This window comes from Paramisgurnus dabryanus, chromosome 5 (genome assembly GCF_030506205.2).
Source record: "Paramisgurnus dabryanus chromosome 5, PD_genome_1.1, whole genome shotgun sequence".
Lineage (NCBI taxonomy): Eukaryota > Metazoa > Chordata > Actinopteri > Cypriniformes > Cobitidae > Paramisgurnus > Paramisgurnus dabryanus.
The window spans coordinates 30,034,269-30,322,626 of record NC_133341.1 but is presented as its reverse complement, the minus strand read 5'-3'; the positions used below and the strand labels follow the sequence as shown (position 1 = coordinate 30,322,626).

General features: G+C 36.5%; 6 protein-coding genes across 11 annotated transcripts; 3 read left to right on the top strand and 3 right to left on the bottom strand.

Annotated features, from left to right (window-relative positions):
- Positions 1–74,830: 74,830 nt before the first annotated feature.
- tbx1 (T-box transcription factor 1) lies at positions 74,831–87,037 on the top strand. Of its 2 annotated transcripts, none has more exons than XM_065250858.2 (8): positions 74,831–75,606; positions 76,791–77,181; positions 79,797–79,898; positions 80,072–80,243; positions 80,939–81,094; positions 82,049–82,116; positions 82,371–82,471; positions 83,164–87,037. In XM_065250858.2, the coding sequence occupies exons 1-8, from the start codon at positions 75,420–75,422 to the stop codon at positions 83,544–83,546; spliced, it is 1,560 nt and encodes a 519-aa protein (XP_065106930.1). In that variant the 5' UTR covers positions 74,831–75,419; the 3' UTR covers positions 83,547–87,037. The 2 variants fall into 2 exon arrangements, with proteins under 2 accessions (XP_065106930.1, XP_065106931.1); XM_065250859.2 differs by having other exon boundaries at positions 74,832–75,606; positions 76,842–77,181.
- Positions 87,038–87,179: 142 nt separating this feature from the next.
- Positions 87,180–129,277, bottom strand: gnb1l (guanine nucleotide binding protein (G protein), beta polypeptide 1-like). 2 transcript variants are annotated; one of them, XM_065250860.2, is made up of 8 exons: positions 129,212–129,269; positions 122,155–122,207; positions 117,045–117,197; positions 116,762–116,887; positions 114,666–114,828; positions 104,370–104,462; positions 97,815–98,024; positions 87,180–89,421 (listed from the first exon to the last, which is right to left on the bottom strand). In XM_065250860.2, exons 3-8 carry the CDS (start codon positions 117,152–117,154, stop codon positions 89,155–89,157), a joined length of 969 nt encoding a protein of 322 aa, XP_065106932.1. In that variant the 5' UTR covers positions 117,155–117,197; positions 122,155–122,207; positions 129,212–129,269; the 3' UTR covers positions 87,180–89,154. The 2 variants fall into 2 exon arrangements, with proteins under 2 accessions (XP_065106932.1, XP_065106933.1); XM_065250861.2 differs by lacking the exon at positions 122,155–122,207 and having other exon boundaries at positions 129,212–129,277.
- Positions 129,278–139,822: 10,545 nt separating this feature from the next.
- Positions 139,823–169,842, bottom strand: txnrd2.2 (thioredoxin reductase 2, tandem duplicate 2). The gene is made up of 18 exons (XM_065250856.1): positions 169,725–169,842; positions 168,921–169,054; positions 168,503–168,568; positions 168,331–168,387; positions 168,109–168,253; positions 167,100–167,174; positions 166,393–166,471; positions 166,236–166,298; positions 163,924–163,994; positions 162,650–162,669; positions 159,162–159,253; positions 158,491–158,665; positions 147,750–147,886; positions 146,872–146,967; positions 143,477–143,569; positions 142,969–143,040; positions 142,702–142,799; positions 139,823–142,582 (listed from the first exon to the last, which is right to left on the bottom strand). Exons 2-18 carry the CDS (start codon positions 169,000–169,002, stop codon positions 142,459–142,461), a joined length of 1,545 nt encoding a protein of 514 aa, XP_065106928.1. The 5' UTR covers positions 169,003–169,054; positions 169,725–169,842; the 3' UTR covers positions 139,823–142,458.
- Positions 169,843–169,983: 141 nt separating this feature from the next.
- pebp1 (phosphatidylethanolamine binding protein 1) lies at positions 169,984–172,454 on the top strand. The gene is made up of 4 exons (XM_065250854.2): positions 169,984–170,171; positions 170,598–170,707; positions 170,851–170,951; positions 171,027–172,454. The coding sequence occupies exons 1-4, from the start codon at positions 170,037–170,039 to the stop codon at positions 171,242–171,244; spliced, it is 564 nt and encodes a 187-aa protein (XP_065106926.1). The 5' UTR covers positions 169,984–170,036; the 3' UTR covers positions 171,245–172,454.
- Positions 171,785–267,163, bottom strand: taok3a (TAO kinase 3a). Of its 4 annotated transcripts, none has more exons than XM_065250851.2 (21): positions 266,750–267,163; positions 265,930–265,992; positions 223,420–223,633; positions 219,767–219,838; positions 217,822–217,923; positions 217,658–217,703; positions 216,995–217,091; positions 214,659–214,772; positions 214,481–214,572; positions 214,056–214,149; positions 208,229–208,310; positions 201,407–201,574; positions 197,787–197,972; positions 193,768–193,902; positions 188,125–188,361; positions 185,467–185,595; positions 183,569–183,772; positions 182,507–182,746; positions 182,183–182,395; positions 180,016–180,198; positions 171,785–172,803 (listed from the first exon to the last, which is right to left on the bottom strand). In XM_065250851.2, the coding sequence occupies exons 3-21, from the start codon at positions 223,555–223,557 to the stop codon at positions 172,642–172,644; spliced, it is 2,694 nt and encodes an 897-aa protein (XP_065106923.1). In that variant the 5' UTR covers positions 223,558–223,633; positions 265,930–265,992; positions 266,750–267,163; the 3' UTR covers positions 171,785–172,641. The 4 variants fall into 4 exon arrangements, with proteins under 4 accessions (XP_065106923.1, XP_073670837.1, XP_065106924.1 ...); XM_073814736.1 differs by lacking the exon at positions 266,750–267,163 and adding an exon at positions 266,239–266,256; XM_065250852.2 differs by lacking the exon at positions 265,930–265,992.
- A 1,146-nt stretch (positions 267,164–268,309) lies between these two features.
- On the top strand, positions 268,310–283,100 carry suds3 (SDS3 homolog, SIN3A corepressor complex component). Its single transcript, XM_065250855.1, has 12 exons — positions 268,310–268,541; positions 270,330–270,399; positions 270,542–270,597; positions 270,765–270,836; positions 270,975–270,994; positions 271,081–271,237; positions 271,991–272,086; positions 273,822–273,883; positions 274,481–274,526; positions 274,622–274,727; positions 282,147–282,231; positions 282,603–283,100. Exons 1-12 carry the CDS (start codon positions 268,430–268,432, stop codon positions 282,699–282,701), a joined length of 981 nt encoding a protein of 326 aa, XP_065106927.1. The 5' UTR covers positions 268,310–268,429; the 3' UTR covers positions 282,702–283,100.
- Positions 283,101–288,358: the final 5,258 nt, after the last annotated feature.

Genomic DNA, 288,358 nt, shown 5'->3' with positions numbered 1-288,358 from the left:
TTTAAAAGCAAATTGCTGATTTTACCGCTAGTGTATCAAGGAAGCTCTTGGCAACCTTAGTCACCTGTTTTTTGGTGTTTTTTTAGTGGTGGGCAAAGATTAATCACGATTAATCGCATATAAAATAAAAGCGAGTTTTTGCATAAAATATAAGTGATGTGTGTAATTATTATTTATATATAAATACACACACATTTATGTATGCATTTAAGAAACATTTACATGTGTACATATATACATTTATTTGTATAAATATTATATATAAATAAATAAAAAATATATAAATAAAATGTTTCTGAAATGTATATTTATGTGTGTGTTTAAATATATAAGTACACACACATCCAAAAACACACTTTTATTTTGCATGCAATTAATCTTTGCCAAACACTAGGTTTTTTGTGATATTATGGATTTTTATAATGGATGCATTTCCAGGAATATCTGAATGTTTAGCATGCAAAAAAAATTATTTTAGTTGACCATACATTGCATTAAAATATATGTTATATTTTACCATGGTTAAAGCACTCAATCAATCAATCAATTTTATTTGTATATCACATTCGTATAGCTGCTTGTATAGCAGTCAGACTGAACAAAGTGCTTCACAAAAAAGGATAAACATAAATGGCAAAATAGGATTAAAATAAAATAAAAACAAGCACTAAGATAATGCACTAAGTTAAAAGTCAAAAGCAGAAGAAAACATATACGTTTTAAAAGCGATATTATATAGTATTTTTTGCTAATAATAAACATTTACTAAATTAAAACAAATGCATCTTATGTAAAAGGCAAGATAAAACACACACACTTGTTTCCTAATGGATGGATGTAGTACAGGGCACAGGGTGGAGGTAATAATGATCCATCACAGTAAGATTCTGTCTGAACGCACGCACACGCACACACACACAAACACACAGCAGTAGTGGCAGGAGAACAGCTGCTATAGAGAGCGACATGATGAAATCCAGGTGGGATCCAATATCCATTAAAGATAAAGGTCTGCTGAAATAATGGTGTATGTGTTTTTTTTGTGTGTGTGTGTGTCTGTGTGTGTCTCATTATCCCCTAATATTCCTTGAGTTTTACTGGAGGACCTCAGCAAGGAAACGTCCCACTTGGATCATTAAAGTCACACTGGAAAACCTTTGACACAATCTCAAGACTTTATAGAATCGAAAAGCTTTCACACCTTGTTTCGGCTTCTGTCACGCTGTGAAAATAAACAGCGATACCAAGATAAATGATCTCAAATATCTGTAAACAATTTACACAAAAATTCAGTACAGCAAACCACACAACCAAAATGAATAGAGTAGCATTGAATCACGAAGATGAGAGATTCGCAATTATTTATGAAGGAAACTCAGGCACCTCTTGAAACCATATGTACAATAAACGTTTGTGTCTCTGCTCTTTGACTTTGGGATGCCTTCGTTAAATCCGGAAATTTGTGACACGTTTGATTTAGAACTGTTTTGACTGAAACTGCAGAAGCTCCTATATAACAATCAATCAAATGAAAGTGAAAGCTGTTATTTTTCTAACCTGCCATGAATGACAGCGGTATGAAGCAAACCTATAAATTCACCAAGTGCAACGCAGAGACTCACAACTCACACACAAACTCTCACGCACACAAACAGCGCATTGCTTCACATGCAGCCCCAAAAAATTTGAATCAGAAGCAGGACTTCTAGAAAGATGGACTGATATAGTGCCAAAGACTATGTATTTTATGTGTAGTCATTTCGTCGTATAGGAAATGTACAGACCTGTCAAAGACGTGGCTTAGTGCATTGGTCTGGTTGTGAGTTGTTCAAAGAAGAAGTATGGGTCTGATTTGGTTTCTCTGTTCCAGTAAATAGGAAATGACACATCAACATTATCAGTAAGGGGATTTGTAAGTGGGCTATTGACAAAAATTTCCACCAGATGTAGCCATCAAGCCAAATATTGAATTCATATAAAGAAATCAGAACATTTAAGTATACAAGTTGAGTTATAATAACTAAAATAAAAATACAGCATTTTTACACGTGAAACATGAACTTATGTCATATTGCGCACTGTAAACACAATCAAAGCTTCAAAAACACAGAAAGAACGGGACCTTTAATATAAAATGATTAGTTTATGTTCATCTGAAGAAAGAAATTCATATGCATCTGGAATGGTATAAGGGCGAATAAATTACAAGAGGATTTTTATATTTGAGTTAACTATTTCTTTAACATCCAAAGGGTTGCCTAACCCTGGCTAGTATTCTGCATGGGAACTTCTCAGATTGCAGATTAAAGCCTTCCCATCTCATTTATGCTCATGAGAACCGAATGTTTCAAGAAAGAAAGCAGTAGTAGAGATATAGCCAAATCCTGTACCCATGGCAGAAGGATATGCACAGTGTCATGCAGGAGACTGCAAATGCGTGGTGACTTGTTAACCACACATCACAGATATCTTATCACTATATGTCTGCAGAGGTCAGAGTGCATCGACTTTTAAGGCTCCTTTAGTTTGCTTAGATCAGATAATTAAACACAACTTAACAAACAAAAGCGACTACAGGGCATTCAAGTTATACATTTTATCAGTATGTGTGTTCCCTGGTTTCAAACCCATGACCTTTTGTGCTGCTTACTCAATGAGCTTAAGTTGATTTTTAAATGTCTCTTCAAATTAGTGTGCAGTTGTTGTGGTAATGAGCTAAGCATAAAAAACAAACACAGCAAAAAAGATGTAGTGGCACAAAGCCAGCGACAAAGAAATGCCTCTCTCTCTCTTTCTCTCTCTCTCTCTCTCTCTCTTTCTGAGGATGCATGTCTTCCTGACACACCCCTGCAGGTGTTGACTGACAGGTTGTAGGTGTGATGAGATTGCATGTCTTGTTTTTTTCTGAATGACAGAAGAGCTGGCCGACGAGACAGCACAGCACTTATCTCATGTCTGTTGGCAGTTGCAGGAAACACATGCACACGCACAAGACATTAAACACACCTGAGGCATCCGTGAAATATTTCCAGGCGTTGTTCATTGCGGCATTGAGCAGTATGCAAATGCAACAATGTTTGAATGCATGTGACAGAATGTCAATGTTTAGATGGTGAAAGGTGAGTCGTCTTTTGAAAGACGTTGTTTCAGTATATGGCAAAACAGGCAGTTGACGATATGGGTACAGTGGTGTCAGATGGTCTTTGATGGATCTTCAGTAAAAACTGTTGGGGGTTCACCGAAACCGAACGATCGCACAGACGATAGTGTTGTTTATTTGCATTTGTTGTTTTGCGAGGATTTCAAGCATCTATTTTTCCGAGGCATTGCAAATGTTAACACTGGTTCACATGGTGCTTCTGGTGACTTTATAAACAATTTTATAACAACTTGGTTGTTATTTAAATACTGTTAGTGAAAGATGGGCAAAGGGTAAAGAATACAGTTTTTTCTGTATAGTGTGGAAGGCAAAGCATGGTTAAGGTCTTGAAAATGATGCATATTGTGTGACAGTACACATACTGTACACTGTAAAAAAATTCCGTAAAAATTACAATGTTATTTCAGCTGGGTTGCCGGTAATTTACAGTAGATTTAAATTTATGTTATTTACTGGCAAGAGTTTATTCAAAGTTAAACAATTTTTAAATATTAACAAGTCTTTATCTTTACAGAATAAAACTATACAATAGCAGCCTCATGCAAAGCATTCTGGGAACCAGAAATCATCATCAACCTTTTTCTGTTTTTTGCTTCAGATTTTGTTTCCCAAAATGTTTTGCTTGATGCTGTTTTTTTAGTTTTACTCTGTAAAGACAAAGACTTGCTGATGTTTAATGTTCATTTAACTTTGAACAAAATGTTGCCAGTAAATAACATACATTTAAATCTACGGTAAATTACCGGCAACCCAGCTGCAATTTCTACGGATTTTTTTTACAGTGTATGGATATGGGTAACTTTTAAATAAATGGGTTGTGATGAACACTAATCGATCAGAAGCACAATTGACTTCCATAGTAGGAAAAAACAATACAATATTGGTTGAAAAACATTCCTCAAAATATTTTCCTTTGTGTTCATCGGAACAAAGAAATGTATTCCTTCTCAGACAGCAGATGACTCCAGGCCAGATCCGCACTGGTTCAGCAACGGAGCTGCTGACTTTGGCATGGATCCGGCATGGATCCTGCGCAGATCCAGCCCAAAGTCGTCTGCTGTCTGGGTAACAATTTAGCAAAAAATAAAAACTGCAGCTTTAATTAGCATTGAAATGCATCAAAATAAAAAAATGACGATAGTGTTGTTTATTTGCATTTGTTGTTTTGCGAGGATTTCAAGCATCTGTTTTTCCGAGGCATTGCAAATGTTAAATCTGGTTCACTTGGTGCTTCTGGTGACTTTATAAACAATTTTATAAAAACTTGGTCGTTATTTAAATACTGTGTGTGAAAGATGGACAAAGGGTAAAGAATACAATTTAAGTCAATTTAACCTACTATTTTAAGTTTTGACTTGTGATAAGTTGACATAACTTATAAAAAAAAGTTGAAATTGTTTAACTTAATTTGTTAAGTTAAAGTAACATATAAATAGCTTACTGTATATGTAGATTTTACATCATTTTTACAGTGCTAGTATGTTGTTGCTACCCTATTACACAGCAAGTCGTTTTATTGTCACAAAAAAATTGATCAATGTTTTTTTTTGTCACGATTTTCCGCTGTTTTTTGTGCCTCTGGAGCATGAATGTCTTTTTCGTGCCACACAGCACAAATGACTATAAATGTTTTTTTGTGTCTGTGCCATGACTTTCTTTATCGTGTCATTTTATTTTTTCCTCATCGTTTTTTCCTATTTTTAAATTATTGTCGCTTGGGGTTAGGGTTAGATTCAGGGTTGCATAGGATGTAATTTTATCCATTGTTTTTTTTCATGTTTTTCGTCCGCTTTTAAAACTACTCTAGCCTGGAGTTGGGGTTAGAGTTGGGGTTTGGGTTAGGAAGTCGCAGAAAGTGATTCTTACCCAAACCCCAAGCGGTAAAAAAATTGTAAAAACGTTGAGAACCCAATATGTAAAATATCATGATAAAGAAAGTCGTAGCACAGACACAACAAACCATGTATAGAAATTAGTGCACTGAAAAAAATTCTTCATTCAATTTAGACATTTTTTTTAAGGTAAGTGGTCGCAATCAATTTATTTAAGCTACATTTAAACAAAAGTTTTTTGTTTTGTTATTCTAATATTTATGTTTGTTTAAATGTAGCTTAAATAAATTGATTGCGACCACTTACCTTAAAAAAATTGAGTAAATTGAATGAATCTTTTTTTCAGTGTGCTGGGTGGAAAAAAAGACATTTATATATGATTATAACACGAATTTCCGTGAAAGTGGTTGGTTATTGGACACAAGCACCAGAAGTGTCATTTATGATAAAATATTGCTGAAACTTTTTGGAGAAAGACCCTCATTACTTGAGGTTTGTTTACTTCAAAAGTGCTAAGAAAAGATAGTTTGCAAAAAATCATCCAAACTGATCACGTTGTTACCCAAAATGACTCTTTAAGGGCGTGGCGCGATTTTCCTACTCTAGCAATCAAAATGAATAGGATCAAAGCCAAGAGAAACAGATGAAAAACTACCATCCAGTTTTGTTTTTTAAGAAAGCTTTTTTTAAAAGCTTATTTGGTACAATGATGGTGGAGGCTTTATGATGAAACGCGCTCTTCTGTAAAACTGTTCTCTTTATAAAAAGTAACATGAAATGACATGAGAAACGAGCTAATTTCTGGGAGATATCAGGGACAATCAGTCTGTGTTTTAAAGTAAGTCCCCCCTGATCTATTTGGGACTTTTCCACATGGATGTAATGTAAAACCTATGGGACAGGCCCGAGGCGCAGCGCTGCCCCGAGCTATAGAAACATCTCACCGCACATGTTGTCAAAGTATGAGGAATTCGTTACAAATGTTGGTCAGCTGCAGCTCGTTGGTTTCTTCAGAGCAATGTAGAAACTGAAAAAGAGAAGACAACAGAACAGAATCATTATTTATCTGCACCGGACCCTTTGATCTTCATCATAATTTTAGACAATGTCCAGTCCTGCTACGAAGTTCCCACAGCAATATTACTTACTGATCTACTTACTTCCATGTCTATGTAAATTCTTGTATTAATTTAGTGAAAAACATGAGAAACAGTTGAGAAACATAATTCAATATTTGTATAATACAATTGTTACATTTTATTATTACATTTATATTTATAACTTTTACTACAAACAGCACAAACTCCCATACTGGAACATTTTGATACCCAACCAGACCTAAAACCACAACAGATGCCACACCATTATAAAAGCAAATGACTTATGGATGTAAAATATAATATTCTGGCAGATGTGTTTGTGAGAATGATATGCCCATCACCAATGAACTTAAAAATGTGTTTGTGTATGTGTGTCTGGTGATGTATTTCAATTAGCCTATGCACAAACACTTTAAAATGATCTTTTACTGTTTTGACAAATCAAACATGATGTATTGAACAGCTGGATAAGTGAGTACATTGGTTAAAAAAATGTATTACAGCGCAGCAGAGAGAGACTTGAAACTCGACAAAACCTGCTGGGCTGAAGAGCCTTCATCCATCAGATCTGTCAGCTCACTCCCAGTGCCTGAGCAGAGGCTAAGAGGATGAAATAAATCACACTGTTACCCACAACAGTCACCCACTCACACTGACACTGAGTTATTTTTTAAATGCACCCGAGGAATGCATGAGTCATATAAATTCAGTTTAGTACAACAAATATACACAAATAGAATCAGAAATCGAAATAGGTATTTAAAAAAGTTACATACATGCACTCTCTGTCATACATGTACACACACTATAAAAAGTGAAAAGTTGGACCAACTTAAAAATACAACATTTTTAGAGAACTTTATTAAGTTAATATTTTTTATATAAGTGTTTAGTATACAGTATAGCGAAATGCAAACATTTAAAATTAATGCCAAATAAATGCATGCAATAATAAAATGTGCATAACTATAAAGTTAAATGATCTCCAAACTAATGCATTTCATACATTCAGTTGTACAAGTCCATCTAAACTGCATGCTGTAACCATGGCAACAGAGATCAGCACTGTAAGTTCAAATATGGCAGCATGTTGGAAATAGCAGCTGGGTCCCAATCCAAGGGCTGCGAACTTCTAAGGACAAGACCTCAAAAGGCGAGCACTCGGTCTTTAAAGGTGGCAGCCTCCGAAGTCCATGAAGAGAAATAAAATGAGACAGTCTAGTCTTTGGAAGACCCATAATTTGTGTCACCTGCTGTGCGCTCCCACCGCGCCTGTCAGCAGGACACAGTGGAGACGTTTCGGTCTTATTAAAATAAATACGGAACTAGAAAATAATTTTTTTTTTTTTGAAAATATGACACGTTGATGTAGATTAAACTTACCAACAGTATACCAAATTAATCAACCTTAGAAATATACGCAACATAAAATAATATAAATACAAAACATATCTTATAATACTAAAGCAGTGACAAGAAAAGTTTTTTCTGCTAAATACACACTTTTATTTAATAAAGGTTTTAATTGTTTATTTTAAAATATCCAGCCATTATATTCAGCCGTTACAGGCGCGCAAGGAATCTTGGGGTAGCCTGTAAAAGCTCAAAAAAAGGACGCATTTTGAGGCTTCATTTTAAGCATCCTTCAAATTGGGATGGCTTACTATCCTTAAAGGAATAGTCTACCCTTTTGCCATATTAAACTATGTTATAACCTTAACCTAGACGAATTAATTCATACCTATCTTTTTTCAATGCGTGCACTGTACAGCGCGTTGTGAATGTGTTAGCATTTAGCCTAGCCCCATTCATTCCTATGGTACCAAAAAAGAGTTTTATTTTGTGGCACCATACAGTACTTACTGATATAACTCCTCGTGTAACAGTCTTTAAATAGGGAAAACACGGAAGTGTTTGGTTGCTTCCCTGTTTGGTACCATAGGAATGAAGGGGTCTAGGCTCTAACACCTTCACGACGCGCTGTACAGTGCACGCATTGAAAAAAGATAGATATGTATTCATTCGTCTAAGTGGAGGTAATAACATAGTTTAATATGGCAAAAGGGTACTCCTTTAAGTCGCGCTGCTGTGACGCAATCGGTCTTATGGGGCATACACACTGTTAGATCTGGACTCCACACCACAGACAAAATAAAAAAAGAACGATCCAGCCCCGGACACCAGATCACATCAGAAAATATAAGTTTACTTTGTTAAAGTATCCGTCAGATACAAGGCTGATCAATCGTTGCTGGAGAGCATAAACAGAGTCGTGAGACGGAGGTTTAGATGATAAAATAGAACAGAGTTTTATTGATGGACGGCAGTTTCAGTTGCATATGCCTCAATGTTCAAACCTCGTCTACCTCAGGAATACAGCATGCACGGTTATATCCAAAATTGCTCAGCTGCATCATCCCTTAGACCTTGGGCTTCCATAAACATTCTCTTTATCTATCTTGTTTACACACAGACAGAACAGCTCTATGAAACTTAACCACAAAGATACATATAAAATATAGAAATACAATGAATTAATGAATGATATAATAAAATATAGAAATATAATAATGAATGAATAATGAATAAAAACAATAATGAATAAATGAATTAATAAACAATAATGTAATAATAAAAATGATAATAATGAAATTGATAATGATAAAATGATATTAAATAATCAAATACAATAACTAAATGGATAAAAACTAATGATTATAAAATGATTATGATGATTATGTAAATAAATGATTAAACATGAAAAAACACAATAATAAAAACATTCTGCATGTGAGGATCTAAGGTAGGATCCTTCAACACCAAGTGCAAGTTCAACGATTTGCGCGAGTAGATTACATACAAAGTCCATGCAAAGACGCGATCAGGCGTGTCCTCCCGTGGTGCGATGCGAATGACACAATATTGGTGGCGTGTTTGCCGCAAAAACACGCGCTATTCGCCTCAAACGCGTCTTCGCCCAAGTTGAAAATATTAAAATTGAGTGAAAAATTTGCATAACACAAAGTTAAATCCCGTGAGTAATCTAGAGCGAGTAACGCTATGCCCCGCGTTTGGTGTGTATCTAGCATTATGGGGCATACACATCAAACGCAATTTCAATGATTTGCAAAAGAAAATTACATACAAAGTCAATGCAAAGACGCGATCAGACGCGTTCTCGCGCGGGGCGATGCGAATTATGCGATATGGGCGGCGTGTTTGCCGCGAAAACGCGATATTCGCCTCAAACGCACCTTCATGCAAGTAGAAAATATTCAACTCAAGCGAAAAATTTGCATGACACAAAGTTGAATACCTCAAGTAATCAAGAGCGAGCGACGCGATGCTACATGTTTGGTGTGTACGTAGCATTAAAATGCCTCCCTAAAAGGTCGCAGCCTTCGAATTGGGACACAGCTATTGAATCTCATAAGTTCTGGCATGTCTTCTTGTGACTAATCATCATATGCATACAACCAATGAGATTCAACGTTATTGACATGCCGCCATATTTGAATATGTGCCCTGATCTCTATGTTGCTGTTGTTATGCAGCATATTGACTGCTAAATAAGCCTAAAATATTGTTTTCTCTCACAAACGCATCGTTTTGCTTCAGTTATATTATGTTAATGATGGATGTATGTGCTCTCTGGAGCTTTGCCGTGTGTTCAACAGAAACACGGAAGTCAAATACATACAGGTATGGGTAAGCATTAGTGAGTAAGTTATGATAACAATTTTATATTTTTGTGAACTAATTACTTGTAAGAGAAAGTCACTTATCAAATCTTTTCCAAACATGGGCTGAACCAAATGAAAACAGCAACTCTGCTGACCTCACTGCTACATTAAGTACTGTACCTCACACAGTACATCCAGCAGACCCAAACCCGGAGGTCCAGTCTCCGTGTGGAAGGGCCGTGCTGTGTAATGTGTTTTAATTGGCACGCACAGGGAAATCTGATGGTACTTACTTCCTACGTCGCAGCGATTGGTTGACCCACATACAGCTTAACAATTTCGTACACGTGCTTCGTGATAAGGATCGACTTACGCTTATAAAAGGTGTCAGAAGAACATGGCTAAACTCCTTCCTGTCAGGGTGCAGGATTATATGAAACTAAGTGCAGACAAAGGAATGACAGCCGCTAAAAAAATCACTGACTGCTATTTTCCTGCTCTCCTGCTGTGCGGTAAGTGTATGCGTGTAAGTGAAGCTATTTAAAACCAAAACAAGTCATTCTGTTTAACCTATAAACTGCCATTCATAATAGCTCACTTGGGTTCCAGCAATACTTGATATGGAGTTCATTTTATACCGTAACTGTTAGTTTTACATTTGCTAAAGTAATCAAGAGGTGCTTATCTGTGCAAAAGTTGCAACCACAGCACTCGGGGTGTCATGAATAGATGTCAAGCTGTTGATAATTGCCAAAAGTAATACAGTACTTACTTTCCCCAAACTTAAAGGAACAGTTCAGCCAAAAAATGAAAATTAAATTTGCTCACCCTCAAGCCATCCTCGATGTATATGATTATCTGTATTCAGACAAACACAATCTGTGTTATATTAGAAAATGTCCTGGCTTTTTAATGATAGTAAATGGCAGTGGCAGTCAGTGACTTCTTTTTCGAGGGCGCTCAATGCAAAGTTCATCACAACATGTATGTAGCCCGTCATGTGTGTGGTTTCTTTTTTCAAAATATGTGTTCTGTGCATCGAGCGATCCTATGTGCATAACGTGTCTTGTCAAAATAAGGGCCTGCTGCAGACGCGTCTAAATGGTTTATGATAAAAGAGAAACTCACGTTTAATCAGAGTTTACTGTTAAGGGGGTGTCTTGCGTGTATTTTGTGAACGTGAGCGTCTCTTTTATCATAAACGGTTTTGATGCGTGTGCAGCAGGCACTTATTTTGACAAAACACGTGATGCACATGGTTCACATGTGCAACAAACACATATTTTGAAAACGTAAGCAACACACATGAAACTCCAAACACTTATTTTGAATTAGCGCCACTCGGATAAGCAGTCACGAGCCGCCACTGGTAAATGGTGCTTCTAAAGGTGCTTACTTCACAGAAGTAATCACATACGACAAAAAAATACTTCTCTGGCCAACAATATATTTTAAATATATGCTAAATATATTTTGTAAAAAGTAAAGCTCAATAAAATATTTAAAAATAAAATATTTTTGAATTTTTTAATATATTTAGTTTTCAGCCTGATCTCACGAATTTCCGTCTTTTTCCGTGGCATTCTCACGGATTGGTTACTCAACTGTTTTGTCCTATTTTCTTACCATTTTTGCTTTGGTTTATGCGGAGATCCGTGAGAATGCCAGGGAAAAATGAGCAAAAAATTCCGTGACTATCCCACGGAACTTTGTGAGATCAGGTTGTTACTGTAGTTTTAATCTTCATATATGAACATATATTTAAAAATGTATTTCAAGCAAATACATTTCAAATTTTACATCCCATATGGCAAAAATGTATTCTTTGCCAAATACATTTAAAAAAAAAATATGCTTAATAAGTTAATTTTATAAAGTATATTTTTGAAGTAAAAATATATATTTAATTATAAACTATTTAAAACTGTTTACATGTTCGTAACATAAATGAATTTTTTCTTCCATTGCGACATGAAAATATTTCCTTGGATTGAAATATATGGAGGGCTAAATATATTTTAAAGCTTTAAAATATATATATATATATATATATATATATATATTTCCAAATATACAAAAAAATGGCCAAAAATATATCAATTAAAAATATATTTTTGTAAACATATTCCAAAATATATTTCAGCAAATATTTTTCAGGCCACTTTTTTATATTTTGAAATATAAAATATATATTTTGGTAATGACGACACACGTTCATGAAAGAGTGCGTTTCCAGCGTATCGCGTAGGACATAGCATACAATACGTAGTGGAGATGAGACAAAAGAGAGACGATCTCATGTGTTGGTCATTACCGGAAGTGTGTACTATGCAAAGTTTTAAAGGGGACGTATCATGAAAATCTTTATAAAAGTGCTATAATTGGGTCCCCAGTGCTTCTAACAACCTAGAAAATGTGACAAAGATCAACCCAGTAACTTAGTTTTAATAAACCATTCTCTGCAAGCATGTTAAAAAATAGGTAACTGAAATTTGGCTCCCCTTGTGATGTCAGAAGGGGATAATACCACCTCTTAATCTGCACTATCCAACTGATTTGCATTTTAAAGGATACACCTAAAACTGCACATTTTTCCTCACACCTACAAAGTGGCAATTTTAACATGTTATAATAAATGATCTATATGGTATTTTAAGCTAAAACTTCACATGTGTACTCTGGGGACACCAAAGATTTATCTGACTTCTTAAAAAGTCTTGTGAATGTCCCCTTTAAATATCGATATATAATCACAGAGACTGCCCCCAAAAGGCTTTTATTAACCCCCTGGAGCTGGTGGATTAATTCTGTGAAGAATGGATGGAGTTTTTGGGCTTTAAATCAGAAGCACCATTTACTACCATTATAAAGCTTGAAAGAGCCAGGACATTTTCTAATATAACTCTATTGTATTCAAAACATCATGCTATCCATTTGGCTCCCCCTCTTTGTCTAAGCCCCTCTAAAATAAATGGATTGCCGTCCAAACACATTCGTCCGCTAATGTTTCCTGACTCGCAAATTAATGCCTGTGTAAGCGTTTGACTGAGATGATGGCCCGAGGCTGAAATAAAACCTCGCTTTGATTCTTCGTGCGTCTCTGTTGACCAACGTTACAACCGAAGCCTCCAGAGGCGGAGAGCGAGACCACCTATGTGCTATCAAACAGAGCCCAGTTGAAACTTGCCCGACTCGCCGACACTTTCCCCGTAAGCAAACGCTTTTCAAGATCACACGAGTGCTCTGAAGAGTTAACAAACATTCTTACCAGATCTTAATCACTAGGAAAAGATCTTTCCTGTCCAAAAGCCGCTCAAACAACAAAACTAGAAAGATTCTCTTGAGTGCGAGACCGAATTCGCTGATGGTTTGTGTGGATTATATTACACACTCTTGCTGAACGTTTGACTGCTTCATAACGTATGGCTCTTTCCAGCTCAGCTAACGTAGTATTAACAGCTCATTTAGCTTCTGATGGGCTCCATGTGCAAAAGCGCTCGAATCGGATCGCGTGGATTTTTCAGGCCTTCCCTCATCATACCACGCAAACCAGAACAAACGTGGTGAGCCGGGAGGAAAACAAATAGCTTGTCCTGGAATGAGAGAGTGTTTGTGTGTATTGCTCTCCCTGGAATCGAATGAGTAAGCGGAGAGATGGGAGGCCGATGCCGGGCTGTTACGGAGCCTTCGTTGTATTTATTTGCTCTTTTTAGGGCATTGCATAACCATACATCTTTTCAAACAGGAAGTCATTGGTCTGCAATCGGTGCTGCTTTGAAATAGAGACCGATGGGGGTTTTGGAAACCTCATCATTATGAATCTGTAAAGGTGTTATGCAATACAATCTGCAATGTAGTATGTTGAAGACTGTACTTGTTTTTCTTTAACAAAACATGACCAAATAAAATCTGACCCTATTTAGATACAGTAGACTTATTGTCTAAAGTTAAAAAAAAAGAAAATATATTTTTGATACTGAAATAACTTGCTCCTCCTCCTCCAAAATGCCTTGCCTTTTTACATGATGTCACCTGTTATTCTTCATCTCTTTTTCTCAACCACCTGGCTCCTATCTCAAATGCTGTGCAAACAATGTCCAATGGTTAAAATCAAGCAATACAAATTTTCCTCCTATAAATATCTTCCTTCATTGGGAAATACATCAGATTTTTAAAGTGTAATAATATGTTGAAACATCCTACTATTCTTAATTTAACAGCAAACACCTCTAACAGATGCTCAAGTCAAAGTGACTGACAGTTTTTGGGTAACAAGTGTTACATCTGATTGGTCACATCTAAAAAAACAAAAATACAATAGATCATAAAAAGTCCCACCAAATATATATATTTTTATATCATAAGTGATACTACACTTAAAAAATAATTGAAATAATTTTCAATTTACATTACTCAATAGAAGATATAAGAAACTCATGTTTGAACTACAATTTCCTCGTAAAGAACTACACTTCCCATAAAGTTCAGTGAACCTCTTCGGCTCAGCCCCAATCAGAATTCATTGTTTATATACATTATATATATATATATATATATATATATACATATATATATATATATATATATATATATATATATACATATATATATATATATATATATATATATATATATATACATATATATATATATATATATATATATATATATATATATATATATATATACATATATATATATATATATATATATATATATATATATATATATATATATTAGTATTTTTATATATGATCAGTAACTATCTGTTAAGTACATAATTTCAATTTGCATTTGCAATTGTTTTTATTTATTATTTACAATATTTTGTGATATGCAGACATCCTTAATTGTAAGTAACAGTCCTGTGCCTTAATGTTTTTTTCTTATTTGCAACATTTATTAAATAAAATTGCTAGACTCTTAAAATTCTGTGTCATTTCAACGCTATCTCACGAGAATTTTTACATACATTCATAAGTTTCTTTACGATTTGCCTTGACCCCTGTGACTTTGGGGTTAGGTGCAAGGTTAGGGGTTGGGTTTTTGCATGATTAACGTTGTATGAATTCATACAAATTAGCCAAAATATGTATGAATTCTCTTGAGATCAGGCTGGTCATTCTCAACCCCGCCCTGGGACAAAAATGGACAAACTCAACTTGTTGGGTTGTTTTAACCCATTGTTGGGTCAAATACAACCATTTTCTAAGTAAATTTGACCCAACTGGATTTGTTCCTTTTAAACCCTACATTGGGATGAAAATAAACCACCATTTTTAAAATGCATGAAAAAAATAAATTAAAAATACTTTCAGAACTACAGCTACCAAAAATGATCCCTGACAAAATAATACAAATAAAAAGTGGCAAAAAGTCTTATCTTGAACAGGGGAAGAAGTTTTGTCAAGTGTCACGCACTTTAAATTATGTCAGGTTATGTTTAATATTGGACAGATGTTGGGTTATAAATAAACCTATGCTGGGATATTGTTAAGCCAACCATGAGTTAAAACAACCCAGCATTGAATAGAAACTACCCAGCATAGGTTTATTATTAACCCAACATGTGTTCTGTCCAATATTTATCAGGCATTGAGTTAAAAATAACCCAGCAGAATTTAAAGTGCACCTGAACTAATCTTTACACAAACACATACGCAGACGCACTACCTATCCAGCACATTAAGAAAGTTGTCAGTGTGGCTTTCACGGCAGAACGACGTACATAATGGCGCTCTGTGGAAATGGGAATGACAGCAGAAGGAGTGGGAGAGGCATTTATGGGAAGCCCCCCACTGTTCCGGCTTTCATCACAGAGTACAGTTGTTGGTTTTTAAGTCTTGGCTCAGCGTGGTTTGGCAGAGAGAGGAGAGCGTGGAGAAGAGGTCTGCAGGGGAGACGAGAGACTTTCATTGCCTGAGGGAGCCGCAGGTCCGCCAGCAGTAATCAGACAGGCATACTTGCACATGACGGCCAGATACATCCAGATCTTTATTACGTTTTACGGCTTCAGCGTGCGTCCTGACTACTGACAAGATGACTGATGGCGTCATCTTACAGAGTTCATCCAATCCCATGGTTTCTGGATGCATTCGTTCCAACGTAACGCATCTGCGTCCATTGAATATCTGCAGAAAGATGCAACCGTCAGATATAAATACAATAAATGCATTTTAACAAGGCTGTCTGAATAATAAAAAAGTCTAATAATAAATCAATATTACCCAATAGTTCATTTAAAGGGATATATAATAAAAAGCAGGATGTTTTATTTGAAATACAGTTAAATGTTTAGTAGATGCATTGTTTTACGGGCCGTAAAGTTATAGATTTATGCATTTCCCCAAAATTGGGTCAAAAACGTTTTGTGTATTTGGTATCATACAATGTGTTCTCGTGGTTTATGGTCAAAAAACACATTATTTTCAACATACCGTATATTTTTGTAGGTCCAGATTTCACTCTCTTCCTGAAACGCACGGATTTGAAAAGCTCTCTGCCCCTGATTGGCCAGCTAATCTGTACGTTGTGATTGACCTGAATACCTCTGACGTCAGCCAGAAATGTGACGCTCCTTGCCATGCTTGAAAGATTCGGTCACAATGCAATGCTAACAGGAGTTAACTTACAGGCTGTGAGTCCAAGAGGGAGGAGTTATGATAATGTCGTGTCTACATCACCAATCCCAGGAAGTAAACTGTTGCCTACAATCCGTGCGTTTGTTGTGGTTCCAAGAAAAGAGATTAAAGTTGGAGACGATTACTCGCATCATCGTTTGGGGTTTGTACCTTTTGCATATCGTTAACATGTACTAATACACACACATCAAAGAAATAAAAAAATGTGAATCGGACAAAAGGTGCTCTTTAAAGGCACACCATGAAACTTTTTGGCCACTAGGGGGTGCTAGACATGTATTTTTCACGTCTAGCGCCCCTAGAGGCCACAAGCACCGCAGCACTGTCGCAAAGGAAAAGAAGACAACTCTTTAGGTCACAAAGTGTGCCTTTCAGCATGTCATGTGTCATATAATATAATTTCATGGGTTTTATTTTCATCAAACGCCAAAAAATCGCATAGCTCACGTTTACAAGCCAGTTGTAATGGTGGTCGATTGGTTAAAGTTTATATTTAAAAAAATTGCTCTAAAGGGAAATCGAACACCACAGCGTCACAATGTCACGTGATATAAATATCTCTCTTAAATCTTCAAGTAGCCTCCAGTAAAATTCACGTAAAAAAGTGTTCGGGTGCCAGACAGGACTTATATGCAAGCATTATAACATTACGTACTAGTACAAAAGCATGAGGGCCAAGTCAGCATTGGTCAGAAACCCCTCCTCCTCCTTTAGTTAACGCCAGCAAGTGAACGCTGGCCCAATATAACTGATCCTCATCCTTTCTTTTATTCTGTCACTCTCCCCTTTTATCTTTCTGGTCTCCTCCGACAAAACCTTGGTTTTCTTATTCTTAGTTGCTGCTTCGGCCATGAGAAAAACATCAGGAAAATAAATAGTTGTGCTCTCACGTCTAAATTTGGGAAAGTGGAGAAAGTGACGTATGTCGTAAAGCAGATTTTTGTAGTTTTTTGTTTTGTGCTCGGGTTACTACCCGAAACCCCAAGTTTAAAAGTATGAGTGAAAGTGATACAGACCCCGTCAGGCTATGGTGGATGTGCATGTCATTCAACCTATTTTAAGTCGATGTACCATCACAAGGGTCTTGAAAATATATTATGAAGGTTGAAAAACTACAAAGTGTCACTTTAATGTAATTTATAACCGTTTTCAATTTTAATGGAATTCTACAATGTTACAAAAGTATAGTATATATTAGACTATATTAAAATGTTGTTTTTGTCTATGGTTTAACAACACATACCTTTGAATGTTGCCGTTAAAGCAGACATATCATGCTTTTAAGTCTGTCCTTTTTATATATAAATCATCTATTTGAGGTCTATATAATCGGGAAACTGCAATGCTTGGGTCTGAATTCGTCATTATTATAGCTCCACAGGCCCCCTTTTTACCCCTTTTCTGATTGCATCTGAGAGCAACTCATTTTGGTGCTGTCTTTTTAAATGCACGTTATACCCTGCCCCCTCTCCAGGTTAAACTCCACCCCGTTCGGCCATTTTTGTAGTTTTATAGCAGAGATACGATTATCTAGCGGCACAGAAACTTTTTATTCACTCGTTATTCACAAAATGTCAACAACGGACGAATTGTCCATCCAGCCGTACATGTTCAAGCCAGAGTCGGAAACGGAGCGAGATGAAAATGAAGACGACGAACCTGCAGAACAACGTCTTCATATGGAGGTATCGCAATGGTGTGTTAATGCCGTTTGTCAATCCGAAGGCTGCAGCCTCCGGAGGTCGCATTTCTAGGCTGCATACGTCATCAAGACGGTCTTATTTCAGAATATTAACAATTATAAAGTTGACTATTATTCTTAGTTAATCGTAAATTGTTGTAATGTGCTCATGACTTGCAAATGTAATGCTCAGTTAACTTAATTAAACCAGGCTTGATGACCAAAAAGCGATCTCCACAGGCTGCAGCCTTCGGATTGAGAAACGGCACTGCTAAACCATGACCACCGTGTACTTTACTTTTTTTAAGTTATTTACAGCTTACTGAAGTGCTCTGCTCGTCGTCTCCAAAGATAGAAGTAATTGACCCCTCAATCAGACGAAGTCTTTCGGCAAATCCTTCTTTATACTGGCGGAGATTGGTGAATTAGTTATCCTTGAAGTGCTTCGGGCACACAAAAATGACTTTACCCACAGATATGGGTACATTTCTTACTCTCTCGTAACTTCTGCATCCTTGAGCTTGGACTACAGTATCGCAGCGAGAAATAAAAAATGGCGGATTGCTCGAAGTGTTGGGCTGGGAGTCGATGTCCTTATTTGGCAGTTCCGCTGCAAATACTGTGACGTAATTGTTCAAAAAACGTAATAGATAATAGAAAAATCTGAACAGGTTGGAAAATATGACCAAAAAAGAATATAAAGATATCAACAAAGCACCTGAAGAGACTAATTTCAACTTTTATGTACTTATAAACACTACAAATATATAAAAAAATGCATTTAAGAGCTAAGAAAGTGGATTTAGCATGATATGTCTCCTTTAAGTTATTTTTCTGTGTCATTGTGTTTGACTGCCCAAACCAGATTCATGCAGCCTAAAATAAATATCCAAACACTTTCATAGTGCCAATCTCACTTTGTAACAAATGTTAAATAAATACATGCAAAAATGTCAGGTATTGTTTGCATCACTGCATTTCAAGGGAAGGCTGTCAAGATACCAAAGATCGATCTGTATGTCAGACTTCAAACCATAAACTTGACCTGTCAATTTTAACCTGCAAATATACATCGGAATGACAGCATAAGTCACATTTCAGAATATGACATCTATACTTTTGTTCATAAAACAGAAATATTTGTGACCGTGCCTTTGGAAACCCAGCTAAAGCCTTTTTTGTTTGATTTAAAGTGTTTCAAAACCATCTTAGATAATGTAAAGAACATCTGTGAAAATAAGAGTAAGGTCATGTCAAAGATTGAAATTAAAGTGAAATCAAACTTTGATGCTCCTAATCAAATCATTAGATTGAAACTTTAGCATGGATTCACAAACGGTCACTTTATGAATTCAAAACATAATGAGGTCGGCGGGAAAGTTTATAATATGTTTATAATATAGTTTGGAATGGAGTACTTCTTATTGCATTATTTGCATTATTAAATGCATATTAAATGCATTATTATTTAAATTAGCATATTTTATTAATGCATATTAAACACATTATTATTTAAATTAGCATATTTTATTAATGCATATTAAACGCATTATTATTTAAATAAGAAAATAACTACATGTATTTAAAAGTTGCCATGCTTTTGTTCTTAGCTTTTCTGTGTTTTCTTTTGTTTTTATTTCATGTAAAGCTCCATTGGACCAATTAACAATTTGCTATAAAATTAAAATCGAATTGAATTGAAATTGTGTTTTGTGGGGCGCAACTAATGCAATGTTTTACCATTTAAGCTACAGGAACTTCCTTTTAGGAAGAATTTATGAGTGTGCACGTTGTCACGATGTATGTAAAACATAATTCTCACAGAATATTTTGTGGGTCATAAAACAGGCAATTCGACTCCTGCTTGTGCTGGAACGTCTTGTAGCGTTTGATGCTAAATGACAGGGTGAAATCTCTAACAGCTAGCATGTAATTTGGCCGAGCCCAGTGTGGACTGGCACAAGTCTTACACATCATGTAAGAAATCTAAACCTGGCGTTTCTCCTAAAGTCTTGTCAAAGGAAGAATTAATGCATTGGCCTCTGGCCCTTCGCTTCCTCGAGCAGCAGAATACAAAAGCGCTGCAGTCAGAATGAGTTCTTCGGCATTAAACGTGCTGCTGTGGCTTGCCAACTGTTGTAAAAATATAAAGCAAGTGGGGGGAAAAATCGCAGGGAAGGGCACGGATGCCGGGCTGAATGTTATCCCCAGAGTAACACAGGCGCGCCTTCTAAAATGACTCCATGACTATCCGCTGTTATTTTATATGGATGACAAATTGCAGGTATCTTCTCTTGGCTTCTAGTGAGCCTAGATAGGGCATGCTGCCAACATCTGTGGTTGGATCTGAAAGTGCCCGACTGCACCATCTGAATAAACACAAACTCATACATGCACACCGTGACGCTCACTTTTGCATGTCTTGTCCATCACCTCCCGAGAATGCAAGATGAACCTAAAAGTTGATACACCAGAGTAGCTCATCATGAGCTTTGCATTGCTTAATACATGCGTATAGAAGCACTTACAGTAATAGATGTGATTCACTACTAATGCTTACTGACAAATATGACAAATGGGTTTGTTTAGTGTCTGAATGTGAATACAATAGCAACCTCATTTGCAGTGTTGGGGATAACGCATTACAAGTAACGCCCATTATGTAATAATATTACTGCAAGTCCTGAAAGAGATCAAGCCTCCGTCAAGTAAGAAAAAGTAACGCAAAGTAACTTTAAAGTAACGTAAGCATTACTTTCCATGAAAAATAATGCAATGAGTACTTTTTTATGGAGTAACTTAACATTGTAATGCATTACTTTTAAAAGTAACTTTCTCCAACACTGCTCATTTGTTTATATTGTTTCTGTCATCAAAGGCTTTAAATTACAAGCATTTAAGGAGCCCATATGCAAAAGCCGCTAAATGCCAATTGGAAGTGTTTGGTGGCCTCTAAATTCATCCCTGTTTGGATCCTAAGGAATGAATGGGGCTAGGCTAAATGCTAATACATTCACGACGTGCTGTACAAAGATGAAGTGCATGCATTGAAAAAGATAGCCCAGCTAGCAAAAAGTCGTCTATTGGAAGTTGAGTAGACGTAAACCTTCAACGTCTAATTTTGGTCCACTGAAGGTTGAAAATGAAAATTGAACCATGTTTTCAACTCATAATCTACCCAGTAAACAATTACGGTCTTTCAACGTTGAAATACGGTTGAAAATAAGTCGGTCCGCCTTGGACTTGTTTACGACGTGGTTTCAACTAAGTAGTTCTATCTATAGATTATGAGTTGAAAACATGGTCAGTTGAAAACACGTAGTCAAACAGTCCAGCCAAACTACTTAGTTGAAATCACGTCGTAAACCAGTCCAAGGCGGACCGACCTATTTTCAACCATATTTCAATGTTGAAAGACCGTAATTGTTTACTGGGAGGTATGTATTTATTTGTCTAAGTTGAGGTAAAAGCATAGTAAAATATTGAAAAACGGTGGTGTTTTCCTTTAAAAAAAAAACATATATACAGTACGCCTGTATTTATGCTGATTTTGTCCTGATTTGCTTTGCACTTCTAAGCTTTAGCTAGCATTATTAGCTTATTCTCTCCCTTCTTTTTACACGTCTGGTGTGTTTAAGTTCATTTATAAGAATGCGAACTGTTTTGAGAGAGATTGGCACAGTTAATCTTGTGTTGTGTGTACAAGTGTGCTCAGGTGTAGCACCTTTGAAAGTAAATTCCTGCTGGATTTCTAGCGTCTGCTTGGCCAAAGGTGACAAATCTTAGTACAGTGTACTCATCTAATCTTTAGATCTAAGATCATCAATCTTTTTCACACATGACAAATACGGCAGAATGCGAGCGCATTCCTGCCTAAGCGGTATTACCATTTATTCGGACCGCGATCAAACAACCATGACACTGTTGTGTTTGTATATCCATTGTGCAGGTGCAATATTAAAGGCTCGGGACGTTAATTAAAACCTACTACAAAGCAAAACGCACACTATTATGCTATTAAAAGACAATGAATTGGGTAAATTTAACTTTTAGTCTTTTATACATAGTAATTTAAGCGTTCACACTGTCTCTGGAACCTCGCAGCTCTTTCTAATCCACTTAAGGTTTTACTCAGACCGATCTTACAGAAAGTTGTGTTATACACTGTAAAAAAAATCCGTAGAAATTACAATGTTATTGCAGTTGGGTTGCCGGTAATTTACCGTAGATTTACATTTATGTTATTTACTGGCAAGAGTTTGTTCAAAGTTAAATAAATGTTAAATATTAACAAGTCTTTATCTTTACAGAATAAAACTATACAATAACAGCCTCATGCAAAGCATTCTGGGAACCAGAAATCATCATCAACCTTTTTCTGTTTTTTGCTTCAGATTTTGTTTCCCAGAATGTTTTGCTTGATGCTGTTTTTTATTTTTACTCTGTAAAGACAAAGACTTGTAAATGTTTAATGTTCATTTAACTTTTAACAAAATATTGCCAGTAAATAACATAAATTTAAATCTACGGTAAATTACCGGCAACCCAGCTGCAATTTCTACGGATTTTTTTTTACAGTGTAGTCACAAAAATGTGATTAATTTATTTGTGTCCATGGCACGAAATTCAGCTTTTCTTGTCTTTGTCGTGTCACTCGCACAAATTTCTATAATTAGCTTTTCGTGTGTTCGTTGCACGACTTTCTTTTTTGTTTGATTTTATGTATTGTTTTCTCATAGTTTTTTCCTATTTTCTTACCATTGTCGCTTGGCGTTGGGGTTAGAATCACTTTGTGTTACATTTTTAGACATCCTAACCCAAACCCCAACTCTAACCCCAACTCCAGGCGACAATGATTTAAAAATAGGGGGGAAATAATACATAAAATGACATGAAAAAGAAAGTCTTGCAATGGGCACAAAAAACTTATTTTAGACATTTGTGTGAGTGACACCTCAAAGACATTCGTGAAAAAGCTGAATTTCGTGCCATTGACACGAAAAATGTATACATTTATTGACAGAAAATTTATACATTTTTCTTGTCTATAACACAACTTTCCAGGAGATCATTTGGGTTTTATTGCTCACACATGTACTTGGTCATGAGCTTTATGTTAAAACCGTCTGAAAACATTAGTGAATGCATATCAATAAAATATTATGACTTTCAACTTCAATAGTCATGTTGCAAGCTCACACCCATTTTGACTTTTGACTGATCACGCCTCAAATCTTATTCCATTAACTGCGTCGCCATTGTCAAATCCGGCTTTTGCATTTAAGCTGAAAATTACAACGACTGCTTTTTGAAGATTTGAAAAGCTGCCATGCATGAAGACAACATAATGAGGAATCCAAGCAGAAAACTTTACTCAACTAAACAAATGTGAGACAGGCGGGCTATGAGGACAAACAGGACGAAACACAGTTTACACAGCGCAGACAGGATGTGCTTTCAAAAGTAACTGATTATGACAATAGGTCGTATAAATGTGTTATTAACAAAAGTACAGTGGTGCACAGTGAGACGCTTTGATTGGCAGGGACCTCTGCGTGTTGTGAGGAGCGCAGCTGCACAGACAGTCAAACGGGGGCTGAAGTGTCAGATTTGGGAGGCAGACTGAGTCGAAGTCCAGCGATTCGCTTTGCTAGGCCTCTGTGGACTTTAATAAACACATTTACCGCCTGCAGAGCGAAAGTAACAGCAGAGGGTGAGAAAAGGATGAAGGATGACAACTCTTTACTTCTGAGATCTGCTATCACAGCAGTGCACACAAACTTATCAACTCAATTATTAATAACTCATCTTCTTTTTTACAATAGTATATATAGAGGCATTTCAGCTGACGCCACTCACTTGTCTTCCGCCATTTTGAGTACCTGAAGTGGTCGCAAAAGAACTAGAAGCGATGCCTTTAATATGTTGTGAGCATCAAAATCGCTATTTTTACAACACTAAGAAGGCTCGACACAACATGATACTTTGCTCGAAGTATCACCTGTGTCTCTATACGTAAACTCGAGCATTGAGAACATTGTTTGTGAACAGAGAGTTAACTAAAAAGAAGGTTTTGAACAACTGACTTTGGTTGATTTGGCTTTCGCTCGCCGCCTTCTTCCAGTCAAGATGTATCGATCTCCAATTGCGACGTAAGGAGGGAGGAGAGTAAAGATTGATAGCTCCTAAAGCATGGTTCCATATAAATGCATGGATAATTTGTTGTTTGGTCGCAAGTGACAAACAATATTGACCTTTTACAGTAGTTGAAAAAGGAGCCTCATATGACATTCATTCATTCGCATTCGGAAATCGATTATTTACGTCTGGCAGAGATGACGAGCGGACACCGTAACAGCCAAAGTCAGTTGTCTAAACTCTTTGTACACAAACAATGTTCTCAATGCTCGCGTTCATGTGTAGAGATCCAGGTGATACTTCGAGCAAAGTTTCATGTTGTGTCACGCCTTCTTATGTTGTAAAATAGTGGTAGTTTGGTAGCACCGAACAGCGGCTGGAAGAACGCATCAGGGATCGAGTAGGCATCACACCCTAACCAAGATATATTTTTTTAAAGTAGCGTTTCTTTTCATGACAGTCAAGGTGCGACATGTTGTCTTCCGTAGCCATTTACTGTATCCGTAAGAATCATAGACGGTAAAAGATAAGAAATCCGTAAATCGTAGCAAGCTAGCCAATGCTTGTCAGTAGCCTACTGGTGCTCGGTAGGTCCTCAAGATGGCGGCATGACGTAAAACTTTGTGTTTAAAGTGCACCTATTTCATTGCTAAAAAAAACTTTATTTTGTCTATTTGGTATAAAACAATGTGTTTGCGTGGTTTATGGTTAAAAAACACATTATTTTCCACATACCGTACATTTTTGTAGCTCCAGATATCCTGCCTTCCTCAAACGCATTGATTATGTACAAAACTCATCGATTTGAAAAGCGCTGTGTCCCTGATTGGCCAGCTATCTGTACGTTGTGATTGGCCTAAATACCTCTGACGTCAGCCGGAAATGTGACGCTCCTTGCCATGTTTGAAAGATTCGCTCACAATGCAATGCTAACAGGAGTTAATTTACAGGCTGTGAGTCCGAAGCGGGAGGGATTATGATATGTCGGTCTTTACAACATCACCAATCCCAGGAAGTAAACTGTTGCATACAATCCGTGTGTTGGTTTTAGTCCAAGAAAAGAGATTTACGTTGGAGACGATACCTCAAGTCATCATTTACTTTGGGGTTTGTACCTTTTGCATATCGTTAACATGTACTAATACACACTTACACACCAAAGGAAATGTAAAATTGTGAATCAGATAATTGTTGCTCTTTAAATATTTTAGTTGTTACCAATTAAAGTCTTTTTTTACTTTTAAAATTTAAAGGGGACATTTCACAAGATTTTTTTAAGATGTAAAATAAATATTTGGTGTCCCCAGAGTATGTATATGAAGTTCTAGCTCAAAATACCATATAGATAATTTGTTATGTTACAAATAGGTGTGAGCAAAAATGTGCCGTTTTGGGGTGTGTCCTTTTAAATGCAAATGAGATGATCAGTGTACACTACAAAAATACAAGCAGTTGTCACTGCGGCAGTACCTTTTCAAAAAGTACACTTTTATACCTAAAAGATGCATATTGGTACATCAAAGGTACACATTGGTACTATAGATGTACATACTGGTACCTGAAAAGTACATATCTGTACCAAAATGGTACATATTAGGACCTTTTTTAAAGGAACTGTCCCGGTGATAGCATTTACCTTTATTTCTGACATTGTAAGATCAAACCCATGACTTTTGCGCAGCTAACGCAATGCTTTACCCATTGAGCCTTTTAATAACAGGTCTTGTCTCTAATCTTTATCCAACTACTGATCCCCTTCTTAGGTATTATATGGCATCGGTTAATGCTTGCAAAAGACGAAAAGAGAAACTCAATAAAGCAGGCTTAGATGAACGGGACTGTCCGATATAAGATCTGACTCAGACTCACATGTGTAACCCTGCCACCCTCCAAGACCCATAATCCTCCTTGCTTCTCAGGTGCTGTGTGTTTAGACAGCTTGAAGAGCACAAAGACACGTAAAACCCCCAAGCAGGAAAAAGATTCAGCCAAGCGTCCAATCTGAAATGAACAATCTTGATTGTGGAAACCACTTGAGAGAAAAAGAGAAAGAGAAAATTTGGGATATTTCTATAGAGAAGTGCCCACCTGTACATATCGCTGCCAGAGCGTGTGGTTTTGTGGTAAAGTTTGTGTGCTGTGAGATTTAACCATACAGTTTCTTCAGAAGCAGATGGGGGTGTTGGCTTGTTGCACTTCCATCCATAAGGCAAACAGCCAAGAGATTTTAGGAGGATAAGCCGTTTCTTTGTCCGCAGACGACCTTTAACATGTCCTAACACTATGGGACAAAGTGGCAAGCTGACATTTTTTGTATTATAAAAAATATTAGTACTATTATTACAGCTGTGTTTTTGTTTCATATTCATCTACCTCAGGAGACATCTGAATCATCTCATTTTGGATTCCAGATATCTGACTGTGGGTTCACACCAGAAGCGGGTTCAACAATTTACGCGAGTAGATTACATACAAAGTCACTGCAAAGACGCAATCAGTGGGGCGGCACGTTTGCCGCGAAAACACGCGCTATTCGCCTCAAACGCGTCTTCGCCCAAGTTGAAAACATTCATTTTGAGCGAAAAATTCGCATGACACGAAGTTAAATCCCGCGGGTAATCTAGAGTGAGTAACACGATGCCAGATAACATCAAGCTGCTTTTACAGAGAATAAATGAAGAGCTCAGATGCAAAAGCCGCTAAACGCCACATCTGTCAAAAATGAGATAATGATATTGACCGAATATGCTGGGAACGCATTATAAATTCATCAAATACTTTTGCATAAGGCCACGCTTTGTTGGCAGAATCCCTTAAAAGAGCACCTATTTCATTCCCAAAAAACAACGTTACTTTGTGTATTTGGTATATAATACAATGTGTACGCGTGGTTTGTGGTTAAAAAAACATATTATTTTCCACATACCGTACATTTTTGTAGCTCCAGCTTTCACTCTCTTCCTGAAACGCATGGATTTGAAAAGCTCTGTGTCCCTGATTGGCCAGCTAATCTGTACATTGTAATTGACCTAAATGCCTCTAACGTCAGCCGAAAACGTGACGCTCCTTACCATGTTTGAAAGATTCGGTTGCTAACAGGAGTTAAATTATTATAGGAGTTATGAATTATGATATGTCGGTCTTGCCTACATCACCAATCCCAGGAAATAAACTGTTGCCTACAATCCGTGTGTTTGTTGTAGTCCAAGAAAAGAGATTTACATCGGAGACGATAACTCGCATCATCGTTTACTTTGGGTTTTGTACTTTTGCATATCGTTAACATGTACTAATACACATTTAGGTAACACTTTACAATAAGGGTGCACTAATAATCATGAATTCATGCTTAACTAATGCACAGATAATACTGAATTAATGTATTACTAATGATTATCTAAGCTATTCATTAGCTATCCATTAATTATTGCCTCATTAGAGTCTGTCGGATTAATATATTAGTTCATATATGAATTGTTATTAAAAAAATAAATACCTTCCGGTAGCGCCACCATCTTAGACTCCTCTGTATTCAGGACAGAGTTTTAGCGTAGTGTACGCACTTAGTGACATATGACAAATTCGGAGGGCGGGGCACAGAGCAGCAGCAGAGTAACCTCCATAAGCTCTCATCCTGAATGCGGACGCGACTAAGATGGCGGCACTACCGGAAGGTATTTATTTTTGTTAATAAAGTTTTAAATATGGATATTTCTACAACAACACCGCGCGGATTACCCTCAGAAGACCTTTGTTTATCAACCTGGAGCCGTTTGGATTCAATTTGTGAAGGATGGACGCACTTTTTTTGGACTTGAAGGTCGTGGACTATGGGTGGACCCCGTAACATTACATTTAATCAACTGAAAGATCTAAAACATTTTCTAAAATATCCGAAAATGTGTTTGTCTGAAAAACGATGGACATATGCAACTCGGACAGCTTGGGGGTGAGTAAATAATGGGTTTAATATCATTTTTGGCCGAACTATCCCTTTAATAACATTTGCAAGAAACCAAACCATTTGAAAATCTGTAGATAATTGAGCAAGTTATGGTCATTTAAAAGTACATACACCGTTAAAACACAACGCTACGAGTGAGTGAGCTCCCTGTGGTAAGATGGCCGCCAGGGGATGATGTTAGAGACTCACACGACGTAACACATCTTGCCTTTATAATACATATCTATGATCTCCCCCATTCATTGCAATAGTAGTGACGCATTTTGTTAACTCTATTAAACCGAATGTGTAGATGCCGACAGATTCTACCAAGCGTAATTCATTTTACCGAATGAATGAACACTTCGGGATCTTGCCGGAAGTAATAGGTCATCCGGGTACTTTTCTCCTACTGTTTTTTGAATACTATGAATTCGGACATACTACTCGCCTCGCCTTTTCTAAGGCTGCGTCCGAAGCCGCCATATATAGTAGGCGGTTTCGGACACAGCTTTAGATTCTTTTGATCTCTATTTTTTCTTATTTCTAAATAAAACAGTAAAATTTAGAAGTGTATTTACAAACTCACAACACACAGTGATGATCAATTATTGTATTTATTGAAAGCCATTTATTTTCGAAAAAAAATTATACCTTGCACTTGATGATAGAATTTGACAGTAATATATATATATATATATATATATATATATATATATATATATAGCTTCTGGTTCTAAAGGATTAATATTAAATAACTTTGGCCTGTATTATTGTTCGCCAGTCAAAAATGTCTGACATCTTAGAAAACAATCTTAAAAAAGCACACATCAACAATCCTCATAATTTATCATTCATCTCCGTATAGCATAAATGGTGGACTTGCACGCCAACGATTAATACTTTTCCAAAAGAGGTTTGGGAAAAACTAATCCTAATAGCATAAGCATTAGTAATAGTGATATTCGCCGCTCGTGGAGAAAGATAGAAGGGCGAGGCAGCTAATCTCTGTCTCTCTCATTCTGTCTGTGAGAAATCTTGGCTTATCAAGCATAGGTTGTAATGGGCTTTGAAAGAATGTTTTAGTAACGTGATACTGCAATTAGGGATTATTGTCTTTGCATAAATTTCGGAGTGGAAGGCGGGAAGACTCCCTCAGGATAAGTGAGGAAAAGGCCGTCTTTGAGAGACAGCCAAACTAAGAGGCAGCTCCATCCCCGAGGAAAACTTTGGAGTAACACACTGTAACCTACACGCACACATTGGCCCGGTTTAAATCTAAACCTGATATACATATAGCAACACACAAATACGCACATTTGCCGGTCTGCAAAAAATGGGACCACCTACCAGAAAGGAGCTGCCAATATGGTGTCACTTTACAAGAAACACACAGTCATGTATTCAAACCACATACACTTGAGAATCTACACTACATGCTGCATATCTGTGGGTTGTCTCCAGGAAACAAGATTTTAATTGTCTTACTCTTTTATTGGATCTTGCAAGTCAGAACAAGATCTTTCCTCCCATTCATAAGAAAGGGATGATATTTTCTTTCTTGTTTATGTCTTTTTTTCTAACAAGGGGAAAGACTGCATGTCATAACTAAGGAATGTAAGACGTAAAACACTGTTATGATACCATAAGATTTCTGAAAGGTTATCGTTGCTTCATAAGTCGGGCTTTTAAGATGAGCCAACAATCGACATGTCAGACATAAAACTGACTTTACATTTATGCATCTGGCAGGCGCTTTTATCCAAAGTGACATTTAGTCTATACATGGATCTGTCAGGTGTTTCCTGGGAATCAAACCCATGACTTTTGCACTGCTAATGCAATGCTCTACCAACAGAGATTGATGGTCTAGAAAGGAGAAAATATCAAAAAGATTTGTAATACATAAGGCACTACAAGAACACATGCATATTACGGCATGTTACTGTATTAATTTAGTTGTTACAGTTAAATATTGTATTACAAGATTTATAAATTATAAATATATTTATACATTTGACAGATACTTTTGTCCAAAGTGACTTACAGTGCATTGCAAACCCACAACGTTTTCACTGCTAATGCAATGATCTACCAGTTGAGACTGATGAGGGAAATTGTTAATAAAAATATCATTAAAAGAACATGTGCATGTTACCGTATTAATTTAGTTGTTACAGTAAAATATTGTATTAAAATATTTACATAAACTTGAATGCATTTATTTATGCATTTGGCAGACGGTTTTATCCAAAGTGATTTACAGTGGATTACAAGATATACATTTTTTACTAGCATATGTGTTCCCTGGCTTTAAACCCGTGACTTTTGTAGTGTTAATGCAATGCTCTACCAATAGAGACTGATGGTCTGGGAGGGAGGCAATTGTTAATAAAAATATCTATAATATTTGTAATACATAAGGAACTACAAGGATACATGCATTTTACTTTATACATTTAGTTGTTACAGTATAATTTTGTAATCAAATATTAACAAATGCATAAACGTGATTACATTTACATTTATTCATTCGACAGATGCTTTTATCTAAAGTGTCTTACAGTGCATTACATGTTATAAATTTTTATCACCATGTATGTTTCACTGCTAATGATATGCTCCACCAATATAGACTAATGGTATAGAAAGGAGGCAATTGTTTATAAAAACAATTGTAATACATAAGATACTACAAGAACACATGCATTTTACTTTATAAATTTAGTTGTTACAGTAAAATATTGTATTAAAATATTTACAAATGCCTAAACGTGATTATATATACATTTATACATTTGACATTTATTCATGCATTTCATGTTATACATTTTTATCACCACACTGTAAAAAGTTGGATCAACTTAAAAAATTACTTCAATTGGTTACCAAATTTTTTTCAAAAATTTTCATCTAAAGTGACTTTTACTAAATTACCAATTGAAGAATTTTTTTTTAAGTTGATAAAACTTTTTACTTTTTACAGTGCATGTGTGTTCCCTGGGTTCAAACCTACGACTTTTGCACTGCTAATGCAATGCTCTATCAATAGAGACTGACGGTCAAAAAAGGAGGCAACTATTAATAAAATTTGTGTAATTTTGTGATACATAAGGCACCTCAAGACCACATGCATGTTACTGTATTAATTAAGTTGTTATTGTAAAATATTGTATTTAAAAAACTGTACTTAAAAATGCATAAAACATGATTATTTTTACATTTATGCATTCGACGGATGCTTTTGTCGTGACTTTACGTTATACATTTTTATCACCATGTATGTTTCCTGGGTTTAAACTAGGGATGCACCAATTTTTGGGCCGATACCGATACAGATTTAAACAGACACTGATGCCGATACCGATATTAAACACTTGTATACAATACTATACAGTTGGTCTATTAGCTAGTTTATTTCTGCATCAAATTATTTTTACTGAACATGGATTGGATCTAATTAACATTCAACTGATCAACATATTAAGAGAGGCACAAATTAAGCTAAAACAAATATAAGAAGACAGCATGACAACCTTCAAATGTGGTTTTTGCTATTCAGCATTTATTTTATTACCAAAACGAACTCATTTTTTTTTTTACATACAATGGATTTCTTTATGCAGTTAATTAATAAACAATCGGTATCGGCCTTTCTCGTGCTATTGCCGATATGCAGATAGTTTCAAATTTTATGCGATGAAATTGCGGGAACTTGCAAAAATTGCATAAACTTGCAAAAACGTTTGCAGCTTTTCAAGGAAATCACGTAATCACATCACTTCATAACGTTCCCATGGCAACAGGGGACATGGCCGCGCTTGTGTGAAGTAAATGCAACATTTTCAACTCTCTGCTAAGATATGTGTGATTTTTTGCTACACAAAATATACGGGCGTTGCATGATTTCATAATACCCACATATTTTGCGAAATCTGCAATTTATGCTGCGAAAGTGTGGCGTAATAAAAAAAAATTTGTCCCCCTGCATAAATATGCGGACTTTGGCTGATTATGCGTTGAATCATGCGATCGCATAATCGCGTTTTTCTGGAGGGACTGAGAAAGGAGGCAATTGTTAATAAAAATATAAAAAAAAATGTACACGTGCAAAAACATGTGCATCTTACAGTGTTAATTTAGTTGTTTTAGTTGTTACATTAAAATATTTTTATTATTTAATTATTTAAAAATGCATACATTTGAAAGTGACTCACAGTGCATTACAAGGAATATATTTTTTATTAGCATGTGTGTTCCCTGGGTTTGAACCCATCATCTTTGGCACTACTAATGCAATGCTTTTCCATTGAGCTATACGATTAAGACTCTGATTAGACTCTGACAAAAGACTTTAACATAAATATTATGTAATAACCATTAGTATAAGGTAAAAGGTGTTCAATAGGCCTTATATCTGGAAACATTAGATGAAAAATGACTATATTGGAGACAAAACCCCAAATGAATGTCAGGCACTGTCTCCTCATTTCAGAGGACTTTTCCGATTGGATGATCTGCATTTGAAAGGCAAGTGAACATTTGATTTACAGTCAATGATTTCACTGTACAAACACTGAAGATTCATAGGGTATTAGTTGGCCATTTGCTAAACGCTGAAATTAAGTCCTACAGCCACATCATAAATCAATCGTACCATTTTTTCCACTCTGCACCATACACACACACACCCAAAAGTATATATATACCATACTAAAAAGTTATATACACACACACACACAGTCTTGCTTTGTTGTTTTTAATGATCAATAATTTATGGTGTTGTGTAGTGTAAGCTGACAGGGGCAAACCGAACACTAAACACAGCAGTCGTGGAGAATCCAAGCTCATAAATCACAGCTGGGCTGGACCGCACTGAATATCACACACACATCAACTGTACTTCACTTACAACGTACCTTCCAACATCTGATTATGTAAACGGAAAGAGAATTATTTTCATACATTATATAAACTAATTTGCCTTGTGTGGGAACACAGCGGATCTGGATATGAACTCACTTTTGATCTACATTTTTTCTTTTTTTCTAGTAGGACACAATCTCTTAAACAGTCATTCAGCAAATAAAACAAAGAGCATTAAAGTCTTACTGAGGGACAGGGCTGAGCAATAGTCTATCTAATGTCAACAACATCATCAAGACATTATAAAACACTGGCTTAATACAACTACAGTGTTTCTTCATTCTAACCCATTCAGCATAATCGAAACAGAAATTAGCCAAACATTTTGTAATTCATAACAAGAAGCCAGTGTTACAACGTGTTTACAGAACGATACATTGTGCTGATGATGTCATCGGAGCAGGAGATTGTGGGATAGGTCTGGCACACTAAAGATGGGTTTGATGCCAAACTCTTCAACAGTGATTAATGAAACAGGCGCAGTCAAAGTAACGATTTCTCAGGAAAGTAAACAGAAGGATCCACAACTCCACCTTTTCTGTGGAGATTCAACAATACTGGGAAAAATAATAAAAACGCATAGCAGACCAGTTGTTCCATACTACAATATTTTTTTTAACGGGTTAGTTCAACCAAACAAACAAAATCTGTTACAACGTACTCACCCTCAGTATTGGGAAAAGTTACTTTTAAAAGTAATGCATTACAATATTAAGTTACTCCCCAAAAAAGTAACTAATTGCGTTACTTATTTATTTTTTATGGAAAGTAATACTTACGTTAATTTTAAGTTACTTTTGCGTTACTTTTTCTTACTTGGCTAAGGCTGGATCTCTCTTAGGCATTGCAGGTGTTTTTTATGACTGTATTCAAAAAATTGCATATTTCTATCGTAAAAATTTCAAGCTCTGGCCTGCCATCTCCGTTTCTGACTCAAACTGTTCCTGCTCAGGCGCGCATGCATGGAGTGTGTAATCCTATATGACTATGTTCTGTTTAATTCAGTACATCATTTTTTTAAATCTAATAAATAAAACTGAAAAGCAACTTGCGTTACTTTACAAAAAAGGAATTTAAATATTAATGTGTCAATTTTTAAAGTAATGCGTTACAAAAGTAATATTATTACAACATGATCTCACGAAAAGTCGTGTTGTAGTCACAAAAATTTTTATTAATTTACTCATGTCCATGGCACGAAATTCAGCTCACATGTCTTTGTCGTGTGTCACTCGTACAAATTTATATTAATCGTTTTTTTTGTGTCCGTGGCACGACTTTCTTTTTCGTGTTATTTATTTAATGTATTTGTTTTCTAATTTTTTTCTATTTTTAAATCATTGTCGCTTGGGGTTGGGTTTAGATTTGGGGTTTGGGTTAGGATGTACTTTTATGTATTGTTTTGTACACGTGTGTTTCTTCAGCTTTTAAAACTATTCTCATCTGGACCTGGGGTTTGGGTTAGGATGTCTAAAAATGTAACAGAAAGTGATTCTAACCCCAACCCAAGTGATATAATGGTAAGAACATAAAAAAACGATAAGAAAACAATACATGAAATGAAACGAAAAACTACTTAAAAAAATTAAATGAAAAGTAAATGATGACCAGTGACCACAGCTCTCGTTGGTCCCAATTCACTTTCCTTGTCTAAAAAACAGCTTCTGCTCAAAAGCTTCTCGTGTTTACTCATATAAATGTTAGATGAATTGGGACCGATATCAACATGAGAAAAATGATGCAGTAACTTTTTCATTTTGTTTTATTTAGAGTTTTATTAATAAACAAACCAAAAAAACACAAATGTACATTCTAAAACAGTGGTTCTCAAACTGGGGGGGCACCAGTTTTATGAAAATTCATCAAATTATCATAAAATTACTAGCCAACAGCAATACATTGTATAAATTAATATGTTTTGTTTCATTTAAATCTTAAGTTTTATGCTGCATTCACACCAAATGTGAATAGAGCGATAAATTTGTGTCTACCGCATCTAGTTTGCCGCTTGAACATTTTGAATGCATTTGCGCGTCTTGTGGAAGAGGCAAGGAGTGACTCTGGGTGGGCTTGCCGCCAAAGCAGCAAGCAGGCTCATGATTGATTAACGCGGCGTGAATTGACGCCAAAGTTAATTTTTTTTAATTCAGGCATCAGATGCCAATTCGCGTCATTCGCGCAAACTAAACGCAAGAATGAAACAAATTCTACCACGCTTAACGCCTCATTTGCACCGTAAACGCGTCTTTACATTGTCTTAACAAAGAAATAATTCACCCCAGATGCTTTATTCGCGTTTGGTGTGAACACAGCATTAGAAATGTTTATGTCATAAATTATTTTGGGGGGGGCACGAAGGAATGCACAGTACACAAGTGGGCATGCAAAAAAGTTTGAGGACCACTGCTCTAAAAAAACTGGGATATTTTCAACTCAGCGTTAGATTAAAAAAGGTACAAAATCAGATTTTAACAAATTTAACCTATGCCGGGTTGTTTTTATCTATTTGTTGGGTCAAATATAATATTTTCTGGTTTAATTTTAACCGTTGAGTTTGCTAACGTAATGCTCTACCATTTTTATTTTCTACATTTTAATCGATGACAATATTCACAATTGTTTGAAAATCAAATAAATTACCACAATAGAAGAAAACAAAAGAGGTCCCGACGCTGATACAACATAGTTGCAAACATTTAATTAACCTGCGTTTGTACTTTTATGCGTGCATGACAAAAATGGAAAGATCGAATGAAAGCGATCTTCTCTAATCCCAGCTGCCGTGCGAGTGAAGGCCGAACAACGTGTTTATGGAATTGATGGAGTCGCAATGGGCTGTGGTATCGTAGGCGGCTGAGCACAGACACGCACGATCACATACGCCGGATCTGCTCTCATAAAAGCCCCATAATCTCGCTGCTATTGCCGGCTGAGAGAGTCGAGCAGCTGCTGCCGATAAGTAAACGTGTCAAAAATGCATCGGTAAATGAGCGAGCGCATGTGCGTGTGTGTGTGGACAGCTGTCTGGAAAGATACTGCACACCTGCAGTTTGTTTCCTCATTCCCAGTACGTTTCTCAACCTGAGTTACCGTATCCTTCATTCAAGCAGGGCCTTGTCTACCTGAACGGCTCTGCGTGTTTTGTTAGCTCGTGTCAGACTGCACTTTGATGCACTTTGGACAGCTGGATGAATAAGTCTTCGCCGACGAACAGTCATCCAACCTGGATATGCTATGTTTGTAGTGTTTGAGTGATCACCCGGTAACCTAACAAGACCCTCTTCAGTTGTCTATTGCTTTTAAAGAGTCTCAAAGCACACATTTTAACCTACATGTAAAGAAAAGTCTACTGAGAAAGCATACAGTGTGATGGATGCTTATGTCAAGAACCTTAATGAGGAATTTACCCATTGGAGATGAATTTAGATGCTGTACAAAATGGTCCCTAGCTGTCACTGGGGTCAAAATGTACCCCTAAAGAGTTTTTATTAGTACCTCAGAGGTACATGATGATACCAAAATGATACATTTTGGGACCTTTATAATAAAAGTGACAATTTGGGACCATTTTTGGACCATTTCTTTCTCAATATATACGAAAGGTACTTTGACAAATGTTGTAAGTGGCTAATTGTTGTAATTGAGTTTCAAACTTTTCAATAGTGAAGGACATGCGAATCTTGTGATAAAATATCATATGACATCAAGTCACGAGACACGGAAGCAATGAGATTTTGAAGCAAAGTTATTGTTGTGCCGCCACCTGAATTGAGTGCTATATGCATTTGTTTTTGTTTCAATACCGCTGCACAACTTCAAAACATTAATTGTTTTCTCTCACAGAAGTAGATGTGTTTGCTTTAAAAAAAATCATATTTATTTTACTATTAATATGGATCACTTTAACAGCCGATATTTGTGCCTACTCAAGCCGAACATAAGAAGATAACATGACCACTTTTAATATAAAAAATATTTGTGTTAAACTTAAGAAAAGTCATATACATCTGGGATACCATCAGGTTGAGTAAATTTTGTTACTTTGTTTTGACAGTTTTTGAACCTTTAAGTACAGATTGTACATTGCAAAAAAATGACTTTCTTACTTAGTATGTTTGTCTTGTTTTCAGTACAAATATCTACAAATTCTGATCAAGATGTATTTTCTTGATGAGCAAAATGACCTAAAAAATTAAGTCTAGTTTTAAGACATAAAACATAAAATGGTTAGGTCACGTTTTTCCTAATTTTTCAAACTTTAGTTAGTGTGTAATGTTGCTGTTGGAGCATAAATAATACCTGCAAAATGATAAAGCTCAAAGTTGACTGCCAGGCGATATATTTTTTAACAGAATTCCCCTTTCAAAGCCTACAGCGAACGGCCAGTTTGGACTACAGCCCTCTACTTCCTGCTTTAATGACGTCAATAAAACAGTTTTTGACTAAACTCCGCCCACAGGAATACTTCAGTCACCAGCTTTGGCTCAAACAGCTCTGTTAAGCTAGGCTGCTGTCAAATCACAACACACTAAACAAACTACACAATCAGAACTCAATAGGTATTTTTAAAGGAGGGACTTCATAGAACAAGGAAGACATCAGCCCATTTTGAGGACAGTGAAAACAGCGCTATAGACAAAAGTAAATTCTGTGCACTGCAAAAAATGACTTTCTTACTTAGTACTTTTGTCTTGTTTTCAGTAAAAATATTTTAAAATTTTAGATGAGCAAAATGACCTAGGATAGTTTTAGACAAAAAAAAATTAAGGGTTTATTTCAAGAATTTTTTTCTTATTCCATTGACAGATTTCTTTGCTTGTTTTAAGCACGACTTTACTTAAATGTATATTTTTTTGTCTAATAACTAGACTTATTTTCCTAGGTCATTTTGCTCTTAATTTAAGAACTTTTAGATATTTTTACTGAAAACAAGACAAAAATACTAAGTAAGGAAGTCATTTTTTGCAGTGTGAACACAGGTTACACACTGTCAGAAAAAAGGTACAGAACTCGCTGGGGTGGTACCCCAAGGTACCGTTCTGTACCTTTACTGGTAAATAAACATAACACAATGTTGTACCTTTTGGGGCATTACTGTTCCTTAAGGATCAATTGTGTACCTTCAAAGGTACAGTTAACTGTTTTGTACCCCTAAAATTTAACTGGTACAAAATTGTTCCCTAAGGTACACAATTGGTCCTTAGGGTATAATATTGTACCCCATAAGGTACAACATTTTAATGTGTTGTATACCCATAAAGGTACAAAAAGGTACCTTTTAGGGTACCACCCCAGCGACAGAAAAAGGAACAACTTTTTACCTTTTTTTCTGACAGTGTATTGTGCACTGTAAACACAATCAAAGCTTCAAAAATACAAGAAGTACAAGAACTATAAGTAAATTTGTGCTTAAAACAAGCAAAAAATGAATGCAGTGGGTTAAAAAAAATCTTGAACTTTCTTGAACCTTAACCAATTGGCAGTTTTGGGTCTTGTTTTAAGCACAAGTGTTATGTAATGTTTTTGTTTTAGTTTGAATTATTTTCTTGGGTAATCAAGATTGCTCATCAAGAAAATGAATCTTGATTTTTTTTTAAATGTATTTTTAGTGAAAACAAGAGAAAAATACTAAGAAAGTGATTTTTTGCAGCGTATTGTTCTTTTTCAGGTGAAATTAACTACTGCACTGCAAAAAATTATTTTCAAGAAAAAAAAATTCTTACTGTTTTTGTCTTGTATTCAGTAAAAAATATCTAAAAATTCTTAAATAAAGATGCTTTTCTTGATGAGAAAAATGACCCAAGAAAATAAGTCTAGTTTATAGACCAAAAATATCAAATTTAAGTGAATTTGTGGATAAAACAAGCAAAAAAAATCTGCCAATAGGGTAAGAAAATTTTTCTTGAATTTTTCTTGAATTAAGTGTTTAAGAAAAAATTTCAAGATTTTTTTGCTTACCCCATTTGTAGATTTCTTTGCTTGTTTTAAGCACTAATTTACTTAAATTTATATTTTTTGTCTAAAACTAGACTTATTTTCCTAGGTAATTTTGCTCATCAAAAAAAAACCATCTTAATTTAAGAATTTTTACATATTTTTACTGAAAACAAGACAAAAATACTAAGAATTTTTTTTCTTGAAAATCATTTTTTTGCAATGTGGTTACTTTCACTGTGCAACTGTTTAAAGGAAATCTAACTGACCTGAATAATGACACATGCAGTTTAATGGCACAGATATTTGAATGTAACTCTATCGGCCCTCAGGCACCGAGGTCTGGTACAACCACAGTAATGCAAGAACGAAGTGTGCCATCCAAGTATTTGTCTGTGTATTCATGTACTCACATACGGTGTGTTTCTGGCTTTACATGTTATTTCGGTTTTAAAGTTCATCCAAAAACGATTTTACTCACTATCATATTTTTACAAACCTGTACAGATTTCTTACACAAAGGAAGATATTTTGAGCAATGTCTGTAGCCAAACTACAAGGCCCATTGGCTTCCATAGTATTCTTTATTCCTACTATGGAAATCAATTGGCTTCTGATGGGTTTGGTTACAAACATTGCTAAAAATATCTTCCTTTGCGTAACAAATTTATTCAGGTTTGTAACAACATGAGAGTAAATGATGACAAAATTTTCATTTTTGGATAAACAATTCCTTTAAGTGGTCTCAGTTACTGTAGCATCACAGGAGTATTTGCTAGTAAATTATAAAAAACTTAAGGCGCTACATCTTGCATTTCAGCGGTTAACAACATGAATGTCAAGTAATTTCTGGTATTCTCCGACAAACAGCATGAGTCATTTATTTACGACACTTTCCTTTCTATAACTCGTCTTTCATTGCTGAACGTTTTGTATGTTTCCTTAAAAATATCTACACTGCTTATTAGCGACACGTAAATCATCTCTGTCTGTGTCGAACTTCATAACCTTAACCGCACAAGAAGCGGATATTGCCAAAGGTGTTTTACCACGAAATTACTACAATCTCAGACGACACCTCCCTCAGACTAACAGATAAACATCAGGATCTTTATCGCTGTGTAGTTTTAGCATAAATCGCTACCCGTCATCTTCAGCCCGGTTCAGACAGCAAACAGCTCTTTACCACGTGCTTAAGTTTATGTTTGTCTGACAAGACAAACATTAAGAAAGAACAAGTCTGTATTCTGCCACGAGTTCATCTGAGGCCAGAGACCACGGATGAATGGACGTCTTTGTTGACGCTGAGATTTTAAGTCGATCATTTGCATGCAATGATAAATGTTGTTTACTTTGTGCATAGTACACACGACTGAGGTGGCAGGTAAGAGGAATAGAAACGATGTACGGATGTGCTGTAGTTATTGCTACCCAGTTTATACCAGCTTTAACTGGTTTTTCTGACTAGGAGTTAGGGTAAAACTGACTTTCAGTAGACTAGCAAACCATCTTAGACTGAATTTTTTTCTGGTCTTTAGCAATGTGGCCACACATATGCATAAAAATGTGGCTAGTGTGCACCGAAGAGAAATGTATTACTGTATAAATAATGCATTCAAATTCAAGCAAATTCAAAGTCACATTTGGCTTTTTTGCTGCACAAAGCCGGCCTAAATATTTTACAAGGTTGCTTATTCGTATAAATGTATATGCGGTGAATCATACAAAAACTAATGATTATTAGACAAAAGCAATAATGAAGCTCCGCCCATACAGCCAATGTCACTGAGGTTAAAACAGATCATACAAAAACGTATACATGCGTGTGAATTTATACAAAATTTTATCAGTATGTGTGTTCCCTGCGGATCAATTTGAGTTGCTAACTTAATGCTCTGCCCATTAAGCTACAGAAATGTTTTATCTTGAACACAATCCACATCAACACACATACTTTCCCTCAGTACCGCCACATGACCTCATACTACATCTTGCAGTCTTACGAAGAAACACGAGGAGCTCATTTTTAAAAAACCTAACCCCCATTTAAAAGCATCTCGCCCATTTTTCTTGTTAAGGAGACCTGGAGAGGCATTTATTGGATTTGGGTCATTAAGATCACACAGTACCTCAGTCAGCACACTCAAAGGGAACCAGCACCTTCGGCAGCCTCCTCGGTACACAGTGCTGAATGCCAGGGTGTGTACAGTATATCTTTGCCTGTATTAATGAAGCAGGTAATAAGTATGTTTACAACAGAATATTTGCATAGTGCTTACTGCACAATGAACCCTACAGTACTGTACACTATACCTGCTAATCTTAGGAAACGTTGGATGCATGCAGTATACAACAATACAAGTAGCCAAGAGACCTCACCATGTTTATTTATAATTCAGCAACCCGAGACTAGTGGGAATCGAGAGTGGGGTTCACATTAAACCAAAATAAATAGATAAATAAGCATGGGTGACACTTTACAATAAGGCTGAATTTATTAACATTGATAAATGCATCTGAACAAACAATAAACAATATTCATAACTTTTAACTTTTAATATAACTGGATGACTTTTGTTTTTATTAGTCTTTGTTCATAATGCTGATACAATTTTTAATTTTAAATCATTGTGTATTCACTTATGTTAACAGTTATAACTTTTGATTTTATATATGTATTTATTAGTAAATGTTGAAAGTAAGAAACTAAGTATAATAAATGCTGTATATTGTTCATGGTTAGTTCATGTTAGCTAATGCATTAACTAATGTTAACAAATGCAACCTTTTTGCAAAGTGCAGACAGAAAGTTGTGTAGTCACGAAAAATTTGATTTAATTTATTCATGTCCATGGCACATAATTCAGCTTTTTTTCGTGTCACTCGCACAAATTTCTATAAATAGTTTTTCGTGTCCGTTGCATGACTTTCTATTTTGTTTAACTTTATGTATTGTTTTCTCAGTTTTTTCCTATTTTCTTACCATTGTCTCTTAGGGTTGGGGTTACAATCACTTTCTGTTAAATGTTTAGACATCCTAACCCAAACCGCAACTCCAGGCGAGAATCATTCTAAAAGTGAAATGAAAACATGTAGAAACCAATACATAAAAGTACATCCTAACCCAAACCCCAAATCTAACCCCAACCCCAAGCAACAATGATTTAAAAATAGGGAAAAAATAAGAAAAACAATACATAAAATAAAATGAAAAAGTCGTGCAAAGGACATGAAAAACTATTTATAGAAATTTCTGTGAATTTTTTGCTCAAGGCACGAAAAAAGCAGAATTTCGTGCCATGGTCACAAATAAATTAATAAAATTTTTTGTGACTTTAACACGACTTTCCATGAGATCATGTTGGTAAAGTAATACCGAAGCATCTTTTAATTAAACCTGAAAAAGTTTGAGGATTTTGAGAAATTTAAAACAAGGAAACGATGTGAAATATACAAACTGTCACCCGAAATTTTTAGATTACTAAATGTAAGCAGTTTGGGATTTTGCATTAACATAAATGTATAGTGGCGGCCAATGACTTCTCTTCCGAGGGGTGCGAATTTATGTATGTCGTGTGTTGCTCGTCATGTCAAAATATGAGCACAAAATATGCGCATCATGCGTCTTGATAAAAAAACATACCTTCTGCACACGCGTCTAAAAGGTTTAGGATAAAAGAGACACTCAAGTTCACAAAATACTCGCAAGACACCAACTTAACCCTAAACTCTGATTACACAACGCAAGCGTCACTTTTATTATAAACCCACTTCGATGCGTGTGCAGGAGGCACGTATTTTTGACAAGACGCATGATGCACATGGTTCACATGACGAGCCGAACACAAATTTTGAAATGACGAGCCACACACATGACGGGCTGCATGTTGTGACGAGCTTTGCATCGTGCGCCCTTGAAAAAAGAAGTCACCGGCCGCTACTGCAAATGTATGCAAATTTGTAATTTATTTTGTTATGCAAAATAAAAAGCATAATTCGTAATAAAAATGTTGCATGAAATGAACCACATCGCCCACTTTAAATGTTATCTAAAGTTAAAGATGAAGTAATCTGCATTGTGAGATAATATAGTCCCTCCAGAAATACGCTATTGCATGATTCAATGCATAATCAGTCAAAGTCTGCATATTTATGAAGCGGATGCATTTTTAAATACACCGCACTTTTGCCGCAAAAATTGCAGATTTCTGCGCAAGAGTATTTTGTGGAGCACAATGCTGTTAAATTTAGTTCAATAGCTTTTGCAATCCTACAGACAATTATTTATACATTTAATATCTCTAGTATACATTTAGCAGAAAACCGATATACATATTAGCTGTACATGAAAGTAATGATTTGATTACAACCCGAATAACAATTATTAGTAATATTACTTATATGGGAAATATTTGATAAGCATACTTGCTTCAATCCCACTATTATTATAATAGTCCAATTACCTACGGACAATTATTGCTAGAGTTCATATATCATTAATGTATATATTTTGTGAAATAATTTGCAATAAGCATTCACTTTTTAAATTGTGAAATATAGAAATAAACTTGAATTGAATTACAGCAGTTTATTGTATTCTATGGCTGCAAAAAACAGATCACCGTGCACATATACTGCATACTACCGTCTTGAAAATACCACAAGCCATTTCAGATATACAGTGAGCATAATGGACATGCTTGCGGGTGTACTTTCTCTTTCTGAATTTTTTTACTGTGCTTTTATAATGCAGAGAGGGTTTGTGTGTCATTGACGGACAGAAATCATTTCTCTCCCCGACTTTAGTGCATTTCTGTGCTGTGAACAGGAAAAATATTGAGATTTCCTGTTTCCCACAGTGGAGTCACCACAGGAGCCCATCAAACTGCCAGCCGGGGAGCGACGGAGGCCTTGGTAAACCCAACACACACACACAAGACTTGACAAAGCCGTCCACTTCTTTGTAAGAGAGATTTACTGTAGCTCAGCTCTTCAGATATGTAGATTTCCTATTGGTTGCAACAGTAGGGTTGTGAATGTCAAACACTATGTTAAAAGTCATATAAGAATTACTGTAATTATGAGATGACAACTTAAAGAGCTAACAACGCCCATGGACCTTACACAATAAAATGCACATAATAAATCATTACATTAATTCTAGATGCGCCTGCTGAAGATCAAGAAAAATACATTAGGCAATGTGCTATTATAAACAGAAAAATAAAGAGGTACCCAAATAACAACTTTTAATTGTCGAAGCTGCTGCAAATCAATTGTTTCAATTGGATGTTACAAAGTTTAACTGGGAAATGAGTTTCTAACTTGGAATTACCAGTTTAAAAAATACATGAACAGGTTTTACTAGTTGAAAAGTTATAATTATGGATATTCTGTCAAGATGTAAACAGCATTAAATCTTTAGAGAGTAAACAAGGAGTTCAGATGCATGTGTCTTTTTGTAAAAGAGCATTTTTTGTCAGGCTCTTATGCTGGGTCCACACCAAAAGATAATTGGGCCGATTTCCCCCTTCCGACAAGAATAGCTATGTCCCGATTATCTTGATAGTTCTACAGATTATATTATCCGATTTTCATTTGGTGTGAGGTGTGTTAAGAGTGTCCAAACCTGATCGGAAGAACGTCGGAGTCGCCCCGATCGCGAATCCTAAATATAAAACATGTTTAATATTTATGATCAGAAATCCTGATGTGTGGGGGGAACCCCGAGGACAAACTTGTGCACGCTCTTGAGATTATCATGTGAAACAAAACAAGATTAAATCAGAAAGCGAGATGATGGAAGACGGAAGCAGTCATGGCGCAGCACAAAGTGAATTTAATGCAAAGTGAACTTGTACAGACCATGTTTCCGCTGTCTCCACGACTTCAATCAAACCTTTTTCTTTTTTCCCTTGAATTTTCGTTGAAAATCATTCCAAACACTATCATTAAAATTTGATCCTGCATATCGTCCGCCATGCATATTCTGAAGTCTCGCGAGATTTTACGAGATTTCCTGTGTTCACAATTGAGACTCCGGTTAAAAAATCTGTTCGTGTGTAGTGTGCTGTCTTTGACACATCATGGCACACCACACACTATAGGAGCAAAACAGTTAAATCTAGGATTTTTCATCCTAATGTTTGTGGTCTGTAACATTTTGAAAATCTTATAAGATGTAAAAAAAATCTTTTGGTGTGTACCCACATTATGTTTAGATTTAGTCACTAATGGCAATAAAAAGATTATAAATTGAAATGCCTTATTTTTACAAATGTCACTAGTCATTTTATTGTTATTTAACACATTTGACTGTCTTTAGCAGCAAAATCTTCTAAGTGCATGCAAGTTTTTAGCAAAAACCTGCACATCTAAAAAAAATCCAAATTATTTGGACAAGATATAGTAACAAAATCATTAAAGATGCACCTTAAAACATTGCAAATGATAAAAGTCAGAATGTAAAAATTAAGAAACTGAACCACACATTGGGGGCGCTATGATGCATGTGACTGCGGGTTGTATTCAGGTCCAAGTACTCACAAGAGACACAACTTTGAATGTGATCACACGCTGTCGTTCATCTAATCTATTTTTTTGGACATAGAGGGTGTTTAGTGGATTTTGCCAACAAAACAGTATCTCTGAATGGCCTGAGGCTGGGACTAAGCCGATTTAAAGTGAAGGTATTTGATGAACGTACATAATAACGAGCACATCGGGTTAATATCATCTCATTTTAAACGAAGGTGGGTGATTCTCACGAAATCCAGATTCAGAAGGTGTCCAGCATCAGAATTTTTTTTTTTTTTGCACATATAAGATTATGGTCTGAACTTACTAAAACCATTATTTTTAGAGGATACAAAAATTTCCTATAGAATTATTTACATTTTTTAGATTATCATTATCAAAAATTATCATTACCGCAACATGATATTACATTTAATATATGCATTTACAAACTCATGTTTCGGTAATGAGAACTAAAAAGTTGTCTAGGTACCATGACAAACAAAATTTCAACTTTTATCTGGAGAAAATAAATAAGAACTGCTTACCTGGAGCCATCTTGAGTGTCACAGTCAATTATGTCCCTTCCAACAATTTTTTTTTGAAAATGTTAGTTCCTTGAGGGCTTAAACAATGATTGAAATTTGTTGCCGATGATGTGAAAATTGGTCTTGGACACATTTATATTCCTTATTATTGTCTCTCCATTTACCAATGATCACCAAATACCACATGTTTCTTTACTGTAAATGTTTATAGTATAACATGCACTGAAGCTTTTGATTTTTTAGATTTTTTTAATTATAAATATTTCCATGTCAAAGAACCCAAATCCAGTCATGGACACATTGCGGTAATGACAATTTTCCCCTTAAAGGCGCTCTAAGCGAATTGACGCGTTTTAGACCATAAAACATTTTTTGTTACATACCGGAAACATCTCCTCACTATCTGCTTGCTGCCTGTCCGCTGATCAAACTGTAAAAAACCGCGATCTCTGTAGACAGCCCAGGCTTCACAAACGGCAATATCAACATAGTGGCCAAACCTAGCACCACAAAACAAAACAAAGCGTTTCAGCCAATAAACGACAAAAAGGATTTGGGGGTGGGGGTTGGTTGCGTTCATGAAAGCACGGAAGGGAGGGGGAGGGGGAGGAGTTAGCTATGCTCCGTCAGTTTGAAAACAATTCAAACGTCAACAAAAACTAACGTCTCGCAGATTCGCTTAGAACGCCTTTAAATGTGGAAAAAACAACAAAATTGGTTTGTATGATGTCATGTGAAATCATGTGCAAAATAGTACATGAAGAGATGTTTGTAACTGTATGCTTCTTATTTTGATACTCTTACTTTTGATACCCGTACTGTAAGTTTAACTGTCTGATGTCTTTTGAAGTTTCACATAAGCCACAAACCAATAACCAGATCCATTTCAAAATCTATGCTTTTTTGACGTACAGTATTTTCTGATACAAGAAAAAAGTCATTTGATTTCATCATTTGCAGTTGTTCATGCGAAAAGGGGATGAAAATGTGAGCGCTCACTGCCGTGGTCCTTTCCGTTTATGCACCTGATGGGATGAAAGGACAAAAAAATGATATAAAAACACATGAAATAGAAGAAGGAAAGATGGACAGATATGAAGTTCGGGGGCGAAAAAGCACACGTCTGTAATTCTCACATGACTGGTGAGGTTTAGTGCTCTCCGGTGAATACAGACTCTGGGTGGGCTGTCTTAGTTTCTCCCTAGAGTTCTATACTCCAGGAACAGACTGGTGGAGAGACAGACAGACACACAGAGAGAGAGATGGCAAATTTTTTAAGCAGAACACAGTGACCAGACGCTGGTTCTCCATCTCACCTCCTGGCATTCCTCTCAGCTGTCCCGCTTATTATTGGAGAAAATTTATGGGGTCATCTATTTAACTGGATTTAAATGACATCAGTTCTGGTTGAGGGAGCTTCATGCAAACTCCAGGATCATGTGGGCTTGAGAAAACAGTCGACCATATAAATCAACAAGAGAGAGCAAGAGGTAGTGCGAGGGGGAGAAAAACACAGGCATAGAGAGAGATGAAAACATAAATGGTATCCAGCGATTTCATTACAGGTCCCAGCGACTGTACAGTAGTGCAAGGTGTAAAATCAATACTCAAACACTAATAGTGAGTACAAAGTGATAAGTAAATATGTAAGTTTTGTAAAACAAAATGGATAGCCTAAAAGTGATGTAAGTATACATTTTCAATTTTTTGTTTCTTTTTCTTCCTTTATTTTTTACGCCATTCCAGCGTCAACCAGTTAATCTATACACAACTTTTATTCAGTTGATCCATACACAGGTTGGGGGAGGGACAATTTTGGCATCTCCAATTTGCATGTTTTTGGCCTGTGGGAGGAAACCGGGGTACACGGAGTAAACCTACACTGACACAGGGAGAACATGCAAAATCTACATAGAAAGGCCACCTGTCCTGGCCGGGGCTCAATTTTTTGTTTAATAAAAAACGTACACATAATAAAAACAATGAACATAATAAAAATAATAAATATTCAAATAATATTTTACAAGATGGCTAATTCATCTGAATTCATACAATGTAAACCAATCATACAATCATTGGAATAGAAGGGATAATGGAAAAAGTCCCACCCCTAACTCCGCCCCTAAATCCAAGGTCATCGGAAAGCAAGGTCAAAAAATGGTTCCTAGCTGTCACTGGGTCAAAATCCTTCCAAAAAATACACTTTTGCACCTAAAGAGTTGATATTAGTACATATCGCTGCTAATGGTGCTAAATAGTACTAAAAGCTTGTAATCATAGGGAAAAAAAATTGCGCTACCTATATCACGAATTTTTTCTGTATCACGAAAAAATTTTTTTCATTTTTCCTTGGCATTTTCACGGATCTCCTCATATTTCGACTTTCTTTTCCGTGGCATTCTCACGGATTGGTTACTCAACTGTTTTGTCCTATTTTCTTACCATTGTCGCTTCGGTTTAGGGTTAGATTTACATAAAATGATATCCCTACCCAAATCCAACTCTAACCCCAACGCCAGGCGACAATTGATTAAAGTTTAGAAAATATAAAAGAATACATCAAATAAAATAGTATAAACCAATAGTTAAAGTGAAATACTAACGCAAACACCAAATCTAACCCTAAACCGAAGTGACAATGGTTTGAAAATAGGAAAAAACAGTTGAGTAACCAATCCGTGAGAATGCCACGGAAAAGAAAGTCCGTGGAAGGGCCACGGAAATATGAGGAGATCCGTGAGAATGCCACGGAAAAATGAGCAAAAAATTTCGTGACTATCCCACGGAACTTCATGAGATCATGTTGTGCAAAAAATGTATTAAAACTTTTTCAGTCCATCTGTCAATAATATAATATAAAGTACATATAGTACATAAAACTAATTACACGCCTTGAATGTTCAGACACCTTGAACGGTATGTCTTTCTCTCTCTCTCTCTCTCTCTCTCTCACACACACACGCACACACACACACAGACACACACAAAAATCTATCACACAATACAAAATCGTACTGCTGCAGGGCAATGAGGAGGAGGGTTGGATACAAACCACCTGACTTGAGGAATTTAGTCTGAAACTGCACAGGTGTCAGTAGATGATAATCACAGAGTTTCATCATTACAGTTCATTGCACACTGTGTTTGTGTGTCTGTATAGGTTTGGCTGGCACTTTAATAGTTGTAGGCATCTTATAGACCTGCATCAGTGGTGTAGTCTAGATTTTTGTAGTGAGTATACTGTGATTTTTCCCTCTCACCCTTATGCTTACTCGTCCTAGCGCGACACCTCATAAGCACCACCACACTCACAGATGCATACAGTATCATGTAACTGAGAGCATTCTGAAAGTGTTCTCATAAACACATAAACTGAATGTGTTCTCTTTTTTAAGAAAAAAAAGACTTTAGAGCCAATGGGTTTACAGCTGGGGAAACTGGACTGATTTTTAGACTGGTTTAGTGTTAATCAACATCTAACTCAGGGACAAAAGTTATTTAACTGTTAATTAAAATTAAATAAATCTTCAATCTGTGGCTAACACGTGCATTGAACGAGAACAAAATATCTTTCAACAGCTATTATCTGACAACTATTGATAACATTACCATGTGTAATTTAATGGTGTAAATGTTTTTAATTAATACACATTTAAGATGACCATGAATTAACTCTAATTTGCATAGTCATTGATATAAAAGCTTATTTTTGCATATAATATAAGCATTGTCTAAAAATGAAAATAGGCTTATAGGCTACTTAATTATTATTACAAGACCATCATGTAGCCAAATATTAGACACCCAAACCAAACAGAAGTTTAAGATCATATACATCTTGAATGTAGATATATAAATGAACACAGAGAAGGGAAGTTTAAAACTGTGAAGCACAAGCAAACATGCAGAGCAACTGAAGGCAGCTAAAAACCATCAGGATATAATCACGGGCTTATTTTATTGCATTTGGAGCCTTACCTCCAGATAAAGTAATAAACTGGACTGATGATTTAAATGTTGTTTACTCACATGTGCGTTGTAAACTCTATGGATTTTATGTTGCAGCACTCGTTCACTTCTCTAGAGTCTAGACTGTTTGTTTACAGTGTCGCGTGAGCAGCTACACTGCAGGTTCGACTTCATTTGGCGCTAAGCAGACCTCTTGGTGATGTCAAAGTACCGCGAGAGCGAGTCAAAGCAGATTTCTCCATGTGATAACTGGAGTCTCTCTCGCGGTACTTTGCTGTCACTCGCCAGTCTGCTCCTCAGTTACTTTCGCGTCACTATAGTAATCTGATTTCATAGAAATTCATACGCCGATCGGATCGTGCAGTTCGGCATGAAGTATATAGCCTAATATGTATTTCAACCCGCTAAAGTAGCAAGTGTAGCATGCTAATGGTCAATGCTTCACATCTATATTATGACTAAACTTTAATAATGTCACAAAACCATGCTGTTACGCATCCTCGCGCTATTTTTAGTGGGTATACGGAAATCCTTGACAATTTCTAGTGGGTATACGGCGTATACCTGCGTATCACGTAGACTACACCACTGACCTAGCCTGGTCCAACCAGACTCTCGTACATTCATTTCATTTGTACAGAGAGTCTGGCCACGCTCCATTGGAAAGCGTTACTTCCGTTAAGGAGGGTCCATTGTTGAGGTTTAAAACTATTGGATCTGCCCAGAGTCACTCAGGATCTGCCAAAGCCAATCGCTAACGTGAGGTCGTGACGTATATCATGCACCGAAACCGTCCGGAAACAACAAGTCAGAATAATCAGACAAACAAAACTTAGCAAACCTGGTTCTTGCTCTGGCTTTAACTTCTGTATATTTGGCAGTTTTGCAACAACGGACCGAATAGCTTTTCTCCCGTCTTTCTCCGCTGCCATTACTGAACTACAACTCAAACTGACGCGCGACCTCAACGTCATCGTTCTTAGCCACCCCCATCTGTTTGCTGATTGGTCCTGCAGATTTTTGCAGGAGAAAACGAAACTCTATAGAGAAATCCCAGACGTACTGCTGAAGGGAAATGAAAATTAAGCGGAAGCACGTAGGAGGGCGGAGCCAGGCTACCACTGACCTGCATCTGCTGAATGCTTGTTACATTAAAAACCTAGAGAGAGAGAGAGAGAGAGAGAGAGAGAGAGAGACCACCCACTGACTCACTGACTGTTAGAGGAGTGATGAGACCCCAAGGAGATCTGAGAACTCCATCTAAAAACAGACACCTAGAGGAAAACTCCTGTATCTCTCTCTCTTAAATTTTTCATAACCATAAATGTACATATGTGACCCTGTCTGTGAAATCCATAGTATCACAATGTAATCATGAAATTAGAAACGTCAAAGTTTGATTTCAATTATTGACATGACCTTACCCAGTCAGTATAAAAGATATGAAGGTTATATTTTCACAGAATGTTCTTTACATTATCTAAGATGATTTCATGTAGAACACACCCAGCACGTAATTTTGGCTAAAACAAGGCTAAATTTGGGCTGTCAGTGAAAGTCTAATAGACATCTACCAGAGCAGGGACGTGCACAGGAATTTTTAGGGGCAGTTGCTCTGACTTAAATAAAGGGCACCCCCCCCCCCTAAATTTTTGGGACTATATGAAGGACTGAGAATAACATGGTCTTTATTAAAATCAGCAAACATGTTTGCCTAATGCCTACCAAAAAAATTGTAGCCTAGGCTGCTTGTCTGCAAGCTGTAGCTAGCTGCTATCTGTCTGATTATTTAGGCTTAACTGTGGCAAACTCAGCCTAGATTCATGAAGATTTTAACAGAGGTGGAAAGAGTAGCCAAAAACTTTACTCAAGTAAAAATACAAGTAACTAAATAAATAATTACTCAAGTAGAAGTAAAAAGTATGCAATGAAAATAATACTCAAGTAGCGAGTTACTAGTTACTCATGAAAAAATAAATCTAGATATACACGCGCAAACACACACACACACACACACACACACACACACGCACACGCACACGCACACGCACACACACACACACACAGTGCCCTCCATAAGTATCAGAACTGTAAAGACAAGATTTTTCTGTTTGCTATGGAGACCAAAAATTGGTAAGATAAATATCAGTATGTCAGAAGTTTAGAATGTCACATTTTATTATCCTTTGTTTATGTTTCAACACATACATGCTTTAACAACAAAGAACAACAGCATTAAATGCTGACTTATGTGTGTTGTACACAAATGCACATAAGTGAATCAAACTGATCCTACACATTTTATGCTTTTCATGTGTAAACAATCAGGACACAGCTCAGTGACCATTAAAAAAAAATAATGTGACAGATTCTGTACTTTTGTCTCATGTTCATCTTTTACAGTTTTTTTCAATTGCTAAACAACAGTGAGCACAACTGGAGCTACATGTGCAAAACTCTAACTACAGTCTGCACTACCAAAAGTCACCTGAGCACAACTTTTAACACATGGCTCAAAACAGCTCATTGCAGCCAAACACTAAACATAACCCTCACTGAGATAACACACACTGTCACTCACAACACACTGAGAGGAAAAACACTAACAGCAAACACCAATACACAAAATACAAACTTTTTATCTTTACAGTTTCAACAATTTCAGTGATGTCACACAAAGTAATGTTTTCTTCAAATAATTATTTATTTATTGATTTATCACATGATTTATAATTTTTTTTTTCAGAACATCATAATTCTTTAAGATGAAAATTAGCAGTTTGCTTCAGTAGTCCGCAGTAATTTATGGAATTACAGTAATGAGAAAATAAAGGTAGAAACTAAAAGTACATGAAAGGTAATATTTTATATATATAAAATATATATATGAAATTGCAATCAGCAGTGTTTCAAAAAGGCACAATGCTGAAATCAATTCTGTTTTGAATGTGTGGTTGACAGTTTTGACAGCAGTGTGTTAGCATTTGAACAAAGTGCTGTAAATCCACAGTGTTGTGCAGGTTGTGGTTAAAGTCATGGGATAAGTGTGTAAAGTTTTGAAAACTGTGTTCAAGCAATGAAAAACGAACTAGAGTTTGGTCCACATGAACTGCTGCTGTGCAGACTGTAGTTAGAGTTTTGCACATGCGACTCCAGTTGTGCAGTCGTTTAGCAATCGAAAAAAACAGTAATGTTTAGACATTTCTTGACTCCACAACAACCAGAAGAAAACTTATGAAGGGCACTTCTACAGTATGTGTAAAACTGCAACATACACAAACAGTACAGAAAAAAAATACAAACACAGAATAGACAAGCATTTCAAATTAACAAATTAACTCTAGTCTCAATGTTGATGTAGCTTATAGCAGAAATATCAGACAAGTAAACTGACAACAGTTTTGCATATGTATAAAGTTAGAAATCTCCTAAGATGGTCTGAGGACATTGACAGTTTACACTTACATAAAAATGATTTTAGACAAAACTCATGTTTTCTTACGTTGTTATGTCACGTGTGTTTTGTGAGAATCACTTACATCATATACAGTACAGTATACAGCGAATCAGACGTCAATCATCGATGGATTTTCTTCAGTCTGTGCTACAATGCTTCTGGAGGTTGCACGCATTTAACTGTGTCTGACGACGAACAGGTCGCGTGTATGTAATGGCGGGTACATGTGTGAAGTTTTGCTTTTAGTTAAAAGATTGGTAAATTCATTTCCACGTCACCCAACACTGGTTATATTCTGCGTGTTTTTAAATAGGTTACGAGTAAAACAGCTTCGAACGATTCCGTTTTTGCAGCGATCTGAACAATTCATTCAAACTGATTCGCGAACCAATTTAAACGTTTGGCCCATTCGCTTTGTAAAGAACCGACTCAAAAGACTCGTTTATTTGCAACACTTTGTAAGGAATCGACTCAAACGAGTCATTAATTCGCGAATACGAAACACAAGATAGCAATTTAAAAATAAAATACAAATTTCGTAATTAATTAAAATACAGTAACGAAGGAACGCTGCATAGTGTAAACGAAGTAAAAGTACAATTTATTTTTTTCCACCTCGGAAGGGCAACTTGAGTCGAGAAGGGCAAATGGGCAGTTGCCCGGGCAACCTGAGCAACCCCCCTGTGCACGTCCCTGTACCAGAGCACAAGAACAGACAATACGTATATGTTTAGAAAAAAATTTAAGCTCTCATACATCTTTAAGTTATTTTGGCAAAAATGGCATGTAACCAAATTCAAAGTTATTTAGGGTAGAAGTGAGTTTTTTATAGCTGGACTATATTGGATCTATCCATTATTTCAACGTCTCGGTTTTTACACACTGGGTCATATATAGCTAAATCATCTGCAGCCTACATGTATGCTAAGCACAATGGTACACTTTACAATAAGGTTAAATTTGTTAACAATTAGTTACCAACACAATACAATTAACAATAATCACTCATGTTAAGATACTAAAAATGCCAATAATGTAAAAGGCAATAATAATGAAATAAAATGAACACAGTGCAAACTGAGAAAGTTGTTGTTAACTCTTTCGCCGCCAATGACGAGTATTTCCGGCTTTCCGCAATATCGCTATTATCCACCAGGTGGTGCCCCTTCCGCAACTTTTTAAACCCGGAAGAATTGCCCTATGGCAAGTGGCTGCATGTCCGTGTCTGTTTTAAAGATCGCACTGAATGGGATCTCTATGAAAAATGGAATTATTTCTGCTTTTTGCTCAAAATGTGGTGTTTTTGCAGAAACCTACACTGTAAAACCAAACAGTAAAACTAACTTATAATAGAAAGTACCTGGTACTCAAAATGTGCCAAAAAGTTTAGCTAACTATTATTTTTGAGTTCATACAACATCTATCATAGATTTAAGTTAACAGTAAATATTTTTTTGAGTTTTTACAACTACACCAAAGGTAAAGAGTTTAGGGAACTTGAAAAGTAGATTCAACCATAATTAAATATTTTAAGTCAAAAGCCCTCTAATGGCGGTTTTTACCAAAAAGTGACGTCATCATTGAAAGGGCACCCAGACATGTCTTGGATGCAAATAATTACAAACTTTTGGTGGTTATGATGAGTTCAATTTGCCAGGTAAGCTAAGAAAGAGTCTGTCACTGCAAATTTACTTCATTTTAAAGTTAAATCAACACCATTGGTTGAGGAGGTTCAGTTCCCAGCATGCTTTGCATGAGCCCGCAAAACGAGAGCATTTTTTTAAATTAAGTGATATTTGATGTGGTTTTTAGTAAACAAAAAGACTCAGTAGTGTTAAACATTTATTTATGTTGGAAATTTAGAAAAGTTTGCTAATTTTTATTTTTTTTGTGCTTACCATTGTTCAGAAGTGTAGTGCCTGTGCTTAGGCTTCAGGTCAATAATGTGTTGCTTCATCATATAAATAATACCTATGTGAAAGTCAGCACTGAGCTCAGTCTCAACACACTTTTTGGTATAAAAAAACACACTTTTTGGTATAAAATTTTCATGAGTCACATGATATGTTCCTGTGATTTGTGAACAAAATTAAATGGTAGTTAGTTTACTTGAATATTTTGAGTACTCTGAACTTGTCGGGTTTTACAGTGTTCTGCTAAGTTGTAAAATGTAGATATTTGAGTACAGGAAACTAAAGAAAAACAAGGCAATCAGTTGCCACAAACATTTAAGTAAAACTACTCCTACAATTTAAGTTACATAAAATTGCATTTTAAAAGTGGTGATGCATTAACAAGCCACATCATTGTTTGTTTTACCCATCAGTTCTGTTGGCTGCAAACCGCTCCTGGCAAAACATCACAAACTTTGGAGTGAGAGAGAGAAGCTATTAGTCTTTAATTACATTTCTTTTTAAAAATAGCATCTTTTCTGATTAAAAGCATGGAGGCAGACAGCTCTGCAAGTATATTCCCACTCAGATAAATTGTCCATTTAATAATGTTTTTGTGATTTATTGTTTTCTACTTAAAATCATCCTACAGTACATAATATAAAGAACATTCTGTAAAAAAAATCATCTTTATTATTACACAGCACTTTAAAATGCTTGATTCTGATTGGCCAGCCACAGCATTCCAAAGTTCAATGTTTCTTTTCAAAAAACTACCACTCTAAACTAATAACACACAGCTACAAATCAATTTGAAAGTAGCACTTAAATATTAGACAAAAAATAAATATAAAGATGTTTTAATAAAATATATGACATTATGGGCCCTATTTTAACGATCTGAAACGCAAGTGCGAAGCGCAACGCGCAAGTGAGTTTGTGGGCGGATCTTGGGCGCTGTTGCTATTTTCCCGGCGTGAGAAATAACTCTTGCGCCGGGCGCAAATCAATAAGGGGTTGGTCTGAAGTAGGTTCATTTTTCATAGGTGTGGTTTGGGCGTAACGTCAAATAAACCAATCAGAACGCTAGCCAACATTCCCTTTAAACGCAAGGGCGCAAGTTCCATGGCGGGTTGCTATTATTATGACGGATTTACCAGGCGCACGCCAGGAGCGGTTCACAGCCGAGGAGACCGACGTCCTTGTACGGGGGAATCCCACGCTTGCCAGCATAAATCGGGCACGCCGTGTAACGGGAGGTGGATCTGCCTCAGGACTTGACGCCAGCAGAGGACATCGCTGCGTCCACCCTCACCGCTGAAAGGGTTTGGGGGCTTTGAAATCGGACCCAAGAAACGCAAGCAAGGTCCAACCCCAAAGTACTCTTACAAATCAAGTTCATATACATTAAGGTTTCTTATGAAAACATTTTAATTATTATTTACATAAAATAAACGTAATACAGCCACACAACAAACTTATGAAAATATTTTAATCGTTATTTGCATGAGAATAAATAAAAACTATCACCACAATGCTCACCACTATGATTCCCCTTATCTCGTGTATTAATATTTTTAAGTGTAACAATTTATGATTTGCAAAAATAACTGTTGCATCTGTGTAGATTAGATAAGCAAAGTGTATGCGCGTTGTGCACGCTATACATTATGGTCAAGCATGCGCCCTTAAAATAGCATAATGAACAACGCGCAACGCGCCACTGACTTTAAACTTTTTTTTTCTGGTCAGTGGCGCAATTGTTTTGTGAAACTGCAAAATAGCATCAGGGATGGTTTGCGCCGGAACACGCCTCTTTTTTTGCGCTGAACCACCCAGGGAGCGCAAGTTCATTCCCTAGTTTGCCGACGTGCTTCTGTGACGGGAAAAACCCGCTGTGCGCCGGGGCAAAATACGAATGATACATGCGTCACGGACAAAGTCAATTGCGCTGGGTGCAAGATAGAGCCCTATATCTACAAAGGATATACTAAATAGTGTGTTTGTGACATTTGAATGTCTTATCTTAACTTAAAACGAAAGTAAACGTTTTTTCTCATGGAAGGTCTGCATTCATTAAATTTTAGCAAATTAAATACTTCAAATCAATATTTAATGTTCCTTACCTTACTTATGAGGTTAATAGCCGTGCAATAAGCGGGATAATGTACAGTCCGCAGGTTGTTATCGCAATATATCAAAGTAAAATCAAACTTTGATGCTCCTAATCTCATAATATAAGACTTTCAGTGGCGTCACGTGACTGGTCATCCGAGTGGCGCAAATTCAAAATATGTGTTCGGTGTGTCATGTGTGTTCCTCGTGTTTTCAAAATATGTGTTTGTTGCATCATGTGAACCATGTGCATCACATGTTTTGTCAAAATAAGTGCCTGCTGCACACGCGTCAAAACCGTTTATGATAAAAGAGACGCTCACGTTCACAACATACACGCAAGACACTCACTTAACAGTAAACTCTGAACTGAAAATAATTTTCACTGACAGATCTTAAAATAAGTCCGTGCCAATGATCTGTTTCAAGATATACACCAGTAACATCTTTTTCTAAGGCATGTTTATTAAAGATGCTTAAACATCTTAATTTAACTTAAGCCTAGTCCGGCTTTAGCTAAGCCTGGATTTATCCTGGATTTCACAGACAGGGTCACATTTATCAGTATGTGTGTTCCCTAGGGACTGAACCCATGACCTTTGCATTTCCCCATTGTCTACTACAGGAATACATACAGTAAGATTATTAAGCTGTAAAACTGATACATTTGTCGTGGACGATTTTGATGAGAAAGCTTGGAATTTATATTGAAAGCCCCTATTTTAATATAGTATACTGGAAAATATGAGCACAACTTTTTGGCAATGTTGACATCTCTCCTCAAAACTTTAGAACAACTACACGTGAGTCTCAAGTTGCTCTTGCGTTTCTTTTTGATGGCGTCCAGGAAAATCTATTAGCTAGATATGTAAGAGACCTCCTTTCCTATGCCTCATCATCTGTCCGTAGGTTCGTACAACCTAAACAGTTAGTGACAGACTCTTTTAGCGTCTTAATTACAAGCTTGTACCTCTGAAACTCTCCCCTGCAGAAACATCCTAACCTCCGGGCAGGGGTCCTCCTCCCCGGGCCTGACCCCTACCGCTCGGGGTCCACATTCTCAGCGTGCACTCAGCCCTCTGCGGTCCGGCTTCCTGCCTTCGCCGAGAAACCGACACACGCCGTGGCCGCTGAAAGCAAACACCCGCTGCTGGTTTAAGCCGTAGGAGCTCATCTGCATCAGCAATAATGAGTTTGCTGTGCCGAGCCAGGATAAACAACCGAAACCGCTGCAGAAAATCCAGCCCTGATTCAGCACGGCTTCTAAAGCCATCACAGACCAATTCATCACCGGGGGTTTATTTATAGGGCCTAAAATTGGGGCTTTTACAACCCATAAACATTCTTTGAATTAACCTATGACATGTAGTATGTTTACTCATACTGTACGTTTCAAGCATACGGTATAAAAATGCTGCATCTGTGCGTCTTGATATTTTTATGCTTTACGGCAGAATCATTTGTTCATTCGTTGAAAACTTCAAATGTCTGGGAAATGTTTTTACGCATGATTAAAAAAGCGTTTTCCAACAAACCCTAGTGTAGAAACTTTAGACAAGGTGATGCTAAGAGGCTCAATCCAAAAAGTGGTTCTGCAGATCACTACAATTCAAATCTTGAGGGTCAAATGAGGACATACAGATCAGGAACCCGGTGACACAAACAGTGATTACCTACCAACACTCTCAGTCCAGCTAAAATAGACTGGAAAGAATTTCACACGCACATGCCAAAGTCCATTTTCACAAGGTGGGTCGCACAATATGGAGATTTCAACTATACAAAATAAATCCTCGTGCAACAAATAAATAAAACCACACACACTGTCATGGGGCAGTACGCTTTCAAAATGTATAGCTTTGCACCTAAAGGGGCAGTTTCCTGGACAGGGATAAGACTAGTCTTAGACTAAAATAAATGTAAGAGCTGTCCAACCTGAAAACAACTAGCACTGACATATCTTAAAATACATCAGTGCCCTTTGTTTTTCCTTAAAATGCACACCAGTAATGTTTTTAGTAAGGCATGTTTGTTAGAAGTTAAACTATGGTCTAGTCCTGGCTTAAAGGGATAGTTCGCCCAAAAATGAAAATAATGTAATTAATGTCGTTCCAAACTCATAACACAGTTTAAGATGTTTTAGATTTAGTCTGCTGTTGTGAAGCGCATGCGCGAGACTAAAGTCACAGGACTGCAGGATGACATACGACATGACTGACGTGTTATCTGGTGCGCCCCAGCTGTTTTTTTGTTTTGTTTTGTTTTTTTGTGCGCACAGGCTTCAATTACAGTCTGAGGGAGACGCCCGCTGTAAGTTTGAAAAAAAAATTCGCAAACATGTCTGAGGATAACACATCATCCGCGTCACTGCAGTCACGTGACTTTAGTCTCGCGCATGTGCTTCACAACACAAAAGAGACGCAGAAGAGAAGACAATGCTGAATAAAGTCGTATTTTTTGTTATTTTTGGACCAAAATGTATTTTTGATGCTTCAAGACATTCTAACTGACCCACTGATGTCACATAGACTACTTTGATGATGTTTTTATTACCTTTCTGTACATGGACAGTATACCGTGTATAGATTTTCAATGAAGGGTCAAACAAGCTCTCGGACTAAATATAAAACATCTTAAACTGTGTTCTGAATGTGAACGGAGGTCTTACGAGTTTGGAGTGACAAGAGGGTGAGTCATTAATGACATTATTTTCATTTTTGGGTGAACTATCCCTTTAAGCTAATCCCTGTCCGGGAAACCACCTCATAGAGTTCATATTAGTGGCTCAGAGGTACATATTGGTGTCAAAGACAGCGTATTAATTCAAAATGAACTGTAATAAAAATACACAGCATATATATATTAACTCTTTCACCGCCATTGACGAGATATCTCGTCAATTAAGAAAAAACGCTTCCCCACCAATGACGAGATTTTCCGTATTTCCGCAATACCGCTATTATCCTTCCGCAACTTTTTAAACCCGGAAGTATTGCCCTATGGCAAGCGGCTGCATGTCCGTGTCTGTTTTAAAGATCGCTCTGAATGGGATCTCTATGAAAAGTCCGTCACAAAAAATTGAATTATCTCTGCTTTTTGCTCAAAATGTGGTGTTTTTGCAGAAACCTACCCATATTCAAAAGCTGATTACAAAAGAACCACTGAAGGTAGGATGAAACGTTTTTTTTTTGTTTGAAAGCAGAGGGTCTGTTCTTTCATTTGGTATATTGTATGTTTATATATTTAAAGAAGAACATTTTCTGGAAGGCATTAAACTTTGGTGAAAATCACGAAAAACGCTGGCGCTGGCTGGCAACTTTTTTTTAAAACGCTGGTGGTGAAAGAGTTAAGGTTACTTTAACTTAAAAAACTAAACTAATCAATTTCAACTTGATTTTATAAGTTATGTCAACTTAAAGCCAAAATTTTAAATAGTAGGTTGAATTGACTTGCAAAAGCAAGCATGCTGCATTTTTTTACAGTGTACCCTTTATAAAGAGTACTGCCCCAGTATCGTTATTGTTTTTTTATGATAATCGCCTGTTTCACTTAGTACGAATTAGCCAATTTGTAAAATATGTATGAATTCTTGTTGGATCAGGCTGTATGTTTAGGCTATTCTTTCAGCAGGAAACCGGGAGACTGAGATAGCAGGGAAAGATGGCAAGGGGTTGAGGCCGCTGGTCCTCACAGCAGTCCATTGACACTGGCTGAAACCCTGCAGGCTCCATAGCCTCATTTGCATCAGTAAACACTGACCAAGATCCTTTAAAGCACTGCGGCAATGAGCAACCATGCTGGAATGCATGCGTGCATGCGTTTATTTATTGATTCTTGCACAGATGTAAATTACCTTTGAATGCTTACAACACTGCAGTACTGACCCAATGTGTAGTGGTGCATGGTGCAAAAACTACGGGGTTAGTTGTAACATTTTCAAAAATTCAAAATCAAAAATTTTCATATCTCTAATATTGATTGACTAAGGTCATATCAAAGACTGAAATCATAATGAAATGAATGGCTAAAATCAGGCTTTGATGCTCATTATCTCAGAATTTGATTTTGATTTTTAGTATGTTTTTTATAGACTGGGTCACATATAAAAAAACACTTTTGTCATAAATGTTCTGCTTTTTCTTACACATTTAGACATTTGTATCCAATTGAATTACGGTTACATGAGGGATGAATAGATACCTGTCTATTATAGACAGATATATAAACAATATAAACTTCAAGTATAAAGACAAAATAGTATTGAAATATTTGCCTTAATTTTAAAACTTTAAAACTTAATTTTTAGCAAGTGTTACAACTAACCCCCTGCCTGTTACAATTAACCCCACCTATGGGGTAAGTTGTAACGTTTGCACTTCTGTCACGTTTGGTGTAATTGCCCAAGAATGTTAAGTAATAAAAACAAACTTCAAATGTTCATTTGTAGCAGAGATGTGTGTGTTGCTTGTGTAAAAATATAATTAAATCAAACTAAAAAAAAAACGATTGTGATGAAGCCTGTGCCCCGCTCTCCCCTATTGTTGAACACAAATTTGTATACATACATACATAAGAGATTATTAACATTCATACATTTGGTGGACGCTTTGATCCAAAGTGACTTGCAGTGCATTAAAGTTATGCATTTTTATCAATATGTTTGTTCCCCTGAGATGGGACCCCATGACCTTTACATTCCTAGCACAATACTCTATGACTGAGAGAGAGCGAGAGCGATAATTGTGCACTTTAAGTGTGTGTTTGCACACATGAGCCTTCACTGATGTCCTGCCACCCAGGTCGCATAGTCAGGTGTGTGAAAGGTGAAGTGGTCCATCACGAGAGAGAGTGAGGCATCTCAGGCCTGCGCCTCACAAACGTGTTCATGTGTGCGTCCAAACACGCCTCATAGAGTCACCTGATACAACATTAGAGAAGCGTCCCACCTCTGATGCTCACCGCACCACAACGCACCATAAACACAAACTTAACCCAAAGTGCCACGGCCAAACAACTGAAAGTGAGTGTGTGTGCGCTTTGAATCTCAATGATGACAGCAAATTATGCAGAACGTGTGTTAGATCTACAGTCTCAGAAAATATAAACATACATCAACAAGAAACATAATAAACAATAAAGCTACAGTATTTTTTCAGTATTTTGACAAAAGCAGTGATTTTGATCTGTGAACTGAGAATCATATACTTTGCTGTTTGCTGATTCGCTGTTGTCTGACCTAGATCAGGGTTCCCTCATTCCTTTTGGATTTGACTACGTCCATCCCACCACACTGCAGATCACTGCTGGACCACAAAGGGGAGCTCCAGCTTTTAGGAAAATTGCAAAGACAAACAAACTACTCACAGACGACTGTGACTGCACATCCTAAACCCATAAGACATCAACAAACTACACAAACAGTTTTAATCATGTGATTCTGCAACTTTGATACAAAAAGACAAGACAACACTGAAAGATGCAGGACACTAAATAAGACCTCATAAATGAAAGTCTAAAATCATAATGACACTTTGAGAAGGTCCAGAGCATAAACACACTTCAATAAATATCATCACACGCGAGCTGTGCCAAATATCCCATCGTTCCACGTCCCACACCGAACCAGTGAAGATGAATGGAAAGAGAAATTGGACCCAAACACGGTTTTCTGTTTTTACCCTCGACTCATTAATGTGTTTTTACTCCTCTCGCTTTATCCACATGGGAGGTTATTACAACACGCTGCAGCAAGAGGCTTCAGCCCGTTGTCTGTTTTTCTTTTCTCCGCTCGCCCAAGATTTGCTCCATATTTCAATCTGGCTGAGGGTGTAAAAAGAGTTTTTTTGTGACCGAGAGTAGAGGAGGAGACACAAAAACAAATAACATGCTCGTACAAATCACCATTCTTTCGACTAGTGAAAATAGAAGAAATCCTGAGAAAATCCCTGCGTTTTGTTCGGTTTCCCCCGATGTTGAGGAGTGTTTGTAGGGATGCATTATAGTGAAAGGATTGAGGCGGCGTGTCGTGGCATTTCTCAGGTGATGAGAAGTCAATGATTGAGAATCAGTAATGCTGAATGAGGTAAAGAGGAGCAGCTTATGCTGCCTGACAGAAACTAAATGAATTGTTTGTTTTTCGACAACAATTAAATGTCATGTTTGAAATATTTTATTTAAGCATTGGTGAAATATGTAGGTAATGTATGTTAAATTAAGTATTGGTTTGGACAAAAGTGTAATTCAGTTAATAAATGATAAAATAAAATAAATAAATCAAAATGTCTGAACAGAGAAAGTAATTTTATTATATATGTATATGTATGTAGTTAAGAAAACTTTTGTGATATAAACTACAATCTAAACTCTACCTATTTTAGTTTTATATATATGACCCTAGACCAGGGGTCTCCAACCTTTTTTGGGAGAAAGGGCTACCACAATGGACGAAAAAACTCAAACTCTACTCAAAACTTTTTTGTTTTACTTGATTTTATTTTATTTTACTTATTGATATGTTTTAGTATTGTTTAAAATGTTAACATACGTAAAGCAAGCCAAGCTAATATAAAAAATATGTCATAAATAAATATAAAAATTGAGACTATTAACAGAATGTGTTTTGGTGGGCACCTTACAGACTGTGCAGGCAACTTGGGCACCACGTGGCAGACCCCTGCCCTAGACCATGGGTTCCCAAACTTTTCATTTTGCGACCCACTTTGCAAATAATCTATCCTGGGACCCACCAATATATTTTTAAATGGAAATGTGAGGAAACACGTTTTATCTTTTATAATTAAGTAGTTTTTACATTTTTAGTGAAATGTATTTAATGCAATTTCAAAATAACGTTTGTGTGTCATTCACCATACAGCCAAGCGACTTTGTGTGACCCACCTTATCCCACTGTGCGACCCACAAGTGGGTCCCGACCCACAGTTTGAAAAATCATAATTTGTAGCAATAGCCAACTTTACAATTGTATGGGTCAAAATAATAATTTTTTTATGCCAAAAATCATTAGAATATTAAGTAAAGATCATGTTCCATGAAAATATGTTGTAAATTTCCTACTGTAAATATATCAAAAATGTATTTTTTATTAGTAATATGTGTTGCTAAGGACTTCATTTGGAAGACTTTAAAGATGATTTTCTCAATATTTAGATTTTTTTGGCACACTCCGATTCCAGATTTTCAAATAGTTTTATCTCGGCCAAATATTGTCCAAATCATAAATCAATGGAAAGCTTATTTATTCATCTTTCATATAATGTATAAATCTCAATTTAAAATGTTTGCACCTTGTGTGACTGGTTTTGTGGTCCAGGGTCACAAATGTTATTACACAAAAGCAGTACAAATAATTTAAAGCAATATACATAAATGCATACTATAAGGTATTAAAACTTTGCAAAGTCCGTCCGGAGCTACAATATAAATAAGGTTTTGATAACAGTTAAATGATTAATAGCAATAATTCATAATTCTGAATCAATTCTATTTTCACATTCAAGTACAGCAATCCATGCAACCTTTTCATGATAAGTTAAGTTTTTACCAAAAGTTTTTAACAATGTCAATAACTCATATGTAAATATTTGGTGCTTTAAATATCCATGCAAAGTCTCTTTTAAAGTTTTTAAAGCTTTTTTATTATGTTTCATGGTTACATTTCAAGATTGTCATTTTAATTCACAGAATTCCTACAAAGTATGTTGTCCCCCAAAAACTTCTAAATCCAAATCGCATCCATGTTTCTCTCATACAAAATAGAAAACATGAGTATAAACTGATGTTTTTCTGATGTCTGGACTCTATCATCAGGGGTTTATTCAACAGATGGTTCAGTATATTGGGTATAAATGCTGTCTCTGAGCAATTATAGTACATATATATTACAGCAAATGCCACATATATCACAAAAACAAACAATTTAATATGCATGTAAAATTTCCAAATAAGATTGAATTCAGCTTATCCCTATGCAAAATTAAAACAAAAAAAATATAACATTTTTATGGTGTATTGTTTACATTGTAAAAAGTCTTTGCTGCCTTTATTTATTTTTTTGTTGTTGAATCATCTCAGATTTACAAGTCATGTCAACGAATTATTTATTTTGACTTGAGATAAGTTGCTACAACTAAAATATAGCTGAAAAGTCAACTTCATTTTATAAGTTATATCAACTTATCTCTAGTCAAGATAAATAATTGTAAGTTGAAATTACTTGAAAATCTGAGTTGATTCAACAAAACAATTTAAGGCAGCAAATACTTTTTTACAGTGTACTTAAAAAATTAGTAAATGATAAATGACTTTGAGCACAAATGTAATGGCATATAACCAGTAAAACTATATATTCATCTAAATCTATCGGTGTAAGTTATTGTTAACAAACTGCAATATCTACAGCTGTACAGTATATGTATCTGTTCTTCCCTCACTATTTTGGAAAAACTTAATAGCCATCATACACAGACAGTCATTATAATAGTTTCCATATTACAGTTTGACGAAGATCTGTGGAATTCCAAATGTAAATGCCGCCACAAACTGAACCGAACTACAGCAGATTACGTTACCTGTTTATAATATCCTTAAATTATAAACAGGTAACGTAATCTGCCGTACTATTTTTCCTCACTGTCAAACAGTCATTCAATCTTCAAAACCTGCCTTAATGGATGCAAATGAAGCAAGTGTGACAAACATAATATACGGCTTGTACGTACTTTGCGTGGCACGGCGGTCAACCTACACCTCTCTCATAACGCTAACCGTACGGTCATCTGTCTTAACACCCGCTCTTCAAGTGCAAGAGATTCCCATAACTGTCCATGAACGGTAAGGGGGTGTCGGCCTGCATTACCCAATGAGCAATGGTCATGCCAAAGTCTTCAGGGTCAACAAGTCGACTGCACCCACGTACACCCAGCAAATCCAGGTGCGCATACACTTGCAGACGCAGCCACCTGTGTACGTGAGACTGCACACACACATACACATTTAGGGCATTTTGGAGACACCCTTACTGGACCACATGATCTCTTATCATTCACTGTCAGAACACACTTCATAAAGGTATCACAACAAATGTGTGATGGCAGCCAGTACAAAGATGATGGATCACTGGTCCTTATCAGAAGTACAGCCCTGCAATCTGATTGGTTGAGAGGTTGTCTTCTCTTTCTCGAGGCCATATTACGCAACACAAACACTCTTAAAAATAAGAGTGTTACAAAGGTTATCAATCAGTCAACGTTTTATGACAAAAAAAATTAATCTAAAAAACGCTTTTACACTACAAATAACCTTTGTGAAAGGTTCTTCTGAAGTTATTAGTTCCTCATGGAACCACACGGCTAAAATGGTTCTTTTATGACATCATGAAGGACCTTAATTTGTGTGAAAGGGAAAAACTTTGGTTGGGTCACATTACACTGAATACTGGAGGTCTCGTGTAAATCTATTTGCATGTTTTGATGTGCTTCTACTGTATATATTTGGACATGTTGTGAAGGAGAATTCGTATAAAGTCTATGTTCTGCTCATATCTTTTTTTGTTTACAACCATGTGCGATATCCTTCGCTTCATCTGGAAAGCAGAGAAACTCGAAAATAATGGATATTTCCTGTGGGTCAGGCTTTATTGTGGCCGATATCGCATCCACATCAATTGTATCTGCACTGTCAAAATAAAGGTACAAAACTGTACCTTATCTGTCGCTGGGGTGCACACTACACTGCAAAAAATGATTTTCTAAAAAAATTTTTTGTATTTTTGTCTTGTTTTCAGTAAAAAAAATTCTTAAATTAATATGCTTTTTCTTGATGAGGAAAAACGACCCAAGAAAATAAATCTAGTTTTTAGACCAAAGATATAAAATTTTGTGATTTTGTGAGCAAAACAAACTAAAAAAATCTGCCAATGGGGTAAGCTAATTTTTTCTATATTTTTTCTTGAATTTAGTGTTTAAGAAAAATGTTCAAGATTTTTTGCATACCCCATTTGCAGATTTTTTGCTTGTTTTATGCACAAATTCGCTTAAATTTTATATTTTTGGTCATAAAACTAGACTTATTTTCTTGGGTAATTTTCCTCATCAAGAAAAAGCATCTTAATTTAAGAATTTTTAGATATTTTTACTGAAAACAAGACAAAAATACTAAGAAATGTTTTTCTTGAAAATCATTTTTTGCAGTGTAAGGATCGGTTTTGTAGCTTTACAGGTACAATGTTGTACCTTTTTAGGATCTATTGAGTAGCTTTAAAGGTACAGCTAACTGTTTTGTACCCCTAAAATTTTACTGGCACAAAATCCTTTACACAATGGTTCCTTAATGTATAATATTGTAACCAAAAAGTACAACATTTCAATGTGTTGTACAGTATACCCCAAAATGAACCTTTGAGCGTACCACCCCAGCGACAGAAAAGGTACAGTTTTGTACCTTTTTTTCTGACAGTATGAGGGTGATGGGTAAAGGATTGCCATTTTACTAAATTCTTTTGGACACTAGGGTGTCTTAAAATGCAATCTTTTAAATAAAAATCACTTTGTAAGCAGCTATATAGATCAAAAGTGATCTATTTTATTATGCAATGCAATTACATTACAATCCTTCAATGAATAAACTGCAGACAAAAATAGATTGAGAGTGGACATCTTTACATTTATGCATTTGGCAGGCTTTTATCCAAAGTGACTTTTAGTACATTACAAGGTATTTATTTTTTATCAGTATGCATGTTCCCTGGGTTCAAATCTATGACTTTTGCACTGGTAATGCAATGCTTTAAGCCATATAGAAGCACAAAGTTCTTACTGTATCTCTTCTTAACTGTGGTCTGTGGACTTCCATGCACGAGCAGCTTAACACAAGCTGCATTCTCAGAAATGGATTGAAGGCAACAGACGGGACACAAATCGGTGGTCTGCAGTAGCAGCAGGAGGGAGAAAAAGAGAAAGAACAAGGGAGAGAGATGAGCTTACGATCTCCCCAGACTAACAACATGAGACCTTCGCATAATAAAATAAACAGCAGCTTGTGCCGGTGAAGAGGTCAACTGGAGAAAAACAGAGGGGAAATGGAAACGATAAAGACTGTTCTCCTGAGCTTTGGATAAGTAACCGGTATACGTGTGATGGTAACAAACAGAGATTCTTCTTTAATTCAGAGCTTTAAATTAATTAGAGACACAAAAGCCCCAGATCCCTTTCAGGCTGGAGAAAGGTCTTAATTAATTTAGAAAACCACCGCTGCCCTGATTCCATATCATCGGTTCTTTGTAACAGGAATGTCAGCTATTTACACTCCGACCAATAGGAGAGCTGGAGAGGGGTTAGGTGATGATGGGCTTGCCGCCTCTGCTCAGATAGGAAAAGGATACTTTTCAAAAGCTAAAAGCTTTCCCATTTTAAAACAAAGGTGGGGGAGAGAGAGTAGAGAAGTGATTTTTGGGGAAAACCTCAGTCGATGGGACATTCCAAGGTCTCTCCGTGAAAAATGTACTTCACAAAATATGCTTTCATGACTCTTTCAAGGGTTGTTTTCTATTCATTGTGAACCTGTGCATGACATTTATCATTTACTACAATATGGAAAAACACAAGCCAACCCTAAAACATAGCATATAAGTTTCTGCACTCTGCAAAATCATTATTCACATGTCCAAAAGTAAAGTATATACAAAACAGTAAAAAGATTCAATAAAATATTGGTATTTTTATCTTTTCGAGTTCCAACTATCATCATTCAAAAGTGGAGTTGGTTTGCAGGACTGATGTTTGGCAAATGTGACAAGGGCTGGGAGAAAAGTACAGATAAAAAGCTTTTTCTCTTGACAAATTAAAGGGTGTCATGCCTTGAGTTTAAGGGAGGAAGACAAAATGAGAAAATGTGTAGGATAAGTTTTAAAAATAATCTTGCTTTTAAATAGAGAAAATCGTTTTAGAATTCATAAAATTTATTAAAAAATTTATTTGTGGGGCAGACAATTACTGATGATAGAACAGTCTTTCAGAAAAAAACTAAATATTTAAGTATAATAATAATAATAATAATTCGAAAACCTCAAATAAAACTTGATGAACCAAAAGGTAAAACTGTTAACCGCGACATAATTATTAAGGTGAACTGTTTGGAAGCTTTGAAAGTACATTGCATTTGAAAACTTTAATATTGAAACTCTAAATCTAATAAGAGCAGTTATCATATCATCCTATAACTTTATCCCTGAGAAAATGTGCGTGCCAACAGTTGCGCTTTGCGTTCAAGGTTAGTGGTCTGTTGGACACGAGGGGATAACGCTGTCATTGTGTCCATGCCCATTGTGTTTTCGTGTTCACATAGTGAAATGACAAAAATAAAAAACAACAGTTTAACAGGAAACGTTAGAAAAAGATTTTTGCGAGCCAGAAAGGAAGCCTGTTTTACTGTAAATGTTACTTAAACATGCCCAGATCGCGTCACCAGTAATTGTCACAATTTCCCGTTTCTGAAAGACTGATCCCATGACAGTGATTCAAAGTGAGCAAAACTATCAAAGGAACATCAAGATTTCGTTTTTTGAGGTGTTATTTTCCATTTATTTTTTTTTCAATTAAACGATTATAGAAATTAAAATAATTAAATTAAAAATTAAAAAAGAATCATAATGAAATTAAACTCTAAAAAAATTTGAAAAAACAACAACAATTTTTGCTATTTGGCAGACTTTTATCCAGAACGACTAGCGATGCATTATGCTATATATATATATATATATAAGTGCATGTGCATTCCCTAGGATTCGAGCCCATGACCTTACACTTTGAGCTTCACGATATCAAACAAAATATACAATTTAATTGCAGTTATATGTATTTAAATAATGCTTCATTGTAATATTTGAATTTGATGAGTAATGAGACATTTTAAGACAACAGCATATTAAACTTTCAACATCCTACAGAATAGTGATAATAACTAATATTCGTTAACGTAGTTAATCGAAAATGCAGGCATTTGCATTTCTAATATTTTCATTTCTATAAATACTCGGACCTAAACATCCTCGTGTGTATTTGCACACGACTGCTATGTGACACCAGTTTGGGAATCAGGGGACATCCACTCAGCAACCCAACTGCCAGCGGTCAGATTCTCACTTCCTCCGGCTCTTATTCGGGGATTTGGGCTAATATTTAGATAGTATAGGATTTTATATACGGTCTCCACGTATGAATGTTGAAAATCAGCGCTGCGCGCTCTTTTGACACGTCATGATTTATTATCTGCTAATTGATCTCGGGTTCTAATTAACATCTGACCGCTTTTCCTTTCTCTGGGGCTTTGTTAAAATGGTAGAGATACCTAAAAACGCCTGAAGGCTGCAGACTGCTCTGTGGGCTAAATACAGTGGAAGGATTCGCTTCATAAATCTTGGATGCTGATAGAAGCGAATATGAAAAACATATTTCAAGGCAAAAGTTGAAAGACTCGAGACAGGGCCTGAATTAGACTTTCTGTTTTTGTTTGGGTGTTTGCAATGTTTTTTCACTGCAGATCAATCATGCTCGTACCTTTGAAAGGGTGCGGAACATGTCTTAACATATGAAAGTTTCTAATGAGGCATGGGTGCGAGTTCATGTCTCGTGTTTCTATAGCAGAACCCAAACTCCGCGTGCAGGACCACACAGTTCACATCTCACCCTCTTTAATGCACGCACCCGAAATGCATTAACAACTGCACGAATTGTGTCCCTCTAATATAACAAAATTTCCTGGAAAAACATTATGTGTATTTTGCATATTAACTCGTTCTCTTTATGTGGATACGACATTCCCTAAATTATCATCACTAATAATCATACAATAAGCCTATATATACACCACTTTTACTGCGTTTGAAACAAAAAAATATTATTTTTTAATAAGCAATACGCCTAGAGTCAAGCAATTAACGAATTATCTTATTAAATTTAGACTATGTACTTTTAAGTTCATTTAAAAACTGGTGATAAAATGTCAATTTTACATTGAAAAGAACGGATTTCTTTGAAAGGAAGTGAAGAATAAAGTTAAGTTTTACCTTATATTTTACATACATTAATAGGGTTATTATTAGGTCGCAATAAGAAATTGTACCCAAACTGGACCTGAAATAAGGCAAACATCTCAACTGAAGGCTGTCGCTTTGCAGTATAGACTGTTTTGTGTATAACGCATCAAGAATTAAATTTAGCAGACGGTTTTATTTACATTAAGAATCAGTTGACATTTCTAATGTAATCAAGCTTATGCGACAAAAATTGTATTTGCAATACTGCATCATTTACTACGAGAATATAGGCTATTAATTGTACGAAATTGATTGTCCTGTGCACTGAATTTATTCATAGACGTTTAAAATGACGTTTCTATTATATTCTTTAAAATGCGTAAATTAAGTGTATTTAAGCCGGTCTGTCCAGAGGACGGTATTGGCAACAAAAAGCTGTGAAATAAAAAGCTCAATAATGACCTCAGCAACACAGAAAGTAAAAGATAAGTTTGTTCGTTTAAACACTATGCAGAGTAATAAAGGTTATTATACATTTATAAGGAAATGGACAAGCCGTTTTCTATTCTTCATTCACATTTAAATTGTATTGCTACTGATAACTTAGGTTGACAATGAACGGTTAACTATATTATCTAGATATAAAACATATTCCATTAAAACATTTCATTGGGTATGTTTCATGGACTTTTGTTGATGTTTAATTTTATGCAAATCTGACTCAAATATCAAACTTTTATTCGGGTATTTCCAAATGGTGCTCTGCTTAACAGCAAACGAAGAATTAAGCCAATAGCAAATAACATTTGCTCGCTATTAACATACAGTTGCTATGATAAAGGGAATTGTATCAGTTCATTTAAACAGTTCTCCCTATACAAGATATTCTAAAGATTAATGTTTTGCTTAAAAATAAAACAAAAGATCTGGTAACAGTTAACGGTAATAACAATAACAAACAATTGCAACATTAAATGTAATACATTTAGTTACCTGCAGTATCTTGTATAAGAAAAAAAGTCTTCAAAACAGTATGGTGGATATAAACCTGGTAGATATGACAGATGTCGCTGAGAGACAAATCTGGAAATATGGCTCCCTTACAACCGCATTAAAACTAATAATGTGTAGACTCATAACACTGCAACAGATAAACTTTTATCACTGGTATTAAACCATTATATTCCAACATCCCCAATCCCCAGTGTCTGCTAAATGTAACAGAAATGCTTCACAGGAAATGTATATAAAAACTGATTAAATGTTTATTGTTCCTGTAGCTCAATTAAAACTTGAAGCTTGAATTTGGTATATTGCATTGGTACCGCAACGCAAAGGTCGTGGGATGAATCCCGAGGGAACATAGGTCTATCCACAAAAAAAAAAAAACATATAAATTGAATGCACTATAAGGCGCTTTCGATAAAAGCGTTTGCCAAATGTATATGTAAATTGAAGTATAATTTAAAATATATTGCATAGTTTAACCCAATATTATTATTAATAATAATTATTACAATATTAATCTAATATTTAAATATAGAATTTGTGGGTGCCAAAAACTTAAATGCAATTTTCCCCTCCTAAATCTTTTGTTGATGGATCCGTTTGAACTTGTACTTGCAGAGGATGCAATGCGTGTCTAACGGAAATGCCAACAGGTTTTTATAAAATAAATTAAACACGCTATATATGGTTCTATAATGCATATTTTTATTTGTGTAAAGGATAATCGTTTAGGTTCATTGCGCAAAATACAAGCGTGGCCCTCCAACCATGCCTTCGTGTAATAATGAAGCGCAAACTTTATGGTCGCTGCCGTTTTATCAAGCTCTGAATTTTGTCTGTTATCACCTGAGTATTTACAAAGGACGTTTCCGGCTTGTCAGTGATGAAGTGATCTGGAATCACAAGAAGTAGGCTATCTGATAAAAAGGGGAAATACTTACTTACGTGTGCCGCTTGATCTTGCATAAAATCATTGCACCTTCCCATTCCTAAAATAGAAAGAAAAATAAATCTATAAAAAAACAATCATCGATGCGTCACCAATATAACATTTAATCCCAGACGCATAAATGTAAATTAAGGCACTTACATAAAGAATGTTGCCCTGTTTTTATATTGATAGAAATGTTGGCATAAATTGTTACATTGGCGTAAATGACAATATAACAATGTCGTTTCTGCATTTTTTTTCTTGCAATGCTTCAAAATCTTGTGATCGAGAGATATAAGAAGTTTAAAGTATACCATGTGTTTAAAAAACTGTGAATTACGCGAAAAGGCCATTTGCTTTCAAATATTATTTGTAATAATTCATAGCTGTAAAATCAAGAGCCCACACACCTCAACTCTACCCTTAGGGGAAGAAAAAAAATCATCACCGTTGTTTATTTACGACCGACAGCATGATAGGAGTAAGATAAACATCCAAAAACAAATAGTGTTAAGCTGCAGTGAAAACAGTGGTGTCGCTAACTAGGTTATCTCATTAGTACCCCACTGCTTTTGCCTGTTATTTAATCACCCGAGTGTAAATTAGATTCAATCCGGTCGCTATCGTAGGTCAACAGAACGTTACTTTTGTTTCTATTCATTAAATATGAACCTTGATAAGCCGATAACCAGATAGATATTGTATACCAGAGAAGGGTCAAGTGCCAACGCCACGCGCTACACTCCTTACATCATGAGCACTTGGGTTATTCTCTGGCAGCGTCGACTTGGTTGGCAACTGCCTTATTTGCAAAAAGGTTCACTTAATGGAGTGTTTAACGCAGCAAGTTAAATGCATAAAGTTGTTTGCTATTAAGAAATGCAAAAAAGGTGTACTCCACTGAATATTAATAAAATAATAATATTTAATATTTTAAAGCTTTGGTCATATAGTGTGTTTATTTTTAAATTTGATAAATGGCTCTAAACACGTTAAATAAAGACAAAACGATTAGTAACTTACTTATATTTTGTTTCTTCACGAATTAAAATTGTAAATAAACAGAAAGGCGGCAACTTCAGTGCGCATGTGCCTTAACGCGCAGAAAGGGGGTCTGAGAACTTGTAAAATAAGAACTAATGTTAAAGTAATATCGCCCCCATGAATGTACTGATAGGGTAAAAGCTTTAAGCTGGATTCGTTTAGTAAGCAGTTCAGAGTGCATGCTTGCAATTCATTGGTGAACAGTTCAGGGTGGCTACATGCAATTCATTGGTGTACAGTTCAGTTCAGTCTCTGCATGCAATCTTATGCACGACCAGGGAGAAAAGGCACAACGTAGGCTATAATTTGTTGTAAACGTGCACTTTGAAGCCGGACATCCGTGTGACGTTCACTTTTGTTTTGTTTTTTCTTGCTAGTGAATTCAAATCTGGTACCGTGATTGACAAGGCTCTATTCAAATAAAACATCCCGTGCAGAGAGTGCACACTTTTTTTACGCCGTGCACGGGAGGCGTGGAGCTCGAGCTTCTGACACTCTCACCCGCAGTCGCTCCTCCGAGTCCCAATGACATTAGCCAGGCACCGCGTCTAAAGCGAAAAATGTTTTGAAGCGGTTTAAGCGCGATGTTTTAATACAGCCGGACGTGCTCGAACAGATCTTTTTAATTGGAGCATATAAAGCAGACCATGTCTTGCCAAATTCAGTGGGAATAGTTTGTTTTGAAAACAGTGGAGTGCACCAACATCGCCAAAAGGTATATTACAAACGAATGCAACTTCAGTAACGTTTTCTTCGAGTTTTTGTTTATGCTGCCTGTGTTCCCGACATGGAATAACTCGGAAGGGGGAGTACGGGGGCAAAACGCTGTTCTTTGACTCGGTTTCTCTCTTATGGACGACAGTAGTCCCCTTTCTCCAAAGGCGAATGCTTTCAGTATTGCCTCTCTGATTTCAGCGAGGGAACAAGCAGGAAACGCAACGTTTGACACACTCTGCACTGGCCTGGACAAGCAAGTGGCGCAAAACTGCACCAGACCCTTAAAAATGCATTACAGCACTGTCACGCGGGAGATGGAAGGTACGGGCACGATCTTGATCATAACCTTGTGATTTGTTGGCCTCGCGCAATGTGTTTGCTGCTGGCAGACACTACTTGCGCGAGCAAGATACACGTGTGTTTTACTATTTTAACACTCTATGAAACACAACATGCTCTGTCATATCGCCAAAAACAGTGAATAAATGAAATATAGGGGTTTCCTTGAAAGTAAAATCGTATAAGACTGTTCAAGGTTGTATATAGTTGTTTATTAGAACTTACGTGGTCAAATAAATAGGCCGGTCATTGCCTAATATATCCCGGACAAGTAAATAATCACTTTGTTAAAAGCGCGTGTAATGCAAACAGAAGTTTGCAAGGTGTCACAGAACTAGGAAAGTAGGTTATTTATCCACGTCCAGCCCAGTGTATTGACGGATAGGTCTGTCAGACGCGCAAAATTGTGAATAAAAGAAAATGGTCTAGAAATGAACCGGGAGGTTGTGCCTTCGCTTATCCCCACAACATCACGTAACATTCATTGTTTGTTTGTCCTTGCTGCGCGCTGTTTGCTCGCTTTGCAAAAAAAGTTTACTCTCCGTCGTGCCAGCCAACCAGTCTATTGTTAGAGGAGGGCGATGTGGGCGATACACTTATCGAAAAGTAACTGGGTGCCGGAAAGCCCATTATAAGGGGCGCACTTCTCTGTCAATCAGTCTCGTCCCAAGGCGAGGAAAGGCACATTACCTGCAGTTCCTTATCTAAATAGAAATAAGAACCGGTTTTATCGCAAAGGGGAGGCCCTATGCGAGAGATAAGAGAGAAGTCTGGATTTCAGTTTAGCATACAACAGTGGGACAGAGACCGCCTGGAACACTTCAGCGCGCAACGCTTTGAAAACAACTGAGCGCATTTACGCATAAGTTTAGGATCATCGGCAAGCAACGCGAACTTTTAAGTACACTTAAGCGTTTTTTACAGATTCAGTCAAGACGACATTTCAAGCGCGGGCTTTTCTGCTTAACTAGTTCGCCGCATTATGCGTTAACCTAAAAGGAGACCACCGTTCCTAAAGTTGGATGCATTCACACAAGGAAACCTTTATCTCGTGAGGACATCGTGAAATTACTTTCTATAGGCAAACCACTGCATCAACTTGCATTTTGTCAATTTGAACTCGAGTCGAGCGCACATTGTAAAACCAATTTCTGGAATGATTTCAGCAATATCGAGCCCGTGGCTGACGCAGCTGTCCCATTTTTGCGATGTTGCAGCCTTCACGACCAGCAGCCTGAACAGCCTCAATACGCCCGGGAGTTACCATCTCTCACCTTCCCCTGGGGATCCGTACAGCCATCATGAAACCCAGTTTGAGCCGTGCCCGGCAGCCCAACACGCCTACAACTATTCCGGATCCAATCCAGCACAGGCCCCGGCGCAAGGAGACACCGGGACATCCAACTGCTCCTCGTCGTCGTCAAGCTCGACGCCGAACAAAACGATGGTGAAAAAGAACCCTAAAGTGGCGAATATTAATGTACAGTTGGAAATGAAGGCGCTCTGGGATGAATTTAATCAACTTGGAACTGAAATGATTGTCACAAAAGCTGGGAGGTGAGTTCACAGGTTTCTGTACTTGACTTAACGCTGAAATACTTGAAATTTAAAGTCATTTTCTTGATATTTCAGGAACATTTGTACCAATAAATTAAGACTTGGATTAATTGGATTAACAAACATCTGTACATTGTTTAATGATTAACAGATCTTGAATGACATTTCAATAGTTAAACTGATTAATATTATCGACTATGTAAATTAACCACTTATCTGTTGAGCATTATATTATGTTTTTCTACTTATAATCAGTATTAATTATAATTAATAGAAATTATCATCAAGTGTATGAACACATTTGCAAAGCCGATCAAATTGACTTAGTATAGTGGGAACTTTTTATTCTTTTAATTGGTTAAATAACTCTGAATAAATAATCCTAACAGTGCGTTAGCTTAGCACAATCATAGGCATTTACAATGAAGTGTAAACAGTCTATTGTGTGTATTTACACAGTGATAAGACAGGATAAGAAGATAACACGAGATACAGTTAAAACATTTTACTCACCTGTGTTAAAGGGCTCCTGCAGCAAACACCAATTATTTTGCCCTACGCATAATGTATTATTTCTTAAATATTAATAAATTATAGTGCATTCATATCGAGTTCTTATATTTTGTGTGTATTCAGGCAAACGTCGCAAGTGTTTGCACTTTATTCATTTAAAATAGGCCATGACACTATAAAACCATAACAAATAATGTATGACAAAGATAAATGGCTTCAAAATAATCAAAACGCAGGCGCGTTAACCCACAAATTAATGCACATAGCATACCTGTGTTTGGACACGATGAGGCCTCAGACAGGAAGCTTATGTAATAATGTGTCTATCTGCTCATAAAATTAAAATAGCAGGAAAATCATGATACTTGGGCTAAATGCGGCCAATACGTGGCGAACGTTCATTCAGTTTAGTGTTAAATTAATATGCTTTGGCTTGCTACAACTAAGAGCAGTTTACTCTAAATTAAACATTACATGTATATAAGCAATATTCAGAATGCTGAAACAAACGTAGCTTATTTTACAGCACGTAGCCTAATATTTCAAGCACAATCGTCTGTCTGTTAATATTATACAGATTCTAGACAGATGCTGCACATGTAAGCCTATCGTATCTCAGCACAGCCATGTCAGGTCCTTGATTTTCTATATATATTCTGTTTTAAACAATTTCCCCAGTTCATGTTATCTTTGCCTTACATTTAATCGTGGTGTAACCGATTGCTAAATTATACATTTTCTTTCGCAATTTTCAAACTTCTAAAAAGCACAGGCCCATAAGCAAGTTGACAACCAGTGAAAATATAATTTCAGTATGACCTACTAAAATTAAATGTCAGTTCTCTTGAGGATTTTTTGTTTGTGTAACTTCTGTCGCCATTGCATCGAGCATGTCAATGCCTTGATTTCATAAGTTTCACCATAATTATTAAAATCTTATGTATTTTTATTCAATTTCATGAAAGTACATCTTGCATTTGCGAATAAAAAGAAAACGTGTTAAAATGCATGCATCATAGCAAAACACTGCAGGTCTGGAGAGTCTAAATTAAATGCTAAATGTTTTTAAATAAAGTATAAAGCTTTGGATAAATCTGAAAATGCAGTGCGCTTAAGAAACTTACAATTATATTGTAGATTTTTACTATTTTTTTCTTAAAGTTTAATAACGGACAATAATTGTTTTTTTTTATTAGTTATTTCACAATCATGTAATAGAGGGTGTAAATGCCTAATAAAATAATTAACTAATGTTAACTAATGTTATTGAAATGTAAACAAGCTCACGTGGTTCCGTCTATGCATTAACTAGCTGATTTAGGTAATGATGCATTTTAAGACTTATTTTTACACGCAACTGCATGGTGGCTTACTGTAAGGCAGTTTTTAATAATCAAGGTCACTCTTACGAAATCAGGGCATACTTGTCTTGCTCGATTAAAAATAGCGTCAGATGTTACAAAAAACAAATAAATCTGGGAAATATAAAGGGAACAGACATTTTAACAGGTCATAAGAAAAATATATTTTAACTGGTTGTGTGTGTCTGTGCTTTAGTACAAGGTCATCTGTCATTCCAAATGAGCTGACTACATTATATCTAGGCAAAGCACTTTCAAAGCTACTTTAGCTTCACCTATCCACAACTAGCGCCCTGAAAAGACACTCATGCTCACTGAACAATGATTCCAGTATCACTTTCACTGGTACACAACATGTGGTGATCCTGAGCTTTAGAAAGTACCATTGTATTTAGGGAGCTTACTACGGTTTCAAAGGAATGTGTTTGTCGCTACACTTTTTAAACAACTTGTGATTGGCGAATGCAAACTTTATTAAAATGCATACTTTATTAAAATGCATGTGTGTGTGAGAGAGAGTGAAAGTGAAGATAATTCCTAAATCCCAAAATGAAAAAAATACAGGCCTACTGGAATTTCAAAAATGCATGAAAACATATCCATGCAAAATGATCAGCAGTCAGACTAAATAAGAAAAGTCATTTTATAGGGGTATTTACAGATTTACAAATAAGTGAATGATTGCAAATGGTAAAAATTTATATTAAGATAGTCTAACTCTTTCTGCATTCTCTTCTCCAGACGAATGTTTCCAACATTTCAAGTCAAAATATTTGGAATGGACCCAATGGCAGATTACATGCTACTTATGGATTTCCTACCTGTGGATGACAAACGATACAGGTATTGCATTCTGTGTAATAAGATACTTTATACAACCCAAACCATAGTGCATTAACTGTAAACATGATTTTAACTCTACTAATTGAAAAAAATAGCCCAAATCTAGGTGTGCAACCCAGGTAAAATAATTTAAAATAAGTTTAAGTGAAAATTGTTTTTCATTTTCTATGCAGGTATGCGTTCCACAGTTCATCGTGGCTGGTGGCGGGCAAAGCCGATCCAGCGACACCGGGCAGAGTGCATTATCACCCGGACTCACCTGCCAAAGGAGCACAGTGGATGAAACAGATCGTTTCATTCGACAAACTAAAACTAACCAACAACCTGCTAGACGACAATGGACATGTACGTGTTATTTTTATAGACCGGTACTACTACCTTTAACTAAAAGCTAGGCCCGACATTGCAAAAATAGCTTCTTATAATTGTTTCCTCAAGCATCCACTCTTTTTTCATCCAATTCCTACAAATTTGCTAGTGTAGCCGAATATTAAAAGGTTGTTTAAGTTTAATTTAATAAGATTTTTAATTTAAAAAGTATCAGTGGATGTTACTATGGAGCATTTTAACAATGTATTAAATGTTGTAATACCATTTTTTAGAGAACAGCACAGACCAGTGGAAGTTTAATATCTGTAAATTATTAGTCTGGTCACAGATTTAATATAAACACACCGTTTTATAGCAGCCTTTGCGTATAATAAAGTGGAGGTGAACATTTAAAAAGAAACATTTGTTCTAGAAAATTATATTTTTTGTAAATTATCCAGTCATGTAGGGCTAATAATTCTTGATAGAACATTTGTTTATGGTTAGCCAGTTTTTTTCCACATTTAAAGTTTACAACATATTTTTACAGGTTTTTAAAAATATGTTCATAACGAAGTAATAAATCTTCAAAATTAGCGATGAATTAATTGAATCGTTATTAAAGCGCTCAGAATTACAATGACGCAAAAACCTCAAGCATAGCGCTATCATAATGGTGTGATAATTTTAATATTTCATCACGTTAAATTATATATATTGCTCTCTTGCAGATCATCCTAAATTCAATGCACAGATACCAGCCCAGATTTCATGTGGTCTACGTGGATCCTCGGAAAGACAGCGAGAAATACGCCGAGGAAAATTACAAGACGTTCGTTTTCGAGGAGACCAGATTTACCGCGGTCACAGCCTATCAAAATCACAGAGTAAGTCTTTATTTCTGACACTATAATTACTACTTTAAAATGTATTTTTATGTAGTCATCTAGCCTACCACAAATTAAATATTGTAGCAAGAACAGACTTAGATAAAATATTAATGAAACACTACGCATCTTTGATTTAGCTTGTCAATTAGCAAAGTGTTAATGCTCGTGAGTTTAAAACCTAAAACGCATTATCCTGCCAGATTAAAATATCTATAATTATTGGGTAATATTTTTAGAATCGACATTATTCACTTTAAAAAGTATTTTACATTTAATTGCTAGTTAGATACGCAATATCTTTTTATAGTCGACACGTGATTGCGATTGCTTTGGGCATTTTAAACAAGACATGTACAGTGTTAAAATGCATTTTAACACATTACACTTGACTTAGATTCGATCTGAATGCTGAATGCTTTGGTGTCAGTGATGCTCCAGCACAGCTGTCTAGTGTTTTTCTTCTTTTTCATCTGTCTTTCCTGCTCTGTCTTCTATCAGTTTGACCTCTTGATCTCTAACTCTCACCGCGGGCTTTACATTTGTTTTTCAACTCATTCCGGAAAATCACGCGCACATATCTTCATCCATCGCTTTCACAGGGCCTGCGGGCGTTGATATTTAACAAATCGCTTAAATCTGTCGAGCAATAAATGTTTAGCTACGTTAATGCAAATATACAACCCGCGCCGCTTCGCGAATAGGCCTATACCTCACATTCATTAAAGTTGTATACGCTATTAATTGGAGCGTAACCTCGTAGGAACAATGAGTTTACCATTTAAAAACGACTTGTATTAACACAAGTCCCGGAATGGACTTTGAGAAATGATTACCTATATAAACAATTTCATCATCTGAATGAGAACAAATGAACAATTATGGGTGGTCAATCCTCGATTTTGTGCACTTGACAACTGAATTAACATCACATTATCACTCTTTTTCTTTCAGATAACACAACTGAAAATTGCCAGTAATCCGTTTGCCAAAGGTTTCAGGGACTGCGATCCAGAGGATTGGTGAGTTTTTATGCTACAAATATATATTTTTTGATAAAACACGCACAGATTGTAAGCAACGTGATTAGGGACTATTTATCCTGAAAGATCAGATGTCTGACTAAACTAAACAAATACAATGTGTTACACAGTATAATGTTATAAGCAGCTAATGTGAAATGATTTATTGCTATATTTCTTACACAAACCACTTATTCATACACTGTAAACAATGTATTTGAGTGAATAGTACTGATTGCATGCCTAATTTTCAGGCCCAGGAATCACAGGCCCGGTTCTTTGCAAATCATGAGTGCGTTTGCTCGAACCAGGAACCCAATGTCCTCCCCTCCACAGCAAAACGGCACAGAAAAAGGTGTGTATATAAGACACAACAAACAAAGTGTGCATGTAATACACGTACAAAGGTTGGATTGTTTCTTATATAGATGATAGTGTATGCCCAATATATTTCTATACAGTACCATACAGCATGCTTAGGAATGTACACCCACATGCATTCGGATATGAATATGTCAAAGTAGAAAAGCCAAAATAAAAGCAAGGATCTTCAGTCATGTAATGGCTCCAGTCTGTTTGGTTTCTCAGCATTCTGCTGGGTAAAACAGTTACATTTGTCTAGTTGAGCACTGCAAATTTCAATACACAAAGGTTTGAACAGCTGCATGCCTGGAGGACATGCTCAGACTCAAATCTCCTCGGCACAGTTTTTTTCTGTCTTGCGCTTTGTGTAAAATGATTTCCTGTGAGAATTTGCCTGTTTGGCAGGACGACACTTATGTCTTACCCTGCCAATCAAGCACAATACGTCTCATTTCGCAAACGAACTAAATTACACGGCTTTTCAATTTCAGTTCAACAAACTTATTGTTTGGGCCTCTTACATAGTTTGTACAGAGCCATTGAACTGTTAATGTGTGTCTGTACACAAACACATTTCTAATCAACAGTTCAATTCTTCCAAATAAACCTAAAAATAACACATCCTTTATTGTATAAGCACGTCATGTTGTTACAACAGCTTACACGTTTTCTTTTTCATCGCAGAGGACAGCAGGAGAGAATATGATCGTGACCCCACCGGCACTCCCATCCATTCTGACCCGGCTCACCAGCTGATGTCCAGAGTTCTCAGCCCTGCCCTTCCAGTCCTTGGTGGGCTACACGCCGTGCCACTCACAGCCGGACACCGCAGCCCACCCCACGAACTACGCCTTGATGGACACCCCCAACCACCGGATACCCTGCACCACCATCCCTACAAGTATCCCACCACCTACGAACATTATCTGGGAGCCAAGACCAGACCATCTCCGTACCCTTCACCGAGCATTAGAGGCCACGGTTACCATCCCCATATGAACCCAACCACAGCCAACATGTATTCTGCGACGAGCGCGCCAACTAATTATGACTATGGAGCTAGATAATGACTGGGAGGAAACATGTTTTGGGACAAACATACAGGAAAATATACACACGTACCTTTGCGTCCCAGACTCATGATATATGTGTCGAGGTTTGTGTTGGACACATCTTCTGAAGTGGCTATACTGCAGACAGAAAGAGAAATTGCCATATTTATTTGAAGGGACAAAATGTCTTTGTGGAACATAAGGATGAGCCCTGTGGACCCAGCGTGCCCAAGAACTCAGTCAGAGACCGTGGCACAAGTAAAACTAGTGTTCAGAGAAACAAAGAGGATATAAGACTTCTTCAGACAAAATATGCATTATCATGGACTGGACCTGGACTTTTTTGTGTTGGATGCACTTTTAGTTTTTGCTTTTAAAAAGCCATAAATTATATATTACTTTTGAGCCATTGAGCTTCTAGATAGATAGATTATTTGCATGTCGCGCTGTTTTGAAGGTGCTGAAATGCCCCGATATGTTTTTTCTTTCTTTGGTTGAGAATCAATTGTTTTTGAAAATGATAGACCACCTTTAGCCGGTCCGTGAAGCTTGTAACGTGGCACTGACTTACAGCAATTCAAAATAAATACATGAACAGAATGACTGTGCTGAACTTGTAAAATAAACATGAAATATTTTACCTTTAAACATGTCCATTATCACCTTCAATTATTCACCAGGTTTAGCAGAAGCTTCCAATTGAACCCGTTCAAGGGTGAAACACATTTCTCTGGGTATAGTAGTGGTTCTGAAACTTACTGCCGTGAACCCCCTTCCCTTTTTTATTTGTCATTTAATAAAACAAAACATATTAAATGATACAATGTAGTGCTGTTTGTTAGTAGCCGAATCAACTAAGGTTTAAATACACAGAATTTAAATAAATGTATTTTATAAAATGTCATAAAACTGAGAGTCTGCCCCTCCTGGTGCCATCTCATGTCCTCTCAGAACCACTGCCATAGGATGTTTGATTTGCAAATGGTGATATCATGTTTGAGTCCATTTTAACTTTCAGAAAATATCACTGCTCTTCTGACAATAATACATACTCATCTCATTTGATAGTCTAGGATTAAAAAGAATAGTTCAGCAGACTCAATGAAAACAATTTATTGAATATTGGAAATTTAATTGAAATCTTTTAATCTTTTAATTTTTTTCTTCTAAACGTTTATGATCCTTTAAATCCTTATGATTTATTTTTTTTAACAAAAACATTGTGGACATGTCAATACAGTCAAACTATCCTTATTGCACTTAAACTATTCAAATAAATAAATCCTTAGAAATGTATGCAAAATAATAAAATATCTAAAAACAGCAAGAAAATGGCCAATTATTTTATATTTCGTTTTAAAAGATCATGCCAAGTGCCATAGCTCATTAAAGACTATACATTTCACAGAGAAAAAATATTAAACAAAAATTGCTCTGTAAAAAAAACAACAAAAGTAAAATCCTCCTATATTCATATTTACAAACCATAAAATAAATGAAGTTGTTTTGTGTTGCTACTTATGCAATAATGTAATGTGAATACTGTAATATATGTGACCTGCTGGTATGTTAAATGAGCCGAGGGGCGTACAGCAATGTCTACTTCACTTTTTCTTAACAATGTGATTTGGGAAGAGGAAAGCAACGCTTGCACACCATTTGACCTCTGACAGCTAAGGACTCTCTGAAGTATTAAACCTTGCAGTGTTTCCAGCTATTTAAGGACCGACTCATATGTCTTATATTTTTAACATAATTTTGCGCTATAGACGGTGTGGTGTGTTAGCAATTGAAAAAGTAATTTTACAACATTACATTTTAACTGGAATTGTATTATAAATTAAATTATGGCGAAATTGTATACAAAAGAAAATATAGAATATGCTATTTTAATTTTAGCCGTATAAGTTATATTTGTTAATAAGTGTATTTTAAAAGTATTTTATTAAATACTTTTATTTTATTTCATATTTAATTATTTAACTACTTTTAAATACCCCAATCATACAGGTATTTGGTGGTTCATTGTAGCCAATACTTCATAGCGATGTCAGAAATGTTCATCTTGTCTTTATGGTAAAACGCAATTAATCTTTTAACAATGCGTCTAATGTCAAATAAAACGCAAAAGTTATTTTGCTGCCCTTGTACATTTGGGGCAGGAAGAGTCCGTTTGGAGGTTTGGGCCTCCCCTCGCGTGAGCCTGTTCCCGGTTGGAGGTAATGAGTTTGGCCCGTCAGGAAGACGAGGACACCCGGACCCATGACTCTTCCGTCTGGGGTCTGCCCATCTGTGTTTTCTCTCGTGCCGCTTCGCCTTGATGTGGACCGACGCATGGGGCCCAACCTGTATACCTGCATCCATACATGACGATTGATGACTGTTTCCACAACTGACCGCTTCTTAAATAAATGCTCATTATTTATGGCCGAATGTCCCAAAAAATGCATCCGACTTTAAAGTTCAAAGCGATGCGTGAGAAGTTTTGCGTGCGCATTCGGATACAGTTTGATCTCAAAGGAAATACCTGCGCCTTGAAAATATAGGCAAATACGGTGACATATTTGAGTTATTATGTGCAAGATACATTGGTCTGTTCGGCATTTCAAGGCCACAAAATAATGTCAACACTTATTTGACTTATACTCAAAAATATTTACGGAATTATGGTTGTTCAAAGGTAGAAAATATATATATTTTTAAGACGAAATGTTTGCTTTGTGTATAATCATTTTTAAAACTATGCATTATGTATTAACAACGCAAATTACGGAACGTATATTAATAAAATGTAACATTTAAAAACGTTTGACATTTTGACATTATTTCTACTCGGTTTAAAAGTTAAAATAGCGGGTTCACAGCAATTAATGGGCATTGCTTTACTTATTTATGTTATCTTTTGTTAACTAGTCAAAGAATGTTTAAGGCAAAACCACAGATGTATTATAACTACGCAAAATATAATTTTTTAAATTATAAAATATTATTTAGCTTCTGGATGATGTGGATTAAAATATATCTAATAAATCATTTGTTTAATTATATACAACACTTTTTAACTTAACCCAATTACAGCGTCTTATACTACATTTATAATTATTTATTTTAATCACTTTTACCATTTTAGAGAGTAATTAAGAAAAATGCTTAAAATAATAATAATATTAAAGTAAAAATTAAAACTATTTGAATAATCCATAATACAAAAAGACGCGGTCTCCGTATAGTGTGTACGCAGCCTACTAATGCCAGCCACAACTTGAAAAAAAGGTACAAAAAACTTTTTTTGGACAAATGTGGAAGCAAAATAATAAATATTAAAATCTACAATCATGTAAGGAAGGATATACATTACCAGACATTAAACTAAAGCGCGCAGGATATGAGAGACACATGGTCGCATCTGAACATCTGTTGTGACAAGCCTATCGTTTGTGTACATTTCTCTCTCTTGCACATTCAAAGACAGATCTTCAAAAAAAAAAAAAAAAAACTGCAAAGATGTTTACCTACTGCCTGTGTTTCAACGAAATGGAATTTGTGCTTCATTTGTCATCACAAAATATGAAAACAAATCATAACCATGCTGAAAAACAACAGCGATTCTAATGGTTTCCATTACAAATACCATTATGAAACATTTGCTGTTTACCATTAAAATCATTATCCTTTATATAGTGCGTTTCAGTCTTATTATAGAACAATTGCTGTTGTAGAGACCATTAAAACCAGTACAATTCCCATTATAAGCATTAAACACATATCATTTCTGCTGTGTATTCTATTGTTTTTATCAGCAGGGGAAGCTTATCTCACAAAACACGGTTTTATTTTAAATTATCTTGGCAACGTTTAAACATTTTACTGTAATGCATCCAGTTTGAACTTTCTCTCCTTCCAAGTGCAATTTCCTCAGCCTGTGATGATTACCAAGGATTATTATTCGTTTCCAAAAGCAAAAATCTATTTTCCTGGTCTAACCAAAGAGACCCAAGGGTATCTTTGCATCTAGCAACACACACCATACAGAGACCATTGTGGGTGACTGAAAGTTTGTTTAAGCTGGAGTAGAATGGTCCGATGACCTCTGACCCCTCGTGCGGTACACAGGCGCATGTCTGTTGTTCTCTGAGCCGCAGGTTTTTGTCAGTGGCCCGTGTCGAGGTTCTGCTTATATTGACTTCTTAAGTGATCTATTATTAACTTGGGAGGTACGATCTCTAGCATTTATGGGCTTATGCACGGAACGGATGGAAGGGACCCCGCTTTGGGCTTTGTTGTACCCTGCCCCCGTCCCATCAGGCCTACACAAATAGGAAGTGATTATCAATCGGACAAGCTTAACAGAGGTCACGGACAAAGGTACGTGAGGGTCCGCAAATGACAAAGGGCGAGCTAATGATCACCACGCAGACTGTGAAATGAAATGTTTTGTCTTCCTCTCTGGCCGGCGACTCGCCCGCTGTTGTTTTTCCTTTAAAAGGATGGCCTCCATGTTCCCCAAGTTTCCTGTACTGTCTGATGAGATATTCCAGTCTGGGTACGTCCCTAGAGACATATGCTTTATGCGACGGAACGGCTGTTAGCTGTTTGATGTCCTACCGACAAAGCTGAGATGCATAAAACCTACTTAACCAAGTGCCATAAAAGGCTATTAAACCGTATATACTGACAAAAAAGCTACCTGCATGTCCGCTAATGATTAGGGTTGTTTTATATAAAGTCACAATGAGTTCCTAAAAATCTAAAAAGTTATTACCTAAAAAAGAACAACGTTTTCCTGTAGTTCAGCATTACATTTGCATTGCCAAACGTTGAGCGTTTAAAATCCCAGGAAACACACATAAAAAAGTATAGCTTGAAAGAAATAACTCGCTTCGTATAAAAGCTTCTGACGAATGCATAAATAAATCATTCAAACCTCTTTACTAAAAATCCCAGCTTTTGCAAAAGCAACATATTCAAAAATTAATGGTTTGTCTTTTAGCTATTTCCCAACATAGAGGTCATCCTTGTCCATGCTCCTTCATCAGCTCGTGTGCTTAAAGGAAAGAACAAAACTCGCTCAATATATCTTTCTAACAAACAGGCCTGTCTGTGTTGCCTGAGCCCTTGTGATTAACCCTGCGTGATGTATACAGGTCACTCCAAAGGGCAACCTTAAACTCTGAGACAGATTTAGAAAAACAGCCGTGGATTATATCGCCGCTCAGGTGCGACTTCGAGAGCAAATACGCATCTACTCCTCGGAGGAAAGCAAACACATGTGAGCGTCTACAATGAAACATATTTAAATATAAGCTATTGTTGCATCCAAACACGATGATGGAGTGTGTTTAGTTTAGTTCCTTTTGTTTGATTCCCAATGTGGGAATTTCTCAAACCAAGCTTGTTTCTATAGGTTGAAACATAGCCTGTCAAGTCCTGTTAATGGTCCACGTCCTGCCGTGTTGTAGGTCCGCCTCTGAACGGCACTGAGACGCTAATTGGTGTTTGGAGCGCTTTCCTTCAAAGCGAAATATATTAGCGCCAGATTCAAGCATGTAAATAAAGTCAGAGTAATTTGCAAAAATCAGCTTGATGAAAAAGGTAAAGAGGGCCTTGTCTTTCAAACCTGGCCTCAGCTTTCGCTATATATAGACCACACTGTGATCCGTTGGTCCTTGGACCCTGCGGCCAGAAGTCTCTGTGGTGGGTCCTTATGGTCGGAGAAGGCCACACTATTCACCATGTCTGTGTGATGTTGCAAAACAGCCAGTGGCTTCAGTTTCTTCCGACCAAAAACTCTAATGTTGTTGTCCCATCCAGCTGTCGCTAGGATCCTGCCATCCGCACGGATTTTCAGCTGGGAGACTCCAGGATTGGTCAGCTGAACGGAGTTGTGCATCTGTAAAAGAACACAAATCAGAATCACACGGACGGAAACGTAAATACTCATGTAAGACGTCTTTTGAGATATCACATGCAAAATGAACCTCGCTTCACCCCGTTCGCCTATAACTGTCACCATACATGGTTATTCGACTCAGGTGGCTAGAAAGACTTGCACAAACTATTTACCAGAAACAAATGATCTCGTCGTTTAATGACCTGAGCGAGAGTAAATTTAAATCCATAAAAAACGAGGTGAATTACTTTCTCTCTCTCTTCCCCAGTCACCTCAAGCCGATCTGATGATGGAGCTGCAAATGGACGGCTAAATAGCTGTTGAACCTGGCAAAGGAGATCCGCGCTCGACTCCAGTGCCTCAATCATCGGCCGTAAAACATTCAAGCAAAGTGCTACGGGGACGACTATTTGGATTGGAAAATAAGGCGGTTGGGGCGGGACAGTTACCTTTGTCACACTTTGAAATCTTTGTTTGCGAAGTCCTTGTTGTTTTAAGGGTCTCTGGTGACTTACATTAGCATTAAAAGGTCTGGTATAAACACTGCAAGCGCACACCAGCTGAAAATAACCCTTCCCTTGCTTTCGGTGATCTACTGTGGTCAAGAGACCAGATAAATCTCGGTAATGGGCAACAATGTGACGTATAATGAAGTATTACCGAGAGCTCATTATCTGCGGCCCCTCTCCTTTGAGGACGTTCCTGAGGTATTTCCTGGCAAAACGTGCGCGCGGATCCTACACGTGTGCTAAGTGTGTGCGCATCGTCTCTCCGCGGGAGGCATCTGGTCCCAAAGCTGGAATCGAAGCGGACAGCGTAAAATTGACTTCATAAGCGTTGTCCAGAGAGACTAATGGCTCTCGAGCGGGAGAAGACAGTGAAGAATTTGTCGGCGTGCTCCTGTTTCTGCCTGGAAAATCAGAGACACTCGTGGCTGCATGTGGAAGATATAAGCCAGTCAGGTATTCCCGACCCAGGCGAATAAAAGAATGCAACCCTAATGTCATTTTTTAAGGGGAAAAAGTTTGAAAACAAATCACAGGTATGGCATCAGTCTTGTTTATATCTCAAATCTCAGGCCCGAATCAGACTGTGATTCAGAACGGGGTAATGATGTCACCTGCGAGATGCAGAAAAAGGCAAAACTTTCCCACAAAGAGAAAGGGAGAGATGGGGTGGCCAAGAGGGACGGGGGAGAAAGATGAATCGCTCCGAGCTGTGCCTGGTATGCCTGAACTAAACGCCCATCTGGTCCGTATTACAGGGCTGATAATGATGGGTTAATGTGTCTATCTGTGTTTGTTATGCTTCCCATAGTTTGTGTCAGGAAAATACATTAATTTAATTAAGAGGTCACAGCAAAGCGATAAAAAAGGTAAATGGGTGTTTATAAAGCGAGCCGCGAGACCCGCATCACGAAATAACCATTAGAGGACGGCGACTTGCGCTCGTGTTCAAACTCACATGTCTGCATTAACATTTACTATTTCTGGATTTCTTAAAATACTGCAAACTCTAGCCAAGGGATTTCTTGATGTATCATCACCAAGGTATCTTCAAATGGTGCGTTTAACTCCATACAAATGTCTTTCAAACGCACGCCAGTATGTATTTCAAACACAGCTCTTGGAGTCTGAGAACGGTGGTATCCATTCTCTGTGGCCTCAGATTCTCAAACTTTCACTGCAGACATCAAAGAGGTCAGTCTTTAAGAACTATCCTTCATTTTCCCGTTTCAATATTGTTTTCCAGATGGGGATACATACCAAATGGTCATTGACGCACACACGCCAGTACTTTCTAGAACTAACCAGAAACAAACCTCTGAAGGTTTTTACTATACTATATCTTAGTTACGCTAGATGAAACCGAAGTTAAGCATGATGTTTTTTGGTAGGGGTGAAACGGGATGCAAGTGTGCGAGGGTTTCCAAACACACTTGTAGGTCAAGACATTTCCTTGGTTTAACTATACGAAGGCCTATTAAAAAGGTAACTGCGATTCGTTTTTGGCAGCAATGCAATGGGATGATAAAATAGTGTGATGACATGCAGGGCCTGTGTGGCTCACTCTGGCCTGGACTTGGCAAGGTGAACTGCCTTCCCGCTGATCCACTGAAACCAGTTATCATCACCTGTCCACTTAAAGCTGACAATCCAGTACAGGTGAGGGTGCATTGTCATATGACATTGTTTTATGACACGCCCCTTAACAGTACTCCATTTTTGGTCCCTTGTTTTATGGATAACACAAACCCGAGCGAAAACATCTCGGAATGACATTATGGAAAAGAAGATATGAATACCCAATATTGTGGACAAGTACTTCAGTGGGAATTTACAAGCCCCATTCCAGAACAACCCTCGGTATGACAGCTTGATCCAAGCGGAGGGGTGCTGACAGATGCTGGATACCTGAAGCACGGAGCCTGGTGTGCTGCAGGAAGGGTAGGGGGAGGGCGGTCCGTTTAATTGAGGAGGGCAGTAGGAATGCAGGGACTGAACACAAGGAGATGGGGAGATCCATCTGTGAGAGCTGTCAGCACTTCTCAAACAGCATGCATAGACAGCCATGCCTGATTTACACTAATCTTTACACACATACACACAGGCACACACATCATCTCAGTCTCTAGGATCTTGTCTGTCCACATCTGTCAATGGACGACAGTGCGGCAAACCACCCATAGATTGCCAAAGCCAAATCTTGATTGCCAAACGTCTCCCATCACACACACACGCACAGCCGCAGTAACACGTGCACAGCACCTGCATCCTCACTGTGTTATGAGCCAATTATGTTATGGATAAATTTGCCTATTGAGAGTAGTTTTACACTACAAAGATGTTAGATGTGAGAGGCAGATATATGGTGCGTTTACTACACAGAGGTCAAAATAAACCAACTACAGGACCATGTGTGCTGAAGTATTATATTTACTTTGTATAATGAGCAAGTTATTTGTACTGAAATCGAAACAAAAATGGACACACGTCAGTTAAATGAAATTCAACTTAGTTCTTACATCACCATATTTAAATTCAATTACTTTACATTTTATGTATTTCCCAGACGCTTTTATTTGAGGAGACACAAGCCGCGGTAGAGGCGTCAAGTGCGAGTGATTTCAATGTTAAGTCAATGTGAAGACGCGTTGACGCGTGTCTGGAGGTCTCGCAGCGCGATTCCGCCTTGTTCGCACGAATGGTCGTGAATGGACGCGAATTGAGTGATGCCGCGGCAAACGCGCAAGTTGAAAAATGTGAACTTTGGCGGAAAAACGAGCCGTGTTAACCAGCAGGAGCTTGCTCTAGTTGTAACGTGATTACAGAAAGCGAGCGGAGTCGCAAAAGCCCCTCCCATGACGCGAATTTCCGCATGAATGTCTCAATGACTAGAATTTCACGCGCAAATGAAGCGAGTAAACTCAAAATGTTCAAGCGCAAACTAGACAGGGTAGACGCAAATTTGACGCATCAAACGCGGCTGGTGTGAACCCACGGTCACAATGCATTCAAGCTATATGTTTTTATTAGTATGTGGAAATCGTACCAATGACCTTTGCACCCCTCAGTTATCAATTATTTTTATTGATTCATCAAAGTAATCATATAGTATCATATTAGAAGTCTTGGAATATACCACTTGTGTCAAATATTTTTATATACTTACTAGCTTCTATTAGGGCCGTGTATCAGCAAGAATCTCGCAATACGATACGTATCACGATAGACAAGGTTCGTTGCAATACGCTGCGATACTGTACAAATGGACAAAATGAGAGAGAACACACCACCATATGCAAACCTTAGCAAAAAAAATGTCGCTCCCTATGCTAGTACTTCCTGTCACTGTTTAGGTTCAGAGACAAGACAAATGCTATCTAGTGGTCAGGATACAGACTCCAAAGAAACAAATGTCCTGAAAAAAATATCGCTAATGCATTTTTGAGAATTGTTACACTATTGTCAAACAACAACATCACAATACTCGCGTATCGATATTAGGGAGTTAAATCTATACGACTCAATATACAAAAAAAAAAAAAAACGTTTTCTTTGCCGACGAGTCGCGTTTCCTCCCCCAATACATCAAACGCTTCTTCATTGCGATTACGATTCAAACGGATTCGATTAATTTATCAATATTTTTAAAATACGTGCCTAGTTAAGCAGTTACATTTTTACTTACAAATGCAACCAAAATATATAACACAAACATTTAATTGAACTACTTGAAAATGGCACAATCTCTGTCCCAATTGGAACATTTACAACAACAAACTAACAAAAATACACTTTTTTTAAATAAAGAAAAATTAATAATGAGTCACATCAAAATGTCACATAAAATCAAGCTTATGATGGCAAAAATCAAGTTATGATGGCAACAGTCAAAGTCTTTCAGTATTGTGTGCCAAAATGTGCAATAGTGACAAACACTGAGGTAGTTTTAGAAAAAAATTATTAAATTGAAAAATACATGAATATAAAAAATAAAGCTGTTAAACTTTTGACATTTGATCTGTCACACAACATCAAAACAGTCAAACAAGTGCTGCAGTGGTCTCTTTTAAGAGCTTTACTTGCTGGCGCTTGCAGATGAAAAAATAAATAAATGCGCACTTTGGCGGAAATGCGTAGATGGACGTTATGTCAAGGAATGAGGATGTGGAGAGTGTCAAAATAAAGGTACCTCAAAACGATTTTTTTACGTGTGGCATCGATGCATCAGATCTTTAGAAATAAAATCAATGCATCGATCCAAATCATTGTATGGTTACACACCCAATAAATATTTTCTGTAAAAGTATTGAAATTTTCAAAACAGCTATGAAATCACCATGATAAACATGCTGTAGGATTTACACTTTGTAAATGATACGAAAATAAAAACGACGCATTTTCGGGGTGCTTCTGAAATGAGTTTATGGATAAAGTATATCAATACAAAAGATATATTAGTCAAAAAATTTCACTACTGAAATACGAACCGATTACTTCCATTAAGAACACTTGTGTATGACATCACTGTTTATGGGCGGGGCACTGTCTCATGGTTTGTGTGGGGCCCTAAGATCTGTGGTATGCCACAGATGCAAAGCGATACATGAGTGTAATCACTCTTAGTCATTTCTGTGACAGATGCTAAATTCCTCCACTTCGGCTATCGTGTCCAGGGGCGAGTGTGGAATGGATTGTGAGCCACCCCGGGTGAATCGCTGTTTATCTGTACTTGATAAGAATGTTTCCCTGTCCTTCACCTCTGTTACAGCCCTACCACATGATACATGCATACACAAGCTTCTGTCAGACTACTGTCGGTTTTGACCATATACAACACACCTGATTGTAATTATATGAGAAGATGAATACCTCTGCATCCGTGTTGTTATGAGAAGTATGATATGGTATATCATAAATGATATGATGTAATAAAGATGAGGCCAAAGATAATAGATATTATTGCATTTTATGCAATCTGACTAAAATGCCCGTTTACATGCACAGCCTATATAATCCGAACCAAACCTCTGCGCAAGCGCACAGCCAGGGTTGCCAGATTTTCGTATCAAAAACCAGCACAATGGACATTTACAACTAGCCCAAAAGCAAGCGACACAATACAATTCAACTTAATGGAGATCTGGTGATTTCCGGCAACGCGAGCAACAGTTAATGTTGGTGACCGAATGGGAAGTGTGCAGGAAGTTTGAAAGTTGAAAAACGTTTAACGTTATGCAAATGATGAGCGACTTTCAAGAGTGACTACCATAGACTGTAAAAAAGATGGACATTCGCTCTCTTCAATTGGAGCCGCTAGTGTCCCGATACAGTGCTGACATCTTGGGTATTGAGACTGTGCAATAGCAATTTCGGGACCAGTCCTGCTCAGTAGTGAGCAGGAAGTAAAGCCGCGAATCAAGGCCCTGCCCTCGCAGAATGCGCATATCACAGCTGTCAATCATGACGTCACACCACTGTTTTTATAGCATTAAATAACAAACACTTGAATTTTCATCAGTGTGATAAAAACTACAGTAAATGACAGAAACTAGCTTCAAAAAAAATTATTGAGGTGTAATTAAATTGTTTAGATGGTCTTAAGTCCCATTGAATAACATGGTGGAGGCGGGGTTTATGACCTATACTAGGTCCAGTCACTGGGGGTGATCGAGATGTTTTGGCTTTACTTTTCAGCACGCTTGGTGACTACCAATGGGAGTGAGGCATGGAGTTCAAGTCATTAATCAGTTACTTCAGTGGATTGTTTATAATTGTTATTAGGGCAATAATAATTAGGAACGCCTCTTAATGAACTTATTAAAAGAGACGGGCGACACACAGTGACAAAGTCTCAAAGAATTTCATGGCTATCTGTATGCATTTTACGAGGTGGCTTGTTTGTATGAATTTGTTCGACTAAATTTGTTTGTTTTGGTTCGAAGTGCTTTCACCGCTGTAACGTTGGGTTTATGGATGGGTATCATTATTGTTTTCTCTAATAATTATACGTTACTTTATAATTTACTTCGTACAAATTCATATGAATTAGCCAATTTGTAGTAATAATAATAATAATAATAATAATAATGATAAATAATAAAAATATAGGGTAATGTAGGTGTATTTCATGAGGGTTGGTCTCCAGGAGGTGGTTTGGTATCATGGCATGATTTTCCTTTTCCACAACATTCAGGAACAGGTTAAGGTGGGACAGCGAAATCTTGGGCCTTATGTTGCTCTACCTCATTCGTTCTTCTCTGCCCTTTGTAGAGCCTCCCACTGTGAACTACTGTAGCTTTTATTACAGATGTGTTTTTTGTTTGGTTAGCAGCCTGCGAGGTTCTGATGTTTTTATTACCTCTCGCGGGTCGTTCATCAAGCGAGCGAGCGAGAGAAGCAGCCACCCGGCAGATGCCCCCATTGCTACCGCCGCACAAAAATACTTCTGTGGGAAGATCTCGCAGCGGCTGTCTGGACGTCACACTGCGCTGCACTTCGGGGTAATTTAAAAGTCCCGTCTGACTCCTTTTCCGAGCCCTTTTTTGCCCTCCCCTCCAAGAATTACATTCTAAATCAATTTTTTTTCGACGTGCAAAATAAACTAAACCGTCCATATAGCTCCTATTTTGAGAACGTTTGAATAAATGCTTTTGCAGTATTATTGTAGATACATTTTGCGTGCTGGACGAAACAGGGAGGAAGGGTTTGGGAATATTTCCCATCCGTTCATTCATGTGTAAAAGTCTATGGAAAGAATAACAATCCTCGCACAGGGCTTCAGTGTTTTATATCAGAGCATTTTCACACAGATTCTCTGGACGAATGTGAATTATCGAATCTGTAAATCGTGAAATCCCGGAGAGAATCAGCCCTCAAATGAGTAAAGTGTTATGGAAGATAAAACACGGCTCCAATGTGAGCTTAATTTATGTAAAGAATGTTATATGGATAAACATAAAATTGGGGGAGTATTGTAGGAGAAAGCGCACTTTGGCCTAAAAATACTCTATGACATCACAATGTGGCTGAGAGTCGGCAATTCGAAGTAACAAAGTGATTTACTATCCAACAAACCAGAGGAAATTTTATTCAAGCCGAAAATATTCCAAGAGTATCAGGTGTCCATATGGCCACGTACACACTTAAACATGCCACTTCCTCTTAATCCCATTATTAATCCAATTCTATATTACACATTGTTGGGTTATTTAAAGTAGTGATAACTAAATTCACTCTAAAAACAGAACTGAGCTAACCTAAACTTTCTGTCAAAACAGTTTACTTACATCAATCAAGTTATATGATTTCTATTGCTTGTTTGTAGCAGCCTTAAGTCCAATTTATAGTCGTGCGCAAGGTCTATGCCGTAGGTTATCCGTAGCCTCTGCGTAACCTGACGTGCACCTTGCCAAATTTTTAATTTGGCAAGTTCTATGCGGACCGCAAGTGCTGTGATTGGTGCTCTAGAACAGTGGTTCTTAACGTTATTCCTGGAGGCCCACTGCCCTGCACATTTTGTATGTCTCCCTTATTTAACACACCTGATTCAAATCATCAGCTCATTAGAAGAGATCTCAATGAACTGAACTGAGTCTGCCAGATAAAAGAGACATACAAAACATGCAGGGCAGTGGGCCTCCAGGAATAACGTTAAGAACCACTGCTCTAGAAACCCCTCCAAAAAATATAACTTAAAAAAAGCAAAAGTATAAATGACAACCGACGTGTAACCTACGTCGTCATGATTACGCTGTAGGACCTACGCACAACTATAATGAGCCCTTAACTACTGTTTTCTGTACACGCATACAGAACAATAATTTAGGGGGCTGTTACAGTGTGGATTGTATGTAGCCTATGTGAATATATACATATGTAATGGAATACCTGAAGGTTTTGCTGTGGGTCAACTGTCCAGGAGTGAATGATGTCGTCTGAAGATGCTGAAATGCCTTTTTTGCCGCATATGTCAACATCTAGACACATCACCGGCTCAGAATGTGGCTTCAGATGGCTGAATGGACGGCGATGGGAAACATCCCATAATACCACAGAGCCATCTTCATAACCAGCACAGAGAACAGGACCAGACTCTGCCTACAGAGAGACACAGAGAGAGAGAGAGAGAGAGAGAGAGAGAGAGAGAGAGAGAGAGAGAGAGAGAGAGAGAGACCATCAGATGAACAGAAACTTGTCAGGAGTGTTAAACAGAGGTAATCTGACTGCCAGTGCTTTGATGAAACACACCATTAATCATGTGACACTACTTTGGCCAATCACAGCACACCTTGTGTCTTCTACAAGCCCGTAAGTACATAAACATATAAGCTGTGTCCCAATTTGAAGGTTGGGTCCTTCAAAGGAAGTCCATTAAGTGAACTGAAATGAGACGTCTAGCCTTCGGAGGATCCATAAGTTGCGTCACCTGCTGTACGCGTCCACCGCGCCTGTCAGCGCCTGACAGCATAGACGTTTCTGACTTATTAAAATAACTATGGAACTGGAAAAATATTAATTTTATTTTAGAAAATATGACACATTTATGTAGATTAAACTAACCAACAGTATATCAAATTAATCAACCTATAAGCAACATACACAGAATAATATTAACTCTTTCCCCGCCATTGACGAGATATCTCGTCAATTAAGAGAAAACGCTTCCCCGCCAATGACGAGTTTTTCCGTCTGTCCGCAATACCGCTATTATCCACTAGGTCCACTTCCGCAACTTTTTAAACCCGGAAGTATTGCCCTATGGCAAGATGCTGCATGTCCGTGTCTGTTTTAAAGATCGCTCTGAATGGGATCTCTATGAAAAGTCCGTCACAAAAATTGAATTATCTCTGCTTTTTGCTCAAAATGTGGTGTTTTTGCAGAAGCCTACCCATATTCAAAGCTGATTACAAAAGAAAAGCAGTTTGAAAGCAGAGGGTCTGTTCTTTCATTTGGTATATTGTATGTTTATATATTTGAAGAAGAACATTTTCTGGAAGACATTAAACTTTTGTGAAAATCATGAAAACGCTGGCGCTGGCTGGCAACGTTTTAAAAAAAAAAACACTGGTGGTGAAAGAGTTAATACAAAACAAGTTATAATACAAAACACAATATAATACAAAAATGACAATTTTATTTAATAAAAGTTTTAAATGTTTATTTTAAAATATCCAGCCATTATACTCATCCGTTACAGCCGCACAATGAATCTCGGGATAGCTTCGGCTGTGAAGCATCAATTTATTCTATCGTTCGCAGCCTGGAGAAAGAAGGATGCATTCTGAGGTTACATTTTAAGCAGGATGGCCTTACTCGCCTTCAGTCGTCCTGCTGTGATGCAATCGGTCTTATGTGGCGTTCACACCAGCCGCAGTAGAGGCGGAAAAACGCGTTGTTCGGGCATAGTTTAAATTTTAGTCATTCGAGACATGAAATTCGTGTCATGGGAGGGGCTTCTGCAACTCTGCTTGCTCCCTGTAGTCACGTGACTACTAGGTCAAGCTTCATATTGGTTACCGGGGCGCGAATATCCGCCAAAGTTCTGATTTTTCAACTCGCGCTTTTTCTGCGGCAGCGCGCAGTTCCGCATACTGTGCCGCAGGATGCCTATTCTCGTCTTTGCATTGACTTAACATGTAAATCACTCGTGCTTGCCGCCTCTTCCGCGTCTGGTGTGAATGCCACATTGGAATACATCCTTCAAATTGGGACACAGCTTTAGACACACACAAATTATTTTTTGACCTTCCTACTACTTGTTTTACAAAACAGTAGAGGAAACACAGGGAATTATGGGTAAAAGGGGGAAGTGGGAAATAGTAGTCGGATTCAAACTAATTTTGCCCACATGAGCACCAAGGCCTAATGTCAGACCACAGGTACAACAGAAGCAGCACTGAAATTACATCTACAGTGCATTTTTCAGATGCTTTTATCCAAAACCACCAAACTGCAGTTAAATGCAAAGTATCCATTTTATTAGTATGTGGGTTCCCTGGGATCAAACCCATGACCGTTTGAGCAGCTCCCGCATCGCTCTACCAGCTGAGCTACAGGAAGACCAAAATGCAAATTAAACTGATATTAACTTGTTCTGACTGTTCATAGACACAATCAGTGCGATCTCATGTCATTTCAGTTTACACTCCATGACCTCTTTTCACTTAACCTCGAAAAAACGACAGCTCAGGTGCGGTACTTGTTTATTTACTCAGATTTACAGCACCTCTGTGGATCCCCGCTCATTATCTGCGAAGAGGAGCGCCTGCGTTACACGGCTACACGCAGTAGGCTGTCTCATAAATCAGTTTAGCGGATAAAGGCAGAATGAGCAGGCTGATAAAAGCCTACGGTCTCATAACTCAGAACAGAGCTGCAGGCGTGCTGTCTACACAACAAGATTTACAACGGAGGTGCTCTTCCCCTCTTCTTCCCAAATACACACACACCTTCCTTCTGGCAGATCATTCATCTCCTCACGCAAGCAATAACACAGTGGTACCATTTACCAACATGTGTATGCAAATTCAAACCAAATAAACACACAATTAGCCTCATAACCATGTTGGAGAAATGGTGACTAACGCATGTGGAGGGAAGGCCAACTGTTCTTGTTCACTTGTTTTGGGTTTTACCTACATAAGGATAAGGAATCTTCCCTAATCTTCTGTCCTAGGGCGATAGTAGTGTGCACTGTACAGGCAAAGCTGGTGAAGAAAAATTCCTTCCATCTGTGTAAAGGCCAAAATGTGGGGACGAATTTTTTTCCATGTATTAGTATTCGCTCACTCCCTCCTGCAAGTTTCTTCGCAAAGGTCATCGTCTTGGAGCGCGGTACATTTATTTCCCCCCGCTATGCTTAAACAAATTTCTGCCTGAATTCTAAACACAGTGTAAACATATCACCAGCGAAGCATATTAAGATGAAATAAAAAATAAAACTGGAAATCAATCCCCAAGCCTCATAGACAGTTGTTAAGCATTACCGTCTGTTGCCCTCTGGCCCTTGCACTTCAGTTAAGTGTAGGTGCTCCTTGATTGATGATGTCACAGGTCAAGGGTCACGGAACCCTGGGTAGACACCTAATTCATTATATCCTTCATGGCTGGTCTACAAGAGGGCGCTTTAGCTGGATTAGGACTCGGGCTATGGGGAAAGATTCATCATTCCAACAGCTGCTTCAGATGGATGTTCCCGAGTGAAGCCACAACAGAACAGGAGGGAGGAGGATGGCGGCGGCGTTCCAATGGATGGCAACAAGTCGCCATGCACCAGTGAAGCCCCTGCTGAGCGAGAAACCACAGGATTGATCCCGGCGTAGGGCCCTCCTTGCATCTCGGGAGCCTTCAAAAGGAAGATCAGGAGAAAGGAGCTCCTGTAGGTCAAGTTGTGTGAAGGACCGTGGGTGGCATGCATGTAAACCAAGCCTTGAACAAGGATGAACATATGTGAAACAGAGTTACGAGAAAATGCAACGCTGATGAAAGGAACGGTGGCATTATGAGGACTATAACAGGGAACCAAGACAGGCCGAGCTCCGGACGGAAAACAAGTTTTTGAGAGGCAAATGTTCTCACCAAGAGAACAAACAAACTGATCGGATCTGAGCTGGTGGAGGGTGATGTCATGGCCCTCTCAGGCGATGACCATGAGTTCGATGGAAAAAGAATTTCATCAAGAACCTTCGTTTTCGCTGTAGGCTCCTGGAAGGAATGGGAGGAGAAGACAAATCATCCAAAACCTCGAGCCAAACTTCCAATAGTCCAGCAAAAAGAGCTTGGAGAAGGACAATAAATCTGTTGTCAACCTTCTGGCTACAGACAAAGAAAAATGAGAAGGAAGAAAGCGAGAAAGACAGGGATCTCCTGTGTGTGTAAGGTTGAAGAAACAGCAGGTCTTCACCAGCAGGGATCGTGAGGATAACAAGACAACTGCTGCCTGATTGATTGGCAGTGCGAGCGAGCAGTATGTTACAAGCGATCGGGCCAGGTGTGCCCACATCTAGCAAGGTTCACGCTGGGCCAGTCACACTCCTTCCTACAGGCCCTCATCTGACTAGGACCGTTCACGCCCTCAACCGGGAAGTCAGGTGACTCTGAACTCAACCTATGGGGTTTGAAGTTGACAGATTCTTCCTGTCTGAGCAATGAAAGATGGGTGAATTCACTGTCGCCCACCGCCCTGCTGTTAGACGTCAGCACCTACTTGTGAGGTTTCCCATTAATACTTCATTATGATCAATTCTAATTCAGAGAAAGACGCACTTAGAGCACCAATGTCTACATAAGAGCAGGATAAAGAATGAGGGAATGCTGGTGTAAAGCAAACACATATTACAACACCAGCCTTTTTATGGGCCGTTATTGATACAACAACCGAAAGCGCCTGCAGCCAATGCCGACTTCATCCAATGCTTTGATTAGCGTTGCCAATTTACTGCGAGTGAAGACCGCCCTGCTGTCAAAGGACCCCAGATTAATTTGGAGCTTAAGGGAAGAGATGGAAAACTCTAAATAAGTACTACAAAAAGAGATGTTAACTATCTGTGAAAATAATTATAGGTCTCTTTAACGAGAGTTGAATAAGATTCGCAGCCGTGTTTACAAAACACACATACACGGCCAGCTGATATATGGTGGTAAACCAAAGCTGTTACAAACACTATGATTATGGTACAGTGCGGGAAAGGTCTCTATAAAATTTGTTGTCTGGTGTTTTGTACACTTGGCAAACTCGTCTTGTCAGTAACTTGAAAAGCAACGGTTGATAATAAAAAAAATTAAGTTTCATGAGAACAACATTTCAACTAATGTGGGGAAATCTTAATTATCATAACTGAGCAATTCTAATGTGACATTTTCAGTCAAAAATTTGACGAAATTTATTACCAATATATTGGATCATCTACTTATATTTTTATAAACATCAGATATTAGAAAAATATCAAACCATTCATGTGTTTTCTGTTTTATATGAGGAAAAAAGCACATACATTTTGGGGAGAAAACATATTTTGTATGAATTCTGTAATAAAAAATGCACAAACCAGAACCAATAAAACTCAACAAATGCAAAAGGCACGGCTCTGTAAACACAAAAATTTATAATATTATTTTCATGTGGGCATTTATGAGAAATAAATGTGTTATGGATGTGACAATTCTCTGTTATGGACATTTCAATTCTGAAATCTGTGCTTTCCTAACTGGAAAAATATATATTTTTAAGTGATTAAAAACGTAAACAGATCACACATTAAGACCACAAAATATTAGGGCAGGGCAAAAAAGTAGATTTTTCGATTAATCGTTTTTTTTTTAAACGTGGCGATTTAAAAATCGATTCTCAAAAGCCACAAATTAATTTTTTTAAATGAAATAACCTGATCCTGTTTGATCAAGGAATGTGACTGTTTTGACTTTTTTCAGCATACTTTTTTCATCTTGCATCAAAATTTTATTGTATTTAACATAATAGTATGCATCTGAAAATTTGAGATGGGTTCTGTTTTAATGTACCCAAGTGTACCAAAAATAAAAAAGTGTAATACAGGTTGGTGGCTCATAATCTCTTTTTACTAGTTGCCCACTTGTAAACTTATGTTCACTTTTTTATATAAATAAAGTATTTGTATTAAATCTATATTCATAGAGTTGAATTGAGAATCAAGTATAAAAATTGGTCCGAGAATCGGAATCGAACAGAGAATCGAAATCGAATCGATAGCTTATGAATCGAAATTGAATCGATACAGAACATGTGAATCGATACCCAGCCCTACAAAACATTGACATCTGATATATCAGTATGGTTAAAAACATTTGGTTAAAGAGATAGTTCACCCAAAAAAAATTTTTTTGTCAATTTTCTCACCCTTATTTGCAAACCTGTATAAATGTATTTGTTCTGATGAACACAAAGGAAGATATTTTGAGGAATGTTTGTAACCAAACCGATCATGAGTCCAATAAAATAATACTATAGTTGAATATGGTTCATTAAGTATTTGTTACAAATATTCTTTAAAAATATCTTCCTTTGTGTTCATCAGAAAAAATAAATGTATACAGGTTTATAACAACATGAGAGTGAGTAAATGATGAGAGAATTTTCATTTTGGTGACCTATCCCTTTAAAACTTTATTTCTGGAATTTGCATGAAATTGCTCAACTACATAATCAGTTAAAACTTTGGAACATTAAACTGAAAGTACGTTTCTCATGATCATAAAAACCATAAAAAAAAAACAGACCGGATAGTTAAATAATGATTCATGTGGTGACAGTCTTGCTACATAAATAAAACACCAATGAGTATGCATTGTCAAATGTTTGACTGGTAGTGAATACATAATGTTACACATTTTTGATAATTTGAATGTTGCACAAAAAATAAAAAATAAAATTGCTTTAATATTTTAATTTCAAATGTGGTTTGTTACCTGCCACATCTTCATGCACATGAGCATTCCCAGTTTAAGATCTGGTTTCAGAGTGCACACCTGAGTCCAGTTTTTCATCTCCACCACATTCACCTAAAAAACATTAAAACACTTTAATTGAATTCGTCACATGTATCATCTGCGCCAAATTAACCCAATTTAACATGAGTGGTATGCTACAGTAATATTCAATCTTAACCAAAAAATTAATGATAGCACCAAATAACAAAGGACGCAAAACAAGTTGGATGTAGACATCTGTCTGTTTATTAGTGGTTGGTTTGTTCACAGGTGGTAGGAAAATGTAGCCAACATTGGGCTGATCGCCAGCAGCGTCCCATTTTCCTGCACTCTACCTCCTCAAGTCATGACTCGCCTGACACCAAACAGAGACAGGTGACTCAAAACACAACAATTTCGAGGATAGAGGAGCCATGACCATCAATACATAACCAACACGCTAATGCTACACTGCTAAACATGTACAATCTGCACATAAAACCTCTGGCAACATTGACTTTCAACTGGAATCAACCCAGCAAGTAATGCATTTAAAAGACGTCTATTAACACAACCCTGACGTCTAGGCTAAAACAAGGAAAAATTTGTGCTGTCAGCGAAAATTTAGAGGAATAGTCTACTTATTTTCAATATTAAACTATGTTATTACCTTAACTAAGAAGAGTTGATACATCCCTCTATCATCTTAGTGCGTGCACGTAAGCGCTGGGGGGCGCTGCGACACTTCGATAGCATTTAGCTTAGCCCCATTCATTCAATGGTACCACTCAGAGATAAAGTTAGAAGTGACCAAACACATCAATGTTTTTCCTATTTAAGACGAGTAGTTATACGAGCAAGTTTGGTGGTACAAAATAAAACGTAGCGCTTTTCTAAGCGGATTTAAAAGAGGAACTATATTGTATGGCGGAATAGCACTTTTGGGAGTACTTCAACTCGCCTGAAAAATCCGCTCCCCTTCTCCCTCTCATAATGGGAGAGGGAGAGTGTTACTGCGCCGAGTCGAAGTACTCCCAAAAGTGCTATTGCTAAATGCTATCGAAGTGTCGCAGCGCGCCCGAACGCTTACATGCACGCACTAAGATAATAGAGGGATGTATCAACTCTTCTTAGTTAAGGTAATAACATAGTTTAATATTGAAAATGAGTAGACTATTCCTTTAATAGACATCTTACTATAGCCCCAAAATAAATTAACCTAAAACCGTTGTAATCACCGTTTAATTTGTTACGTGATAGGATATCTTACATCTTGCAAGTTATTATTATAATTATGTAATCAAGTTCAAGGTTATATTAGCTAGATGTTTGGCTACTCATAGCCGGACTATATCGGGTCTACAGTTAACCTAGATGGTGAAATGAAGGCAATTGCTTGCTGGGAAAAAACAGTGGCCACTCTGAAACACATTTATATTAAATTAAAATTAATGAATTTCTAGCATTACATAAGCAAACATCAAACCAAGGGGTAAAAAATTATGCTAAATTTTTTCTTATTTAATTAAGACAAATGATCATTTTTTTAGATCATGTTCAAACTAGTGTTTTAAGAGGAGGACAGCAGGTGTAGATACACACGTTCCATCATGTTTCACATCTAGAAATTGTCCAAATGCTTTATTAATTTTAAACAGTAAATCTATTGCTTCATACAAGCAAATATGTTAAACTTATTGTTATTGAGCTATTTACATATAAAAGGAATGTTCACCCCAAAAAATATTCATTTACGTTCATGCAAATGGCTAAAGTTTCTATTTATAAAAATATTCATCACTTTATATACACAAAGTATATATCGGTCCCATAATGTTGAGGCTCAAAAAGCACAATATGTCCATCATAACAGCATAATAAAAGTAATACAAACAACTCGGTTGATGTGTAAGCGTACGTGCCGTTTTCGCTTACAAGCTAAAAAAAAAAAATATATACATACACCAAACGTTTTGCTTTTAAAGATGTGATGTATTCACATACATGTGATGGGCGGTTAACATTGTATACAAATATATAGTACAGATTTTACACAGTAACGTAGCTCAGTGTAGTTCTTGATTCACTTTATCTATGATTTAAACTAAGGTAAACTACTTATTTATTTTGCATGTTATAAAAAAATAAATTACTCTAAAAGGTCTCACTGTAAGTTATGTTTGTTCCATAAAAGCCGTTTATTTATGTTGTTACTGCTGAAACCATCTATATAGACGTTTCATCGAACGCACCTGATACACGTCTGGATCCGAACTTTACTTCCGGTTTCGTTTTTTTAATGGTCTGACTAGTTGCTAAACTGATCTCTTGAACAAATGCCTCGTCAAAAATAACAAATGTTTTGGTTTCCTAGGTAATCTATGTGTTGTTTTTTGCTTGTTATATAAATAAACTACGTTTAAAGTACTTTGTTGTTATTTATTCTTAGCGGATTTTACCGGAAGTTACGTGCGGACCGCGACAGCCGTTTATTTATGTTGTTACTGCTGAAACATACATATACATATATACATATATGGTACAAATAATGTTATAAATCAGAAAAAAGGTAATATACATCTCGAATGACAAGAGGGTAAATGATTAAATTTTTTTGTGAACTATACCTTTAACATATCATTTATATATTTATGTCTTACTCATCATAATACATTTGGGGCAACTATAAAAGCTAAAAAAATCTTTTTTTCTATTATTTATAGTTTTTTTTGTGTTGAAAAACATTTATTAACCCACTGCATAATCTGGATTACCAATACCGTTTATGATGAATGAATGTGTTAGAGCTTCAACTGTATACTGTATACTGTATACATGGGGACAAATAATGTTATTAAACTAAAGAAAGGAAATCATATACATCTGGAAAGACATGAGGGTAAGTAAATCATTTTGTGTGAACTATTCCTTTAACATATATGCCTTGGTTTATCATTCATACATTAATGTCCTACACATCATAATACTATTACATAGTATATAATAGTAAACATACATTAGAGGTAGACTGATTCATCGGTTTTACAGATTAATCGGCACCGATAGTTCATTGGTGGAACAATCGGCAACCGGCAAACATCCATGCCAATAGTTGTTCCGAGTTGTGTCCATTGCTTCATATCATTAGAAAATAATGAATTTGCTGACTAGAGGCTGCATTGGCAGAAATAAAAACAACAGGAACCGGCAGTTTGTTGTCAAGGCTGACAGGACAATAACATTAGTAGTACCTCAAACCAAAATACAAGCAGATAAATCCAACCCAAATGTTTAATGTAATGATTATTACCATCTATTTACATTAGTTTATATCAAGTTGGTTACTTATTAACTCTTTCCCCTCCATTGACGAGATATCTCGTCAATCAAGAGAAAATGCTTCCCTGCCAACGATGAGTTTTTCCCTCTTTCCGCAATACCGCTATTATCCACTAGGTGGCCCTTCCGCAACTTTTTAAACCCGGAAGTATTGCCCTATGGCAAGCTGCTGCATGTCCGTGTCTGTTTTAAAGATCGCTCTGAATGGGAACTCTATGAAAAGTCTGTCACAAAAATGGAATTATCTCTGCTTTTTGCTCAAAATGTGGTGTTTTTGCAGAAACCTACCCATATTCAAAAGCTGAATACAAAAGAACTACAGAAGGTAGGATGAAACGGTTTTTTGTTTGAAAGCAGAGGGTGTGTTCTTTCATTTGGTATATTGTATGTTTATATATTGGAAGAAGAAAATTTTCTGGAAGACATTAAACTTTTGTGAAAATCATGAAAAACGCTGGCGCTGGCTGGCAACTTTTTTTAAAAACGCTGGCGGTGAAAGAGTTAAAGTTAATAACGAGAAAGTGTGAACTATGCAGCTGTCAGCTACATGAACATACCCAACAAATAAAAATCTGATTTCAGTTCTTTTTCACCAGTACTGCAATACATCTTTTGTTATTTTAATTTGTGTTAAAACAGAAGCAAATAAAGTACAAGACAACACATATAATATACATTTATGTTATTTCAATGTTTACCTCTGGGACTATTTCATATTTTTATTAATATATTTATTTAATTTATATTAACCACATTTTCATGTTTTATTACTTTTGTTATCCATTTCGTTATTGTTTTACTTTGAGTGTTATGGTTGTTTTTATTCAGTATCGGTCGATTAATCGGTTATCAGCAAGTATGGACCAACCTAGTATCTGTAAAAATCCCTATCGGTCGACCACTTACATACATACATACACACATAGCAACGGTATATTACATCCATATAACACATACAGTATTGGGAATGAGTCCAGGGCTTAATTTGAATGCAGAAGTACCAAGGATTAAAAAAACATCCTCATTATGTACTATTTACCATCCTTGATTTCAGACCGATTCATATTTTAACACTACAGCACAGCTGCACGTTTTACACGTGTTTACATCTGTCTCTATAAACACAGCAGAAACGGGCAGCTCTCGTCCCCTCAGGTTAAAGTGAGCGATCTTGACTTAAACAGTCAATAAATAACACACGGTCTATTAATTAAAGCCCTACAGTGTCAGCCTCACTGGAATGCTAAACATGAAAAAACGGAAGACACAGATGGAGTTGTTGCTCCAGTTCCGGACTCCCAGCATGCCTTGCGGCGTTGTTATTTGTTTTAGGAGACGTATTGCGGTGCGGTTCGCCTCCAGTTATCTTGTGAACGGTTATTACCTTGATGGGACTCTGACAAGGCCTTCATTAGTAAAGGGAAGGTGGGAGGGAACCCAAGAGCCGTGTGTTTAAATAGCTAAAGCTAAAGTTTATATATGCTTGAGTAGCATGACGCAATATGTACACTAGGTAGTGCACACTTGAAAGACCTTTTGCCAGAGTACTTGAGCCAGTTGATGTTTTAAATACTTGTAGAGAGAACCTTAATTCGTCCTGGTTTATAAAGTGTTTCTGTAGTAGCTCAACAGCTAAAGCATTGCAAAGATCATAAGTTTGAATCCAAGGGAATGCACACTGTATTTGTATAAAAGCACCTGTCAAGTGCATACTGTAAAAAAGAAAATGACTGAAAGAGGAAAGGAAATGCATGCGGAGTATGGAGTGTCATAGTCACAAGTTTGGGTATAGTGGCAACACTGAGGCTCTGTGTTTGATCTGGCTGTCGTGCTGCTGGTAGCTGAAGCGTGCTAATGTAGATCGAGTGACAGCTCGGAATCACTCTAGTGTATAACAGGCAGAACGGAGGCTGTAACATGAATCGGGATGCAATAAAAGATGAGACACAGCAGAGCTCACATTTGGAGGTTTCGGTACCCCACTTGACTACTTCAATCACACACATACTGACCGCAGTTGACTGGAATATAAAAGATTCAGGAATCATTAGTGTCATAGACAAACGGTCCGTACACTGGGACAGGGTGAAAAGGAACATAGAAACTGTGTGGTCAAAGCCAAATTTTTTCGAATTTAACGGGAATAAATTGGGAATATGAAATAATTGCAGAGTTGCCTATAACGGGGAACTTAAATCTCGTTAAAAAAACCTTGCAGCATAATTTTACTTAAAACAACAAGATTTGATGCAGTTTTGGTTGAATTTATACTCTGCACATTTCTCAGTCACATGTACACTGCTTACTAGGGATGTAACGGTATTATACATTTCGTGGGATTGCGGTATAAAATTTTCCCGGTACAACCGTGGTCACGTGATTCGGTAAAACATTAGGTCTTCCGGGCAACACGTGTAGTTTTTTTCCGGCCAAGTGCAGCGAGTGGAGGGACGCGGGAACTACAATTCCCATAATCCCATGAGTGCCACTCTGATGCCTCTCTACAAGTGGAGCGACAATGGCGGAAGCAAAAGAAACGCAGATTTTAAATCTGATGTGTGGGAAAAGTTTGCGTTCGCTGTGACAAGAAACGAGAAAGGACAAAATGTGATGCACATACAAAAAACGAACCCCTGTATTGAGTGAGCTGACCTCAGCTCTAAGTCCAGCTACAATCAGGCTACAATAAGTAAGCTGCTATTTTCATTTTTACTGGGTTGTTTTTGTTTTCAGGAATTGACCGGCTTAAAACCCATCATCTTTTCTTGATTCTACAGTCACAACTGTTGCTTTCATAGGAGTATCAAGCATTAGCATTAATAATAATAATAAAAACTAGGTCAATTGAGGGAGTGACTCAATTCTTAAAACCTGACTGATTGGGAGTTGTTTAAAGTTGACAAACTAAACTGAAACTTTATTTTTATTTTATTACATGGTCTAATTATTTTTGTCCTTTTTATGAAAATTGTTAACACTACACTACACTTTGTACATTGTAATGTTCAGTCTTGTTTAATGAACACTTATGGCAGTTTTTCCAAGTCTTCATATATTTTTTTCTTCCTGTAAATGTTTCAATAATTACCATACCGTGGGCACCCTACTGAAATACTACCGTACCGTGAATTTTTGATACCGTTACATCTAGGGATGGGCATTCAATTAAGTTTTCTTTGTCGATCGTCGGGAGAATTAACGATCGACTATCGATTAATCATTAATATTTTTATAATAAAATTTGTTATTTAACTTTTATACTTAAAAAATGCAATGAATACAAATATACAGCGTGTTTTTCCTCGATGAGACCTTTATTACAAGATCAACTTGTGGCAGACAGTTAAACTATGTTTCAAACATTTATTTGCGTGCATGTGCGGTGCTCTAAAGCAGCGGAACCTGCAGTTGCGAGCCAGCATTCTTTAACAGAGACCTCATTATTTCCAAAATAAATAAAAAAAACAGATTCATGTTTAACATTTAATTAAACAAAAAACATAATACTTAGATCTGAAAGGTTTTGTCAAAATGTAACTCAAAATTATTCAAGCCAGAAGAAAGTGCAAGATATTAGCCTTCCTAACATTAGGCTATAACAAATTAGGCTACTTAAAGCCTCGTGAAAAATAACTAACTTTAGTAACTCGCATAAAACTTCTGCACCAGTCTACTGATTTTTTTTGAGAAATAAAAGCATGTTTTGGGGTCAGACGCGACCGCAACCCATGGTGACCGTCAGTCCAGCCGCCGCCGAAAACTCCCGCTCCGAGGAGACTGAGTATGTGTGAAACAGCGTGCGTTTTGTGAGCCCCATTCACCATTGTTTAATTATACTAACATAGTCTTTTAGTTTTTATTTGTTGTAAAACAACAGTAGACACACATTTACTATGGTCTCCAACTCCACAATATACCATAACCATGGTATTTGTTGTACAATTGTGGAAATACAAATCGTTTTAATCTGCAAAAAAAAAAAAACATTTTCACAATGATAAAATCATGGCTAATTTTCCTAAGGTAGTAATTACAAAATTATATATGTTTGAAAGACGGAGATGCGCACCTGTCAATCTATTACATAACAGAGCGAGGCCAGAGACAAACGTGCTCATAAACGGGAGTAATATGGAATAATATGTGCATCTTTGAATAACTGTAAGTATACATTTCTTTTAAATATATTTTGTCATATAAAGTTTTGAGACATGGCCAATAATGCTTTTTTCACTTTAATTGCTCATTTAGACTTATTGTGCGGGTAACAGCGTTTTTGACGCATTTACCTCAGAGATTATTTTGGCAATATTGCTTTTTTCCGGTAATAATAATACAATTTATATTTCAATCCTGTTTCATTGTCTGTTTATTCATTTCATTATGCTGTTATGTTAATGTGAGGATATTTATTTGCCATATGAAACGTGCCGTTATATGAATACTTTTGTATAATATTCAAATACATGCGGAATAATGTGTGCGTCTTTGAATTCATACAGTTGCTTATTTTTGTCATAAAGTTTTGAGAAATAATAATATTGTGAGGATTTATTTCCATATGAGACGCTTTTTGTCGTTGAATACTCTCGTTTATTATTTGGAAATCATATACATAGGAAATATATAATGTGGAAGGGTAGACTTGCAAAGTTACTCTGCTTATTTTTATTTATGATATATGTGGAGATAAATAAAGCATTGCAAAACTGCTGATTTGATCCAATCAGATCCTGACCACCAGGCTAGAGATTTTAAACATCCTTAATCCACATTTACTAGTCTGTCAAATAATATCTAACATATATTGTTTTGTGAAAAAAAATGATGCTTTGTTCTATTGTTTATGCGGAAAAGTGTTCACAGAAAGTGTCAATCACATGAACGTTTTATATGCAGAATAAGCGGTCAGCAGCGCACTGCAACGGGTGCTTGACGGATTCGCCGCACACATACGCAAACGCACTGCATACGCAGTATTTGTGAAACAGGAGTTAGATGAAAAAAAATGCATTCAATTAATTGATAACAAATTAACGTGATCGATGAAATTCTTAACAATCAATTATCGATCGTCGATTAATTATGCCCATCCCTAGATCCCTACCTACTGCTTACTAGAATGATTTTACAGGATTTTTGATCAAATCAATCCAGGCTTGATGAGCGCAAGTATCAGGATTATTAGATGAATAAAAAGTAAAAAAGAACAGATTTATTTAAAACAAAGAACAATTTATTTTAAATAAAAATCTTTTGTAACAATACACACTACCATTTCCCTAAATTCCAAATAATTCTTATAAATTCCTGTAAATTCGTATCCAATTAGAAATATTTCCAAAATTACCCAAATAAAAGTTCCATGGAAAGTTTCAGGAAATTTTCCTGAAACTTTCCACCCCTTTGCAACCCTACATACACTATGCGCAAGTACACTGTAATATGTACTATTAAGTAAAGATATGCATACCTTGGTACCTTTGAGGTACTAATATGACCACTTTAGGAACAAAGGTGTACTTTTTAAAAGGGTATATAGCCCCAGTGATAATTAGGGTACATATTTTGACATTTTTTTCTGACTGTGTATGACGTAGTAACAACAGTAGATGGTGTACACAAAATTCCAAGGCCTTGTACCCCTTATGCCAGTCTACGCTAACCTTTTGTTTAAAATAATTAATTTTAATACTGGCTAAAACTGCAGAACAGATCAGAACTAGATCAAATTGATATGTGTGTTAGTCTGACAAATTTTTTATTTATTCTTAATGCCATTCCAGCATCTATTCCTATATTCAATAATATGCTATATTCACCCCCCCAAAAATAAAAAATGTATCATGATTTTCTCATCCTGATGTTGTTCTAAATCTGTATGAATTTCTTTTTTTCGGATGGACAAAAACGAAGATATTTTCTTGGTAAAAATTATGGTAAGGACACCGCTGATTGTAACCATTGACCTCCATCGTATTTGTTTTTCCTACTATGGAAGTCAATGGTTACAATCACCTGTGTGCTTACCCTCACTTATCAAAATATCTTCTTTTGTGTTTATCAGAAAAAAGAAAATCTTTCAGGTGTAGAACAACATGAGAAAATGAGAGTTTTCAATTTTGGGTGAACTATACCCTTAATCCATACACAAATTAATCCATAGCAGTTGATCTGTAAACATGTTTGGGGAAAGGCTCATTGTTATCTTCAAATCACCTAAACTGCATGTTATTGGACTATGGGAGGAAACTGGAGTACCCACAATAAACCCACGTTAACACAGAACCAGGGACCTTCTTGCTGTAACGCAACAGTGCTGCCCACTCAGCCATGGTGCCACCCCAATCCCCAACCCCAAAATGTACATTGTGTATGATAACATTAATATAATGAATAAGATTAAATAATCACATATGTGATCCTGGACCAAAAAAGCAGTCTTATGGGTCAATTTTTGAAATTGAGATGTAAATCATCTGAATAAATACGTTTTTCCATTAATGCATGATTTGTTAGGATAGGATGATATTCGGCTAAGATGCAACTATTTAAAAATCTGGATTCTGAGGGTGCACACAAAAAAAAAAATCACCTTTAACTTTGTCAAAACATAACAAAATAAACATTGCAAATGTACTGTATTGTGCAAAAAACTTTTTTCACCATGAAATTTGTTGTTTTAGCAAAGTTTTAAAAGCTCTCCATATACATTTTTTGATGATTTTATTAAATAACAAACAGAAAATACAGGGAATATGTGCAAAAAGTAAATATTTTTAGAACAAAATGATATTAACTTAATATCCTAAAGATTTGTGGCATAACAGAAAAATAGATAATTTTGACGCATTTAATGTATTTTTGGCTATAGCTACAAATATACCCATGCTACTTATAACTGGTTTTGTGGTCCAGGTCACATATTTATATTATTTCTCCTGTGTAGCATCTCACCTCATCCATGTGTTCTGTGGGGTGAGCCAGTAAAGTGGTTCCCAGTTGGGTCTCCAGCAGAGAGCACTGACAGAAGCCTACACTGCCCGTGAAGAGCGAATCCATCACTGTCCCGCGGCCTTCAGACAGATCCCACACGCACACACGCATGTCTCGACCCTGACTGACAACATACACACATATTACATAAAACAAACTCATTTAGACGACACATTAATATTGATTTTTGGCTGAACTATTTATTTAAGCTTTAAAAAAAATGGCTATTTGAATTCTTTTAGATTTATTACATTGCTTCATCATTGCAGTGTACAGAATTGCACAAAAATCCAATGCCACCACCAGCTTTATCAAAGTTTAAAGACCATTAAAATACAAAAAAAAAACATTTCAGAACAAAATGGCTGCTGTCAGTATTTAATGTGACCTCTCTTGGCACATCTTGAACTCTTTCAAGGAGACTGAAAAACTTCTGCAGCAGTGACGAGACTCTGATGGATCCACAATTCAGTTTGGCAACGCGTGATGTCATCCATTTAAAGTAAATGAGAAGTGTTAACACTGACGACTAGAGGTCAACCGATTTATCGGCCGGCCGATTAATTGGCAGATTTTTGGCATATTTAAAAAAATCGGCTTTGGCCAATTTTGCTGCAAAATTAGGCCGATTAATTGGCAGGCGCATCTGCGGGCACCTAAGTGTTGTTGTAGAACTCGTGACGCTGCCTCTTGCTGCAAGCAGATCGCTCCCGTGTGTGTGCAGCCGTGCCTTGTTCACAAACAGCTTTAGTAAAGGATGGCGGGATCGCGCGAATTAAGCAGCCAGTACAATAGCGCAATGGGCTTATGTCTCACGGTGCACTGTCCGTGCAAAGATTAGGCTCATTTCATGTGATTAATGACTGATGATGAGTTTTGTTTGCGTGACAGAGAGAGCAGAGCCGCGCGCGAAAGCTTTCTGTCTTTAAACTGTCTCCCTGCTTTTATTACTCAAAACAAAACTGACTCGATGGCAAAAGGTCGGAAGACCAAATCATATCCACCGAGGAAATGTTTTTCGTGTTGTTACAGTAACACTTTGTTTACAGTTTTGCGCTGCTCAGCCTGGATTAGATCACAGCACGTCCGATTCGCGAACTGACTCCTTTGAACAGATTCGTTTGAATGAACGGTTGAAACAACAGATCGGTCCCAACACTAAACTCACAAGACGTCACTGTCAGCGCAATCAGTCACTTATAGCGCCTCAGAAATGAGAATGTAAATGTGTTTAGAAAGATTTGCCCTAAATAACAGTCTCAACTAAAAAACATAGACATTTACTATGTTAACTTTATGATGAATAAATAATTTATCAGGTCTACCAAATGGGATTTTATCCTACAAAGCAATAAAAGCCATGGTAAAAAACTGATCAAAGATGATGACAGCAGAGTGTCAGGTAATATCTGTGTCTGATAAATGCATGGTGAAGAGGAGGTTGTAAAACTCTTCAGAAAGACCAGTCATAATTTTTTTAAATACTTTGACTTAAATAGTGACATTTTTACATTTAAAATATCAGCTAATGATGAGAACATTTTGATTATTATGTACATATAGAAAATCGGTCAAACATATCGGCTTCCCTGATTTCTAAATATCGGCATCGGCCAGAGAAAAAGACATATCGGTCGACCTCTACTGACGACCCGTGTGAATGTACAATTACACAAGCGTTTTCTTTTACAGCTATTTACTTTCTCTTAAAACCGAAATGGTTGTGTTTATGAGAATATTTGCAAAGACAGGAATGTGTATTTAAGGCCAATAAAGCGCCAATGAGCAGTGAATGTGAACTTTGCGGCCACCCCTAGTCCTGCTACTGCATAAGTGTAAAGCTTATAATTGTATTCACTTTTTTAATACCGCATACCGCAAGTTTCCTAATAGAGGTGGTTTTCAAAATGATCTTAAAGGGTGATGGTTATGGGATCATTGCAGGCCAGATCCAATCCTATACTGTACCTCTGGCTCCACCTCCACAGCTTCCCTCTAACATTTCCAATAAATGAATAAAAAAAAGGCACATGCACAGAAAGCAGGACAAAATATACCTGATAAGACTACTGCTGTCTTTAAAAGCGTGCAGCCAGATTACAGAGTGGCCAGCATGGCTTTCTAGAACACGCACTGGTCTTCTTGTGGTCAGATTCCAGACATGGATTGCTCCTTTACCAGACCTGAAGCACAAAAAAATAACCAAAACAATATAAGTCAATACAATCCATTATGACTGGTTAGTGGTAAGAAAGTCGATCTTGTAACCCGAAGGTTGCCGCTTTGAGTCTCACAGCAGTGAGGTAGTGACTGTGATTGCCATTAATTGTAAACACTTACCCAGAGTACAACAGCGGAGGTCCCTGTACATCACAGCAGAAGTGCAGGGTGTTCACTGCAGCCCCTGAACCCCTCAAGATGTACAGAGGGTCCGGAGGAGGCCGAGCCATCGCCACGGTAACACCTCAGTGAGCTACATCAACGGTCCGTATCCTAGAGACAAAACCAGATCAATTACAGATGAATGCACAAACTTGGTCAAATCAGATATCTTAGATGGATGCAACTGATGTACAAAATATAGTACTTAAAACAGGCCCTGATAAAGCATTCACCCTTTTAAATGGAAAAAATAAATAAGCACTGATAATGCCTGAATTACGTAATCTACCTAGGAGAAAACAAATGAGGAGTTCAGATGCAAAACCCATTTTTTATCAGGCTCTTTTGATTTCACTTGAATAGTAATTAAAAGGTAATTAACCAGTGATTAACCCCTTCAGACCTGATTTTCAGGTGTTTAATCAGCATGCCTTATTTTTATTGGTTGATCAGATTTTTATTGGTTTGAACCACAAAAAAATGTGATGTCCATTCCATTCCAGCATATTTATAACGCTGTTCTTCAAACCTTTTCAGCTATTTTCATGATAATAAAGAATATTTATAATGATTATGTCTGACGAGTGTTGCTTTTCAAATGTATGTTATAAACGACTCAAACTCATAGTGATTTTAGATTGATAAGAACTTCCTACTGATCAAAGAGCCGTAGTGCATGAAAGAGCTGTGCATTATATATGGCCTTTGCAACATGTGTCACGATTTATTGTTACACCCCAAGTCCTTTCTGAAAAAAGGCTGAAATTTTTGATCAATATCCTAATATTTCTGGTAAACTTCTTTTGCACGCCAGCTTTCACCCGGTTCATCTTATGTGCACTTAACAAAATTATTGAATGGAATTATGTCAAGATTAAGAAGGTTTAATGTGAAACTATTTGATGAACGTTTAATATGTGCCGAAAGCGTTCAGTTAATATCATTATCTTATTTTTGACGCACATGGCATTTAGCAGCTTTTGCATCTGAGCACCTAGGGATATAAGCATTTTTCTCCACCATCAGACGATTGTTTAAAACAGTCGATGATCGGGCAGATTATATCCTGGCAATCAAAAGGAGCATAAAAACGCATCCGAACTTGTACTGTGTGAATATTTTAAATTAGGCCAAAATTACCACATTTACATGCACATGATTTTGCCAATATTGCAATTAAACTTTACCTCGAGTAGACACAATACTTTGATAAAAACAATGTGATTAAGCTCATAATCGCATCAAACATAATCATAAAACAGGTGGTTTATGCAGTTTTAAATTGCAGTATTAAAGTGCATCTATTTTATTGCTAAAAAACGAGGTTATATTGTGTATTTGATAAAATGCAATGTGTTTGAATTATACCACATAATTGTTCACATACATTTTGTAGCTCCAGATATCCTGCCTTCCTCAATTGCATTGATTTTGTACAAAACTCATCGATTTGAAAAGCACTGTGTCCCTGATTGGCCAGCTTATCTGTATGTTGTGATTGGCCTGAATACCTCTGACATTAGCCGGAAGTGTGACGCTCCTTACCACGTTTTAAAGATTCGGTCACAATGCAATGCTAACAAGAGTTAACTTACAGGCTGTGAGTCCAAGCGGGAGGAGTTATGATAATGTCGGTCTTGTCCAAATCAACAGGCCCAGTAAGTAAATTGTTGCTTACAATCCAGGTGTTTGTTGTAGTCTAGGAAAAGAGATTTACTTTGGAAACGATAATTCGTTTACCTTTGGGGTTTGTACCTTTTGCATATCGTTAAAATGTACTAATACACATCAAAGGAAATGTAAAACCGTGAATCAGAAAATAGTTTCTCTTTAAAAACACTTTAATTGCACTGACAAAAGTGCACGTGTGTTTTTGTCACGAACCTTAAGCGCAAATTCATTTTAAACTTGACATTAGGAAGTTTTCCCTGAACTGTGTCAACATGATTCACTGTCAGTGAGCAATCTGCCTTCATCCAGAAACAGCTGAAATAATGCAACAGCAGCGTCCATTCGTTCATGAACATCGGTACTATCATCAAATTATTTCAATGACTTTCATGTAATTATTAGAATCTGCTCGAGTCATATACAATGTAAACACATATCTCTTGGTTTATTCAATGAAGACCAAAAGCCTTTGGGCATGTGATTATGTATTTTCTCTCTCTTTCTTCCTCTTTGTAAAAGTTCTGACGCTGTACGTCATAAATCAAAGGGGTAAGACAGATTAATTACCGTAAACAGAACGATTCGGACTTGTTTCATTTTTATCAACAGCTTGCGGAGGTTTTCAAAGCAGAAGCGCGTCTGCCGTAGGGAAAGCTAAAGTAGTGCAACAGACCACAAAAGTTCAGAAGGAAATTAGATAATAAGACCTTGTAACAACTCAATCTGTATATGACTTGAAAAATGAAAGAAAAAATAAGCTGTGGTATTAACCTGACTTTAACATAATTAACTCTTTGAAATCGCTTTTGGATGCACCAGAAACATAAGAGGATTATCCGTTTCCCCAACTTATGAAAGACAGGGAAACATTCAGCAAACTTCAAAAGTCACAATTAAAGCAATTTTATTAAATGACATACCCAAAAACACAAATAACCGGTTTACTTTTCAGTGGTGACCGATATTACAGATTTTTGGATATCGCTCGGTTAATGAAGAACCTTCTGCTCAGTGTCATTTCTGCTCACCTCTGCCCTCGCGCTGAAACCGGAGCCGCAGGTATTTTGGGGAAGCTCATTTCGGAAGGTTAGTGGTTAAATTGTGCATGTTAATCTGTCAAGCGGAGATTCTTCGCTGCCCTACCTTCCTAATTAAGAGTCGAGCCCCCTGCCGCCCCGTACCCACTTCTCACAAAGGAAACAGTCACCGAACGCCCCTCCAGCCTCTAACAGGAGAGAAAAGAGAGATGCTGTAGGATTAGAACCCGTGACTATCAGTCGCCATCAGGCCTGTGTAGGAGCCAGACCCTGTCTACTGCACATATAGGGGATGAAATTAAACCGTTGGGGTTTGGGCGGCTGTCTGAATCAGTATGATTCTGATATAATGGCTTTACCTGTCCCTCTGAAGTATACCTTGAACTAGACCAGCCTGCACAATAATGGGGGAACTATATTTCTTTATATTGGGGTGGCAACTTGAGAAAAATTGCTCTGTGATGGTTTTACACATGCAGCCTACTACTTATCAAGCGACCAGACCATGTTAATAAAACCATATGGAACATGGAACCGTATTCATTTGTCTATCATGATGTGAAATGTTATTGAATTTGATTTTCTACCTGTGAAACCGTTCTTATTGTAACACCGGCAAAGGAAAAAAAAAGTTTTCATGTTTGGCGATGTCGATGCTGAAATGATATATTGTGCAGTCATACCTTGAAATGCTAAGGTTATTGTGTGCACCTCCCTTTTGGGATAGTTAAAGTCCCCCTGTGGTGAAAATCAAGTTTTTTTCTTTACATGTCTTTGTGGTGTTTTTAATATGCTTTAAGAAAAATCATGTCCAAATTCATCATTCTCAAATATATGGCTTGAAATCGCCGCCTCCTACATTTGTTTCCTACGTCACAAACATGCAAAGGATCATGTCAACAAAGTTGAACGAGTGGATCAGTAATTCGAGCCATAAATATGTAAGAATGCATAGACTGAAACTTCACTGCACTGCTACTTCAGATGATTTCAAGAGGATTTTCCTTAATGACAAAAAACAGGATTTTAATGCTAAGCATTCTTAAGATGTGCATATGCATTGCCCCCCAAACCAGTAGGGGGACACCTTTCTCTTAATTTTATGCGGCACTGCACAGAACGAAAGGCGAGTGACATTACTGTGTCGCAAGAGCAATTTGAAAGCATAACAAGCAGTCTGATCTTACAGTACCTTGATGTTATATGACAATTGCTCTGTGCAAGTTCTGCATATGATTGAACATGGTTATCAACGTGCGTCTTCTTGATATAATAGGTATGGTTTTCTAACAAAGTGAACGTCCGGAGCAGAAAAGACAGAAAAAGCGCATGCCTGCATGATCATATCACCGTATTATTTACTGCCATGTGAACCACAAATTAAAGCTTGCGGCATGTGTCTCACACAATGTGTAAGCTGTTAACATTAGCGCTGAAAAAAACAAAACACATATGCATTGTGAAACCGAACTTAGCAGCTACGTGTCAGGAACTGCAGAATGTAGCATCTATGTATATATTACAGTACTATGCAAAAGTCTTACTGTGGGTTCACACCGAACGTGAGTTCAACAATTTGCGCAAGTAGATTACAAAGTCAATGCAAAGATGAGATCAGACACGTCCTTGCATGTGACAATGTGAATGACGCGATATTGGCAGCGCATTTGCCGCGAAAACACGCGCTTTTCGCCTCCAACACGTCTTCGTCCTAGTTGAAAATATTCAACTCGAGCGAAAAATCCGCATGACACGAAGTTAAATCCCGTGAGTAATCTAGAAAGAGTAACACGATGCCCCACGTTTGCTGTGTACGTAACATTACTATGGGTTTACATAAAAGTATAAGCTGAAGTGTCAAGTATTTAGGGTAAACTCCCCTTCCACTTGAGCTATAGCAGGCAGCTACAGGATCTCTTAAATCTAAATAAAATTTAATCCTAATTTCTAATTCTAATCGAATTACTTCAGTCTCCTCAAAAAAGCTCAAGATGTGTTTCGTGCCAATAGAGGTCACACTAAATACTGACTGATGCCTGAAGACGACATTTATTTCTTAAAATTGTTTTGTTTTTAATATTGTGTACATATTTCCTGTATTTTCTGTTTGTATTTAAAAAAGAAGTGAAAAATAAATATGGATGGACATTAAAACTTTGCTAAAACAACAAAGCTGTTGATGGTGGCCTAAGACTTTTGCACAGTACTATCTATGATTGAGTAGAGGCGGGGACTAATTAGCATATTCATAGTGTACACTAAATGAGACATGAAAGGGAGTTACATTTAAGCTATTTTAAAGCATAAAGAAATGATCATTGCAGGAAAAATACAATTACACCCTGCAAGGGGACACAAACCTGTGTGAGATACTTCTGTCTGTTTATCAAACAACTGTATGGCTTCAGAAAACCTGTAATAGAGAGCAGAAGTCATTGTTGGACCTTTTGTATACAGAACACGTAAATAAAGTCAGAGTTTCTTTTTTTTTGTAAACGGTTCCTTTAAGCATTCATCGAAAAGCTGGTGGGCCGCTCTATTGGATGAGTTTGTGTGACAGCAAGGTTTTTGTTGGTTTAAAGAGGATTAACATACCCTTATTGTGCAGCTAGCTGCAGCAGGGCTGTTTGACACACAGGTCTGGAAATGCATGTTCTCGTTGTGCAAACACAACGCATCAAAACATTCCTGTACCAATACAGCCCTGTCAGTCAAAGATGGAAAAAGTATGAGATAAGGATGGAGTGGAAAAACAGGCTGAGGAACTAGGTGGAAAAGACAAGACACGGTTGCACTAGCGTGGCAACTTTGACAAATTTTATATTGAGCAACATTTTGTTTCGACTTGCAGGCGGAGCGTGACTGAGTGTGTCAACACAGAGCGTTAAAATTGAAATTCGGTCAATTCACTCACGCTCATGTCGATCCAAACGCTTGTGTAGCGCAATAGGAGACAGAAGCAGAATGTTAAATCTCAGTCCCCATTCATTTTCATTGCTCATCATTTGAATGTCTTGAATTTATCAATGATGCATAAATCATATGGGTCCAAACATTTACACCCCATTCCACCCAATTAAGCACAACAATGATTCAATGAATGATTGATTCAAAGGAAGCATTGTGATTGGACCGTGATTAACAAAACATTAACGTTGGCAAAACTAGGAATTGAATTAGAAAAGGTATTAAATTCACAGCCAAAGTTATAGGAATAAATCAAGAATTCCCATTTCTTCTGATGGAATGATGCTAAAAGAGAGTTTTTCTGTGTAACAGATAAGACAGCTCCAGTAATCTGACTCTAAGACTCGGGATAAAGGCAGTTTGTCTCTTCTTGGGTCGTCTGTCAACACCTGCTTGGTAATTAGGCCTAATTATGAGAGAGAGTTCGCTTCCCCTTCATGTTATTAAATAAGAAGAAGCCACGTCAGCCAGGTATCTCTCAACACGGGCAGAGGGCCGGCGACCTTCAGATCAAACACAGGCTCTTTCTGTGCCCCCTGCGCTGCGACTTATACAAGAGGAGGGGGGAGCACAGTCATTTTAATGTGGGCTTCAAAGATCGAGAGGGGGATAGACAGTCCACATTCCTCTCAAGCTTTGGAGTCGGTGGATCGTCGGTGATGGGCAGCCAAACACCTCTGCCCAGGCCGCTGTCATTCATAAATTAAACCAACTTAGATCTTGGAGATTGTGAGAGTATATGTAATAATTCCTGACAGGATTCAAATCAAGTGAACATCATCGTTGAACTGTTGCATCATGGGAGATGAAGACATGACTTAAAAGAGGGACTTATCAGTGTGATTCATATTAAAGGTGCAATGTGTAAAATTTAGGAGGATCTAAATCTAAAATAATATATACATAACTATATTATCAGTGGTTTGGAAAGACCCTACATAATAAACAGATATGTTTTTTATTACCTTAGAATTAGGGTTGCTGCGGTGACGTAATTTTCCCACCGGTTAATCGGCGCGTCACAAACTCGGTGATCCCGGTATCACCGAGTGGGAGGGGCTTATAAATGCGCATTCGTAAGCGCTTGCGTAAGCTGTGTTAAATCGCCTATGAATTTGCGTGCAATGCGAGTGCCACAGCTTGTTTGATTAAGTGCTCGAGTCAATGTGCGCAGGTAATTCTCAAAGAATCCGCCAGTCCCAAGCAGAGCAACCGGCTACTTATCCATAAAAGCGCTGCTTGAATGATGGGTTTAATATTTTTCCCAATGAAAAACACAACAACAAAACGATCTCGCTTAAACATCATATATGTATATTATAACAAAAACAAGTAAGCACGAGGCTTCTATCATCATCATCTGATCAGTCAGCTCGCCTTGCAAACTCTGACAGGAATAAATGAAATCTGAGACCTGCTGCTCTGTGACGTGACGCGCGTTCAGCTCTGCTGAATTCAGACAACAGACACATTCAGTTGTAAGTGTTTGCTCTCTCTAACGAAACTAAATGATTTAATTACACGAAAATATCAAAACGACGGTGAAAGACTGTGTCGCGGTGGGCAAGTGATATAACCGGTGAGAGGCTGAAGCACCGGTTATCACCGTTTCACCGACTATCGCTGCAAGCCTACTTAGAATGAGCCATTTTTTATTTACATACAGCACAGGTCCTCTTAAGTCGGAAGTTGCCGTCATATTTCTACAGTAGCCCTAAACAGACAAACTGTACTACACTGAAAAAAAAATTATTCATTGAATTTAATACATTTTTTTAAGGTAAGTGGTTGCAATCAATTTATTTAAGCTACATGTAAACAAAAAAGATTAGTAACGTAAAATAAAATATAAAACTTTTATTGAAATGTAGCTTAAATAAATTGATTGCAACCACTTACCTTAAAAAAAAATTATTAAATTCAATGAATCTTTTTTTCAGTGTATAGAGCACGCTTTGTCACTACGTTGTCTCAGACGATGACGTGTTTGTCCTATGGAGTCTACCATAGCGTCACTATGCTTTTCGAAAAGGACAGGTGACCTTTCGACTGAGCCATTGGTTGCAATTCACAGTCTCACCGCTAGATGCCGCTAAAACTCCCTGATTGCACCTTAAATTTTAAGTTTTTGCAGTAGCCTAGTAATATGCAGAGATGTGCTATTACTAGCATAAAAAACGAACAAACGCTTATCCACTTCGAACACCTTAGCAACAACACAGCATATAAATGAGTCGTTCTGCACAGACATTTAAATAAAAGTGTCTGCAAATGCATACAAGTAATCCAAAGCCACTTACAGTGCATTGAAGCTATACATTTTTCAATCAGTTTTATCGGGTGCATTAACGCCATTGGCCGATCAGTCAGCCTAAATAAATTTTTCATAAAGAAAATGACATTACGGCAGCGTCCGAAATTGCTTACTGTGACGGTAGGTAATAAATTAGATGAAGTACCTACTCATCGACCATTAAAACAGGGTGTACGGGGTTCCCACACCTTAGTTAACTTCAAATTCAAGGACCTTTCAAGGACTTTCCAGGTCCAATACCCTCAAATTCAAGAACTAAATGTGGGGACACATTTAAAAGTGAGAGCCAAGTTACATCATGTTTTTAAGTGACATTGTGACAGTTCCCTTTCGAGGGAACTCACGCTGCGGCACTGCGGTGACACTTTCGGGACGCCTCCAGGGGTAAGTCCGTCTGAATGTGTACATCAAATTCAACCAATTGTTGGGCTTAACGACAAAGACAGGGTGACACGGGAGCCAGAAAGTATATCCCTATCTGAAATATTGCCAAAGACGGCGTTACAGGGAAGCAGGAAGTATGGCAAGGGAGACACAACGTCTCGTTCCCTTCTCAGGGAACAACAGTTAAAGGTATAGCAGCGGATTTTCTCAAATTTTAGAAAATATCTGCCTTCTCCACTTTAAAAAAAAATGCAATTGCGCAACAATCCTGAATGACAACTAGGAGGACCAATAGTCTTGATGATCCACCCGGAAAAAGAAAATCCTCCGCAATACCTTTAAATATGTAACCCCAAATGTTTTCATGTGTCAAACTATGCAAAAAAGCATTTTGGTATGAATCAACATCCGCATACTGAAGATATAAGCATTTAAAGCAAACAGTTTAGCACGTGTGCTTAAAAAGTCTAGAATGTTTATGATATTATACTATACTACACAGGGAATAATATGGATTTTTTTTTTCAGAAAACGAATTGCATAAAATAGACTCAAGCACTTGTCTTTCAATGACCTGTATGTATGTAGATTTTCAAAAACGTAACCAAAAACCCTGGTCCTTGAATATTTTCCGCCAGATTAAAGGCGCTCTAAGCGAATAATGTGCGACGTCACTTCCTGTTGATGTTTGAACTGTTTTCAAACAGACAGAGCGTAGCTAACTCCTCCCCCTCCCCTCCCTTCCGTGCTTTCATGAACGCGCCCAACCCCTACCCCCAAATCCTTCTTGTCGTTTATTGGCTGGAATACTTTGTTTTGTTTTGTGCTGCTAGGTTTGGCCATTTGTTGATATTGCCGTTTGTGAAGCCTGGGCTGTCTACAGAGATCGCATTTTTTTACAGTTTGATCAGCGGACAGGCAGCAAGCAGATAGTGAGGAGATGTTTCCGGTATGTAACAAAAATGTTTTATGGTCTTAAACGCTTAATTCGCTTAGAGCACCTTTAACAAACTTTCAAGGATTTCAAGGACCCGTGGGAACCCTGTACGTACTATAAAGTATGAATAGTATGAATGAATTTGGGCGTACTACATCCGCCATGTTGATACATCACATGACATTCATCGTCATAAGTTAGTCGTTAAGTTGCGGATGTAGTACGTCTGAATCTCATTCATACTACCAGGATACAGTACCTAATGTTTTAACGGCAAGTTAGTAGGTACTTCATCTTATTCAGTACCTACTATACAGTATGCGGTTTTGGACGCAGCCTTAGATTACCGTTTTTGGAAAACTATAAATTCAGACATACTACTTGCCTCGCCTACTGCTTTTTGCCTACCAAGTAGTCTGATTGGCGGTAAAATGACCAATTAGGGTCGTACAATATACCCGGATTATTAAAATATCGTAATTGTGCATATGGCAATATAGGCGTATATTCACAGTTTTAGCAAACACATGAATTAGTGCTTGTGTGCTCTGACGTGTGGAAGATGATCAATGATCAGAAAAAATGTGAAACACGCATGTTATATGATTTTTAGTATTTAAATATATTTTACTTCAAAATGATTTCACAAACTTACATTGCATATTGTTTATCGCATCATTTAGCAAGTTATCGCATATTGCATTTTTCTTTAAAATCATGCAGCCCTATCATTATTCACTTTTTAATGTGATGTTAAGTTGTGTTACACAAAACACTGGGGCATGCAGCAAACTCTTATTCAAACAGTACAGTGAGGTCCGCAGTACATAAGCCTTGTAAATATTTTTCAAGTACTTGAAGGGTATATTTGTAAATATTATGCATAACAAATGTTTATTTACTTTGACGAATTTCCTGTTTATCTCAGATCGGGTTATATCGGCCACATTACTTTCTTAATACCGGCCATTAAAAGCCCATGTTGGTCAACCACTAGTGTTCATTGAGCTTCGAATCTACAATCTTTTGCACTGTAAAACACACAATGCTCCACCTACTAAGCTTACCAGACTTGCATTACTCCCACGTTTTTGAATGTTTGAAAGCTATCAAAATGTTTCCCGATACAACATCAATGAATTGTAATTAAAAGACCAAAGGGCCGCCGCAGATAGGGAGTAGATTCATTTTGAAAGCCATAGGGTGGCACAACAGCCGGTACTCCCAGCTTCTAATGATTTCATACTCTGGCTTCAAGTCATTCTTTTCTTTCTTCTTATCTCCTCTGCCTCCCTGCCGGTTACTTCACTGACATTTCTATCTCACTGAATGTAGCATTCACAAATGTATTAGTCAGCGTTTCTGTCTCCATTATACGCACGACCCCCAACACCAAAAAAAGCAAGCCAAATTCTCCCGGTGGAGGAAGCAAATGTGGCAAACGGACCTTCACGTCCATTCTAAAGCTGACTTAAACAAACATCTGAGGAAGTATGGGGTACATACGCCCTTTATTGTGCTGCCGTGCATTTGTAGGGGAACAGGAGGGAAGGGGGGGGGGTGTTTGGACTGGAAAAACAGCTCTGTGTGGAAGATAGAGAGCTAAAGTCAGACACAAGTGCTTCCACACCCACTGTCAGCCTGTCGCTCTGACTGACGGACCTGAGCGACAGCTGCATTGTTTCTGGCCATGGCGTGAATGCCACGCTAGGGCTGACATAGATAAGGATTGAATGCATTGCTGCTCTAGTGTGTGTGTGAGGGCAGGGATGGTGGCCACTTTGTCACTGCTTCCTGACTTAAGGGGGTTTAGTGCCGATTACTAAAGAGACCAACAGGTAACGCTCATTTATCTGCGAGCATTATCACCTGTTAACCTGCAGTGGTGAATTGGGTGATACGGGATTACTAGACAGATAAAGACGGTTTCATGTCCACTCCTTCATTTGCACCTACAAAAAGAATTTCAAGGTACATTTCCACACAATGCACAAATTGCATTGCTTTAGATAATAAAATGTCAAGTTAAATGGCAAACGAATGATGCTTGTTCTTGAATTTGTGATTTATCACCTTTCACACAGATGTCCTAGGACTCTTAGCAGAGGGACCATATGTGACCCAGTCTGTAAAAAAACCCAGCTAAAGTCCTTTTTTGTGATTTACTATTGGCTAAAATATGACTTAGTAAGGTCATGTCAAAGATTGAATTCAATGAACAATATCAAACTTTGATGCTCCAAATCTCATAATTAATTATGCATAGCTTGAATTTCATTAACAGGGTTACATATGTGCAACTCTTTAACTGGGCATGTTTTAGTTAAGTTGACAACCATAAAATGTTCAAACACTTTTCTAAAATATGTAAACACTTATTATTTTATCATTTAAATACTATTTCAACTATTTTTGTAAAATGTTAAAATTAAAATGTGTTTGAAAATATAATGCAATGGTTTTCACAGCACATGCATTAATCAAAATAAATATTAACCATATTACTGTAAATCAACTTAAAAGATTTGTAGCTCAACTATCCTAAGCATTCAAACCAGCCAAAATACTTCCGTTCTGTCTCTAGACATGATTCATGATCGCAGTACATCAGTGATGTGTTGACAGGTGAGATAAACTCTCAACAACTTCAGCACAGTAGTGATAAACCAAAACACCGTGCACACTGTATCACGTGAATACAAAGGCTAAAGAAAAAACAGGCGCATAAGATAAAACTGTTCGATAATATGAGATACAAAAGTTAAAAGGTTTAAATTAAACAACTCTGTGTGCTAAATGAATGTGAATGTAGTACCTGCATGGACGGCTACGCGCCGCAGAGGGTTGAAATCAAAGCACGCGACAGTGAACTTGTAAGGACCCCGTGCCGGATGGGAGAGGCGTCCTAAGCTCTGCCTGATCTTAAACTACATTTAAAAATCATTTATTACCTTACATTCACACTAAAATGTATTATTTTGAATCGTTAAGCGTTTTCTGTCATGTTGACAGTGTTAATTCAGTCAATTACGTTATTTCTTTCTTTTGCAATATGCAAATACATAACAGATTAACCTCAATGAACTGTGAAATGTGATGACAGTATGACAAAGTACCACAGTTATTATATTAACCGTAGTTAAACATGGCCAATTTCACACAGTAAACGTAACTGTCAATGTGTAGTAAAAAAATACATGATTTATTTTCTAAAGTTAAGATTTCAATTTAAGATCTAAACGTACAAAGGAAAGTATATTTTAAGTGTAACAAGGCACCATTTATTTTAATGGATCCCTTCAATCTCCTTAAAATATTTTTAGTAGTCCTATTTCCAAATATTCCGTGTCATGATGTCATGTTGAAATGCATCACTATAAAATAAACAGTGCTAGGGCTGCCAAAAGATTAATCGCGATGCATACAAAATAAAAGTTTGTGTTTGCATAATATGTGTCTGCACTGTGTGTAATTATTTTGTATACATAAATACACACACATGTATGTATTTAAGAAACATATATTTTTTTCTTCTTTCATTTATACATGTATGTATTTATTTACATATACATAGGCTAATAATTACACACAATATAGACACAAATATATTGTGCAAACACAAACTTTTATTTTGTATGTGATTAATCATGATTAAACTTTTAACATCCCTAGTTTAGATTAAATATAGCACTTTACTTTTGCTACAGCTGCACTTGCGCTGTTAAACCTAAGATTTTAATCGCAAATTTTTAATTTTCATTTAGCACACATTAAAAAAGTTTATCAAGTCCGTCCGCTGGGTTAGAGTAGATATTCTGTAAACAGCCCAAAAAGTCCTTTTTTGTTTCCCTCATCGATTTCATCCTTTCTCTAATTGAGAAACAGGGAGGGGAAAGTCCACTCTAATCCACCGAGCACATAGCGGCCTTTCATACCTGCACCGGGTGAGAGAAGGACCTTTATTTGTACGTTTCGATCACGGAGAAGAGGTTTCAGGCTCAGCTGGGTCTAAGCAAAAAGATTAGGTGTAACCAGAGTACTTTAAACCTCTTTAGAGGCCCTGGATTAACTCAACTCAGGGTAACTCCATGCATCTCCCTTTAAATGAGACAATAAGATCCATAAGGACACAGGTGCTGCGTTGAATGCAGAAGGAATGTGATGGGAATCTATAGTTTAGTAAAGCACACATGCATGTTTTTACGTATTTTGTATTGTTATAACATTCAAAGCATATGGGAATTACCTCATACTTGCACAATACTGTTGCAATTGTTGTGTAAAGGCCTACTGTTTTACTTATTATTCATTCCCATAGTGTAGTAGTGTATACTGCAAAATAAGTTAGTAGTCCACTTCATACATAGCCTTGATCATCAGCTATGCAGTAATGAGATAGAAACCCGGGACAATTAATGTAAATGGAAGTCGGCAGGCAGATGACCCCACGGATGGGTCCAAAAGAACGCATCTTCGCTCAAGGCCGGTCATATGCCATACCCCACGTTACCATGAATTATTGGTGGCATCTCAGATTACATGCAATATAACCACAATGCCAGTGCAGTCTCCGTGGGCCCAAAGAGGGGGCCGAACATTGTCCATCTTGATGGTAGAGGAGGAAAGGAAATCCACTGGCTCTATCTTGCCATGAGGGCGTTTAGGTCAGCTTACAGCTCATCGCTAAATTAGATAAGCTTTTAGTGAAACAACCTTCTCTTTCAAACCTGTGATGCTTGACCTTGATATTAAACATACAAACATACAAAATTGGCACAGGAAAGTCATACTAATCTAGTTATTATTATTTTGCAGTAGGGTTACAAAATATTTCATTTTTAGTCATTGAAACCAACTGAATATCAGAGAAACCATTACAACTGAATATTACATTTACATGTATGCATTTGCCAGACTCTTTTATCAAAAGCAATGCATTCAAGCTATAGATTTTAACAGCATATGCTTACTGGGATTCAAACCCAAAACATTTTGCACTACTAATGCAATTCTTTTTAAACTCTAGATATGTGTAGATGACTCAAAACTGAACTAAAAAGACTGAATTTGATTTGGGCATGCTTGCACATTTTTTCCAACTGTATTTCAGAACTGAAAGTCTGAATCTCATAACCTCGTGTTTGTTTTGGGGGTTGAGGTCGTGGGTGGATATATTTGCGAAGATAGGCCCTGTGTGTGGGTGAAACATCTCAGAAAGGGTGCAGATGGACTGCTGGTGTCTGGCAGGCACCTGATGGTGTCTGTGAAAGGCAGAATCTAACACCACCTCCCCTACAGCGATGGCATGGCAGAGGCCCAAGGCAGACAGATCGTCTGTTCCTCTCAGCACAAGGTTAAGATCCTCCCTGGAGCTGGTGAAGGAGATGAGAGAGCACTGTACATTAAAACCTCAAGCCCCTATCTTACAGGTTTGAAACTCCCTTCAACTCACCTTGATGCCCTCGTCCTGATTTCCCATGATGCTTCACAACTCCAAAACACATCTGTTTGAAAGTGTTACAGTACATACAGGTTCCCAGAAATTGTTTTAGTCACTAGAAATAAAAAATGTCATATTAAATACAAAATATCAGCAAATGTGGTATTTTACTAAAGAGTTGTATTACAAATCACACAACAAATAAAATCTCTCATAAAAGTGAGAAAAGTCTATAATTTGCTTGAAAATGCCAGTTGGTTTGATATTGACATTTTCATCATAATGCCATTTTTAGCCACTTCCATGTGTGTTATTATGTAGTTTTGATGACTTTATAACAGACATGGGGACTTGTGACTTGTGACTTGACTTGACAAAAATTAAAATACTTGGGACTTGACTCGGACTTGGAAGTTAAAGACTCGGGACTTGACTTGACTTGAGACATGATGACTTGAATGACTTGAGTGTTAATCACATCATGTTTTCAGTTTAAATATAAAATATATAAATTATTTTAAAAAAATAAAGTCGACCCAGCTGGAGCACAGGCTGAGAATGGTGTTGTCATGACTGAATCACGACACTATCATTCGTCATGCCCTCTCGTACCTTACGCACACCACGCCCACTTAGATCAGATATCAACATGTCAGCCGGAGGGGTACGGAGGATCATCGCTTTCGGCTTCAACAAGATGGCAAAAGACGAACAGTGAGTTGCAAGAAATGCAACATTAAAATTACGGCCAGCCTCCAATTTCGTTCGGCAATTAAAGGGTAACTAAACCCCTGGTCAGAGCCTGACTCCACCCACTGGCAATATTTGAAAAATGCAAGAAAAGTGGGCAGATCCCAACGAAGATAGAGGGGACGAACTAAGCTCGTATCAAGTGTGTGGTGAGATCATAACAAGAGCGTGGTGAGCTTGAACCTGCTTACGTCACGAGTCATTTTTTGGACCCAACATCCAATGGGAAAATTCAACTGCAGTAGCCACCGTTCAACCTGAAGAGGGCAGCAATCAGACTTTTTTACACCATATATTGTAGTATTGAAACACTTTATATCCAAATGTCAAAAAAATTACTAAAATCAATGAACAGCACTAATAAAGCATCATTCTTACAGATCATTAACTAAAAAAAGTTGGTTTAGGGTTTAGTTACTCTTTAAAGAGCCATTATGCCCAGTAAGTGCTTGTCATTTTGTTAATATCTGGTTAGTTGGTAGTTAGCTAATGTAATAATAGCTAATGTAGCCCTCATCATACCGTGTTGGGGACAAATGTGGACAAAATAATTTTGATTTATTTTTTAAAATACTTATTTTTTTTAATACTTATTTTTCAAGTTTGCCACCTGAACACACACACAGAGAAAAATTACTTGCTTCTACAATGTTAGGGGCGGTTCACATGTCACGTCTTTTGCGTGCTCAAGTTCGTTAGGCGCGCGAACAGAAGAGGTGCGACGCGCTCATTTTTTCTGGGCGCATGTTTGAGAGAGAGAGAGAGAGAGAGAGAGAGAGAGAGAGAGAGAGAGAGAGAGAGAGAGAGAGAGAGAGAGAGAGAGAGAGAGAGAGAGAGGAGAAATTTAACAAAGTTTAATGTTGTACGTAAACTGTGTTTGAGAGAGAGGGAGGTGTTCAGAGAGGAGTCTGTTGGATGTTAAGCTGTTATTTGTTTTATGGACTCAATGTGGAAAATTTCAAACACGGTTGGCAGAAGTGAAAAAATAAATAATTTATGAAGTTACAATTTTGTTTGATTCCATGATGTATTTTATTGAACATGAGTATTTACAATGCAAATCCAAATTATTGTAATTTACTGATAGTTACTTACTGTATATCTTGTCACTTTATTAAGATCAGATTCTGCAGGTAAAATTACAATAATAAGGTGACTTGACTTGGACTTGACTTGACCTACTACAGGACTTGACTTGACATAGCCTGTGACTCGACTTGACTTGACTTGCCCAAGAAAAAAATTACTTGGGACTAACTTGAGACTTGAAGGTTCAGACTTGAGACTTACTTGAGACTTGCACATGTGTGACTTGGTCCCATCTCTGCTTTATAATAACATGGAGATGTATAAGTTTAGTAATATAGAAATATCCAAACGTCTGGCTACTGCAATACAACCATATTGCTGGATATTGAGAGTGAGAGAGAGAGACAGACAGAGAGAGACAACACATTGTGTTCAGTTAAAGTGCGTCTTCCCCCAGCCATACAGTCCAGAGGTGATGTTTTGGCTGTAAAGTGGGAAGTATTGTCAAAGCCTGTAAAGATAAGGTGATTTATGGCACAGAGTGTGAGGATAATAATCAAAGTGCCACAGGCGGAGCGAGAGAGAGAGAGAGAGAGTAGCAGCAATTTTTGACCAATGTGAACCTAAAGAGTTGAGTGAAAGAACACAGAACCAATATCCTGAATGAAGATTGGATATAGTGAGTATAACTGAGATGCTCTGGGTTAAAAGAACATGGATTTTATAAGTTGAAGGAAACGTTCATCCAAAATTAAAGTTCAAGATGCAAAAAAGGACAAAAAGTCCAATTAAAGTAGAAAGATATGATCTATGTCTGTTATATAAGTCGTCTTAAGCCAAATCTGACAGTTTTATGAGATTTAAAGGAACACACCACATTTTTTCAATATTTTACTATGTTCTTACCTAAACTTAGATGAATTAATACATATCTATTTTTATTCAATGCATGCACTTAATCTTTGTAGAGCGCATCGTGAATCTTTTAGCATTTAGCCTAGCCCCATTCATTCCTTGGGATCCAAACAGGGATGAATATCTAAGCCACCAAACACTTCCATGTTTTCCCTAAAGACGGTTACATGAGTAGTTACATGAATAAGTATGGTGGCACAAAATAAAATGTGGCGATTTTTTAAGCAGATTAAAAATGAGAACTATTTTGTATGGCGGAAGAGCATTTAGTTTGCAGCACTTTAACCTCGAGATGCAGTAACATCATCATTCCTGACTACTCCCACTTTTGCTCAAACTTTCCTCAATATTACTGCACCCGAGGTCGAAGTGCTGCAAACTAAGTGCTCTTCCAATATACAATATAGTTCTTATTTTTTATCCGCTTAAAAAATCTCCATGTTTTATTTTGTGCCACCATACTTACTCGTGTAACTATTCATGTAACAGTCTTTAAATAGGAAAACATGGTAGTGTTTGGTGGCTTCTAAATTCATCCCTGTTTGGATCCTAAGGAATGAATGGGGCTAGGCTAAATGCTAACACATTCACGACGCACTGTATAAAGATTAAGTGCACGCATTGAATAAAGATAAGAGAATAGAGTTTGGCAAATCGTAATTTACGAGATGGTTAAATCAAGTTAATTTATACGACCACATTCGTACATTTTTGTACAATTTGGTTTCATCCCGGTGAGGTTAGGGGTTAGCGTTTCATTATTGTTTTTTAATAATTGTACGTTTTTGTACAATTCATATCTTACGAATTTATAAGAATTAGCCAACGTGCAAATTCCCATGAGATCAGGCTGTTTTTTCACACAATACTTACGATCATAGAGGTGTCCAGTAACATTGCATGTCTAACAAACTTGGAAAAGAATGGATTGATAAAAAAACTTAATGTGGCGGAAACTAGTTAATATAGTTTTACATGTGTATTGTTTTTACAAAATCACATTAATTACCTTCAGAAGGCCCATTTTTACCCATTGAAGCCATGTGGATTACTTCTGTAAAGGATGGATGCACTTTTTAGGCCTGAAAGCCTTGGACCTGTTTTCTACCGTTATAAAGCTTGGAAGAGCGAGGACATTTTCTAAAATAACTCAAACTTTGTTTGTCTGCAAAGATTATGGACATATGTATCTCGGATGGCTTGAGGGTGAGTACACCATGGGAGAATTTTCATTTTTGGGTGAACTATCCCTTTAAGGGTGTTTTTAGTGAAATTTCACAAAGTTTAAATACTACTGTACATCCAGCATACAGCAGAAATAAAAATTTAGTGTGCCATTTCAAACCTGTATAAGATTTAACCCACCTCCTTTAACCCTAAAGATGTCTCGATCTGACACTCATCAGGAAAAGCCACCCTATTCTTGTCGATCAGACCATAATTGCCCCCTATTAATTTTTCCCATAATCCCCCCTTTTTGTGCCAAACTTCATTTCTCGCGTATGTTTACACAAGGCAGATATTTGCTTCTCCTCCTAGGGTTTTGGACACAAATGTAAGGCAGGGTAACCACCATGATTGTAAACCCCCCGCAGGAGGGTGATGAGGGCTACCTGACTCACATCCACAATAGACTGGAAGCCCACAGACGCTGACTCCGACTGTCAGCTCACAATACCAGCGGATTAAGATGCTAACTATCCACCCAACCCCGCATGACATGTTGACATGTTCCGCTAAGTGTGTTTTAAGGTGGATTTACGTACATTTGTTCCATTTCGAAGGAGAGAGGCGCTAAAAGCGTGTCGCTTGTAAAAGAGGACTCAATCCTTTTCTCTCAAATGGGCGGAGAGAAAAACTTTCATCCTAATGGCTACGGCGAGAGCTCGGAGTTTGGAAAGTTTAAGGGGTGACAGCGTTAAGAGTTTCAGGGTTTGTGAGAGCCCCGTCCTTAAGCAAACAAACAGAGAAGAATTTCCACCACTGTTGTTGCGCAGGTTTGACTGACAGCTCGGCATTGTGGTGGAGTCTGTCAGTAAAGACAGCGAGAGGTCATAGCGTGACCACCCCTGCTGATAGAGAGCTCCTCAGAGGAGATGACCTTACATACACTCTCTCTCACACACGTATATATACACAGACGGAGTCGGCCAAGACATCTGTCTAGCTTGTTTGCATAAAAAACAGCACATAATATGAATACACAATATATTTTTAATTTTCAATTTAAGACAATTTAAGTATGTACAGTCTGTGTAGAGCGATACGACAAGCCGAAATAACCGCAATTGCAAACACGCATATGGTTATGTTTGCAATAACTGAATGTTTTCAATACCTTGAAAAGTTATGAATGCACAATATATTTATTTTTTCTATTTAAGACAATGTTATTATGTACAGCCTGTGTAAAGTCGCATGTTATAAAATGGTTAGTTCCAATTCTTGATTTTGATTAGGTGTGCTTTATTCACGATAAAAACCGGCTATGACCGCTTCACCCAACGGTTCTGTTTATCAATGCATATATAGCTTTCATGCATATTACACATTGGAACACATTTTTTGTTCATGGTCAGGGATTATTTTTTCTAGCGGAAGGAATGCTTTTTATTGATTTAACTTCATGAAAGTTGCATTTATTTTTTTTACTTTAATATTGTGTGGTATCCGTTTTATAAAAGCAATAAGGTACTTGAGGCAAGTGCTGAATCGTGAATAAGTAATGGCTGAAGGGCGTTGTTAGGCACGACGCGAAGCAGTTACTTATTCACGATACAGCACAGCCTCTCGTGCCTTACCGCTTACATACACAGAAATAACCGCAATAATAAAAAGTACATACCGAAAAAGTTTGCAATAACCAAGGTTTTTAACTCTTTCCCCGCATTGACGAGATATCTCGTCAATTAAGAGAAAACGCTTCCCCGCCAATGACGAGATTTTCTGTCTTTCCGCAATACCGCTATTATCCACCAGGTGGATCCACCCTTCCGCAACTTTTTAAACCTGGAAGTATTGCCCTATGGCAAGCGGCTGCATGTCCGTGTCGGTTTTAAAGATCGCTCTGAATGGGATCTCTATGAAAAGTCCGTCACAAAAAATGGAATTATCTCTGCTTTTTGCTCAAAATGTGGTGTTTTTGCAGAAACCTACCCATATTCAAAAGCTGATTGCAAAAGAACCATTGAAGGTAGGATGAAACGGGGTTTTTTTTGTTTGAAAGCAGAGGGTCTGTTCTTTCATTTGGTATATTGTATGTTTATATATTTAAAGAAGAACATTTTCTGGAAGGCATTAAACTTTGGTGAAAATCATGAAAAACGCTGGCGCTGGCTGGCAACTTTTTAAAAAAACGCTGGCAGTGAAAGAGTTAATACCTTGCAAAGTTATGAATCTACAATATATTTGTAAATATCTATTTAAGACAATTTAATTATGTTCAGTCTGTGTCGAGTCGCACAACATTTTCTTCCTGATTAAATCAGGGTTCTTTTCTCCTAGGAGTTTTTTCAACCCCTAGGGCAGTGGTTTTTTTTAAACTGGGGGCCGGGGCCTCCAGGGGGGCCACGAGATGGTGCCAGGGGGCCCCAGTTTTATGACATTTTATGAAATACATTAATTTATCACGAATTCTCAGTAATTAAACCTAAAAAAATTAACGCTACTAACCAATGTTGAGTTTTAGAGCGTTTTTTTTGTCACAAATTTTCTTTGGGGGGCCGCGAAGGAATGCACCATAAACAAGGGGGGCCACACGGTGAAAAAGTTTGGGAACCACTGCCCTATGGAGTCAGCTGACATTGGCTTAACTTAGAACTCTCTTCTATACGTTACATTATTTCTACGCTTGCTAGTACGGTTTAATCTTAGCTGCTGTTTTTTCCTGCTTTTATTAATGTAATGCTACTTGAAACAATTTAACAATTGTGAAAAGCACTATATAAGTTGAATTGAATTAAATGGTACTTCTGCGTCGCATATTGAGTTTCTGCACGAGAGCGCCCTCTGGCTTTTGGATGTAGTGGTATTTCACCATAATTCATTGAGAAGCAAAGCAAGCATAATTGCACGGTTTATCGTTACATCCCTACACAATATATTTAACATTTTCTATTTAAGAAAATGTAATTATGTACAGTCTGTGTAGAGCCGCAAAGCACACCGAAATAACCGCAATACCCTGAAAAGTTACGAATGCACAATATGTTTAAATTTATTTGTTTAAGACAATTTAACTTTGTACAGTCTGTGTAGAGTCTGCAATTGAAATATCATTAATGTGCATATAACAATGGTTGCAATAATGGAATGGTTTTAATACATTGAAAAGTTATGCCAAAATGCACCCAAAAATGTGAAACATATATTTATAAAAATTTTCTGTAATTAAAAATATTTTTAAATTTGGAAATAAAGCATTAGCATAAATATTAGCATTTGTCTCGTGTAGCACTTTAGCCTTGAATAAACATGGTTTTATTTTACTGTGTACAAACTGTATATGGTTAAAGAAATATTTAACTTTCATAAAAAAATCCAGATAATTTACTCACCCCACATCGTTCAAGATGTTTATGTCTTTCTTTGTTCAGTAGAAAATAAAGTTTTTTGAGGAAAACATTCCAGAAGTTTTCTTCATATAGTTGATCTCAACAGTTTACAGTTTCAATGCACTTTAAAATTGCGGTTTAAATGCTGCTTCAAAGGCCTCTAAATGATCCCAATCGAGGCATAAGGGTCTTATCTAGCGAAACGATACTAATTAATGTATTTGTGTCAGTTTATTGTTTAAAATGGCCTGCAAGTGTGCGTTTCACATTTTTAACGCGTGACCTTTCGATGAGATAACGTAAGACGTAAGGTCACACTGGCGAGTCACACGGCTAGTGCAAGATGAGAAGTTGTGGAAGTACTTTTTTTTGTTAATTATTTCCATTGTTTCACTGGATAAGACCCTTATGCCTCAGTTGGGATCATTTAGAGCCCTTTGAAGATGCATAAACTGCACTGAAACTAAACTGTTGAAGTCCACTATATGGAAAATCCTGAAATGTTTTCCTCAAAAAACTTTATTTCTTCTCAACTGAACAATGAAAGTCATAAACATCTTGGATGACATGGAGGTGAGTAAACGATCAGAAATTATTTTTTTATTAAAGTTTAAAATGACATTAAAGCTACTCTGACACGGTTTTATATACATATAGCATCAGTGCACTGCAAATCCCTTTGGATGTCAAGCAAAAGCCTTATTACACTGTAAATGAATGCACGCACGGCATCTAAAAAAACAGAGCAGATTACAATTCATCAATTTTTAATAGTGCAAGTGTACATTTTCATAATTTATTACACATATAAATTATCCAGTACAAGCCTCTATAGCAAATAAGGCATCTCTATTTACAAAAATAAAACTGGACGCCAGGTGACATCAGACTTGCCCTCTCCAGTTTGGGCTTTTAGCACAAGTCATCATTAGCTGGGCCCTTGAAAGTTGAACCCCGACCCTTTACTGTGTGTGCATGTGTTTGTATGTGTGTGTTCACGGGCTGGAGCTGCTGTCTCGATGTATGAATGACACAAATGAAGCCTCGGACTGATCACATAAATCATACAGACATTTCGTAGACCACTTTGAAAGATAAACTTGTCATAAACTTCTATAAACACAAACTTTCATATATTTTGCATCGTTGTGCAGCCCCACCCATCAGCTGTGTGTGTGTGTGTGTATACATGTGAGCCTTGATACAGCAAAGCTGTTGGTGGTACTGTGTTGGGGTCAGGGGTCTTCATTCAGCACCCCGTCCCTGAGTCGAGCACACGTTACCCCCTCCCACCCATCATCCCCGGGTACAAATAAACCTGGTAGCGCAGTGCTCCTCTCCATCACCACGGCAACCTGTCACTCCGCTCTTAAGCTCATTAATCAGAGCCAGGGCAGATTAGACTTCAAACAAAAACAAACTCCACCAGTACCCTTCTTTCCAGCACACAAGCTCACTTGTAAATCAATGGCGTTCCCAAAAATCCAGTGCGGGCCTCTCTCATTTAAACTCCTAGCATGAATAGATGTATTAAACGATGCAAAATTTGGCCATGACCGCATCTTTACCATCAAGAACACAAAAGAAAAAGTACAGTAGTTTTCACCATTTGCATACTTTTATGGTTTTCTAAAACGATATGATACACATTCTTCCGTATGGAGACATGTGGATTAATCTCTTTTTCATATAATATTAAAAACGTTGATATCCTTCAAAAATTCGTCTTTTACTCATATTTTACTTAACCTCAAGCCAATCGTAGTTGTACATGCCTTTCTTCTTTTAGCCAAACACAGTCTTAATAAATAATAAGTTATATTAAATAATATTCTGTCGCTTTTTAGCTTTATAATGGCAAGTGGATAGTGCCCCATTTTTAAACCTCCACAAACTGCATCCATTCATCAAAAACAAATCCATACAATTATTCAATGTCTTCTGATGGGTTTTGTAAAACATTTTTATAAAAACTACGGCCGGAGGCTGACCTCGGACCCAGCGTTACAAAAACTCAGCGCTTTACCTCAAAAAGTATTTAATAAGTGTATTACTTAGTTTTGATGACTGGATTAAAAATGGGGCACCATCCGATACCACTATAAAACAGAAAAGAGCCAGAATTTTATTTAATATAACCCTGACTGCCTTCCGTTAGGATGGCTTGAGGGTGATTAACATACCGTATATGCAAATTTTAATTTTGGGGTGAACTGTTCCTTTAACATCAATTTTAAATGGTTTGAAAGTAAAGAGGAAGTGTTACAGATTTCCAAATTCAACTTTTGGGAATAGCTGCCGTGTAAGTGCCCTCAAAGCGGGCGGCAGCACCGTCGGCCGAAGCTATTAGCCAAATACACAAACAACAGATAAGCTAAACCTACGAAACGCAGCACGCTCGGTAAGCCTTCAATTCATCTTAAACTCAGCCGGTGATTAACTGTGACTTAAACTCGTAATGACTTAATGGTTCACACTTCATCCTTCCCATGTGTGACTAAAGATCAGTGGGAAAAGGAAGCTAACACTGCCACCTGCAGGGCAATTGCGGCACTAACAAAAGCACAAATGTCCTCTCCAGGCCTTGTGTATGTTATTACAGTGTACTCTCTGCTCCGCCTGTGCTCTTGGGATCTTCCCGAAATCCTGGACTAAACAAGCGCTCACTCTGTCCACGACCGGGCTCTGCGTTTGAGTGACACGCTGCTGGCCGAGTGTTTGTCTACGTTCCTGGGAAATGGGCTGGTGTCACCGTTGCGACGGGCCTATCCCATTCATCAGTGTCAAGGCTGGCGCATGACTAATGGACAGGAAGTACAGCCGGAGAAACAACAATATTTGCAGAATATATTTTAGAAACATTAGGCCGCTTTTTCTTACGCTTCTCATTTCAGCAAACCGTAATGGGGTCTTAATCCTGATTTATGGACGTGTTTATCTCTTCGCAGCGGCGCTTGTGGTTGGTGTTGCTCTAACCTGGATCTCTGTAGTGTAAACACGAGGACCTTATTGGATTATCTTGACCAACGGTAGAAAGCTTGCAGAAGTCTCCTGGATTTGGTGTGAAAACAATGATTTACAGTTGGGGTATAGGCGTTACTTGTTAGAGCCGGAATGTGATATAATTGAAATGCAGACCTACACTGTAGCAATCATATTTATATATATAGTAGTAAAATTAAATATTGGAGTGCTGCTGTGATGGATTTGCATTGGTTGTGTGGCTTAAAGGTCAAAGTTGCGTGTGCGGAGAAAGCCTTCCTGTATACCTAGAATCTTGTTTCATTTTGTATCCCTGTATGACCTCACAATAATCTCTCTCTCTATCTCTGTTGGTCCCGTGTGCTCGAAAGATCAGGGAGGGGATGCTTAACCTCAGCAGCCCGTTACCATGGCGTCCAGACCCGAGCGTTTGGTGATATTAAGTTTGGTCAGCTCCTCGGCACAGGTGGGATGTATCCCGACCGTATTTCTCAGATGGGCGTAGGTGAGCCCACACCTGTAGATTTAAAGACACAGACTCAGTATTTATCCATTTATAGCTGTTTAACACTTAGTGTGCATGTAATGAAACACTGTAATCTGATTTGATCTCGAGTACAGAGGATGCAAACTTACTGGAAGCCCAGAGAAAAGCCTTGTGTGACCTCACCGGCGTTCGGCCCGGTGAAATGCAGACCCAGTACACGCTGCTCAGCTTCCCTTAAACAAACCACCTGAAAGAGAAAAAAATAGGTATTAATGTACCCCTTAAGACCCTGTGTCCATTTTATAGGGACTGATTGATCCCTGATCAACCAAAAACAAATGATGACCTATAACTTAATCTGAGAAAGCAGAACATTAGGCAATGCAAATGATGTAGGTTCGAATGTTGTAGGTTACCTTAATGTAGCATTGACTGGCATCTCTTAGGGCCACTGTGAACTCCAGCGGTTTGTAGAATGCATGGTACACCTGTTAAATCAGACAACACAGAGACGCTGTGATAAACTTCTGAATCATCAGGTACTTAAGCGTGTCATTTCTGAACAAGCTGCTATTATGGTTACAGCGCTAAACATTTTTTTTCCACTGAAATCCTCGATACCGAACGCGCTTAAGAGTGCACGTCCAGGTGTGCCGGCACACGGCTGTCAGGGCCAATGGGATACTTCGCTCAGATCGTCTCTCATCGACCTCTACAAGAATCAATCAGCCATCCTACAGACCTGTCAATCAAATCTGATTCACGCCTAAAGCCACACCCCCCCTAAATGCTTTGGGTCTGAGAGCCGTGCAGGTGTGCAAGTAGTGTTGCTAGTGATTCATGTTTACCATTTTGGTTTTATAGCGGAAGTTGAAATTGTTATTGAAAATACAGATCGTGTAATATAAAACACGTGGTGTTTACCTCAATCTGGTCTTTGCCATATCTTCTTTCGGCCGCTTCTTCAGACAGACCGACAGAGCCGTACTCAAGAGGAGTGAACACTGCAGTGGCCACCTAAACACAAAGTGAAACATACAGTAAAAAAAATACACATGCAAAATATGTTACACATTAAAAAATCCAAATAAATGCATCACATAACTAGATAATAATACACATATATTAAAAAATCTTCTACCATTTAAAGTAAAAAAAGATATTAAATAGTATTTATTCATATTCTTATATAATATGTGACCCTGGACCACAAAACCAGCCATAAGTAGCATGGGTATATTTGTAGCAATAGCCAACAATACATTGCATGGGTCAAAATGATTAAATGAAGATAAAGTAAAGTAAAGACCATGTTCCATGAAGATGTTTTGTAAATTTCCTACCATAAATATATAAAAAATATTTATCATTAGTAAAATGTTTTGCTAAAGACTTCATTTGGACAACTTTAAATGAGATTTTCTCAATATTTTGACTTTTTTGCAGCCTTAGATTCCAGATTTTAAAATGGTAATATCTTGGCCAAATCATATCCTAACAAACCATACAGCGTTGGAAAGCTGATTTATTTAGTATAAATCTCAACTTCATAAAATTGACCCTTATGACTGGTCTTGTGGTCCAGGGTCACATACATTCTACATGTTACATATAGTTTAATAGTGCTGGGCAAAGATTAATCGCGATAAATTGCATAAAACAATAAAAGTGACTCTTTGCATAATATATGTGTGTACTGTGTTTAATTATTATGGATATTTAACCACACACACATACATGTATTCATTTTCGAGATTTTTTTTATATATAATTTTTTATATATAATTTTAAATGTATATATCATAAAGAATATATAAAGAATATATATATATATATATATATATATCATAAAGAATATATAAAGAATATATATATATTTTTATATATATATAAAATATATATATATATATATATATATATATATATATATATATATATATATATATATATATATATATATATATATATATATATATATATTTTATATATATATAAAAATATATATATATTGTATGTGTATATATGTATGTATATGTATGTATGTATATATATATATATATATATATATATATATATATATATATATATATATATATATATATATATATATATATATATACACACACACGCACGCACGCACGCACGCACGCACGCACGCTAGCACGCACGCACGCACGCACGCACGCACGCACGCACGCACACAAACACGCACACACACACACACACACACACACACACACACACGTAAATGTTTCTTAAATACATACATGAATGTGTCTGTATTTTTTATATACATAATAATGTTATAATAAGGTATATTATGCAAAAAAAATCACTTTTATTTTGTAAGCACTAATTTTTATATATGTGCATAGCAAGAAATACTATAGAAGAAAGATTCCCAAAACCAAATATATATATATATATAAAATGTATACCTGTTTATTTTTTATTACATTTTTTTGAATTATCATTACTGTAATAATAAATGGTATATTTTTATTTGTTTTTGAGAATGTATTATCCTTAGAATTAAGCGACTGTAATGGAGTACACAATTTCTTATTGATTACATTTTTCTTAAATCAGCACTAATTAAAAGCAGTGCATAAAATACTGATCTGTGTAACCAGATATTTATGTAATGCTTGTAGTAATGCCACACAATTGCTAAGATATTTTTCCAATACAATAATCAGTGGTGGAAATAGTTGAGATTTCCTCAAGAAACTCTAGTTGGGGACACGCTTTATATTTTTAAATCATATATGGAAAACCCCTACGCTATGTCCCAAGCTGATACTCTCTGGTGAATGCGCATTGGACGTTACCGCAATCCCAATGAAATTAAAATAAAAAACTGTAATTTATTTTGGAATATAGTTTTTTTTTTTTTTTTACAAATGACTTATCTTTGAGCTTTATTATTTAAAAAAAACATGTGCCCTAATAATCTTAAACAAAAATGCAAATCTCGTCCACTCTCTGAAACAATCTCTTTACTCCGGTCATATGGTATGGCAGGTGGGCGGAGTCCAGGAAAAAAAAAAAATCGCACGCAACAATTAGCAAATAGCAACACGAACTTCACGATCCAATCAGTTCGCGATGGACGAATTTAAGTCCTGGCTGTCCTGCCGCACTGTGCAAAAGTCTTAGGCCACCACCACCAGATTTGTTATTTTAAGACCATCCATATTTATTTTTCAATCTATTTTATTACGATACAAACAGAAAATGCAGAACATATGTACAAAAAATAAAAATAATAATTTTCAGGACTAAATGTCTTCTTTAGGCATTATCGGTGTTTAGTGTGAACTCTCTTGGCACTAAACACATCTTGAGCGTTTGAGAGCAGAATGAAGTAAAAAATGTATTTAAAATTAGAAAGAGATCCTGCGGTTTCCTGCTATTGCTCAAGTGGAAGGGGAGTTTACCCTAAAAACGTGACACATCCGTTTACATTTTTATACAGTTTTTAACACTATATACACATTTTCTGTATTTTCTGGATGTATTATATTAAAGAGACTGAGAAACAATAATATACGATCACTGTAACATTGCAAAAACAACAAATACAATTCTGTCATGACGGCCTAAGACTTTTGCACAGTACTGTACGTCACCACAGACAAAATAAGACAGTCGCTACTTCTGTTTCATGGCGCCTTTAAATAAACAAGTGCTATCCCTAAATACACTTTTTAACTACACTTAATAGTAAATGTACTATTTTCACGCACTTATTTTGTAGCTAATATACCAATATACTAAATTTGTCTTTAGTATTTCTTAAGATTAAGTTATGAAAATCTAAGTGTACACAACTGTGCTATTTTGAGACACCATTTATTTTAATACACTTAAAAATTTATTTAAGTATTACTGGTATTGTTTACTTATTCAGGTGCCCTAAAGTACTACTAAAGTAGAAATTTACTTTAATTAGTACATTTGTACCGTAACTTTACAACTTAATTATATACGTGAATGACAATATGAGTTGTTTCGAAAAACTAGTCATTTAGAGAACTTCGAGGTGACCTCATGGCTACGGTCATGGTTGAAGTGGACTATCGAAATAAAGTGTAATCCCCCATTATAATAATTAAATTTGCATAGTGTTTGATGCTTATAACATGAAAAAAAAGGGGAAATCCTCTATATTTTTAATTCCCCCTTGAAATTTACTTTCTGGATTCAGCCCCCCCCCAAATCCCAGCTGTGAAAGTAATACGAAAAAATGTGCCTAATACCCATGCAAATACAAACGGAGAAACACAAAGTGTGTGTATGCGTAACAACAAACTCACGTTTTCATAGTTCATGAGCTCAGTGGATTGGCCCACCAGTCTGCGGGCCAGGAGCTTTCCGGCCCTGATGGCAGTCGGGGTCAACTCAGGACGACCCTAAAACACAGAGCGTGTTTCGACCATGAAACATTTACACACGTACACAGATGTTTTCAATGGCAAATCCAGCCTACAAATACCAAGCAGCTTGCCGGGCTCCACATCTGAAACGGTTTAAAATGCAATTAAACACAATGCGAAGCAAATTGCGTCGTGGTTAAGTGTAAATCTAGCTGCGATTAGTCCGATCAGACGTTTCGGAGATTAACATCAACTCGATATCACACGGCTGTCAGTCACGATGATGATTACAGTGCAAAGGTGGACGGCTGCCAATCAGTGCGTTGGAAAAAAACTCGCTTACATGCCTACAGTAACAACACAGGAACAAGCAGCGCCGGCAGGCGAATTCTCATTCACTGACTAATGGCAAAAGCAACCTGTCTGATAACTTCTGCACATCCTGCTGTCCAAGAAAACGCCTCAGGAGTTTGGCTCCGTGTACGGACGCCACCCAGACAGCCAGGTGCAGCACAACAGTGCACTTTTTATTTAAAAGTGATGTAGTAGTATAGACTAAAAAAACTCTTCACTAGTTTTGTGAAGTTACACAGCTGCTTATGAATGACAGGCAGCTGGGATATTTGATCCAGGCAGCCAGTTGTGTCGGAGATGTTACAGGTCATTGACCTTCCAGCATAATGATTGAACTGACAGACAGGAATATGCTGTAGCTCTGTTGCTTTCCAGCTGGGTTGTGCATGTGTGCGTGTGTGTGTTCCCGAATAAGCACCATTATTCCCACGTGTGTATTTCTATCAATCCTCAACCAATCGTACCTCAGCGATGTCCCCGATAGCGTAAATGTTTGGCACTGATGTTGCTTCGTCAGCGGCCACGATTATTTTCCCGGATTCTTTGTTGATCTCCACCCCGACCTGTTCCAAATTGAGGGTCTTGGTTTCGGGTGCTCGGCCTAAAGTAAAAAAACAGAAAGCAATGACAGGTAGAGTGATATACTGGAGGCGTGCGGGTCGGGAAACTGTTCACTGTTTCTGACCACCTCAGCCTGTCGGGGGATTGCGAGGGGTGGGTTAACGCTTTAAGATTAGAGGGTAAAATCTTATCCCGAGATTACAAAAGAAAACAAATGCACAGCTGGGGAGAGAAGTGTGTGAATGTGTGTGGTTTCAGTAATATGGAGACCTGGAAGCATATCCCATCAGCCACCTGGGGCCTGCGGTGTCATTTCTGTCACTTCCTGTCGGAGGGCTGAGAGAGGCTGTCGACGCTCGTCCATCTCCCCCCTCCATGGAGTCTGAGACACACACAAATGCACAGACTGGCCAATCACGCCGGCTTCGTAGGTATGACAATAAACAATGTTTGCAGCAGAAGCCATGTAGATGCTATCAGCCTGCAAGAACAACAAACCCTAAAGCCCCTTTTCCTGCCTCCAAGTCAGAAATAACTTCCTCCTGCTCCGCCACAACCAGACCTGAGCCGGAGAGACGTGTGGGTATGTGTCTATCACTCCAAGTGAGTGAGAACGAGAGATTTAGAGGGAGAAAAGGAAATGCTTCACTGTTAAAGGTCACTTTTTTGGTCAAGTCTTGTGATAGGCCGGTCTTGAAGTTTATTGTCTTGGAGACTAATTGGTTTTGGTGAAATGGTACACAAATGTGACCAGGGCTTGACATTAACACCCACTAACGCACCAAATGCGGGTAGATTTCACCTATTGCGGGTAAGACAGCCACTCCCACTAGACACTTAGGCGGGTTGAATATCATTTTTTAACTCTTTCCCCGCCAGCATTTAAAAAAAATTCCCAGCCAGTGCCAGCATTTATGATTTTTACAAATGTTTAATGCTTTATAGAAATTTTTCTTCTTTAAATATATAAACATACAATATATTACATAAAAGTACAGACCATCTGTTTGATTCATCCGATCTTCATTTGTTCTCTTTTATTACCTCTCAGATATGGGTACGTTCTTCAAAAATCAAAAAAATTGAGCAAAAAATATGAAATAATTGGATTTTTGTAAAGGGCTTTTCTTAGAGATCAGATTCAGAACGATGATCAAAACATACACAAAGTTTTTACTGTTTTTGGATCAGTGGATGCTTCAGTGTTTTTATAAGTTGTGTAAAAGCATCACCTAGTGAATAGTTGCGGATATATGGATTGCCGTAAAAACTTATCATTGGCAGGGAAGTGTTTTTCTTAATTGACGAGATAACTCGTCAATGGCGGGGAAAGAGTTAATTGTAGTTTTCTTAAAAGTCATGTGAAATAATGAACAATGGGCAGTATGACACTACAAAACTACAAATCCCATGAGCACTCCTTGCACTAAGTGCAACATAGGGGTAGAGAGCTCGAGCACTGAAGGATTTGCAAACGCCTAGGACGCAGTTTGAGCGCACATACGCACACTTCAGGCTAAGCCAAAGATTTGCGATTGCGATACGTTCTGGCCGTTTTAATTAAAGGGGCACTCCACTTTTTTGAAAATATGCTCATTTTCCAGCTCCTCTAGAGTTATATATTTGATTTTTACCATTTTGGAATCCATTCTGGCGGTACCACTTTTAGCATAGCTTAGCATAATCCATTAAATCTGAGTAGACCATTAGCATTGCCCTTAAAAATAACCAAAGATTTTCAATATTTTTCCCCATTTAAAACTTGACTCTTCTGTGGTTACATTGTGTACTAAAACCACCGGAAAATTAAAGGGATAGTTTGGCCAAAAATGATATTAAACCCAGGATTTACTCACCCCCAAGCTGTCCGAGTGGCATATGTCCATCGTTTTTCAGACAAACACATTTTCGGATATTTTAGAAAATGTTTTAGATCTTTCAGTTGATTAAATGTAATGTTACGGGATCCACGACCTTCAAGTCCAAAAAAAGTGCGTCCATCCTTCACAAATTAAATCCAAACGGCTCCAGGATGATAAACAAAGGTCTTCTGAGGGTAATCCGCACGGTGTTGTTGTAGAAATATCCATATTTAAAACTTTATTAACGTAATTAACTACCTTCCGGTAGCGCCGCCATCTTAGACTCCTCTGTATTCAGGAGAGAGTATTAGCGTAGTGTACGCACTTTTCTTAGTGACGTATGTCAAATTCGTAGGGCGGGGGCACAGAGCAGCAGCAGAGTAGCCTCCGTAGGCTGCGTAAGCTCTCATCCTGAATGCGGACGCGACTAAGATGGTAGCGCTACCGGAAGGTAGTTAATTACGTTAATAAAGTTTTAAATATGGATATTTCTACAACAACACCGCGCGGATTACCCTCAGAAGACCTTTGTTTATCATCCTGGAGCCGTTTGGATTTATTTTGTGATGGATGGACGCACTTTTTTTGGACTTGAAGGTCGTGGACTATGGGTGGACCCCGTAACATTACATTTAATCAACTGAAAGATCTAAAACATTTTATAAAATATCTAAAAATGTGTTTGTCTGAAAAACGATGAACATATGCAACTCGGACAGCTTGGGGGTGAGTAAATCATGGGTTTAATATCATTTTTGGCCGAACTATCCCTTTAAATAGGAAAAATATCAAAACTCTTTGGTTATTTTTTAGCGTGATGCTAATGGTCTAATCAGATTCAATAGATTATGCTAAACTATGCTAAAAGTGGACCCGCCAATCCCAGAGATCAGCTGAATGGATTTCAAAACGGTAAAAATCAATGTTTAACTCAAGGGGAGCTGGAAAATGAGCATTTTTCACAAAAGTGTCCCTTTAAAAGCTCAGCACAAATCTCATAGGGTGCGTCCAGTATTTTGCGAAGGCAAAGGAAACCCACAAGGAGAGAGGTTTGCACTCTCGTATCATATTAATGTACTTTTGTGCAACAATATTGCCCTCTCAACACACAAGACATGAACTGTTTTTAAACAAACAATGAAGCAGATGACATCATATCTTAATGGATGAGCATACCCTTATCATACTCCACTGCAGACAGGTAATGTGTACTGGGCTGCTGAACGATGTACAATGCTGAAAAGGGCTTCGTTTCTGACTGGCACAAACAAGTTATCTTATTTTTCTTTACTTTTTAGTATAGAGATTTTTTTTCTACTTTTCAGCACAGTATTAGTAGTTTTTTTTTTATTAACTTTTTTCACAAACTACATCAGCCTTCCCAAAAAAAGGAGTGAAAGACGTCTTTGTTTTACACCACATTCCAACAGCCATGAACCCCTCCGAGATATCCTTTACAACCAAGGAGCGTCCTTGACTTTGGTGCAAAGGCGGCCTAATAACAGTGAGAACATGCATTTTATTGGTTCATCCCAAGTACAGAGGCTGAAACGATAATTACTGTAAACTGGTAAAAGCACGAGTATCTGCGTCAGACTGGAGCGGGGCATTCCTGCGATACCCTTCCTGTCTCTCCTTCTGTCTGTTTGGGCTCCTGGAACTTCGCTGGGCATTGTGAAGGCTGGACACAACAACAGAGAGCCGCTGATAAGGACGAAGCCTGAGAAATCAGACCCCACGCCTGCTCTCATACACACACGGACAGCTGGCCCTGATAATGCATAAGAACAAAGCATGGTGTTGTACAACTCTCAAGGCCAACTTGCTAATAGACACAACAATCTGCCTGGCAAGATTTTAATTGAGTCTTATCGACTCGCGGGTCCAACAGAAGAATAGATAAAACAACAGCGCCGATTAAGGTCATGCAAACGTTTTTCTTTTATCTGGGAAAGCCCATAAACGATTTAAGTAAAAACTGATACAAGTTTATTCCTTATTACTCAAATTTCGCATCTCTTTTATCATAAACGCTTCCGACGAGTGTGCAGCAGGCAAGTATTTTGATAAGACGCATGATGCATATGGTTCAACTGATGCAAAAAACACATATTTTGACATGACGAGCAACACACGACACTCCTAGCACGTATTTTGAATTTGCGCCCCTCGGAAGAGAAGTCACCGGCCGCCACTGTGTGCATGTAAACGTGCTTAATTATAGAGAAACAGCTGATGGTGTGTTTAAATAACAGCATTGGCGTGGGCAATAAACCAGTTGGTATGACAAACCGGTAGAAGTTAGTCAACCGGTAAAAATTTTGGACTATCATCTCTATAGAGGTTGCACACCTACTTCACATTGCTGTGCACATGTTCACGAAAACGTAACATTTGCACACATATTTAAGTACTGCAGTTTTAAAACAAGCACGGCAAAAAAAGACTTTCTTACTTAGTAATTTTGTCTTGTTTTCAGTAAAAATATCTAAAAAAAATTTTTTATTAAGATTTATTTTCTTGATGAGCAAAATTACTAGTTTTTAGACCAAAAAAATTAAATTTAAGTGAATCTGTCCTTATAACAAGCAATGGAACAAGAAAATTTTTCTTGAATTAAGTGTTTATGAAAAAGTAAACTTACCTAATTTATAAAAAAAAACTGAAGCAAAAAATTATTTATTCAATTGTTTTGATAGTCATTCTGAATATGATCTCCAACAAAATCCCTTCACAAAAATGCAATGATTTCAGGTTTTTGATAAAAAAATATATAAAATATATATTTTGAAGAAAAATACCCATATTTAAGAGCAGAGAAAAAATAAAGATAGTATGAAACAGTTCTTTTTTCCCGTTTTGTTTGTTTGTTTATTGTTTATTTGAAAGCAGAGGGTCTATTCTTTCTTTGATGCATTTGCATGTTTAAATATTTTTAGAAGAAAATTTTCCTGGAAAGCATTATGTGAAACTTTTGTGAAAAGCACAAAAAATGCTGGCGGCAACTTCTCAAAAAAAAAAAGGCTGGCGGGGAATGAGTTAATAACATAAAATCCTTATTACAAAAAAACTCTACCGTGATCGTTATCATGATATAAAATGAATCCTATAATAAGATTTTGATATAAGATTTTGGTCATATTGCCCACCCCCATAACATCGATGTACTTTTTTTTTGCATTTTTGAAAAGTCTTGTGTAAAGGCAACAATGCTGCCAAAAAGATCCCTGTTCATATGGATTTGCGAAAACGATAAAAAATTATGTATGTTGAAAGCCAGGCCAGTACTTTAGTCAGTATGATAATACTGTTTTCATGAACCTTGTTTAAAAAAAAAATAGCATTTTCAAGCCATCGAATCGCATTAAATGACTGGCCACACTACATTAAAAAAGTTTTGCATTATTACATTTCCATTAACATTAACGTTTTTATTCTAGTTTTTTATATACTTTAAATAAGCTTTTATTTTTAGCAGGGCTGTCAGCGTTAACACTTTAGCGAATAATTCATTAATAAATTAAAATAATACATTTGTTAATAATGAAAATAATAAATCTCAATTTTTTTATTTTATATTGCTTAACACTGCCATATAAGTTCAATATTTTTTATTTCAGTTTTAGTTTCAGGTAATAATTCAATGCCTAAATGATTACTAAGGTACCAAATCAAATTTTTGTTTTTACTTGAAATAATATTCATACTTCATTTTTAATCACTTTAAAAAATATATATTCGGTTTAATAGTTTTAGTTCATAATAATAACCCTGCATGTATATGCCCCCCAGTAAAAATGATGACCTACATAACTTTTACAGGCTTATCTTTTTCATAAAAAACGGTCCCCTCAATAATTTTTTCCTAATTACTAGTTTAATAAGTAATACAAAGACAGTAAATGTACATTATTTCCCTTCTTCAAGCCTCATAAAAGCACGACATCAATGGAGGAAATGTTGCACTTCCTGGTTTTAATCCAGCCACCTGCAGAAGGACGCAGCTCAGAGGAAGAACGGAAGGGTGGAAGAGACGAGAAGAGAAATGAATCTGCTCCATTAGTTGCCATGAGGGAGATTAAAAATGCTTGTGTTATGGGTTTCCACTGAGACAACAGATAAGGCAGAAACACAGCATCCTCTCTATGGTCCTGTTATTCACCATGCCAACAGCCAACACTTACTGTATGACCTTTCGTTTCACTGACCAATAGATGATATACGTCACGGAAAAACTAAAATAACTATTGCACAATCCTATTTTATACATCAATAAAAAAACATAATGGCTGAAATCCATGATGTGTGAATAAAAACATGTTAGCGCATGATATCATATCCAGTTGCTGCCAATATACAGCATGCAGAAAGTCTAGTGTGACCACTACTTGCTTATTATTACACAACTGAGCTCATAAGTTTACATACCCTACCTAAATTCATACTCTGTACTTTACCTGAACAATAAATGGCTGTTTAGTTTTGTGATAGTTGTTTAAGAGTCTCTTGTTTGATCTGGGCCATTAAAGTGTCTGCTGGTCTTTTTTTTCCATCATCTTCTGCATATCTGACCTCTTATTTTATTTTATTTTCCAAAAAATATTTTGTATTCAATATTTGGAAGACCCCCACAAATACCATCATGGACCCCCAGACCCATGGTGTTGACTGTTACTACAGTATTTTGCTTTAAGATCTTATCTTTTATTTAGTATTGCTCTTCAGAAGCTTTTGAGTTGTCTGAATACAAATTTATTCCACATTTATCAGGGTCACGGAAAACCTGGAAATACTATATTAGGGAATTTCTAGGACCAGAAGTGATCAAATCAATAATAAATAAAAAAATTCTAGTTATTCTAGTCATTACGTCTAGTAACACTTAACTTGAAGGGGTGTTCATAAGACTGACATGACACGTGTCATGAAAATAAAGGAGATTTTATGCACATTTATGACAACTGTCATTTAGTATCATTTGTTCATGTCCTTTTTTATTGACATTGTTTGAGATGTCTTTGTTGTGACAACTTGACATAAACCAATAGTTCATAACTTAATCTGTCTTAATCTTAATAAATCTGTCATAAACATGACATAGCAGAATAATGATCAAACTTAAATATAAATATAAAAAATACTTAGCTTAAAGGGTTAACATAACATTAAACTTCCATTTAAATGTCATTAAGTGTCAATACTGTCAAATAATTTTAAATACCTAAACAAAATGCCACAGACACGTCAAAATATTATACTTAACTTGAACAGAACTTGTTCTTCCTCACACAGAGGGTTCTGAAATTTTCTGACAAACTAACAAAGCATTTAATTAATTTTATTTAACGTATATATGGACCCACCGCTGCATGTCTAAACCCATTATTGTATTGTTTTCATTTAATTTGAGGTGTATTGTTCTCCAGAATGTAATAAAATATAATTTTATCAATTTTAATTATTATTATTATTATTATTATTAAATGATTGATTTTATTTGTTAAACACATGGAGGAAACTTAAAAAACATTATGAACAAAATAATATCAATGACATTGTTATAAAACTATTTGACAGAGTATTAAAGGGCCCATGTCAAAGGACTTTTTTAAGATGTCAAATACATCTTTGGTGTCCCCAGAGCACATGTGTGAAGTTTTAGCTCAAAATACCATATATATATAATTTATTATAGCATGTTAAAATTGCCACTTTGTAGGTGTGTGCAAAAATGTGCCGTTTTGGGTGTGTCCTCTAAAATGCACATGTGCAGATCAAGTGCAAACACTGATCACAATGATGGTGGTTTGTTGAAATTGAAACTCAATTGTTCTGTGAATTATTTTCTCTCTGCACTAAATGGCAGTGCTGTGGTTGGATTAAGGGGTTGGATTATTATAATAAGATCTCCTTATGACATCATAAGGAGAGCCAAATTTCAACGACCTATTTTTTCATGTGCTTGTAGAGAATGGTTTACCAAAACTAAGTTACTGGGTTGATCTTTTTCAAATTTTCTAGGTTGATAGCATCACTAGGGACCCAATCATAGCACTTAAACATGGAAAAAGTCAGATTTTCATGTCATGGCCCCTTTAACACTTAATGACATTTTAATGACAAATTATATTTGTACCACTGTAGTTGAGGTCAAGAAAAATATTCATGACGCTGTTATAAAATAATTTGAAAAAATTTTGAGTATTAAAACTTAATTACAAATTCTTCAGTTTGTATCACTGGTAAAAAGTGGTCAGTTATGTTGTCTTATTAATGTCAAGTTGTAATGTCAAGTTATGATGTACTGGTTAATGTCAAAGACATCTCTACATTAAAAATGACAATTGAATGAATGACACTTAATGGACATTGTCCATAAAATCCCCTTTATGTTCATGGCACGTGTCATGTCATGATTATGAAGGTGTTATGTCAGTCTTATGAACACCCCCCCTTCAAGTAAAGTGTTACCTTACGTCCTTTACAAACCACTTAACCTGTCTACCTTCGGTGCTTCGGGAATCGCACCATATGTCACGACAGATCTCTAAACCTCCATAAGACAAACACAGAAAAGGAAACCGAAGTTTCATCCTCACTGTACACCTTCCATAACCCCTCTTACACAATCAATAAATAAACCAGCACCAGCCAGCCGGATGTTCCTATATTCCTCTCATTGTCTCTGTTACCGGAATGAGAGAAATCAGATGAGTGAAAGAGAGTCGAGGTGGCATCTGCGGACAGAGATGCTGAGGGATGAGAACAGAGGAAAACCTCAACGGCTCTGGGTGTGTTTCCGTACGGAGAGAGGGACGATTGTGACAGGAAAACCCACAGCGAGAGAACAAAGCGACCCCGGGGCCACTGGTGCATCCTGGTAGTGTAGCACAGATCTCTGTCAATGATTAACACTTCCCCAGATAATTCCATCCCTCTTTCTTTATTACCCTGTTTTTGGGCCTGATGGTCCCTGTTTTTGCTGACACGGCTCAGTACGAACACCAACAGGTGTGTGTGTATTATGAGGATTTATGCTTTTGAAATCGGATACCGGGGTTGTGATGAAAGCTTTGCCGATGACAGTAAATTACTTTACTGTAGGAGATGCTTCCTGTAGCATTCATCTCTGTAAATACATGTATTTAACATATATATGTAAGGGATAATGTAAAGTCAACTTCTCATTGTTTCAAAATGAGCGAGGGTTCAGCAAAATGGCATGAAGCAGAGGGCACAGTCTTGTGCCACCTTAATTTTTTTGCAATAATGATAAACTGACATTTTATATGTAATCCTGTCCGTAAAATCCAGGCTGAAGTCGCATAATCTAATAATCAATCTTTGACATGACTTAGTCAATATAAAATATATCAAATTATTTTCACAGAATCTTATTTACATTATGTAGAATGATTTTATGACTTTTAATGACTTTACATGGGTTGTCACATCGTACTTGGGTAGGCATGGGCCGGTTACTGGTTTCAAGGTATACTGAGGTTTTAAACAGTCAAGGTTTCAAAACCACTAAAATATTCTGTGATACCGTCCCCAAGGTATGAGCTGTCTGTGTTTATACAAAATGTGATTGATTTGATGTTTACATTTCATTTACATTACGGAAATATTATATATTTTTTAAAGCATATTATAATTTTAAGACTTATGATGTGTTATGAAACATTTTGATAAAAAAGTAAATGCTATCAAAATAAGAAGCATACAGTTACAAATAGCTCTTCATACTATTTTGCATTTCAAATGACATCATACAAACCAATTTTGTTGTTTTTCCAAATTTAAGGGGAAAATTTCATTACCGCAACGTGTCCATGACTGGATTTGGGTTCTTTGACATGGAAAATTTATAATAAAAAAAAAAAAGCTTCAGTGCATGTTATACTATAAACATTTACAGTAAATAAACATGTGGTATTTGGTGATCATTGGTAAATGTAGAGACAATAATAAGGAATTAAAATGTGTCCAAGACCATTTTCTCATCCTCCGCAACATTTTTTCAATAATTGTTTAAGCCCTAAAGGAACAATCATTTAAAAAAAAAAAAAAAAACATAAATTGTTGGAAGGGACATAATTGACTGTGACACTCAAGATGGCTACCAGGTAAGCAGTTCTTATTTTTTCTCTCCAGATAAAAGTTGATATTTTGTTTGTCATAGTACCTAGACAATTTTTTAGCTCTTATTTCCCGAAACATGAGTTTGTAAATGCATATATTTAATGTAATATCATGTTGCGGTAATGATAATTTTTGATAATAAAAAATATTTCTATAGGAATTTTTTTTTAATCCTCTAAAAATAATGGTTATAGATGGTTTCATCAGACACACGTGCGCTGACGCGACACACGTCTGGATCCGAACTTTACTTCCGGTTTCGTTTTTTTAATGGTCTGACTAGTTGCTAAACTGATCTTTTGAACAAATGCCTCGTCGAAAATAACAAATGTTTTTGTTTCCTAGGTAATCTATGTGTTGTTTTTTTGCTTGTTATATAAATAAACTACTTTTAAAGAACTTTGTTGTAATTTATTCTTAGCGGAGTTTACCGGAAGTTACGTGCGGACCACGACAGCCGCTTGTTTATGTTGTTACTGCTGAAACCGTCCATAGTAAGTTCAGACCTTAATCTTATATGTGCAAAAAAAATGGGCTTTATAAAAATGCTTATGGTGGACACCTTCTTAATCCGGATTACATAAGAATCACCCACATGTACTGTAGTGGTTTATAAATAATGCTGTGATGTTCTCACCTACAGCCCACAGCACTGTGTTAAAGGTCTCTTGATGTTCCTCTTGTGTGTTTAGATCCATCCACGTGACCTGAAGAAGCCCAAATGGAAGCTTTTCTACTATTTTCGGTGTACACCTCCATGAGAACTTGGTGCCATATGACTCCATGTAATCTGTGACCAATCCAGCCATTTGCTAAGAAACAGAGAGACAAAAATATGACCTCAAACTGTCAAGACAGCTACTGAACAGTGTCGGCTCTTTATCAAAAACGTCTATCTTACAGTCCCAATATAATGCCTATTAAGACATTTAAAGTCTTTTCATCGCCATTGTGTTCTTAAATACAGATTTTAGTCCAATTCAGCAAATTACTCTTGAGTGTCACTCCTGTCAGACCGTATTGGCGGTGTAATACTTAATAACAACATGACAAATCTCCTGTCAGAAAACTATAACCATTAATTAAAGATGAGCGAGTTAAAAACAGGGTAATAAAACAAGTCTGGTCAGGTCTCTCATCCTGTTTTTACCATGTAGCCTGGCGGCTTTACCAGGATGAGTCACTTTAAACCAAAACCAAACCAAACAAGATCAAATTACTGAACCAAAGTGTTAACTTGAAAACAAAATTTTTTTTTAAGGGGACCTATTTTCAGAATAGAAAGTATCAGAAACATTAGTGTAGTACCTGATCAAACCCGCGGAGGGCGATACTGCGTACCATTACAGTGGCGTCCAGCCCAATGCCTGTGAGAAAGCCGGCACATTCTAATGCCACATCTTCTCACGCAGAGTAAAGGAAAATATATTACATTATATAACAATTAATATAATTGATATAACATGAAATAATACTTTTACGGTGATCACAAACTACAGCCATTTAAAGGGATAGTTCACCCAAAAATGAAAATACGGTCATCATTTACAAACTCTCATGTTGTTACAAACCTGTAAATTTTTTGTTTTCTTTTGTTTTGATGAACACAAAAGATGATATTTTGAGAAATGTTTGAAACCAAACCAATCATGAACCCTATTCACTTTCATAGTACTCTTTTTTCTACTATGGAAATCAATGGGGCTCATGATCGGTTTGGTTTCAAAATATTCGTCAAAAGATCTTCTTTTGAGGTCATCAGAAAAAAACTAATTTATACAGGTTTGTAACAACATGAGAGTAGAGGAAATTTGGACAAAATGTACATTTTTGGATGAACTATCCCTTTTAAATGTGCTCCAAAAGCAGTACAAATAAAAACATACTACTTGCTAATAAAAACATGTATTTTGTAATGCGCTGCAAGTAAGGCTGTCGTGATTATGAAATTTGGCTGATGGTTTATTGTCTAATAAGTTGTGACGATAATTATTATTAATTGCCTGTTTTAGGGCTTTGACGGTTATGACGATTAGGGATGGGCATGATTAATCGATGATCGATAGTTGATCGTTAATAATTTAGTCGATGACGTTAATTTGTTATTGATTAATCGAATCCTTTTTTTTTCTAATGCAGGTTGCGGTGCCTAGCGTAGCGTGTGTCTTGAAGCAATTAAATGAATTTCACTGTGTGGTAGCAATTCAACATTTTACCACCAGGGTGCAATATTTGACACCATACTTCGTTATCTGTGACCTTCCGTTTTTATTTTAAAAAAATAATCATGAAGAGGTCATGATTTTTTGGAACAAATGAGGTCCCTGTTTAAGAATGCTGCTCCTAGCTGCAGGTTGCGCTGCTTTAGAGCACCGCATATTCAAGCGCATATATGTTCCGTTTGTCTAACTAAATGTAGTTTAACTGTTTGCCACAAGTTGATCTTGTAATAAAGGTCTCATGGAGGAAAACACGCTGTATTTTTTAATTCAACAAAAGTTAAATAATTATTTTTTATTATAAAAATATTAATGATTAATCGATAGTCGATCGTTAATTCTCCCGACAATCGACTAAAAAAATGTAATCGAATGCCCATCCCTAATGACGATTAATTGCCTTTAATTCTCATCGGGTTTTTTTTTTCATGAAATAATTTTCACACATTGATGTGATTATTTAAATAAAATATTTTGCAAGGTTTACCTGGCAGTAAATATTAATAAACATAACACATATTTAAAAGTAATTATTTAATGAATATATCTTTAAAAAACTACAAATTCTTCGTAAGAAATAAACACAATAAAGTATCTGAAAAATAACTGAAAATAAAAATGCTATCAAAATAAACTGACTATACCAGAACAGGCCTTAAATAGTAGCCAATCCTACTGAGGTCATATTAGTACTGGACCACATGTCTGTAGTGCCTGCAAAAAAGTAAATTTTTTACAGATCCTTAAAGGAATATTCCATTTTCTTAAAAGAAAAATCCAGATAATTTACTCACCACCATGTCATCCAAAATGTTGATGTCTTTCTTTGTTCAGTCGAGAAGAAATTATGTTTTTTGAGGAAAACATTGCAGGATTTTTCTTATTTTAATGGACTTTAATAGAGCCCAACATTTAATACTTAACTCAACACGTAACAGTTTTTTTTCAACGGAGTTTCAAAGGACTATAAACGATCCCAAACGAGGCATAAGGGTCTTATCTAGCAAAACGATTGTCATTTTTGACAATAGAAATAAAAAATATCCACTTTAAACCACAACTTCTCGTTTAAATCAGAGGCGTCGTGATGCGCCAACGTGACCCCACGCAATACGTCATGACGTCAAGAGGTCACAGAGGACGAACGCGAAACTCCACCCCAGTGTTTACAAGTGTTGAGAACGAGGACCGTTCCTACGTTGTTGTATGTCAACTGATACTAATTAATGTCTTTGTGTCAGTTTATTGTTTACAATGGTCCGCAAATGTGTGTTTCATATATGTAACACGTGACCTCCCTACGTCACTACGCATTTACGTTAGGTCGCGCTGGACCGGATTTAGACAAGAAGTTGTGCTTTAAAAGTGTATATTTGTTATTTTTATTGTCAAAAATGACAATCGTTTTGCTAGATACAGTAAGAATGTTTTCCTCAAAAAACATAATTTCTTCTCGACTGAACAAAGAAAGACATCAACATTTTGGATGACATGGTGGTGAGTAAATTATCTGGATTTTTCTTTTAAGAAAATGGAATATTCCTTTAAGAATCTTTCACTTACAATTAAGGGAAATTTTGAGTAATGTATATTTTACCTTCATACTGCTTATCAAAGTTCTGCAGCATTTCTTTAAATGTTTGCGTTACATTGTCAGTCAAGAGCACCATTAGATACGGTCTCGTTTATACAGGCACTGCAGCTCCCCCTTGTGTGTTTTAGAGAGATATGCAATCATTGCGGTGATCTGAAATCATTGCGATGAGGTCAAACAATCAAGATTAAAGGGATAGTTCACCCAAACATGAAAACTCTGTCATCATTTACTCACTCTTACATTGTTACAAACCCACATAAATTTCATTGCTCTGATGAACACAAAGGGAAATATTTTAAGAAATGTTTGTAATCAAACCATTCGTGGACCCCATTTACTTCCATAGTAGGAAAAACGAATACTATGGAAGTAAATGGGGTCCACGGATGGTTTGATTACAAACATTTCTCAAAATATATTCCTTTCTGTTCATCAGAACAAAGAAATTTCTAAGGGTTTGTAACAACATGAGAGTGATTAAATGATGATATAATTTTCATTTTTGGGTGAACTATCCCTTTAATGAGACGATTATTTAATCATTGTGACAGCCCTAACTGTAAAGCACTTTGGATAAAAGCATCTGCCAAATGAATAATTTAAATGTATTTGGCATATCCAGAATTAAGCAGAAAAAAGTGATGATGCTTTATAAAGTTTCACTAAGAATTTATGCAAATGCTGTTTGCTTCGTATTTGTTACATTTTTATTTGCATTATGGTTTATAGGAATATGATTTGTCATAAAACGTTGATTAATTTTAGCGCTTATCATAAATATTTATAATTTTGAATGCATATTTACACTTTGCCATAGCTGTGTTGTATGTAAGGTCTGAGTGATTATATTCCTGTCTGTCTCAAATGCATCTCGAAAACAAATATAAACAGCTTTCCGATCAGCCCCTAATACTGTAGATTGTGTGATGATGTGGTGTCTTTTTACAGGACGTGCCTCCTTTAAGGTTTTACAAGGATACAACTGGCACCAACAACTAACCTGAAACACAGAAAACAAAAATTATGGGATCACAGATAAATGTAGTGCAAAAGAGTCAGTAAAATATTTATGGTACATGAGACATAAAATAATGATGACAAGAAAAATGACTGTGTGTGGCCGATGTGTACACCCTGCATTCATGTTGGATATCCCCAGTTGACACACACTGAGTGATACCTGGTTACTCCAACGTGACATCACACATTATACAACAGAGCTAATGGACATCTACACATTGTGTGCTGGATTATGGAGGGATTAGGAGCCAAATCTCAGCTCTCTTTTCTGCCTTATTATCACAAAACACATCCCTGAGCTTCCACCTGTCACACATCTGATGAGCAGGACATGTGTGCGACATCTGTTTTCCTTTAACTTACTTTTTTTTACTTTTTTAAGAATGTTTTTTGCCTGGAAATCAAGAAATTAATTTGATTCAACACCTTATGTCTTTACTTTAGTACATGTGTTTTTTTGTATGGAAATAAAGAAATTGGGAATAAAAGTGAATTTCTGTGTGGTTACTGCAGACTCTGCAGCAATCCTATAATAATCCCAGTAATGATAAAACCAGTTTAACATTAACCCAGACTAAGTCTTCTTACATTTTATCAAAGCAGACAGATATAAGCACAGTACGCGCAAGAATGTACTGCATCTGTGAGTCCCGAGGCTCTTCGGATGCCTAAATCGCAGGTGTAATATCAACAAGGTATTTTCTACATAACAAGCTCGAGGGTTGCTATCGTGCCATACCGAACATAACATTTGGAATTCGTCAGAATTCACAGCGCTTCAGACAGATGTTCAGATGTTGTGGGGAACGACATCATAAGTCAACGTAAAAGTTTTTACTTCGCCCTCTTGGGCGTGCATGCCAACGCTCTCACTCATTCACCACCGTCAGTCACCAAAGTCTTGCCACTTCCACGAGATGAGCAAAGTTACTGGCAACAGACTGAAAACGCACCTGTACAGCTGACAGATCAACAGCAAAACAACATCACACCTGACCTGAAAGGATGTGGCCAATAGTGCGACGACTTATATGAAACATATACAAAAGATTTAAGTAAGTAAAGACTTCTACTAGTTAAAGTACTTCTACTTCTTACTTAGTACTTCTTAAATCAACTTCACAGATAAATGATATCTGTTTCACAAATAAAAGTGTTGCATTCCCTGCAATTACTTCTTTGGAGAAAACATTTGCCACAAAAAGCACCTGGCCACAGAATAAATGTGACATACGTTTTTTTGGGTGACTCTTTGAGCCAGAAGACATCATCACTTGTGATTCCAAACTCCAAAGCTCCTGGAACCTGAAAATTAAACAATCAGAGAACACAGAAATTATTATACAGCTTTTTAACCCCTTAAAGTTCCAATGTCCCTTGGAAGGAACACTACATTATTTGCAGAACACTTCATGACATACAACAACTCAAAAATAAAAGGCTAAACATGTCAAATATCTTTGGAAAGCTCAGATTTGAATGATGTTAACTCTTTTAAGATAAAATCAACACAGCAGGTACAATTAGTGTCCATTTAGGCATTTTTTAGGTAAAGCAAACAGGTTGTATACATTATATATTATTAATAACATTACAAAATAATAATATTTATATATGTGACCCTGGACCACAATTTTTTAAATTGAGATTTATGTATCATTTGAATAAATATGCTTTCCATTGATGTATGGTTTGTTAGGATAGGACAATATTTGGTCGAGACACAACTATTTAAAAATATGGAATCTGAAAAATCTAAATATTGAGAATACCCATCTTTAAAGTTGTCAAAAGACGTATTACTAATACAACCCATATTACTAATAATAAATAAACTGATATATTTACTGTAGGAAATTTACAAAATATGTGCATGAAATATGATCTTTACTTAATATCCTAATGATTTTAGCATTTAAGTGATCATTTTGACCCATGCAATGTATTGTTGGCTATTGCTACAAATAAACATGTGCTACTTATGATAGGGTCACATATCAAAATGTATAACATTGCAATAACAATAGTTATTAAAAATGTTTTGTTAAAAATAAGATTAATTGAATATTAAGTTATATTAAGTTATAACTTAATATTAAGTTATTAATAGTTGTTAAAATATACAATAATACATGCCTTATTGAAAATAAACTGATATTAAGAAATAAAGGTCCCAATAGGATGTTAGCACATTGCAAAAATGTTAAATCTCCCTCATTTGTAAGTCACTTTGGATAAAAGCCTCTGCTAAATAAATGTAAATATTAAATCAATCATTTTGTATCATGTGAAATACAGTACACATACAGAACATTCAATAAACTAAACTTGCTTTAATAATTTTTTGCTTAAAAATGTTTTGCTTACTTTTTGTGTTTTTGTAATGCTCAGTGGAAGAGCATTGCATACACAGCGCAAAAGTTCATGGGTTCGAACCAAGGGAACACATACTGATTAAAAACCGTATAGTGTGTAATGCAGTCGCTCTGTCGCTTTAGATGAAAGCTTCTGCCAAATGCATAAAAATATATTTTAGTGACTTCTAATAATTAAAGCATGATTTATAAAACATTTTCAAATTTTAATTTCCAGAGGTGTAAAGTATTAAAGTATTTTTATCACTACTCAACTACCTGTACTTAATCAGAGTGTTTTTCGTTGGCAAACTTTTACTTCACTACATTCGAATGTATAACATTGTACTTTGCCATCCACTGAATTTAACAAGTTGTTTAAGTATATTAAAAATGTGGTACGATCTTTTTATAACTTTTAGTTAATTTAACTTGAGTTAAAGTAATTAAGTACTAGTTTTTAATGTAATGAATTATTAAATAAAATTTTATATGAAATGTAGTGGGGTAAAAATTATGATATTATGCTTTATAATGTAGTGAAGTTAAAGTAAAAAACTCAGATACTTGAAAAATATGCCTGATTAATAAAATAATTCTTCACTACTTTACACTTTTGCTCATTTCTGTAATGCAAAAAATACCATCCCAGTCTTATTATAATGTCAGACTATTGTTGTTATTTTTTTTAAATTTATTTGATTTTACTCTATGTTTCTTCCATATTGCATCAAATGTGAAGTTTAAAAACAAACGTGACCCTGGACCACAAAACCAGTCAACGTCGTAAAGGTATATTGTGTAGAAATAGCCAACAATACACTGACTGAATGGGTCAAAATTAAGAGATTTTTCATGCCAAAAAAACATTACGATATTAAATAAAGATCATGTTCCATTAAGATATTGTGTACATTTTCTATCGTAAATATATAAAAAAATTATTTTATCATTAGTTATATGTGTTGCTAAGAACTTTATTTGGCCAACTTTAAAAGGCGATTTTCACAATATTCAGATTTTTTTGCACCTTCAGATTGCAGATTTGCAAATAGTTGTATCTTGGCCGAATATTGTCATATCCTAACAAACCACAAATCAACTAAAAGCTTATTTATCAAATAATGGATATGAATATCAGGTGTATTATATTTGAAGATGTCAAGTTTATGTTGTCTGCGCAGACACTCACATGTGTGGGATACTTTGGCCTTCCACCAGTGGCTAACACAATGTTTTTGGCAGACACTGTCATCTATAAAATAAGACAATATGGAACGATACAATAAGAATATGATGACATGATACCTCAGAATGCACGTGTAACATGTATTTTAGCAAATTCATACCTCTTTCCCTTTGGCATTTACAGCTCTGATAGTGTGTTCATCCACAAGACTGCCCTTCATATTTAAATACTTCACCTTCCTGTTAAGAACGAGAGAAAGAAAGAGAAAGATGGTTATCACACCACACCAACGTGTGAACAGAATTTGCATATTTTCCCATCTTTAAAAACGTTGAAACGTTTTTCTTTATTAAAATTCAAAAGATGTGTGAAATGTCTGTTTCAACAACAATTATTATATCATTGACAATTCTGGTGTTCAAACTTGACACTTGTGCTCTAATGTGAAGATGTGGGGTGCATTCTGGGAAATGACATCAACACACCTGTTTGCCTCACAGCAATGCAGTATAAAGACTGAAATACAATTTATAATTCTGGCACATTTACTGTGCTCATATAGCCCAAGACTGTAATTACCTAATCAGAAACTCTGAGAGATGGATAACTAATGAGGTCTATTGAAAAATGACTAAATAACACCTGTGTAACACTTTCTAAATGAATCACGATTTTCAGCAGTTAACTAGTACACATTTTAATCCAGAGGGACTTGTTGGAAAAAGGACAATCCCATTATTGCAAACTAAAGCTATTTTTCTGATAGCCAAAGTAAGCAACATTATATCTGCCTAATAATCGTTGACTTAAAGAGAAACGTTACTGCAAAATATACAATTTGGAGTGTTTTTTAATAGTAAAACTTACTTGTCCTGTAGTTGAACCCTGTGACCCCAGTTTAGAGACTTCACATGGTTCTGGACAGCTTCTGCCATTGTTGGCCTGTAACATATTACACGTAACTTTTACTATCCAACCATAACATAATAACGTTGTTCACTTTATGACTCTCATACAATGAGTTATCTTAAAATAATTTTCATATTTTGCATTGAAATATTGAACAGCACCCTTATTGAACAGTTTGCAATGCAGAGAGCATGCTGTACTAAACCTCACGTCACATGCAAAACATACTGTGCTTATAAAAACATCAACACTGCAATTAAAAAGTACTCTGAAACACAAAACCAGCCTCTAGAGTCTAGACAAAAAACCTTGAAAATGAAAAAACAAAAACCACAACTGCTTTTAATTCAGGACTTGAGTGCCCTCTAGTGCAATGACTACTGAAAATTTGTTCTCCACCACTAGATGGTGCTGTTTCGTATAAACAATAAATGTATGGGGTTGTGAATTGATCTTAAAGGGATAGTGCCCCCCAAAAATTATTCTGATAAACACTAGGGAATATATTTTGAAGAATATTTGTAACCAAACTGATCATGAGCACCATTCACTTTCATAGTAGGAAAATAATACTATGGAATTGAATGGGGTTAATAAACGTTTATATTTTGTTACAATCATTGCTCAAAATATCTTTCGTTGTGTTTACCAAAACAAAAATATATACAGGTTTGTTAAATGATGATCATGAGAGAATTTTCATTTTTGGTGGAACTATCCCTTTAAACAAAACCTGATGTCCAAACTACAAACTAAATCTGGCATAAAAAATAACTCTGATCAGCATCTTAAAATTATAACTGCATAATAAAATGTGATACGCAGTTGCTCTATTTGAAAGCACTGCAAGTATGAATTAAAGGAGTAGTTCACCCAAAATGGTCCCTATTATGAAAAGTCATTGGGCCCCATATTTAGGGTGGACTACTCCTTTAATCTAGTTCTGCATTAGCTCCATGTAACTTACCAGTCATGTGACAGGGTGTCTGGGATTTGCCAGCCATACTTCTTCGCATCTTTGACTGCAGTGCCAAGCAGTGCAGCCTGATGCATAAGCTTCTTCGGAATACAGCCGACATTCACACACGTTCCACCAAGACCCCATTTTGTGCCTAAAAACAGCACAATTTAACTTATAACAATAAACATATCACTAGCAAAAAGATGATGGATATGAAGAGGTCTGTACCTTTAATTGAAGGTTCGACATAATCCAAGACAGCTACTTTCTGTCCTAATTGGGCAGCTGTAAGACATACAAGACAAGGCAGTAAAAACATTCAGTTGAAGTTATGTAAATTGTTGAGGTCCATGCAATTATATTGGCACAATAAAACAAAATTAAAGTATGGATGACACACCTTCTTTTGAACATGCCAAACCTCCAGAGCCTCCACCAATAACCACCAGATCATAATCGAAACTCCCTGTTGAAATCAAGGTTGAAATTATAGATCATTTAAGTACAGTTTACAGTTTAGCACTTTACAATGTAAAATTAATGCATACTATTTATTCATCTGCCCCGTTTCATACAGCATCTCATATATAATGGATGTCCATTTGACAATATTGTTTATTGCTTAAATAGCACGAACATTACATAAGTGTCAATATACAAAAAAATACATATAAAATGAACATATTTTGTATAAACCAAATGGATTTCCTTTCAATGTATGTAAACACAGCACAATAGAGTATGTTTAAGATCAACTCAAAACAATTTGGCGAATTAACTTGGTAACAATATATCGTTTAATTTTCAATAAACGTTACCGGTAAAGTTTCGTGTACATGTTAAAGTCCTAAAGCTGCAGAGAGCTTTGATCTTCTGCCTGCCTCTGCTGAAGGCAGCCATGCTGTTTGGAAGAAGGACCCCTGTCAGCTGTTATAGGTGTTCTGAAATATGCCTGAAATAATTGTTTTATTACATAAGAACAGGGTTATTAAGTTCGTGAATCGTGATGGCTCGTAGCTCAGTTTAACATGTAGTCAAGGTATTAACTAAAATCAGAGATACAGCGGGATATTTTGATTATTTAATTATTTTTTTGATGGGATGACATATTTAAAGTTATTTAATAGCTCATTATGATAGATGTCTAATAAGAACGCATTAAAAAAATAAGATGATTTAATTGTAATTTTACAATTTGTAATTATTTACAAAATTGTTATTTATTTTGATCAATCGTTTTTTTAATATATATATTATAATATTGAACTTGACTGTATCATTTTTTTGTAAATGTAGTTATGCCTTGCACTACATACTCGTTTATTTTGATGTTTTAAAACTGAACTTTGATTTATATCCATACTTTTTACGTGCTCAAGTTTTTAAGCTATTAAAAACGTTTTTATTATCAAACACACTATAATCAATAAAGACAATAATCAATTATATGGTATAAAAACTGAACTGAATTATACAACAAATAGGAAAAAAACTGCGTATCATCCTACAAATAACTTAAAGGTTTCAATAAAGAACTGCTCTGTCATGCTATGCTATTTTTCACAAGAATGTGGTCTTGAACTAAACATTGAACTTGACCGCCCTCGACTATGTAAACTCACCTCAAAATTGCTTTTATTCCTTTTCTTATTTGTTTATTATTATAAGCAAGTTTGCCTATTTGTGTTTTCTTTATGTCTTGTTCTTATCATTAAACATTGACAAAAAAGGTTACGTCAGACTCAGAAGCGGGGCCAAAGAATAACAAAGGCTGCCTTGTCCAATCAAAATTGAGCGTGTTTTTATTTGCAGCTAGTTGATTGGCTGTGCCAGTGATCGCTCAAGTCAATGACCCATCGCAATCAAATAACTGTAGGGGGAGACAAATTCACACTGCATTTTTTGCTGTTGCGTCCTCATTCGATTGAGTCACAATGCCTGTGGATATAAATGAATGGTCTGGTTCTTTAGCACTTACAGAGGTGGAGGAAAAACCAGGCAAGCCTCTAATTGTCAAATATGGCCCTCTGGAGATTGACGCTCTGGGGAAAGTGCTCACTCCCACTCAGGTCAGAGCTCGCGCGCGCGTACATGCAGGAATTAGCCTAGCAATGCGCCTTCTAACTTACAACGCAAAACTCACTGATATAGGGGTTAGTTTCAAAACATTATTGCTTAAATAACCGGAAGCTAACCTATGTGTCGTATGGTTTCAGATGTATTGAATTAAAAAAAGTCTGCATTTATGTAATGGAGAGTTGTGTATAGGTCGCGCGCATGGTGCAGCCAAAGTTGCATCTGACATCACGCGATCTCTCATGCAAAACCTGCACAATTTGTAATTATTTGACATAATTATATTATTTATATATTAACAAATATTATTTATATATAAATAAATAATATTTATATATACGTATTTATTTATATTAAATAAATAAATAGTACCTATTTGTCTCACATGTCCTGACATTTTTCACTTTTTTGTTTTGCAGGTGCAAAACCGCCCCACATCCGTTGAGTGGGAGGGATGTGACCCCAGTAAGCTGTACACCTTGGCCCTGACTGATCCAGATGCACCCAGCCGAAAAGACCCTAAATTTCGGTATACTGCACTTGTATATAGTAAATACATTTTATTAGTTCACATAAAAAAATAAGGCATTACGAAGTAGAAATGTTGAACAACTTAGACTGCACTTAAGGTGAGGTTATTTCATATGCTGTAAATGTAATTTTTAATGATAGGGAGTGGCACCACTTCCTTGTCGTCAACATGAAAGGAAACGACATCTCCAGTGGATGTGTTATGTCTGACTATGTTGGTTCAGGACCCCCAAAGGGAACGGGTAAGAGAATTGCCTGAATTGTTTATTACATAATCACATTATTGTGGGCATCTTTGGTGATTTATTTTCCTACAGGTCTCCATCGATACGTTTGGCTGGTTTACGAACAGTCAGGCAGCATTAGCTGTACTGAAGCGGTCCTTACCAATCGGTCTGGGGACCACCGTGGAAAATTCAAGATACAGAATTTCCGGAAGAAGTACAGCCTCGGCGCCCCAGTCGCAGGGTCTTGCTATCAAGCAGAGTGGGACGACTACGTGCCCAAACTATATGAACAGCTGTCTGGCAAATAGGCACTATTTGAAGCTCGGTTTATGGCTCGGTTCAGTGTTTAATTTGCCTTTTCAAGAGATGAACTAAATAAAATAAAAACTTAGTTGTTTGCTTTGAGAAGTTGTGTAGAAATGTGTCAGGGCATCTTTTGTAATGGCTAAATTCAAATGAAGCAGACTTTGCCTTCATTTAACCTCAGTTTAAATGGCTGACAAATAGGTTATACACTTTGCACCTTTAATGCAAAAACATTTAAGTCTAATTTGGGTTTATGGCTGCACCTTTAATTTTATGTTCTCGCTAATGAATATGATTTGAGAAAATAAAACCAGACTATGGAAAGACTTTGCTTGTGTGATGAGCACTTTATTTACAAATATAATTAAAAGCTCTGACATGCCTCTGACCTGAAAACAAATGTAAAGTGCATGCGACAGTAAAGCGTCTTATTCACTAATTTGACTTGAAGATAAAACACAGCTGTAGAAGATGCTGAACAAAAACCTGGATCATAAAATCAGTGTATGGAGGCCATTAGGACGATTTCACCAGTGACTGCATAAGGGAAAGAGTGGTGAACCATTTATTATATACTGTATATATATTTATGCATGTGTATATATAAAAAGACATTGAAATTCAGTTAAAATGACATAAGAAAATAAGTAAAAGTTCTCCATAAAGCCATCTATACACAAAATACATGTCCCATTCAGCCCTTTGTGCGGGTACCACGAGTTAGGATTCACACATGTATTATTTCACATTTTCCACCTTGGCCGAGGTGAATTGCGGTACTGTACGTACGAATGCAGTGGGTTCTTGCAAAAAGAACCCAGATTCAATTACCATAATGCGACTATCAAATATGTACATTGTTTTAATAGGCAAACTTTATCAAATTTCTTCAATACTTAATAAAACTTTTGAATTTTTATTTTCTTGGTGAATAAATACAAAGAGAGATTCAAGCAGCAATAGGCAGGAGGCTGAAAAACTAAACTAAAACAATTCCTCAAATCAAAAAATGAGCAAATAAAAAAAAACTGTGCATTTGCATCTGGATTAAACCTTGCAATACAAACCCCCCCATGTGTATTGCTCGTCTGTCTTGAAATCTCTAGATTTTAATTTCAGTTACACCGAAAGTGTTATCATTGCACGAGAAAACATTGACATCAACACTGTGACAGGTTTCATCGTCGCATATATAATATATTTATATATATATATATAAAAAGACAACTAAGGACATTCTCCAGCATGTTATCCCACGACGTGTCCAGAAGAGGGCGCCCAAACGTGTTAGGCCTGTGCAAATGCCAGCCCTGATGGGCATTGGGTCTGTCAGTAGCAAAAACAGCAGATTCGTTCCATATAAAATGGAGGGTGGGAGGAATGGCGAAGTGTTAGGGTCTCATCTGTAGTCGTCTTTAGGGTAGTCCAAAGCACCCAAGTTATTGAAACCCATACGAAGGCTTTCCATATCAAAGGCGTCGATTTCTCGCTCCTGACGGTCCAGCAGGTATTTGATTCTGTCAGTGCGCTCCTTCTGAAGAGAAGCCAGCTCCTCCTCAATCTGAGTGCAACACAAGACAAAAAATTTTAAATGAAAGGGTGTCAAATCAGCAGAAGAGAAATAAGACTCTTTCTTTCAATCCACCTATTACTAGGACAATACACCTAGATTAACTTGAAGTCAAGCATCCTTCAATAGTAGATTCAATAGTAATAGCTCAAAAATCTTTCAGGTTGGATTAAATTTACAAAATTTTGGTTACTAATCCAGATTGTACTCCATAGTTCTTATTATTTGCATTTTTATTGCACATAAATATTGCCATGTAAATAGAGAAATTACACTTAAATTGAATAAAATAAACTTTTCATGTTTCTTTCAAATTTGTCTCCGTTTTAAGCAGTTACAGAAATTGAATCAAGTAATCAAATTATTCATCATAATTATGCTACTTTAACATATAAAAACAAGTTATTAAAGTTGCTTAAATTAATTTGATTAGTTATATTAACTCTAACAGCAAGTTGAAATGACTTGCAGAGCCAGTTGATTAAACTTAAGAAATTAAGTAAAAATTACAGTAAATTTTTACTGGTACTTGCTGTATAAATAAACATTATTGTATTTGCTGTGGAAATTAAATATAGATTTATCCTCATTAAAGTTACAGTTAAAGTCAAGAAGCATTTCATTCTGTCTTTACAGTTTGCAAATTTTTGCACGCTGAAGCCTTGAGATGCGGCTTTCTGAGCATGCACTTTATATAGACCGTTTCAATGGATTAATTCAATTCAATTCAATTTTATTTATATAGCGCTTTTCACAAAAGTCAATTGTTTCAAAGCGGCTTTACATAAATAGAAGCAGTGAAAAGCACAGAAAACGACAGATAGCACAACAAAAAACAAAATAAATTTGCTGCGGCTATGACTCAATATTATAAGTGCACGTATTACTAAAGCAACGTCTAGAAGAGGAAGTTAGTAAAGCCCAAAAAGGCTGCCTCCCCACGGTGAAAAACCCCCTAGGAGAAAAAAAATTAAGCGTCTGGTCTGAACTTTAATTCCAGTTTCTGTTTGCCAAACTGAACTCTTAAAACAAATACCTTGTCGAAAATAATAAATGTTTTGGTTTCCTAGGTAATCTATGTGTTGTTTATTTTGCTTGTTATATAAATAAACTACGTTTAAAGTACTTTGTTGTTATTTATTCTTAGCCGAGTTCACCAGAAGTTACGTGTGGACCATGACAGCTGCTTGTTTATGTTGACGGTCCGCCTCTCCCTACATTCATTTGAACAATTGAAAAAAACGCGAATGACATCAGGCGCTTTTCCACTCAAAGTTGACTTTTTCAACTTCAGGCGCTCAGAGCGTTACTGCAAAAACGTTTGACATGGCAAAAACATGAAAATTTTGCATGCATAAACAGCGCACATAATCCTCAATGCCCATAGAAAACTATTCAAAAAAGACGCCTCCCACTGCCATAAATGCGTTTTGTGTGATCCACCCCTTAAACAGTGTGTGAGTACTGCATTGAGATTTAATGAATATTTTTTCCCCCATAACTAATTAATCAAATTAACAGACCTAGTTTTTATATAGTACTTTTATATTTTAAGTATGAGCAAGCTGGCAAGATACAGTGCATCCGGAAAGTATTCACAGCACTTCACTTTCTTGCACTTACGTGCATGTGATTTTTCGTTTTTTATTTTTAATAAATTTGCAAAGATTTAAGAAAAACTTTTTTTATGTTATCAATATGGGGCAATACTTGTAGAATTTTGAGGAAAATAATGAATTTAATGAATATTGGAATGAGGCTGTAACAAAATGTGGAAACAGTGAATTCTTTCCAGGTTCACTGTATATGCTTTCCATGTCTGCAACGAGCGCACCTTCAGTCGTGCAGTCAGAATGTTTAGCATTAAAAATGTAAAGCAACAGCAGGTCATCTACATCCATTTTTGTGACTGTAATGCTGCAATGTGTGTGTGACAGAGCATGTGAGCGGTGTGGAGCGGTGTGACGCTCCGCTAAATATTCTGCTCTACTGTTCAAGCGCTCCACTCAGTCGCTCACCGCCCAAGCAAGCGCTCCGTTAACTTTCCGCTCACGCTCGCAAATAAACCAATTCCCGCTCAGATCCCGCTCCGACATAAAAAAATATTTAGTAAGCCTAATTGTTTTCTGTACTGACGTTCTTGGATAATTGCATTTAATTAAAGTATTAGCTGATAAATAGCAGTTATGTACAGTTGTGTGTTGGCTATTAGACCTAGTTTAACTGATACGGATATAATTCAAATTAACAATTTGTTTCCACGACATCCACATGTTTTACTAATTCACAATTTTAAGTTATAATAAATGTAATAAGTAATTACGAAATATTATAACAATTCGTTCCCCTTACGAGAAAAAGATTAACAAACTATAATATTATATAAATATATTATTTGAAAAAAACTAAAATAAATTGAAGAACAATTTCTTAACAAGAAGGTTTTTAAGTGCGAATTTACATTGCATCGGTAAAAACAGAACACAGTGTCTTAAAGAAATTAGACTGTATTTATGAACCTGTAAATGTACAAAACGAATGCAATACAGAATATTTATTTATGGCATTTTCAATAGTATATTAGTAGATAAATTAACATGTATCTATGAAAACGAATAAATCATTATTTTGGCTAAATTAATCTGGATAGATCATTTTAGTCAGACTAAACATTTCATCATTTCAGTACAAGAACAAGCTTAAATGCTATCTATAACAACTTACATTTTATCCCAAATGTTACATGGTCGAAAATATGTAGAAATATAGCCTATACGAGAACAAATTACAGAACAAAAATGTTTAGGTCACGCGAACGAAAAGCCGTTAATTAAGCGGACTCTCTGTAAAATAGAGGACGTGCTTAATCAGTCGAGTCTGCAGATTATCATCAATGTTTATAATGTTCCACGCAGATACTGTTGATGAAAAAATTTAATATCTAAATGTCCAGGTAAGTCAAGTGTTCAGTCAGTTAATACTAAATGCACCGGCGTTTTTGTCTACAGCTTCCTCATCCACGGAGTGGCCGCTGTACATACACAAAGAACTATAAATGTTTTTATTTTAAGTGGTTTTAAGCAATCAGTTATAAATACATTTGTATTTGTGTTGATCAGTTAGATTAAAGTTATTTTAATCTTTAAAACTGCATCTAGATGCAGACGACGCTACAGTTATTCTGTCATCTTAGTTTCATTTCTTTCATTTATATATAAGGCTGACAACTTCATTAAAACAATATTTGAACTCCATAACTTATTGCTAGCCATTTTTACAGATTCTCGAACTAGCAAATTACCAAAGGGCATTCTGGGATGAGCGAGCGGTGCTGAGCGTATTGAGCGAGCGGAGCGGAATTTTCGGAAATGCGCTCTGCGCTCTGATGGAAATATTACCGCACCGCTCAACGCTCCGCTCCCGCTCCGCTCACATGCTCTGGTGTGTGTTTAGAATTAACTTAATTTTATCATTATTATTAGGGCTGGGCGATTTTTCGATTAATCGTTTTTTTAAACGTGGTTGATTAAAAATCGATTCTCAAAGGCCACAAATCAAATTTTTTTAATGAAATAACCTGATCCTGTTTGATCAAGGAATGTGACTATTTGACTTTTTGACTTTTTTCAGCATACATTTTTCATCTTGCACCAAAATTTTATTGTATTTAACATAATTGTATGCATTTGAAGATTAGAGACGGGTTCTGTTTTAATGTACCCAATTGTACCCAAAATAAAAAAAAGTGTAATATACAGGTTGGTGGCTCTTAATTTCTTTTTATTAATTACCCACTTAATAAACTTAGTAAAAACTTTGTAAACTTATGTTCATTGTTTTTTTTTTATAAATAAAGTACTTTTATTAAATCTATATTCATTGAGCTGAATCGAGAATCGAGTAAAAAAATCGGTCCGAGAATCGGAATCGAACCGAGAATCGAATCGATCTGATAGCTTATGAATCGGAATTGAATCGATCCGGAACATCTGAATCAATACCCAGCCCTAATTATTATCCATTAGTGTGGACACTAATATACTGTAGTTATCGTAATAGTTATCATCATCAGTGTGAACGAAGCATTAGACAGACTGATAATGAGCTTTTCTTTTTAGGCCTCGTTTTGGATTATTTATAATCCAAATATTGGGTCAGAGTAGCTTTAAACTGTCCTATGTTGGCCCAGTTTTGTTTCATAAACATTTGAGCCTGAACATTTGAATTTATAAGTGTCGCCTGTTAATGTTAGACCAAAATAAATCAGATACAGGCAGAGGCGATTCTAGGGTCTATGGGGGCCCCAAGCAGAAAATTCCCTGTGTGCAAGAAGTGTGCAATACTTCTATACAATATCCTTTGCTTAAGCCACTATTCTACAGTGCAATAGTTACTGCGAAAGATACATATATACAAGTGTAATCTTCATCATACCTAACATTATTAACATGTTTAGATGCATAAATGGCATAACATGTTTGGAAATAATGACAGCAGAGAAATATTTTCTACATTATACAATGTTAGCAATGATTAATGACTTATTTTTACAAGAATATTTTTACAAGAATATTTTAAGAAACCAGTCATTTTATGACTGCTACTAAATAATCTCAGTCATAGTTACTGCTAACTGTTATGTAAGTTAGTGTCCTAGAGTTAAATATTAGTAAACTTAATATTAATTTCATATCTGAAAATACAGAACAGTATAACACCTACATCTGTTGATTTTCTCAGCAACAATGCAGTTCTACAGACTTGACAAAAGGTTTTCCTGAGATTTGTTTGATAATGTTTGAGACCTGACAGGGTGAGGATGTAGTTTTTCTTACCTCCCTTAATGAACTCATCAACTCTCATTTCTTCTTCCCTTTCCCTGCTTTGCACAAAACATTTCTGATGTATATTTACAGAAGCCAATAATGATCGAGTCAAAATATTGTTATTTAGAAACTTCCTTTAGTCTCGTCATGTTTTCATAAGCTAACTCACTCGCGTGACGTCTTTTGAATGCGGTTGTGCGCGAATGAACGCAAAGACGCGCGCGGACATGAATACGTGCGTGCACGCGTCATTGCGACTGCTTCGTAACTTTTACAAGCGTAAATTGGGTAACTACATTGCATATAGATCCGTTTTTGCCGCGATTGTCTTTGTAAAGGATTGCACTAGTTAACTGTTAAAATTTAAACTTGAGATTTACACCAGAAGATTTACACTTGGGCACGTGCCTGACTGGAGCTGGACCGGGCACATTAAACCACATGTGGGTACAGAGGGCTGCTCACTTTAGCGCCTTTTATATGCGGTTAAATTGTTTTAAATCACTTGAGTGTTAGCATTTGCAAGCCTTTGAAACACGTGCAAATGATAAACTTTTCCTATTTAAATTTGCGTATTAATCTGGCAATCACATGCGAGCCAAACCGTGGGTTGTGATCCATACGGATCAACTGAAACATCACGACTGAACGATACAACGTCACCCATTCGCTACGTTCATTTTCGAAACTGGCAAGTTATCCACCTGGGTTGGATTTTGACTGGGCTAAGCTAATGTCAATCAACATTCCATCCAATCGGAATTTTGATATGCAGTCATGTTGTTCATCTGTGTAGCTGGCCATCCGAGAAACAAACTCGGGGGCCCTCTAGTGGCTCGGGGCTCCAAGCAGTTGCCTGCCTTGCCTGTTGACAAGGTGCGCCTCTGGATACAGGGCTCGAAATTGCGACTGCGACCAAAATTTAATCTTTGCGACCTTAAAATATATTTGGGAGCATTTGTGCGACTGCCTATTTTGTTGTGGTGTGACTTGATTTAGATTGTGTATGCTGTGTGCTGTTCCAGGTTCAGCTTTCTCTCCAACATTACATAACCAATCAAATTTCTGCGTTTAAAGAAGAGCGCAGATTGGCTAATATGAATGTCAATCATTCCTTGTTGCCGTGCTACGTTGGTACGCAAAGCGCGAAAATGTGAAAAAACGAACCGCGAGCATGAGAGAACGAGGCGACTACAGCCAATGTTACTACTGTATTAATACATAACGACGGTCCGGATATAAATGCAACTTCACCAACGGAAAATAAGGCTTAACGTTAAACCTTTCGGAGAGAGGCTTAAAGATTACGAGTGGCTCCGCTATGAAAATGACTCGATGTTACTGTGTTTACTGTAAATCCTGTGAAACGGAGGTTGCAGGTAAAACGGCGTTGGTGGCAGAATCCATACATTTTAAGCGCGAGACCTTGCTTAAACATGGCGAAAGTGCCAAAAACACAAGAAGTGTCGTGACAAATGTGTTCATTATTGATGGAGACACCGACCTGTCTATCAAATAGTGTTGGATGATGTATGTGCGCATCCTGCTTGAGGGACATCCGACAGACATCCTTGTATTCCATGTTGAGGTGGAACACGACAATGCTGATGGTATGTTTTTAAAAACATTGCCTATTTAGTAGTAATATCATCCTGGTAATGCAGTTATTAATACAAATATATATATTAGCCTTCTATATTAGGATCACTTTTGTAATGTCACCATCAATCAGTGTTTTACGTGTTTGCTAGATTTTCTATTGTAATCATATTTGTGTTTCCTGTAATTGTTAAATTATTAGTGCTGCTATATTATTTAAACAGCATTTGGGTATTATTTTAGTAAACTATGCAGCAAAAAAGACCAAATTTCAAATCTTGGCCATAGGATGTGTAAAGCCCAGTTGTGGTGTTTAATTTTTATTAAAATAAACTATTAACTTATACATTGTAGTTGTGGTGCTTCATAATTTTTGGATGAGTGCGCCTAAATTTTTGCTGGTGCTCCTAACTCTTTAAAGTTGGGAGCACCAGTGCTACCAAATAAAAAAGTTAATTTTGAGCCCTGATGATACTATTTAATCATGTTAAGTTGATTGGCAGATAACCAAGCCATTTAGCCCATTAAGAAGAATTGTGGTTCTGTCTTGCATGGCTTCCAAAAGTGTAAATTTATACACAATACTTTCTTAAGTAAATGAGCCAATAGTCAACATTTATTATTAGCCAATACATTCACTTAATGTTTATAATACTACGGTATACTTCATACATTATTTAAGGGTAATAATGTAATGTGTTTTAGATACTGGCATACTGCTGTTGAGTTGCTGGTGCATTGGATAATACAATATTAAGAGATAATAACAGGACTGGACCTTTTGCTCAAGATGTGCTCGACGAAGCGAGACTTTCTGCTCCAGTTTCTGCTGCTCACGCTCGTGCTGGGCCTCGGTCTGGATCTTGATCTTACTCTGGTAGGCGTTGAGTAACTCCATCTCCTGCTGCAGCTGTTGTCTCAGAGCTTGGCACTCGGCCTCCTGAGCTTCATCCAGACGCAGCTACACACAAATCACACACACAGATGTACGTGAGGTTAGCTGACATTACAAACACAGTCACAGTTCCCCAATCAATAGCCCTCTTATACTGGCAATGCACTGAGACTTGAATTCCAAACAGGAGGGGATTTTTTTACATTATGCTGCGTGCACACTACCAGCGATTTCATTGCTGTGTGTCGCCCATCTCGTTCGAATTCTTGTTGTCCAACGCTATTTCATGGCAAGTCGTACGTATTTTACAAGGTGGCTTTTTTAAAGATTTTCTTTTGCCCTGGTGACGCTGGGGTCGGGGTTTCTTTATGATGATAATTGTGTGTTTTTGTACGATTTACTTTGTATGAATTTATATGAATTAGTCAAGTCAAAATACGTACAAATTCTTGTTAGATCAGGCTGTTGTTGTCTGATTAACAACTAAAAATGAGTAGCCACCCACTGCAGTAAATGACGAAAGATGGATGACACAAATTCTGTGCTTCACTCTCGTTGGTAGTCGCTCCTGAAAGTCGCTCAATATTTGCATAAAGTTAAAGATTTTGTAATCTATTTTTTTATTAAATTTTTTATCGGGTTCGCTCTACACGTCCCATATCGTCGGCAATAGTCAATAACATCGTCGCAAATTGCCAACTCTCCTTTAAAACGAAAGGGATGTGTCGCTTTGTCGCTTGTAATGTGAACAGGGCATTAACCAGTTAAAATGTCGGTACAGACCAATTTTGATCTTAAGGGGACACTCCACTTTTTTTTTAAATATGCTCATTTTCCAGCTCCGGGTCTGATGGTACCACTTTTAGCATAGCTTAGCATAATCCACTGAATCTGATTAGACCATTAGCATTGCGCAAAAAAGGCGCAATGATATTACGCAGTGCCCAAAAATAGTCCCCTTGGGAAATTTCACTAGCAGGGGACTATTTTCAGGCACTGCGTAATATCATTGCGCCTGCTGCAGCCCTGGTCCAACAGCAAAGTCCTTGATTATTACGCCAGAATAAGAGTATAGTTCCTAGACATATCGGCCTAGAAAATCGCAACTTTTGATTTTTAGTCAGTCTTCGTACACGATGTAACTACAGAAGAGTCAAGTTTTAAATAGAAAAAATATCGAAACTCTTTGGTTATTTTTGAGCAGATGCTAATGGTCTAATCAGATTCAATGGATTGTGCTAAGCTATGCTAAAAGTGGTACCGCCAGACCCAGAAATCAGCTGAATGGATTCCAAAACTGTAAAAAACAAATCTTTAACTCCAGGGGAGCTGGAAAATGAGCATATTTTTTTTTTTAAAAAGTGGAGTGTCCTTTAAGGGCAATCAAATATTAAAATAAACACTTTAAAGCTGCAATTCATAAATTTGCCTCTCTATCGCCATCTCGGTGTGAAACATTAAATTGCAGGTTATTTTTAAAGTTATTTTGTGACATTACCTGCGAAATAGTACCTGGAAGCTCAAATTATAAATCATTAATATAAGCTTTAGCATCAAGGCTAATTTTTTGTACTGTCCTTTAAACTGTTTTTATTTTTAACCAAAAACGTTATGTGGTTTTCAAAAGAGTGATATAATTTATTAATAAATAATCTTTCATGAAAATTTAATAATGCATTTGAAGCAAAGTAACCAATGTTTCTGGTGATGTAACCAAAGCCACACAGGCTGGGTAAAAACTTAACCAGCATGATTTTCTATAGACACAATTGTGCTTGCATGTTCATTACATTTACATGTATGCATTCGGCAGAAACTTCTATCTAAAGCAACGTACAATGCATCAAAGTGTGTGTACCTTGGGAGTTAAACCCATGACCTTTGACCAATTGAGCTACAGCAGCACACGCTGCTACAGTAGGATCTTAAATGTCTCTATAACGTTTTGTCTATTTAAATAAATTAAAATGATTGGCACACACATTAACGTCAGTACCAACAGTCCTTCAATGGCTGACATAATGGCTACATGAGCATATAATGTACTCACCGCCTGTGAAGCCATCATCTCATTGATGCTCTGTTCATACTGCTCGGCCAGAATGGCCAGTTTGCGCGTCTGCTCGTCCTTCAGGGCCTTCAGGACAGTCTTGTGTTCACTTTTGGGGGTCACCTCAAGCTGGTGATGCCTCAGGGCCTTGTATTGTTTCGTCTGGACCTTACATGTATCCTGAAATTGCTTCTTTATTTGGAGTTCCATTGCCTGTAGGAGAAACCGATGCATTCGTTTTTTTATTTCACATTTATCAATACTGCCATGGGAATCAAACCCTCAAATCTTTGCATAGAAAAATTCTACACGTGTACGTGGTACCTTGAGGTTCTTGGGCTGTTGCCGAAGTTCGAGCACGTGTTTCCTGTGCAGTTCTCTCTCCCGTCTGTTGTTGTACTCGATCTGGTTCTCCAGCTCTGTCTGGTGTTGCAGTCGGATCAGGTCCATGCGGAGTTTCTGTAGAGTCCTCAGCTGTCGATGCTCGAGCTCTTGAGTCGACTCGTCCTGTCTGATCAACATGGCATGTTCCATTTCCTTCTGAGTTTTCTTCTTATTTAACTCCTGATGGCCGAAAAGGAGGAAAGTGTTATAATCAAATCAATGTGGTCGCCCAAGTGGTACTTTTTAAGGATGTTGTTGTGGGTGAATACTAGGCCCAAAATCCCATCCCAAAGTCTCTACTGTATTAAATGCAAGATTGGCAAGATATGATCATCTAGACAATATGTACAAACAGCTCAGGATGAGTTACACACTAAGTTTAATGCATTGGTTTTGGGATTTAAAAAAAATCCTAATCCAAAACTATGAATAGCAATGCAGAGCAAGATGTCTGTGAATATGCATAGTCAAGGCTCTTGGTCTTTAAAGGTGCCAAATAATGCATTGAAATAATATGTTAAATTGCTCTCTGATGTCTACATAGAAGATACGTGGCTTTATAAAGTGCAAAAATTACCCAGAGACGGTTTTACTTGTCCATTTATAACCCTAGGATTTGCCTTTATATTGAAATGGTCTGTTATTACCTTATTTGGAAGGGTCATGAATAATAATGTTGAGCTCTGCTCTGATTGGCTGTTTCACAAAGCAGCTCCTTCAGAAGCTGTGTGTGTGTGTGTAAACACACCACCTTTGTCCTATATACGGACTAATATATTACATAATAATACAAGCAAATCTTTCCTACTGATTAAAGTGCCAGATTAAGAGATTAGCACATAGCTGTGTTTCTTATTTTCAAATCAGATTAATTAAGAAATGTGGAGTACCGTGAGAAAATTTTAATTTCGGATTGGCCTTTGGAAAAGGTTGGTTTTCGTGCGATTTCATTTTTTAGAGCACCACGCAATGCATTATTTGACTTAAGAGTTTTATTCGCACCTCTCTTAACTGCTCCTGCTCGAACTCGTGCCTCTTGATCATGATCTTGCGTTTAAAGGCCCTGCAGTTTCGGTCATAGAAGGACCTCTGCTGACCCAGGAGCTGAGCCTCTTCTTCGGCCTGAGAGTGCTGGATGTTCTCCTTGTGCTTGGACAGCCTTTCCTGTTTCTCTTTCTTAGGCGTGCTGTGGTCTTCACTCATTTCCTGAACACACAAACATAGATGCTATGAGACGCAACTTATTTTTGGAAACTCAAAAGGCCTTAAAAAAGCAAAGTTTGCTTGGACGATTATGTACTCTTATAAATAATGGTTCCTGAATGGTTCTTTGTCCAGCTGTATGGTTCCATAAAGAACCTTTAAAATCCACAGAACCTTTCTGTTGCACAATAGAATCTTGGTAATGGAAAAAAGTTCAAAAGACTACATAAAGAAAAAAGTCAGCTTTATCTTGAAAATCATTAAGTTTTTACACAAAGTTTTTAACCATACTTATATCTCAGATGTAATTATTTGGTGATTTAAATAGCAGTTTTGTATGTTTCATAGTTTAAGGATTAGTCAATTTTCTTACAAAAAAAATCCAGATAATTTACTCACCACCATGTCATCCAAAATGTTGATGTCTTTCTTTGTTCAGTTGTGAAGAAATTATGTTTTTTGAGGAAAACATTCCAGGATTTTTCTCATTTTAATGGACTTAAATGGACCCCAACACTTAACACTTAACTCAACACTTAACAGTTTTTTTCAGCTGAGTTTCAAAGGACTCTAAACGAGGCATAAGGGTCTTATCTAGCGAAACCATTGTCATTTTTGACAAGAAAAATAAAAAATATGCACTTTTAAACCACAACTTCTCATCTATCTCCGGTCCTGTAAAGCGACAGCGTGACCTCACGTAATTGCGTAGTGATGTGGAAAGGTCACGTGTTACATATATGAAAGGCACATTTGCAGACCATTGTAAACAATAAACTGACACAAAGACATTAATTAGTATCATTCGACATACAACAATGTCGGAACGGTCCTCTTTCTCCACACTTGTAAACACTGGGGCGGAGTTTCGCATACATCATCCATGACCTTTTGACGTGATGACGTTTTGCGTGAGATCGCGCTGGCGCATCACAGGACCGGATATAGACGAGAAGTTGTGGTTTAAAAGTGCATATTTTTGTGTCAAAAATGACAATCGTTTCGCTAGATAAGACCCTTATGCCTCGTTTGAAATTGCTTATAGTCCTTTGAAACTCCATTGAAAAAAAACTGTTAAGTGTTACGTGTTGGTGTCCATTAAAGTCCATTAAAATGAGAAAAATCCTGGAATGTTTTCCTCAAAAAACATAATTTCCTCTCGACTGAACAAAGAAAGACATTATCTGGATTTTTATTTAAGAAAACTGACTAATCCTTAAAGTCGCCATAAAATGGAAGTAGTGAATGCCTTTTTTTTATTAAAGATTACGAGGCCACATAGAAAAAAAAATGAAGCTCACAGATTTATTTGTAAAAAAATCTACAATATTCCAAAATAAATTACAGTTTTTCATTTGATTTTTACTACGACTAAGTAAGTGCAAAAGTTCCCAAGAGTCTTGAAGAGAAAAGGGTTGTGATGACATCAGGTAAGAAAAAGACTAAAAAGCGGCACTAAAAACAAGTTTTTGGAATAATGTGCACCGACAAACCATTCACCATGCCTTGAACATGCTTTTACAAATGAAAGTGGATTTTGATTGTATTTACATTTATGCATTCTGCAGACACTTTTATCCATTCAAGCTATTCATTTATGTGTTCCCTGAAAATAGAACCCATGCATTTTTGCAGTGCTAATGCAAAGCTCTACAATCTGCTAAGTATGTTGATTTCAAGGTGAAAAAGAAACAAACCTCTTTAATCTTCTCCTTGCACAGTTTGTACTGTTTCTTCTGGGTATCCAGGAAGGTGGTGAGCTCTTTCTTCTGCTGGGCCATGATCTGCTGCTGAAACTTCTTCTCATCGGCTGCCAGCGTTTTCATCTAGATGACACAGACAGGCATCACTACACTGTTACCTACAGGATAGCACTGATACAGTACAGACACAATATGATATGCCCTTATAGTACATCACTGAGGAAGGAAAGTGTTCATTAAAGGAGACATTTCACATTACTTTTTCAAAATGTCAAACAAATCTTTGGTTTCCCCAGAGCACATATGTGAAGTTCTAGCTCAAAATATTATATAGGTAATTTTTTATAGCATGTTAAAATTGACACTTTGTAGGTGTGAACAAAAATGTGCCGTTTTGGGTGTGTCCTTTAAAAGGCAAATGAGTTGATCTCTGCAGTAAATGGTTGATAGTGCAGAATAATGGGATTAGGGGTATTATCCCCCTCTGACATCACAGGGGGAGGCAAATTTCAATTACCTATTTTTCCACATGCTTGCAGAGAATGGTTTATCAAAACTAAGTTACTGGGTTGATCTGTTTTACAATTTCTAGGTTGATAAAAGCACTGGGGACCAAATTATAGCACATAAACTTGGAAAAGTCAGATTTTCATGTAATGTACCCTTTAATATAAAATTAATTATCCATTTATGAACCCGGACCACAAAACCAGTCATAATGGTAATTTTTATGAAATTGAGAGTTATATACCATCTGAATAAATATGCTTTCCATTAACGTATGGTTTGTTAGAAAGGGATAATATTTGGCCGAGATTCAACAATTTGAAAATCTGGAATCTGAGGGTGCAAAAAAATCTAAATATTGAAAAAAAATCAAATGAAGTCCTTAGCACTGCATCCACTCTCAAAAATAAAAGTTTTGATATGTTTACGGTAGGAAATTTACAAAATCTTCATTGAACATGATCTTTTCTTAATATCCTAATGATTTTTGGCATAAAAGAAAAATGTATAATTCTGACACATACAATGTATCTTTAGCTACTGCCACAAATATACCAGTGTCATTTAAGACTGGTTTTGTGGTCCAGGGTCACATTTGTATTATATGAATGAATAAATATGCATTGCTTGGCTATTTACATGTTTATCATGCATTATGGAAAAGCATAAGTACTATGAACTATGTCAGTTTGAATGTTTGCTGCTTTGACCTCCATGATATTTTGACCCATTTTTTATACTTTATAAGGGGCCTTTCATACATTATTATTTTGTAATTATAGATTAGTCCATTTTCTTAAAAAAATCCAGGTATTTACTCAGCACCATGTCATCAAAATGTTGATGTCTTTCTTTGTTCAGTCAAGAAGAAATTATGTATATTTTTCTCATTTTAATAGACTTTAATGGACCCCAACAATTAACAGTTTTAATGCAGTTTAAAATTGCAGTTTCAAAGGACTTTAAATGATCCCAAACGAGGCATAAGGGTCTTATCTAGCGAAACGATTGTCATATTTGGCAAGAAAAATAAAAAAAGAGGCACTTTTAAACCACAACTTCTCATCTATCTCCGGTCGTGTGACGTGTCAGCCGACCTCACTTTGTGTCAGTTTATTCTTTAAAATGGTCCGCAAATGTGCGTTTCATATATGTAACACGTGACCTTTTGACATCATTACGCAATTACGTGAGGTCGCACTGGCGCGTCACACGACAGGAGAAAGACTCCTTTTGTTGTGGTTTAAAAGTGCATCTTTTTTATTTTTCTTGCCAAATATGACAATCGTTTCGCTAGATAAAACCCTTATGCCTCGTTTGGGATCGTTTAGAGTCCTTTAAAACTGCAATTTTAAACTGTTAAGTGTTGGGGTCCATTAAAGTCCATTAAAATTAGAAAAATCTTAGAATGTTTTCCTCAAAAAACATAATTTCTTCTCGACTGTACAAAGAAAGACATAAAAATTTGGGATGATATGGTGGTGAGTAAATTATCTGGATTTTTTTAAAGAAAATTGACTAATACTTTAATTACAAAATAATTAAATAATAATGTATGAAAGGCCGTTTTATATTTTTTCATATGTGACCCCGTCTGTGAAAACCCAGCAGTTACTTTTTTATATCCTACATCATCCTACATAATGAAATTATATCTTTAATATTGACTGAGTAATGTCATGTCAAAGATAGAAATTCAAAATGAAATCAAACTTTGATGCTCCAAATCTCATCATTAGATTATAAGTCTTCAGCATCTTTCACAGACAGGGTCACATATCTACCCATGGCTAAATATTTTTTGCATGATGCCCTGACGCAATATTGCATGGGATTTCATATCCTATTGTTTCAAACGCTTTACAAAATACATAATGTCATAAACTTTCATCAAAATGTTTTAAGATCCAGCATTCTGCTAGAAGGTTAACAGGTGGCCTCTATTGGCGATACAAAAGCTACGGTGTTTTTAAAACCTAGCTTTTATTACAAGCATGCATAGACTAAATCAACTTAATAAATAAACAACACAATCAATATGTTATAAGAGCTGACAATAATCATACCACACAATGCTACATTTAGGGTACTTCAATGGGCTAATAACTTGTTTAATGCTTTAATTAATATATATTGATCACTCACTTCTTTGTCTGTCTGGATGGCGTGTTTCTTGGCCAGTTTCTCTAGTTCGATGAAGGCATTGTTGGCATGGGTCTCCAGCTCTTTCTGGAGCTTCAGTCGGTGCTCGTCCATCTCCGCCTTCAGTTTGTTCTCCAAAGCGATGAGCTGCTTCTGGTGCTGCCGCCGCATGCGTTTGTATCCCGACATCTGCTCCCGCAGCTCATTTTCCTGCTCATGCTCGTGGATCTGACGTGTCACCTGTGCGGATGGACAAATGTGACTTTATGGAAAGTTTGTGACAAGGAAAAACAAAACCCGAAGTTCTTGATAGGAAAATGGTGATGGAATGGGAAAAGTTACACACAGATGATGAAATGAACGATCTTGAGATCCTCTGGATTCAGAGAAGCTAGACGCACCCCCCCTCCCGCCGAACCCCAAACAAACCTGGAAAAAAGGTGCGTCCAGATCGAACTGTTCGTTGAGTTTCTCGTAACTTCCACCTGAACTCCTCAAGCCAAACATGTTGGCGAAGTTAACCACCCGTGAGAACATTGAGAGTCGCCTGCACTACATCCCCCAAAAGCACTCGCTCAAAACCCACCGAGAGAAAGAGAGGGAGAGAGATACAGAGAGGCTGAACACTGCCCTCCTCTCTCCTCGCAGGTGCGCCGTGAATGAAAGAGGTTCTCAGTAGAGGCCTGGCCTTGCACGCGGGCTAAGTGTCGTTTAGTAGGCCGATCACATGAGACGCCTGTTGAAGGGGGAAATTTCCTAATCTCTCTGAATCAGAAGCCCCAGTGTAACCACAATCACCAATCCGATCACTTTCAGCCTAAATGCCTCCATCGGTTGCACCAAAGGGGCATGTGATGGGGTTTGATGTGGATATTAATTTTAAGGTAATACAGATGGGCATTCTGAAATAAACTAAAATTCAACTTAAATAGATAGATGATGAAAAATTGATTACGACAGATAAAGAATAAATGAAAAAGTCATATGCAGGCTCTTGACGTGCAGGCTATAATAAAATGTAGGCAAAATAAAGTATTGTTTCCTTCTAAGATACTTGGGTTCATTTCTAAGGCTGCATTATAAAGACAGTTATTTTTAATTCGCAATAAAATTGAAACAAAAAACTGTCATTTGTTTTGAAATATTGTGGTATTTTTTATCTTATTTAAATCAAAAATGCAAATCTTCTCCCCTCCAATCTCACTTTACTTATGGGCAGGTGGACGGGATCCGGGAAAAGATCGCACAAATTATCAAATAGCAACAAGACCCAACTTCAAACAATCCAATCAGTTTTTAATGGACGATTTCCGACGAAGTCCAGCCCTACCATTTTTCATTTCAGAAGCTGTTTCATTCGGATATACGTCACCACGGGAAAAATAAGACAATTGCTACTTCTGTTTTGTGGCGACTTTAACATTGTATGAAGCAATCCCAAAATACATTTGAGAAGCGACATGAGGAAATATGAAAAATGATACAAAATGGCCGACAACTGGAGAGAAATGTTTACCGTAAATAAACGAAGAGCATAATGTGTCTAAAAGCCACCACCATCAAAAAATGAGATAGATATGTACTGAATGCTCTTGGCATGTTTTATACATTCATCAAATACTTTTGCTTCAAACCTGCTAAATACCTGCCTCAGTCCATATAGAAATACTGATTTGTTGTCAGAATCCATTAAGAGTCTGATAAAAATGCTCATTTACAAGAAAACATGTCAGACGTACTTAGAGGGTTTTGCATTGGAGCTCTTCATATTAAAAATTGATGCAATATTAACAAGCATTTAAAAATGTCATTAAGGTGACATAGTATGATTGAACGGGGTATTTATCTTTGTTCTTTGATGTGACATGTAGACAAAAAAAATTTTTGTTTGGGTCTGTAATGCCTTAGAAGCTTCCTAAAAACCTCTCTCAGATAGCTCTATTAGGGTGGGGGATTTTAAACAAGTGGTTTTGCACCTATTTGGCTCCCCCTACTGGCTGAACTTGCAATCTCATTACTGATTGGCTGACTTTGCTGCCACTCAAAAAATGTAGCCAATTATTTTAAAGTGGAATTTCTATGAGACTGAGATGTTTAGCATGTCTAGCACTTTTTTGTATGTTTGTGAATGCGGGTAGACTACCATTATTCAACAAAGACAAGGTAAAAATGTTTTTTATGCACACATGAATGTGAAATAAAAAATAAATTAAAATCTAAATAAATTAAAATTATGAAAAATAACGTCAACACTAATGTCTCTTGCAATTGTACTGCCTTATGGTCTCTTTACCTCCTTATTGTCTTGTCATTTAGCGGTTACTTTACTGTACTTTCCGAACTATAAACCGCATCAATCAAAAATGCGTCATCAATATGAAATAACATATAAGTCACAGTGGACTATATGTCGCGTTTATTAATTTTTTTTTTCCCAAAATCCAAGCCGAAGAACAGACATTTAATCTGGAAAGACAAGTTATTCAACTAAACAATAGCAGACAGAACAGCAGCCTAAATAGATGTCTGTACATTAAAACTAATATTATCAGTTATTTAAACGATAAACCATAGCATACAGAACTTACCTGGAAGGTTGAATAGTTAAATTAACCGAACAAGCCAACTAGCGTGAAGTTCGCAGATTCGTCATTCCACACAACAAAATCCATTAAATTACATAATTACAGAAGCAGCGCATATGGCGGACTCTCGCGACTGTAGACGGTAATGTTGTCTCTTGCCTCAAATGTCAAAATTAATTCATAGTTGGGATGCACCGAATCTAGGATTCGGATTCGGCCGAATACTAGGCTTTTTGACGGGGTTCGGGTTCGGCCGAATCCTAGATTTTTTTTTTCACCGAACCGAACCCTAGGCTTGCACTACGCTGGTCGACGTCACGCGGCCGTTGATTAAACACATCGGGTGCTGACGTGTAGATAAGCTTTTTCTTTTGGAGAGCCTTAGGGGCGGTTCACATTTCGCGAATGTGAGCGTGTCGCACCGTTTCGCTTTCATTATGCATAGGCTTATGGTAATTGTCAAAATAGTTTTTCCCACTTGTCATCTTGGCATAATCATTTTTACAGTTAAAATTAAATAAAATGAAAAATACACTGCTGTGGACGTTGTTTACTTCATTAATGTGTTTTTGCGAATAGGATTCGGTATTCGGTTTCGGATTCTTAAACAGTGGATTTGGTATTCGGCCAAACCCAAAAAAATCTGGATTCGGTGCATCCCTAATTCATAGTGATTTATAAGGTGCACCTGATTGTAAGACGCAGCACCAGCCAAGTTATGAAAAAAACGCGGCTTATAGACTGAAAATACGATAATTTATTTATTTTTCTAATCTTTGTAATTTCTGTACATACAGTGCTTGAAAAAATTATTAGACCATAACCCAATGTAAGATTTGTGCCACAGCTGCCACAGTATTTGTGATTACCAAAACTACTTTTTGTGTTTTTGTAATGGTTAATGCACCAGTGTATGTAAGCTCTTTTGTATTTCTAATGCTCAAATAAAATTTTGAATTGACTGTTTTACAAAATATGCAGAAAAAAGTAATTAACTTTATTATTATTGGTATTCAGATGCCCAATCAAAGTTATTTACTTGCAGTCCATCATATTTGGGTATAAAAACAAATACAATTTGACATTCTTCACTCATGTTCAAAAAAGGTAAAAAGTTGAGATATCTCTATAAAGGATTCAGGAAAGAGTTCACGCTAAAGCACCTTACGATGCGGAATGATTTTTGAGACAAATTAACAAATGGTCTAATACAGGGGTTCTCAAACCTTTTCGGCATGAGACCCCCCTTGTGTACGGTGCATTCTTTCATGGCCCCCCAAAGAAAATGTATGACATAAAACATTACAAAACTTTAAATTTTAATTAGTGCTGGGCAAAGATTAATCGCGATTAATCGCATACAAAATAAAAGTGATTTTTGGCATAATATATGAGTATGTGCTGTGTGTAATTATTATGTATAAATAAATACACACACATTCATGTATGTATTTAAGAAACATTTACATGTTTATATATATTTATTTATATTTTTATATATTCTATATTAAAAATAAATTTAAAAAAATTATATATAAGTAAAACAATTCTGAAATGAATATATGAATGTGTGTGTGGTTAAATACTCACAATAATTAGACACAGTACACGCACATATATTATGCAAAAAAGCACTTTTATTTTGTATGCGATTAATCGCGATTAATCTTTGCCCAGCACTAATTTTAATCAAACAAAACCTATTCAATTATACAATGTAGTGCTGCTGGTTAAAGATACAGAATAAATTAATGTATTTTATAAAATGTCATTAAAAATGGAGCCCCCTGGCACCATCTCAGGGCCCCCAGTTTGAGAACCACTGGTCTAATAAATTTGTTAAGCACTGTATGTATATTTTGTGTAGCCTATATAACACTAAATGTCTTTTCTATTGTGTTTATTATTCACATAAGACAATGACTTTGATTTTGACATTAGGATGACGATGTAGATCAAATGACGAAAGTAGATCACTAGATTTTGAAACACAGCTGAAGAGTTCACTTAATGTAAAATGCCTACTTTAAATGCAAGCAGGAACCATGATGTTAATCTCTGTCTGACATTAATGGACAGTTCTCCACATAACCGTTTCAAATCTGGCATCCATAACCTGGACGTGTTACACCACCGATGCTTTAAAAGCCCACATACTATTTTTTTAACCAGAATATAGCGTACCTTTATCCATTTAATTTTGATTAAATATCTCCTCCTTATCAATGTTTTTCCCAACTCTATCTTTCTCTCTACACCTCACCCCTCCTCTCTACCACTTTCTCCCAAACACAAAGAGACTCTTTTCCCGCATAGCCCTGCTTCTTGACTCTCGTTCTACTCGAATTACTCCGATAAACAAAAGCATCAATTTATTCCTGCCGACTCAAAACGAGACTTTAAAAGTTTGATGTACTGTGCCCGATAATCCAAACTCCTTTGTGATAAACTGAATGAAAGATGAGCGTCTGTACTGTCAGACAACATCCACTGCGATTGTCTGGCCCTAGAGGGCGCACACGCTCCAGCAAAATGGGACCAAAACAGGTGACATCATCATTTGAACAAAGCACACTGCGATCGACTACCATGCCTGCCCGTGATCTCCTTATAGTCACCAATTAGGATGAATGTGGTTGTATGACAATAGTGTTTATCCACTTTCATTGCTTTAGGAAATCGGCAGGCTCTGTATGGCATTACGTCACACTGTTATTTTTTGTATACATTAAAAAAATCTAGCTATGTGTGTGTGTGAGATCACAGATGATTAAATAATAGTAGTCAACACACCAATGTCTCGTGCTAAGACTGCCGCTGGCTATTGACTGAATCACGTTGCCTTGACAACAGACGTGAGAATGAAGGAAAAAGTGGGTCCAGTTTTTTCCTCCCCAGAATAAAGAGGCAGTTAAACAGAAAGGGAAGAGAGAGAGAGAGAAACAGAGAGCTTAAATGACCGCTGAGCGTCTTACAGCCAAGAATGAAAGAAAGAGTGATGGGTAGGGGGGTAGAGGATGACGGGGGAATGAAGTAGGGATGATATCATTCTTTTCCTCACCAGCGAGGCTGATTTGATGGTGGCGAAGCGCTCGCGGTTTTTATAGTTGTGAGCCTGGCCTCGTTCCGACGGGGACGGTCGCTGGTCCGAGCGGTGGTCCCGATGAGGGAGGTCGTCACGAATGTATTGATGATCCTGGGGACAAATGGCAAAATTAAAAACAGTCAAGGAGAAAAGGGGATAGTATTTGTCATTGTGTCATTCAGAACTTCAATGACGTCATTTTTTCGATGCGACACAAACTTAGAAATTGAAAGATTTGTCTGTTTTCTATCTAAAAATGGTTCACCGTGCTCTAAGGCAGTCACTCTCTAAACTATATTAGCACAGTTTTAACATGACTACTACCCCAAGTCACTATGAACTGTCATTGTAAGTGTAGGGCTACATAATAAGTCTTTAAAATTTATGATTTTGTATTTTCCAGAAAAACACTTATAAACCATTACCTACATCAAAACAATTTTACCACAGGAAATGCAAGCATGCAATGTACTGTTGTGTACGTGCATCTTCTGCACACACAAACCAATAACAGAAGCATCACAATAGCTCCAGGCACCGAGCACAGAAGATACCCACAGAAGGAGTTTCATGTTTCCTCTTTTCTGTTCAATACTAACAGGCTCAACATCTTAAAATATCTGTAATGATCGACCCATGAGGTTTGCCCACGTCAAGCATTTCATTACAGAGATTTTTTGTGAACAACAAAGTACTTGGCTGGTAAAGCTGTGCATTTAAAAAAATGATTTTCATAATATGCAGAGTCAACAATGTTACATAAAAAACACTGTGGTGCTATTGTAATATTAAGTTGAGCATCATTACTGTACAACACTGACAGTCAAACTCAAGCCACCATTGGTTGATTCAGTGTAGCGGTTTGTCAAAACAATGGAAGACCATTATGTATTATAATATAATACGTAATAGTCTTCCATTGTGCTCTCTCTCTCTCTATTTTTTATCAAACATTAAATGGGACATTTCACAAGACTTTTTTAAGATGTCAGATAAATCGTTGGGATCTCCAGAATACATATGTGAAGTTTTAGCTCAAAATACCATATAGATAATTTATTATAACATGTTAAAATTGCCACTTTATAGGTGTGAGCAAAAATGCAAATGAGCTGATCTCTTCACTTAAAGGACAAGTTTGGTATTTTAGACTTAAAGCCCTGTTTTCAGATTGTTTATGGTGAAATAGAACGGTTTTGACTGAAATTTCGACATTTTCGGCTGCCCTGAGAATTTTCGCGTGTTTGTGTTTCAGCTCAGACCTCTACAATGGGTTTAATGGTGCACTGGAACAATCCTTTCTAAAATGCATTAAACTTTCGTTTACAAAGACGTGAAACTCACCGAGTGGTCAGGGGTGTTCACTGATATGCTCACACAAAAATCGCTGCAAAAGACGCATTCCAACAGGTTTTATCGTAGTTTTTACCAGCTCCATGGACTTGTATTAGATGTCCTGTGAGGTACGGTATTACTCCGCGCCAGGAACTTTGTTTCTATTCTTCCAATTGGCAAAGGCGGATTAGCGCCATCACCTGGGCTGGAGTGTCTATTATTCAAGCTCTAAGCGGAAGAATGTACGGGTGTGAGGCGTTTGGAAAAATAGGTCCACAAGTTAACAACGAATGCTAAAACAGCTGTTGGAAAGCATCTTTTGCAGCGATTTTTGTGTGAGCATATAAGTGAACACCCCTGACCACTCGGTGAGTTTCACGTCTTTGTAAACGAAAGTTTAATGCATTTAAGGAAGGATTGTTCCAGTGCACCATTAAACCCATTGTAGAGGTCTGAGCTGAAACACAAACACGCGAAAATTCTCAGGACAGCCGCAAATGTCGAAATTTCAGTCAAAACCATTCTATTTCACCATAAACAATCTGAAAACAGGGCTTTAAGTCTAAAATACCGAACTTGTCCTTTAATGGCAGTGTCGTGGATGGATAGTGCAGATTAAGGGGAGGTATTATCCCCTTCTGACATCACAGGGGGAACCAAATTTCAATGACCAATCTTTTTCACATGCTTGCAGAGATAGTTTACCAAAAAACTAAATTACTGGGTTGATCTTTTTCACATTTTCTAGGTTGATAGAAGTAATGAGGACCCAATTATAGCACTTAAAGGACAAGTTCGGTATTTTACACTTGAAGCCCTGTTTTCAGATTGTTTATGATGAAATAGAACGGTTTTGACTGAAATTTCGACATATGATGCTGGCACGAGATTTTTCGGGTGTTTCTTGTATCACCTCCCACCTCTATAATGGCTTTATAGGTGCACTGGAACAATCCTTCCTAAAATGCATTAAACTTTCGTTTACAAAGACGTGAAACTCACCGAGTGGTCAGGGGTGTTCACTGATATGCTCACACAAAAATCGCTGCAAAAGACACATTACAACAGGTTTTATCGTAGTTTTGTCCAACTCCATTGACTTGTATTAGATGTGCTGTGAGGTACGGTATTACTCCACGCCGGGAACTTTGTTTCTATTCTTGCAATTGGCAAAGGCGGATTATCGCCACCAAATGGGCTGGAGTGTCTATTATTCAAGCTCTCAATGGAAGAATATATGGGTGTGAGGCGTTTCGAAAAATAGGCCAGTGAACACCCCTGACCACTCGGTGAGTTTCACGTCTTTGTAAATGAAAGTTTAATGCATTTTAGGAAGGATTGTTCCAGTGCACCTATAAAGCCATTGTAGAGGTGGGAGGTGAAAAACAAACACCCAAAAATTCTCGGGGCAGCCGCATAAGTTCGAAATTTCAGTCAAAACCGTTCTATTTCACCATAAACAATCTGAAAACAGGGCTTTAAGTGTAAAATACCGAACTTGTCCTTTAAACATGAAAAAAGTCAGATTTTCATTATATGTCCCCTTTAAAGGAATGGTTCACCCTAAAATGAAACCAGACTAAAACCAAATCAATCAAAAGCCCCATTGACTTCCACAGTATTCTTTTTTCCTACTATGGGTGTCAATGGGGCTTTTAATCTGTTTGGTTACAATCATTCCTCTAAATATCTTCCTAAGTGCTCATCAGATGTAGTCTCAGCCTCAAACGTCACGCCCACAGACTGTTGGCTAAACGTCGGATGTTTTTCGTACACTTTTCTGGAAACCATGTGTGAATGTCAAAGTCGTCTTTGATTGGTTAAAATAAACCGGATTTCCAGGAGACGCGAGTGTCGTTCTATTGAGGAAGATAATCAGTTGTGTTCACGTGAATAATAATGACCAGTTATCATGATCAGCCAAACATTGGATTCTCAAAAATAAGTTCACGGCATAGATTTTCTAAAAGACATCCAAGAGTTTTGCTCGAGGCAGTTAGTGGAGTCAAAAAGTTTGATTCTCCTGAATTGCTTGTAGGTGTTACAAAGTGAAGCGATATGCTTTAAACAGACTTTTAATGGGAACGTCTCATTGGTGTGGCTGTTGATGAAGTGCACAACGTTGTTCTATGGGGAGTAATGTGGTTTATTTAGATGCTTTTCGGCTGGCTGGTTATTTTAATAACTGACTTGTTGCCAGCCAGCTCGTACGAAACGTGACGCTAGACGAAACAAAATGTGAGTGGTTGTTAGACATGACGGTCAAACAGCTCGTGGGCGGGCTTTATCCAGAAAAAGCAGCGAAAAACACAAGACTTGACTACATCAGATGTAACTACATAAGGGTGAGTAAATGATGACATCATTTTCATTTTTTAGGTAAACTTTTCCTTTTTAGGTAAAAAAAGGATTGTTGCATGCAACAAACACGTGCAATACATTTCCAAGCTGATGTCACATACCAGTGTTTCAAGGGGGAAAACACCCTAATACGTTTTTGTGCTGTAAATGTTGGCTGCCGATAGCATGAAATCATCAAATTCTGATTTTGTGTTATAAACGTTTCATTGGTACGTTGTTGGATCACCACATAAATCCCAACCCTGAAGCAGTTAAGAAGTATAATCACAGAAAAGGACAGCTCTGAAATCATCTCAAACCTTCTTCTGATGTGTGGAAGACTCTAAGGTACTGTCGTAATCGTGATGGAGATCCGAACAGGAGTCATCCGGGACCTCCTGTAGGCTGTTGACACTGCTGCTCTGACTGCCTGTGCTCACAGAGGTGCTGGGGATGGAGTGATTACTCCCCAAACTGTTCATCTTACAGCCCGCTTGCTCTCCATCCTGCACACACACACACATTATTCACCATCAGTATATATATATATATATTTTTTTTTTATTATTAATATTTTACAGGGCCTTGTATAAGAAAAACATTCACACCTTTAACAAAAAATATCTCCTTTGATTGAAACACGGTTTACACTAAAGTTATACAGCAGCGCACACTTTATAAGATCACTATAATTGAGTACAATATAAAATATATAGTTCTGTATAGTATATGGCCCTTTATGTATATAGTTCAGAATAGCATAGTGTGTGTAGTTTTGTGTAACTTTAGCTTAGTATACTACAGAATAGCTCAGTGTAGTATACAGTACACACATTAGGTTTAGTTCAGTATAGCATATCACTTTATATAGGGTGTATGGTTCGGTGTCTCTTATGTAGTTCAGTATAGTGTATAGTTCTAAGTACATTCTCAATACCTTCAGTGTGGTTAACTATAGCATACAGTACCGGGTAGTATACAGTATATAGGTCGGTACACTTTGTGTTATAGAATACAGTATATGATATAACATATCTTCCTGAAGTATACAATATATTTAATTTGTAATACCTTTAGTGTGGTTTAGAATAGTATATACTTCAGTACAGTATACAGTTCTGTATAACATATAGTTTCCTCAGTTATTCACCATATACTTCTAAATACCTTTAGTGTGTTTTAGTATAGTATATAGGTCAGTATAGTATATAGTTTAGTTTACCTTATGTGTAGTTAGTATATAGTTCTCTGAAGTATACAGTTTATAATTCTCAATATGTTCAGTGTGGTTCACTATAGTATACAGTACCGGGAAGTATACAGTATATAGTTCTGTATACTTTGTGTTATAGTATACAGTATATGATTCTGTATAGTTGAATATAACCTATGGCTTTCTGAATATACAATATATAATTCTCAATACCTTTAGTGTCGTTCACTATAGTATACAGTACCAGGTAGTATACAGTATATAGTTCTGTATACTTTGTTTTAAAGTATACATGTATAGTTCTGTATAGTTGAATATAACGTATAGCTTCCTGAAGTATACAGTATATAATTCTCAATACCTTTAATGTTGTTTAGAATAGTATATACTTCAGTACAGTATACAGTTCTGTATAAACTATCTTTCTAAGGTATTTAGTATATAATTCTCAATACATTTTGTGTCTTTCAGTATAGTATATAGTTTTGTCTATGTGTAGTTAGTAAATAGTTCTCTGAAGTATACAATATATAATTCTCAATACCTTCAGTGTGGTTCACTATAGTATACAGTACCAGGTAGTATACAGTATATAGTTCTGTATACTTTGTGTTATAGTATACAGTATATGATTCTGTATAGTTGAATATAACCTATGGCTTTCTGAATATACAATATATAATTCTCAATACCTTTAGTGTGGTTCACTATAGTATACAGTACCAGGTAGTATACAGTATATAGTTCTGTATACTTTGTTTTAAAGTATACATGTATATAGTTGAATACATATATAGTTGAATATAACATATAGCTTCCTGAAGTATACAGTATATAATTCTCAATACCTTTAATGTGGTTTAGAATAGTATATACTTCAGTACAGTATACAGTTCTGTATAAACTAGCTTTCTAAGGTATTTAGTATATAATTCTCAATACATTTTGTGTCTTTCAGTATAGTATATAGTTTTGTCTACCTTATGTGTAGTTAGTAAATAGTTCTCTGAAGTATACATTATATAATTCTCAATACCTTCAGTGTGGTTCACTATAGCATACAGTACTGGGTAGTATACAGTATATAGTTCTGTATACTTTGTGTTATAGTATAGAGCTTCTTGAAGTATACAGTATATAATATATAATTCTCAATACCTTTAGTGTGGTTTAGAATAGTATATACTTCAGTACAGTATACAGTTTTGTATAATCTAGCTTTCTAAGATATTTAGTATATAATTCTCAATACTTTTAGTGCGTTTCAGTACAGTACATAGTTCTGTTTACCTTATGTGTAGTTAGTATATAGTTCTCTGAAGTATCCAGTAAATAATTCTCAATACCTTTAGTGTGGTTCACTATAGTATACAGTTCCAGGTAGTATACAGTATCATGTGTACTTTGTGTTATAGTATACAGTATATAGTTCTGTATACTTTGTGTTATAGTATACAGCTTTCTGAAGTATACAGTATATAATTCTCCAATACCTTAAGTGTGGTTCAGAATAGTATATACTTCAGTAAAGTATACAGTTTTGTATAATCTAGCTTTCTAAGATATTTAGTATATAATTCTCAATACTTTTAGTGCGTTTCAGTACAGTACATAGTACTGTTTACCTTATGTGTAGTTAGTATATAGTTCTCTGAAGAATACAGTATATAACTCTCAATACCTTTAGTGTGGTTCACTATAGTATACAGTTCCAGGTAGTATACAGTGTCATGTGTACTTTGTTTTATAGTATACAGTATATAGTTCTGTATACTTTGTGTTATAGTATACAGCTTTCTGAAGTATACAGTATATAATTCTCAATACCTTTGGCGTGTTTCAGTACAGTACATAGTTCGGTTTACCTTATGTGTAGTTAGTATATAGTTCTCTGACGTATACAGTATATAATTCTCAATACCTTTAGTGTGGTTCACTATAGTATACAGTTCCAGGTAGTATACAGTATCATGTATACTTTGTGTTATAGCATACAGTATATAGTTCTGTATACTTTGTGTTATAGTATATAGTTCTGTATACTTTGTGTTATAGTATTAAGCTTTCTGAAGTATACAGTATATCATTCTCAATAACTTTAGTGTGGTTCAGAATAGTATATACTTCAGTACGGTATACAGTTCTGTAACTATGCTAAGCTACACAGAAAGTATAGTATAGTGTAGTTTACTTTTTAATGTACTTTAGTAAATTGTTCTTTATACCTTCTATATAATATAGTGCAGTATAAATTATATATTTTTCTATACCTTCAGTGTGGTTCATTATAGTATATAGTTCAGTGTAGCATACAGTATGTAGTTCTGTATACCTTTTGTGTAGCTCAACAATTAATGTAGTTTACTTTTAATTTTAGTAATTCTTTTGTATATCGTCTATGTAGTTTGGTATAATATGGTACATACTTTAGTACTTTCGGTACCTGTTGTGAAGCTGCATCCTCTGTCTGTCTAAGTGTGGATTTAGTTTCAGTCTGAATACATCAGAGTCAAATTACTTTATGTAAACATTAAAGCATGTATGGCAAGCATTTGTAACACAACGCAAATATTTAAACAAATGAAACAGATGTCTGTGTTGACAATCTGTCATCATCTGCGTGCGTATGTAAAACTTGTATAATAGTGATTATTCATGATGAGTACTGAAAAATAGTATGAAACCATGCACCAACTTTAACAGGGGACCTTCATTTCCAATACCCACCTCCTCATCCTCCTGTGACTCCCCCATGGGGCTGTTATGTTTCTCTTGGAAGAGGATTTTCTTCATTTTACGATATTGCAGGTTGTCCAGCTCTCTGACCGCATCCTTTGTCCTCTGGATGAGGTCGATCAGGACCCGAGGAGGACGGTCTCTTCTTACAAAGTCGTGCTGGAGACAGACAAGAGGGGTGTGTGAACGCTGCTATTTTGAAGCACAATGACACGGTCAAGGCAAATGCAAAGCAACAAGTGATGATCAAACGTGAAAACATCTTTGCATTCTAGGGTACGAAGAGTAAAGTGTTTATTTGTCAGGCCCGTCTTCACTTTATTTCAAGAAAACAGCTATTTCCGGATAAACGTTGGGGGATTGCGCATGATGCAATTCAACCGCCATGAAGTAAACTCACAGTTTCAATCCTCACAGCACGCTGGATTTCTCTAAATGTGTTCTGAATTACGTCATTTCATGTTTGTCCTTTGCTCACTAGAGGGCGCTCACGTGTAATATGGCCTTGAGTGGACATATGGCATGTGGAGAAGGTTTTTCTTACATGCTTGGCTAAATGAGGACTTGATCTCATGTCTCAAATGAAAACAAGAACACAAGCCCACGTGCACGCATGTTAACCGGTCTCCCACAATTGTGCTCCGACAACCACAAACCAAGAATTAATTGGGCTTTCCTGTTCTTTCCACTGCCTGGGCCGACTGTAGTCATTTATTTATTTGGGAGAAAACGTTTGGAATAACGATCCGAAATCAAAATTATTCCCATTCCCAGCCGTGCTTAAACATCTACCCTAAGCTTTCTTTTCGGACTGTTGACCTCAACTTTTGTATCTTGAAACTCATGCATTTTAATCAACCCTAAATCCCTAAAGTCCTACAACCTGTCTGAAGTGGGCTTGCTCATTTATATTGGCCTGTTTATGAATGTTGCCATCATTTGATGAACTGCTGCAGGAGCATTGTTCTGGTTTACATTTAGTTTGGTATTAAAACTAATAAAAAACATTTTTATCAGTCATTCGACCACATCAGGTTATACATTTTTTGGAAAGGAACTGCACTTTAGCCACAAATACACAATGCACATAATGTTTTTCATGTGTTGAACGTGGCTTTGCAGAAGGTGGCTTTCACCCATTAAACTTTAGTTGGTGGTTAGATGGTTACAGCTGGGCTTTCTGATGATAACATACTGTAGATAAGCATTTGCCACTACAGACATCTGTGACCAACCGGCACGAGAGGAAACTAATCTATAGGATTATCCCTTTAAAATTACATAATCTGAAGTCTTGCAGACAGCCAGGCCCAATAGTGGCTGATAGTACTTTCTCCTTCTCTATCAATTTGACCCAAATGTATTTGGATATAACAAGAGTGAGCACTCCTATTACTATGAATATACACTGTAAAAAATACTTTGCTGCCTTAAAATTTATTGTGGAATCAACTCAGATTTACAATTCATTTCAACTTACTATTATTTATCTTGACTAGAGATGTGTTGTTATAACTACAGGTGAGTTGTTATAACTTATACATTTAAGTTGACTTTTCTCAACTATATTTTATAAGTTGTGACAACTAATTTCTGTTGACATGACTTGTAAATTTGAGTTGATATAACAAAAAATTTTAAGGCAGCAAAGTTTTTTTTACAGTGTAGGACGCTCAATATGGTGACTCAAAGGTCCCGCCTTTCCGTTAAAAGAACCAATCATCAATCGAAAAAGAGACGATTCACCGAGGGACCTCAAAAAAGGTGTTTTTTACAAAATACAAACACAAAATGAAAAAACAAAATTATATTGCATGACCAGTGTTGGAGAAAATTTCTTTTAAAAGTAATGCATTACAATGTTAAGTTACCAAAAAAGTAACTAATTGTGTTATTTAGTTACTTTTCATGGAAAGTAATGCTTACATTACTTTTAAGTTACTTTTGCGTTACTTTTTCTTACCTGGCTGAGGTTTGATCTCTTTCAGGCCTTGCAGGTGTTTTTATGATCGCAAAAATGTCAAGCTCTGACCTGCCATCTCCGTTTCTGACTCAAACTGTTCCCGCACAGGCGCACAGAGTGCGTAATTCTACGTTTATATGTTCAGTTTAACTCTTTCACCGCCATTGACAAGATATCTCGTCAATTAAGAGAAAACGCTTCCCCGCCAATGACGAGATTTTCCGTCTTTCCGCAATACCGCTATTATCCACCAGGTGGCGCACCTCCGCAACTTATACAACCCGGAAGTAGCGCCTCATGTGAAGAGAAGAACTCCGTGTATGTTTTAAAGATCGCTCTGCATTTTATCTCCATCAAAAGTCCTTCGCAAAAATTTAATTATCTCAGCTTTTAGCTCAAAATTGGGTGTTTTTGAAGAAACCTACCCATGTTTGAGAGGTGATTACAAGAGAACTAATGAAGGTAGGATGAAACGGGTTTTTTGTTTGAAAGCAGAGGGTCTGTTCTTTTATCTGATATATTGTACGTTTATATATTCAAAGAAGAACATTTTCTGGAAGGCATTAAACTTTTATGAAAATCATGAAAAGTGCTGGCGCTGGCTGGCAACTTTTTTTAAAAATGCTGGCGGGGAAAGAGTTAATACATTATTTTAAGTACTTTATTTTTTTTATTGTATTAATTAAACTGAAAGTAACTCGCATTACTTTTTTAAAAAAGTTACTCAGATATCAATTTGTACTTTTATAAAGTAATGCGTTACTTTACTCGTTACTAAAGTAATATTAATACGCAATGCACGTTACTTGTAATGTGTTACCCGCAACATTGTGCATGACATTCTTTTAAGTACATAATTTTATTTTTAAATTGAATTAATTAAACTGAAAGTAACTCGCATTACTTTTTTAAAAAAGTTACTCAGATATCAATTTGTACTTTTATAAAGTAATGCGTTACTTTACTCGTTACTAAAGTAATATTAATACGCAATGCACGTTACTTGTAATGTGTTACCCGCAACACTGTGCATGACATTCTTTTAAGTACATAATTTTATTTTTAAATAGAATTAATTAAACTGAAAGTAACTCGCATTACTTTTTTTAAAAAAGTAACTCAAATATTAATGTGTACATTTATAAAATAATGAGTTACTTTACTCGTGACTAAAGTAATATTATTACGTAATGCACGTTACTTGTAATGTGTTACCCCCAACACTGTGCATGACTGAAAATAAATAATATATATTTTTCATGACTAAAAAAACTGTCCGGAGGCGTTGCGAACATGGCTGCCTAGTTGCACAACTCCCTAAAGGGACTTTGTTCGACTTCTACACGTCAAGATTTGAGGTGGATTTAGACATTGCATGAGATTAAGACAGCAGTTGGGAACGGCAAATTATGGGAATATCTGTAAGTGCTAAACACAGATTAGTGACCTCTTTTTCATTTTAAGAAGCTTGGAAAAGCCTTCTTGAAGTATTAGCATAGAAAAGAAGGCAAAGAAAGTGGGTCGGAATATATTTCAACCTATGCTTATGTATCCCATCTGCCCCTGGGCCGCCCACCCCTAAGGGCCGCCCTGAGGGTGTTAAATAGCACTGGGTAGTTTGTGCCTGGCGTGACACAAAGCTCTTAGTGCTAAATAGGATTACTTGCGTCCACCAATGAGATCAGGCGTAACCTGTAACATGCACCCACACCAACAGACCCATACAGAGCGCAAACACAAACAAACACAATCCCTAACAATCACTTATTCAGAACGACAACCCAAAGCCAACAATCACCAATATCCCAACTGCAGTGCTACACACTGTACCGCAAATTTATTTCGGTGATGATATAAATCCGTACGCCTCCGACCACAGCACGATATCACGAACATTAGTCACCACGCAGCCAATATGTCCACCTACAGCCCTGCTGATTCAGTTGAGAGAAAGTCATGGTTATATTAGTAACGTTAGACACACCATCCAAAATTTCTCCTGCTTTTATTAACCCTCTAAGGATGTAGATGGCACAGGAAGGGAGCGAATCGAAAACAGCAGAATGACATGAGCTGTGGGTTGAGTGCTTGGCTGTGCATATGAAAACGTGTGCGCGTGAGTCAGCAGGGATGGATGAGTAAGGAACCCACTGTTAAGAGAACAGGAAGTACTGATATGGCAAGAGGAAGTCTGCTCACCAACCGAAAAGGGGCGTCTTTGAGCGCGTCTGTGAAAGCTGTAAAGTTACGAAATTACACATGCTGATGAAATAAGGATAATGAACATGGGTTTTTTTTGCATTACTGAAACAGTAACAAAATCAAGTGTTCAAGAAGAACACTCACTTTGAAATATATTACTCCATGTGTTTTTATAGCTACCTATAAATATATATTAGGGATGGCGAAAACGAAAAATTTTCTTGACCGGCCACCGAGCCTCATTGGCCGGTTGAAACCGGTTAACTGATAGGCCTATTAATTTAAAATATGCTATGCTATTTAAAATAAACAGCCATTTCGAGCCGCGCCTGCAATTTCGCAACTCGCATCTCTCTGCGCTCTGCCTCCGGCTCACACACACACAGACCTCACAATACTTTTTAAATCCCCTACAGCGCGAAACATGAGTCCCGCAAACGGCGCCGTGCTTAGTTTCGAAATAGTTTAGGTACTAGGTGATCGCGTTGAACTTGAAAATAAAGGTGTTTGTGAAGCTCATTTGAAAATTGCCGCGGCTCATTTAATAAAATGACAGCTCAGAGACTGCGCTTTAGTTTGGGGTAGTAATATTAAAGACATAGGATGATCATCATCACCTTTTCTGTTACCACTGAAATATAGATGTAATGTATTTCCAAATCTAAACCCATCTTATGCGGAATGTTGCCTAATAGACTGCAACACGATAAAACCAATGGATTAAACGGGCACCTTCAGAATGTGTAAAAGCACCGGCCAAAGCAGGTCTCGCACTGTTTTTGTTCTAGAACAAATGCAGCAAAGATATTTAATGCTTGTATGAGGCATATAGGCCTACGCTGAGTTTTATTTATTTATGATGAGGTGCGTTCTAATTAACAATGCAATGCAAGTGAACGCGCAGTGCCGGCGCCTTCATGCACGGACCGGTAATTATATACTCTGCTATATTTGCTTTCTATTTAATAAATACATGCATTTGGTTGATTAAACATTTATTAAAATTAAGATACAATTTATACAAAACGAAATTCACTTCAAAGAAATGCTTTCTACAAAGCAAAACTTAATAAAGTGGTAAAAATCATGGCTGAGGATTTACAGAAACAAAACTTCTGCACTTTACTGTTAGCCTAAAAGACATAAATGTTAATAATTTGGAACACAACCAGGAGAGACTTTAATTTTAATTATTGTATTACTGTATTTTATTTACTATTCGAATAAAGGAATTTATCAAAAAATAGCCTGTAGCATTTACTTTTCGCAAACCTTGTGAACATGCGAAACCAAAAGCAGTGACCTCGCGCCAAATTTTTTTTATTGGTTTATAAAGTACAAACAGACCAGTTATGAAAAACTGAGTGTGAGGGATTTGTTCACTTCACACAAAAAGATCTTGGAAAGAAAGAGATGACTAACTGTAGTAGGGTTTAGTCCACTGTCTATAATAGCCTAATTTACAGATCCTTTTTTTAACCGACAACCGACAACTTTGACCGGTTAACGTTGATACGGTCAACCATCGGTCAAACGGTCATCGGTTAACATCCCTAATATATATATCTTTTTTTTATTATCTAACTTTTGCTAACTTGCTTAGGAAACTTGTGAAGATACATTATAGTCTTATAATAATAATAATAATAATGGGTTAATTTCATTATTCTGCAAAATAACAAAAATGACATTTTCTTTATCCGTATTCTCTCTTTCACAGTAAAAAAATTTCTAAACGTACCTAAAACAAGACTCAATTGGGATTATAAAAAAACACTGCATATAGACAATACATTGCAGTACATATGAAACAAATGTTGTATTCAGCATATGAAGAGTTTGGTTCCAAAATGCTATAAACACCATTTATTAATAAAAAAAAATAGTTACCGCCAAAATTCTTCATTTTATTCCAAACCGCGACAAACGCCAGTCCTCCTCAGCAGAATGCAATAAATCCCCTTAACCAATCACAGCGCGCCATTCCACGCATTGTAAACAATAATGGTGACGCTTTGAATACACATGGAATCCTAGTTTTCCTTTTTTATTTTATACTTCGTGAGCAATAAACAAACTAAATCAAAATAGTAATGGGGTTTTAATGAACCAATCACAGTGCTTGCGGTTGTAAAAAATTTGGCGAGGTGCACGTCAGGCTACGCATAACCTACAGTGTAGAACCTACGCACAATTATAAATTACACTTTAAATGTAGCTCAACATACCTCCACCATTGAAGTATTTTTAAACAAATATTTGTTTTTGTTCATCTGAAGAAAGGAAATCATGAACATTTGGGATACCATGAGGGTGAGAAAATTCTTAGAGATTATTCACATTTGGTTGAATTGTTCCTTTTATAGATGATATATAACACAGATTATGCATGTAAAGAAAGAAGCATTAGCTGTCACATGTTTGTGCAGTGTAGGCTACTGCATGTTTCCGGCCTATGACACTTGTCAGCGTAAATATAACCCCTGTTTTACAAGAGTATGTTGCCTAGCCACAATCTCATGTGTTTAGGATCGTGACTCAAAGTGAGAAATCTATATGACAGAAGCGTGTGGGCTCTAGGAAGCCTTAGCGATGCATGTGAGTGACTTTATGTGTGACATGAACATCATGTGTATGAGATTACTCACCCGCAGGAGCTCGGCTGAGGAGGGTCTATCCTGAGGAATCTTTAATAGGCAGTAGTCAACGAAACTCCGGAATGCATCCGACCTTTGCAAAATAAAACAACAAATGGAGTTACATGCCAAAGTTTTGTCCAGAAAAAACAGTATAATAGTAACAATAACATCAATAACAGTAATAGTGATAGTAATTATAAAAGTAGTAGTAGTATACATAATAAGAACAGTGATGCTTTTGCTTCACAGACACCACTAATAAATTAAAAACATTACTGAAGGATTTTCAAAATCAACATAACTTGCAATACATTATACGTTCCACATTTCGGGAAAAAAACTAACAGGATATGCATTAAGAAACAAGGAGTCTTAGATTTTTTTCATTATTTTATAATAAATATATATTATTAAGGAGTTTATTTTTCACTTAATAATGATAAATAACATGCCCAGCTGTATTTCGGATTTCATAAACAATTTTTTTTTTATATCTAAACAGTGTTCGAATTATGTCACCGCTTATGGGGGGTCCTCTAGCTAAGCCCCACCCCCCGGTCAAGCTCCACCCCCCTCATTATAGGGTCGCTGTGATTTCACAACGTAAGATGTGATCGTCCTTGATCAACAATCATCTGATCCTGGTTTTAATCAAAGAAACCCCAAATTACCCTTAACTCAAACTCTAAAAAAAGTTTACCCCTCAAATTAGTGTGAAACACTGCCAAGGGCAGAACTTTTAAACAGAATAGGGGTGAAATAGGGTGGACTCATTCTTAAATTACATAATTTTACTATATAGTAGTGGTTAAATGGATGATTACATTGCGTTTTTTGCGTCATAGATTGAATAATTTTCGGATCAGCAAAACTGGAAATTATGAGCATATAAAAATAGAAAAGAACAAAGTTACAAATAAAGCAAGATCTAACAGTAGTATTTAGGTACATAAATAGAATCAAATGAATAATAACACTGTCTTCTTCACTGTATAAATTACATATAATTAATCTTTTTAAAGATGCATAATTTTAAAGATAGTTATCATGCCACCAGGTTGAAGGTTGCTGTCCCCAGCACTCACAGCAGCCCCATTCGCGTAATTTGCGGGTGGTATGCGTCCCCACCGCTTTATGACCAAGTTGATTGTGCCCCAACTTCCGACCACGAAGTAATTCTTGCGTTCATAATCATAATTAGGGTCCATATTCATTTAAAACGCATGGACAACGCATGACGCACCGCCGCCTTCTGCTTTTCAAAGCGGTCGCCTGTGAACACGAGTTTTGTTTTAGACGCGTCTATATTTGAGTGCACTTGCTGCACGTTTAGATTTAAAATAAACTTGAGCGCAACTTGATACCTTGATAAAAGGTAAATGTAAATGTAAAAAAAGGTAAAAATCTACCGGTAAGTTATATATGTAACAATGATTAATCTATTAATAGTTATTCTTCATCTATTTCATGCAAACGCTAGGGGAAAAAATATAGGGGAAAACATTTGTTCCTTTTCAGCAGTTGATAACTTGATAAAAGGTAAATGTCGTATTTTTTATATCTACCGGTAAGTTATATATATGTAACAATGATTAATCTATTAATAGTTATTCTTCATCTATTTCATGCAAAACGCTAGGGGAAAAAATATAGGGGAAAACATTTGATCCTTTTCAGCAGTTTTTGAATAAGTTTAATTGAATAATATTAAAATACCTTATGGTAGGGCTGCATGATTATGGCAAAATCATAACTGTTTTTAGACTATTTGCATTGAATTGGAAATGATATTTTTGGAAAATATATTAATTGCAAGGCTGCAAAGAATAGTGCACTGAGGATTTAATTATATTATTTTAATATAGTCAGTGGTGAACTAAAGTGGGCCGGTCTAAGACATGAAACTCCAGGGCTGAAAATGAGTCCCACTTCGGCCCTGCATGTTACATTTTTCCAAGGTTTAAAAAAACACATGCAAAAGATACTTTCTACAAATAATTATTTATTTCTGAAAGATGTGTAGTTGAGCGATAGGCTAAGTCAGGGGTTCCCAAACTTTTTTTCCTGCGCACCCCCTTCTATGTCCCAACCGGGTTGGCGCACCCCCATTTTAAAAAAAATCCAAAAAAGCTTTATTTTCTCACCATCAATACTCATGTTTAATCATGCGCAAATAACCAAGGGCCGGTTGCACTAGCCGGATGTTAAGAAGTTGGGTGTAATAGTCCTACGTCAGGCTTAGCTACGTCCAACATTGTGAAAAATATTTACGCCTATTGCACCATCTGAAACTACGCTCAGCGTAGATGATGCGCGCCCCCGTGTATGCGTTTAACCACTGTGATATTTAGACGCCATTCGAGTTTACTATGGTAAAAAACTTACACTTACTGCCGTCAGCTAATAGATGACATATGAGAGGTTTCCTCATGTTTACCAGTGCGTCACGTGCAGACCCATCAAACACATTGACGAAAGCCTTTACTGTTCGCACAAAAGGTGTATAATAGTTTGCAGATTCATTATAACAGCTCAAGTTTCAAACAAAATTAAATGAAAGCTTTTAATAAGTTCTCTACAGTAAGTATTTATGTATTTTATATATAATTCATTGGCGGTCTCTTTACCATGCATGAAAACACATTGCTCGCGTATCCTGTGCCCATGTCTCGTCACATTTCATTAGTTCTATTTTTGCCATAAAAAAGTCTCTCTCTCTTGGTCCCTCTCCTCCTTCGTGACTAACAACTTTATCATAAGACGTCCCACATGACAGTTTCCCTGATTTCAGTCAGTTAAGCATATTTATAATATATATGGAATGAATGAAACGAGTTGGCACGCATATAGCGGCTGCAGTGCATAACAGAAGAGCAGTGCGTAGAAAAAGACAGCAGCTGTCTTCTACGTTTCTATCAAAAACTAATAAATTATAGTTTTTTATTTAAAATAAAAGCGATTACAAAGGAAATGTTTACTGTTCATTTTTTTATTTATTTATTGTATGGAAAAATCCCACTTAAAGAAACAGACCGCCATTACATTTTTCCTCTCGCGCACCCCCTGGTGGCAGCTCGCGTACCCCTGGGGGTGCGCGTACCACACTTTGGGAATCCCTGGGCTAAGTATTAAAGAGACTATCATTTAAGCGTGATTTCTTCTGCTTTTCTAATAAAATATTTTGTGTGACTGGGTTGACCAGCCGTCAGTCTGAGTGGATAGCTTTGCCACTGTTATGAAATAATTGTTTGAGAAGATTAAAAAAAAAAACCCTTACACCTAAAGATTACTAAAGATTCTTACCGCAACTGAGGTAAAAAATACTCCACACGCAGATAGAGACATTAACTCGTCTGTCAATTCCTCCAGAAAACAGCATGAGGCGCACTTGCGAGTTTCTTTATTTCGGACAGAAGTCATTTGAATTATTTTATTGCGAAATTGGGACAAATAATGGACAGTATCGCTTTGTGACACGCAAAATGAGGATTTTAAATTTATGTAGTATTTTAATTTTAATAAAAACCAGGGGACCCCCCTAATTTATATTTTTGTGCTTTATGGGGGGTCCCTTAAGGCTTATAGGAGGTCCGGGACCCCCCCAGACCCCCTTCAATTCGAACACTGTATCTAAATGACAACCACAGTTCACCCTATATAATACTAACATCACATTGTACCTCTGACACTGAAAAAATTGAGGAAAGAAACTGAAAGAATCTGAGGGACTTGTGTGTGTGCGACTGTGCGCACTGTGTGTCACTGTGTGATGCACCGATGTATCGGCCGCCGATATTTATCGGCCAATTTTTGATGAATTTGAAACCATCGGCATATCGGCAATAGCACAAGAAAGGCCGATACCGATTGTTTATTAATTAACTGCGTAAAGAAATCCATTATATGTAGAAAATGAGTTAATGTTGTTAATAAAATAAATGCTGAATAGCAAAAACCACCTTTGAAGGTTGTCATGCTGTCTTATTATATTTGTTTTAGCTTAATTTTTGCCTCTCTTATTATGTTGGTCAGTTAAATGTTATTTAGATCCAATCCATGTTCAGTAAAAATAATTTGATGCAGAAATAAACTTGCAAATAGACCAACTGTATAGTATTGTATACAAGTGTTTAATATCGGTATCGGCCAGAAGTTGTATGTTTAAATCTGTATCAGCCCAAAAAATCCTATCGGTGCATGTATATATATAATTAAATTATTTATTTATTTATTTTTTATTTAATTTATAAAAAAAAATTATGCATAAATATTTTTTTCCTAAATGTATACATGCATGTGTGTATTTATATATACATAATAATTACACACAATACACATACAAAAATATTATGTAAACACAAACTTTTATTTTGTATGCTATTAATCACAATAAATTTTTTGACAGTGCTAATTATTTTATAATAAATATTTTTTATAAAAAAATTAAAAAGTTTAATTAGATAAAAAGTTTGCACAGATGAATTTCTGATTTCATATCAATTGTATTTATTTAAAGAAATCACAGGGTGGATTTAGGTTTATTGGAACACTTTTTGCCATTCATCTCAATGTCCATCAACCTAAGTTCATAGGTTCGTATATGTATGGATTTATAATACGTATATGTATGGATTTATAATACGTATATGAATGGATTTATAATACGTATATATGTGGATTTATAATACACACACACATATACATACACATATACACATATATATACATACATACATACATACGTATATATGTATATATGTATATATGTGTGTGTGTGTGTGTGTGTGTGTGTGTGTGTGTGTGTGTGTGTGTGTGTGTGTGTGTGTGTGTGTGTGTGTGTGTGTGTGTGTGTGTGTGTATATATATATGTATATATGTATATATATGTGTGTGTGTGTGTGTGTGTGTGTGTGTGTATGTATATATGTATATATGTATATATGTATATATATATGTATATATGTATATATATGTGTGTGTGTGTGTGTGTGTGTGTGTGTATGTATATATGTATATATGTATATATGTATATATGTATATATGTATATATATATGTATATATGTATATATATGTGTGTGTGTGTGTGTGTGTGTGTGTGTGTGTGTGTATATATATATGTATATATATATATATATATATGTGTGTATGTATGTATGTATGTGTGTATGTATGTATGTATGTATGTATGTATGTATGTATGTATGTATGTATGTATGTATGTATGTATGTATGTATATATATATGTATATATGTATATGTATATATATATATATATGTATAGATTTTGTGTTTTTTGGAACACTTTGACATTGAGATAAATGTGTCCCAATCAACCTTGATTCATCCTATATAATCTCTCTTTGTCTCAGAATTCATGAAAGTAGTGTGAAAATCTCTCCTCTATATCCGAAAAAATGATATCAGAGATTGCTAAAGTAACTTTGTTTTGTGTGTCAAATAAAATTCTGGTACATCAAGACGACCTTTCAATTTTGAGATATATTGACCAGGTAAATTTGCTTTAAAGACCAATAAGCTCTTATAGCTCTGATTTACAGTAGGTCATAGTGCAGGCAGGAACTGAACGTTTCCTTGTGTAATGCAAGCAAGTTCAGACTTTGTAAAGAATCGCCAGATACAAGGTCAGGGTTATTGCGTAAGACTTACAAAGGATCTGTGTTTGTTAAAGTGAGAGTGAAGCGAGTGGTCGAGAAAGCATGTGTTTGAGGAGTAGGAGTATGCGCACGTGTACATATCTATACGAGTGAGTCAACCGCTGTTTGTTTGAAGGTTAGTTCAGGTTGAGGTGGTGCGATTGTGTTGATTGATACTCACCACTCATTGGACTGTAAGGTGGGAGAGTCGTTTTGAGCGATGTGGTACAAGGCACTCATAGCGTTCATGTTGAAGAGAGGAGGCTTGCGTTCAGCTGGAAAACAGCAGAGAAAACAATCAAATGTAAATGACAAACCAATGTAAAGATTTTAAATAATTTTTTATATTCAAAGTAATGCAAAACATTGATAAAATTATTTGTGTTTTAAATGGTTTCCATACTTTACTGCAAGGGACGCAGATAAATTGGGGGGTCTCGTATTTTGCACCTATTAGGGCCTTTTTAAAGTGTACCGCCCCAGTGACAGCTATAGTGCATATTTTGACAATTTTTTCCTAACTGATTAAACGGTAAAGAAGACATATAGCTGACATTTATCGAAAATAAACAAATATTTTATTTGATGTGTAGACACAAAACTGACCCAGCTCAATGCAGGTGATCCCCAGTGACCAGACGTCCACCTTTCCCTCATACTGGCCCTCATCCATGGCTAAAATCACTTCTGGAGCCATCCTGTGTGAACAACACACATGTTAATGTTTCATTAACCCAGATTCAATCTGATGTGGTGTCTCGCTAACACGTGAACAGTTACTGACCAGTATGGAGTTCCCACAAAGGAGTTGGCAGGTGAGGCGACGGAAGCGGATCCAAAATCAGCCAGTTTGACCTGACCGGGTTCTGTCAGCAGAATATTTCCAGCCTTCACATCTCTATAGGATAACACAGACCATATGAGCTGAAAATGGTATTTATGACACAGGCCTATTGTAGTTATACACAATGAAATTTCTTTGTAATGCTAAACCAGCTTCTATGGCTTTGTTTAGGGCGAGAGCCAGATGTAATGATTAAGAATAAAACTAAATGCTATTCCAATAAAAACATAAAACCACATCAAAAGTATAAGCAGAATAAAACAAGTTTGCATTATTTTGTTTGCAGTATTTAAATGTATGTATACATGGATAAAAATATTTGGTATTAAGCAGTTTAATTGAAAAAAATAGAGGAATGCAAATGCAGTTTTTGTTAAATAATGACACGCCATGTGTCACGTGCTGTTGTTCTGATGTTGTGTTTCAAAGAGGGTGTACTTTCTTTTTCATTGTATACATGTACACACACAAATGCATATATTCTAGAACTGAACAATATTAAAGGGGGGGATTGATATACAATAACATGCTAAATGATGCAGTATATAGTGTAATTTGATTAGCGCAATACGATAATGCTATATGATAATGCCTTTTTTCTACAATTCTTTTGAACTTTATTAAAATAGAGTTAAAAACCGTATTTAAAAAAAATTATCAATCATACGCTTGGTGATTGTTGATCATCCCTTTGCTAAAACTTTGACTATAAACGACCTTTTAAAATATTAAAATCATTTCACTATTTCAAACTATTGTGGTATGCACATTTATGAAATTGATGTTAATTCAATGTATTGTTCAACCCTAAAACATACACTGTAAAAAAGATTTGTTGGTTCAACTTAAGGGGACATTTCACAAGACCTGTAGATGTAAAATAAATCTTTGGTGTATGTGAATTTTTTGCTCAAAATATTATCATATAGCATGTTAAAATTGCCACTTTGTAGGTGTGAGCAAAAATGTGCCGTTTTGGGTGTGTCCTTTAAAATGCAAATGAGCTGATATCTGCACTAAATGGCAGTGCTGTGGTTGGATAGTGCAGATTAAGGTGCAGTATTATCCCCTTCTGACATCACAAGGGAAGCCAGATTTTAATGACCTATTTTTTTCACATGCTTGCAGAGAATGGTTTACAAAAACTAAGGTTACTGGGTTGTAGATATTCACATTTTCTAGTTTGAGAGAAGCACTGGGGACCCAATTATAGCACTTAAACATGAAAAAGTCCGATTTTCAGGATATGTCCCCTTTAAAGTAAGTTACCTGGTTGCCTTAAAATAAAAAATAAAATATTAGTTAACTCAAAAGTTACCAGGAAACTTTTTTAAGTAGAACTAACTTATTTTACAGTGTACTGTCTAAGATCAGGGGTCTCCCGCGGGCACCAGGTTTCCTGCATGGGCCCTGTGAGTTGCCCGCCAAACCACATTCTACTGATAGCAATTTTAATATTTATTAATTACATATTTTTTTATATTAGCCTGGCTTCTTTTATGCATGTTAACATTTTAAACAATGATAAAATATATCAACAAGTAAAAGCTATATCAAAAAAGTATCCCTCCAGATTGTTTTATCCATTGTAATAGCACTTGCTCACAAAAAGGTTGGAGACCCCTGGTCTAGATACTATATACTGTACATAAATATAGTTAACTCAAAAAAGTTTTGTAAAAAATTTTCTGTCAACTAATCTTAAGTATTTTGAATTTAAATGTTAAAGGAACCAGGTAACTTCATTAAGTTGAGCCAATATTTTTACAGTGTGCTGTTTAGATCAGTGGTCTCCAACATGGTGCCCACGGGCACCAGGTTGCCCACACAGAGTCTGTGAGGTGCCCGCCAAAGCACATTCTACCAATAGCATCAATTTTAATATTTAATTATTACGTATGTTTTATATTAACTTGGTTACTTTTTTATGTATGTTAACATTTTAAACAATGATAAAACATAATCAACAAGTAATCTAAAATAAAATCAACAAGTAAACCATAAACGTTTACTAGACTATATTAAAAAAGTAGCCCTCCAGATTGTTTTATCCATTGTGGTAGCCCTTGCTTACAAAAACGTTGGAGACCCCTGGTCTAAGTACATATACTGTATAAAAATACTTGACACACACACACAAAGCAGTTTGGTGAATAACTGTCATGCTGAGGTAAGCGGACACAGTTAGGGATTAAAGTTAAAGATTTATCTGTCATGCGTCCACGCCTGCTGAAGAAGCTGAAGAGTAAACGGATATCTGTTAGATGACGACTCACCTGTGGATCATGTTATGGGAATGTAGGTAAGCCAGTCCTAGCAAGGCACCATGGGTAATGGCAGCAATTTCAACCTCTTGCAGCGGCTTCTTGTGAACTGGTCAAAGAAACATACAGATGTTTTAACATGACACCATAAAACGTGTCCTGAAATTACACATTTTTGTTGTTGTTTCACATGCACGTGGCATTCAAACCAAAAATATAAACAACTGTAGTCATCTGATGCTTTGTGAACTGACAATGCAACTTTTTGGTACCTGATCCGACCCACAGACGAGGATGGAGAATGTGATTGGAAAACAGCTTTGAATTAAACAGATGTTGGCAAAATGACTCAAACAATGACATAATGGAGAGTCGAACTGGAATTTCTGAATTCTTCATTCACGCGCACACAAAGCGATAATTGAAACCAACAGTCTATCATTAAAGTCGTGGATGTTGCCATGACAACCAATGAAGGAAACAAAAACATGAAAGCGATGGTGGTTCGATAGTGACATTCTAAAAAAAACACACAATGGCTATTATAATGTTTCTGAGATGCGGTAAATAAAGACCTTCAATGCAGAAACAGCTCCAATAATTACTTTGTAAGTTTGTGTCGAACTTGCGCGAGTGGTTTAGTTAGTATAAAGCGAGATTGAGATGTAAACTCACCTTCTAACAAGTCTGATGCAGAGCCCAGACAATACTCCATCACAAGCTAAATAAAAAAGTAAGGACAAGGAGTAAAAAGGCACGTTTGCCCCAGGGAATCTTGAATTGAATTTAAAGTAAAAGCATTATTAGATGCATTATTAAAGCAATATGGCAGTACGAACCCAAGCTGTGTTGTCCTTCAAGTAGCAGCCTTTGTATTCGATAGTGTTTGGATGCCGCAGCAGTTCCAAAAACTTTACCTCTTTAATAATGTCCTGCCACTTCTAAAGAAAGTAATCCAAGAAAACACGCACACACCGACGAAGATGGACCATTAGTTTCTCAATGACCAAGACATAGACTGATAACTTGAAGGGATAGTTCACCCAAAAATAAAAATTCTGACATTTACTTGCACTTAAAGGAAAACACCACTGTTTTTTAATACTTTACTATGTTCTTACCTCAACTTAGACAAATTAATACATACTTATATTTTTTCAATGCATGCACTTAATCTTTGTACAGCGTGTCGTGAATGTGTTAGCATTTAGCCTAGCCCCATTCATTCCTTAGGATCCAAACAGAGATCACTTCAGAAGCCGCGAATCACTTCCATGTTTTTCCTATTTTAAGACTGTTACATGAGTAGTTTTAAAACAGATAAAAATGACAACTATATTGTATGGCGCAAGAGCATTTAGTTTGCAGCATTTCGACCTCGGGCGCAGTAATATTGACACAAGTTTGAGCAAGAGGGGGGAGTAGTCAGGAGTGATGATGTTAGTGCACGCCAAGGTTGAAGTGCTGCAAACTAAGTGCTCTTCCGCCACACAATATATTTCTCATTTTTAATCTGCTTAAAAAAAAGCATGTTTTTTTTTGTGCCACCATACTTACTCCTGTTACTACTTATGTAACAGTCGTTAAATAGGGAAACATGGAAGTGTTTGGTGGCTTCTAAATTCATCCGTTTGGATCCTAAGGAATGAATGGGGCTAGGCTAAATGCTAACACATTTAAGACACGCTGTACAAAGATTAAGTGCACGCATTGAATAAAGATAGGTCTGTATTAATTCTTCTAAGTTGAGCTAAGAACATAGTAAAATATTGAAAAACGGTGGTGTTTTCCTTTACCCGTATAAATATATATATTTTTTTGAAGATATTTTAAAGAATGTTTGTAACCAAACAGATCAGGGGCACCATTCACTTCCATTACCTTTACCTACTATGGAAGTCAATGGTTCCCCAGATCTGCTTTATTACAAACAATCTTCAAAATAATTTCCTTTGTGTTCAGCAGAACAAAGAAATGTATACAGGTTTGTAACAATTTCAGGTTGTGTAAATGACAGAATTTTCATTTTCCGGTGAACTATCCCTTTAAACCTGGAGAACCCAAGAACCCATCTCTTAGCATCAATTAACATTGGCCAAAATATGGCCCGTCAGTTCTCCAGGGTAAGAGATAAATCATGAGCGCTTATTTCACATATGCTTTTAAGGAAAGCAACTAAGATGTACACTTAGTACACAAAGTTATTTAAGCTAGTCCAGTACAAATGTGTAAAAATAAAAATTATGCATTACCCACGTATAATTAAGATTATGTTCTGACAGCAGGTTATTAAATGCGGCACAAATTTAGGCCAATAATAATATTTTCTTCAAAATCGGACCCTTTAGATCGCTATCATGATCATACAATCTTAATCCAAACTAAATAGCTAAATAAAACATTTTAATGTAATCATTAAAGGTGGGGTGCACGTTCTCTGAAAGCCAATGTTGACATTTCAAATCACCTAAACAAACACGGCCCTACCCCAATCGAATCTGGAGCTTCTTTTGATAGACCCGCCCCACATATACGTAACCCAGACAACGATGTCGTTAAGTAGACACGCCCCTTACTGCTGATTTGCTACAAGTGTGTTATGGTACTCGGCCCGACTGCCTTTTACAAAGCGTTTTAAAAATCGTGCACCCCGCCTTTAAGGTCAAGCACCTTCGAAAGAAGTTAACACAAGTCAAGGTCTGTTAAATAAATAACTAGCTGGTTTATACTTAAACTATAAGACAACAGAACTGTCGGATAACAGCGGTTGAGTTCATCTCTCACCTCAGTGGTCTGTTTGCCATTGTAGGACATCTTCTTAATGGCCACCACCTCATTGGAGTAGGAGTTTCGGGCCTGTGGGAAAGCAAAATTCATTTTATTTTTAGACATTTTTGAGAGCTCATACAAACAGGATGGGAAATGACGCGTGCCATACTCCAATTCACAATGGTCGATATCAGTTTAAAAGGTATAGTATACTCAAGAATTAAAATCATGTCATTATTTACTCACCCTCATGTTGTTGTAAACCTGTACGAGTTTCTTTATTCTGTTAAACACACAATAAAAAGATATTTTAATGAATGATGGTAAGCAACAACTTGACGGTACCCATTGATATCCATAGTATTTGTTTTTTTCTACTTTGGAAGTCAATAAGTGCCGTCAACTGTGTGATTACCAACTTTATTAAAACGTCTTCTTCTGTGTCTACAGAAGAAAGAAACTCATACAGGTTTACAACAACATGAGGGTTATTAAATTATAAACTATGCCTTTAATGTTACTGTGTATACTATCGTTTTAATGCTCGTGCATAGTGGTAAAGCAATGTGTTATCAACCCAAAAGGACATGGGTTTAAATCCAGGGACAACAAATGTTGATGAAAAATGTTGGGATGCACCGATAGGATTTTTTTGGGCCGATACCGATACTGATTTAAACAGACAACTTCTGGCCGATACCGATACCGATATTAAACACTTGTATACAATACTATACAGCTGGTCTATAAGCTAGTTTATTTCTGCATCAAATTATTTTTACTGAACATGGATTGGATCTAATTAACATTCAACTGACCAACGTAATAAGAGAGACACAAATTAAGCTAAAACAAATATAATAAGACAGCATTACAACCTTAAAAGGTGGTTTTTGCAATTCAGCATTTATTTTATTAACAACATTAACTCATTTTTTACATATAATGGATTTCTTTATGCAGTTAGTTAATAAACAATCGGTATCGGCCTTTCTCGTGCTATTGCCGATATGCCGATGGTTTCAAATTCATCAAAAATCGGCCGATAAATATCGGCGGCCGATACATCGGTGCATCACTAGAAAAATGTATACCTAATGCACTGTAAGTCACTTTGAATAAAAAAAAGTGTTGAAGCATGTGTGCTTACCACGATCACGTCTCCAATAAAACTTGCTTTTTAAGTTACAAAACACTGTAGAGTACTTTACCATACTTTATCAAGCTTAGTGGCTTTTTAGCGAATAATTGCTATATATATCTGCCATCATTATATGCTCTCACTTGGCCCTTGCATTGAACATCTTCACAATAAGAAGAGGGAATTTGCATGACAGATTCAAGTCTTGCCACAGATTTGGCATACGAAGCTTTACACTTATAGTTCTCAGATTTTACAATTCAATGTTTATCTACAATTAAAGAATTGATAGGGAGAAAGTAAACGAGAGAGAGAAATCAGCTAATAAAATTTGTGTTTTAAAAGCTATTCTGGTCTCCGCTGACTCACTGTCTGCAGCTGCGTTTTACTCACCGTTTACATAAACCTGACCGAGGAAGTAACTGAAAATATCAACAGAACAAAGACCACATTCACATCTAAATGAAGGACTATCCTTAATGCCATTCAATACAATGCACATCACATTTAAATAGCATTTTCCAGTTCTCACAATCAAGAAAAAATATTATACAGTTTTAATCAAAATTAAAGTTTGAAAAATTGTAAACCAGAATCAATTCACTCTATTTTTAGTAATAGTTTATAATTCTTGATTCCTGCTGGTTAATTTCGGCATTTTGTTAGTATGTTTTACAAAGCAACCACTGTAAAAAAAAAAAAAAAACAATACACAGTATATAACTGGTGTATAATTTACTGCTGTCAATTATGCAAATGCTGTGAAGATGTCATCAACATTGGTTAGACTGCGAAATTAGGGATGCATAACGATTAATCGCAATTGAAGGTTCTCTAAGCGAATTCACGCGTTTTAGACCATAAAACATTTTTTGTTACATACAGCACACATATCTCCTCACTATCTGCTTGCTACCTGACCGCTGATTAAACTGTAAAAAAACGCGATCTCTGTAGACAGCCCAGGCTCTACAAACTTCAATATACACACAGTGGCCAAACGTGCACCACGAAACAAAACAAAGTTTTACAGTCAATAAACGCCAAGAAGGATTTGGGGGTGGGGGTTGGTCGCGTTCACGAAAGCACGGAAGGGAGGGGGAGGAGTTAGCTACGCTCCGTTTGTTTGAAAACAGTTCAAATATCAACAAGTGACGTCGAACATATTCGCTTAGAGAGCCTTTAATCTATAGCAGAATAAAAGTTTATGGGCTCTTTTACACCCGGCGCAATGCAGCGCAATGCGCGTCACAAGTGTCTTTTGCTAGTTTCCACCCTGCGCAATTATAATTTTCACGTTTAGCGCCACGTTGTTTAAATAGCAAATGCATTTGCGCCCCCTTTTGCGCCCATGGGCGCTCTGGTCTGAAAACGAGGTGTGTTCAGGCGCATTGTTGGCGCGTTACTATTTTGAGGCAACTAAATGGCGCAATATGCGCTCTTTAAATAACAAAAAAACATTAGTAATATGCGCCTATAAACGGGAAGACAATGCTGGTTTGCTTAACACATAAATGAATGCGCAGCAGCACAAAACGCTTTTAAATATAAAAGATTAAAGGATTGAATGTAAAAGATTATTATTGAGTCTCTTGGACATAAATGAGGACCGATTATGAGACGTTAGAAGGCACAAAGAGCTGCTTCACCTGCAGCCTGGTAAGTAAATAAATGCTTTGCTTTAAACAAATGCATCTGTTTTTAAATGTTTTTTTTATTCTACCTCATGAATTTATTGTATATGATGACTCTGTACCTGGGGATATGGTGAGATGAGAAACATTTTTAAGTAATGCTTAAAAAAAAACTTTTGACGCTGTCCATGTGCAGAAACGTGCGCAAAGCCGTTTGTAAATTAATTATCTTCTGTTTGTTACAAATAAAGTATTTTTAGAGTACAAACCTTTTCTTACATACTTGTAAATTATTTTTTTATGATATTGGATAGCCATACATTTAAAGCAATTAAAAGCCTGCTTTTTTACTTCCATGACTAAAAGAAAACGTGGTTTAAAGGTTTTAATAAAATAATAACAATTTCAATACAAGTGAAAAACAACACAATTATTTAACATTAATCTTAAACTGGGGATCTTCTTCCTCCACTTAGTTTTTCAGTTTACAAAGTCCGTCATCTAAATAGGGATTAAACATAGTGCCAGCGCAACTGGCTTTTGGGGATGAGAGCTGAGACTCCTATTGGTTTATTGCACGTTACACCCAAAATACTCCCATTACTCATTAAAAAAAAGGACCTACCCTTTTCGACCTTGCGCTCGGCGCACAAATCATTTTTCCCGTCGTTAAATTAGCAAAAGTGGATTCAGACACGCCCATTTAGACGTTGCGCTGTGCGCTTTAGACAATGCGCTTAGAACGTTTAAAATAGGGCCCTTTGTTTACATTATATATGTGTGTGAACTAAGAATTAATCGCGATTAATCGTTTTGCATCCCTACTGCGAATGCCTACTTATTATTTTGCTTGACCTTTTAAGCAGTTGAATAAAGATTTCCTTAACACTCACAAAATACACTGCGCCGAAACTCCCATGACCAATCTCATGCAGGTCGCAGAAGACTTCCTCCGGGTCATCTTTGAAAAAGAGGTTGGCAAACTCTGCATCTTTCAGGGTTCCCCCCTTCCGCGTGGAAGATGGCATCATGAGTTAGACGAAACCTCTGAGGTCCACGTGCTTCTGCTCACCTTCATTCAGCAGGCCCGGCATTTACCTGCTTTGCCTGTAAAGACAAAAATCATTACATTAATCTTAAGCAAGTCCGATGCCTTAAAAAAATTAAACCTGATTTATACAGCATGTAACACAGGGCGGAAAGGGCACCTTTAATGCAAAATTTGGACATTAATGCGTGTTGGCAGTGTAAAAACACAACCACCCTACAATGAAAAAAATACACCCACTCCTTGATTAAACCACATTTAACCAAAGCAGTCCCATTAGAAATGTCGTTTTGATTCTCTTGTTAATGTGATGTCACACTGATAAAGCCCCGCCCAGATCCATTGACTGAACTAGGGATGTTAACAATTAATCGATCTTCGATTAATTGTCGATAAGAATTTACTCGATAAAACTTAACGATTGTTGAAAAACAAGATCATGCACGTGTGTGCGGCGCCTGCGCAAAACACATACAGTCGGAGAAAAAAAAAAATTAGCGAGCGCGCAAAAGTTAAACTACTAGCACAACGATGCTCGATGCCAAGCACACGCATGTGCTTTTTAACGTCATGCGAGACGAGGCTGGCTGGCTGCCAACGCAACGAAATGACATCCGCAGTGGATCTGAGAAGGCCCGATGCAAATACGTTTAGGATACTGAAAGCAAAGACCCTCTTCAGGGAAGCCTGCAAAATTAGCATAGCAACGTTTTTAAGGAAAAGATTAAAATGTAATCTTAAATTATGGCAAGAAACTGTCAAATGTAAACTGTAACTGACTGTCGTTACACCCCGCAACATATATCACTGATCATCATTATTGACTGGCTGAGGCGCTGCGTGTTTTCTAATGGAAGGTTGCCTTCTCCGTAATATAAGCATCTTTGCTGAAAGTACGTCTAAGCTGAGGTGACGACGAGAAAAGTGCCCTTCATGTGCTTCTTGGATATAATTACAAACAGTGTATCAACGACTCGGAAAGCGAGGTAAACAACTTGATAAATAACACTTGATGATAATAAAACTGTTATTTTGACATGGACTTTCATGCGTCTGTTGCAGAGTGCCCATTTGAGGTGGAGTTATACACTGTGTCTAGTCATTATATTTCATTACGAGATAAGTTTAAATTGATGATTTTATCAAAACAACAACTACATTAACTAATTTTACAATCCCACTAGCATGTTATTTAGACAAAATAAAATCTTTTAATTCGCGTGAGGAAGCTGTCGTTTTTATGCACACTTTTATGTCATTGGCTATATGCCACTGCAGTGAAGGCTTATTGCACTATTACTGTTAACGATTATTCGATTGATTGATCGTTAATTTAAATGATCATCGAATATGGGAAATTGCATAAATTGACATCCCTAGACTGAACCATATTACCATAGTTTCCACCCTTTGGAAAGTTGTACGCTCATTTGCATTTACAGATACAGACACGAAAACACTGCGTAATTGCTCCCACCCAAATAGGTGCCTTTGGACATGCCCTTATAAATGAGCTGTGGGGTATTTTGAGCTGAAAGGTCACAGACACATGGGGGCATACCTAAGACTTACACTACATAATAGGTGCCCTTTAAACAACACTAAATGTTGTTTGGTGCACGATGACACACAGCCCTCTCACATGCCTATCATATTGCTTAGTTGATCTGTCGCGTGTGCAGCTCAGACATTCATGCGACAATGCTGCGGGCATCAGAGGGTTTTCACGAAGGCAGATAAAGATGAGTGGTTGAGCAATTGGCATGATTTTCAATCACATTGCGTGTTCCGTACATGAAATCACGCTTGAGCCCACCTCTGCAAGCTAGCCAGGACGCGGTTTGGTTTGGATACACACCGGTTTGCTTTCAAACGGACAAACTGCTACATAGAGCGCATTTTGTTTGTCCTGTGGCGACTACCGTAGCTTCACAATGCATCTCAAAATGGAGTTGATCTTTAAATGAACCTAGAAAACTTTCATATTTTACCTAACCTTGGGTTTAAACCCACCATAAGTTCATTTAAACCCAACAGTTCAGGTTTTCCATATTTTACCCAACAATGCTAAAACAACCCAACATTCTTTCAGACATTCCCCATCAGTCCTTGTGTGTTTGACTATACGCTTTGTATGGAAAGCTGGCGTGACACAAATGTGTTGTCATGGAGCAAATGGCTTAGACATCATGGGAAGACAGCTCAACGTCTGGCAGCATTGGCCACCTGTATGTGAAACTGCTTACTGAGTCACTGGACATTCTGACACACAAGCGGCCATTGACCAAAGACCTAAAGGTGGGGACAGTCTATCCAATATATAGACTGAACACATGTACAGATGAATATTAGCACATTCACCATAATACAATCACAAGCTTAACTTGTATTGCACATCATTAACCCAAGGCCGACCGTGATTGGACGCCCTGTTCCACCGGCAACAGGCAGCACAATGTCTTGAAGTTGCATCATGTCTGTCTGACTATCTGTCTGTCGTCTTCCAACTCACACTGTCGAGTTGCCGCCTTCCACCTTTGGTTCAACCTGCGTTTCTGAACACGAAAGTACGTTCAATGAGCCTCATAGGGTGAGATTTAGAGATCTTCAACCAATCAGATTGTAGCAACAGGAGAGACATTCCCGCTTCAGGACAAGACCAAAGGGGGATTGATGAGGTGAGATGATGCAACGTAGAACCAACAGGTTGTAAGAGACAAACGTCGAGAAAGTGAGAGAGTCAGTCTAATAACAACACGTCCATACTGGTTATACAAAACATTGGTAGGAATAACTGTAAATCTACGGCTGCATAGTTGCCGAGCTTGAGAGATTAGCGCAAAGGCTAAGCTAGATTAGAGATGGGTAAAATGCAGAGAGGTTTCATGTTTATGCGTTACACAGCATTAAGACTTTTACCCTACATAACGTTCCTTGTGTTGTAATGTCCCAGCGAAAAGCTGTCAACATTATTTATTTATCTGTGAATGTGTGTGCACTGTTAAATAAAACATAGGATTGACAGGCGAGTGAGAGAACCATTTTAGATCAGAGATCTTCAACCACAGTCCACATCCATATGAAAGGATCTCCAAAAACGTGTGAAAACCGCAACCCACCTGTCATGACATCCATGAACAAACAGTGGGCAGGTTTAACAAAAAAAAGTTTATACTGCAATGTGTAATTCTAACTTGGTAAATTGCAGAATATTGCAGGACAAATTTTCAATTCTTTTAACTTCAAAGTCTTGGATCCATCTCTCCTTATAGGAAAATTATTGGGGATATAAAACAAATCAATTGGACCACAGAATACTGACATTTTTTTTTATACAACCCCTCCATATTTAAGATCTGTAAAGTATTTAAAGCATTGGTGGTCATTTATTCCTTAACTCCCTGGGGCGCAAAAATGCGTGCCACGTTAATCATACACTTACGTGTTTTACATAATTTGAAACTGTGAAGGGCCTTCTTTAATTTGTGTACATTTTACAATAACAACAAATCTTTGTGTGTTTGTCAAATAAAGAAAATAAACAGGGTGTGCAATCGGACATTACTGTCTCTGCCAGCTGTCTCTCAAAACACGTTACAAAAATCTATTGAAACTCGAACACTATGCGAATACTCATCACACAAACATGATACACATATCCAAAGAAAGCCTGAAATGTCTACGTTTGAACAAGCTAATTATAATCAAAAACAAATATTGCCCGTTTATATAATCTGTATTGAGGTATGAGAAAAAATTGCCCAGTAACAAAGATTTACTTGTTAACTTGTTTTTCCATGACATATATTGAAATGATACGTTGCTGGGAATGTATTAAAAAATCTTTTTCAGAAATTATACAGTTTGCATTTTGTTTGCTTTCCACAACATATTTCTCAGATAGATAACGGTAACCATTATGCTGCGTTAACACCAGCCACGGTAGAGGCGTGAAGCGAGAGTGATTTCAATGTTAAGTCAATGTGAAGACGCGTTGACGCGCCTCTGGAGGTCTCACGGCGCGGATGAGGAGTTTGGCGCGGCGCGGAAGATGCGATTCCGAATCCGATGATAGGGCGAATTTTCCACGCGTCTACTTCGCTCTTGACGCGCAAATGAATTCAAACTGTTCAAGCAGCAAAACTAGGCGTGGTAGACGCAATTTTGACGCCTGAAACGTGGTTGGTGTAAACGCAACATTAGGAGTCAAAACAACAACAACAACTTTTCCATAGTTAACACTGGTGTCCTTTATTTTAGCTGGTCTATAACATAACTTCCAAAATATAACTTGGAAAAGTTGAAATTTTTTAAAAGCGATAAATTGCAAAATGTTCATGTGTTTTTTTGAAAAGCAATACAACACATCACAATTTATTATTAAATCTCATTCAACTCAATTGACACAAACACAACTTGATTAATCTGCCAATTTTATATATTATATCGGGCTGTCAATAGATTAAAATATTTAATCTAGATTAATCTCATGATTCCATGAGTTAATTTGCGATTAATCGCAAATTAATCGCACATTTTTATCTGTCCAAAATGTACCTAAATTTAACACTTTTCAAGTTTTTAATGCTCTAATCAACATGGATTTGGACAAATATATATGCTATATGCAAATGTATGTCTACAACAGCCTGTTTACATTTTTAACAAAACCATCAGCCATAGTTTTATATGATTTTCCCTTTAAAAGCCTTGTTTTCTTTCTCAATTTCGGTTTGCTGCTGCATCATTTGTGATCTGTGCTGGCAAATTGAGTTGGGATGAGCAAATTTCCAAAATTTGTTACTAATATTTTAACATTCTCTATTAAAAAACTTGCAACAATGCATGATTTGTTGGAATCTGACAAAGCATGACAGAACTATACCGGTTTAGGTAAAGCAAAAACAATATCAATATATGTTAAATATATGTTTTTCTTTTATTGTTTGATTTTGACATTGAGACAGAACGCTTTAAGATACTGTAGGCTAATGCAAGGGTTTAATATAATGTTTAACAAAACAGATACTTTTCCTCAACAGTTAACCAAACATTCACTTCAGATATAACAGATTATAGGTCATACCTGCATGAATTCTTGTCACAACAGATATTTTTAAAATTGTAATTTTGTGTATGTGTCTCTAGGCTATATATATATATATATATATATATATATCGAGGTCGCGCACTCATGCATTTGTGTATTTGCTTCAGCCGTCAGCATCAGGAAGATCGCTTTTGTGTCTTATCACTCTTAATAACTCTTTTAACATCAATCAGTTCCTGAACTATCTCTCTCTTAATAATTATTTTAACATTTAGAAAGTCCTGCAGTCTATTTTCTATCATCTCTGCATGCTTTAAAAAAGAAACCAAAATACGAAGTGAATGAAGACGCATCTTTGCTTTAGATTATGGATTTGGGACAGTACACCTCTCAAAAAACGTAAAAATAAAGATTATTTTAGATGTTTAATGACCATTTAGAGCATTGGATACACTAGACGTGAGCTTAATATTCTTATTTTTATGAAAACCTTCGACTCAGCTAGACAGCACGGGTCACTTGCTGCGTCTTGATTCATCCAGCTGTGGGCTAGACCAAGGGTCAACGTTAATAAAATTAGTTGCGTTAAAATGAATTTGCGTTTGACTGCCCTAATATTATATATAAATTACTTGACCGCACAGCCATAGTTTACATTTACACGCACAAATTATATATATGTATAAATACTGGGGAAAAATTCTGATATACTGAAAAAAAATCATCATATGCTGCTTTAATAAAGGTGATTGGGTCATGATACGACACTTTGACTTGTATGTAAGCATTTATTCCACTTTACAGAAAATACAGAGATCTTGTATTCATCACAAAATTCTTTAATTCTTTACAAATTAAAGTGAAAAAAACTTTCTACCCAGACATCTATAAACAGGTGCACAACGGCTCGCTGCAATTTTCAAAATCAGCTCTTGTAGAAGACAACAAGTCTCACATGTAATAACATGTTTTTTCATTAGTATGCGAAATGAATGGTAAATTATGAAACTGACAAGATCGCATTAAAAGTGATAAAATAAAAGCAGAAAATAAAAATGTACCTACTGTAGGTTCAAATATTTGACCAAATGACAACAGCTGTCTAAAAAAGAAATAGATGAAAATATAGTTTTTACATTATACTGCCTGCCTGCCATATACAAATAATCCACAATATCTAATAAATATACACTCAAGTATTCATCCAAACCATTTCAATTACTGTATGGTCTGTAAAACTGATACAGTTGAAAAAATGATGGGTTTTTATTTTCAACCTAGTGTTGGGTCAAAAGGGACGAGCCCAGCCCCTTGTAATTTATTACATTTTTGTTTTGACCCAAAATGCTGGGTTGTTTTAACCCATTGTTGGGACAAACATTTTCTGAGTCAATTTAAACCAATGGCAATTTTCCAACTATATAGTTTTGAACAGACCATACAGTAATTTAAATTGCTTGGATGAGTAAACCTGAATATACCTACACGATGTGCAAACAACAGATGCTTTAACAGTGTGATCGGTCATGATGGAATATGATTGGCTGACACACCAATCAGAAATTACTCTTAGATTTCCATGTGCAATTTCTGGAATAAAATCAATAAATTATTTTTCTCTTCTACTTTCATTTAAGATGAAAGTAAAACCCTTTGAACAAGTAATACACTTTGCATGGCCCACGGGAAAGACTTAATAAAGCTTCTACGAAAATCACCACATTGGGACTAAAAGTAGAGCACTTCACTAGTGAACAGAAGAAATTATCATCAAATATTTAGCTAAGAACCTCAAAATCACTTATTGTTTAACTTTCCTATTGAAACCCTGTGGGCCATCATAAAGTTGCTTATAAGAGAGACAGATCTAGCCCAAACACACAAATGTGAATAGATCTCTGGATAAATCGTTTAAACACACAGACAGCAAGGACCATGCGATTGTCATTTGACATAAATGTGACAGTCAAAAGTGTGTAAGGGAGTGCGAGTGCATGTAACTCAACATGTGTACAGCACATGAGAGATAAAGAGGATTTAAAGAGGGTGATTTTTAATTTATAACCCTGATGTCTGTGTGTCAGGAGATGGGAGTCTTTGATATGAGTTGTAAGCAGCACTGAGATCAGTTCCTTTACACAAAAGTGAATAAATAACACTGCCAAATCTTATCAGTCAAGAGTTTATATTCATATCTTACAGACACAACAATCATAACCTAGAAAATTGTATATTCAAAATACAATAGCACACAGAAGCGTCAATGACTGAATCTACTGTAATTTTTTAAATATTTTTTATTTTAAATAAAGCCAAGATTTATTGGTCTTTAGAAATAATATTTAACCGATGTAGCTTACTGACAAAGTTTATTAATGCTCCTTATCAGTCCGCCCACATTCTTTCTGGAAATTATTACTGGTATAATTTAGAAACCATTTGACGTTTGAACACATAATCATTATGAACATATGAGAATTATGGAGTTATTAACAGTTTTACAATTTAAAATTTTTTGGGTTCATATTAGCAACATTTTAATTTCATTACCGTACTAGGAGGATGCAGGAGTTAGCGGTGCAAACAATAGCAGTCAATTCAGTCAGAGAGATACTGGAAAATAATCACGCCAAAGTTACTGTTTTTTTATTATGCAAGAAACTTTGACTAACACTATACGCTGCCAAATATAGTAAGCTGCATAGACAGCATTTTAAAAAGTTGAAAATCATTTCAAAACCATTTGTTTTGGCTAAATCCTTATAGATTTTAACACTGCAAAGTAGTCGTACATAATATTATTCAGTGATTTTAAAGAGCACCTATGGTCCGATTCACGTTTTTACATCTCCATTAGTGTGTAAGTGTGTATTAGTACATGTTAACGATATGCAAAAGGTACAAATTCTAAAGTAAACGATAACGCGAGCTATCGTCTCCAACGTAAATCTCTTTTCTTGGACTACAACAAACACACGGATTGTAGGCAACAGTTTACTTCCTGGGATTGGTAAAGATCGACATAATATCATGGTTATTTAAAGACTATTTTGCCATTATTGAGCCTTAATACAGCCTAACTAATATGCCCCCCCCCCATTTTAAAAATGCAGTCCTACAAGGTAACAAAATATGTCCGGACAGTGCGCGGAAAAAGGGGATTCGTGAAGATATCTGAAAAAGGGGATGGTGGAGACATTTTAATCGTTTACAATCAAATATCGTCATATCGCACAACCCTACTGTAAGTTAACTTATGTTAGCATTGCATTGTGAGTGAATCTTTCAAACATGGTAAGGAGCGTCACTTTCCAGCTGACGTCATAGGCATTCAGGCCAATCACAACAAACAGCTTAGCTGACCAATCAGGGACACAGATTTTGTACAAATCTCATCGATTTGAACAGCGCTGTGCGTTTCAGGAAGAGAGGGAAATCTGGAGCCACAAAATTTTTTTAACCACAAAGCACGCAAACACATTGTATAATACCAAATACACAAAATAACTCTGTGAAAATAGGTGCCCTTTAAAATGTTTATACATATACTATCTATAAAACAGTATACTATTTAAACTATACAAGTTTCATTTACCATAAAAATTGCAGAACATTCAAAATGGATCTCATGAGGCTGCATGTCAACTATGATACAGTCAAATGGTGCGTTCACACCAGACGCGGAAGAGGCGGCAAGCGCGAGTGAGTTACATGTTAAGTCAACGTAGAGATGCGAATAGACATCCTACGGCGCGGTAAGCACAAATGGCGCAGCACGAATGTTCTGCGCAAATTGAACTTTGGCGGATTTCTGCGACCTCATTAACCAATCAGAAGTTTGCTCTAACAGTGACGTGATTACAGGAAGCAAGCGGAGACAGAAAAACAAAAAACAAAAATGGAGGACAATCATCATCTCTAAACGAGACATGGGTCGATCTGGTAAGTTTACTCAATTTGAGCTATATAAGCCCCCCTTTTGATGCAGTCTCGAATGACTAGAATTTCACGTGCGATTGAAGTGATTCAACTCAAAATGTTAAAGTGTCCAACTACGCACGAACAGCACGTTTTGCCGCCTCTTCCGCGTCTGGTGTGAACGCACAGTGAAGCCTGATTTATAGTCGTGCGTAAGTTCTACGCAGTAGCTACGGCATAGGCTATCCGTAGCCTGTGCGTAGCCTGAAGTGCACCTCGCAAAAATTTTACCAGCGCGTCAGTTCTACGCGGACCCCAAACGCTGTGATTGGTCCACCAGAACCCCTCCCGTCAGGTAAAAAAAACTGTGTCATAGGTATTTCCGTTTGCTACTGTGAAAACAAAGATGAGCCAAGTTGAGGAGTGATTTAACTCAACCTGCAACGAAAGTCGCTGCTTTTTTATTTACTTCCATCATTGCTGGTCTTCTCAAATCATACACAACAAGTTGCTGTTTCTTCTTCGTTTGTTGGTTAACTTGTCAAGATTCTTCTTCTCTGACGGTCGAGCTGCTACTGTGGTTACACGCGTGGATACTGCCTACCAGCGGTTTGCGTGTGTGTTTGCACGTCGATACGGAGGACGACGCAAAAGTATAAATGAAAACTGACGCGAAACCTGTGCCGTCGCGGCTACGCCCTAGGACCTACGCACGACTATAACAAAAAAAATAAATGAGAATAAGGCAAGTTTATGTAGCTCCGTGGGTAAAGCACTTTTGTTGGAAAGGTCATAGTTTCAATTCCCATTAAACACATATCCTGATAAAATGTATAACTTGTAATGCCCTGTAAATCGCTCTGGATAAAATCATCTGCCAAATGAATAAATGTAAATGTCAAAGACATGGAACGCTTTAACATGTTATTATAAATATAGTTTATACCAGACTCTAGCAACTCATAAGAAATAGAAAAGTGAGAAAACGAAGGGAAACGGTGTTTAAAAGCGGAGAGGGAAAAAGTGGGGGAACAGAAAAAGAAAAAGAGGGTCAAAAACAACCCCCTCTCAATTTCCCAGGGCACCGCTCACATTTTCTCTATCCCTCGCTTTTTCCTATTTGTGACTCAGCAGACAGTGTTGCTCGCGGCTGGCCAACGGAGGGAGAACAGATAGAAAGAGAAGGATGGGAAAATGAAAGAAAAAGGCCATGGGAGATACAGAGAGAGAGACCCGGAGCAGGCCAGGACTAGAGCAAGCTGGCTTCTCCTGCCTCACTGCTTTAATTCAGTATGATCGGTGGCGTCTCCACACAGATGACTCTATTTAAAGGCAACATTCCCAAACGCTGCAGTATCTGGGCTTCATGGTGCGCAGGGCCGGGACATTTATTCTCAATACATGTCTGACGCAATCGTAAAAAGACAGAAGGAGAGAGAGAGAGAAAGACTTATAAACAAAGTGACAGTGCTAGACGTGTGTGGCCTCTAGCGCTTGGTTTTCTGGGTAATGATTAGAAATCCTGGACATCTCGCATGCAAAGAATCAGCTCAAGTTAAATGACACTATGCAGTCCTAAATGACACGATGATCACGCAATGACACACGTCGGCTGCAGTTAATAAACAACAAGAGCTGGTCAAAATAATACAAGGTCAAGCTAACCTACAAGTACACAAAGATTGAAAGTCTACTTAATATAGCCAAAAAAGATTTAAAAAATACATGAACAGAAGATATTTGACGAAGGCTCTGTTGTTAAGTATATCTGAATATTTTTAGACCTTCCAGAATATTCATTACACGTAATGAATATTTACTATTACAGGGTTTCCACGGGTCCTTGAAATCCTTGAAAGTTTGTGAATTTTATGCAAGAAGTTTTCTGGAAAAAAATCCATATTAATTCCTGTGTAGTGTAGCAAAATATCATAAAAATTCTAGACTTTTTAAACTGTTCGCTTTAAATGCTTATATCTTCTGTATGCGAATGTTGATTTATACCAAAATGCTTTTTTGCATACTTGTGTTTGACACATAAAAACGTGTCGAGTTACGTATGTAACGGTTGTTCCCTGAGAAGGGAACGAGCCGCTGCGTCTCCCTTGCCATACTTCCTGCGTCCCTGTAACGCTGTCTTTGGCAATGTTTCAGATAGCGATATACTTTCCGGCTCCCGCGTCACCCCATCTTTGACGTTAAGCCTACGTCAAATTGGTTGAATTTGATATACACATTCAGACGCACTTACCCCTGGAGGCGTCCCCCAAGTGTCACCGCAATGACGCCGCACAAATTCCCTCGAAAGGGAACTGTAATAATGTATCTTTAAATGTAACCTTGCTCTCACTTGAAATGTATCCCCACATTTAGTCCTTAAATTTGAGGGTATTGGACCTGGAAAGTCCTTGAAAGTTCCTTGAATTTGAAGTTAACGAAGTTGTGGGAACCCTGTAATTAATATTTTCCCAAATCCCAAAAATCATTTTTCCAAGTACCTCAGATTCAAAATGTGTAATACAAACATAAGGCAAAACAAAAAAAGATCTATTAATAGTACACAATCTCTTCATTTTCTCCTAAGATTTGATACTATACGAGTAAGTTGATGTATACTCAGAGAAGTGAATGAGGAGGTGGGAATGGAGTCGTGATTTTAAGTTTGAAGAATGATTCACCTCCTACTACGTTGGCAGGCAATTGTAAAAAGAAATTTCAAGGTAGGAGGCTGTTCATAGCATTCAGTTAAAACCGCACAGATACGATCTGGAAAAGTGTTTAAGATCAATGACAAGATCCGAGTCCAGCTATAACCCGGGTGAGATGTTACAGTGGATCAAATGTGAGTCATTGGGCTACACTGCATCTAAGAATGATTTTTTATTTTTAGTAAACTAGATGTACAGTATCTATTAGGGATGCACGATATTTCTGTGCTGATACAGATGTTTGATTAGTTAGAAAAACCAATATGATACATGCCAAAGGTTTTGTTTTTACTTGCATCCCTAGTATCTATTTAAAAGGATGCAAATTATAGCTTAGGGAAGACACAGGGTAACATTTAAACAGTTAGATGACCCCTCCAAAAAGGGCAAAATAAATATACTATAAAAGTAGTCTTTAAATTGTGAGCTTTTTTAAATGTTCAATAACTCCTTGAGGGACAAAAAAATGTGGACACTATTTAGTGAAAATCGTATGTGTATATTACAAAATGTGACCCTGGACCTCAAAACCAGTTATAAAAAGGTCAAATAATATAAAATTACATTTATACATCATTTGGGAAGTTAAATAAATAAGCTTTTTATTTGTTAGGACAGGAAAATATTTGGTTGAAATATACAACTATTTGAAAATCTGGAATCTGAGGATGAAAAATAATCTAAATATTGAGAAAATCGCCTTTCCAAATGAAGTCCTTAACAACTCACAAAAAAGTTTTGATATATTTACAGTTTTAATAAAAAAAATATGAAACATGATCTTTACATTATATCCTAATGAATTTTGGCATAAAAGAAAAATCAATAATTGCTCACGCTGTTTCTGCATTTCTGATGTTAATCTGGAGTACCTATAGAGTAGTATTACATCCTTTATATCTCTGAAGAGTCTTTAGTTTAATCAGAATTATAAAAGAAAAATTAGCTTTACCGAATCTTTCCGATAACTCATATACTCATATTCCGATAAAAAATAAAGAAGGAGGAGTTATACCGCGGGAGGAGCAAGTACAAGTCATGCAACACTATACAACACTGTTTTAACTTATGATTAACTACACGTTTGTGTCATTTATATAACATGCACGTGCCTATTTCCAACATAACACAGAAGTCTTACTTACTGCATGCATCTCGTGACCCGGTTGGGAAAATCCAGCGCATCAAACACGCACGCTAAACTCCGCTGCTACCCCGGATAATAAACTATATCCATTGTTTCCATAAGGCTGACTTTCTTCCCCTTACATCTAAAAACACATTTCTTCGTGCCATTGTTGAGTTTTGAAATTAAACAAAGCTGTGTCGCGTGATAAGATGTTTGCAAGTTCTAGCGTCTCCCGCTGATTGATGGGTGGGCGGGGTTTTCCAGGGGAAGTGCCCATTTAAAGAAGTGATACGTATAGAAACCCCTGAACTGTCAGCTGGAAATGTAATCATAAAAAAACTTTCCAAAACTTGTATGAACCCCGGCGAAGTGCCTTCGGCACAGAAATACTCTGTAACACACTGCTTTTTTGACACTTTGCCTATGTTTAGCATGAGGAAACAACTCTTAAACTGTGTTAATAGGTCAGAATGCTTAAAATACCATTGAACCACCCCTTTAAGATGCATTGTTAGCTATTGCTACAAATATACCAGGGTCATATATGACACCTCACAACTGCAGATTTAACCATTTAACTATTGCTTTAAAGGCATCGATTTACGGTATAATCCAGAATATAAATCCAATATGGGGTGATAATCAATCTAAAATCGCCCTTCACCGGTGTTGCCTTCAGTAAGGTGCTTAACCCCAGGATACCCCTGAGGGCTCTTCCCGTTATTAGTCTATTGTAAATCACTTTTTACAAAAACATCTGCCAAAAAAACAAGTGACTAAGTAATGGGAATGGATGTCTCTCTCTAAGGATCCTGAGTTTAAGTGTCTGGCTAAGATCCCAGGATGCATTGCACTGGTGATAAAATCTTATTTACATAAACAGATTATTAACAAGACAGATTGGTGATCAAACTGTGGCAATTTATTAATAAAAATGTTTAAATATATTACTTGCTGCTAATAATAAACCATTTAACTTGATTACTTTTGACCCAATATTTATCATGTGCATTGTGATAATCAAAAAATCAGGATGCACATGCAGAACCGGGTTGTTTCAACAGTGGTTAGGTAAAACATGGAAAAACCAAAACGTAAATATGCACATATGACCTAACCACTGGTTGAAACAACCAATCATAGGTTATTTTAATATTATATGTTGAAACAACCTAGCTTTTATTTAGTGTATAAATGTGATCTGTAACAGTATGTCTTTCTCTATATGTCTGCAAACTCTCTTTAGAGTTAAGTTTAACCCCCGGGTCTCTGTTCATGTCCTGAGAGATAAGATAACAACTTCCCCACATGTAACAGAAATAACAGACATGTGCCAGACTATCCCAACCCATAGGTAATACCATACTTTTACTGCTATATATATATAAAAGTCCACATATATGGGGGGGGACGCATTTTCAAATACGCCCCACTTTCGCAGAATATATTTCAGATTTCTGTGCACAAAATATGCGGGGCTTGCATGATTTATTAATCCCCACATTTTCGTAGCAAAAATCACATATCTTAGCAGAAAGTTGAAAAATGTTGCATTTACCTCATACAAAGGCAGCCATGTCCTCTGTTGCTATGGGAACGTTATGAAGTGATGTGATTATGTGATGTGAACATCATTAAAAAGCTGCAAACAAGTTTTTGCAAGTTTCCGCAGTTTTTGCAAGTTCCCGCAATTTCATTCCATAAAATTGCATAAATATCCCACATTTTTTAAGAAAATGTCCCTCAAGATCAATGATTTTTACCCGCAACGACTCTATACCTGTACCACTTTTATCTCATTTCACAAGAAAACCGTAATTAAACACCATTTAATACCATTGAAACCACTTTTTTTATTTATTTAGGCCAAAAAGGCAATGCCACATCTGTATAAACCGTACAAACCCAAACAGATGATGAGAGAGAGAGCGAGAGAGAGAGAGAGAGAGAGAGAGAGAATTAATTCCCTTAATGTAATGTAGGTCAAAGGCATTGGGCCGCAGCAAAATGAAGTGGCTGCCAGTCATTCAGTAAGTCTGAGCTGATGGGGAAACATACAGATAATAGTGCAATTGAAGGTGTTTTGGTAAGCTGTGGAGGAAATAGTACAAGCAGTACAAAAATGCTCTATTCATCAAACTTACATTACAGAGCAATCGGTAGCTTTAGGTGATCGTCACAAAACCCAAAAGACCGCTAGCATTTGGAACAGAGCATTGATTTGACGGACAACAGTTAAGGACACGATCAGTCGGTCCGGTGTCTGTTTATACGTTGAACAGCATCATTACGCTTTCCCTCGTGGAGGGGTAGGGGGGGGTAAACGTAGCCTGAGGATAACACTACCCCAGATTTCCACCCCTCATTTTCTTGAATGCGTAATTTGTACACAGCAAAAAAGGAACCAGAGATGAGTTTGCGGTATCCCCTCACTCATCTGTGCTACAGTCCTTACAGTCAGCAGGTTATGAGTCGTGTGTATCAGATTAACAATAAGGTCACTTTCAACACTGTGGAAACTTCATTAAAGAGATAGTTCACCACAAAATGAAAAATGCCATGTGAATTGGATCGTTCATGGACATCAGGGTGATGATCATGTTTTATTTAAAAGAGACATTTCACATGACTTTAAGGTGTCAAATAAATCTTTGGTGTCCCCAGAGTCTCCTATCAAGTTCTAGCTTAAAATTGCCCTTTTGTAGGTGTGAGCAAAAATTTTGTTTTTGGGTGTGTCTTTTAAAAATGCAAATGAGATGCCCTATGGCAGTGTCGTGGTTGGATAGTGCAGATTAAAGGGATAGTTCACTTTAAAATGAAAATTTGTCACCATTTACTCATCCTCATGATGTTCTAAACCTGTATGAATCATTTTTTTTCTGATGAATACAAAAGATGATATTTTAAGAAATTATGGTAAACACACAGCAGTGACCATAGACTAGTAGAAATAAAAAATATGATGTAATTGAATGGGTGCCATCACCTGTATGCTTAAAATCACTTATCTAAATATTTTCCTCATCATTTATCACAATACTTGCAAAACATTTTTTTTCTACTATGGAAATCAATGGTACAGGCGCATCCACACCGCATCGAATTAAAACATTACAACTTTCTAGAATGCCGCTAGGGCACTGCAGGTCATGTGACAAGAACCAACAGACGGTCGCGTTTTCCGCATGGATTTGGACGCGAAATGTGAACCACCCCTAAAGGCGGGGTGCGTGATTTTTATAAAAACACTTTGGAAAAGAGAGTCGGGCAGACTAACAAAACACATTTTAATCAGCGCGTCACAAACCTGGTGATACCGGTATCACTGGGTGGGAGGGGCTTATAAATGCGCATGCAGACGTGCACATTTTACTTTCACTTTTTAATTAGATGCAACTGTTTAAATGCAGCGCTTGCGTACCCGGTGTTAAATCGCATATGAATTTGCGTGCAATGTGAGTGCAAAAGCTGGTAATTAAGTGCTTCGGTCAATGTGCGCAGGTATTTCGGACAGAACCCGCCAGTCCCAAGCAGAGCAACCAGCTACTTCTCCATAAAGCGCTGCTTGAATGATGGGTTTATTATTTTTCTAGATGATAAATGATCTCACTTATATTAAACATCATATACGTATATTATAACAAAAACGAGTTAGCACACGGCTTCTGCCATCGTCTGATCAGTCAGCTCGCCTCGCACACTGACAGGAATAAATTAAATCCGACACCTGCTGATCTGTGATGTGACGCACGTTCAGCTCTGCTCAATTCAGGCAGCAGACACCTTCAGTTGTTAGTGTTTGCTCTCTCTAACAAACTAAATTATTTAATTACAAGAAAATATCAAAACGACGGTGTCGCGTTGTGCAAGTGATCTATCCGGTGAGAGGCTAAAGCACCGGTAATCACCGTTACACAGACTATCGCGACAAGCCTAATTCAAATGTCAACATTGGCTTTCAGAGATCATGGACCCCGCCTTTAAGAATCGGTATTATCCCCTTCTGATGCTTGCATAAAACTAGGTTGATAGAAGCACTGGGGACCCAATTATAGCACTTAAACATGATACATTTCAGATGTTCATGATATGAAAATCCCTTTAACATTACACTTACATTTGGCAGATGCTTTAATCCAAAGCAACACTCTGGGTTATTAAAATGCTGGGTTATTTTCAAATGAGCGTTGAGTCAAAAAGGTACAAATCCAGTCGTTGTGTTACATTAACACAGAAAATTTTTGACCCAAGAATGTGGCAATTGGCATAAAACAACCCACGAGTTAAATTACAACCCAGTGGGTTAGCTTTGTCCCTTTTATCATCCAACGGTGGTTTGAAAATAACCCAGCATTTTTTATAGTGTACTTGTAATCTATATATTTTTTTATACATTTTATTCGATCCCTGGGTATTGAATCCCTGACCTTCGCATTGCTAACGCAATTGCTTCTTCCAACTGAGCTAAAGACTTGAAAAGAGTAATCTAGCACTTCTTAAGACTACAGTCCTGGATAAATTTAATGATGAGTTTTGTTGATAAGGTAGGAAAAATTATCACTACTAAGCACATAAAAAATAAATTAAACCATTTTGTGTCCTTTATTATTATTATTTTTATTAAAATTTACCCACAGATGTGCAGCTAATGGATTTAAAAACACCTCGGCATGCCTCTGATATTCTGTGGTTCATGTTACATAAACTTGCATTCAAGAATTTGGCAGATGCTTTAATCCATAGCAAATCTCTAAAAAATGCTGGGTTACTTTCAACCGAGCAGCGGGCCAAAAAGGGACAAACAAGGCCTTTGGGTTCATATCTGACCCGAAAAAGGGTCAAAACAACCAAAACATTTTGAATTGAAAGAACCCAGCATAGGTTCAATTTCAACTCTGTGGGTTTGGTTTGTCCCTTTTTGAGCCAGCACTAGGTTGAAAATAACCCAGCTTTTTTTGAGTGAAGTTATAATGGATTCAATCTATACATTTTTTAAGTGTGTGTGTGTGTTATTACTATTAGCAATACAACAAATGTAATGAGATGCATTGGGTACATTTAATGTGGGAGTTTAATTCATAAGGTTAGGAAAAAGTATAGGCACATAAAGATTGCTTTTAATTTAATACAAACAATTTTGTGTCCTTCTCTAGATCAAATCTTTACATGTACCCACAGATGTGCAGCTAATGGATTCGCAATCACCTCAGCATGTTTCTATTCTGGTGGTTCACGTTCCATAAACTCCTTTGGCAAAATGTGTCCAATTGACTGATAGACGCAAGACATTGCTACCATTGACCAGATTTTAAATGCAATCATTCACAGGGTTCACCTAAAGATTTTTTTTTAGCTCTTTCGAGGATAAGAAGCAAGTGTGCTGTAATAATGGTAGACACAAAACAGCAGAGCGTGACCACCAGGGATGAGAATCGTAAGGAATTAAATGATTCTGATACCAATTCCATTTAATGGCCTCCATTTCTTAATGATTCTATTAATGATTCTTTTAGTACAAGCGTATAAAAGCTTCCTGTCGCAGCCTGGGAAACGTTGTCAGAACATCAAAATGACTTGATGAACAAAGCTTAACAACAGGGCTGTGTATCGGCAAAAATCTTGCAATATGATACGTATCATGATACAGGAGTTGTGATGTAATATGTTGCGATACATTACCATGTTGTAATCCCATGCAATATATTGTGCTATTCCCCGTTTCATGTATAAGATATAAAATTTTAGGAAACCTGTCATTGAGAACACACCACCATATGCAAACCTTAGCAAAAAAAGTGAGGCGCACCCCTATGCTAATACTTCATGTGACTGTTTAAGTTCAGAGATAAGAAAAATGCTGTCTTAGTTGTCAGGATGGAACTCCAAACAAAACAACTACTATGAATCTATGTTTTTTACTTTAAAATATTGATATTGCATTTTGGAGAATCGATTCAGTATTGTCAAACAAAATATCACAAAAATGTCATGAAACATTTTGATAAAAAAAGGAAATGCAAAGTAAGAGTATCAAAATAAGAAGCATACAGTTACAAGCATCTCATGTACTATTGTGCACATGATTTCAAACCAATTTTGTTGTTTTTTCACATTTAAGGGGGGAATTTTTATTACTGCAAGGTGTCCATGACTGGATTTGGGTTCTTTGACATGGAAATATTTATAATTTAAAAAAAATCTAAAAAATAAAAAGCTTCAGTGCATGTTATACTATAAACATTTACAGTAAAGAAACATGTGGTATTTGGTGATCATTGGTAAACGTAGAGACAATAATAAGGAATATAAATGTGTCCAAGACCAATTTCCTCATCCTCCGCAACAATTTTCAATTATTGTTTAAGCCCTCAAGTAACTAACATTTTCAAAAAAAACGAATAGTTTGAAGGGACAAAATTGACTGTGTCAAGATGGCTACCAGGTAAGCAGTTCTTTCACTCCAGATAAAAGTTGAAATTTTGTTTGTCATAGTACCTAGACAATTTTTTAGTTCTCATTACCGAAACATGAGTTTGTAAATGCATATATTTAATGTAATATCATATTGCGGTAATCAAAAAAAAAAAATCCTCTAAAAATAATGGTTATAGTAAGTTCAGTCCTTAATCTTATATGTGCCAAAAAAATTCTTCAAGGGCTTTTTAAAAAATCTGATGCTGGACACCTTCATAGTCTGGATTTGGTGAGAATCACCCACATGGGTTCGATATTTAGTTAGAGTACACTTTAAATCGCTTTGGATAAACATAGTTGTAGACATAGTCCAAGACTATAGTCAGCTAAATGTTGTTTTGAAAAAGAAAAACGCTTTGTTTTAGTACTGTAAGGCAAACACTGGGAGCTGTAAAAGTAATATCAATAACATTTATATGTGTATGTGTATGTGTGTGTGTGTATATACACACACACACACACACACACACACACACACACACACACACGTATATGTATATGTATATGCAGAGCCGGCCTTAAGCATCTGGTGGCCCGTTTCAATAACTAATAGGAGGCCCTACCCACATAAAACATAAGCATAATAGAGCAAAAAGCAAGGATTCCTGTTGGTTTGCATCAATGGTATATTATTTTATTACGTGCACTTTTAGCTTCACGAACAGGCAGCTCAAAAGAAATGATCCAACCTTATTTAATTACAACTATACAATTATAGTTGCCTCGCCCTTTCATGGACGCTAAATTCTCTGCTTAATTGATTTGCGCAGTATATTTTCAGCTGTCTGGGCTGACTTTAAAAAAAAACATCTCAAACATCCCCTCAACTTGAATTATTTAACAAAAGCAAACAAGACAAGTGTCTGACTGACTCTGAACCGAACTTATAAATAAGGATGGGCTCCGCGTTTTTTCAGCACCGTAGACAGCTCACCTGGCGGCGAGCGTAGATTTCACCTAAACCTTATTAGAAATCCACCTTTCTGTGTTTGGGTGCTGAGAATTCCCTGATAAGTTTATCTTTGTCCAGCGATTTTGTCACCTCGTGCTCAATAAAAATCTGAACGAGAGCTGACGGCATCTATGTTCAATAGGCTATTATAAAAACAGTTTACATTGTTATGCGGGAGCAAAACAAAAATAGACGATTTCCAAGCCACTGTAAAAAAAAAAATCACCCCTCATTTATCTAAAGTTCTTGGTCATTATGTTCATTTAATGGAACATTGTGTGGATGTTGCGTTAGAGGAAAATGTCGTCATGCACAAAATATATTAAAGGCAGTCAGTAAATGCACACAGATGTTATACACATATTTTAAATACAATTAAATACTGCATTAAGGTTAGTATAAAATCCAATAATATTATTTAAAAAAAACCCATTGAAATCAGTCCCTAAAATAATGTATTATTAAAAACCTGGAATCGCACTTGCACAGACAAGCCTGATGAGAGAGAGCATGGTCGAATTCAAAACTGCGTTTTTGCGCCCTTGAAGGGCACTTCGGAAGGGAGCCGCTTAAACTTTCACTCCAGATAAAATGAAAATGACGTTGCTTTCATTGCTCTATTTTCCAAGTGTATTTTAGCGGTCACAGTCACGCAATGAGACACAATTGCGCAACTCTCTGCACAGCTCTGATATTTGAAGGGAATAAAAAGGGCATATAGCGATGAGTACTTCAAATTGATATTCTCTCCATTTGTGACGGAAAATTTGTCGGAATGAATGCGCACGGGCTAACTACGACAGGTAACACATTTAAGAAATGTCGGTTTTCACAAAAATAAGGCTATTAAGCTCTCGTCTAGTGATCCCGATGCTAAAGAATAATTAAACCTCTAGAATTATCCACATGTGCACGTTTTCTTAGAGTTTTTATGAAGCACTGTGATGCTGCTGTAAACGATTCTACATTGATTTATAAAAATGAAAGAAATTACTTTTAAAAATAATTTAAATGACATATAATAAATATTAATGCAGTTCTATATTTTTTTTATAAAATACATTAATTTCATATTAATAATCCGATTTCTACAGGCTAAAGCGCGTATGAACGTCCGAGAGAAAATAAAGAGCAGAAATTAATTGATTTAAAATGAAATATATGTGATTGCTTAACATCCACAGGCACTGACAATGTGAGGTCCCCCGTGCAGGAATCATAGCCCCACGTTCAAACATTCTTGCGCTGGGCTGGGGCCCTCCTTTAGGGCGGGGCCCGTTTCAATTGAAACGGTTGAAACATAGCTAAGGCCGCCTCTGTGTATATGTATATGTATATACACACACACACACACACACACACACACACACGCACGCACGCACGCACGCACACGCACACACACGCACGCACACGCACATATATATATTAAAAGGAAGATTTCAGCAAAATATGTAATACATGTTTATAGAATTGACTCAGTTGAACACAAACAAAAAGAATTTCTATTTAAAATGTTGTCATGTTATCTTTTTTATACGGGGCTCAAAATGGTGAAACACATCCATCATTGAAGTAATTCAAATAACTCCACCAATTCCTTTAACTTTTGAAGCTTTACTTATGCTGTAAAAATGCTTCACGAATGACATAATGATTGACGCATTTCATTTTACGATGCGACCTTGCGACAGGTTAGTCAATAAAATGATAAACCATAAAGTTGTAAACTTTAAATCACAACACACCGTGTCCAACACGCTAAACCTTTCAACATGCAATAGGTCCTAGTTTTTTTGGTTACATATTTAGCAAATGGCTTTTACCAGAAACCTTTAATGTGTTAATGGAAAGGACAGTCCCTGTAGAGAAACACAGGATTAACTAAAATGCTCAGGTGCGCAAAAATAAATAAATGCACCAGATCGAAGATCACACATTACAGCTAATGATTTCAGTAAACAATTTAGCAGATCCTCAGCATACCATAAAATCCCAACCTCTGCAATAAATCACAAATATGCCTTTTGTTGACTGCCAAACTGATGACGTTTTCAGTAGTAGTAGTGTTTAATGCGTCATGGTTGCATGCTATCCCAATAAACAAAAAGTCCTGTTATGGGAACTGAATCGTTTTCATTACAGCAGTGACGTCCAGTGTAATCCAAGTTCATCTTAGGACCGATCTTTATTTTCTCTGATGGTTCAATCTCCCTACAGCTACAGAGTTATCCATTTCACAGTACATTGATTTCAGCCAAATTACACAGCACTGACTTCACTACAAACTGCAATGTGACACTCACAAAAGCTGGCATGAACCCGTTATGGAGGACAGCACAGAAGATGTGTCTCACATAATTTATACACACAGATTATTATATTGTGGTTCTGGAGGAACTGTTCTCATAGAGTATAATGTAAAATACTATACAATGTTTAGAGCTGTCACAATATTAGAAAATTACTACATATCCCAGCCGGCATATGTATCAATGTTGAAACAACATTGATACAACAGTTCAAGGCGGGTGCCCGATCTCTGAAAGCCAATGTTTACATTTGAAATCACCTAAACAAACACGCCCCTACCCCAATAAAATCTGTACCTTTTTTGACAGACCCGCCCCACACATGCGCAACCCAGACAACGATTTTGGTTAGTAGACACGCCCCTTACTGCTGATTGGCTACAAGTGTGTTTTGGTGCTCGGCCCGACTCCCTTTTCCAAAGCGTTTCTCAAAAATAGTGTACCCCGCCTTTAATGCTAAATGGTTGCAAAAAGTAAATAAAAAAAATCTGCTCAGTTACTGGGATTTTCACGCACAACCATTTTTAGGGTTTACAAAAAATGGTTTGAAAATGGAAAAACATCCAGTATGCGGCAGTCCTGTGGGTGAAAATGCCTTGTTGATGCTAGAGGTCAGAGGAGAATGGGCCAACTGATTCAAGCTGATAGAAGAGCAACTTTGACTGAAATAACCACTCGTTACAACCGAGGTATGCAGCAAAGCATTTGTGAAGCCACAACATGCACAACCTTGAAGCGGATGGGCTACAACATCAGAAGACCCCAGCAGGTACCATTCATCTCCACTACAAATAGGATAAAGAGGCTACAATTTGCACAAGCTCACCAAAATTGGACAGTTGAAGACTTGAAAAATGTTGGCTGGTCTGATGAGTCTCAATTTCTGTTGAGACATTCAGATGGTAGAGTCAGAATTTGGCATAAACTGAATGAGAACATGGATCCATCATGCCTTGTTACCACTGTGCAGGCTGGTGGTGGTGGCGTAATGGTGTGGGGGATGTTTTCTTGGCACACTTTAGGTCCCTTAGTTCCAATTGGGCATCATTTAAATGCCACGGTCTACCTGAGCATTGTTTCTGACCATGTCCATCCCTTTATGACCACCATGTACCCATCCTCTGATGGCTACTTTCAGCAGGATAATGCACCATGTCACAAAGCTTGAATCATTTCAAATTGGTTTCTTGAACATGACAATGAGTTCACTGTACTAAAATGGCCCCCACAGTCACCAGATCTCAACCCAATACAGCATCTGTAGGATGGGGTGGAACAGGAGCTTTGTGCCCTGGATGTGCATCCCACAAATCTCCATCAACTGCAAGATGCTATCCTAATATGGGCCAACATTTCTAAATAATGTTTTGAGCAACTTATTGAATCAATGCCACGTAGAATTAAGGCAGTTCTGAAGGCAAAAGGGGGTCAAACACGGTATTAGCATGGTGTTCCTAATAATCCTTTAAGTGAGTGTATATATCAAACACTATTAGTTAAATTCATTTTAGTATTGTTTATTAATAGGCTATACCCACAAGAGTTTGTAGCCATATGGCTCTCAATGTAAAATTTTAAATGGCTGCTGCATGAATTACAATGTTTTATCAATTTAGGAGACGCTTTTATCCGAAGCGACTTTCAAATAAGAGAGTATTTAACATTTTGTCTAACCAGCTGGCTAACTTTCTATGACTTTCACAGGCACTCAATGAACTGTCAGAAACAGTGTAAAAGAAACATGAAAGTTTGACCTTACATTGTCTAAAGGCCTTACTTGATACTGCGGCTTATCTTGTACTTCTGTTTTAGGGAAAACAAATAATTGCAATGTTCATCATAATACAGAAATGCACATGGTCACATGGTCAATATACTTGCGAGGGCCAAATATTTCCTCACAAATGTTTTGAAACCATATGAGAACAAAAAGCTCAATGTCAGCCAAATCATCATTTACATTTATGGATTTGGCAGACGCTTTTATCCAAAGTGACTTTGAGTACATTTTATCAGTACTTGTTCCCAAAACATGATTTGGTAAACTAAAACAGGTTGACAGGTTATTTATGTCGGAGTTGGGTATGAATGAAAGTCTTGTGGAAAGTGAAACAAAACTATGTGTTTTTAAGCAGATAAAAAATGACAAAACCTGACCAAATGTGAGATGTGTTGGGAGTGAGAATGTATTGAAAACAAACCTTTGCATGTGTGTGTAGATAATATGAACTCAACGGATGTCTATGAATTCTCCTCACTAACATATTATGTCAAAGAAACCTACACGTTTGTAGATTTGTGCGATCACCACAGGAGGTAAATTAACCCTTTTCTGTAGCCTTATGCATCTGTTCTCTCACCCATACACACACAGGAAAACACTGTCAGACACAGGAATTTACCACACATGCTGCTGCACTTACATTTGAGCACGTGAACTAGTTTCTGTCTCTCCGGCTTACACAGGAAATCATCTAGAATGAAGCGCACTTCCCTCGCACCCCCATTTAACCACACACACAACCGAACACACACAACATTCACAACTATACATAGTCAAACACATTACACTGCACTCGCAGGCCTTCCCTTTAGTAACATATGCAGAAATGTGCACGCGTACACGCACACACACACACACACACACACGCACACGCACACGCTGATGTTCTAGATTTAAAGAAGAGCCGTTTTTAACCCAACAGGATTTTCCAATCACAGAGAGCATAGAGATTAATGCTGGAGTACACTTGTACACACACACAGCTGCTACCCTGGCACACAAAACGCAAACCACTGGCTTTTTACTCCATCAAATATTTAGGACCTAAGGAGTCCGAATTAAAACCCCACCATGCGAGTGCTCAGAGGGACCGGCACGGTTGTAACTCCAACAGCATTAGTGTTCCTTAAATGTCTTCATTTACCATTCACGCACACATATTTACAAATGTGTATTATGTTACAATGACATCATCCGACCAGGGACGTCTCGTGAAATTAGACTTATGAGGTGTTATAAAAACATTTTGATAAAAAAAAGTAAATGCTATCAAAATAAGAAGCATACAGTTACAAACATCTCTTCATGTACTATTTTGCACATGATTTCAAATGACATCATACAAACCCATTTTGTTGTTTTTTCCAAATTAAAGGGGGACATTTTTTGCCGCAACATGTCCATGACTGGATTTGGGTTCTTTGACATGGAAATATTTATAATTAAAAAATCTAAAAAATAAAAAGCTTGAGTGCATGTTATACTATAAACATTTACAGTAAAGAAACATGTGGTATTTGGTGATCATTGGTAAACGTAGAGACAATAATAAGGAATTTAAATGTGTCCAAGACCAATTTTCTCATCCTCCGGAACAATTTTCAATCATTGTTTAAGCCCTCAAGGAACTAACATTTAAAAAAAAATGTTGGAAGTGACATAATTGACTGTGACACTCAAGATGGCTACCAGGTAAGCAGTTTTTATTTTTTCTCTCCATATAAAAGTTGAAATTTTGTTTGTCATGGTACCTAGACAACTTTTTAGTTGCGGTAATGACAATTTTTGATAATAATAATACAAAAAAAAAAATAATAATCTATAAGAAATATCTTTTTTTAATCCTCTAAAAATAATGGTTATAGTAAGTTCAGACCTTAATCTTATATGTGGCTTCAAGGGCTTTTTTAAAATTCTGATGCTGGACACCTTCTAAATCTGGATTTCGAGAGAATCACCTCTGTGTGTCATTTAAGTATATTTGTGCACATGCTTTTAAGAGTGGTCAACCTAAAATACAATGACTTGTGACATAGAACACATCATGTATACTAAAATATAACACATCATATACTAGAGGAAGTTGCACTTGCTAAATAACGTGGTATTTATATGCACCTTATTTTCGAATGCGGAAGTAAGTGATGTGACGTATTTCCTTTTTTTGTGCGAGACGTCTATTTCAATAGCCGGCCGGTAGAAGCGGCCTGATATATCATATGAAGATATATTCAATAATTTTATGTTTTTGCTCGGGGGTGACAAGTCTTCGATGCACAACTACAAAGCACTGAGGCATACCAGTATACTTACAATGGGAAAGTCAGTCGAGTATTTGTACATGGAATAGGCCTAGAATTTGTGTTTTTAACCTTTTCAGGCGATGTTTAAAATGTCACAACTTTCTCTTTAGTGAAAGTTTTTTTTTAAACTGCAATTTTTAATGGACTTTGCATTGAGTTTTTACGGTGACAGATCAAGCTTCACGCGGTCCGACAGTAAGCAACATAATTCAACACATTGTAAGTTATTTGAACAAACCATAATAAACTTATTAAACTATTACATGTATTCAATATTTTTTCGTTTTATGAAAATATTATTACATCGCTTCCAACACAAAAGACACATAAGCTTATGAAATTATTTGCTAATTTTAAAGTTATTTGCGTTTTCTTTTAAAACATAACTCAAGTATGCGCAAACACATTAAGAACTATTATAAACATTAACTAATAAGCGGTTTATGTCGTATATATTCTGTACTGTAATCGCATTTTTGTAATAATATATAGTAGCAGAATAAATAAACCAGTTTAATTAGCATATTTTTGTCAGCATATGTTAGTTGTTTTTAAACAATTATTGCATTTATTGTTACTGGCAGTTTCTATTAAATGTTTTACTGGATAGATTTGTGAATACAAATCACGTGCATTGTGCTGGATTATGATTAAAAACTAAATTTTGGTAGAAATTTACGGAATTTGTAGCAGCAATCATGGCAACCCCTAACTGCACAAATTATGCCAGTCTTCATGGATTTCATAATAAACATTAAAAAGCAAGTCAAAACGACACACTTGTGTCACTCGCACTACGACTACCATAAGCTGTAGTGGCTCACCGGAAGTCTTACTCAAACGAGCTCAAAGATGGCGGCACCCACATTTACGTCAAAAATAAGGTGGATATGCACTATGGTAAATGCTTTAAGTACGGCTGCAACTAACAATTTTTTCTCAAAATTGATTTATCGGACAATTATAATATTTTTGATTTTGATATTTTAAGCCTTAAATAATAAAAAAGTTTGTGAAGCTTTAAAATAGTAGATCAAATTATTAATAAACAAAAAGAAAAAAAATCTTCAAGGATGTGCCGTTTTGCCAATTTTGCAACAGATTGATAAACTTATTTGAAACCTTATCTTTAGAACTCGATAAGTATTAAAGGACAAGTTCGGTATTTTAGACTTAAAGCCCTGTTTTCAGATTGTTTATGGTCAAATAGAATGGTTTTGACTGAAATTTCGACATTTTCGGCTGCCCTGAGAATTTTCGCGTGTTTGTGTTTCAGCTCAGACCTCTACAATGGGTTTATAGGTGCACTGGAACAATCCTTCCTAAAATGCATTAAACTTTCGTTTACAAAGACGTGAAACTCACCGAGTGGTCAGGGGTGTTCACTGATATGCTCACACAAAAATCGCTGCAAAAGATGCTTTCCAACAGCTGTTTTAGCATTCGTTGTTAACTTGTGGACCTATTTCCCCAAACGCCTCACACCCGTACATTCTTCCGCTTAGAGCTTGAATAATAAACACTCCAGCCCAGGTGGTGGCGCTAATCCGCCTTTGCCAATTGCAAGAATAGAAACAAAGTTCCCGGCGCGGAGTAATACCGTACCTCACAGGACGTCTAATACAGTCAATGGAGTTGGTAAAAACTACGATAAAACCTGTTGGAATGCGTCTTTTGGAGCGATTTTTGTGTGAGCATACCAGTGAACACCCCTGACCACTCGGTGAGTTTCACGTCTTTGTAAACGAAAGTTTAATGCATTTTAGGAAGGATTGTTCCAGTGCACCTATAAACCCATTGTAGAGGTCTGAGCTGAAACACAAACACGCGAAAATTCTCAGGGCAGCCGAAAATGTCGAAATTTCAGTCAAAACCATTCTATTTGACCATAAACAATCTGAAAACAGGGCTTTAAGTCTAAAATACCGAACTTGTCCTTTAACATTATTCTTCATACATGACATGACTGTGATATACATCTGTTGTTACTGCAATTCCCTAGGATTGCAAATGCTTATTTTGTGGTCCCTTAAAAACTATTTTAAAACAAAAAACAAACTCACTTATATTAAAGAAAGAAATAATACCTTTATTAACCCGCATTCTTTTGAGCTTTTGCCTCTGTCATCATCATATTTTACTTTCATTATGTGATTCACGCTGCACTTTGCTTGAAACGTTTCATAATCGATTAGTATCAATTTTATTGATTAGTTGTTGCAGCCCTAGCTTCAAGTTTGTATTCATCCAAATTATATTAAAATATATTTAAAAATACACATATACGCACACAGGCACGATCTGCATTGGGGGAAACGTTGACTATACCCAATATAAAAGAGATTCATTTATTGCAAACCATTCGGAAATGCATAATTGCGGTACTGTAATTTCCATATATTGCATGGCCCTAATACACACATACATGCCTGCCTTTATTAATCACTTGTTGCACCCTTTATTCTTGCTATTTTGGTCTCTCAATTGCAATAAAAAGTGCTAAAAGTACAGGAGTCTTAGAGTAAAACTACATGTGGCAAATATAGCATCAACGTATCTTTACGTCAGCATCCATGCTGCAAACAGCATCTGATGAGGATAGAGCAAAAGCTAAATAAAAAATCCACACAAATTCAATTTTAAGATATAACACAAGCAGGAAGGAGGAAGTCAAGAACACAGAGATTAAAGGCAACGTCAGGAAGTAAAACCTCCGAAGGGATACATACAACGTACATCTAGGCCACTGACTCATCTCCCATGTGTTCGGTTTGTTTTGGTAAAACACACACACTGGCAGTATGAATTATGTACGTCAACGCAGAAAAGCGATCAGAGTTGCGATTTCAGCTTTAATGCCATGCCTGAATTAATTTGGGAATTAAATTAGCACACTGGTGGATCCTTCGAACACCCGCTTTCTATCCTACATATCCCATTATTATGATTCACATCCCTTGTTTCATATAAAAAATAAACTACCAAAGTAAAGTGGCTGCATCTGATCTAACGTTGTTTATTAAAGAAGATTCTGATATAAATTATTGGGTTCACGGTTGTCTCTTTTTGTTTATTTGATTTGGGGTGGGACGCATCATCGGTGGTGACTAGAAAAGACGAAAAGAAAAAAAGGCAGGTTTTGATCACAAAATCCGTAAACATATTAGCACGCTAATACTCTGCTCAGCTGGATTTCTTTGAATTCCTGCATGTGTGGCAGATCCCAAACATGTTTAGTTTCAATCTTGTTTTATTACTCAGAGACTCAAAAATGACTCCAGGCATCTAACAAAAGAAACATCGCATGGATAGAAAAATTAGCTCTCGCTAATTACCGCCATAAAAACAAGCATCACTATTTTAAATAAACCCTGTCCTCAGGCAATTTGCTATCTACATCTGTGAAGGTAAGTTATGTTTGGAAGGGCCTTTAAGGAAAGCGTGCAAAGGCAATTGTGGTCCTCACCAGACCACATCCATTGCGTTCTCATCCAACGTTCCTGACTCATCGCTCATCGGAGTCACTATGAGTGCTAACAAGACCTCACCAGAGACCTCACAAAAAATGTAAAGAGCTAAAACACATAAGAAAATAAGGCTGCATCTCATCTTGCTCACTAGCTTACTTTGAATCATGAATAATAAGTTGCGAATCAGTATATCAAGAACAGGAATGAGCACCAGCACACGTGTCCAACAACTAAACATTGGGACTAGGGATGCTTAATGATTAATCACGATTAATCGATAGCAGAATAAAAGTTTTTGTTTACATCATATATATGTGTGAACTGTAAATAATAACTTTGTATAAATAAATGCACACACATGCATGTATATATTTAAGAAATGTTTACATGTGTATATACATTTGTATATTTATTTATAATTTATATTATATATAAATATAAATACCTAATATATAAATATATTTTTTTCTTATAGTTATACATGCATGTGTGCATATTTATATATACATAATTATTATACACAGTTCACACATATATATGATGTAAACAAAAACTTTTATTCTGCTATAGATTAATCGCGATTAATTGTTAAGCATCGCTAATTGGGACGCAGACAACTTTGTTACCTGTGACATGATACAACACTCAATAAAAGCAGATATCAGACTACGATTATTATTGTTATCGGACACAATTATTGTGGCCAAACACCTCACAATAACAACATTTTAGATAAAAAAAATGTAAACAATACAAGTCAGATTCATCTTTGGTTTATTCTTTTTTTTTGGCCAATGGGTTTTACAGAAAAAATTGGGAGGCAGAAAGAGAATTTTGTAACCACTGTGGATCTTAAAGGTGGGGTGCACAATTTTTTTTTAAACACTATGGAAAAGGGAGTCGGGTTGAGTACCAAAACACACTTGTAGCCAATCAGCAGTAAGGGGGAGTGTCTACTAATGGACATTGTTGCTTGGGTTGCGTATTTGTGGGGTGGGTTTATCAAAAAAAGGTCCTGGTTCTACTGGGGTACTGTAGGGGCATGTTTTTAAGGTGTCTTTAAGTAAGGCTGCGAGATTAATCGAAAAAAGATCACACTCTTGATTCAAACACCCACACAATCTCTTTCCTAAATTATAATGATTTGTCTGTCTATTAAACCTTCAATAGAAATCAAACCGGAACATTGAAATATGCGTGGGTGTTGTCGTGGAGTCAGAGGGACTTGTCATTATGTAAATTGGGTTGCAATGACAATCTTTAATTGGTTCATTCATTTAACTAAATGAGTCACTGAATCTTTCAGATTTATAAAAAATTTGCTACAATAAATTATTTTGTGTAGTTGGCATTCAGAATAATGGTCTTCATTTCACAACAAACAACAAAAAGAGATTGTGATTCTCATTTTTTCCTGAATCGTGCAGTGCTAATTTTAAGGCAACATTTTAAATGGCTGCAGAATTATTTACAATATTATCATGTGTAGTTTACACAATATCGATTATTACAGTTGGTTTTATTATGGTTTTTGACAACCCGTCAAATTGCCAAACCCGTGTGACAAACTTAATTTACAGAGCAACTCTTAAAAGAAAAACAATACCGCACTTTAATTCACATTATACATAGAACATAATAAAAATGTAAGATTACAAACCTATCTTTTAAAATTAAATGTTTTACTTCAAAATTAACCCTTGTCACTTGTCCTCTAAGGGATTGAGACTTAAAATCACATAACCTTTCTGGTAAGTAAACATAGCAAACAGTTAATGCTTTATCCAGTTGTCGACTCCTAAACTAGGAAAATGGCAGAGCCACACCTCAAAAATCTCTTATTGCAGGATAAGATAAGCAAATATTTTATCTTTTCATTTCCAAATGAGCTGTCAATCTTTCCATGCATTCATTTACTACATATGCTTAACTGGAACCCTTGTTTATCTTTCTCTGTTCAATGTCCATTCAACCCAGTCAGGTCAAGCTTCATTCGATTGAAATGACACGCGCATCTACTGTAAACAAAAAGCCATGAGAGCACTTACTGTAAGACAGGATATGAGCAAGTACCGCCAACAGGAAATAATCACTGCTAGTGAGGCCAAAGGAGAAACAATTAATATCTCTGGAGAGTTGATGCATCTAAAAATAATCGACTTTAATATGCTAACAATCCCCTGATTTAAAAAAAATCCTCTCTCGACTTATTTTAACTTTGACTCACAGAGAAATTTTACTTTCAAAGCCATTGAAACCCCCCATAACCATACTAAATGATCTGACAGCAGACTCATATTTCGCAGGCCATATTTCAGTGATATTGAAAAACTTGTCAGCTCAAAGATATGCCTACTTTAGTGCCTGACAACTCTATCACCAAATCCCAAAAGCTTTAGGACTTCCTTCCCAATCTACTTCCTGTTCACCGGGATAATTCAGATTCACGGTCTCAGACGGCATGCCCACAGACCACCCACAGTCACTTAAGTAACCATCTGATGCAAATTGCACTTAAAATTGGCAAGCATCTTTTCTGTCAGACTTTAATGTCATTGGCTGCCTGACGCAACTTTCTGGAGTTAAGGTGCATGGTTTTTTTTAGGTCAGTTACTGGGTTTTGCATGTAAAGAAAATCTGAAGTCTGCGTCTACCTAGCGTTAAAGCAGGAGTGGGGAACCCTGGGTCCTGCAGGGCCACTGTCCCGCAGAGTTTAGTTCCCACCCTAATCAAACACACCTGAATTTCATTTCCAAGTAACCCTGAAGACTTTAATTTGATTTTTCAGGTGTGTTTAATTGGGGTTGGAACTAAACTCTGCAGGACAATGGCCCTCCAGGACCAGGGTTCCCCATCCCTGCGTTAAAGGAACACGCTCACATTTTGGGAATTTAGCTTATTTACAGTATCCCCCAGAGTTAGATAACTCCATACATACCTTTCTCATCTCCGTGCGTGCGGTTACTCTGTCTGACGCAGCCCCGGCTAGCTTAGCACAAAGACTGGAAGTGAATGGCTCCAGCTAGCATACTGCTCCCAATAAGTGACAAAATAACGCAAACATTTTCCTATTTATGTGTTGTGATTTGTATAGTCACACCGTGTACAAATAACAAGGTCATATGAGACACAGCTATCTTTTAACAGTTTACATACTGGGAACTATATTCTCAGAAGGCGCATTACTGCTACTTGGGCGGAGTGATTTGCTCGCAGCACCCGAGAAGCCCCCTGGTGAAGAGCAGAGAGTTCGGTCAGAGTTGTGCAAATCACTCCGCCCAAGTAGCAGTGCTTCGCCTTCTGAGAATATAGTTCCCAGTATGTATACTGTTAAAAGATGCATAACTATTGTTTTTTTTTTTGTTTCACCAATTTTCTGTTTGTTGCTTATATACTGGGTTGTTATATCGGCCTAAAATCGGCCATACGGCTTTCTTAATATCGGTATTGGCCATTAAAAAACCCACATAACGGTCGACCTCTAGTCGATTTTTGTTACAGAAAGAAGAGATTATTAAAGCGTAACTAAACCCCTGGTCAGAGCCTGACTCCACCCACTGCAATATTTGAATAATGCAAGAAAAGTGGGCAGATCCCAACGGAGATAGAGGGGACGAACTAAGTGTGTGGTGAGATCGTAACAAGGGCGTGGTGAGCTTGAACCTGCTTACGTTACGAGTTATTTCTTGGACCCAACATCCAATAGGAAAATTCAACTGCAGTAGCCACCGTTCAACCTGAAGAGGGCAGCACTCAGAAGTTTTTACACCATATATTGTAGTATTGAAACACTTTATATCCAAATGTCAAAAAACTTACTAAAATCAATGAACAGCACTAATAAAGCATCATTCTTACAGATCATTAACTAAAAAAAGTTGGTTTAGGGTTTAGTTACTCTTTAAATGTCCAGGCTGATGGATAAAATCAACGCTAGTGATATGGAAATAAAGCGGTCTTCTTTTCATGGCAGGGTTAAACCTATATTTGTGTGTTTGTGGTTATATAATGTAATAAAAACCTTTTATGTAAAAGAGAGATGGATGATACTTTTAGAAAGAATGTCAGATGTTAAGAGGAAAAGAGAGAGAGGTCCCATGAGAGAGAGTAAACTGGAAAATGTAAATGCGAAAACAACAAAGACGCCCTCCTGACATTTCTTTGTCATGCAGAAGCATTGGCTCGTACTGATCTGAATCGCACTGATCCATAGCATGACACTGGAGGAGACACAGATGGGGCATTATGGGATATGACCGCTCACTGTTCATTTTAGCGAGAGCTGTCAGGGACCCAATGAGAGAGAGATCCCATAAGGGAGCCGGACCATATTACATCACATCCCAATGGGAACACGCATCTGTTAAATGAAGCTGAACTGTCATGGGACTAAAGAAATGCAAAGTATAAAACACTCAAAAAGAATCTCGGTTAATGTTGCACATACAGATTTCAGTCTGGAGAGGCCGGCATCACATTAAGATTTAAAGAAATTATTTTTAAGTCATGCGGACATATCTTAAAATACATACGTGATGTAATATCTATAATAAATAATCAGCAAAACATCCATCATCTTAAATTCTCAATAAGCCATTCTAGGTCTGCTTGCAATGCGTCAACACATCATATGGGTGAAACAGAGGGCTTCAGGATGGGGTGCGTTACTATTTATAGTACACTACAAATTACATCACACCACACTCCTTTCACATCAACAGGGCTGTCAATCAAAGAAACAAGGGGGTTGTTGCAATGCACGTCTGCGTGCACACCACACAAATAGATAAAATATTTATATACTTTATGGATTATAAATATGCGCAGGGAAACCTTTTACTGTAAAAACAGATTCTATTTAAGTATATTGGATAGAGCTTAAATTTTACCTAGGCAAGGCTAAAACGATTGTTTTCAAACAACTGTCTCTTATAGTCGTAGATGTACTGTTTAATAAAAGCATTAAGGGTATTTACATGCACCAAATAAGTGGATAACTATCAAAAACTGCATCAAGAAAAACCAGTTTTCATGCTTCTACATGCAAAACCATTAACCAGATACGCAGAAAACTGCATTTTCACAGGATTTGGAGATTTGTCTGGTTTCACTCAGGTAGTGAGGTCATCATTTAAAATGATTTACAAGTTACAGAAAACATCGTATAATATCATATTGGAACAATTGTTTTAATAATATTCCTTGGAAGGAAGTGTGGTCTCTATCCAACAAATATTTAATCACTAATAAGGTTAAAGAGGTATCATTCAAGTTGTTACATCGATTTTACCCAGTCAATCTTTTTATTAAAAAAATGTTTCCTGAATTGGATCCTCTACGCTCCTTCTGTGGAGTGGAAGACGAGTCTGTACCTCACCTTTTTTGGGACTGTGTTCATGTAGCTACTTTTTGGAAGAAATTCTGTTTATTTGTGCGTACTTTGTTAGTCAATTTCTCTTTGGAGTTTAAAGAGGTCTTATTTGGTTGTTATAACTCTGATACAAATTTAAAAGACAAGTATTTTCTTGTAAATTTATTTATGTTTCTAGCCAAGTTTTTTGTACACAAGTGTAAATTTTTATCTGTCAGACCTCTTTTTATTATTTTCTGCAATGACCTGAAATCTTATTTGGGTACTATCTCTTCTTCCAACAATGCCAAAGCTTTAAAGTCAGTTACATTGTGCTCAAAGTATAATATTTATTCTTTTCTATAATGAAAGCCCAAGGATCTCAAGGCACTTTTATATTTTGATCTTATTTTAAATTTTATTTTTCCCCTGGCTTAATTTTATGTTATATTATTATTTTTGTTATTTTATTTATTTATTTTTATTATTACTTTATCCTTTTACTTATTTTTTGTTTTGTTGTGTCTATTTTAATTGTACTCGTTCTCTATCTACTGTTTATAATTGTTTTTGTTGTTGAATTTGTAATTACTGCTATGTTTCTCCAATAAAAAATAAAAAAAATACAGAAAACATCGTAATTATAACGTTACATACCGTAATTATTAATCATGGCAGAGTTTAGGAGAACATATAATAGGTACGTTTGATCAGGTATGCTAAATATTTTTCCTTAATTTCGTAAAACAGTCATAGTAAAAAAGCTTTAGTGTGCAGATGGTTATTTTGGGACATATGCGCTTGACCGGACTTTTTATGCACATTCCGGGTGCTGAATATCGGATCGGGACATCCCTAGTGAAAACCCATCTTAAGCATTTTTTTTTGTATTTGACTGTTTTCTACATAAAATTATCCTACTTAATGTAAAGAGCATTCTGTGACAACATAACTTTAATATCATTCATGTTTATTGAATAAGGCCATGTAAAAGATAGAAATCATTGTAAAATCAATGATTGAAACCAAACTTTGATGCTACTAATCTCATCATTAGATTATGAGACTTTACCCTGGATTTTACAGACAGCGTTAAATATATAGTCTGTCACATCTTAAAAGTGGCAAACCACTGGCTCACATACAGTTAACCCAAACATGGCTTCAGTCTGACACGATGACAGCCATCGACCTCTTACATTGTTTATTAAATTGACAGCAGCCCGGTTCTGTGACCCAGAGAGCCACCATACTATGACAGGAGCCTCTATTGTGAAACCATGTCCAGGCTGCGGTCAATATCTGTAACCGAATCTTCCGGAGTACTACAATTACCTAAAGCATCTGTGGCAGGCACCTTTTACGATTTTCCACATACGCGTCTCTTTTAATACCGCCATTAAAATCAGCATACGTGAGAGTTTTTCGTGTTATTCTGAGCACTGTTCTTCTTCGAGCCTCTCTGAAGCTGATCACAGATGAACATTACGGCCGATGGCAGAGCTTTAATTTTTAATGTGCTTTCCTACCGGGCCGTACTACACGCCCGAGTCGCCCTGTCTGACAACCCGTGTGGTTACTCCCATCTTGATGCATTTTTCAAGAGAGACTTGTCCTTGCATGAAGGAGACTGAAAAAGAATATTAACAAAAAGATCAGAGCCACGCAAGATTGGGATTGTGGGTAGCAATGGAACATGTACGTCCAGGCCATGAGCTGACAAATGTAAAGACTCGCCGGTGACCTTACAGTATGATGAAATGATATTCAGAGTGTGTCCGTTTTTCATACAACAGTAATATCAATAGCGTAGCAGAAGTTGACAATCCACTAATCCTGAAAGGTAATCAGGCATTGGACTTTAGTCAGGACTTAAGAACACCAATGTTGTATGTAAGGTATTACGGGGGCTCACATGCTTTTGCATACTTCAAGTACACTGTAAAAAAATTCCGTAAAAATGACAATGTTGTTGCAGCTGGGTTGCCGGTAATTTACCGTAGATTTTAATTTATGTTATTTACTGGCAAGAGTTTGTTCAAAGTTAAATAAATTTTAAATATTAACAAGTCTTTATCTTTACAGAATAAAACTAAACAATAACAGCCTCATGCAAAGCATTCTGGGAACCAGAAATCATCCTCAACCTTTTTCAGCTTTTGCTTCAGATTTTGTTTTCTAGAATGTTTTGCTTGATGCTGTTTTTTAGTTTTACTCTGTAAAGACAAAGACTTGTAAATGTTTAATGTTCATTTAACTTTGAACAAACTCTTGCCAGTAAATAACATAAATTTAAATCTACGGTAAATTACCGGCAACCCAGCTGCAATTTCTACTGATTTTTTTACAGTGTACAAGAAATCAAGTACAAGAAATAAACATGTGTCTCTATTCAACAGAATCTTATAGAAATGGGTCAGTGACAAAAATGGTTTGGCAATATGATTATATATATATATATATTAAATTAAAAAAAAAAAAAAAAATTAATATATATATTAAATTTAAAAATTATATATATATATATATAATTTTTTTTATATATATTAAAAAAACATGTTGTAAAAGCATTCATCAGGTATATTGCAATGAACATAGTGTATTTATGTTGATTTTATGCAATATAAAAAAACATTTGCACCATTTTCATGAAAGTTAAGACTGAATGGACCTGAAAATGTCAAGTGGTGTAACCGCCAATTGCACCAAAGAATGAGAAATATTAAATATTTTATCCACCTTGATGGCATGTAAGCATAATTATAAAAAAACTCATTTTAAAATATCACACAAAAATACATTTTATTAGTTATTTCTAAATGTAAACTTTAAGGCGTTTTTGTAATATTTGTGGACAAATGCTGAAAACAGCTCTGTTTTCTAAATAATCTTTGACAAATGATGTAAAAAAGTATGTAAAAAAAACCTTATAACACTAAACTAGATGATTATATTTTGTTCCACATGTTTTATGAATATATTAAAATTTTCATTTAAAAATTACTAGTTACACCAATTGACAGATCGGTTACACCAACTGACATTTTTGCAATTATTCCCCAAAATATTCTTTCAAAATGAAATAAAACCAGACATTTTAGACTTGGTCCTCAAAAAAAGAGAATGTATGAAAGTAATCTGCTTATTTCTTTTAAAATTTTAACCCTTTACATTTAATTGAACCATACGGACACAAAATAATTAACGTCACGTCACTGACCCAAATACGTACGTATTTTACAAGGTGGCTAATTCGTACAATCCAATTTGTAAGTTTTTGTTATTGGTCAAGTACAGTGTAAGGGCGTGCTTCTGGGTGGTGTAGGGAGGAGGGACGATCTCGCTCGGGCACAGTTTGGTTGGGTTAGGTATAATATAAGTGCAGCTTTCACGTTAACTTAATAAAAATCCCAGACTTGTTCACTTGTTCAGCCGAACTTTAAAAAGAGAAACCCTGGAATAAAAAGCAGTGCAAGAATTTATTGGGCACAGATTACAACACGGGTTTCATCAGATGCGCTAATTATAACAAGATGGGTGTCTCACTGACTCCCTGCACTGCCATCAAAGGAACGATGGAGGGCAAGGCTGCTCGAAATCCCTGCGCTCAATGACTGTGGTCAGCTCTTCGGTAACTTATTTTAGAGGAACTAAGATTAGACAAGATGGTGGTCTGAACAGGATGGCATCTAAACAAAGATTTGGTCACTGAAGGGTCCTCTGAAACACTGAAGAACAATGAAGGTGAAGGACTACTGTACTTTAGCCATTAGTCCTCTTTAATCTCACAGGTTAACCCAGAAGAAGGGTTGGAGTGCAAGCAGCCACCTTTAGATGTGCAGATGTAATAAAAAAATAAAAAACACGGATGTATCTCTACAGACACAACAACTGAAGATCATTTAATCAATATTAAAGGCAATATTAACAACAAATGATTCTTCAATGATACACGCCCAGAAAAATACTACTATTATAAATTGAATATATTAGTGGCCTTCATGTCAATAAGAGGCCTTACAGGCCGCAGTGGCCTAAACCAAAAACACTTGGATGAATTACGCTACACCTTGTGAAGTACGCCTTTGTTTTATTCCACTGATTTCCTATTTTTTATGTTGTGGACGGTGGACCTCAATACAATTTCCACAAAGGCATAATTAATTAAGGAAATATCCCATCCAAAATATCCAACAATCACCTAAGTGCACCTTCAGTATAATAAAACTAAAAGGCCATTAAACCTTAGACAAAGTCACCCTCAACTGTCCTAAAGTTCACCTTGAATACAGGTTTGAGAAAATCTGCTCATTATAAATATTAAATCATCAAATATGGACGGATAAGATGTTAAAAAGCAGAAATATATAACAAATCCATTAAGTGGCAAAAGAAAAGCAATAAAAAGCAAAGGGATGCTTTGTGAAAGAGGGTGCACAAACAGAGAAAAACTGTTCTGATTGGCTGTGTTTTGTGATTGACTGCTTCCTGGCACGCCCCTTTTTCACATTCAGTATAGACAGACAAATTGCCTATTGCTGGAATCATATCACATTGCGTCTGGTTAGGACAAGGTGTAATGCCCTTGCAGTCAGCACCTACTTTAGAATAGTAAAATTGTTATTATTGTGACCTTGAGCTAGCAAAAAACTGCTGCTAAAAATGCCATTTATTTATAAAATGGGTATGCAATCTATGTTCTGTAATAAATGTTGTTTTGATATCATGTTTTTACTACGCATACAATATCATAATAAATAATCCAACGTCAGTATCTCTGGATGACACTATAGTGTTATTGTATTGTTTAAAACACGGTCCCTTCACCTCCCTATAGTCAAATGTTGTGTCAGATTTATTAGGCAAAATATGTATATATAAATTTGATATCTGATAGCAATCTGATTGTTCTTGATTCTTTCAATTTTTATAGATACCATGATAAATCCTATCGTGAATTCTTGACCACAACAATCGTGTGGTGACAATCTCATAGAGATTATTTAAATAGCATATTTTGTAAATGAATGACCATAAATAAAAACCAAGTAACCACAAAAGTTAGATTACAAGTTAATACCAAGTGCTAACTTTACTTGAATATTTGCAAGTGGCAAACAGAATCGGTGTGCTTCAGAGGAAGTAGCCCCACTTGGTAAGGTGTCACTGCAGCTAACTGTGGCTGGCATAGAGCATTGTGCAAGTAGTTCAAAGATTGTGGGTTTGAACCCCAAGGGACAACTTATAAAATGAGCATATTTTATAAGTTATAACAACTCATCCCTAGTCAAGATAAATAATAGTAAGTTAAAATGACTTATAAATCTGAGTTGATTAAACATTTTAAGGCAGCAAAGGATTTTTATAGTGCACAAACACAGCTAAATTTAATCAACTTGAATTTATAATTCATTTCAACTTTCTTGACTAGTCAAGAGTTGGTATAAATTATAAAGATTAAATTAAATTAGCTAAATTAAGTTAATTCAACTATTTTTTATTTAAAGAAACTCCTCACTTGTCAAGAAAGTTGAAATAAATTGTACATTCATTAATACATAGAGTTAATTAAACTTTTTCTTTTTTTTTAAACTTTTTTTTACAGTGTAGTAATAAAATGCATAACTTGCATGCAAAGTTAGTCGCTTTGGATAAAAGTGTCTGCCAAACACATAAATGTAAATGTAATGTACTAGGAGGAAAAGAAACTATAAAGTAAAAACCTCCAAAAAGTAACTATAACTTTCATGGGACATGGACAGCAAACGTTGGCAAGACCACTCAAGAATTGAAACAGACCAAGTTTTACCCAATAAAGGTTCTTCACAGTGATGTCATAAGAACCATTTTGGTTGCACAAGGAACCTTTAAGAAAAAGGTTCTTAAAATAACAATTCTTTCTTCCTTTTTATATAGTCTTCATTTACCACAAAGGAAGTTGTGCAACAAATGTTCTGTGGATGTTAATGGTTCTTTATGGAACCATACAAAAACCATTTAGGAACCATTATTTTTTTTCTAAATACCACCAGAGATAATCATAGGTCCAATAAGTAGGTCTACTTTACATGATATTATTATGCATGCAACTAGCAGTCATAACCAAAAGGCTTTGAAAACCAAAACACCTCTAAATTTAAAATAAGTTACAAAAGTCCCTCAATACTAGCTTTATAATTCACTATTCCAGCTGCACCATCATCGGTTATATCCATAACTAATTTCTATGAATTCACAAACGACCCCCAAAACAACTTCTGGTTCATGTGCGAAGCTGATAGCGCTGAATGACGACAGTCGGATGTAGGCTACCTTCCTCTCCTTTGCGAAATCTTGAAACTCCTCGTAGACATCAAATTTCAACATCATCTGTCCGCTATAAATGTGGCAGCGTGCGCGTAACACAAACGCGTACCTTAACAGAGACCACACATGACCGGCTAAATAAGCAAAAAGCGCCACAAACAGCACTGTCATCGGAAGCATACACTTCTCCAAAACATATCAAGTTTTCACGGTTACATTGAACGGTCACTTTGGAGCGCGCCTTTGCGCACCGACTCGTAATGATGCATATTGAAGCGCGCTTCTTACTTTGCGCTTCTAAATTGCATAACGCTCATAACAGTTACGAAAATATATGAATGCACAGCATGCAAAATGCCGTTTGAGCTACAGAGGAAGTGAAAGTTTGGGTGGCATATGGCTCAGCCTCAGATCGCTGACAAGCTTTTCTATATACATGCCCGCAGGTGTTTTCAAATAGACAAACTCCATCCTGATCTCGGAGTAAAATAACTAAAGGTTACAGTTAATTAATGTTTGCACAACAATGAAATTAATATACAACGACGTGTGTCGCCCAGATATACGTTATCCACATGACAATATATGGTTTCAAATACTGACCTCGTTCCTGAAGGGTGACTGGGCGCTCAGAGGGGAAAGGTACAGTCCTTTCCACATGTATTCCTGTGGGAAATTGAGTATGTTAAACGTTTTGATGCTCCATGTTCGCCTGTTTGTCTGTCTATCTGACTTCCTGGATGAACAACCGTTGTGTGCGCACAGAGTTAAGTTCACACACAAGCGCGCTCTTACATACACACGCGGAAATACAGTGCACGAGCTCTCGACTCAACATGCACGCACTATGCACAGCACAGCACAGCGCAGTGCACTAGTATAAACCTATACATATACACATATATGTCTTACCAGAACACTACAACAAAAATATTTAAAAATAAACGCCTCACGAAGTCGTTTCCTTGAAAAGATGTTCTTGCCCATTATATATTTGGATCACAAACATGCCCACTTTGAACACTTGATCAGTTTTCTCTGAATGACATGTACATAGACAATGTAAATAGAGAAAAAAATCATAAGGTTAATCAAATACGTGCGAGTTTGGTTTGACACATTTTCCATTGCAAAATAAAATTTAGCAATATTTTGAATAATAAGTCAAGCACGTTTTGCCAAATTGCACCCTCTATCAGTCGTAGTAATTTTCTACTTTATGAAGTCTGACGGGGCTCATCAAGGAAACATCAATCGAGCACAGATGCAACCTATGAAGACGCGTACGCGCGATAGTGACACAAAACGCGATAAAAAAAACGCTTTTAATACACGATAAAACACATTGTACATGTATAATACCCGTGCAAAACAAAACACGTGCACTGTCAATGCAATTAAAATAGCAAAAAAAATACCATACCGAGTCAGCAACGCTTTATCTTTAATCCAGGTCCAACTCCATAGAAGTCCCGTAAATGCAAACGTCTTCACCCGAATAAAAGCTCTCCTCAATGACGCGCAGTAAAAATCCACTCTTATTTCTCCGTTAGCCCTTGTAAGGTATATTGCCGAGGAAAATAAACTTCCAAACTCATTGCACTTGCCGTCCTGGTGCTCTTACACCTGCAAATGGCATCAACATGTTTAATTTTCGACAGACGTCATGCGTCTCTCACGCTCGGTGTACTGATAAAACGCGAGGGAAATTAATCTTAAAAAATCCAGCATAAATACTGTGTACGGAACCTCGCGCGAGTGAAAAATATCTGACACGCATTTTACGCGTTTAAAACCCCATCGTACCTGCTACAAGGTAACAGGACTAACAAACGATTCAGCGATCCCAGCGTCTTTTAAACTCAACACCGCCACCTGCCGGTTCACAGACGTACACATGAAAACACAATGGAATGACATAGAGTGGCAGACCTGTAAAAAGGCTGTAATAGGATTACAATCTAGTGAAATGCTGATTAAAGCGACAGTTTTATGTAGATTACCAGACCTGGCCATTTATAATATGTAAGTATTGGTGCACCGTGTTGTCCTAAGACCTGCACACGCATGCATAACAGGTGTTTGTTAATCACCTGTTATTCCTGTCTGAATATGGTACTTGACTAGCAAAAATATATTATTATTATTATTATTATTATTATTATTATCATCATCATTATCATTGTTGTTATTATTATTATTATTATTAGTAGTAGTAGTAGTGCTTCTACTTACAATATAGTAAATACAATATAATGAAGATATACTCTTTCTGTACTCGTTTATTGTAGTATTAATTTTTCAATGTTTTTCAATATATTTTAACATTTTTCACCATTTGGGGCAAAATAAATTGCATCATTGATGAATAAATACAACATAATAGACATACACATTATTTCTAGTCGTTGTGTTTTATTGCACTATAAATGCTCCATTTTTTTTTTCAAATAAATCTCAATTTCTTCATCATTCTGGACATACTACATTCTATTATTAATGAGTAAATACAACATAATGGTAATTGTTGCTTTATATTGTCCTGTAAATGTTCCAAGATTTTTTTTCCAGTAAACCCAATATGTTTCAACTTCAAAATGGACATAATAAATTGAATTAATGATGATATGTAATTAATAAATACTCCGTGTTAAATTAAAAATCCATCGTGCATTCATTACAAAATCAGTAAAAACATTATATAATCATTTTAGTAGATGTTTACGTTGTTTCATAATGACATTAATATGCTTACCTGGCCGAGACAACTTCAAAAATCTTTTGTTCCTTGGTTGATGAAAACCATTGAAGTCTGGAAAATAGAAATACTCTCTCTCTCTCTCTCTCTCTCTCTCTCTCTCTCTCTCTCTCTCTCTCTCTCTCTCTCTCTCTCTCTCTCTCTCTCTCTCTTGCTCGCTCATATTATGTCATACTATCATACGCGGACTACGTTTCCCAGCATGCATTGCCTTGACATTTCGACCAATCAGATTCGTCGGCCTACCCTCTCATTGAAAAAAGGGGCGAAAGACTAAAAACGTTGTGGCTTCGCTCCGGCGATTGTTTACACTTCAGAATTTATACCTATATTTCAATACATGAAATGGCTTCGACATTACTTTCACCCATGGTGGATTATTATAACGACGAGGAAGAGTTAGACAGTGTCGATGAGGATGGCGATCGCAGTTTCAGAGGCAGAGACTCAGAGGAAGGTGATTACGTGCAGCGGAGTGTTTTAATTTATATTTAAAAACAAATTACTTATATGGTAATTTACACATTAAAATCACAGTTGGCCAAACATAAGGTTTTTCTAGAGTTGCGAGTTTAATCTAAACAGAAGTAAGGTGTGCGCGTGCAAGTGAAAACTTACGTTATCACCTTGTTATTTTTGAATGTATATCTCAAGAGCTTTATATCACTTCAGCTGCAATCATTTTATTTATTCATAATCATATTATTAAATATATGTGAGTCTGTATGAGAAGTTAACTACATGATGACGTTGAATTGTCATATGTTTGTGTATCTTATGCGCTAAGACTGTTGATAAACAGTTAACGTTAGCCTCCGAGTTAGCATCGGGAAACCGAGAACGAAGATTTTAAAACTAATGCAAACTTCAAAAATGAGATACATCGCAGCATTGATAAGCTTATAAAATAGCATGTTAGGAAAGGGAAATATTTCGTCAAACACTTGTTTTAAACTGTTAAACACTGATCTTGCTAACTCGGTTAGCCTGCTGTTAGTATGAAGAGCGGCTTTGCATCACTGCTCTGTATGTCAGAGATGTTTTTGTTTATATGTGTTTAAATGGACTTAGTTTTTATTTATTTGTTTATTATTGGTGTTGGTGCCTGTTTTAGTCTTCGTCTTTGTTGTTAGCTTGTATCCTATGGTGTCTGGGCAGTTGTCACACTCTGTCACATTCATCTTTATTTATACGTTAAGCCTTTAAGCAACATGTATTGAAAATATGTATCAGTATGTATATGTATCAACAGCTCAGTGCGACCTTTTCACATATGACTACTTTAATATCACTTAATAATTTAAAGGAAATGAGAACATCAAGAACATGGGGTTCTCTAAAGAAAAAAGTCGTGTGTGTCCACTAGATGGTGCTGTTTAGACATTTGTTGGTGAATAAATTACCATGAACCATTAGCATTTTAAATTTTTATTTATTGTTCCATATGTATTTTAATTGTTATTAATCAGACCAGAGCTCATCGACAGCAAAAAGTATTACATTTTGATAATATTGTTATTTTAAAACTAGGGGTGTGACGAGAGACACGCCACGAGATGAGACACAAGAATTTTAAAATTTGAAAAAAAATCCAAAGATTAAATGTATCATAAAATGTAAAATATATTAACTTATTTATGGCTGTCACTAACAATTAATGATTATGATCAAGTAAATAAAATGGACTTAATTGAGCAGTAGCTTTTAAAATGCCATGTATAATAATGATAAAGAAATAATAATTTGTTCAAATAAATGATTAAAAACAAATAAACACATGGCTTTACTGGAAAATAGTAATGCTTAAATTAGCGACTAATCTTGACTAATCGTTTGCAGAATAAAAGTTTTTGTTTAAATCATATGTGTGTGTACAGTGTATAATAATTATGTATATATAAATACACATGCAAGTATATATATTCAAAAAAATTACATGTGTGTGTAATACTTATATATAAATACTTATTATATAAATAGATTTTTCTTAAAATTATACATGCATGTCTGTGTGTATTTATATATACATAATTATTATACACAGTACACACACACAAATGATGTAAACAAAAACTTTTATTATGCAAACGTTTATTCACGAATCAATGAATCGTTTTGCAGCCCTAGTTAATATATATAGTGGAATATAAATCAAAATCACATCCTACTTGAAACCATATGCACTGCATTTTGACATTATGTTCCAAACATATTACTTATATTTGTCCCTATTTATTTTTGTTAGACACGGAAGATGCCAGTGAAACCGATCTGGCCAAACATGATGATGACGACTATGTTGAAATCAAAGAACAGTGAGTATTAAAAATCACATGCATGCTGATGAGAAGAGATGCTTGAATTTACGCTATTCAAAGTCATCTCCACCTGTGACGGATCACTATTAGATTAACAGCTGATCAAGCCTCTGAAAGATCTTGTTTATTATGTTTGCAGGATGTATCAAGATAAACTGGCATCCCTGAAACGTCAGCTACAGCAACTGCAAGAAGGTGACTAAAAATAATTCAGAATAAACACCTTAAAAGAGCAGATAAGAATAATGACTTTGGGATAATGATATAATCACCCATGTATACTGTACTTTAAGTAAGAGTTAAATAAAATGTAAAACACCATGCAAAATCATATGTTTTCGTTATATACCTTCATTCATCAGGCACACTGCAAGAGTACCAGAAGAGGATGAAAAAGCTTGATCAGCAATATAAAGAGAGATTACGTAACGCTGGTAAGAATGATGTGCAATAAATAAGACCGCTTATTAAACACGCACTGCCAATGTTTATATTTCAATTATATTACTTTTGTAATGATCGTGAGATTAGAATACAAAATAATCTTTGTCTCCTTCCAATTTTTGTTTCAGACCTCTTTTTACAACTTGAGGTAAGCTGTATTCAGAAATGCTATGCATGTGTTGATTTATTACTCCGCTTTGACAGCTTAATTAATGTGAAATGAATAACTCGCAGACAGAGCAGGTGGAGAGGAGCTACATCAAGGAGAAAAAAGCCGCAGTGAAGGAGTTTGACGATAAGAAGGTGGAACTAAAGGAAAATCTAATAGCAGAGCTGGAGGAGAAAAAGAAAATGATCGAGAATGAGAAATTGACAATGGAGCTGACAGGAGGTGAGAGCGCACACGAATGACACCTGGGGAGACCCTAGGTTTTTAATATTGGGGGGCACAGCCCCCAATAAGGGTGTGATTTAAATATATACTTTATACAGAGTTCCCACAGGAAAGTCTATGAATCGGGGGAAAATTTAAGGCCCAGGAAAGTTTTTGAAAATAAACATCCATAGGCACATGTCCTTGAAAGTACTTACATTTATTTTGAGACAATCTAGAGATCATTTGATTGGACAGGAAATTTGACGAGAAGCTGAAGTGCAGGATGATGTCATAAAATTCAGAGACTTTTTTAGCACACATGCCAAACTATTTGTTTTGAATGCTTATATCTTTGAAATGTAAATTTTGTGAATGTTTAGACCATATCAAAATGCTTTATTGCATAGTTGTTTTTGACACATGAAAACTGTAACAATCTATCTTACAAAGTAACACGATGTAACCTTGCTCATAATAATGCAGACTAAAATATGGGATGGAGCTGAGTCCCATTGCCATTTTATAAGAGATTTAAATTAGACTAAAACAATCAAGAATTTGTGTACAGTTTGTGGAATAAATCCCAAATATTTAGGGGGGCTAAAACGCGCCTAACATGGGCCTAGTGATGCCACTGAATGACCAAAGTGATGGTTTTTGTGTTCACTATCAATAGTATTGCTGTTGAAAAAATATATAATCCAGTCCCGATAGCCGAACGTTTAGCTATTCATTCCTGTCTGAGACCTTGTATCCCTATTTTTCTAGATTCCATGGAGGTGAAACCCATTATGACCCGGAAGCTCAGAAGGCGACCCAATGACCCGGTTCCTATTCCAGACAAGCGGAGAAAACCTGCTCCTGATATCCATATTTTAAACATTTATAGTTTTCGTGAACCTACACACATCATTTGGTTTCACACGACCATTTCTATCTCTCTCACCCTTGAGGTCTTTGCACACTGCGGTTTTCGTTTTCGTCATCCTAAAAATTCTGTCTATCATAGTGAATCCATTGTGAAAAAACCTCACAAAACAATACAAAATTGAGTCTTTACAATGTAACTTTGCACTATTCACTACGAATGAATGAATGACATAGCAACAAGCTATTGTTTAGTTAACTTGAGCACAATACTGTCAAATTTTTCGTGCAACTTTTGTTTTGAATTTTTTTTTTTGTATTTATCTTTTATTTGATAGACAGTTATAAGATAGATGACAAGAAAGTACAGGGTGGAGAGAAGGGTATCGGATTGGCAAAGGACCTCGAGCCGGGATTCGAACTCGGGTTGCCGGAAGTGCGTCTGCACCATATGTCGAACACTGTCCATTACACCATCGGCTCCGACCAACCTTTGTTTTAAAGTCACCATGAAACAGAAGTATTGATTGTCTTATTTTCCCCGTGGTGGAGTATATCCGAGTGAAACGGCTTCTGAAATGAAAATAAGGTGGGGTGGGACTTGAATTCGTCTATCAAGAACTGATTCGATCGTTTGAAGTAGAGTTGTTTTGCTAATTGCTTTTTGCTGCGATTTTTTTTTTTTCCCTCGACCCCGCCCACCTGCCATACCATATGAGCGGATGTAAAGAGAGATAGCCGTTTCTCAATATGCGTTCTTGTCAGTACTTGTGGACTTGTGAAACGTCATCAGCCGCGGCCCAAGTACTGTTCCAATTCAAAGTTCGCATCAAGCCCAAGTTCACATAAAATCCCCGGATGTGTTCTTGATCCGCCCATTTTATCAAGGATGCATCAGAGGAGACTTGTGTGGACTTATGACAGCGAAGTTTCCCAGAATGCATTTCGCGTCAGGAGTTCGTTCTTCCGAGTCTGAACTTGCAAGTTCGAACTACGAAGGACACAAGTCCGAGTTTGGCGTACTTGGTATTGAGAAACGGCTATTGTTTCGAGGAGAGGAGGAGATTTGTGTTTTTGATTAAAGATTATGAGGCCACATAAATTTTTTTAAAATAATGAAGCTCACAGATAAGTCAAATGTAAAAAATAACCCCCAAAATGACAGTTTTTCAATTCGACTTCAATACCATCCTGTTTTCCAAGATGTTTCACAATCATCTGCCACAAGGGGGCAGTCAAGGCCTAATGGTTGTAGAGTTGAGTTTGGAACCTGAAGGTAACCAGTTTGAGGCTTATGGCCCGCAGGTTGCGATGGGTTAAATGCAGAGGTCACATTTCGAATAATGGCTACCATACTCAACAAATCACATCATTTTCACTTCAGTCTGTCTCTATATTTCCCACTTTGTTCGTCATACAAAGCTTTGTACTGTGAGACGAAGTGAATCAACTTGTCAGACGCTATTCTGGATTTTGCAATTTGCTTGTACAGCAGCTCTGATTTTTTAAAACACCTCTTGTGTAAACGTGATTGACATAACGTAAGTTTTTTTTAATGTGCAAAAATATTGGACGAGAATTTTGTACTGTGGATACAGCAGGCTGTTTTTGCTACTGTAGATTTTAGAGTACATGCTGGTGGTTTTAAGAAAAGAGTTCAGAGGATCTCAGAGCTTGTGGTGGAAATATGGTTGCAATGTATAATGTTTCATGTTTTCTTAACCCTCCTCACCCCAGTTAAACTATTTACTATCTGATGAACAGATCATGGAGGATCTAAGAACATTAAATAAGGTAAGGTTACGTCTCACTAAAATGGTAGATATGCTGTGCGGTCCAGATGTTGATGTGTCTGGTAGTAAATTTACTACATCTGAGATTACTTTATAGTCTAATCCCTATTAGGGTTCTTTCTACAGAAATCCATTTTATTGTTGCACAATTAAAACTTAAAGGTGCGTTGTGTAAATTTTAAGAGGATATCTTGACAGAAATGCAACGTAATATACATAACTATATTATTAGGGGTGTATAAAAACCTTACATAATGAGCGGTATTGTTTTTATTACCTTAGAATGAGCTGTTTTTATTTACATTCACCACCGGTCTCCTTACATGGAAGTCACTATTTCACGTCGTCATGTATCAATGTGAAATTGATGATTAAAATCAAACTTTGATACCCACAATCTCATCATTAGATTGAGACTTTTACTTGGATTTTAAATAGGGTCACATACTGTCTGCCAATCGCTTTAAATTATTATACAAGCATATACAGTAACACAACAGTGCTAGTTAGTTTCTGACAAACAAAATCCAGTTGTTTGTCCATATTGTGTTTTATACAATTGATATATAACCCATCTTTTGCTTCATGTCCTTTATAGCTTAAGTCTCCAAAAAGACCAGGTATGGACGTTTTGTCTTTTAGAGGTGATTCTCCATATATTTCCCCAGACATTTTCCAATCAGATTATTCAAAAGCTTTTAATGATTTTAATTGAAACAAATGTTTGTTATATTTCCAGCATCTCCGGCCTCTCCCGAGCATCTTCCATCCACTCCATTGGACACCCCATCCCAGCGGTATGAGGCACGAATCGAAGAAGGCAAACTTTACTATGATAAAAGATGGTAAGTTTCTCTATATTTTATGAGAGCAAATACATGAAGCTGATATACACAGACCTGAGTTGCAAATATCCCTGCTGAAAAAAACAGCATACCAACAAGATCAGCATATTTTGTGTTTTGGTGCTGGTTTGCTAGTGAACACCGACAGAAAATTAAAAGTTGCGATTTTCTATGCAGATATGGCTAGGAACAAAACTTTTATTATGGCGTAATAATCAAGAACTTTGCTGCCGTAACGTGGCTGCAGGAGGCGCAATGATATTACGCAGCGCCTGAAAATAGTCCCCTTGGTTACTTTCAATAGCAAGGGACTATTTTCGGGCAGTGCGTAATATCATTGATTATTATGCCAGAATATAGATCCTAGCCTAAAAAAAAACTGCCTAAAAAAATGCAACTTTTAATTTTCCGTCTGTCTTAGTACACAATGTTACATAATAACAATGATTTTATGCAGTGCCCAAAAATAGTCCCCTGCTATTGAAAGTAACCAAGGGGACTATTTTCGGCTGCTGCGTAATATCACTGCGCCTGCTGCAGCCATGTTACATCAGCAAAGTCCTTGATTATTACGCCAGTTTGAGAGTATAGTTCCTAGCCATATCGGCCTAGACATTCGCAACTTTAAATTTTCCGTCGGTACACGATGTCACTCCAGAAGAGTCAAGTTTTAAATAGGAAAAATATCAAAACTCTTCGGTTATTTTTAGCGAGATGCTAATGGTGTAATCACATTCAATAGATTATGCTAAGCTATGCTTAAAGTGGTACTGCCAGACCCGGAGATCAGCTCCAAAACTGTAAAAATCTAATGTTTACCTATAAGGGGAGCTGGAAAATGAGCATATTTTCAAAAAAAGTGGAATGTCCCTTTATTTAGTTTTTTTTACTAACCACAAGATGGAGCCAATGCCCCACTTTCTAATCCTCTTATATCACAGTTTACGTAAAGGATGCTGTCACATTGCATAGACAGATTTGACGTAAGATGTGTCTACAGCATCACTGCATGCATTCAGTTGTGCTAATAATAAAGATTTATTGATATTATAAAGAGTCTTGTTCACTTACATTTATTCACTTAGAAGACACCAAAGGAATTAAACATGAGGCCAGCCACTAGAGATTAAGTATTAAGCATGCAACAATATAATAATATGCACTTGTGAGTGTTGCGTTGCTTTTAACAAGAAGTTATTTGACTGTTACTTGTTGCGTCTTTCTTTGAGTCTTGTCTGCCTTAATGAAAGCAAGAAAATCTGACCTTTTGCCGAACACTATACAGACCGTGTGAATCTTTATATAGCAGATTGTTCTGGTCCTGGAAGCTGGTTGGTTGATAACAGTACTTTAACCATAGCTCTGACCTCTTCACTAAGTGTTTCTTCAGCTCAAATTATAGACCATTGCGGTAGCAGCGCAAAGGTCATGGGATCGAACACCGGGCAATAACACACGTACTGATATAATGTATAGCTTGAATGCACTGTAAGTCACTCTGGATAAAAGCCTCTGCCAATTGCATAAATGTACAAATCGCTGTGCAGCATTCATAGCTGACCGTCCATCAGTATGTTGCATAGCAACACTTTTTACATGGCAGAGTCCATGTCTTCTAACTAAAGAGTCGCAACGAATGATTTTACTTTAAAATGAACATTTTAATAAACATTAGTGTCCCTTATTATGTAAAGATTATAATATAGTCACAGCTGAAGGGGTTGCAGGGACTCGCTTCATGTCGCGCCTAACAAGCCCTTCAGCCGTGATTATATTTGCCATACAGCACAGCCTCTAAAACCATATTGCATATTTAATTCAGTGGAGGGAAGGAGATTATTTTGTTTTATGTGTTAGTGGCATTAAACATCAGAAATGCCTGTGGATTTGCATGAGCATGTCAGCACGCATTCATCCAGCCGTGCCCTTTAGACAGTGAGTCGCAGTTGCTGTCAGCGCTGCAGTCCAGTCACAATATCTTTGGACACCAAATGTACCTGCAAGTATATAATCAACAATATACATAAATGAGTCTTGGATTACGTGATCATTTGGCAGACACTTTTATCTACTTGCAGTGCATTCAATCTATAGATTTTTTTATTTGTGTATAAACCCATGACTTTTGCATTGCTAACACAACGCACGGGTATATTTGTAGCAAAAGATTAGGGCTGTCCAAAGTTTAATCGCAATTAATCGTATACAAAATAAAAGTTTTTGTTTGTATGTATGTGTGTATTGTGTGTAATTATTATAATTTAGGGAAGAGCAGGGCACAACCTAATGCTTTTTGGTTTTGGCTCAATCATTCAAAAAATATTTGAGTTTAATTATATTTTTACACAAGCAACACACACATCTCTGCTACAAATTAACATTTGAAGTTTGTTTCTAGTACTTACCATTCTTGGACAATTACACCAAACGTGACAGAAGTGCAAATGTTACAACTTACCCCATAGGTGGGGTTTATTGTAACAGGCAGGGGGTTAGTTGTAACACTTGCTATAAAATTAAGTTTGCAGGCAAATATTTCAATATGTTTTTTGTCAATATACTTGAAGTGAATATTGTTTATATATCTGTCTATAGTAGACAGGTATCCACACTGTATTCATTCAGCCAGCCCTTTTCTAACAATATTTCAATTATAAACGGATACAAATGTGTAAATATGTGAGAAAAAGCAGCACAATTATGAAAAAATATTTTTTAGATGTGACCCAGTCTGTAAAAACCGTACTTAAGTTTCAAAATCAAATTCTGAGATAATGAGCATCAAAGTCTGATTTTAGCCATTCATTTCAATCTTTGACGTGACTTTATTCAATCAATATTAAATATATGAACAAAATAAATTTGAGTCACGATTTTTGATAGGACATGCACATTTATTTTGTTGGCAGCCAGCAATCATTTGTGTGTAGCCTATTTAAAACAAAGGCAAGAATTACGCTAACGTTTGCGGTTTTCATATCATAAGTGCTGAGGGGTTAAATGTAACACAGCGTTACAATTAACCCCGCTGGGTCAAAATATTTTCAAGCCCACCAAAAAAAGTTGCTAAGAGCTGCAGACATATTTCAAAATGATGTTATGTTTTAGTCAACAAGACACTGATTAATATGACATAGCATTGGATTTGGTATCTTACACACCCAACTTAGAAACCGGAAAAAAAAATATAATAAAAAAATGTACTTGCATGCCACCAAAACACTCGTTCATCAATAACGCTTTGGAAAAACATTATACATTTCCAATAATTTGCGGGAGATCGTCTTTTGGCAGCATGAAAAAAATACTGGAAAAACAAAACGCTCAACCTTGTGCAACGATGTAAACAGTCCGTGTTGAAACTAACCCCCGTGTTAGTTTTTGCCCCGCACACCCCTATATATAAAAACACATATACATAAACATTTAAGAACATTTTTATTTATGTATTTTTTTATTTATATATAATACAAAATATTTCAAAATCTGAATAAATATATCTACACTTGTACATTTTTCTTAAATACATGCATGTGTGTGTGTGTGTGTGTTTATATATACAAAATTATTATACACAGTGCACACACATATATTATGCAAAAACAAACTTTTATTTTGTTTACAATAATTGCGATTAATCTTTTGACCAAAAATACAGTGTATGGGTCAAAATAATACATTTTTATTTTATGCCAAAAATCATTTGTATATTAAGTAAAGATTATGTTCCATGAAAACATTTTGTACATTTCCTACCGTAAATATATCAAAACTTTATTTTTGCTACTGCTGTTAAGGACTTGACATTGGAACAATCTTAAAGATGATTTTGTCAATATTTTTTTACACCCTCAGATGACAGATAGTTGTATATTGGCCAAATATTGTCCTAGCCTAACAAACCATACATCAAAGGTTATTTATTCAGTTGTCAGGTGATGTATAAATCTCAATTTTAAAGAAATTACCCTTATGACAGTTCTTGTGGTCCAGGTTCACATGTGTGATACAGACAGCAATGATCCTTCAAATATGGGTGGACCATTAAGGGTCTATTTCATGCATTCTGACTTATGAATTGTGCTAAACAAATGCAAAGTGTCAGAAAAGGATTTGAGCTTGTCACAGAGTATTTCTGGGCCAAATTCATGCCACCTCTTTTCTACAAGTTTCGAAAAGTTTTTTCAAACATGGGTATCCATTACGTATCAGTGACCCCATATTCCTTTTATGGGCACTTCCCCCGGAAAAGCACGCCCACACGTCAATCAAAGTGAAAGCGAGAACGAGGACGCTCATTAGCATTGTTCCTTCAAGTAAAAGTCACAGGCATCACTGCACACGATAGCTTTGATGTATATCAAGAGTTAACAAGGGCACTAAAGAAGATGTGGGTTTTTTGGATGTTAGGAGAAAAAAGCCTTGTTCAGCTTTCCAAATAAGCCAACCTCATGGAAACAATGGATATTGTGTGTTTATTCGGGGTAACAACTTGTGTCTTTGTTTAACTCTGGATTTTGTTGAAAAGTCCCAACCGGGTCACGAGTCGCAGGCGCTAAGTCAAACTGTCGGAAATCAGCACATAAGTGCATATAATGTAAACGACACAAACATGTAGTGAATCATAAGTTATCCAGAGATACTGCTATAATGTTTTATGTGTGTTGCTTGCTCGCTATTCCCAGAAGGACACTTCATGCTTTTCTGGAAACATTTGCTAGAGCTGATCTGTCTTTTATAAATCTGATAAAACTAAAGACTCTTTGGAGATATGAAGGATGTAATATTACTCTGTAGGTACTCAAGCTTAACATGAGAAACAGCGCATGTTATGTGAGCTTCAAACAGCCCGCAGACCTTCTCTAATTGAGTGAACATGAGTCGTATTAGACATTACAGACATTAGGGTGGGCCGTTTTGACCTGAGTTAGTAAGGAGACACCCAGAAACACCCTTCAGCGCTCAACAAAAAGGACTGCCCGGTTGCCCGGGGCAAGCGTGAGAGATGTTCGGGCCAGTAAAAAGTATTATCACTTGCCCGATCGGGCCAGTGCTTCACCCTCAGACACTAAAATATATTTTCATCAATGTATATTATTTAAAATCTTGGAAGCAGACATTTACTTGGGTAAAACATGACGAAAGAAACTATGCAATATTTTGCACAGTTTGCTGTCAGTTTACAGGTTTCATATTGACAGATGAATACGCTCAGTTTATTAAATAGCCTACGTCTTAATTTAATAAATACGCTTAGTTTATTTAATATTAATTATACATTTATTATGTATAAATATATATTTATTTATTATGTCTCTTGCAAACTATGAAGGGACAATGAATCAATACACTGACATGGTAATGCTAGATTAGACAAATACTTTCGTACCGTAATTTTGTCACTTCTAGACAAACGTCTGGCGTCAGGGGGGAAACGTTTACCTCGATGAAGGAAAGTTACTGTCTCACCAGGCTATGTTTATTCGGCTATCCAGTGTTGAGCTTCGATGAAACTTCACAAGACCGGCGAGATGGGCGGGAGATACGCGACGTGATTGACAGCTTTGACACCAAATGGATATACGTGAAAATCAGATGACATGATTTCACAACTTTTCATTGGCTATTTAGATATGTGAAGCATACTGTATACGGAAATGAACCTGGACATTCAATCCGTCAAAAAATGTCAAAATCGGCAAAATGGACATTTGGACAGCGACGATATGTATTGTATATACAATTATATTTGACTTTTGAATTATTATTTTTAAATATGTGATACTGACAGTTCTTTAACTCTTTCCCCGCCAATGACAAGTTTTTCCGCAACACCGCTATTATCCACTAGGTGGCGCTCTTCCGCAACACTTTAAACCCGGAAGTATTGCCCTATCGCAAGCTGCTGCATGTCCGTGTCTGTTTAAAGATCGCTCTGAATGGGATCTCTATGAAAAGTCCGTCACAAAAATTATGGAATTATCTCTGCTTTTTGCTCAAAATGTGGTGTTTTGCAGAAACCTACCCATATTCAAAAGCTGATTACAAAAGAACCACTGAAGGTAGGATGAATCGTTTTTTTTTTTGTTTGAAAGCAGAGGGTCAGTTCTTTCATTTGGAATATTGTATGTTTATATATTTGAGGAAGAACATTTTCTGGAAGACATTAAACTTTTGTGAAAATCATGAAAAACGCTGGCGCTGGCTGGCAACTTTTTTTTTTAAACGCTGGCGGGGAAAGAGTTAATCCGGCCAGTGAAAATTTTGGCAGGGCAAGTGAAAACCTGAACCACTGGCCCGACCAGGCCAGTATAAAAAATAATTTGCGTTGAGCCCTGCTCTTGTAAACACATAGCAATGCCTTAACACCCTATCAATAATTCATTCGCCGCCAGCCTTTTTTTTTTTTTAAGTTGCCCGCCAGCATTTTTTGTAATTTTCACAAAAGTTTTACAAAATGCATTCCAGAAAATATTTCTTCTAAAAATATATAAACATAAAAATATATCATATGAAAGAAAAGACCCTTTTGAAAAGTTGCACGCCAGCATTTTTTTTTTTAAATTTTCACAAAATGCATTCCAGAATTTTTTTTCTAAAAATATATACACATACAAATATATCAAATGAAAGAGCAGACCCTCTGCTTTCAAATAAACAAACAAACAAAACAGGAAAAAAATATTTATCCTCTTTAATTTTTTCTATTTATAAACTTAAAATTTAGCAAAAAGATGAAATAATTGCATTTTTGTGAAGAAATTTAGTTAAAGATCAGATTCAGAACGATGTTCAAAACATACACGGAGTGTAAGATTAGTAAATAACATTTTGGCTTCAGTATTTTTTTGTGGTATTGCAGATTAACATAAAAATTCTTTTTTTTTATGCAAATGTTTTCTCTTAATTGACGAGATAACTCATCAATGGTGGTGAAAGAGTTAAGGGAGCAACTTGTAGCCCCTCCCATATTAAAAAATAAAGTTAAAATCACATTTTCCTTAGCATTATTATTAGGGCTGTGCAAAAATATCGATACAGCTAATTATCTCCACTATCGATATTTAAAAAAAACTCAAATCGCTCGGTGTGCGTCAAACGATCTCCTCCGCCGCTGCTGTAGTTGTCGCTGTCCATTTGTCTGTCATATACGACCATTTGGCCAATGTCTCAGAAGTTATCGGGAGTGAGAAAATGACAGAAAATTAAAAAATGCCTGCAACTTTCAAAGTCGATGTGTGGACGCACTTTGGCTTTAAGAAAAAAATCAGCTCTATTTTTTATCGTATCGTGATCATGTCCATTCATTCAAATTCTCAAGCGTTTCCTAACCTAATGATTTACGTATACAGGCAATAAATTAAGCCTAAAGTTGGTCCATTTAACAACCTTCAGTGACAAATGCTCTTATTGTCCCAGGTACCATAAAAGTCAAGCAATCTATCTGGAGTCCAAGGAGAACACCAAGATTAGCTGTGTCATCAGCTCAGTGGGGACCAATGAGGTTTGTGTCTGATTCTCTTCACTGATTGGTAATAAACAAATGACTGCGCTCTTCAAACTAATGGCCTTCCTCCGAGGGCAACAAACAGTAGGTTATTGAGATCAGACCGAGCACTTTGGAGCGCTGTAATTTAGTTGCTCTCATTTATCGTAATCTGCTTCCGTATCACTGTACAAGGATGTCTGCGCAATGACTTTTGCCTCATTTGCATCCTTTTAACGCCAGTGTCAATAGATGGACGCATAGATTTGGGCTCTTCTTACTTGCTGAGCCAGATGCTTTAGAGAACAAATCACAGTTTGGGATTCATTTGGAAGACGCGGAGGATAAATTCCTAAGTGCTTTGTTTTCTGATTTCGATTCTCTTGCAGATCTGGGTGAGGAAGACGAGCGACAGCACGAAGATGAGGATATACTTAGGGCAGCTGCAGCGAGGAGCCTTCATCATTAGACGCCGATCTGCGGCGTAGACATCACGCCACGTCCTCTTTCTTCCTCTTCTGTATATTTTTTTAACGAACATTTCAACGCTCTTCCTGTTTTACCGAGTCACCTACTGCATACTTGCTCTTCGTCATATTTTTCTTCACACATACAGTATATACCTTACCAAAGTATATCATGAAATGTGTATTTCGAATGAATTTTGCATTGCAGTCACTCGACTTCAAACAATACATGAGAACAGAGAAAACGCCACGTGATTGTGCCATTGTATTTTTAGCAAGAGATTTGTAAGTCACGCAATAATCTGTTCTCTCTGTTAGGACTTTGTAAATGTGGGATTTCGAATTACTTTGCAACTTTTAATATTGTATCCAGTCGAACGTTTAAATAAATTTGGCTCACGCAGTGCAAACGACATTTAATTCCACAGCGTCGCTTTGTTTTGTCCCATTAAGAGACGGGTTGGTTGACCTTGTTTTTTAATAGCCCTTACAAAGAATGACATTCATTTACGTGTATAATTATGCAAATTTTTGGCAAATGCTTCTTCACAGAATGACTCGCAAGAACATGCGAGTAATGTGTTTGCCGTGATTATTTAAGGAGGTAACAAAGATGCGTGCGGAGCAAAGATGGGCATAACGAAATATTCAAGATGTCTATAAGCTTGAGAGTGCAGACATGCTCATCTTGGAGGTCAAATGTTTGTCTAGATAAAATATCTGTATTGTGTATGATAATTTTCTTCCAAATACCATAATTTTGAGGTTCTGGTACGATACTTGAACATATCCAATCTGGCAACACTGTGCAGAAGGGCAAATGCAGACGGTATCACAGGTGGAGCAGTGGCTGTTCGTGCATCCAAAGTTCAGCCTCTTTCACGATCACGGCTCTTCAAGGCAAGATAAAAATATTTTCATCATCAACTGCAAGAGAAAAGCGATATCTGCGCAGCGGTTCCACCACGTACCTTGTGAAATGCCCATAAGTATAAAAGCAGAAAAGCACAGAGTCAAAGTAAAGCAAGGTCCCTATGGTGACCATACGTGCCATTTTCCCCAGACATTTTCAGGTGTGTCCTCCGGAATTCGCATTTGTTGACTGCATATGTCATCGAGGTACTCACATTTCAGTTAAAAATATTATAAAATGAAGATTTATTTATCTCAACTTGTTCCCCGCCATTGACGAGTTATCAATTAAGAGAAAACATTTGCATTTAAAAACATGTTCCTGATACATTTTTATGTTAATCTGCAATACCGCAATTATGAATAAACTGAAGCCAAAACGTTATTTACTAATGTTAAACACTGGGTATATTTTGATAATCATTCTGAATCTGATCTCTATCAAAATTCCTTTACAAAAAATGCAATTATAATCCTGGCCAGGATGTGTCCGGGGAAAATGGCTGTATGGGTGTATCTGGTCACCCTACTGCTACCAAATGCATACATATCTGCAACTGAATGGTGTATTTTTGGACATTTTGAAAGGGTAGGGACTGTCGTAGTGACAGCTTTTGTACCTTTATTTCTGAGAGTGTACGATGTAGAAATAATTTGGTCCAAAATGTTGTATTTTGAAAACCGATAAAGCCGCCTGGTAAAATCAAAGTTTGTTACCTTTTTCCGTTCTGTTGTTTTCTGACTTTTTACCCTCCCGGAGACTGCACCTTATTTTGTATCTCCTGCCATTTTCACATTGATGTCTGATTGCATTTTCACCTTCAATGACAGACCATTTATTTTCTTCTGAAAAACACAGAATTTGTCCCCAGGTTTTGTTGCTTGCAATCTGAAATCTAGATTGCTTGCTTATATTTTCTTCCAATGTTTAAAAAATATTTTTACAGCTCAGACCAACAAATAGTCTCTGATGAGCTAAATCAAGATGATGTACAGTTGAAACTTTTCCCTGTGCTCAGATGCAAAACCCTCTAACTGCGTCTGACATGTTTTCTTGTAAACAACAAGCATTTTTTGTGTCGCACTGTAATTGATTCTGCCAACAAAGCTGTATTTTTGAATGACCCGAGGCCGGGATTCATCGCATTTGAAGAGAAAGTATTTAATGAACGTATGCACATGCTCCTCACATGTTTCCTAACATTCTGTAAAGATGAAAATTAAAATGATGTTAGTTGTGTAACAAAGCATGTTTCTACAAAAAAGCATTTTTTTTCCACTTCTACCGCATCTTTAAACTGTGAAACCCTGACAGCGAATTTCATTACAGATGAAACTGTGACAAAACTGTTAAACCATCGGATTTGACTGATTCCCACTTTTTCTTTACCCTCGCTTAGTTTTCCAGGAAATGAAACTGAAAACATCATGTCTAATCTCCACTTCTAAAGTCTCATTATTTAATAATGAGTAGGGTGTTTGATAATGAGATTTCTAAATGAATCCACTAAAACTCATTTAGTCTTTTTCGTATTTGAATGGACAGTTCTGCAGGGCCGGTCAACGTTACATAAATCACCGTTGTAATCGATGATCCCTAATTACCCGAATCAATATTGGTTAGGGTCAACAAAGGTAGCATGGATGCAAATGCATGGTATCAAGCAAATAAATGTTTAAAATAAATACTCGCTATTTATCTCAGAAATGGTCTTTAACTTTTTATTTGCTCTTTGTACAAAGCTTTCCATTAAGGCCGCTCGGCAGTGAACATTTAATGTCCCTTATTAGCGAGAGCAATGAGAATCTATAAATCCGGATACCTGTGTATTTCTCCGTGGTGGATTTTAAACACAGGTTCCCTGCACACCAGCACAGCATTCTTTGGCTTTCTTCAGCATCCTGGGTTTATTCCCATCTGAATCAGTTTCGTACAGCCGTGTGTACTAAATGCCCGGCAATTCCCATCTGAATCCGTTGTTGCTCATGAGATGTCTGCATGCCTGGATAAAGTTTGGCCCCTGGGCTTTGGTGGCTTGTTAAAAGCAATACAGGTTTGATGTCACATGTGGGATTTGTGTGTTTATTTTGGCACTGTAAAATAAACTTAAAAAACAAAGTGTTCATGCTGCCTTAAAATTTTGAGTTAATTTAACTTAACTCTTTCTCTGCCAGCCTTTTTTTTAATAGTTGCCCGCCAGCATTTTTTGTGACTTTCAGGAAAATGTTCTACTAAAATTACAAATATATCAAATGAAACAGACCCTCTGCTTTCAAATAAACAAACACACAAAACGTGACAAACGTTTCAGTATATTTTCTCTGCTTATAAACTTAGCAAAAAGCTGAAATAAATGCATTTTTCTAAAGGATTTTTGTTAGAAAACAGATTCAAAACGATTATCAAAACAAACACGGAGTGTAAAATTAATAAATCATTGTTTGCTTCATAACTGTGCGCCATCCAGATAATCGCGGTATTACAGATAACCATAACAACTCATCAGGAACACGTTTTTTCATGCAATTGAGATAAAAAAATTTAAAAGTAGAGTCAACTTAACTTTTAAAGGTTAGCATGTCTAGCACTTTTTGTATGTTCGTGAATGTGGGTAGACTACTTTTATTCAACAAAGACAAGGTAAAAATGGTTTTTCATTCTCTGTCCCCTTTAAGTTGAATTAACTCGAGGGTCCGCTTACAGTGCGTGTGACGCAATTTCCGTAATCAGAAGAGTGCATGCATCACCAGATTTTTTTAAACCCTGTGTTCACATACAGTAGGTGACGCATGCATGTACATGAGAATGTAGTATGTAGCCCAGAAGATGCTTTTTTTGCAAATAATTTTTATTATTGTTCTTAGGAAACCAAACTTTGGCAACAAAAGCATACAGCACATGTATTCATACAGTACTTCGTTACAGGCTGGCCAAAGTCACTGAAAATAAATTAACATAGATAAACATGTTTAACAAACACTTAAAGTGTAATTAATAATAAAAAATACAAATAAATAAATAAAGACATTATATATATATATATATATATATATATATATATATATATATATATATATATATATTTATTTATTTATTTATTTATTTATTTATTTATTTATTTATTTATTTATTTATTTATATATATATATATATATATATATATATATATATATATATATATATATATATATATATATATATATATATATATATAAAACAGGTTGGTTTACAGTGATGGCTTTTTTTGAAGCTACAAATATTTAATTAAATAAGTAAATATTTTCCATCTTTTAAATTGACTTCTTTAATCCTGGCCCCAAGAATGTAGAAGATGCATTTTTAGTGCATTTTGTCACAATGTGCATGCATCATGTACGTAAAAAAAACATACATTGCAAGGCTGTGCGTTCGACTGTTTGCATACACATAAAAACAGAATGGGGTGAGTGGGGCGCAAACTAACGCGGGGTTAATTGTTATTCGGCTACTTTACATATTTATACAGGGTTTTTTCTCTCTATCTTCTGTGAATTTGTTCAGGTTTTGATGTGTTTTGCTTAAGATATTGAACAAAGAGGAATCAAAGTAAATTTCTTCATGTTATTATGTTTTTTCGATTTCTGAGTTGGGTGTCACCAAATCCAACCTTCACCGTCTTGTTACCTCAAACAACACCATTTTAAAACATATCAGCAACTCCAAGTACCTGTTAGCTGGGATTGAAAACATTGTCACACAGTGTTACAATTAAGCCTCCAGTATACAATGATAATGAAATGAAAACAATGTAAATACTATTCATCAAAATGATAACTGTTAATACAATATCAGGGGAAATAACTGACCATTATGATTTTTTTTCTGAAAAAATCAATTTGCATTGATGCATAATACAAGGATGATTAGATGAAGAATCATGGATGGATGAATGTGTGGATATCTATCTATTATAGGCAGATATAGAAACAATATCCACCTTTAGTGTATAAACAGAATTTAATTTTTTGTTTGTTACAGTTAACCTATGGACTAAGTTTTAAGGTTTCACTTTCTGTGTAATTGTACGATAACAGTAGGTCCCATAAACAAACTTTAAGTGTTAATTTGTAGCGGAGATGTTGAATTATTTTTTGAATGATACTGTGCTACTTTGTGCCTTGCTCACCCTACTCTTGGCTTAGGTTTAGACTTCACATGAGGATATATGGGGTTCCTACAAAAAGGTTCTTCTTGAGTGGATTGGTCTTTTATTCTATGGTCCATTTTAAACAAATTGTCCGTGTTCAAAGCTTTGTGGCAGTCTGTGGCAAACAAAATAGCATTTACACAGTAATGCACTTGAAGTCTCTATAGGGCAAAATGATTTAAAAATAGAAATGTGGAGCAATTCTTCCTTAAAGCACTCATGTTTTTCTTCTGTTACAAATTGTGTGCTAGAGTATTTTCTTCAACACCAGCACTACTTTTTTAAATGGATTACCGATTCCAAAATTTTACAAGGTTTGCAGGATTTACCCCATAACAGGAGTTGAAAATTGAATAAAACTTTGCACAAATAACGTTAGTACGCAATTTCATCACATTAGCCCCACGATGAAAAGTCTTGTGGCTATGCTTTCAAACCCTGCACTTCCCCAATAGACTTTTGTTGTAAGTGCATCACTGTAAACATAATCTTTGCTTGTTTTTACGAACCTATCGAATCAGCACCTTTAAAATTTTACGAGCACTGACTTTGTTAATGAAAACGACTGCATGTTTACAA

Bases quoted from the DNA above. Each gene is read 5' to 3' on its own strand.
- tbx1 (XM_065250858.2), top strand. From the start codon at position 75,420: ATGGACGACAGTAGTCCCCTTTCTCCAAAGGCGAATGCTTTCAGTATT. The intron at 77,182-79,796 runs GTGAGTTCACAG...TCTCTTCTCCAG, and splicing joins ATTGTCACAAAAGCTGGGAG to ACGAATGTTTCCAACATTTC. The intron at 81,095-82,048 runs GTAAGTCTTTAT...TTTTTCTTTCAG, and splicing joins CAGCCTATCAAAATCACAGA to ATAACACAACTGAAAATTGC.
- gnb1l (XM_065250861.2), bottom strand. From the start codon at position 117,154: ATGGCTCGGCCTCCTCCGGACCCTCTGTACATCTTGAGGGGTTCAGGG. The intron at 114,829-116,761 runs GTATATTTTGTC...GTATGTTGTCAG, and splicing joins GACAGCAGTAGTCTTATCAG to TCAGGGTCGAGACATGCGTG. The intron at 98,025-104,369 runs GTAACAAACCAC...GTCTCTCTGTAG, and splicing joins TGTGCATGAAGATGTGGCAG to GCAGAGTCTGGTCCTGTTCT.
- pebp1 (XM_065250854.2), top strand. From the start codon at position 170,037: ATGCCTGTGGATATAAATGAATGGTCTGGTTCTTTAGCACTTACAGAG. The intron at 170,708-170,850 runs GTATACTGCACT...TTTTAATGATAG, and splicing joins CGAAAAGACCCTAAATTTCG to GGAGTGGCACCACTTCCTTG. The intron at 170,952-171,026 runs GTAAGAGAATTG...ATTTTCCTACAG, and splicing joins AGGACCCCCAAAGGGAACGG to GTCTCCATCGATACGTTTGG.
- suds3 (XM_065250855.1), top strand. From the start codon at position 268,430: ATGGCTTCGACATTACTTTCACCCATGGTGGATTATTATAACGACGAG. The intron at 270,837-270,974 runs GTAAGAATGATG...TTTTTGTTTCAG, and splicing joins AGAGAGATTACGTAACGCTG to ACCTCTTTTTACAACTTGAG. The intron at 272,087-273,821 runs ATATCCATATTT...AACCCTCCTCAC, and splicing joins GCGGAGAAAACCTGCTCCTG to CCCAGTTAAACTATTTACTA.
- txnrd2.2 (XM_065250856.1), bottom strand. From the start codon at position 169,002: ATGGCTGCCTTCAGCAGAGGCAGGCAGAAGATCAAAGCTCTCTGCAGC. The intron at 162,670-163,923 runs GTATGTCACATT...TCTGTGTTTCAG, and splicing joins AAAGAGTCACCCAAAAAAAC to GTTAGTTGTTGGTGCCAGTT. The intron at 143,570-146,871 runs GTGAGTTTGTTG...CTTTGTGTTTAG, and splicing joins AGCTCATGAACTATGAAAAC to GTGGCCACTGCAGTGTTCAC.
- taok3a (XM_065250851.2), bottom strand. From the start codon at position 223,557: ATGATGCCATCTTCCACGCGGAAGGGGGGAACCCTGAAAGATGCAGAG. The intron at 214,573-214,658 runs GTCAGTAACTGT...TTGTTCACACAG, and splicing joins TTTGTGGGAACTCCATACTG to GATGGCTCCAGAAGTGATTT. The intron at 172,804-180,015 runs GTCCAGTCCTGT...TGTTGCACTCAG, and splicing joins GAGCACATCTTGAGCAAAAG to ATTGAGGAGGAGCTGGCTTC.